Below are 274,408 nucleotides of genomic sequence, written 5' to 3'. Positions count from 1 at the left end.
CTGGCCACCCTACAAGGCACAGGCCAGACTCCCCCATAACAGAGAATCCAAGTCCAAAATGTCAGTAGCTCCAAGGTTGAGAAATCCTGGTGAAAGGAAAGAACCTTGATCAGCAACCCTGAGTTTTAATCACAGTTTCCTATTCATTTTCATCTATTATTTTATTTTGTTTTCAGGGTTTTATGTCTTACAGATGATTTTATTTTTATTTTAAACCCACTCAACTTGGTTTCTACTAGTGTCATCTTTAGAAGGTCTTCCTCCAGCTTAGAAGCACATAAATGTTTACCTACGTGTTACGATTTCCCTTTTTACATTTAAATAGTTAATCCATTTAGAATGAATTTTGATAAAAGTTGTGAAGTAATGATCTAACAATTTCTTTATTGTATTAAAACTCTTTGTACCTGGAATATACAAAATCACTTCTATTTCTTGACCAAGTCATGGCTAAGAGGATGTGCTTCACCAAAACAAGGGAATTAACTAAGCAAAAGGAAGGATCAGTTTGAATCAGCTTCATTCTCGTGTGCCCAAAAATTTAATGCCAGATTAAATAAGATGGACGTTTATTTCTCACACTAATAAATAAATAAAAGTGTGGCAATAAGCAGACCAGTGCTTGTTTCGTGGCTCTGTAATTAATTATTAGTGACCTAGACTCCTTCAGGAAGCCCTTGTCATTATGATCCAGTATGGCTGCTGGGGGAGTTTGGGGGAGAATGGATACATACACATGCATGTATGGCTGAGTCCCTTTACTGTGCACCTGAAACTATCACAACATTGTTAATCAGCTATACTCCAATATAAAATAAAAGGTGTAAAAAAATGGCTGCTGGAGCTCCAGCCATCACATTCTATTCCATGCAGCATGATGAAGAAAAAGACAAAAATGGGTGAGCCTCTTCTCTTTAAGAACACTTTCTAAAGGTCACATCCATTATGGCTTACATCTCCTTGGCCAAAAATAATTTACAGAGCCCACCTGTTGCAAAGGAGGCTAGGAAATGTAATCCATTAACTAGGGGAATAGATATTGGGGTAGTAAGAATAATCTTTGCCATCTTGAGTTGCAGGAACCAGGGGTTTTATGCTCCACAGTACTGAGATGAAGGGGATCTCCAGGAAGACCATTGTGTGGGGGGCTGGAGGCAACCCTTCAATGGAAAGTCCCAAAGAAAAGAAGAAATTAAGAGTCCTTGACAAAGAAAGAGATTTATACTTTTAGTGTATTTCTGATGGGTACAGAGAAACTCAAGCAAACTTTTTAAATGAGGCACTGCTATTTCTAGGGAAAACAAGCATTTGTTCAAGAAAGATGTATACGTTAAGAAAACTTCTGTTAGAATGTGGTAACAAACATCCCCCGAACCACAGCAGCTTAAAACAGTAAAATATCTTTTGCTTATGCTCAGTATTGGTTGAAACGGAGCTTTACTCATCATAGTAACAAAAGGACGCACTCTGATGGAGCAACCATCTTCTTGAGCAATGGCATTTAGCAACGACAAGTATAAACAGAGCCGTGGAGAATTTCACATGGGCAATTCACACTCTGGAGTTATCAACCAGATCCAGTCTCATGATTCCACCCAAGTTCAAGGGAACAGGAAAAAAGTTTTGCCATGTACCCTGAAGGTAGAAGCCCAAATATTTGTCACCCCAATATTTGACACAGAGCATTAGTGACAACCACAAAAGGAAATGCGGTGTTGCTGTGAATGATATTTATATGGTCACAATCACATACACACTGAAAAAGAATTAAGAAATAGCAGTATATGCCAATTGTTTAGAAATATGAAAACAAAAACGCAGAACAAATAGGCAAAAGGCTTGTAAGTGTTTGCCTCAGTGCTTAGGGTGGGGGAGGGCAGGGATGGCTATTTTCCACGACAAGCCTAGTGAAGCTTTCTGGCTTTTTAAAATATGTCAAATATTATTTTGGAAAGGAAAGAAACTAAATTTAAAATTTCAAGGCTAGGAGGAAATACCTCAAATATTTAATAGCGATCATCTCTTTATCTTTTAAATGCACAACAATTCCACATGTCATCCTCCGCAGAAAAGGGATGAATGCGATGGTTTGCCTCACTGGCATCTTTGCCACTCAACTCCAGGTACTCAGACCTGGAGCAGATCCTTTGTCTGTTTCCATTTTCACAACCAACAGATAAGCACCGCTTAAGAGCAAAGAAAACTAAAGCACTCAGTAAGCCCCACTGAGTGATGATTTGCGGACTTTCACCCGTCCATTAACCATATCTAACCCTGTGCCAACCCCTTGGAAGCACAATACCATTTCTATGAGACTGGAAGAAATCCAGGTAATTTTAAAGTAACACACTTCCCTTTTAAAAATGTAAATCACTGGACATGTTTGCAGGCTCAACCATTGAACGCGCTCCAAAGATTTATCTAGAAGCTTCTGTGAGGCTTCCAAATTCTTGGGATTGCTTTGTACCTCTCTGAAATGAATAAGAAGTATTACTTTTTGTTTCTACTTGGTAAGGTGTGGATATTTTCAGAACAGTCATTTTCTAAGCATACGCTTGTCTGAAGGACTGAAAGAGCAGGAGCTCTTTGGGGCCAGCACATCTCTGTGTTCCTGCGGGCTCCCGGCGGGGCAGCCAGCCCCAGGGGATGGAGACGTTAAACTCTTCTTATTGACTCACATAGATGCAAATAACAATGACAATCTTGCATCTTCTCACCAGATGCCCTGAATCGCCCTTGTCTTCCTTCTAAAGACTATGAGGAAGGTGTTGGTGGGAGAAGACTCAAACAGGAAAATAAAGAATTTGTAATTCCACCTCTAGACAATGTCCTGCCTTCCAGGTCTAACCTCTTGCTGTCTAATCCTATTACGCACCGGAGAAAACAAGAATTCCCTCTGCCTCCCTGCTGGATTCTGAGATGTTTCTAATCTCGCCTCTCACCCCAGGCAGATGGAAATCCTGGGCCAACTGGGGAAATGGTCATGTTCTCAAAGAGACAAAAAAGAAAGTACATGAATTCTTTTCAAAGTATCCCCCCCGCCCCCATTTTGACACAGGCACTTGGATGTATGCCTTGAACCAAGGACTGTGTCGAACAATCTCATCCCCACCGTCACCCCGTCTGGGATCCTAATGGGATCCCCTTTTGGCAGAGAAGAAGGCTAGGCCCAGTTAGTAGGGTTATGCTGGCGGTGGAGCTGGGCCCTTCACGGCGTTCTTATACTGCCGTCTACTAGGTGCACTTGCCGTGGCCCTCGACGTGAGAAAGACTGTCCCTTAGAGACACCACAAGAGGTTTGTACAGGCAGAGCCTGGTAAGCAGGTTAAGTCAGGAAAAGACTCAACAGAAATTGTAAGGACTTTCTCCTTCCTTTGACTAAAACCCCCCTTCCTGGCCTTTTTCACGGCAAATCACTTAGCCCACGGGACTCGGGTCAGGCCCCAGCTCACTCTGATCACTCGTGTTCCCATGCCCAGCCCCTGGGCCCTGCAGTGGCTCTCCAGGATTTCCTCCGTTATCATACCGTTCACTGTGTTAGCATCTTAAGTTCTCTTGTCTGCCTCCCTCCTTAGAGGGTGAGTCCGCTGAAAGGCAGCAATGATGTCATTTATTTCAAATAATTCAGTAGCTGATTTGTTAAATGAATGGGTGAGTGAGTTCAGATGAGGAAACAAGTTTTATGACTTGTTCAATTTCGGATAACTAGTTCGTCCTGAATGAATCTAAAAGTTGTCTGCTAACTTCTAATCCAAAGCTTTTTCTTCTAGACTTTACTAAACCTTGAATGTGTTTCCCCTTTAAGGGTCCTCTATAAAATTTGGCTAACAATGTAGGAGGAATTAATTTAACCACTTGAAAGGGAAGAGAATATAGACCAAAGACCTAGGAGGGAAAAAATTACAAAACCAGAAGGAGAAAAAGGGAACATATAAGAAAGAGAGGAAAACATTGCTGACTTCACAGTGTCACCCGGGGATGCCGTTTGTGTAAAAGGGATAAAGGGATGGTACTCAAGGCATTCACGCTTCATTTGTTCACATTTTGTTACTGAACTCCAAGAAACATACAGAAAGGACAAAATAGAATCACTCTAGTTAATGTCAAGCCCTGGGAAAAGTCTGAGATTTCACCTAACATGTGACTGGCGTGGATGCTGGGAGAGGACCCAAGACCTCTGTGTCAGAGACAAGGGGTTCATCAGTCACAGCAGTAGCCAAAGTATCAGCATTTCTTGCTTTGGTTACCCGAGCCCCACTTCCCACAAGCCAACATGAAAAGAATCAGGTGATACCTACGCACGTGGTCAATCACATTACAGAAGATGAACACTGATTCAGAGAGCCCGAGTCTTTCTGAGGGACTGTGGGCTGCCTGCCCTTTTCTCCAGAGGAGGACATTGTCTTTATTAAAGTTAGTGTGCCTGTTCTTTGTTCTGAAGGGAGAAATTATCTCTGTCTCCAAGGCTGTTTGTCATACGATAATCCTTGAACAGTCAGAAACAAAGGCGGAGGGGCAGAAAGAAGAGAGACCAAAGGATAACTGTCTCCCAGCAATTACCTGATTTATCCATTTGCTCACCCACCGAATATCATTTAGCAGTTATATGCGAGGCACTGAGCTGCTTGCTGGATATACATCAGGGAGCAAACCCAGGCATGGTTCCTGACTGCAGAGAGCTTACAGTGTCAGCCAGGAATGTCAGTATACATCCAAGACCACATAAATATATGCAAAATGGCAACAGTGATGAAGACCCTCAGAGGAGAGCTTGATGGCATCACAGAGTTATGTATATCATAGTGGGAGCTACAAAAGCGTGACGAGGCAAGGAAGAGACTCCCAGGCAGACGGGACAGAACGAGCAAAGGCCCTGGGGCCGGAGGGAGGATGTCAGCCCTGAGTGGGGAAATCACACAGTTTTCCCAAGACTGTTGACTGTTTCACGCTTGTTGTCACAGACTAATCATTAATAGCATCCCTCTTCCCTCTCAGTAGTGTCAGAGTTCAGGGAACGTGTATCAGAAGATGCTGTAGAAAGATAAATGGGACCAGAGTAGGCTTTAGCCTTGCAGTCTGTGCTAACAACCTGGGTCATTATCCCAAGAGCGACGGGGAGCTATTTGACGGTTTTGAACAAGAGCATCACATGAGCAGGTTTTCATTTTGAAGAGATCACTTCGGTCTCGATACAGAGAAGAATTTCGAGGAGGTGACCAGGTGATCCGGGAGGGGTCAGAATCTATGACTGTGGTTCAGGCAGAGAAGACAGTGGCTTGGATGTGGGTAGTAAGGTGAGACAAAGTTAGATTTAAGTGGAGAAAGGGACGTGGTCAGACTCAAGATACTTAGGGGGTACAAAGACAGGCTATGACGTGGGGGGAAAGAGAGCCTCAGTAGTGATGCTAGGATTTCTGTCTGGCACAATCGCAGGAAACATTAGTGAAGGTAAGGAGAGATGCTAGCTAGGCAGTGGGATGAGCTGGGATGAGCTCAGGTGGGAAGTACGGGCTGCAGCTGTACACCTGGGAATCAATGTCACCTGGATGGTAGCTGAAGCTGTGGGTGTGAAGGAGGGGACCCGGGCACACGAGGAGAGAGCTGCGGATGGAGCCTAGGAAAGTCAACGTGAATAGAGGAGTAGAGCAGGGCGAGTTTCAAAGGCGACTGAGAAAGTGCTGACGGAGGCAGGGAGAAACCCGAGACTGCGGTTCCAGAAAGCCCAGAGAAGAGAGGTCACAGCAAAACGCCGCCCAGTGATGACCCTCGGGAGACAAGGGGTGTGGGGCCAGCTGCAGGAGGCTCAGCCGTGCGCAAGAGGGAGGGAAACGGAGGCCGTAAGTCCGGGAACATCTGTGAGGTTTCAGACTGGGAGAGGGAGGGGACAGGAGGCCCGGGGGAAGGTGGAGGGCAGGGCTTCTCTATTCTGAGGGTAGGAAAGGTGGAAGCAAGTGGAAATATTCCAGGGAGAAGGGAATAGCAAGGAGGAGGAGTAAGCAATCCTAGAAGGTTCCTGAGAGGCCCGGGGGGAGGAGTCCAAAGCGGGGGAGGAGTCCAAAGCGGGGGAGAAGTCCAAAGCTCGGGAGGAAGGAATCGACTTGGGAAAGACAAAGGGCAGTGGGAAGGAAGGATAAAAGCCACCCCAGTGGGCGGGGGTGTCTGCAAATCTGGAAGAGGGAGCTGAGTGAGCGCCCATGGGAGGGAGTGAGGGTGGGGGGACTAGGAAGTCTGTTTGCCAAGAGCAAAGAAGGGGATGGAGGTAGAAGGGGAGCCGGAGGTTTCACGGTGGTCTGAGGTGGCCACTGCAGAGAGTGGTGGGACAGAGGAAAACAAGGAGGGTTCCAGGTGGTTTGTATGTGCGTGCACACATATGCACACGCACACATGCAACATGCACGCCCATGCACATACACATGCACACACGTACACGCACACAGGCACATGAACACACGTGCGCACATGCACATGCACACGCGCACATATGCATGCACATGCACACACGCATGCACACACTGGCCAGGACCCAAAGTCTCTCCACACTCCGTAAACGCTCTTTCACATCCAGGCCTCCCTCCTCCTTTCTTCTGGCCTGCCTGGTGTCTGTCCCCTCATTTTCCCATCCCTGGGCTCATTCCCACAAGATGCGGCCTGAGGAGCCCTCTGAAGGCTGGGCGGATGGTGAGAGGGAAGAACGCTGCCAGCACCCCACATTTCATACCCATCCTCTCGTCCCCGTCACAGTTACAGAAATAAGTTCGAAGCAATCAAAATGACCAAGAAGAGGAAGCTCTTCAGTGTTCTGGCCAAAGCCAAGCTCTGCTCATCTGTCCAGGGAGCAGCAAATGCTGGTGTTTCAGAGAGGGGACAACCTGGGTAAGAGTTTAGCTCAACTTCTCCTTTTTCTCATAAGGAGGCCGAAGCGCAGGGAAGTTTAAGGGCTGCGTCTCAGCTGCGCGTGTCCGCATTCTTTGATGATTAATCTGAGCACACTAGATACAGAGACACTGAGTGCTTGATGAAAGCGAATTTATCTCCCTTCTCTGAACTCAAAACTGCTTGCAACCAAGTCAAAGGCACCTCAAGTCTGAATATGAAAGCCTCTCTTTTTAACTGGGGGAGAAATCGTGTCACTTCATTTCAGAAGGATCCGAAGAGGAAATCTCATGAAGAAGGGACACAGCCCAGGATTCTGGAGCTGGAACGCCGAGTGCTCTCAGGAGTGGGAGGAAATTATTCTCCTGATCTGGAAACAACTCTCGCTTGGAATGAGAGTCTCTTGCTTCCAGACACTCCAAGGACAGCAGGGGTCAGAGCCTGGGGCTTTGATGGGTAGAGAGTGGGGGGAGGCCTGCAGGGAGTAAGGGTGCTGGTTGTGCCTGGGCTGTCCCGGGGGAGCTGGGCTGTTAGGGAAACCCACGGGGGTGCTGCGACCAGCGCCAGGACACCCGAGTGTCTTCAGTTCTGGGTCACTGAAAGCACACGGCTCCTTAAGCGTCCATAAATCGCCTGATCTGCCTGAAAGAAACTGACAGTGGGGCTTGAAAGAAAATCCATTTCTGGAATAATAAGAGAGTGCTGCAGCTTCCACTGAGCAGATTCAAGGCAAAGCCGAGGGCGCCAGGGGATTTTCACTTGGCAGCGGGGGGTGGGGGGTTGTCTGTGCCTGGAGGTTGAACCAGGGGATGTGAGAGGTGAAACTGGAGGCAAATGCCCTCTCCGTCAGCCTAGAAGGGCAGCCCTGCTTCTATTCTTCACCCATCTCGAGAAAAACTAAGTAGACGTCAGAGCCATCTGCCAGCGCTGAACTGAAAGAAGGGAGACAAAGAGGAAGGGAGGGGATGGTAGAGCCCTGGGGGGAGGATGAAGGGCGGTAGGAAACAAGGACAGAGACCATCGCTATTTAACCCCGCTGAGCTGGAGTCACAGCAGGGCTGTAACACTACGTATTTGTTCTTTTGTACTCACTTAAAAGCAGAAAGGCAAATGAGCACATGAGGTTCCACTTTCATCCACACAAAATTACTGCAAACACTATTCCCCCACCTCATAACTGTGTGTGTATGTATATATACATGCATGTGTGTATATACATGCGTGTGTGCGTGTATATGCATGCATGTGTGTATGTACATGTATGTGTGCACATACATGTATGTGTATACATGTGTATGTATATATACATGTATGTGTGTGCGTGTACACATTATACTAACTCTCTTAATTTGGGAGCTATATCCTTTTTGCTTATTTTTAAAATAAAAACAAGTGTTCTTCTGTGTGAAAAATTCACCCTGGGGTTGAGGGTGGGAAGGAGCCGTTGAGGGTGTGCCCTAGCTCCCCCTACACCGGGTCCCCTGCACCCCTGCAGTAAGCCCGCATTCTCTTTATCTTATGAGGGTGGTTCCCTGGAGGTGTTTGCTCCTTTTCATTTTTCCCCAGCAAAAACTTTCCTGCCACATGAGGGCAAATTTCACAGGATCACCACATGGTGAAACATTGTGCCGAGAACACAATTCAGAACTTAAAAGAAGTTAATGAGGGACCCACAGGTACGAGGCTAACATCAGTGGGCCGGGGCTGCTTGCCAGGCTCGGGTCTAAGTATATTCCAGGGTCAGGATATGAACCCCGGGCAAGCTGGTTCAAGTTTATGCTCTCAACCACTCGCCTGCCCCTGCATGTGTTCCCTCTGCCTCAAACAAGCCCCACCTGTCCTGCATCAAACCTCTTTGTCACTCTGCTTGTTCTGGGGGTCCCTCCTGCCCCCTCCCCCAGAGCTAGGTTGGGAGCCCCTCGTATCTGCCCCCTGCCCCGGTCATCACCCAAGACTCAGGACTCCCTGCAGACAGTAAGATCCCCGGGGACAGGGTTAGGGTGATATCCAAGCATGGTAAGGCACACAGTGTATGTGTCTGAGTGCACAAATTAATGCAATGGTGAAAAAGACCTGGTCTTTGCCCTACAAGAGCTCTAATCCAGTGGGAGGACAGATCCCTACACGATGACCATGACACCTTATGGACAGGCTGCAAGGGCTGCAGTCAAGTTTATAAATCAGGTTCCAACCTCACATGGGGAAGGACTGGTGACCTCTGCCTGGGGTGCAAGAAAAGGGCAGGATGGTGCCTAATTGGGAATGAGTCATATTTTAACAGCCAAGAAGGGAGGAGGAGAAACACTAATGAGGAAACCACATGGAGAGTGGTGACTAATTCAGTCCAACCACACAGGCGCCTGATTGAGCTCCAGCAATAGACCAGGCATCATCTAGATGCAGTGAGCCAACCAAACTGGGAACACAAAGCCCTTCCCCCGCAAATGTCACAGAGAGGGAGGGAGGGAGACCCGAAACAGACCATGGCGGGAACTGTTAACCACACACGCCCGGCCAGGATGCCAAGCAGGAGGTCAGGGAGGGAGGTGTTCCTCATCCAGCTCTGGGCTGCTGGAGGGGGATGGGGCTGGCCAGGGCCCGTGGCCTTGAGAAGTCCCTCTCTAGCACACAGGTGACCCACAGATGTTCTCATCTTCTGCACAGCCAGGAGGTAGAAGAGTTGGGAAGCTCTCTTAGGACAGAGCTGCTCTGGGAGCGGAGGATCAGGCAGGCTTTCTGAAGAAGGTGATTCCCAAGTTGGGCCCTGATGATAGAGTAAGAGTTCACCAGAAAGCAAGGTGGAGGAGATTTTGAACAAAGGAGCAGCTAAAAGTGGTGACAATAAAGAGTGCTAACCTTCACTGAGCAGCTAGGACGTGCCAGCCAGGACCTTAGCACCTCTTCAGTTATCTCATTTAATCCTCCCACCCCTCTGAGGGGAAGGAGTCATTTTACAGATGAGTAAATTGAGGCACAGAGAGTTTAATAACCTTCCCAAAGTCACACAGCCAGCAAGCAGTGAAACTGGGATTCACAGCAAGGTAAATGTGTCCTGTATTTCCAAACCATGGCACTCCACTGTTACCCATTAGAAGACCCATTAAGGCACATGACAAAAGAGGTGAAACAATCCAGGGGGAAGGCAGGACCACATAAGCAGTGTGGCTTTCCTGGGATGCAGAATGCTGGGCAGCCAGTGGTAAGAAACGGGCTGGGAGGAGGACACAGCATTCAGCTCAGAACAGGACAGCCACACGGACTTTAGGGACAAGGCAGGGAGGTCACGTCATGTGTCTGCAGAGGTGGATGAGGGGCAGGCTGCCCACGTCATAAGCTCCCTTTTGGGGATTTGGGCAGAAATTAAATGGGGAGCCACTGAAGACTCATGAGCAGGGGACAGGATGCTCCGTGAGGAGGATCAAGAAGATACCTCTCAGGCAGTGCCGAGAGTCAGGAGGAGACGTGAGGGCAGTGATGGAGACAGGTGTTGGAAGGGCACTGCTGTGGTCCAGCGCGACAGGAGCCCGAGGCATGACGTGCTCCGTAGTCCAAATGACCATGTGTGCTCTGTCTGCTGCCGTGATTGCTTCCTGGTTTGTATATTTCTTTCCTGACGATTGGTGCCCTCACAGGGAGGGGCTCCCAAGAACTGCGCCCTGCACACCCCTTAACACGCCCCTCCTAGCCTGCACCTTTTTGCTGTGTCCCATCTCAAGAAATCTGCCTCAGTTTTCCCCCGAGCAACTTCAGACACCTCAGCCCTGCGTGTGCACATCAGTTAGTGACCCGCTTTAGACACTTGGGCCTCACTCTCTACCCCAGGGAACTTCTCAAGGCACTTATCAGTTACAGACACAGAGGAATTCGGGGGAAGCCCATCTCCTGCCTCTGCTGCACAAGCAGATGCCTCTTGAACCCTTCCACCCATGCAGGTCTCTCCTGGGGCTGCAGCCCACTGCCTCTGCGTGCGGCAGGCTGTCTGTCACGTCAAGTTCCTGTTTCTTAAATCAATGTCCTCAAATGGATTGTAAGACGGTGGAGGGCAGAGCCTCCTGCTGTTTGATTTTTTTTAATTTTTATTTTTTACTTATTTTATTCTGGGTCCCCAGGAAGTGCTCACAGTGGACACAGTGACAACACATTGCACATTATGAAAAAATGAGGGAAATTTCTCCTAGTCAAACAGGACTTCTGCCGGGGGAAAAAGCATTGATTAAAAACTTGAGGCTATAAATGTGTGCGTGCAGTCCCGAAGCCCCAGCTTGATCCTAAATGAACTATGGTTCAGAAACATCTGCTGAGGTCTGATGGATGGATGGGGTGGGCCACCGCAGGCTGCTTTTCCCCTCACGATTTTCATCTTCAGGGGAATAAAGGCCCATCCAGTCCATGCACGCATGGGATGGGGGTCGGGAAGGGCCGTGGGACGTTTGTCTCCGATATCCAGCTCCAGCTCGGCCAACGGCCCGACTTCGCAGCCTTTTTCTTTTGAGACGGAGACCATGGGCAGAGGCCGTCTCCATGACAACCACACAGTTCAGTCCCCTGCATGGACCAAGAAGGGGAAGGGGCGGCGGGAGGGAGACACACTTCCCCAGTTCTGTCCGGAACCAGGGTGGCTTTGGAGGACCCTGCCTTCAGCAAGGAAGCCATGTACGTCAGTTTGGGCCTAAGGCTCCATCACCACATGGGGCTGTGGACAAAAGACACCATGTTGGCCCCAGGACAGATCCTGAGGCCACAGGAGACCCCTGTCATCTCAGAAACTGCTATGCATGTCGGAGGGTTGGTGACATAGGAGGCTAGCTCCAAGTCACAGAAGCTGGAGACCCTTGGGCTACAGATGGGTGCCTAACCATGGGATCCAAATCTGGCCCTGCTGGCAAGAACCAGAACCACGGGGGGCATTCTTCTGCTTGCCTTTGCTCAGAATGTTCTAGTCATCTGCTTAGCGAAGTCAGTTCACGTAACTCTGGGAATCAAATCCCCATGAGATGCATCTGCATGAAGGAAGGAATTGGATTTTTTTTCACTCTCAGTAGAATGACAAAGGCAACCCATGACAGTTCCTCCTGGTTAACTCATTGACTCACTCATTTAAACCAAGCTGCAGGGCTATCAGCAGTGATGCACACGTGCACAGGACACTTTTAGTACCATGTACAAGACAGGGTACCTTTGATGAGAAGTGCATCCAAGACGTGTGCTCTTTTCATGAGCTACACCTGCAACAGTGAACTGGCTACACAAGAATCATGGAGCGTCACCGTGCAAAAACACCCCCCAGACGAGCTGAGCTGGAAACACTGGGCAGTTCCCTCTCCAATACAAGTGAATTCCGAGTACTGTTCAAGTTCTCTGTCATCAGCGTCAATGGGAGAATTGCTTTTACTCGTGATACGGATGTGCACATGGCCTATTTCTTACACTAACAAAAACACAGTCAATGGAAATGTGAATATAGGGACAAGCACGATTAAGGGGGTCAGCCAACAGTTATGCTAAGTTTTGTCTTCTGGTAGGTTTTCAATTTCATTTACTGATTTTATTCAAATTCACCACTTGAATTGAAGGTAAGAGGTTAGGACAGTGGTCACTCTCTGCACAATATGTTCAGTGCCATATACTTTGTTTTTTTCCAGTCACCGTGGAGATAACACAAGCCTCTTCTTGGTGGCTTCAGAAAAGGCAGCTCTTCTCGTTGCCATGGTGAAACAAACGTGAAATTCTCTCACCAACAGAGAAAACTTGAAAATCCCTTTCGTTGACAACATTTGTCATTGATTTTATCCCATCTACTTTCAGCAACCAAAACCATGAACTGATCAATCCTGTTACTGAATAAGATTCCCTGTTAGACCATTAACGAGGTCTAAGTAAAAAGACACCTTTTATTTGTGCTCATTCCCTGAAAACATCATGAATATTGGGAGTAGTCATTTTAACTACTGCCCAGACAAAACAGAAAAAGCTTCTTTGGTTCATGCTTTTGTAGTTTTTCTAATTAGATAATCATTTAACAGCTTCCTTCTAAGATTTTCTTCTTTAGCCACTGAGTACATTCTATTCAAAGTGGAAAAAACTAATCATGGACATTTAAATGACTTTACGTACTTCCAAGCGCATCTCTTTTGGGCAAAGATAACACCACTTCCAGACAAAGCTGGGACTACAAGTGTTCAATAATACAATCTTTCCAATTCTACACCAATGCCTTCACCATCTATAATACTGAAATAAGTATATTGGTTTCTTCCTAAGCTAAGGATTAGATATAATATTTTATCTTAAGAGTTCTAGGTTCATGTATCTCATATCTTATATCAAGTTAATAATTCCTATTTGCTAAACATTTATGAAAAAGCCTTGTAAACAGTTTGATAATCAATACATATTCCTGGGAATCTAGCCATGGGAAATTTTCCCAACTGTGGAAAAAGATCCTGGCGCAAAGATGCTCATCCAACTGGCCAACGAGAAACCACCTTCAGTGACCAACACAGTGGAAATCATTAGAGACTGAACAACATGCAATTGTTAATGTAAAGTTTAAGAAGACCGTGAGTACAAAGAAAACATCTTCGATAAAATATTAACTGAAAAAGTGTATATAAAATTATATACGTGGTATGATAACATTATGTAAAATTTTAAAAGAGAAATAAAACATGCATAGAAAAAAAACAGACTTGGAAAAACATCCTAACTTGTTAGCAGTGATTATCTTTAGGTAGTGAGACTATATTTTCTACTTTTCCATGTAGTCTGTGTTTTCTATAATACCCATGAATTTTCTATACTATCCACGAATTATTTTTAATAGGAAAATAATAACTAGGAGGAGAAAGAGGAACACCCAGTGAAAACAAAATCAGATGCACCTCTGAGGATTTCATTTTTAGGTGCCTTTTCACATGGTTAGGAAGGGGATATTTCCTTCAAGTGGAGCTCCTGGTGAGTGTGAGACAGGAAGATGCTGTTTTATCACCTGCTTTAATGAATAAAAGCATAATGAGAAATGAAAATAGTTTCTCCTGAAGAAAGGAGAGCCCTCTTGCTGCAGCACGTTTTTAGAACCTGACCTGACTGGGGAGACTTAACAATACGCCAGCTAATTAGTCACACTATACCAAAAAAAAAAAAAAAAAAAAAGGAAATAATGGAGAATCAATCGGAAATAAACAAAATAACAATACAGGAGGGAAATCATGACCAGGTTCCAGCTCCTCGGAGAGATATTCTCTAATATGCATGGGTCAAAGGAGGAAGAGAGCAGGAAACAGGAAGACACAGTACAGTTTAAACTATCACCAGCAGGCTCTGGCCACTGAGACCCGGAAAGTAATAGGGCAGCCTTGAGCGGAAGCGAGCTGTAGGAGGTGCTCTTCCTCTACATCCATCTTTTGTGTGAAATGAGTAACGCATTTTATCCTCAGACTGAGCACACTGGGGTGATTAAAACCATCGCTGTGCACCCAGGGGCCTGAATAATTCTCATTTAGACGAGAACAAAACTACTCAGGAGCACCCCTTGAATCTTTTCCATTTAGATGTCTGATACCACCTGTGAAAACAAAAGAAGAGCCCTGTGTTAAGAATGATTTCCCACTTTCATTCTCAGGATACGACGTGCTTCAAAATACATTGGTAATATACTGGTAACGGGTCCAAATGTACTACCAAAAATTGAGATTGCCTTTTGGTATTGAAGTAATTCCAAGACAATTTTTTCTCTTAAAGATGTGAGTTCTGACCAGTTTGCCAGTATGAACGGAATGACTCTGGCTGAATGGTTAAGACTCACCTCAAAGACCCAGAAAGTTTCCAAGTGCTTTATTTGCTGAACGATTTCTGATAAGTAAAGGGTGAGTTGATAAGAAAGCTAAGAACTACAATAATTTATCTAAATGAACTAGAATTTAACTGCAGCAAATACAAGAATCAATGGATTATTATGTAGGGATCGAACAATTTCCAGTGCCCTCAGGGAAGTACTCTCCCACCCCTATCCCACCCCCATTCTCAGGGAAGGGATAAGGGTATGAGAAAACAAATAGCTTTCTCTCACCCTGGTTCTTACTTCCTTTCAAATTTAGTGTGGGAGAAAAGAAAATATATACACAAACGTCCCATCCCAAGTTACTGGATCAAAGGCTGACTTGAGATGGAAAACCCAGATGGGCAAATTGGCAAAGACCTGTCCCCAGATGTCCACTCCTGCCCTACTTCCACTGGTGCCAGCTCACACCCACTTAAGCTGGCATTCTCTTTCTTTGCCTCCACCCCCAGGAAAGATACACTCACCCTTCTAGAGAAAGAAGTATCAGAGAGACACTACAAGAATAGTATTTCAGCAACATGTACCAGTGGGGAGAGGTAAGGGGAGAGGGCAACATAGGGATAAGGGATTAAAGGTACAAACTATTAGGTAGAAAATAAGCTACAAGGATATATTGTACAACACAGGGAATATAGCCAATATTTTATAATAACTATAAATAGAGTATAACCTTTAAAAATTGCAAATCACCATACTGTACACCTATATTATATAATATCGTACAGCAGCTATACTTCAATTTAAAAAATCAAAAATATATATATTTTAGCAGCATGTAGGTGGTTGCCTATAAAATTACATTTTCAGTGAACCTCTTAAGGATATGCCAAACAGATGACATCAAAAAAAGAAAATAGATCTTATATCCAGAAGTAAAAAGTATACCAACAAATTGGACATGCCAAATGCATTGTTTCTAAAGGTGCCCACTTGTACATGAAGTAACGTCCTTCTCCCGATTCATCTTCATTCCCCAATTAATGAACTCTCCATATAGTAATAACAATTTAAGTTTAAGCAAAGGGCAAGTTGCTAAGAAACCAGTCTGTCTGCTTATTTTCCTCCTAGTCAACACTTTTGGAAAAAGAAGGAGAGATGAGGAGATTAGAGCTTTAAGAGATGGATGCGTAGAGCTCATTTTGAAACTTTTCTAATTATTACACCTCTAAGGGTTTTAAAAATCATTTTAAATTGTTTTGTCTCTTCCTAGTGGTTTTTTCTATATTTCAGGTCATTAATCAAACAAAATAAATGCTTCAAAACTCGAATTATAATTTAAAGTATACTATTGTGTTCATGAAACACCGCGATGGAAGAGTTGAAATACGTTCTTCCTAAATATACAAGGTTTGTTTTCTTGAGCAGCTTGGGAGACTATACCTGCCTTCAGAGAAAATAAATATGCAAATAAATATGCAAATACAATATGCATCAACCTTGCTCTTACAAAGTCTTCCAGGATAGAGGGCTTGTAACATGATCTATAATTGTCAGAACTCAAGGAAAAGTATTGAGCTACCAGATATACTGAAAGGACCCTATCACAGTTACCCCTATAACACAGTCACCCTGTGAACAGAAATTCTGCAGTGTGAGGATTTATGCAAAGGCAAAAAGCAGCGTTTGAGCCTCATCAGGGTCTGAGCACAGTACTCTCAGCACTCAGAAGGCAGTCAGTAAACACAAAGGGAAGGGTCGAAACGAGGGAGGCTTAATTGTTTCCATTCCTTACCATTCACTTTCTCAAAAAATTCTAATCAAATGGATCGCTCACTGCTGTTTTCTCCTAGCTTTACAAGTCCCTAACAACATTTTGTTTCAGCATTTGGACAGGTAATGGGAAAACATAATTAAAGCAAATGGTAAGAACATGGAGCAAAGCCTTGGCCTCAATTTTGTCTGTTAACTGTATTACATTTTTATTGTGCAAATGAGCTATTGCTAAAAACCTTGAAAGCCTTACTAAAACATTTCTGGTAGTAAAATGTGATCAACATGCATTTGACGATAGCAAATATTTAAAACAAACTAACCAAAGAACCCATTCATCTGTACATTCCTTATAGCAGTAAACATAAATGATGTATCAGGAGAACGAGGTACATGTCTGAGGCGTGGATCTGTAAAGATACCCATGATCTAGAGTTAAGTAAGAAAAAAAATAATACCAAGTCTTAGAATAGTGTGACCTTGATCCAATCAATGCCAAAATAGCTGTATAGTTTGGAAGTTTGTTTTTTGTTTTGTTTTTTTTTAAAGATCCAAAAGGATACTGTAACCTACTGCCAGCAGTGTTAACCTCAGGCCGGGGAGCAGACAGGGAAAGTAATGTGAGGGCGGCTTCTACCTGTTCTTTTCTATATACCTATACTGTTCGAATTTTTTACACCATGCCTTATTTTCAAATCTGATCATATGTGAAAGTAACTGAGAAAATATCATGATTTTTGAATTAGTCTTAAAATACGTAAATTTTCAGAGCAAAAAAAAAAAGCCATTAAAATTACTTACCTTGCTAGAATTAGATTTTTCTCCATTAGAGTCCATGCAATTTTATTTGATTTTATTAGCAATCTCTTTCAGAAGACCCTTGAGATCATTAAGCTTGAAAGGGGAAAAAATAAAACTGGTCTTAAGATCAATTTTCCAACTTTAAATTTTAAATTATGACTCTGGATTTTCTATGAAATAGATGTGCTATATATAAAATAGGAAGTACGGTTCATGCCTGGAGTATGGCAGGCTCCAGGTGATATTTCAGACTCTGTCCATTACTAACTTTCTGAAATCATATCACAAGAAAATAATCATTAGCACCAATTAGGATTAGCTTTACTCAAATAAAAATCACTAGTGATTCCTACATAGAAAGGATAGATTACAACACAGAGAAGTAATATATAGAAATAAAAATGTTACATGTAACTAATAAAGTTATAAGGTACCAATAAAGTTTTGCTTTGATAAAAGTATAATATAATGAAAATAATGTGATACAATACTAATCAAGTTTTTGCAAATAAAGTGTCTCCCCTCACACACACACACACACACAAACAGTATAAGAAGCAAAACAATTTAAGTAAAAAACATGATAAAATTATTTTCAATACATGCATATTTCACAAGTTTTTACACAAGATGCATGAAGATGACTTTAAATTACAAGCTATACTTTTACACTTAATAAAAGCTGTAGACATAACACAATCTCTGTATGATTGGTTTCCAACTTGCTATATCACTCACTCAAGGAAAACTTTCTATTTAACTTAGGCTTATTTCCAGTATTAACCTCTTCATTTAACTCTTCCTTTAAAAAGGACAAAAAGAAACCATAAGGGCTAATGGCTGCCTAAAATAAAGAAGGCATAGTAAGATTCCTACTTACAGACTTAAGGTCAATGTGAATAACTTTGTTTTCTGGTGTAAGAATGAGACGGAGAAATTTGTTTTCACTGGAGGGGCTTTGGAGAGATTTCTGTATTGGTTGACAGTTAAAGGACTTTAGTGTGACATTTAGTAGGATTTAAGACACCAAGAGCTTGCTCCAGAAACAAGTGGCCAACCCTAAAATTCTCCTTGGATAGAAAGGAGAGACTTTTTGTTGTTCAGAAGAGAAGGGGTAGAGGAAGGGGGAGGGGATAAAAAGGGGAGAGAGGGCAGGGGAGCAGGAGAGAAGCAGGGAGAGAGGCAGTGAAATCCTGTGGGTGGTGGCCCATGTCTCAGTGTTGTGTGGTTTGAGGTTTCCCTGGGATCTGCCCAAATTCAACTAAAACCTGCAAAAGGCATGGTGTAGGTGGACTTCTTGCAGGAACCAACAAAGGGGTGGAGCTCCACAGACAGGGAGATGCAGAGGGGGCTGGACCCACAGGCACTCCTCTGAGGACCCCACAGAGCCCTGGCTCACACGTGTGTGTGGACAGCCACCAACTGGGACTCCAGTCATCTGTGACACCCTCGGCACCATGCCCACAACCGTCATGCTCAGGTCCACTGTCCCCACCAGAGGGTCGCCCCGCCGCACCCAGACACGCACTGGCTGGGAGGCCTCCCTGGCCCCTGGGAGTCAGTTCAGCTGCCCCAGTTCCTGGATCTCTGGCTGACCTCCGACCCAGGCTCCGCCCTGCCCCATCCCCTTGCTGCCATCCTGCCTATGTCCTGCGTGCCCCAGAGCAGGGGCAGCGGCAAGTCTTGCAGAAGCTTGAGCCCAGCCCCAAGTGTACTTTCCATCGGCTCCCTCCAAAGCCACCTTAGTGAACCCACAAGTAAAACGACTCAACACAACAAACAAAAATAGACTGTTTTCTCTACACACACACTTAGACAAGTCCCTGGCACCTCTATTCCCCAAACCAAACTGTTAAGCCCCTCTTATGTGGCCACTCTGACCTCTCAGAGGGATCTTTGAAAGGAATGTTCCCAGGTGTGTCCCCAAGAGGCTTGCCCTGCACGGGAATAAAATCCAGCCCTAAAGAGGCCAGCAAGTTCCTGCCAGGGACGACCCAGCCTCCCCCTTCCTTCCTACTCGGTGTTCCCCTGGTCCACGCCATCTCTCTCCAGCTGCCCAGAACATTCCATGCATCTCTGGACTTAGGGCCTTCCCAGCTGCCGACCTTGCTCCCCGGTAATGCAGACACGGGCAGTCTGGGACATATGCCTGATATGGCTAAGAAAAGGGTTACCGCTATTGAATCCTACATCATTCAGCAGGAAAATGCTCCTACCCCCAAACCACTTAACAAGGGGTCCATTCATGAAATGTGGGGCTCATGTCTGCTTTCACAGCACTTAGCCCAATGCATGGCATATGGCAGGTGCTCAATAAGTATTACGAGCTGTGTAGCCTAGGTACCGATGCAGCAGACAATATATTTAAATATAAATATATGATGTAGAGAAAGTGAATAATCCTATAAGGCTTTATATTTATTCTATATTACATATTATAGTCATCTAATATACATACTCAGTGTTAGAATACTATCCCCTATGCTTCCTTTCATGCATTCTAACATTTTTTAAATTTTTAAAAATATCCAGCATTTTTCTTTCCCTTCTTCACTGATTATAATCATGATATACATCCTGGCATGATTGTTTATGTCCAGATACTCAACTCTAAGAACACAGGAGTCTTCCCAGCCCCTCAATTAAAAATCAGTACCAGTACATCAGGAGAGCAGCCGTAACAAGATATACTCCCGTGTGATGGCGTGTCTCCAAAGATGGCTGCCACGTTTCTCCCTGTCCACGTGTCACTCCCACACCAAGAGGTGGAACGTGAACAGGGAGAGTCTACTGCTCCCCCACCTGGATCCCAGCCAGTCTGGGGCTGCTTTAATCAATAGATGCTGGTAGACGTGCTGTCATGCCAGGTCCAGGTCTTGCCTTTAGAAGCACTGGTGGCTTCTGCTTCTTCACGCTTGGAAGCCAGTCCCTATGGAAAAAGGGGAACTGCCCCGAGACCCCCAAGCCTCATGGATCAGAGATCACGTGGAAGAGAGGCCATGAGGAGGACCACTGAGGTGCCAGATCCTGGCCTCACCGCCAGCTGAATCCAGCCCCGTAAACCCAGCTGAGACCACCTGAAGCAGAAGAACTGCCCGGCTGAGCGCTTCCGAAACCCCTGACCCAGAAAAGCAAGAGTGAAATAAAATGGTTGTTTGAAGCCACTAAAACGTGGGGTTGTAGGGGCTTCCCTGGTGGCGCAGTGGTTGAGAGTGCGCCTGCCGATGCAGGGGACACAGGTTCGTGCCCCAGTCTGGGAAGATCCCACATGCCGCGGAGCGGCTGGGCCCGTGAGCCATGGCCGCTGAGCCTGCGCGCCCAGAGCCTGTGCTCCGCAACGGGAGAGGCCACAACAGTGAGAGGCCCGCATACCGCAAAAAAAAATAATAATAATAAAATTTTAAAAATGTGGGGTTGTTTGTTGCACAGCAATAGGGAACTAAAGCAAACTGTGATGGAAACATTCGACTGTCAGCACAGAACGTACCGTCACCCTGAGTGGTTGAGTCCTATATATGGAGCAACCAGCTCCAGGGGAGGGAAGGGGAGGAGGGAAGAGAAGAGGGAAGGCGGGGCGGGTGGGGGGTGAGTAGGAAGGTACCAGGCTGCAGTCCACCGTCCTGCACGAGGCCAGAGTTCAGGAAGGGAGGCCCATGGCAACACGGCTCAGATCTTTTAAATGCTGCTGGTAACTAACACGTAAATACATACACGAGAAATTGTGAACCGAATACATGATCATCTTAGAGCTCTGAGAAGAGCACCTTTTGTTCATTTATTCAGTGTTCCTTGAGGCCCTACTATAGGCAAGGAATCGGGTGCTGGAGACCCTGCCACCCCTGATGGCGTATTGTCAAGCCGTGGAACTGCACAGCCCTGGGGAGGGTATGTGACTCTGTCACCCAGGACGCCATCCCCAAAATGCCATGGATATCACCTCCTCCTCAGACCCTAACAGGGAGCCGACATTTATGAATCGATTGTCATTTCTGCTGAACCAAATCCTAATTTCCAGCTACCCAGCTCAGGGTGGAGGTGGGCATACTCTCTCTACGTCTAACTCACGTGTGTATTCTCGCAGTCGCAATTCAAATGAAGTGGATGACAAATTAGAGCGGCAGCAAAGACTGGCATAGGGTCTCTAGGCTCCCAACCTGCTTTTCTGAGCCTTTCTGGTACTCCCTGCAAGCATCTTACACCTGACAGAAAAAGAAGGGGTCCTGGGGTAGACAGAGACAGTCGTGGAAATGGGACTGCGGGACTATTCCCGTGCGGGCTGGGAGCATCGGAGAAGCAATTCCATTCCACCACCACGACTTTGTGCAGTGAATAAAGAAAGCTGAGTATAGAACAGGGTCACATCCATTTTTTTTTAAACAATTAACTTCATCTATTTTTGTCACTGGCCTCTAGCTGAAAGCTCAAAGATAATGGAGATTTAAAAAAATAATTCCCAAACTATAAACAGAACTATACCTTTGTATCCAGCTGTCTAAAACGATGCCTCATTCTTCAAGGAAGTTAAAAAAAAAGAGAGCGCGAGAACAGAGAGAGAGAGAGAGAAACAAAACGGGTTATTAGGCTCCATTTCGCAGTCTTTTAAAGCATAAAATACAGTTCATTTTCATCTTCAACTAAATCAACGTCACCTGCTTTTACCGCTTTTACTTTCTTCCTAATACCCAAGCGAAGCAGAATCCCACTCTCACCCCAGATGGAAGGACAGCAAATAGATGCTACCTTTGTTGATGGGGCGGTGGAAGATGACCTGTAAGGTCCGTCCCTTCCTTTCAAAACTAAGCTCTCCACGTCTAGGGATGGAGGAGAATGAGGGTATCTGCTTTGCTACTCAAAGAGAAAAAGCATGCCTCACATCCCCTGCTCCCAATAGCTGTGTTGAACCTAACAAAGGGATTACTTGTTCTTATGTTTACGCTTTCTTTGTTAGACTGAATTCTGAGCTGTGTTTGGAGCTCTCTGTAAGAGTGACTTCTGACCATTAACCCTGTTACCCCACTTTAAACACAAAGGGCACGCTCCAGGATGCCCTGCATCCCACATTCCTCATGGACCATCTAGGGAGACAGTGACTTAGCTAGTTCTATGGGATGTTTACAACAACGCCATGCGACTCATAAAGGGCGTTCAGAACTTCTCAGGGACAACTGTCTGTAAGAGATCAACCAAAGGGTTTGGCCGTCTTCTAATCGCTTGCTTCTTCCTCACAGGGATACACGTGCAGACCCTGCAAGGTAACTTCTGTTCCCCACAATCCTTGGGTCTTCCTAGAATCCACCTCTGCAGCAGTGGCATAGGGACCCACGCTCTTGCCACCTGGTCCCACAGCCCTGCCCTTCAATCAGAAGGACAATCAGATGGCAGGTGGGTGGTTTTTGCCCTTCTTGAAAGGCTGACACACCCTTTTGCGTGTGTCACCTTCAGTTGCCTGAGCCACATCCTTTTGGTGCCATTCCTCTCTGCCGCAAATTCTCTTTACAGAGTTTGCTCAAAGAAGCTGCCTGTGTTCTGCCAGCTTCTGTACACAAGGGGAGGCTCGCAGAGCAGGAATAAATGACTGACATACTCCTCTGATGTGTCGTGGGCTTTCGTGTTGATCTTGACAAGGTAATTTTCTTTCATGACACCCTCCCATGCCAGAGTCATGTTGTCTTCATTCTTGAAACCTTGAATAATGAGACAAAGAAAAACATTCAGATTGCTTCCTTTGCCCCCTTTCCCTCCTGAATCGATACCTGCTAGGCATTCTGCCATGCCCTGGAACCAAGAGAATTAGATCTGTCCTGCACAGGCTGATATGACTAATGCTACTTACTAGTGAGAGCAGCAGACCCATGGAATATCAATGAAGGTCTTGGCAACAGTGAAGAATGGGAGCTTGCATGAAATAGGAACGCAATCTTCACTGCAACCAGAGATCCATCCACAGCCGGTCTGTGTGTCTTGTGACTCAACAAAATCACTTCCCTAATGAATTTGGTTCTCACATTTCTTATGTGTTCCTGTTCCTTTTTGATGACATCAAAATACTACTCTGGGGGCTTCCCTGGTGGCGCAGTGGTTGAGAGTCCGCCTGCCGATGCAGGGGACACGGGTTCGTGCCCCGGTCCGGGAAGATCCCACATGCCGCGGAGCGGCTGGGCCCGTGAGCCATGGCCGCTGAGCCTGCGCGTCCGGAGCCTGTGCTCCGCAACGGGAGAGGCCACAGCAACAAGAGGCCCGCGTACCGCAAAAAAAAAAAATACTACTACTCTGATCATTCAGGTGGATAATTACTGATGGACTGTCTATTCTCAACCTAACACGGGGGTAGAAAGTTTGGAGGAGAGGAAAATCATCCCTGGACCTCATTCCTACCCTCTTGAAATAGGCAGTCTGGGTGTAGACCTCAAGGCTAATTCTGATGTTTAGTTTTTTCCTCTCACCTAAGCCAGGTGTGCTGCAAAATTAGCCTGGGGAATGTTCCAGCAAGATTTTTAGTTCAATTTTTTTTTTTTTTTACAGTGTCTCAACCTTTCAGATGGCAAGCAAACAAAGGAACAAATCAACCTGTCACCTGTGTTTCAGGTACTAGTGCAATGGACAGCGGTCCTCCACATGAATTCACGGGGAAAGAAAAGCACATACGTTCATGCAAGTGTCCACTTGGAATAAATGTATCTCTTGTTTACTTTTCAATGTGTTCATCTACATGTTAGAGTTTAGGAACTGTTTTAAGATCTTCCTAGACATAAAAAGAATTAATTGGGAGTCAAAGACATACAGAAGTGGCAGGATGGAAGCAACTCCTATATAGCAAATAAAGATTTATTTTTAAACGGTGGTTATTCACTTTAGAAAATAATTCCTAACGGAATTTCTTTCAAGTGGATTTTTCCTAGCAAAGTCATCTCCAGTGTCTTTTCCTCAAACTAAATGTATGTAGAAGCCCGATAGGAATACTTAATAATCAATGGAAAGGACAGGTGCTCCTGAATTCAGGTGGCTAAAGGGGAAGAATGACCAATGACCAAATGTCCAGCCTCTCTCACCGTCAAGGAAATGCTGATTGAAACGATGACGTAGCACTGTCACAACCAAACCGGAAAATTAGCAGAGGCTAAAATAATGACTGTACTCTCTGTTGGAGAAGATGTAAGCAAACAGGTTTCCCACATAATGGGAAAATCTGTAAATTGTTACGGCCTCAGGGAATGAGGGATGGGAAGGGGGGCAGACATATCAAAAGTACATACACTGTATCTAGAAATTTCTCTTCTAGAAAGAACTCAAAGGAAAATATCACTGATATGCTCAAAAATGAATACATAAAACTGTTTCTCATAGTGTTATATAGTAACAAAAGAGGAGAAACAATCCACGTGTTTAACAAGGGGTTGGTTAAATTGGGTATGGTATACCCATAGGCTGGAATATTCCACAGTTAAAAATTGTTATAAAGATGTATATTTATGGCTATGGGAGATGTTCTCTGGGAGATTATTAGTCAAATGAACAAATTAGATTTTGAATGTGTACGCACAGAGCAATCTAATTATCATACACCCACACAAGAATAATAGAATGAATACCGATACGTTATCAATATCTATCTCTGGATGGTGGGTTACATCTGCTCTTTGCTCTTTCTTAACTGTGCTTTTCTGTGTTTTTTGAACATTTTATAAATGAGCTTGGATTACTTCTTCAATCATGAAAAACAGCAAATTTTATAAAAATGCAATGACTGGGTAGCATATTTTTTACCATTTTTGAAGATGTCACCAAGAAAGTACCAAAAATGGAAGTTTGGATTCTACCTTTTCTGAAAGTTATTTGAAAAATCTTGCATTTTCCTCTAAAGAAGAGCAATTTTAAGCTTAAACCCCATGATTGTCCTATCACTGGAGGCAAATGCAAAGTAAAGGTAGGAAATGAATTACCGTGAGGAGATTCGACAACCACAGGATGCTGTGGTTCCGGAATTAGGCATCCCTAAGGAGAAACAAATGAGCAGGCAGTGACCAGGTCCCCCCAGAAGTCTAAAGGATCCTGTCCTGTGGTCTCCCGTTCTCCCTATTTCTTTATTCCTTCCTGAGACTAAGAACTGTTAGAAGAGAACATCCATGGCTCACTGTCTGTTTCTCCGATTGTTGTGAGAGCATCACTTTCCCAGGGGCCTATCAGGGACACAGGTGCAGATTAACACAGCTCATTTCTGACCCGTTTGCTTTCTCTAGTTGAAGCTCTTGTCCACTTGCTGGCCAGGTTGGGGGATTTGTTTTCATTTTTATGTTCTTTCTTGTACTTAACCGTTAAATAAGTTTGGGGGGAACGTAATGCATTTCGTTCTGCCTTCTCAACCCATCCTGAATCTGGAGGACTGATTCGTCCTTACCTATAACACCGAGTTTCCTGGTTCCATTGATCCTGGGCTGAACACAATGTAACTCTGGCGAGTGGACCTTCATCCCATACGGCCCCTCTACCTGCCCACCCCCAACTGGAATCCCACTAGTGATAGGGAATTCACTACCTCACAGGGTGTCACGTCATTTCCAGATAGCACTAATGGTTAGACATTGCTTTGCCTTTATATTGCGTCAAATCTTCCTCCCCACAACTTTTATCCATCGTTTGTTTTTGTTCTCTGGAACGATTCAGGAAGAAGTATGAAACTTTTTGCCGGAGCCTCTAGTCAGCAATACACTTCCTAAATTTCCTTTGCATTTGTCTCCAAATCTGTGGCATGGATTGGTCCCCTGAGCTCTCCCTCAGGTTCTGTAGACACTCATCCATGACATGGCTTCAAAACGGACTCAGAGATAGTTCTGAGACACTTCATTACGCACCTCTGATCTTTGGGTGTGGTCTTTGAGTACCAATTCCAGGTCTCAACTTTCAGTTCCCATCCCAGATATAAAGACTTTTCATTCTTTTCGTTAGAAATGACTCACTTTGTCCTCCACGGCAAAATGATGAGGGGAAAGACAGCAACTTATCCCAATTGTCAAAACACCTTTCTTCATTAGGAAAGGCATTTACATATGTGTGATAGCTAATGACATTCCCCAAACTGCCATTTAACGTCTTGAAATAATGCTGTTAAAAGAGTCGACGATGAGGATTCTTTAAACTGTGACACGAGATGGGGGTCGTTGGTACATTTACATTCTGAAAGCCAGACTTTAGGAGATCATGGCTCCAGGGATAACACAGAAGTAAGTTATGACTAATATTTAAGGTCATATTCCTGAGTATCTTTCCTCCATTTTTCTGTGTAGTTAAGGAATCCCACAAAAAATGATGGTTCTTGGCAAGTTCCATCAATTATCATGTCTAGGTTAGTAAAGTTCGTATTTTTTACTTTCTGAATCATCAAAATATCGGGGATACACTAAAGGGACAGGAATGATTGGCCCAGTACAGAACGTGAATCCCATGATGGTAGTCATTGACCATTTTATCAGGTGCAATAAAGAAAAGACCAGAGGGCAACACATAAACGCACAGCCAGCAGCCCCAGGGAGACACAGCACAGTAAACAGTAGGAATAAGACACAGACAAAGCAGACAAGCTCTAACGCATCCGAAAATTCAGTAAACTGGAGACAAGACCAGCCCAATGGTGTTCCTTTCATTGTTTGTACTGGATTCTCCCTTAGATTCTCCCTTCCCCAAATTGCCCCCAACACCCAGTTTTTTGCTATTTAACGGAGACTTTTCTTTTTACCCATAGTGATCCATTCGGGGGACACATCTCAAGATCCTGCCCCACTCTCCAAACCCTAAACCGACTGCTCTTCCCCGAGTCAGGAGAACGAACGTCAGGAGCTGAGAAGCATCATTTTACATAGTGAGCTGAGGGTGTCTGCTGCTTGGCCCTGGGAGTTTCTTCGTTCACTTCCATTTTGAGGGAAATAAGTTCAATCAGCAAGAGGGTGTTTCACGATTTATGTGACCATTTCTTGCACTATCGTGTCTTCTGTCTGCATTTTTTCCTTCCCCTGGGACTCAGGATGTACACTGTGACACAGCAGGCAGAGGACGGGAGGCAGGAGACTGTGTGGGGCTAGAATCTGGCTGTGGGACACGGACCAGGGTCTTTCATTAGTCTCCTTGCAACCCTTGGCCCCCTGGACCCCTCCCACCTGTCCTCTGACCTCTGTAACTTTTCTCTCTGACCGCTCCTCACTCTCTGGGCCCCTCCCAGCATCTACGCCTTTGCCTGGCTAATTCCAACTCATCCTCTTAGGTCTCAGTTTCAATATCCCCTTCCTCCAGGAAGTCTCCCCTGACTCACTCTAGTCTGGGGTGTAAATGTCCACAATGTGGCTATCATGGCACCCTGCACATTCTCTAAATTCATGCTTCCTACACTTCTCTATTAAGGCTTTCTCGTTTTCTTTCTTCTCCTGAGATTATGAGCCCTGTTTGAGGGCAAGGTTAGCCGCTGGCACCATTTCCACAGTGCCTGGCTGCCGCATGGTGGGCGCCTGAGGCCTATTTGTTGAATTAATGATCCCCAGGCCCCTTTCACAGAACTGAGAGTAGGTGTGTATAAGGAAATGAACGCCTCCTGTAATACTTTTACAGTTATTTCTCGTTCATGTGCACAGGTAGGGAAGGCCCCTCTTCACGCTTTGCTTGCCTTTCCCATGCACCGTATCCATCCATCCCTGCACTCCCTCCGTTTTTAAACCCAGATCTGCAGAAAATGTGGGGTGGGTTTTACAAAACTCTTCCAAAGACAACGGTGGCAGGAAATGAGGTTGGTAGGCTCTTGCTTTTGGAATTTATAAGAACTCAGCGATTTTCCTTTTTTATCACTCTATTTAGACATTTCATGAGAATGTTTTCATTGGTTCTTGGTGGTTGTCTAGAATCTAAGTGATCAGACTAACTGGATAGTTCATAAACACTGAGGCACCCACTTCTATCCCCGTTGCTGGAGGTCATTTTCTGGAACCAAGCTGGTACTTTTCTAGGCCATCCGCATCTATCACAGATCCTGCTCGGAAAGGAAGTGCTCAGGAAAGGTTGTTTCAAGGAAGGAAAACACAGCAGATATTCCAATTGCTCATGAAACTGTATCATTTTAGAAAGTGGCAAAGAAAAAGCAGCAAAGGACTGAGAACGATCAAGAAGCTGTTTCTTAAAGGTCCACGCTCAGCTGTCTACGCTTTTGAGGCTCCGGAAAAGCACAGCAAATAGGGCTGTAGACGTACATAGGGTGAGCCTAGGTATCGAGCGTTTCCCTATGGTGAATGCGGTTATAGCCATTATAGCTGAGAAATTTTTATTCTATACTGTTCGAGGCATCAAAGATAATTCTGGACTGAGACATGTTTTCATTTCTAGTGTGTCAGATCTAGGTTTAACATGTCAGGTGAGTTAATGAGAGAGAAGCCCGCATGCACACCGCCCCCAGTGGCAAGGACTCAGCTCAGCCGTGATGCCTGGGTGGGGAGGGTGGTGAGAACCTTGCTTTCTCTCGATAGGCCAGTGTGGGAGCGGGGCGGGGGGGGGGGGGGCGGGGGCTTGTGGGCGGAGGGCACTCTCCAGAGAGCAGCTCATCCAGCTTGTTCAGGGGATGCCTGGTGTGATAAACGGCAAAACAGGGCCACAGATTCTGCCCACCCCGTGTGTAGGCTGCTCTCCCTTGAGGTGGGTGGGCCTGTGACTTGCTTTGACCAATAGAACGTGGCAGAAGTGATGTCATCTGACTTTCTGAGCCCAGGGCCTCAGAGGCTATGCAGCTTCTGCTTTTTGTGGGAGTCTAGGCTCCAACTGTGGGAGCCTGAGCTGGAGGAGACTGAGGCTCCCTGATAACAGCCCAGCCAACCCCACACATGTGAGCACACGTGGACACTGGGACCCGCCAGCCCATAGCCTACCTGCCAACAGCCAGACACCACAAGGGGCAGAGACCAGCCCAGGACTGACCCATGGAGTCAGGGGCAGATAAACAGTGGTAGTTTTAGGGAACCAGATTTCAAAGGGTTGTTTCACAATAAGACACAACAGATCTGCTTAGAGACTCAGATCTACTTGTTTTTCTCAAGAATGGGACTGGGTATGGAAATCCCGCAGGTACCAGGGCTGGGTCCAACCTGCGTCACTAACTCTGCCTCCCTAGTCAGCACACGGGGACACTGCTGGGTGACCAGCAGCCCCTGAACTGACAGGGTTCCTGAGATGCAGGACTTGTAGTTTTACAATAGGGATGGTCCCCGGCAAACTGAGACAAGTCGGTCACCCTAAGTAGACATACAGAATGCAGGACGCTCAGCGCTAAGACAGGGACGTTCTGGGCAAACCGGGACAAGTCAGCCACCCTAGGCCCTCGGCACTTTTGCCATCGTGGGCCCCTTCCTGGATCAAGAAAATATGAAAAAGATATATGACTGGGTTGGTATAAGGACAAGTATATACCAATAGGTTTTCTGTCACCTAAACGTTCTTTCTTTTTCTTCTGATTTTTAAAAGAAATGAAAAGAACTGTGTGGACCCCAAAGTGCCTGGGCCCCGTCGCTGTGCAGACGTCAGTCCTATGGCTGCACGCCTATCCACCCACCGGGAGATGGAGTCCCCAGCTTAAGTCTGAGGCTAGAAGACAAAGTGTACAAGCCAGTGGTGCCCTTTCCATCTTTTCCTTTGCATCCAGACATCCAGATGAATGAAAATAGGCCTCTCCCTCCCTTGTGCTGAATTTGGTTGAAACAAGTTTGTGGGTGAGGGAGATCTGTGCAGCTCAGTGGCTCCAGGAAGGGGCGTTAAGTACACCTCGGGTCGTGGGGAAGAGAGCCAGATGTGTGCTCCCTGCAGCCAAAACGATGGGGACCCAGGTGTGACTGAGGGTCAGGGGTCAGAGATTCCGGCTCCCATGGCAGGGGCAAGGAGAGGGGCTAGGTGGGGATCCGTCTGCCCGGAGTTTGTCGGGGCTGAGGAGCTGGGTGACCACGTGAGAGGGAGAACAAACTCCACAGTCCCCAGCAGGGAGAGTCTGTGCAGAGTGCACCCCTGGAAACCAGAGGCTCCTGTGGGGCAGCGGCCCCCAGAGAGAGCATCGCCAAGTCCCGGGAGCTGTGGTTGGTGCAAGGGGGCAGACAGGGCATGGCTGAAGGACCCGCCAAGCGCCCACACAGCAGAGGGTCAGTTTTAAGCACGCACCAGGCCAGGAAGCACAGAGCCAGCCCAGGGCAGCGCCACCGCTGCTAAACAGCATTTCTGCTCTTTCCCCTCCCTTCTCCCTGTGCTCCAACCCGGAGAAGGTCAGGAACAGCAGCTGGTGAGCGAGTGGGAGGGAAGCGAATAAGAAAGAGAGAAAAGCCAGCAGCCCGTCCTTCCCGACAACTCCACCGGCTGAGAGCGGCCTCAGGGTAAGAGGAGTCTCCCCTCTGAATGACGATGAATGGGCTGCTTAATCTATTGGACTGCAGGTCCTAATTTCTAAATTGAGACTGTTTTACCAAGTAAAGTCATCATAAGCTTTTCTAGTTCTCTAAGAACGACCAGGAAAGTCATGACCCCTGCTGGAATCAAAGCTAAGATCTCGCCCTGTCACAGCTCACCCTTCCCCCTCCCCATATCCTCAAGTCCGTTCTCCAGTAGGTCTGTGTCTTTATTCCTGTCTTACCCCTAGGTTCTTCATGACATTTTTTTCCCTTAAATTCCATATATATGTGTTAGCATACGGTATTTGTCTTTCTCTTTCTGACTTACTTCACGCTGTGACAGGGTGAGAGAGAGGCATGGACATATATACACTACCAAACATAAGGTAGAGAGCTAGTGGGAAGCAGCCGCATGGCACAGGGATATCGGCTTGGTGCTCTGTGACCGCCTGGAGGGGTGGGATAGGGAGGGTGGGAGGGAGGGAGACGCAAGAGGGAAGAGATATGGGAACGTATGTATATGTATAACTGATTCACTTTGTTATAAAGCAGAAACTAACACACCATTGTAAAGCAATTATACCCCAATAAAGATGTTAAAAAAAAAAAGCTAAGATCTCCCAGAGAATAAATGTCACACAAGCAACAGAGAGCTTTTGACGCACCCCATGAATCCTGCTCGCTGAACATCCTACTTACATCATTATTATGTACATCCACAAGTGAGCCCCCTGGAATAAGGCTGTCCTGGCAGATCTAGAAGGCTTTCTTAATCTACTCTTTCAATGCATATATATGTATCACCGCATCACTTTGCTGTCTAGCAGTAATTAACACAACATTGTAAATCAACCATACTTCAATAAAAAAAAAAATAAAACAGCTATGATAACACTACCATTAAAAAAAGAAAAGAAAAAACAAAAAAAAAACCTGTGGGCATGGACAACTGCTCTAAGTATTGTAAAGTCTACTAAAATATTAATATTGTGCTCTGTAAATTCAAAAAACAAACTACTCTTTCTCTCGAGTGAGTCACTGGGGGGCTCGATGCCTGAACTTTACAGACAGACACCTGTGAGCGCTGAAATAACTGTGACTAACCCTTCCTGTTGAGATGTGGACCCAACACGCTTCCCCAGAATGAAGCCCTGCCTTTAAGCCCCAGCACAACGGATGAGCCACTCACAGCAGGCGGAAGACTCTGCGCTCCTCTCTTTGCAGCAGCAACGGAAGCATTTCTTGACCACCATGTAGAAGTAGGCGAAGACCACGAACGGGAAGGGAACGTTGAGACGGTTGCAGTATTCCTGCACCAGGAAGTACCTCTGGAACTTCCAGACCTGGTCGTTGTTCTCCTGGACGGTGCCCACGGTGTAGCTGGCGGGGGGGGGGGGTGGGGGGGTGGGGAGAAGGTCAAGCCTTAGCTTTCCATAGGCCTGGCCATTTCATTGCCGAATATGGTGATATTGGTACCAAGCTCTCACTGCCATAGGAGAGAAGAATCTATGGTGGTATCGGGGCCTGAGCAACCCAGGCACCCTTCGGTTCATGCTGGGCCAAAACTGGGTCTGACTTTTGTTATTTTGGTTTTTTTTTTTTAATCACAAAAGACTGTTCAATGAACTTTAAAATGATTCCTGCCTGTGAGGGGGCAGGCAGGGCATGGCTGAAGGATCCGCCAAGCGCCCACACGGTAGAGGTGTGTTTCAAGACCTTTCAAGGGTTCCCTTTTTCCCTTAGTCTGCTATTGTGTTCGATACCCAGAGGCCCAACGTGGCGACTCTCGGAGGAGTAAGTTGCCAACGTCACTGTGGGAGCTTAATTATAAACAACCTGGGAGAGCAGTTCGTTAATATTTATCAGGGACCTTAAAAATATTTATCCATTTGACCCACTGATTTTCCTTCTTGGAAATCTAACCTAAGAATAAGGAGATACTGAGAAAAGAAAATACAGAAATGGAGATCACACATGGGTGTCTGCCACAGCATTGAGTAATAGCCGCTCCCACTTCCCACCCAGCAGCATTGAACAACCAAAACGTTCAACACTAAGAAAATATATCACAAGTTATGGCCAATCAATGTGATTACACGATGCAGCTGCCGTTAAAAAATACGTTTATGACTAACTTTTATATTTTGGGCAAATGCTTACGTGTGAGTGAAAATAGTGAGGCTCAAACTTGTACTCACAACACAATCTCACTATGTGAACCACAAGTCACAGGGAGAAATGGATCCCATAACAAAGAACTAGGAAAACGTCTATTTATCCGGAAAACGTCTGACTATACCACTAACTTACCTGTTACACATTAAACCAAGATTGTTGAGTAGCTAACACTTGTTACATACCAGACACTGTTCTAAGCAGTCTACTTGTCTTAGCTGATTTAGTCTGCAAACAGCTCTCTGTAGAACGTTAAGGGCTATTATCATCTGTGATTAACAGATCAAGAAACTGAGGCACAACAGGGGTAGGTAAATTGTCTGAGTCCCCCGACTGGCAGGTGATGAAGCCAAAATCTGGACCCCGAAATCCAGCCCAGTGCCCATTTGCTCTGTCAGTACACGATGCCACCTCACGACGTGGAGCGTAAATGTGTTGAGCCGTGCTCCATGTCAAAAGGATCGGGTTGGACTACTTAGTGAAAGAAAACTGTGAAGCATTTTACCATTTGTTGAAGTTCAATCATCTGAGATACTTCTATCGTTAACACCAGATCACTCCTTCAAAAGCCAAAGAAGCAGCAACAAACCCCTTAAAATTGCCTAACAGCAAATCCTGACTGCAGATAGATTAAATTCTCCAAATTCTGGGTAAACACATCAGAGGCCAGAACATCAGAGGCCAAACCGTGCAGGCAGAAACATGGGATACATCCATTGTGAGACCTCACGCTTACCCCTCAGTGCACGACAACCTGAGACTTAAGTATCTTTAGCCAAGTGGGGATCATATACGTGAGCAAAACACTAGCCTACACAGATCACGGCTGTGGCTTTGCTTATAAGCTTGGTTCTGCTTATCTTGGCGTTTACTGATGAATCAGACCCCTCTGAGCTCTACACCAGGTCCTGGGGGCAGGGCAGGGCAGGCTTTCCCAGAAAGTGCCTCTTCAACTGGGTGTGGTCTTTAAAGCAAAGGGAATTCATGTTTGTTGAGTATCTACTATACGTAAACTCCTTTACTAGGCATGTTTGTTGAGTATCTGCTATACGTAAACTCCTTTACTAGGCATGTAAAACTGCTTCTTGACTGATTCAAGTGTCAACTCTATGTGGTAGATTTTCTGGCTGAAAAGCAGACAGGACTGTGATGCATGAGACTGCAGCAAACTGAAGCTGGCAGTGAGCCTGCTGCTTCTTCCAAATGTAGGTCAGGTTGCTCCAAGACGAATACCAAGCATCATTATCTGTCCTCGCCAGTCCCTGCTGATTCTGTGTCTGCAAAGGACACTGCAGGCTTCCGTCACTGCAATAAGAGAGGACGGCAGGCACGCCCAGGTTAATGAAGCCCAGGCAAAGAACGTGCCAGGAATCACGTTTTACTACATACTTTGGTCCAGAACAGGTATCACCATTCAAATGAGCCCCTAGGAGCATCTTAAAATCTTACGTATTTAGCCAAAAGTGGATCCTACTGACTGCCCCCTAAAACTCAACAGACACCCAAATTGCATCCATTTTAATGCATCGAATGTTGTTTGCTGAGGTTTTATCCAGAAGGAATCAATAGTTCCTGTTGAAGGGAGGAACACTCAGGTGCTTAGAGCTGGGGAAGGTGTCTTCTCCCTCCCTTCCTTGGGAGCTTGGAGTGGAACTGTGGCCAAGAAGGGTCCTAGTGGGAAGAGATTCGCATTTTAGCTTAACTGGTTACTCCGAGGTAGTGAAAAACATCTTAAGTCTTCCAGGTCATCTAGAAAAGGAATTGGTAAACTGTGACCCAGGGGCCAAATCTAACACCCAACCTGTTCTGCAGGGCCCACGAGCAAAGAGGCATGGATGGGTACGGGGTCACCGAGCACTGCTTCTTTCTGCACATCTGGCCAAAGCCGAGACCCTGGCTGGCCCCTGCAGAAAAAGCCACCAAGCCCTGGTCTGGAATGCACTTAGGCCAGTGCCCACAACAGGGGTTGGTGTTTGTATCATTCTTTTGTTTTTTTTTTTTTTTGCAGTACGCGGGCCTCTCACTGTTGTGGCCTCCGGACGCGCAGGCTCAGCGGCCATGGCTCACGGGCCCAGCCGCTCCGTGGCATGTGGGATCCTCCTGGACCGGGGCACGAACCCGCGTCCCCTGCATCGGCAGGCGGACTCTCAATCATTGCTCCACCAGGGAAGCCCTGTATCATTCTTCCTTTTGAAGAACTCCGCCTCCCCTCACTGCCCCATGTGCTCCTCTGGACAACCCAGCAGGCTCCGAGGAGCCTCCTGCTGGAACCTCTGCTTCCTCTGCACCTCAGGGTCCACGTGCATCCAGGGGGCAGCGCTCCTTTCCTGGGCAAACGGTAAAAGCCCTTATCCGCATCCCAGGGGGCGTGTGGGTGAACGATTGATTACTGGACATTAATACCCAAAAGCCACTTTGCACAAATAACACATTTCCGGGGCTGGCCATGCTCAGGTTTCTTTACTTACGTCCACCTGCCCCACAGAGCAGCAGGAATGAGCAAAATGTGACCTGGAGGCGAAATCCAACCCCAAATCTTCCAAATTGTTCTTTTTCTCTAGAGTCAGGTCCAGACTCGGCCAACAAGACAGGAGGGTTCCCCAGGGAAGGCTTCCAACTGCTCTGCTCAAATAATTTTAATGCTTTTGAGACATGGTTTTCCATTCCTATAGCAGACAGGCTGAGCTCTGGGGCCACGACATCCCCACCCCGCTCAGCAAACCCAAATGTCCAGGGCAGCACACAGGCCAACTCTCGTGTTCAGGCTCTCGCCCACCCAGCTCTGATGGCTCTCACTGTCCCTGCCAGCCGCTGGCCATCTAGTGTCTTCCCTGAGAGGAATTCTGCAAGGTCTCCTTTGACTTGACATCTCCCGTGATATCTAGTGCCCTCAGCTGCCCAGCTGGTGGGAGCTCTGTCCCCTAAGAGCAGCTGAGCACCTCAGATAAGCACGAGAGGAAGAGGAAGCAGGAGAGACAAACTCTCAGACACCCACTGACAGTGAAAATGTTACCAAGAGATAAATGTTTAGGATTCACATAGCCTTGTACGTGGATGAAATTCGGCAGTACGTTAAAGGAGTATGTGCCTGACCAAAGAACACATGGATGACTCCATATTAAGGGCATTTATATAATTCATCATTTTCATAATACATCATAGATCAAAAAGACAAATACCATTTAAACTGTTTCTAGAAAGTCTCCTGGCAACATGCAGCATCCATGTCTGATTAGAAGAAATAAAGAAGAAGAAAAAGGAAGGAGCGTAATAAATAAGAAACAGGAGGAAACTTCCATGATATGATAAAAGGAAAAGAGAGGGGGGAAAAAAAAAAGAATTCAGTAAGGAGACTTGTTCCAAAATAAGGAAGCAATACTTCATAGCCTTCCTGCATATCAAAAAGTAGTTATTGCAAAAACATAATAGAAAAACTATCTCACTCACAACCACAAATAGCTAGAAAAAAAAATGGAACAAAAAGTCGGCCACATCCACGTGAATACAGCCATAAACGTTTACTGGGAAACTATACGTATTTGAATAAATGGAGAATCACGCCATTTTTTCTGGCATGTTTTAAAGACGTCAGCTTCCCCTAAATGGCTCTACAAAGTTAACATCATCACAATAAAATTCATTAAAGAAATTTTTTGGAAGAGGGAAGAAAAAAGGATTGCAGAAGATGAGCCTTAGGCTCTCCACATGATTAAATATATAAGAAAAGCCAGGGAAGTTCTGAGTAAGAATAATGAAGGGCACTCATACAACAGATGTTAAAATGATTTTGAAAAATCAGTAATTAAAGCCGTTTGGTAGTAAAAACCAAAATAGAAAGACTGATTAACAGAACAGAATGAAAAGTCTGCAAAAAATTCACAAAGGAAAAGTAGATGTTAAAACAACGGCAGAATTTTAGAAGAAACTGAAATACGAGAAACTTGCCAGCTAGAATGCAATCAGGGAAACCCCTCTTCCAAGCTTTCCACAGACTTCATACATTTTTCCATCTGCCATTCCTTCCCAGACACTGCAGCAGTATCCAGTGAACCTTGATGACCCTGACTTTTTGCACCCACTCAGTGCCCCAGCGGGCGCGTTAAAACGTTCCGCACATCCTGGCTCCCCTCGCGCTCTGCAGCACCAAAAAAACATCGACACTAACAGTAAGAGACAGCCAGCGATTCCACTGCACTGGTTTTGAAATGCTAACTGTTGAGCATGTTTCTGTCAAAGTAACACAACTAAGATTGTGCCGTTGCCTGTGTAAAGACCCATGAAATCTCCCTTCACCTGCAGGGAAAAGTCCACATTCTTTAACACGGCATAAGGGACACCCCATAACCCAGCCCCTGCCGACCTTCCCCCATCCGCAGTCTCTAGTTCTCCCCAGAACAGCTTTATCTCCTCTGCTTCTCTCCCTCTCCAAACAATGCTCACAGGGTCCTCTGAGCAAATGTCTCCTCCATTCGCTGCTGCCCACCCCCAAGATCTGTCACCATTAATAACCCCGACTCTGCACCGGAGTCCTTTGTGAATAGGTTTCTCGTGCCGCTCGTATCGTACTGTATCTTTTCACATCATCTTATATTACTGTCTATGTGCCCATCTCCCGCTCAGATAGCAGAGACTTTAACCTCTCTCTGCCTCCAACTCCTCATTTATGAATGATTATAAAGCCACACCTACACAAAAACGATGACTAATTAAATGAGGCTGCACATGTGAAGCACCTGGATGTGCCTAGCACAGAAAAGTATCAATATTAGCTATTGTCATTGTTACAATTATCTGCTCTCTGTTTCTTCTTTTCATCCCATTTCAGTAGCCTGCCTGGGACTGGTGAAGTCACCGGAACGTTTAATCTGTACCAGGAGATATTTTCTTTTGTCTACTTTTCTACATATTCATAATGCACATATATTATTCCTAAGATTAAAAAAATATTTTATTCTTAGAAATTATCTTAGACGGGGCATGTCTGATGAGTCCTTTCCAGCAGAAATGCCGTGGGTGAATTTATCTTCAGGACACGGTGCCTGAAAGCATTAACAGCTCCGTGTTAAGACGACCCCGAGTCATCTACTGACCTCAAGATCACTTTGTGCCTCTGATAAGCCGCATAGGGCCTGTGATCAATAATTTTAATGTGGAATCATCGCAGATCTTTACACCCATTTATTTTCCCTGCTGAATAACATCTAGAGAGCACTCCAATATTGCTTTAAAATTCCCAAGTGTACATTTATGCTACAGTTCAAAAGGTTGCCACTGTGCACGGTTAAGCTCTCGCATGAATATTCTGATGCGGTGCCAGACAGGGGTCACAGCCCGGAGCTGTCGGCTTGGAGTGAACCCGGAATATCCATCACAACCATCAGAAACAGTGTCCTGACGAGTCAGCTCAAGGATGGCGAGGGGGCTACTCCAGCTGCTCAGACCGGTATTAACAGATAAAGGGCCTCTGCCTTAGCCCACGATGAATCTAAGGATCCCCCAAGGGAAGGGGAGTTCCCCAGCGGTCACACTTACACACTGAATGAGGCAACAGCGGGGTGTGGCCCAATGGCTCGGGCCTCGCAGGGAACAGACTCAAGTTCAAGCCTCGAGTGCACGCAGGCAAGACGGACGGCAGTGCGGCCAGGGCCACAGACGCTGAGCTGCCCGACTTCCACTTCCTCAACCTGAGAATCGCAGGCCGGACTCCTGTCCCTCTCAGCTCCAAATTCTAGCATTTTATGATTGTCATGGGGATAATGAATTACAAACTGGCCTGGTCCTTAAGAATGGCTTTGGTGAACAGCTCACAGCACACAGACTCGGGAGAGCTCTAAGCACTCTGCTTCCTGAGATCTACTGAATTCGTGTAGCTCAAAGGCCATCGCATTGGGAGCTGTCGGCCCTTCTGTCTAATTTTTGTAGATATTATATTAATGGTCAGTTTTTACAGGGACTACCCAATGTTCGATGTACAGGTTGACAGGATAGGTTATCCCTATAAAATAGGACCCCAAATCATCTCATTCCCTCCCCACTCTTGCTTCGAGTTTGGGAATCGGTCCTCCCTTCTCTGCCCTCACGTGGATACACAACCACCCGTCTCTGCCACTTCTCTCTGCAAGCTCAGACTCGGGGACCTCTGGCAGCCTCTGACATGGTCCAGCTTCCCGTAAGCAGTATAGGCGTCTGGATTCCTGAGTCCTTCCCAGGCCCCACTTTAGGGGCGGTGATGGAGTTGGGGGTGGGGTGGGGTGCATATTCCCTCTTTAAGGCTGAGTGGGACAAAGGGCCACATGATCTCCATGACCCAGGCACCTGGCACAGAACCGATGTTATACATCTATGTGATGAACCCCTCACTGGTCTGACATTCACCATTGACACTACTTGGTGAATAACAGACCAGGAAGCTATTCCCCTAACTAAAACTGAAAAATGAACTAAAAGCAGAAAGAATCCTGTTCTTTTCATTCATGGAAAGGGCCAGGTGCTGAGACGGACACAATCTCCACTCTCCGGAGCTTACGGTCTGGAAGAAGAGGAAGCTACCACTGTGAAGGGGGCCCACGGGGTCTCTCTGCACAGTGGGGAGGGCACGAGGACCACTCGGGCGAAGGATGCTGCTGGACTCCCTAGAGGGCAAGAGGAACGGGGAGGAGACGGTCAAGGTAGAGTGGGTAATGCCGACAGAGGGGTGACATTTGCAGAAGTGTCAGGCACGACAGATCACCCTGTTTAGGGATGGACAGGTGGGATGCCTGTCAGGGACAGGTAGCAGGGGTGAAGCCTGAAGGTGTTTTCAAAGCCCAGGTCGATGGCCTTGGAGGAAGCTGAGGAGGCTGAAATTTACCTTGAACACTATGGGGAAATACTGAAATCCTTCCAGAATTTTAAGCAGAGAAGTGACATTTTAGAAACACCACTATGGCCACAGTGTAGAAGCTGGTATAGAGGAGGACGTCGCTGTACATCTGAAGACCAGATGACCACTCATGGCTCAGCCCCTTGGATGCATGATGTCCCCAAAGGCACGTGTCCCCCCACCCAGCCTCACTCAACGGGAGGCCACTGACCGACAAAGAAAGATGACCCTCGTCTACAATCCTGGTGCCCCTCAGGACTCTATATGTCAACTATCTTCTGATTCTTTTTTTCTAAATTATGGAAGTAATATATGATCATTGTGTTGAGTGAAATATACACTTGCCTTTAAAAAATTTCTTGTTTTTTACTGTCAGAAAATAAGATTTTGCCATAAATATAAGGCTGCACTGTGCTTCTTATATTTAACAAAATGTCATCCTTCCAAGTCAATAAACATAAATCTCAGCTCTTCTTTTTAAGGGCTGCATAATGTTCCATGGTATGGATACGACACGCTTTGCTTTACCATCCCTTTATTGATAGGCATCAAACAATGATCTAATAAATGTTTTTTGCCTCGATATCTTCAGGAAAGATTCCCAGACATGAAGGAGTTGGGCCAAAGGTTTGCATATTTTTTAATAGCTATTTTCAGATCACTTTCCCAAAAGTGGGAGACAATTCACATTCCCAGAGCAGTGCCCATTTCCCAGCATCATCTCCAGCACTTCTTATGATGTCTCTTCACCTGATGGATCCTAAACCAACACCTCGTTGTTGGTTTCAGCTGACCTTTCCCACCCATGAGGTTGAGCCCCTTCCCCTACAGTTAGTGGCCATTTGAATTTCTCTGAATTGCATTCCTCTGCCCATTTTCTACTGGCTCATCTTTCTCTCACCGATTTGCAGGAGCTCTTTCTACAGTAAGAATGAGAAGCCTTTGTTCACCTTAGGCAAACATTGCCCCCAGTCTATCATTTATCACATGACTTCATCTGAGGTATCCTGTTTAACGAAATTAAATGTGTTTTTCTTGTCCTTCACAGTTTCTCAGTTTCTGGTTTCAACTATGGTTTTTCTTTCACTCCAAAGTTTAACAAGTAATTTTTTTTAATTTGTATTTTGTTTCTAAACTGCTTGCCTGTCTATGCCAGGATTCATGTACCCAGAATAACCTCACATCAACAGCATAAAATTAAGGTACCACCAACTGTACCCACCACATGGGGTTCTTTGAAACGCTCCTAAGAAAGACAAAGGGGCAAGATAAACATGATTTTCTAAATGGATTACAGAGAATGGCCAAAAGCAAAAAAAATGTGTCCGTCGCCATCGTGTTCTCACGCCCACCTCATTAGACATGAGCCCCAAAGGACGGTCGCTCTCCTGACTCTGCTCTCTTGATTTGTACTTAAACTAAATATTTTAAAGCAGCAGCTAACTAAAAGCTGAGTCCCTTAAGCCCTAGAATCCATCCCACGGAGTCCACGGAAAATGAGAACCTGGGAGCCGAGCTGAGCCACAGTCATTGCCAGGCCAGCATCTCGGCGCTCCGGGGAGGTTGCTAAATGGACACTAGACGTGCAGTCCGAACCTGCTGGAGGGGGTTACAGGCACCTGTCTTTGGGGTCCAAAAACTTACGTTACAGCTTATAGGACTCGCTGTATCTTAATATAGTCCCTTCAAGACCTCTCCCCGCCCCAGACCACCAATCGCCTATCAGAAGACCTCTATCATAAGCTCCTCGAGGGTGGACCTCTGCTGCCTCACTCCCGATTCCCCCAGCCCCGCCTGGCACGGGGCCCGGCCTGGCGCGGACCCCCCGCTGGCGCGTGACCAAGCACGTACCCGAACATGGCGACCAGCAGGTTGACCAGCAGGATGTTGGTGGAGAGCATGTAGATGCACACCAGGGGGATGGTGACCCACTCGGGGAAGCGGGGCAAGCCGTGCTCGTCCAGCTCCACGCACAGGGGCTTGGACTCATTCCCCGTGAAGGTGCAGTGGGAGAAGTCGTACGTGGTACCTGAGGATGCAACAGCAGACGGGCGATGTGAGGACCCTCTGGAGGGGGCAGCGCTAAGGCAGCACAAAGGTGTGATGCTCGTGCAACGTGCTGGGCATTGTTCCAAGGCACTCTGTCGTGGGTAAGCCTCAGAATCAGGCGTTCAGCTACTCACTAAGCATTTATTGACTGAATAACAGTGCATTGAAATAATGCCATTTGCAGCAATAGGGATGGACCTAGAGATTGTCATACTGAGTGAAGTAAGTTAAAAAGAGAAAGACAAATATCATATGATATTGCTTATATGTGGAACCAAAAAATAATGGTACAAATGAACTTATTTACAAAACAGAAATAAAGTCACAGAGGTAGAAAACAAATTTATGGTTACCCGGGGGAAATGGGGGGATACCTTAGGACTGACATATACACACTACTATATATAAAATAGTTAACTAATAAGGACCTACTGTATAGCACAGAGAACTCTACTCAATACTATGTAATGGCCAATCTAAAAAAGAGTGAACGTACGTATAACTGATTTACTTTACTGTACACCTGAAACTAACACAACATTGTACATCAACTAGACTTCAATAAAAAATTTTTAAGTATTTATTGAGCAGCTACTATGAGCCAGGACTTCACTAGGATGGAAGATAAAAAGGAAGGCAAGGTAAACATGGTCTTTGCCCTCAGGGAGCTTCCAACCTCTTTGGAAGAATAGGCAGATGATTGATCACACAAGTTCAACATTTCAGCCCCTGAGAAGTGCTAAGAAGGACACGTACAGTGTGCTCCGTGGGCACAAACTGAGGCACCTCATCTGAGAACGGTTCCACAGGAAGGAAGCGTCTCTGAACTGAGGACAGAAGGATGAGTAGGAGCCAGCTAAATGAATGGGGAGAGATGGGGTGCCCAGAGCATCTGGAGAGGGAACAGCACGTGCAAAGGCCCTGTGGTAGGGGGACTGGAAAGGTCTGTTGAAATGAGAGAACAGGATGTGCAGTTAGCATGTTAACATTTTTATCTTTATACTAAAAGCAACGGATAGCCGTTAGACTGCTTGACGCAGAGGTGTGACACATCAGATTCTCTTTATTCAAGGATCCCTCTGGCTGCAGCACAGATCGCAAGGAGCCAGAGGGAGACGTGAGGAGGTTCTGCCTAAGAGCCACGTGGGAAGGGGATGAGGATGGCTTAGGGTAGTGGTGGTGGGGATGGTAAAAAGTGGCTGGATTTCAAAGACATTTAGGTGATAAAATCAACAAAACTAGCTGATGAACTGGAGGTGGGGGAGGAAGTCATAGGAGGCGTCAAGGACGTGACATCAAGGCTTCTGCTTTGCACATCCGTGCGACCAGTGATGACAGATCCTATAACGGGGACTTGCAGAAGGTCTGAGTCTGGAAGGGAGGATGGAGAGGTGAGTCTGGGAATCTCAGAGAAGGCAATGGATGTGAGTGTCTGGCCCTCTGGGAGTCGCTCCGGGCTACAGACCTTCATCCGAGCGTGTGAGTTTGAGTTTAGTCCTGCCAGTCGGTGAGACGCCCGGCAGAAAAGTCGGTGCTACACCCATTTTTACCTGCAATGGAGCTGAGAGGCAGAGACGCCAAGCTGCGTCCCAGGGCACACAGCACACACGTGGCTGGACCAGGATTTGAACCCCACCTGCCACTGGCTCTTTAGGTTAGTTACTGTGAGCTGTCCCTCACAGGACTAAAACCACGGACACGTAAGGTTGCCGTGAGGACAACACACACTCCCTTTTATGTAAAATGGTAAGTACAGTGTGCAGACGGGAAATCATAACAACAAGGTGCCTTCCCATCGATGCACGGAAAAGAGCTGTTTCTAAGGTCTTGGAAGAGGCTGCAGCAAAAGAGGCCAGAAGGACCACACGAGGCCACGGAGCTAATTGAGGAAACACCAAGGAGCTGAAAAACAAGAGCACAGGGCCAGGCAAACATCGGGGTGGGTTTCCCGTGGCAGGCAGAACATGACAAGCTCAGGCTACTGTCAGCATCACAGAGATGCTTTAGACAGTTTATCCAAAACGCACACCAGTTTGCACATGCCCGACACTTTCCTTATGTCAACTGGGTGTGGCCAAATCCATGCCATCTCTGCCACCATTAACCTGCCTCCGAAAGATAGCTGGCAGAAGGCTAATGCTGGAAGTTTAAATTCCAGGTTGCAGTGCAAAATTTTTCAATATTGCACTTTTGGAAATAAATGAGCACCCCGTCACTGTTGTATAGGACAGACTCGCAACACTCGTTTCTAAACCAGTGAGGCTCCTTGCTTTCATCGGCCACGTTGCTGTTGGAAATATGAGAAACACTCTTTTTAAAAAGGTTTAAAAATTGCAGGCTGAAATGTTGGGAACAAGCTTACAAGGTGGACGTAAGATCCTGCTCAGGAGAAAGAAATGGCTTTGAGGGTTAGCGTCCCCTGCCTGGTGTTGGCCAGATCCCAGCCGCCTCTGCTCCTAAGACAGTCCCCAGGGTCAGAGTGGGGCGCCTCAGAGGCTGCTTCTAGAAGCATCTGCCACCTCCCAGCTGTCCCCCGCCCAGGCCACATCAGGCTTACTGTCCACGTCGCTGGGCACTTGGCCGAACATGGCCAGGTAGGGCTCATAGATGACCGAGCGGAAGATCCACCTCCAGCGATGCTCATTCTGCCTGAGGATCCCTTGCCTGGCCACGCCGAAGGCCACCATCCACACGGCAAAGAGGAACAGGAAGAAGAACACGTCTATCAGCTGCATGGGAGGACACGAGAGTGGAGTCAGGACTGCACCAGGGCGGCTTGTCCCCTCCACTGACCACGGAGAAGGACAGAGGCTCTGGGACCCTGGAACCTAAGGTGCCCAGCATTTGATCACTGATTTTTAAAAATGGCCATCATCACCCTTGGGTCTCGGGGCATCTCCTTCCCGGCACTAAGACTGACGGATGCATCTTTCCTTGCAGGTCCCCAAACCAGCGCAGCAGCAGAGACTTTCTGAATGAGACCAGCCTGGGAGCAGAAGAGGGATCCAACTCTGAACCCCCCTCCTCCTCTCCAGCTCACGTTCTGCAGACCCCTAAGCTATTGCCTTAGTTTTTTTTTCTTAAGGAAAATAAAAGTTCTCCTTTTTAGACAAGAAGGCACCGTTTTATCTTTCTTAATGTTTTGCACACATAGCATGACTTCATGGTGACTTGATGCCCCAGATATGCTTTGAATTAAAACCACAAACTCAAGAAGCTCAGCATTGGAAAGGAACCTCCAGATGAGCTCATCCAAATGCCCATCTGATTTAAAGACAGAAACACGGGAGGTTTGGGTCACGTGGAAAACAAGCTGAGAGAAGCAACATCGTCAGTGTGTATCTTTCTGTTATTTGTCCCCATGGAACGGGGCTGGTAGTGCTTTCCCGAAGTCTGTATCGCATGGTTGTAAGATTAAAGTTCCAGTCCACGCTATGCTTCTAGCTCACTGCATGTCTCCAGACAAACATATTAACCTTCTTGAACCTGACTGTCCACATCTGTAAAATGGGTATAAAAGTCCCTCTCCCGCCTAGGCTCCTAGTGAGTTGTTAAGACTCAAGTGAAAGCACTTGGAAACATGTAAAATCTAGAGATCTTTCTTAGCAACGCACTGAGTCACACTGTTTGCTCCTAACAGCCATCTTTTGTTAAATTATAACCTGGAAGAGGGGTCCCTGATGAAAACACATCAAGAAAGTAAACCCTACTGATTGTGAAATGCAGCCATCACTCTGTGCACAAAATCCTCCTCTCAACAACGAAAGGAACGCTGGATGCAGTTACAAGAAGGACAACTAACTACAAATATTCTTCATTCTTACCATCCTCTGCAACATTATAATCTTGGGTCCTAAATTCCTGCTGACCGTGAAAATGTGAATCAACCTGAGCGTGAATATAATGTAATCCAGGCAAAAAATCACTCGTCCGGAGTACAGCGAGGTTTTGTTAGAAGGGTAAAGCCTGTGGAAAGAAGAGGAAAGAAGCTGTGAGATGCTGACAAAAGATTTCAAAGTTTCGCTTTTTATCATTTTTATTTATTTCTGGATTGTATTTGCTAATTTTTTTAAATTTTATTGAAGTACAGTTGATTTACAATCAAAGTTTTGCTTTTAAAAATAACCAAACGTGAAGAAACAGCCAAAAGCCTGGGAACTGAGAGTAAGTGGAAATAGACCAGGGACATCACCGGCCCATCAGCCACTGAAAACCAAAGGCCACGTCTACTGCCCTCGTGGACTCCAGGAGAGGCAGGACACTTTAGTCCTTCATCCCAAATACTCCTGCAGGACCCAGTCCCGGCATCGCTAACTTCCTGGCTCACGGGCCTCTACGATGACCCCGGCCACTTGGGACTTGACCCTGCCAGGTTCCCCCCAGTGAAACTTACCTCGTTTGCACCAGATCATCTGATTAGCTAACCACCTGCTGGCGCGTTCATTGAAAGCCATATGTGCTTTCTAACTGGAATGCTCTAGCAATCACATCCAACCGTGATTCAAATGCTGGGCCTTTGAAAGAGACCTACTGTGTAGCACAGGAAACTCTGCTCAATGTTATGTGGCAGCCTGGATGGGAGGGGAGTCTGGGGGAGAATGGATACATGTATATGTATGGCTACGTCGGTCTGCTGGGCGCCTGAAACTATCACAACATTGTTAATCGGCTCTACTCCAATATAAAATAAAAAACTTAAAAAAATAATGCTGGGCCTTTAACCCAAGCAGACAGGGAGGGTTTTTTTGGAGGAGGAAATTGAGCTCTTACCCCGTTCATACTGTAGAGCGAGCACTCACTGTAAAGCATCTCGTTCTGGGGAGGTGTGAATATTAATGGTCAGGCTTCTCTGCTCCAATAGACCACGAGCTTCACCTTGAAGCTATTTGGGAAAGGCGGGCCGGAAAGGAGCATGGCTGGACAAGGTGGGCCAAGGTTTGTATGCACCCCAATTTCCCTATCACCGGGCGTCATGTTGCTTTTTGCCTTCAACCGTACTTTTCAACTGGTTTCTCTAATCCTCAGGGATTGAGGAACTCTTGTAGCTGGGAGGGCAGTCTCCAGAACCAACATTTAAGTTGAAGTTAAGTGTATGTTAGAAGATTGTGTGGCCCCAAACGAAAACACTGTGTTATATTTAACACCCTCATCATTCTCTCCTCGATTTCTAATTCTCTCCCCAAATTCTATAAGCACAAAGAGAAAAACCATGAAGAACCCTTTTTCAATTACAGATCACCAGGAGGGGGGAAGAGAGGAGACCCAGCTTTATGCCAACCAAGCTGTGTCTCTAAGAGGCAGAGACAATGGGCGTTTGTAATAATCTCTAAATGGGGGCGGGGAGGGCACATGGCAACAGGGCAGCCCCAGCCTGGCTCAGCCTCGGGCCATGTGATGGGAAGAACCGGCACCGTTGCAGTAAGAAAACATTTTTTAAAAGGAATAGCAGCCTCTTTTCTGAATGGAATTCCAGAGATAGGCTATATTCATAAAATAACGGGACCATAGTTCATCCTCTCTCTCTTATCTTGGGCTTGAAACGTCTTTCCTCCGCCTTTCCACCCAAGAGAATCCCAAAACACCTGAAACTTGAAAACGTGGTGAGGACTACTTACCGAAATACGATCCCTGCTATGAAATAAAAGAGCCCAAGCGTATCCATGATGTTCCACAGGTCAGTAAAATAATTCACCCCATTCATGTACCACTGCAGCACAGAGAGGGACAGAGAGAGGACACAGCAGCTTGGAAACATCAACGGCTTCCGGATTTATTCTTGCTCACAAATTTCTTTCCATATCCTTTTTGAGCCCATGATGCGCCAAGTACGCCCTGCAACTGCCCTGTGCTGTTCCAGGGGGATTGGAAAGTAGGTTGCATGCTTGCTGTGCTGTTATTCATGTGTTGATAACAAAGTCAAGATAAAAAGACTCGTGGATCCCAACTGTTTTTAAAGAGAAACCTGCAGAGAGTGAGTACAACCTGTGTGGGCAAAGGTGGAATGCCCCTCCCCATGGCTGCCACGTACAGTGGTGTAGGCTGTGCACTGCACAACTCTAGAGGGTGTTATCCATACTGCCGTCATCACAGATTTGTGTGTTTACTGTAAAAATTTTCTGGCACATGGCAATAAAGCATCTTATTAAAGAAACTTTTTAAAAAGTTTTAAAAACTTTTTTGCACACAGGTGCTATGTGTGGCAGCTAGGAGGACAGATGTGGTCACAGAAATGACCGACAGGAAGAGTGTGCCACAAATCAAGAGTGATCCTTCCATCATGATTTGTATATATCGGTCATGATTTCTCAGAAGAAAGCATGTCAGGAAAACACTGAAAGAGGGATAAGATTAACCATTAGAAGGCTGCATCTGGACAGCCTCTCTGGCAATGCATACGTTGGATTTGAGGGATTCCAGGGTGGTCATCTAACCCTTTCATTCATCCATCCACTCAAAACATATTTACTGAGAATCCACGGGATTGCAAACACCTGTGCTGGGCTCCTGGGACACAGAGACATCACCGGATTGGGGGTGATGTCGACACTCAAGGAATCTACCGGCCCACGGCAAAGACAGACGTTAAACATGTTTAAAATGAAACGTGATAAGGGTCGGAGGGGAGGTAAGATAAAAAGTCCAAGTGAGCTCAGATAAGGAAACCACCAGACTTGTGCACGGCAGGAAAACAACAGCAAAGATGTGTCATCAAAGGAACGTGCACTTTTCAAATCTACTAAATGAACCACCAACATGGGTCCACCTGCTATTAAGATATCTTACTTCCTATTCTGCACCTGAAACCAAGGCCTAAGATAAAGCAGCAAAGGAACTTGCCCTTAGGCAGAAAGCCAGCAAGTGATGGGTCTTAGGGCTCTGAAATGTGGTTTCCTCTCTCCAGTATCACCCTGCTTCTTTAGAACCCCCCCCACACACACACACACAGAGATCCCACCATCTTAGACTTGGATTTAAGAAACATCATCGGTTTCTCAACAAGTATTTCTTTTCACTCATTTATAAATGCAAACAGCAACTTTAGTGGACAAAGGGGTGAGGGTGTTATGAAATCAAGTACCAAGGAAATATTAAAATCCCCCAGGTGTGAGCAGCCCAATTTGACCATGTTCTCCTGTGGGATGGGTGAACGCCTGGGCTCAGAAATCCAGTCAGGATTCCTAACTGTCCATTTGGGTGGTCCCAGTGAAACTGATCACCACCCACCAAGAGCCATTTGCAAGATGAGGGTAGTTGGGACAAGCTCTACCTGCCACCTGCTTCCCTCTTTGAAACCCTGGCCTGAGAGGCAGGTAGGCACAGGGCAACAGGGCAGCCCCAGCCTGGCTCAGCCTCGGGCCACATGACAGGAAGAACCATAAGTAGAGCCAGTCTGAGGTTGGGAAGCACGGTTGCAGTAAGAAGACATTTTAAAAAAGGAATAGCCGCCTCTTTTCTGGATGGAATGCCAGCGATTGGCTATATTCATAAAATACCGGGAGCGTATCTCATCCTATCTCTCAGGATTTGGGGATTCAAGGGCCTCAAGACTGAACGTGCTCTCCATGAAGGGCCGCTGGGACTTACCTCACTTTAAATAAACATTCACAGTCTGTTTAATAGACCTAAGAGCTATTTAGCAACTATGTTTGCACTTATTGATTGCCTTGGTGAAAAATTCCAATTAACATAGCAACCTCTGTCTCCTGGGCAAGGGGACACAGGGAGACACTGACAAGCATGCATTTGACACCCAGACACTATCTGAAGCAGGTAACATCCTGCCTGGTTTTGCTTTTTGCTAACAAATGTGAATTAGGTTAATTAAGACAGTACCAGGCCGGCAGAGCTGATTGAGGAAACCAACCACAATGAAGGATTCCAAAGGCCTGCGTCTGCAGACCCGAAAGGGAAACAGCGACCCCAAGTGTCAGAGTCCTGTAATGACAGGAATCAGCAAGGCTGTGCTGTGGAGATGGGGCTCACAGACCACACAGGCAGAGCTGCTCCCTGCCAGCAGGGGTGGCCTTGACTCCACGCTCCTGACCTTAAGCACAGGCACGTCCCTCACCATCGCCTTAATATGCAGGACTGCTGAATTCAAACTGCCCCTGACGCAGACGTACAGAATGGACTTGAGGACACGGGGAGGGGGAAGGGGAAGCTGGGACGAAGTGAGAGTGGCATGGACATATATACACTACCAAACGTAAAATAGATAGCTAGTGGGAAGCAGCCGCATAGCACAGGGAGATCAGCTCTGTGCTTTGTGTCCACCTAGACGGGTGGGATAGGGAGGGTGGGAGGGAGACACAAGAGGGAGGAGATATGGGGATATATGTATATGTATAGCTGACTCGCTTTGTTATACAGCAGCAACTAACACACCACTGTAAAGCAATTATACCCCAATAAAGATGTTAAAAAACACTGCCCCTTCAAAAATAACTTTTACAAAGAAACACAGGACACACTTGGACAAAGCTACACATCGCTAATACCATCCATTATGAAGGCAGAACAGCTGGGACTCAGCCAGACCCTGTGGGCACCACATCAGGCCTGGGGAGTAACTGGGAAGCACATCAGAAACCCAGAACCTCCCCGAGGTTCCTGCCCACCGTCTGCCCCCACTCAGTGTCCCTGCTCTGTGTCTCTCCTGAGCAAAGCTCCACACACTCCACCTGCCGGGGGCCCCTCTCCGTGCAAAAATGCACCTGTCCTGAGTCTCCTTCCCGCATGACCCGAATAAGGGATGAGCAGTTAAATGTATACGCGAATCTGAAGGGAGATGCTTGTGACGTCAGGACTCCAAATTTTACAATCCCAAGTCCTCTAGGCCAACCTCCCCTCAACTCAAGACTCGCTCATTCAGTGCTACTGGCGGCGCTCACCTCCTCTCCCTGAAAGCTCCCAGAAAAGACCCTGCCGGTCATCGCCAGCTGGTAGAAGGTCCATGAGGACAGAGATATCTGCCTGTTTGGTGCATCGCTGTATCCCCAGGGTCTAAGACACTGCTTGTGGTAGGTGCTCAATAAATATTGGTTGAAAGAAAGACTGTGTGAATGAAGTGCTTGGCTTAAGCCGGGATGACTCTCCCTGCATCCTCCTTCCGGGCCAAGCTCTGCCCCTAGAGCAACCCAGGATAAGTCGTCTCTCTAGACCTCATGCTCCTTTAGATTCCTGGAGGACACAAACGACATTTGGACTCTGTGACTTTCATGCAGCCGGGAGGCAGGGTCGGGAACGGGACGAGGAGAGAAATGCTGGGAGCGTGAGTGAGGGGCAGCCAGCAGCAGGAAAAGAACTTTCCTTTTTACCAACCATTCCAAGAAGCTGCCAACAGCACCCTCTGCTCAAAAGGGTACGTCTGAGCCCCCCCCGCCAGCTTCCTCCCCACGTGCCCAGTGCTGGCTTCACGGTTCCCCCCTCACTCTCGGTCACAGCACATCTCTGGGGTTGAATCAGGAAGACCCCGCCTTGTCAATCCGGTTTTTAAAAAAAGATACACGCACTTGCCAGAAACGTGACAACGCCCGCTCCTGTGCTAGGCCCCGAGGATCAAATGTGAATAAGAAACAAACATCTGCGTGAAGTCATTTCCATGCCACCCAATTCTGGGCAAGAGCAGAGTATGTGTGAGGAGCTGGAACGCCCCAGTGAAGCTGGTGCCGGACGAGAGGGGCAAGGCTTGCAGGTAGGACACCCCGTCCTCTTGCTCCCCTCGGTAACTTCATGGTTATATGTAGGTCAAGTCATTATGCTGTATACCTTGAAAGTATACAGTGCTATATGTCAATAATATCTCAATAAGCTGAAAAAAATAACCACTTGCAGTAGGAAACATGCCCATTTAAGGATGGGGAACCAGAAGGTCAAAGAAATTAAGTAAGTTACTACCATGCTATTTGCAATTCCTGCTGGTTTCTCTCTCTCTCTCTCTCTCTCTTTCTCTCTCTCTCCATTTATTTGTGCTCATGACTTATTTGCCCCACTGGGCCTCCCCGTCCACAGAGGATGAGAGGTCTGCTGGTCTCTCAAACAGGATGAGATGCAGGGCTTTCCCCCCGCAGTCAGACAAACCCCTCCAAACTCACCCTTTCATCCTCTCCTCTGCAAAAGCCAAACTTTCTCTTTCATGTGCCTTTGAAAGGTGGTCAACCACGCCCGGGAGCACAGCAAAGGAAGGGAGTCAGGGCCCCAGCACCCGACTGGTCTAGGAGGGAACACGTGCGACCCCGTGCAGCGCCAGCTCCTGTGACAACGTAACTCGGGAGCTTCCTAATTTAAAAGCTCTTGGTTAACTTTCTCACAATGGCCAGGGCCCATTCCCGTTTTAAATGCTGACTCTCCTTCCATCTTTCTCTGCTTCTCTCCAGGAGGATATTTTCACACCCTGGCTGCTGATACACAGAAGTCAAAAAAAAAAGAGAGAGAACTAGCAAGTAAAACAAGGCCTCTGAGACTATATGGAAGGGGCTGTGAGTTGAACCTCCAGATTCATGCATTGAAGTCCTACCCCCCAGCACCTCAGGATGTGACCTTGTTTGGAAGTAGGGTCCTTGCAGATGTAATTAGTTAAGATGAGGTCATACTGGAGCAGGATGGGCCCCTGATCCAATGTGATTAGTGTCCTTATGACAAGGGGAGATTTGGACAGAGACATGCACACAGGGAGCATTTGGTGTGAGCATGAGGTCAGGGATTGAGCAATGCATCTACAGCCAAGGGACAGCAGAGATGGCCAGCAAATCTCCAGAAACTGGGGACGGGCCTGGAACAGGTTCTCCCTCACATCCTCAGAAGGAACCAACCTTGCCCACAGCTTGATCTCAGACTTCTGGCTTTCAGAACAATGAGATGATGAACTTGTGTTGTTTAAGCCGCCCAGCGGGTGGTGCTTCATCATGGCAGCCCTAGCCCTAGTGAGCTAATACAGAAGTGCCCTGGACTGAACTGTGACCACTTGAGCCAATGCCTGGGGCACCCATGGGGCTGATCTGAAGTCATAGAAACCCTCTGCACGTCAGCAGGACCAGGTCCTGGGGGAGATTTGCTGGTAGACAGAAAGCCTGATAATCTTGCATGCTCAACACACTTCTACCTGTACTCCATCTCCAGCCTGCGTCTGCACCTCCCACCTACTAGGCAAGCAAAGGCAGATCCAGGGCACTGGTACCAGGACTCCTGCCACCCCTTGTGCCCATGGCAGACACTTCTAATTCATTAAGATGTTCTCCTGCTGAAAATAGAGGCTCAGAATCTTTCTCAACCCAGGGCTCCTAGAAGCCACCAAAAAAAAAAAAAAAAAAAAGAATCTATTAGAGTTAGCATGATAGTCAAAACAATTTAGGAATCCTATTCCAGGCAGCAACTCTGTGGGGTCCAGAACAGCATCCTTTGCCCCTCCAAATATCTGGTATCACTTGGCACAGTACCTTGTACACTGTGAGCACCTAGGCCATACATGTTGAATGGATATGTTTTGCGGTTTGGGCTCATATGGGACAAGAGTGACAGCAACAGCAGTTCTCAAATATTTTGTAAACTACCATCTTAAAAGGATTTTCTGGGATGACTTTTCGTGATGGTTTAGGGACAGCACTGACCTCCACCATCAACATTTATTCATTCAACAATTATTAACTGAGCACCTGCTACGTGCCAGGCCTGGGCTAAGTTCAGATTAAGGGTGGGAAGAGGATGCCAAACAATGCAGATCCCAAGAAACTAGAGAAAACACCATGAATAAATGACAGGAACTCCCTGAAATTCACAAGGACGAATATGAATTTCTGACATTGTCAATCTGACATGCTGGGCATTGAGATGCTCTTAGCTGGAAAGTCCTTCCAATTCCCCTGCCACTCATGGTGCTGCCTACCCCAGTGACAGTAATGACAGGATCACAAATGGCTCCTGATGATGGGAGTGGGTTTAAAAGTCCAAGGTCAACCTGCTCTTTGAACACATTCCCGAGTAATTCATCTCCACCAATTGACGTTAATTAGAGAGCAAAGCTTGGGCTTGGGGCTAGGAGATCTCACGGAAGAGCGTCTTCATGTTCATGGGTGGCCACCAAATGAGAACATTTATTTGGGGGAAATAATGACTTTGGAACTTGAGGAGCAACTTCTGCTCCCCTTTGGCATTAGGAAGATGCCGCTCACTGAAGAAAGGAGGGGGGGCCCCACGTCAGGGCTGACCTACCTGTCTCACTTCATCACAGAACAGGACAAAGACCAGCGCATAGAGGACCAGCTCCGGGGGTTGTGGCACAGGGTGGAAATCCATGAGCAGCACGTAGGCAAAGAGCAGGAGGAAGGCGATATAGAAGACCACGTTCCAGGAGAAGACCACAAACGGGGAGGTGAAGAAGGCCACGTAGTACCACAGGAGCTTCCTGTGTTTGTCAAGGGGCTTCTTCCTGGACCGAGGAGGGACAGCACTGTCACCATCCTGGCCAACATCACTGCACGGGCTACACCTCTCCTCTGAACACCGATGAACATAGACCCACAGCTGGGCCAGGGACAGGTGGTGTCCAAATTGGGCTCTAAGTTTGACCCAGCCAAAATTCAGCCTCGGCATTTCATGCTTAATAGATCCAAATTCTGCCTCAGATATTGAAGACATGAGCCCACTTCTACCTCTTTGAAATCAAACCTGGGGGAAACCCACGGAGATCCCAGACCTAAAGTGCAGGGACTAGAGTGAACATTGTGATTTCCAGGCCTTATGATCCTTTGCACAAGAGCACACACACACAGATGCTTGTACACACACACAGATACATGTACACACACACAGATGCATGTACACACACACAGATGCTTGTACACACACACAGATGCATGTACACACACACAGATGCTTGTACACACACACAGATGCATGTACACACACACAGATACATGCACACACACAGATGCATGTACACACACAGATACATGCACACAGATACATGTACACACACAGATGCTTGTACACACACACAGATGCTTATACACACACACAGATGCATGTACACACACAGATACATGCACACAGATACATGTACACACACAGATGCTTGTACACACACACAGATGCTTATACACACACAGATACATGTACACACACAGATGCATGCACACAGATACATGTACACACACAGATGCTTGTACACACACAGATACATGTACACACACAGATACATGCATACAGATACATGTACACACACAGATGCATGTACACACACACACAGATGCTTGTATACACACAGATGTATGTATACACACACTCACACACGATTATGTGCCTTGGTTTCATACCTAAATGATACAAAGCCACAGCCCACCAAGGGTATAATAAACAGACACAGGATAATCTTCCAGTTCTTGGTGTCTCGGGAAATCTCTCCGTACCATTGCTTGGAAAGAAAATTCTACAGGAAACAGAGACAAAGGACACAGGTCCTTATTAATGCAATGACATGCTGGATGGTGTGCGACCTTTCTTCCCAGCCCTCAAACCTCTCCAAATAAATAACTCTCTGCATTGAGATCTTTATTCTTTTATATTAGTTACCTGGATTTTAAGGGGCTATGATTCAACCATATAAAATTCTGTTTGATTTTCAGTCCTTTTCTATGTTGGGTTCTGTGAACTTTAAAACAGAGGTTGTATGAGACCAAATTCACTAAACCTATGAATTTTAACCAACTCTAATTCTTACTGTGTACGTTTAAACAAGCACCTCTGTAGCTCCTTTTCCCTGAAAGATCACAAATTCACACGACATCCAGTGCTACCTGCGGGGCCCCAAGGATTCATTTCTGGAGGCAGATAGGTGACACCTGTCAGGACACTGAAAGGAAGTCGGCAAGAGAGAGACCACTGGTGTCTCAACACCCATTTGAGCTAAAAAGGCATGGAAAAGCTTTCCCCAGAACGTATCAGCCCCTGAAAGGTGGAACAGGGCCTCCCACAAAGGCAGGAATTAGAAATTCGTTTTGTCTCTGACAACAGCACTGAAAGTCAACACAGAAGGGGTGGGCATAGGCTGGGTCACACGGAAGGACCCCGCCGCTCTCAGAAAAGATCGTATCGGGTATCTCCTGGTGATCTGGTGGTTAGGACTCCACACTTTCACTACCAAGGGCCTGGGTTCGATCCTTGGTCAGGGAACTAGGATCCCACAAGCTGCACAGCATGGCCAAAAAAAACCCCCACAAGAACAAAAATATCATGCCAATCAGAAGGGACTGGTGTGTCTCCGTGGCAGAGCAGGGTGGACCTGAGGCCTTCCCAGCACTGTCTGGAGGGCTGGGACCCGGGGGCCCCATCCATACCCCGGCGCATCCCTCCAGGAGAGGACGGCTCCTCCCGAGAGCCCTGCCCCGCTCTACCTGGGCTTCTGGGGCCGGGCGTGTAGTTGGCTCTTGAGGGGCAGCCCCCAGGGAACCGCAAACTGCAGTTGGTGGGTAGGTGCTCAGATGGGCACCACTGGGGCAGGCAGCATGAAGCCCCCAGAAGGCACCTTCTCCTTAGCATACCTGTGTCTGCTTCCTTCCCTTCTCCTCCCAGCCTCTCGGCCTCCACTCCCCTCACGCACCTCCTGGACTCACGTCCAGCATAAACTACTTGCAGTCAAATCCTTGTCTGGCGGTCTGCTTCTGCGGGGCACTCCGAGACAAGTAAGGTCCCAACCCTTCCAGGGTGATGAGCCCACCAGGCCATCACCAAACGGCACCATGAGGCCCTCGGTCACAGAAAGCTCCCGCACTAGCTCGGCTTCCATGGCCACCAGCGACATCTGACCCCACACGTCAGCCTGCCCAGAGCAACCACACTCCCTGGTCCCACGGGCCGGGCAGGGAGACTTTCCATAAACATCGCTGAACCGGCATCTGGTGGAAACCGTCGGGCCTGGTGAACTTGGACGGGAGCATGAGTCAACCTCCCCAAAGCTCTGGGACACCTGCAAGAAGGGGTCTGGGGGCTAAGAAGCTGTGAGCAGAGCCATGAGCAGAGCGAGGCAGCCGTGGCAGCCGGCTGGGTCTCCCAGGCAACCCTGACCCCAGCACTGGCCTCCCTCCAGCCCACTACGACACAGAGGCTACACCAGAACAACAGCAAGGCTCCCTGTGTGTCCCTTGTCATCCATGACGACACTCACTGAATCCACTTGGCTGCAGTAGCAAACGGATTCTTTTGTAAACACTGTGCCAGTTACTGGCTGCATGGTATAATGGAAAGTCCGTAAGGCGGGCAACCATCATGGGATCAAATCCCAGCCCTGCCACTTCCTAGCAACCTGGGGAACATTCCAGAACCTCTCCGAGCTCCTGAGTCCTCCTCAGTAAAATGGGATGATGTCGAACCGCACACGTGCTGTGAAGATGAAGCGTGGTCGCGTGTACCAGGGCTACGCAGACGAGTGTCAGTCCTTCCATCTCTCCCCCATCTTCCTCCCCTTCACACCAGACCCCTCCAGCTGGGATGGTGGGTGGAAAAAATCTCCCCTCCGAAACCTGAGATACCAGGTGCAAACTGCTGTTAATGTAATTTGGGGCAGGAAACGTCTACACTGGCTGAACCCACTTCATACTAGTTTCTCTGCTGCCATTACTACTAGTAATAGTTCTAAGAGTAATAGCTACCGTAAAGGGCTGGCCCCACTCACATATTATCTCATTGAATCCTCACAGCAACCCTTCCTTTACCCCCTAGTATGCCCACTTTACAGATAAGGAAACTAAGGCTCAGAGAGTTCATGTAACCTGGCCCATCCCTACACCTAGTTAGAGATACACTGGATCCAGAGACCCAGCTGATGGAAAGGCCCATTTCTGGGCATGATGTTCGGTGACTGCATGTTGCTTACCTGGACCCCGGGCTGAGCGATGAAATGCTGGTCCGTGGCCTCCACCGCCAGCTCCAAACAGCTGCTTCCACCCCAGGCTTCACAGGAATAGACCAGGAGCTGTTCTGCCAAGTCTTCGTCGCTGCTGTAACACTCCGTGAACAGCTCTAAGTGACATTGTCCCCAGAGAGAGGGAAATGGGAGGCAGGGCTGGCCAGTACACAGAACTTCCCCCCACCCCGGGCCCACCAGCCAAGCCCTGACTTCCATGAAAGCCTGGCTGTGAGCATCCTGGATTATAAAAGGCAAAGAGAACACCAGTACAATATAATTCTCTACTGAACAAAGGGACCTTCTTTGGGCACCCCGCACACAGCACAGTGCCTCCTGGCGGCAGGTGTCCAGAAATGCCCACTGAATTGAGCTGCAGTGAACATGAGGAATGCCCTCTTTGGTGGGTTCAGCCACGGGGGAGGGGAGCCAGACCCTGAGCCCCCTCCATCTCATTTACCTCTGTGCTTTTTTGGTGAGGTTCTTTGCGGTTAAGGCACAGTGCAAAAAAAAAAAAAAGCCAAAATGACGTAATAAAAATCACTGGCCCAGGGCTTCCCTGGTGGCGCAGTGGTTAAGAAGCCTCCTGCCAGTGCAGAGGACAAGGATTTGAGCCCTGTTCCGGGAAGATCCCACATGCCGCGGAGCAACTAGGCCTGTGTGCCACAATTACTGAGCCTGCACGCCTAGAGCCCATGAGCCACAACTACTGAAGCCCATGTGCTACAACTACTGAGCCCATGTGCCTAGAGCCTGTGCTCCGCAGCAAGAGAAGCCACCGCAATGAGAAGCCCACACACCGCAACGAAGTGTAGCCCCCGCTCGCCGCAACTAGAGAAAGCCCACGCACAGCAACGAAGACCCAACGCAGCCAAAAATAAAATAAATAAAAATTAAAAAAAAAAAAACTTAAAAAAAACCCAACAACACTGGCCTACTGCATTGAGGGTGTGCTTATATTTTGAGACCTTATGACAAACAGATTGGTGTGTAGCTCCTCAGAGAAAATCCTTTAAAAGTCGAAATGCTCGGAGCCATTGCCCAGCTGAAGTCAATCCAAAAACAATGTAATACCTTGAAATTTTTAATATAGTAGAAGAAATAATCAGACACCTTTTCCCAACACAGAGAGGCTAAATGCATGAACATTTCTTCATTAGATCAGACAACAGACAAACACGCCTGCATTTTGCAACGTGCCACCTTGCAAACTGAAAACTCCCCAGTGGAAAGAAGAAAACTGAGCCGGCCTAAAATTCTCTGTTGCTGCGAGGCAACTGGTCCTGGATTTCTCACAGTCCCGCGGGGTCCGGGCCCTCTGAGCAGGGGCGATGGCAAGCCGTGTCAAGGGCAGGTGAACAGCGAACAGAGGACAGATGTTTCAGGAGTGTCACACTCAGCGGGGCCTCTGCCCTCTTCTGTTCCAGGTGATGAGAAACATCGCCCTGGAGGGGAGCTGGGCAGCTCGCCTGTTGTCTTGGGTTATAGAAGCTCTGAGCCTCCTAAGTTTGTGGAGATGTGGGACCACCAACACCAGCCCTTATTCACGTGACCTCGTGGGGAATCGAGGCATGGGGACCAACCCAAGATGCCACTCTGGCTGCTGCCTTTGCCATTAGTAGCAAACCATCTGTGTCCCTAACCCAGGGGTCTGGGGTCTTCTGTCAGTATATGTATAGGAAGCTGGCAGGCTAACCTGCTAGCTTGCACATCAGGTAAAACCTCACACGTGTCAAGGTTTCTGAATAGCATCCCCAAAACAAAACACCCCAAGGCTTCCCTATGGTGCTGAGTTACTTAGACCTGGCCTGGGTGTGGCCCTGGGCAGCTGTGGGATGAGAGAGCCTATATTTCACCACCTTCATTCTTGGAAAAGTCAGTAAATGCCACGCGGTGTGGCTGTGCCGGCCACGGCTCCCGTTCCCAGAGGCTTACCCACTGCTCGGGTCTCGTACTCGTTTGCCAATTCCTCGGACTCCCCTGCAGCATTGATGTCATTCTTCACCTTGGCCAGAGTCTTCAGAAGCTTGCTGGCTCCCAGGGCTGCCAGAGTACAGCCCCTGGTCTTCCAGAGGGGTGAGAATGTCACAGTTAATTCGTAAGCCCTTGCAGTCGAGTCAACATCAAAGTCAGGCAAGCACAGATTGATGGCAAAAGCAGGAAGTGGTAAAAATCTGAACTGTTCATAATGATTCCCAGTAAAATTTGCAATGTGCACCAAGAGTCTTGAACCTGAATATACTCACAGTCTTGAACATGGAATTAACATACAAAAAAAAATCAAGATAAATGCATCACTAATTATTAGAAAAATGCAAATCAAAACTACCATGAGGTATCACCTCACACCAGTCAGAATGGCCATCTCCAAAAAATCTACAAATCATAAATGCTGGAGAGGGTGTGGAGAAAAGGGAACCCTCTTGCACTGTTGGTGGGAATGTAAATTGATACAGCCACTATGGAGAACAGTATGGAGGTTCCTTAACAAACTAAAAATAGAATTACCATATGACACAGAAATCTCACTACTGGGCATATACCCTGAGAAAACCATAATTCAAAAGGATACATGTACCCCAATGTTCATTGCAGCACTATTTACAATAGCCAGGACATGGAAACAACCTAAATGTCCAATGATAGATGAATGGATAAAGAAGATGGGGTACATATATACAATGGAATATTACTCAGCCATAAAAAGGAACGAAACTGGATCACTTGTAGAGATGTGGATGGACCTATAGAGTCGGTCATACAGAGTGATGTAAGCCAGAAAGAAAAAAACAAATATTGTACATGCATATATGTGGAATCTAGAAAAAACGGTACAGATGAACCTATTTGTAGGGCAGGAATAGGGACATAGACGTAGAGAACAGACATGTGGACACAGGGGTGGGACGGGAGGGTGGGACAAATTGGGAGATTAGGTTTGACATAAATACACTACCATGTGTAAAATAGATAGCTAGTGGGAACCTGCTGTATAGCACTGGGAGCTCAGCTCAGTGCTCTGTGATGACCTAGATGGGGGGGAAGGCGGGGAAGGGGGGGGAGGGAGGTCTAAGAGGGAGGGGATATAGGTATGCATATAGCTGATTCACTTCATTGTACAGCAGAAACTAACACAATATTGTAAAGCAATTATACTCCAATAAAAAAACAAGACAAATGCAGGAGAAGCTGATAGTTAGACGTGGCAATGGGAAGCCTGATGACCCACCATCATGCTGTAACAGCTCAGAGGGGGAAATTGGTCAAGGACACGAAGACTGACAATTATAGTTAGTGAGAGTGTGTGTGTGAATCAATATTCAATACCTAATCTTAGGCTCTAAAAACAGAGAATGCAGCTTCTTTTCAACTGTTCATAAATCATTTATAAAAATCATCATGTGTGGAATCACAAAGAAAAGTCTCAATCATTTCCTAAAGCAGGCTTTGTACAGGCCCTACTTCCTGCCTATAATGCAAGAAAGTTAGAAATTAATTTTAAGTTAAACTTTAAAACCTCCTCCACTTGGAAGACAATCACACATCCACACAAACCTAAGAAGCAGGTGCCTCCTGGATTACCCACCAAGCCCAGAACTTTCCAGGGACCTCCCCTCCCAAACACACCCCTGTTCACATGGAAACAGGCACAACCATATCTACCGACATCAAATATTCCCTTTTACTGAGGACGCTTTAGATTAGGTATGTGAGGTTTGAAAGGGTCAGAACGACCACAACCAAGCATACATCTGCCACAGACTTGGACATTTACCTGCTCCCAGATGGCTTTGGAAAGTTCCTTCTTGTTCTGAAGAATGGCCCAGATGAAGAGTGCCTGCAGGGGGTGCCGAGTAATAGGAGAAACGTCCTGGGAGGGATGAGAGCAGGGGGTCAGCACATGCAGAGGGAGCACCACTTTGGCAGACACACTAGTGTAAGAATGAAAACAGGGTCAGGATGCCCTAGGAGAGCGCCCCATGTTTGGAGGCTCTGTAACTTGGCGTCTGAATCCATTCTCACAGAACCGTGATGTGAGTTTCAACAGAATCTCTGATCTATCATAAAAGACAACGTACAAGTAGATGGAAAGGTATAAAGGGTGAAAAAATGGGCTGACGGCAATTTAAAAACTGAATGACTTCTGACAGGCTGAAGAGAAGTTCTTCTCATCATAGAAATCTCTTTCTCATCTAGAAAAATCGTCCTAACTAAATTCTAACTTTCCAATAGTTGAAGTTCAATTATCACAATGTGAAACTAAAGTTATTTCTTTGGAGCGTTACTCAAAGTTACAATTCCTAATACATCAACTAAGAATCCCAGCTCCCATTCAGCCTCCCGTATCTTCCAAGGGAACCTTTTCAGATAGAACTCTATGTATGTATTCCTTTTAATCTTCCCTAAGGTTTTACCAATATCCAAATGTTTCTGGCATAGTTATAGATACTGTGGAGAGTTTTAACATAAATAGCATCAAACAGCTTTTTAAACATTTCCAATTCCTTCAAACACCTAGCTCATTTAGATTTTTGCAACACACATGTAATAAAATTCTAAAACTATAAAAGATCATGATCTAGTTTGAGTTTTCCCAGAAGCGATCAAGCATTTGAGACAGGTAGCTTATTTTGGACAAGATTCCAGGAAAACCACTAGGAAATTGAGGAAATGAGATTGGAAAAGAAAGGACCAACAAGTTGTCACGGTAAATAACCAGGGATTAATCCCACTAGGCAACCCTTGGAGCCAGTGTAGGACACAGGTCTCAGAATTATCTCCTCTGAGCAGGGGGGTTGCTGAGGTATTTATACACCAACTTCTGGCAGTCACTGGGCTCTGACCAGAGCAGACCTTCAGCAAAGAGTTGCAGGTGCTAGAAACTGGGCCTGCCTGTGCTTAAAATAGGAAATCTTGAGAGAATGTAAGTGGTACATCCACAACACCTTCTCAAATGGAAACCTGGATTATCTCTTTACAAAGATTCACTGCCCCTTTTATTCACAAAAGGAAACTCGGCAGTTCTCCTTTTCTTTGCATAGGTAGCAGAGAACTATTTTAGGCAGATCATGTCCAAAAGGCTAAGACATGATCAGGCAGCCAGTCATTTTTCCCCGTTCCCTGCTAGATGCCTTCAGAAAGTGTGTCGCACCAAGCTTTGCAATTAGGAAATACTTCAATAACTAGTTGTAAAGATAGCACAAAGAATAAAGCAAGAAAATGCACCACTTGTTACCTTGCTAGGACTTGCTAGCTTAAATAAAGGCAGGAGGAAAAAATAACAACCCCAACATGTTAACTACATGACAGCAATGAGGTAGGGAGTAGGAAAGATGGAAGTAGAGAGATTTTTTGAGGGAAGACTCAAGAGAGCAAAGAATTCAAGCAGACAGCTGTGACAGTACACACATGGAACTCTACGTCTATCTCATCCCTGCTATTCCTGTCTTCCTTCCGGAAGGCTTTTCGGAAGTTAGCAACCAGTTTCCAGACGAACGTGAGGAGGGTGTCATTATAGGAATTCTTGGCAATCTGCAGGTTCCGATACACCAGGGTGCTGAAGTGATTGGAGAAGAGCTCGGTGAGGACGTCATTGGTGAGGAACTTCTGCAGGTTCAAGCCATTCTCCAGAAAGAGGCGGACAAACTTGGGTCTGTCCTTTATGAGAGCCATAAACATGACTTCCTGAAGGTCAGCAGACTGAGGAGAAAGAGCAGAGAGAGAATGCACAGCCTAAATCCAATCAAGAAGACAAGGCACCTTCTTTCTCAGACACATCGCATTTTCAACCATGAGGTAAATAAAATTTATCTTTTCAGTTGTAACACAATATTAGATGACAGCTCAAACATCGAGATGGGGGAAGAAGCAAGGTGGAATCTTTGAAATCAGCCAGATGTGAGCTTGGATGGGAACTGGTCTCTTGCTGTTGTAAAGTGGAGATAATGACACCCACATAAGGATGATGTTGAGGGACTTCCCTGGTGGTCCAGTGGTTAAGACTTTGCCTTCCAATACAGGGGGTGCGTGTTTGATCCCTGGTTGTGGAGATATGATCCCACTTGCCTCGTGGCCAAAAGACAAAAACATAAAACAGAAACAATATTGTAACAAATTCAATAAAGACTTTAAAAATGGTCCACGTCGAATAAAAATCTAAAAAAAAAAAAAATTACATTAAAGAAAGGGATGATGTTGATCAAGAATTGATCCCAGTGTCTGGCATAAAGGAAGCACTCGCTCCATTAGGGGGCCGGGGGCTCATGGTACAGCTCACACCATTTCTCTGAGGTCTACACTGGACACCAATTGTGGCCTAACCACCAGCCAACTTTTCCTTCTGTGCCATGGGGTTGCCCCACTGCCCTTCCCATGCCATGAGGCAAGTGCCTGGTCATGTTACATAACCATGAGTCACTGGAACACTTGACAGTGATACCTGGTTATTATTTATCTGTACCTCTACTGTCTGGGCTCCTGGTAATCCTTATCCCATAGAAGCTTATTAAGCATCTTAATAAAGATAATTAACGTGTACTTCAGACACAAACCTGTGGTCCATGGGCCACACCAGCTCTCAGATATGTTCTGATGGTCCTCCATACTATTTCTTACAATTTTTTTTTTTTTTTTTTTTTTTTTTTGCGGTACACGGGCCTCTCACTGTTGTGCCCTCTCCTGTTGCGGAGCACAGGCTCTGGACGTGCAGGCTCAGCGGCCATGGCTCACGGGCCCAGCCGCTCCGCGGCATGTGGGATCTTCCCGGACTGGGGTACGAACCCGTGTCCCCTGCATCGGCAGGCGGACTCTCAACCACTGCGCCACCAGGGAAGCCCTATTTCTTACAATTTGATTCAGTTGCCAATATTAAAAATTAGACAGTTCATAAAAATCCACATTGCCAGCATTAAAATCCAGATTCACAAGTAAATACCAGAAGCTCTGACAACACAGAGAACCGTCAGTTGGAGCCAACTGGGGCAGCTCCAGGAGCCTGGGCACTGTAGCCCTGAGCCCCCCCACTAGCCTCGCGGCGGCTCACCCAGCCCACTGTCCTCACTTTAATTGTCTGAGCCCTGGTTCAGGGGAATATTCCCTGCCAAGGGCAGCATTAGCGGTTTCTGTTTCTGTCTGATGTTGGTCTCTCCGGGATCACACATTGTCTGCAGAGCCAACTGCCAAGGGTCCCTTGAGTCCCCCCACTGTGGCTCCAGGCGAGACAGGGACAAAAAGAGGTGGCTGCCCTGATACCCTGCACTGCTAACAAGTTCCCAGGTTACTCATGCTGCCCCGGGTCCAGGGACCACCCTCTGAGAGCCACTGGCATGTGGAGAAGAGAACAGCTTTGCAGTCAGACACACGTTTGTTTCCAAACCTTGGTTCTACCGTTACCTTATGTGCGACCTCGAACAAGACTGTGTCTCAACCTCAGTTTGCTCGTCTGTAAAATAGGTGCTTGTGGGGATGAAATGAGATAACACAGGTCAAGATGCCTTTGGAGATTCGAGTTCGGAGCAGGCCCTCAAAAAACCATCAGAATGGCCCTCCTGTGGTACCCATGGAGCCCTGGCTTATTAACCAGCAAAATGAGATAATCCCTGTGATGGCTGGCATGACGGCCAAGTGAACCAGCACAGTGAAGCTGCTTTGTGCACTACACAAGGTTATGCAAAGATCTTTAGTTATTTTTAAACAAAGACTTCTATACGGCTTAATATGTGCCAGTGTTCTAAGCACTTCAGAAATATTATCTGATGTTATCATCATAACAGTCCAGTGAGGTAGCTACCACTATTATTACCATCTCTGTTTTCAGATGAGCAGCGGTGTGCTGGTAAATACTTTACAACCAACATTCTGGGAGAAAATCATAAGCCCCGATTTGTAGTATTTGACCATTGATTGCTACAGTGTAAATGCTCCCAACGGGGCCAGTCTTCGGCTACCACGTGACATCACTGAATGCACAACTGGGACCCAACACAGAGTAGCAAGTATGGTGTTTCCAGAATGCAGATACGATAGACATAACCTCCAGGGTATAGATCAGAGTAAATGTAGGAGAATAGTTAGAAAGGGACGAGTTTGATTATTTATTGCCTTTGTTTTTAATAAAATTTATTTAGCTCTAAGAGTATAGTATTTGATTTTTAATGACTGTATTTAACAACAGACTCAAAAAACCCTAAAAATTTTAGCAGTCAGCTCTTGCTAAAACCAGTATGAACTGACCCCAATTCACCACTGTACAAGGAAACTGAGGAAGGTTAAGGAACTTGCAGAGGTTAAATCATGCAGATGGGCTGGCTCCAGAGTCCATCCTCTCAACCATTATGTCCTTCACTCAACTACCTTTAGCTGAGTTAATAAAATTAAATGTACTATTCAATGCATGCCTGAGTTTATGTTTATTTGTACCATCTGATGTCACTTAAATAGAACATTTCACACACAGGGGTTCATTTCTGAATCAATTACCTAGATTTACAAACAGTTCTGTTTTCCCTCAACTAACTAAAGGCTTGCCATGTGAGATAGGGCTCATTATACTGCAAAAACCAAAGATAATGTTTGCTAGAGGAATGAATAATTTAAAAACCCATAAGCCATGATTTTATTTGGATTCTATTCTTAAAATTGATCACATGTAAGGACAACTGAAGTCTGTATCTTTGATTATACAACGATAGGCCTCAAAGTGTTTTCACTGCCCACCAGTGACTGAAGAGCTTAAAACAGAGAAGCCTCCACCTTGCAGATCCAAGTGTGATGGTTTATAATTGTTCCTACAAAACAGAGCTCCTAAGGCGGATATCACTTTAGTTGTACCCAAGAGGATGCTGCTGGAAAATGCAGTCTTACAACTCTCATCAAATTCAAAGTGAGAAAAGTCACTCTACTGGAAAAAAATACAGATTTTCTGGACATACAACTTCCATATTGGAGGTACTCGTTTGCCTGGGGGAGTCCTGATTTTCTAACTCTAAGATATTCATTGTATGTCTTTAATCAACTTGTTCTATTTTTCTCTTACGCGTCTCACTGCTGACAATTCTCTTATGAGAACTTGGCTAAGAAGGTGGGGCAGGGCACAAAATGAGTACCGCTGTCTGGATTTTTAGTTGAGTTATTTCTGATAAACCCCTTTCAATCATCCTGCACTTAGTTTCCCCACATTTCTGTCCATCAACTCCTAGGAGGAAATCTGCACCTCAACACCTCCATGGAGAATTGCCTCTCATATCATGGTGGGAGAGCTATAAACTTTGGATGGTAATGGTGGATTGATGTTACCTTACATTAGTGTATTTACTTTTATTATCTCTTTGCAAGCAACCTACTAAGTCAATGTTATTATCCCCTACTACAGATGAGGAAAGTGAGCCTTGGCAACACTGATGTACCAGGACAGGACAATCTTTTACAATATTCAAGGGCAAAGACCCTGTCAGAAATGGACCAGACCTGTCACTGGATAACCCAGGAGGGCTTCCTATGTACCTCCCACCGGCGGTCATTGGTGAAAATCTCATCACTGGCCAGGTCCAGCTGGTTCCACTCCAGCAGAAGCTTCAGCTGCCCATTCCAGTTATCCTTATCTTGTTCATTGGTGCTAAAGGCTGTAAGAGGACAGGGAAAAAAATCAACTCACCAAACACCCAGAAACAAGAGAGTCAGAACCATTACATATGGCCAATTATCAGAGCCATTTATCAAAGGAGATTCTAAGCATGTTATCTTAGAATCAGACACTCAGAGCCGTCACTTCACTGACAGTTTATTTTCACTCAATCTTATCCATATTCTATATGTCCCAAAGTATGTAATGTGGATCAATTTAGGTGATAATATCTTTCCATTTCATATCCTAACAGTTAACTATGATATATTGATATTTTCCCATAGATTCAGATTCCATAAATTTCCAGGACCACATCTGACTTTTACTATACCTAAAGCTATGACATAATGAGCTCTATCATAACAATACTCCACTTGTCTTTTTCAGAGCTGATAATTTCTGTACCTATGTATCTCTACAGACATAGTCCCATTTTAATAAATATCCTTACAACCGAATTCCTGACCAGCACAGTAAGGATGATTCTAATAAACAGCTAAGGCTTAAAGTGCACTTCTCTTGTGCTTACTCTGCTCTGCATGCCTTAAATATATTCATCAGACGGCTCAACTCTACGTGGCCTTTGCCAGCGGTCTATTTACTTCAGGTAATCCCACCTTGATGGGATTCTCAGACAGCAAAGTTCACACATGAGGATTTTAAAACCGAGGTTCATTCATAAGCATAGGAGACGTGTTAACCCCTGAAACTGAACGCAAAATTATCTACGTGTGTGTGCACGTGTGTACACAGATGTGGAATCTAGGACAGAGGTCCATAGCTTTTATCATATTCTCAAAGTGTCTGAGACTCAGATAAAGATTCTAAACCACTGCTGGAGACAGCTCTTTGGAAAGCACTGTGATCATCTTTAACTGATATTTTGATGAAATAAAAATTCTTGTTCTGGGGGCTTCCCTGGTGGCTCAGTGGTTGAGAGTCCGCCTGCCGATGCAGGGGACAGGGGTTCGTGCCCAGGTCTGGGAAGATCCCACATGCCGCGGAGTGGCTGGGCCCGTGAGCTGTGGCCGCTGAGCCTGCACGCCCGGAGCCTGTGCTCCGCAACGGGAGAGGCCATAGCAGTGAGAGGCCCGCGTACCGCAAAAAAAAAATAAATAAATTCTTGTTCTGTTAAATATATACAACCAAGGAGATTTAACTCAGCAGGTCAATAGTAGTTATTCCAACTTCTAATATATGCTAGTCAAAATTAAGTGCAAGATTATATTTCAGTAAAGCTGTTTTAAAAAATACATGGAAGCCATTAAAAGCCACAGAAAGCAACACAAAGCTGAAACTTCTACAGGAGCTAATTTTACTCACCTTTGTACAATGCATAGGAGATAGCATTGCTCACAATTTCATCCCCAGCTTCTTCTATTTTAATAACGGTTAATAGGTGAGAACTTTCGAGAATTTCTTTGAGCTGGCGAGATTTAAAGAGCAGAGTTGTCAGCCAACTGATTTCAGGCACAAGGAGCATAAACTCTCTTTTGGTGAGGAATATTTTACTCCATTTTCTTAAAGACCACCTATAGGAACGTTCCAAATCTCCTTCCCTCTTCTACAGCACCTGTACCCACAGCATCTAATTTCTAAATTGGAACAGTGAGTCCTTGACCACAATGAGAATAAAGTACTGGCTCTACAAGGGCACATATATCAACAAGACCCTATCAAAAAGCTGAGAGAGGAACCCTCCTACATTGTTGGTGGGAATGTAAATTGGTACAGCCACTATGGAGAACGGTATGGAAGTTTCTTTAAAAACTAAAAATAGAGCTACCATATGATCCAGGCACCCCACTGCTGGGCATATATCCAGAGAAAACCATACTTCAAAAAGATACATGCACCCCAATGTTAATTGCAGCACTATTTACAATAGCCAGGACATGGAAGCAACCTAAATGTCCATCGATAGAAGAATGGATAAAGAAGATGTGGTGCATATATACGATGGAATATTACTCCGCCATAAAAAAGGAATAAAATAATGCCATGTGCAGTGACACGGATGGACCTAGAGATTGTCATACTGAGTGAAGTCAGACAGGGAAAGACAAATATCATATGATATCACTTATATGTGGAATCTAAGAAATAATGGTACAAATGAACCTATTTACAAAACAGAAATAGAGTCATAGATGTAGAAAAAAAAATTAGGGTTACCAAGGGGGAAAGGAGGGGCAGGAAAGATAAATTGGGATTGGCATATACACACTACTATACATAAAAAATAGATAACTAATAAGAACCTACTGTGTAGCACAGGGAATTTTACTCAGTACTCTATAATGATCTATATGGTAATAGAATCTAAAAAAGAGTGGATTTATGTATATATATAACTGATTCACTTTGCTGTATAGCAGAAACCAACACAACATTGTAAATCAACTATACTCCAATAAAAATTAATTTTTTAAAAAAAGCTGAGGGCTCCCCTGGTGGCACAGTGGTTGAGAGTCCGCCTGCCGATGCAAGGGACACGGGTTCGTGTCCTGGTCCGGGAGGATCCCACATGCCGCGGAGCGGCTGGGCCCGTGAGCCATGGCCGCTGGGCCTGCGCGTCCGGAGCCTGTGCTCCGCAACGGGAGAGGCCACAACAGTGAGAGGCCCGCGTACCACAAAAAAACAAAACAAAACAAAAAGCTGAGAGACTCATTGACTAGGGATGAATGTGTATGTGTGTGTGTGTGTGTGTATGTGTGTGTGTGTAACACATGGTAGGTGCTCAGTTGTTGAATGAGTGAATAAATGCAGAAAAGAGAACAGAAGACCACAGAAAGCATCCGAGTGTGGATGTAGGGCTTAGATTATAGGAAGGAAATTTCAGTGTGAACAAAAGCCAAGACAACTTGGTGACTGACTAAAGCGACAAGGAATTCACTATATTATCCTTTGTGATTTTTCTTTAAAATTTAATTTTAAGATACTTTTTAAGATTCAAGAGCTGGGGGAGAGGCAGAGCCCTTGATTCCAAGGATTCAGGCATTGGCGAGCTTGGTGGGAGCCTGGCAAGGAAGAGCTCCTTCTGGAGGAGGAAACGAGTCTGGCTGTGGTTAGACTGAGTTCAAGATGGTGGTGGGTTTTCCTGGCAACATTTGGAAATGAGGGCCTAAAACTACAGAGAGTTTCAGCTGGGTGGAGAGGGAAGCCTCAGGTCAGGCTGGAAGGGTGAAGATGTGGACTAAAAAGGGCTCTTGCATATATCCAGAAAAGATGAAAGCTCTTAATTCAAAAAGATATTTACACCCGAATGTTCATGGTAGCGCTACTTACAGTAGCCAAGACATGAAAGCAACCCAAGTGCCCATCAACAGATGAATGGATAAAGAAGATTGTGTGTGTGTGTGTGTGTGTGTGTGTGTGTGTGATATATATAGAACTGAATCACTTTGCTGTACACCTGACACTAACACAATACTGTCACTCAGCTATAGTTCAATTTAAAAGAAAAAGAAAAAAGAAAAGCCCTTGGATTTGGACTTTAGGAGGTGACCTCAAGGCTGCAGTTTCCTGGGAAAAATAGTGTCGGAGGCCCTAGTTCAAAGGACATCTGAGGGTGACGAGGAAATAAATGAAAACGGCGGGAAAACACAAGTCACAGTGGGTTTGATGGAGAGAGGAGGAGGGGCTGACAGCAGGAGGGGAAGGGCCCTCTCATTACGCTGGCAGCCTTTGTTCAGGCAGAGGAAAGGGGTCCAGCCAGAAATGACACGAAGGGAAGGGTCTAGGTCCCAAGATTCTGGGGCACAAGTGGGGGTAAGCAGCACAGAGGGGGTGAGACATCTTTTCCTTCAAAATGAAAAGGAAGAAGGAGAAGGTGAATATGGATATAGAGCAAACTGATGGGACCCAGAGATGCTGCAGGGGCGCCTACCTCATCCCCCCTCCCCACCCACGTACTCTCACCTCCTCGGATACTAACCCTCTACTGCAGCCAGTATGACCTTAACTGAATACACTTGGATCACGCCTCATCCTGCCTCAAACCCTTCAGTGACTTCCCACTACACCTGAACAAGAACAAAACCCTCAAAAGTCCTCCAGTTTCCACCCACAGTATCCACCCTCATTGCCATCTTTCAACTCCTCGGTAGCCATGCTTACCTCACATCTCAGGAACTTTGCACCCAACAACCCCAGCCCTCACCCTTGAACCCCACCCATCATTCAGACATGGCTCCCACGCCACTGCCCCTGAGAAGCCCTCCCTTGAAAGGCCTTCCACACCAGGCCAGGCTCCCTTGGCTCAAGCCCTGTGTATCCATGCTACCTTTCTTCAGAACACCCTTTCTGTTTTGAAACTATACAATACATTGTATTGTAATTACTCAACATGAATTTTTTTCAATTTCTGTGCTCTCTCTGAGGATAAGCACTCCCTGTTGCGTATACTGTTCTTTCTGAAATGCCTGTTCCAGTACCAGGCATACAGTATGTGCTCAATGAACAACAAATAAACAAATCCAGGTGTTTGAAATAAATGAATGAATGAATGATACCTTGGTTGGCAGATAGACTGGAAGACTTGAAGGGTCAAGTTATTGAGAAGGTGGGGAGTAGATACAGCAGAATAACTATGAGAGCACTGCTAGGGGAGGAGGGCCTGGTCCCAGTGGGGAAGAATACAGGGTCTCTTGAAGAGGATGAGAAACCATAAGGTCAGTTTAGGGTGCTCTTTGTCCACGTGATCAGTAAGGTCACCCACAATTACCCTGGGAGGTTACTCAATTAATATTTGATTGGAGATTGGTTCAAGATGGCAGAGTAGAAGGACGTGCGCTCACTCCCTCTCGTGAGAGCACCAGAATCACAACTAACTGCTGAACAATCATCAACAGGAAGACACTGGAACTCACCAAGAAAGATACCCCACAACCAAAAACAAAGGAGAAGCCACAGTGAGATGGTAGGAAGGGCACTATCACAATAAAATCAAATCCCGTAACTGCTGGGTGGGTGACTCAAAAACTGGAGAACACTTATACCACAGAAGTCCACCCACTGGAGTGAAGGTTCTGAGTCCCGTGTCAGGCTTCCCAACCTGGGGGTCTGGCAATGCGAGGAGGAATTCCTAGAGAGTCAGACTTTGAGGGCTAGTGGGATTTGACTGCAGGACTTCGGCAGGACTGGGGGAAAAAGAGACTCCACTCTTGGAGGGAACACACAAAGCAGTGTGTGCATCGGGACCCAGGGGAAGGAGCAGTGACCCCATAGGAGACTGAACCAGACCTACCTGCTAGTGTTGGAGGGTTTCCTGGGGAGGGAAGGGGGTGGCTGTGGCTCACCATGGGGACAGGGACACTGGAAACAGAAGGTCTGGGAAGTACTGCTTGGCATGAGCCGTCCCAGAGTCCACCGTTAGCCCCACCAATGAGCAGGTAGGTTCCAGTGCTGGGTTGCCTGAGGCCAAACAACCAACAGGGAGGGAAACCAGCCCCACCCAGACAAGCAGATAAGCGGATTAAAGTTTTACTGAGCTCTGCCCACCAGAGCAACACCCAGCTCTACCCACCACCAGTCCCTCCCATCAGGAAACTTGCACAAGCCTCTTAGATAGCCTTATCCACCAGAGGGCAGACAGCAGAAGCAAGAAGAACTACAATTCTGCAGCCTGTGGAAGGAAAACCACATTCACAGAAAGACAGACAAAATGAAAAGGCAGAGGACTTTGTACCAGATGAAGGAACAAGATAAAACCCCATAAAAACAACTAAATGAAGTGGAGATAGGCAACCTGCCAGAAAAAGAATTCAGAATAATGATAGTGAAGATGATCCAGGACCTCAGAAAAAGAATGGAGGCAAAGATCGAGAGGATGCAAGAAATGTTTAACAAAGACCTAGAAGAGCTAAAGAACAAACACCTAACAGAATTAAAGAACAAACAAACAGATGAACAATACAATAACTGAAATGAAAAATACACTAGAAGGAATCAATAGCAGAATAACTGAGGCAGAAAAACAGATAAGTGACCTGGAAGACAGAATGGTGGAATGCACTGCTGCAGAATAGAATAGAGAAAAAAGAATGAAAAGAAATGAAGACAGCCTAAGAGACCTCTGGGACAACATTAAACGCAACAACATTCACATTATAGAGGTCTCAGAAGGAAAAGAGAGAGAAAAAGGACCGGAGAAAATATCTGAAGAGATTGTAGTCGAAAACTTCCCTAACATGGGAAAGGAAATAGCCACCCAAGTCCAGGAAGTGCAGAGAGTCCCAGGCAGAATAAATCCAAGGAGAAACATGCCGAGACACATAGTAATGAAATTGACAAAAATTAAAGACAAAGAAAACTTATTGAAAGCAACAAGGGAAAAATGACAAATAACATACAAGGGAACTCCCATAAGGTTAACAGCTGATTTCTCAGCAGAAACTCTACAGGTCAGAAGGAAGTGGCATGATATATCTAAAGTGATGAAAGTGAAGAACCTACAACCAAGATTACTCTACCTGGCAAGGATCTCATTCAGATTCGATGGAGAAATCAAAAGCTAAGAGAATTCAGCACCACCACACCAGCTGTATAACAAATGTTAAAGAAACCTCTCTAAGTGAGAAACACAAGAAAAGAAAAGGAGATACAAAAACAATTAAGAAAATGGTAATAGGAACATACATATGGATAATTACCTTAAATGTGAATGGATTAAATGCTTCAACCAAAAGACACAGGCTTGCTGAATGGATATAAAAATAAGACCCATATATATGCTGTCTACAGGAGACCCACTTCAGACCTAGGGACACATACAGACTGAAAGTGAGGGAATGGAAAAAGATATTCCATGCAAATGGAAGTCAAAAGAAAGCTGGAATAGCAATACTCATATAAGATAAAATAGACTTTAAAATAAAGAATGTTAAAAGAGACAAGGAAGGACACTACATAATGATGAAGGGATCAATCCAATAAGATATAACAATTATAAATATATATGCACCCAACATAGGAGCACCTCAATACATAAGGCAACTGCTAACAGCTATAAAAGAGGAAATCACAGTAACACAATAATAGTGGGGGACTTTAACACGTCACTTACACCAATGGACAGATCATCCAAAATGAAAATAAATAAGGAAACACAAGCTTTAAATGACATAATAGACCAGATAGGTTTAATTGATATTTATAGGACATTCCATCCAAAAACAGTAGATTACACTTTCTTCTCAAGTGTGCACAGAACATTCTCAGAAATAGATCACATCTTGGGTCACAAATCAAGCCTTGGTAAATTTAAGAAAATTGAAATCATAACAAGCATATTTTCCGACCACAACACTATGAGATTAGAAATCAATTACGGAAAAAAAAAGTAAAAAACACAAACACATGGAGGCTAAACAATACGTTACTAAATAACCAAGAGATCACTGAAGAAATCAAAGAGGAAATCAGAAACTACCTAGAGACAAATTACAGTGAAAACATGATGATCCAAAACCTATGGGATGCAGCAAAAGCAGTTCTAAGACGGAATTTTATAGCAATACAAGCCTACCTCAAGAAACAAGAAAAATCTCAAGTAAACAATCTAACCTTACACCTAAAGGAACTAGAGAAAGAAGAACAAACAAAACCCAAAGTTAGTAGAAGGAAAGAAAACATAAAGATCAAAGCAGAAATAAATGAAATAGAAACAAAGAAAACAATAGCAAAGATCAATAAAACTAAAAGCTGGTTCTTTGAGAAGATAAACAAAATTGATAAACCTTTAGCCAGACTCATGAAGAAAAAGAGGGAGAGGACTTAAATCAATAAAAAAAAATGGAGAAGAAAAGAAAAAGGAGAAGTTACAATATACACTGCAGAAATACAAAGCATCCTAAGAGGCTACTACAGACAACTCTATGCCAATAAAAGGGACAACCTGGAAGAAATGGACAAATTCTTAGAAAGGTATAACCTTCTAAGACTGAATCAGGAAGAAATAGAAAACAGGAACAGACGAATCACAAGTAATGAAACTGAAACTATGATTAAAAATCTTCCAACAAACAAAGTCCAGGACCAGATGGCTTCACAGGTGAATTCTATCAAACATTTAGAGAAGAGCTAACACCCATCCTTCTCAAACTCTTCCAAAAAATTGCAGAGGAACACTCCCAATCTCATTCTATGAGGCCACCATCACCCTGATACCAAAACCAGACAAAGATACTACAAAAAAAGAAAATTACAGACCAATATCTCTGATGAATATAGGTGCAAAAATCCTCAACAAAAGACTAGCAAACCGAATCCAACAACACATTAAAAGGATCATACACCATGATCAAGTAGGATTTATCCCAGGGATGCAAGGATTCTTCAGTATATGCAAATCAATCAATGTGATACACCATATTAACAACTTGAAGAATAAAAACCATTTGATCATCTCAATAGATGCAGAAAAATCTTTCGACAAGATTCAGCACGGATTTATGATAAACACTCTCCAGAAAGTGGGCATAGAGGGAACCTACTTCAACATAATAAAGGCCATATACAACAAAACCCCAGCAAACATCATTCTCAATGGTGAAAAACTGAAGGCATTTCCTCTAAGATCAGGAAAAAGACAAGGATGTCCACTGTCACCACTATTATTCAACATAGTTTTGGAAGTTGTAGCCATGGCAATCAGAGGAGAAACAGAAATAAAAGGAATACAAATTGGAAAAGAAGTAAAACTATCGCTGTTTGCAGATGACATGATACTACACATAGAGAATCCTAAAGATGCCACCAGAAAACTACTAGAGTGAATCAATGAATCTGGTAAAGTTGCAGGATACAAAATTAATGCACAGAAATCTCTTGCATTCCTATACACTAGCAACAAAAGATCAGAAAGAGAAATTAAGGAAATAACCCCATTCACCACTGCAACAAAAAGAATAAAATACCTTGGAATAAACCTACCTAAGGAGGTAAAAGACCTGTACTCAGAAAACTATAAGACACTGATGAAAGAAATCAAAGATGACACAAACAGATGGAGAGATATACCATGTTCTTGGATTGGAAGAATCAATATTGTGAAAATGACTATACTACCCAAAGCAATCTACAGATTCAATGCAATCCCTATCAAATTACCAGTGGCATTTTTTACAAAGCTAGAACAAAATATCTTAAAATTTGTATGGAGACACAGAAGACCCCAAATAGCCAAAGCGGTCTTGAGGGAAAACAACGGAGCTGGAGGAATCAGACTCCCTGACTTTAGACTATACTACAAAGCTACAGTAATCAAGACAACATGATATTGGCACAAAAACAGAAATACAGATCAATGGAAAAGGATAGAAAGCCCAGAGATAAACCCATGCACCTATGGTCAACTAATCTATGACAAAGGACACAAGGATATACAATGGAGAAAAGACAGTCCCTTCAATAAGTGGTGCTGGGAAAACTGGACAGCTACATGTAAAAGAATGAAATTAGAACACTCCCTAACACCATACACAAAAATAAACTCAAAATGGATTAGAGACCTAAATGTAAGACAGGACACTACAAAACTCTTAGAGGAAAACATAGGAAGAACACTCTTTGACATGATTCACAACAAAATCTTTTTTGATCCACCCCCTAGAGTAATGGAAATAAAAACAAAAATAAATACATGTGACCTAATGAAACTCAAAAGCTTTTGCACAGCAAAGGAAACTACAAACAAGACAAAAAGACAACCCTCAGAATGGGAGAAAATATTTGCAAGTGAATCAACAGACAAATGATTAATCTCCAAAATATATAAACAGCTCATGCAGCTCAATATTAAAAAAACAAACAACCCAATCCAAAAATGGGCAGAAGAACTAAACAGACATTTCTCCAAAGAAGACATACTGATGGCCAAGAAGCACCTGAAAAGCAGCTCAACATCACTAATTATTAGAGAAATGCAAATCAAAACTACCATGAGGTATCACCTCACACCAGTCAGAATGGGCATCATCAGAAAATCTATAAACAACAAATGCTGGAGAGGGTGTGGAGGAAAGGGAACCCTCTTGCACTGTTGGTGGAATGTAAATTGATACAGCCACTATGGAGAACAGTATGGAGGTTCCTTAAAAAACTAAAACTAGAATTACCATATGACCCAGCAATCCCACTACTGGGCATATACCCAGAGAAAACCATAATTCAAAATGACACATGTACCCCAATGTTCATTGCAGCACTATTTACAATAGCCAGGTCATGGAAGCAACCTAAATGCTCATCGACAGACGAATGGATAAAGAAGATGTGGTACATATATACGATGGAATATTACTAAGCCATAAAAGGGAATGAAATTGGGTCATTTGTAGAGACGTGGATGGATCTAGAGACTGTCATACAGAGTGAAGTAAGTCAGAAAGAGAAAAACAAATATCGTATATTAACACATATATGTGGAACCTAGAAAAATGGTACAGATGAACTGGTTTGCAGGGCAGAAACAGAGACACAGATGTAGAGAACAAATGTAGACACCAAGGGGGGAAAGTGGCAGGGTGCGGGTGGGGGTGGGATGAACTGGGAGATTGGGATTGACATATATACACTAATATGTATAAAATAGATAACTAATAAGAACCTGCTGTATAAAAAAATAAATAAAACAAAATTCAAAAAAATTTGATTGAATGTATACATTCATTAATTAATAATTCCACTCTTGGGCTTGGTCTTTTGGGAAATTTCTACCAACCCCATACAAGTGCATAATCAAAATGCCAGACTAATTTTTATTATTGTTGTATGTCTTCTGGTTGACTTGATTATAATTATGATAAATCATTAGCATGTGAATAAGATGTGAATCCCAGAAAGAATAATATAATCACAGGAAGTGAAATGTGTCTGACATTTAGCCTGCTTCAGACGACTTTCCCGTATCAGTTTTCTTGAAGCAGAAATCAAAATCCTTCATAAAGGATGTGGGGACCCATAAGGTGGCATGGCCCTCTGGGTGTGACCTGGTCTGGACTAAACAAGCCAACTCGCAGAAGGAGTAGGAGAAAAGTCACTAGAATGGACCCAGGGCCATCTTTGGTGGGTGAATGAAGAGTGGTCTATTCCTTCCTCTGTGGGCATCCTTGAACTGACCACCAAATTTCTTCCATCCATCACAGGAAGTTACCTTGAGGACATTGCTCAACACACAAGGTCTTAGGTTGATATCTACGCTTGGGGACTGCTCCCCTGATGTGTTTGGAATGACTCAAACTGTTTAGGCCTGAATACATGGAGAATTGAAGATAACTACTTTGGGAGATACATATTTTCCTCACCCATATATTTTCATGCAGAGGGACCTCCATCCAAATCAGGTCCCTAGGTATCCCCCCCGCTGCTACTCCGGGTAGGGGAGTGACATAGCCAGTTGATGACTTTGGCCTTGCCCAGCCAGTCCTTTCCTGCTTCTCCGCTGGGATCTGCTCCTTGCAGGGTGCTAGTGCTCTGGTGTCCACTGTCAGCCACATGCCTAGGCTAGGGCTAGGCAGATGGGGGCCAGCAGTCATCCAGGGCTGCCTCTGTCCAGGTGGGTTCATCTGTCTCTTTCTGGGGCTCAGCATAAGGAGGCCCGTGGTGGCTGCACCCCTAAGCCACATCTTTCAACTTGGCTTTCATCACCAACGAAGCTGATATTTTGATCTCTCTATTTACCTAATTCTTGTGTCTGTCTCTCAACTGGACTTGGCCAAGATACAAGAAAATCCCAGCAAAAACTTTCATATAAAACCACCAGCTTCACCTTTTTCAGTCAAATCTGCAAAATGCAGTATCTCAAGTAGGAACATCATATATGCATTTGTCGGGCAGGGCATCGTTGAGTACCAGCACTGACTGTCAGCTACAGACAGAAGATGCATGTGCAGTTTTTAATCCTGAGTCTTAGTGATGAAGCTTAATCCAGAAAGGACTTGTTGCCTGGTCACTTCGACCCTGCTGTACCTTACCGGGATTATCGCCCAACTGCCTACTCACGTGAAATTAAACAAAACCAATAGGGTCTCACTGTGTGTTAATTTCGTAGAGTACCTGTCAGCCTAGAAGGCGGGGTTGATTTTTCTCATTACTTACAAGAATTTGATTTATCCGGGCTTGCTTTAAATAACGACAAAGGCCAATACACACTACTCTATATAAAATAAACAACAAGGATTTACCGTATAGCACAGGAACTATATTCAATATCTTGTAATAATCTATAATGAAAAAGAATCTGGAAAAGAAAGTTATATATATATATATATATATATATATATACACATACATATGACTGAATATATATATATGTATCTGAATCACTTTGCTGTATACCTGAAACTAACACAATATTGTAAATCAACTATACTTCAGTAAAAGAAAAAAATAATGACAAAGGCTACCGTGAGCAAAATAATCTTCACGACTCCAGGATTTCAGTTTGCCAAACTTGACACTTTGAGGCTCTTCCACAACTAAATACTGCTGAAATACCAAGCTAATTAAAGAACTTTTAAAATTATTTATACTAAATTCAACCTTTCACTCTAATGATGAAATGGGCTGTATGATTAAAGTAAGTCTTGTTGTCTACAGCCTGTCATTTCCTTTATGGGAAAATTTCCAAGTGGCAGCACGTGCTCCTAAGAATATCCAAACAGCAAAGGCCATTTTTGAATGAGCTGATGTGAACGTACCTACGGGTATTAATGTGAGCTTTATCACAAACTGAACAGTCAACGGAATGAAAGTCATTTCAAGTCAACACCAGTCACGAAACAAGAGAGAAAGGTGACAAAGCACAGCACTATGTTAAAGTGCTTTATAGGCTTAGCAAAAGAAGCATGAGATATTTCGATTAGTACCTATTTCTTATATGATCCAATAGGAAAGGTGAGAGATTCTGAATTAATCACAGGTCAGTTAACTTAGAAAGGCAATTATTCTGTAGTAACACCTTCTCCACTAGACATAGGTTCCATTTAGAATCTGCATTTCTAAAACAGCATCACAGGGGTTTTTTCCTCCCCGCCGCTGATAACCTACAAAACACAGAAGGCTCAACGCTTGTTGACAGGGTGTAAAAGAAGGACTATCAGCTTTGCAAACAGACAGACTGGAATTTAAGCCTCATCTGCTACCCCTTGTGAGGTGTGGAAACAGGGCAAGTTATTTAACTTAAGTGAGCTTCAATTTCCAGCAAAAAACCTGGTGTGAGCCAGAGTGCAGTTTCAAAGTCACTGAGAAAGTATAAAGACCCCCAGCTGCGAGTGGAGTTGGGCACTGAAGGCGCTCTCCCTTCCCAGGAACTTACTCCCTGCAACTCACCCATTTGATCCAACTCTCGATCTCCTCCTCAGGCAGCCGGGACACTGTGCGGGGTAAGAAGCGCACCAACTTTTCCTTGATGATGGATGACGTCAGGGCATCCTCCACCTCCACCAGGCTGGCGATCACATCGGCGATCTGCCCTGAGCCTTCCACCACCACACAGGGAATTTTACTTTTGACGGAGGTACTGATGGCCTGGGAGAAGGGAGATAGAGTTGACCGGGTGATCAACAGAACCCAGCTCAGGACCGAGGTTCTAATCACATCGACACATCTCTTCACTTCATCATTTGGCGGGGCAGCGGCGGGGAGGGGGGCGTTATTTTCAATCAGAAGCAAACCAAATGTTTGCAACCACTTTAAGCATCAGAAATGTAAGCTAGTTGTCTGACATCCTATGTTAATACCAAACTCCATAATGAGGACACGTGTGACTGGCAAGTTTTCCATAAATAAGTGCAGTGGTTGAGAGTCCGCCTGCCAATGCCGCGGAGCGGCTGGGCCCGTGAGCCATGGCCGCTAAGCCTGCGCGTCCGGAGCCTGTGCTCCGCAACGGGAGAGGCCACAACAGTGAGAGGCCCGCGTAACGCAAAAAAAAAAAAAAAAAAAAAAAAAAAAAAACCCTCTACACAAAATCGATCATTCCAAATACTGACATCGTAGATTTGAGTGACAGCTCTTAAGGTGGTACTCAACATTGTCGCTGATAGCTTTTCTGATGGAGGTTAACAATATTCGTACTTTTAAGGTATGAAAATACCTTCACAGCAGCAGCCGTACATTTTTTGTTATGCTGACTCACATATTTCCGTCCTCAAATAATTTCCCTTGCTCCTTCCATTGAAAGAAAAGAAAAATATATTTGCCTTCTGGATAAACACCTACCACATTTTTATTTCCTTGATAAAAATCACAGAGACCAGCATAGGAGAACCAGGTACGAAAAATTTTAATCACTTGACAACAAAACAGAGTGATGTACACGTGGGTGCAGAAGAAACTGTGAAGCCCCTTCCTTTAGCCAGGAGTGATGTCTTCCTGAGAGAAGACGTTGGCCATAAAGAGTGTGGTGCTTTCATCCAATCAGGGTGAGATCCATCTTCACCTCACTACCTGTGCTCCAGGTGGGTGTCGGGGCTGTGCTGGGGCGGAAGTGAGGATGATGAGAGAGTGAGCTGAAGGATGAAGTGTTCAGCAGGCGGGCTCTCCTCCCTCGCTCCTCTCTCCCGTGGGTTCTGTGGGTGGTGAACTGGCTGAACAGACCTTGTGGGAAATGCTATAGACGTGCAGTACTCTAGGCCAGGACCAGCTTGCTGGAAACCATCATTCTCAATCTAAAATCTGAGAGATAATAAATGGAACCATCTTCGATTACGTTTTCTCCATCCCTCTTCCTCTGTAATGTGACTGCTTCTTCAAGCATTTCCATACTGACTGTTTCACACTGAAAAAAAATCTCTATTTTAATTTCTCTCTGAAAAGTCTTCAGGTGCTTAATAAATACCTGTTGATGAATGAATGCACGTTGATGAATGATGGATGAATGAATCATTGTTATAGAAAAGAATAAACAGAGAGAAGCATTAGATTGTGATTCCAAATAACTCTGCCAGAAATTTCCTGTAACTGCAGGTGTGTATGATCATGGGGTGGCCATGGTTTTCCATCATACGCGCTGATTCTGATCCCTAAGTCCTGTGAGTTCATGTCAAGCCTTCTCTTTGGCAGGTTGATGGCCAAAGAGAGCAGTAAGTGCACGGACTATTCACGTTGCTACAAACTCTCTTCCTAAATTTTCTCAGCTGAGGAAACAACTTCAGCCTATTAGGGCAACACTGTGTGATTGGGAAAATGCTACCTACTTGCTGTAGAAAAGAAATGAGTCGTGTTAGATTAGGTGAACCTCAAAGCCCTGAAAGTGCAAATTTGTGGAGCAAGCTCGTTGACTGATCTTCTAGAAAACCAAACCAAGACTCACTTTCAAAGTCTCTTTCCCACCTCCTTGGGCAAAACACACAATGGGGATCTTGCCACCGTAGTTGGAATCTGTAAAATATAAAACGTAAACCTTATTTTGGGCACATCAGAAATATTCACCTACCTCAAGGAAGTGGTGGACCCCGTGAGCCCAGGGTGTGGGGTGCTGGCTGCAGATCTCACAGACTTGACCATCTACCAGCTGATCACAATGGATGCGTCCCTGTGCTCCAAACCAGTAACAGCATGACACGGGTCACACTGCAATTTTTTACTGATATTTAAAATGCCAAAGTCTGTGAATGACTGACTTTTGCTAATAGACATTAGGCCAGGTTCAAGTTTATCCTTAGAATAATTACACTTTCACTCATTTGCATAATCCTATGCTTTCTTGAGTGGGTGAAAAGTTTGCATAACTATGTGTTCTTTCCAGTGAGAGTATTGCATATATCAATGTCTTCCTTTGTACACATCCCATTGAGAAAGGAAAAAGGTTGAGATTATCTCCAACAAGTCCCTGTGATGGAGTCTATCACTAGATCACGAGGTAATCTGGTTCCACAACAGGACACATCTCAACAATAGGAAGAGAGAGCTATTTATCACTTGCCATAGCAAATACAGGCTTTCACTCAACTGCTGCATTCTCCCCTTGAAACCAATGTTTTAGGTGGTTCTAGTATATAGAAGTAGCCAATAACCAAAGAAGTAAACCACCTAACTGTTAAGCTAGTGGGTTGGTTTTTATCGCTTCTATCCTAGCTAACCACATTGCTTTGTCCGCGCAAATTTGCCATTGTGAATTTTACTTTGTTCTTAAATGTTGTCGAGCAGAATGGACAGCAGGTTCTCTATACTGGGTGGGACAAACCAGGGTAGGACAAGCCAGCATTTGTCAGTGTTCCAGCACGTTGAAGGGTACATATCAGAGTAACCTTGGCAGGAGCACCTCTAGTATATTAAAGAAGAGATATAACAGCTCTTCTTTGGCAATACAACATCTAACGGGGTGAGTTCACCATTCTTTACTCAATAATTGGGAGCTATTGTCGGTGGTGCTGCTGCTACTCTTGTTAGTATGTCTGTCTAAGGTCCCACCTCCTAAACACTGACCTTGAATAGTGCGCTCGGAGATGTACTTCTCCAGCTGGTTACGGAGCTTTGCCTCAACTGTGGGGTGCCCATGGCAGCCGTTGTCCACAAGCAGCAGGTGGGTGTGATTGTTGTCCAGGATGTACAGAGGGTCTCTCTTGAAGTCATCCATAATGTACTGAGCTGAAAAATATCCCTGAAAAGCACAGAGAAACTTGTCTTTGAGATTTATTTGTTGGCCAAAACACATGACGACATTTTCACAGGTTCATATTAAGGCTGACCCTTCGGGTTCAACTGCTGCTCTTCCCAGATTCCTAAGTGCAGAAGGGTCTTAGAGATCTTACAGTATAGGCCATCATTTTAAATATGAAGAAATGAAGGCTCAAAATGGTTGCATCACTTTCTTATTGTCACATAAATGACCGGTGGCAGTGTAAGAATCAGATTCTAATCCATTTCTTGTCCCATTGCCCTGTGCTCTTTAGTATAAATTCATTGAAACTGACAGCATTCAGGAAAGTGTGTGTGTGTGTGTGTGTGTGTGTCCACGCGTGTGTGTGTGTCCAGACACATACATTTGTATGTGTGTGTGTCTGGATAAGGTAGAGGTAGACATTGATACACACACACACACATATTTGTCTGTAATCCATCATATGCCAAGACCTATGACAGCGTCTAGAGATTAGAAAATGAATAAGATGGAGTCCTAGCCCTTGAGGAGCACATAGTTATGGGACCATGAAAAGAGGCAATTTAAATAGATACTTTGTCCTCGCACTTAATACCAGAGAATAAAAAACTAAAGAACTGACTCTAACAAGATTCGCTGGGAACAAATTTTAATGAGCAAAACACATCCACTGGTAACTCCTTCCCAGGAGTTCTTTGATTATGTCATCCTGAGGTTCCAAAGGAACCTTGTAAGGTCGACTTCCTTATGAGCTGACTCCATCCCAGAGCCCCGGTGTTCAGGCCAGAGCCCTGTGCCATGGTCTTTCTGCCTCGTGACCCCGCAGACCCCCTCATGTCCAGCCCATACCTCGACATCACAACTCCTGATGAGGGTGTCCCTGTTGGAGACCATGCCCCAAGCTGCGATGCCGATGGCCACTATGTTCTCCTCTGAATTCCTGCTGATGGTGTTATCTCTCACTACCTCTCCAATGTACTTCATCAGCCCATAATGCGTGCCTCCAGTGAGAATCCAGGCACCTGTCAACAAGAGAGAAGAACAAACGCTCAGCTGGCTCTGCATAAGTTTCCCATCCTTTGCTCGACCCCTAAAGAAGCCCCACCCGTGAGCACTAGGATGTGGCATTACTGGCCACACTTTGCACTGGGCTTGACCTCTGACCATATAGAAAGGAAGGAGAAGAAGATCTCCAAGTTTCTAAGAGATTCTGGTTTAAAAACAATACGGATTCTGGACCGCGCTCTAACCCACATCATCAGACTCTCTGGGAGGTGGAACCAGGGAACCTGCCTCTTTAACCAGCCTCTCGGGTAGATCTTTTTATGAGTAATGAATGCCTGGCCTGAGGCTTTGAGCAAGTTAGGCAGTGTCATCATGGAAAGCAGAGCGCTCTGCTCCCATAGCCCCCTCAGGGATCCTGATGACCTTCCTGGCATGACCCTGGTGCCTACGACTTAACTTTACAATTACACAGTTTTGCACACTGGTATTTTAAGGTTTTTATTTGATGATTTTTGCAGTGTCAAAGGTGTTGCACAGTTTTGTTTTTGTTTTCAAAATTGAAGTAACTAATACCTACAAAATATTATCTCACATAATAATAGAATCTAAAGTTGGAAATGCCCCTAGTCTAATATGTTACCCACACAGGAATCCAGCCTGAGGCTGGGTCACCAGCCTCCCCTGATTAGCTCTGGTAATGGAAGCCTCAGGGGTCCTGAAGCAGCCCCCTCCCCCAGCTGTTAGAAAGTCCTTTGTTCATTTTTGTCTCCATTCTCTACTTTTGCTACAGTCTTCCTGATGATGAACTAATTTAGTCCTCTCCCACATAAAAGTCCTTCCAATATTTTAAGGTAAATGTGATGTAGTTCTTAGAAGTTTCAGACCCAATTCCTTCAGCCAACTCTCACTGGATGTGAACCCAGACCCCTTGGCAGCCAGCCTCCTTCCTGCAGACAGATTTCAGATGTCAACATCCCCCTTTCAAATGAGGCAATGGGAGGCACAGTAGCTCTCCACAAGGAGACAAGTAACCTCCCTGCTCTGGCCCCTCACTTCATCTATGTAGATGTCCCAGCCCGGGGACTTTTGTCTGCTTTGTTCTACTCTATTCCCAGCACCTAAAACAATTCCTGACACATAGCAGGCATTTAAGAAGTATTTGCTGAATGAATGAATTATGTATGTTCAGATCTCGTAGTAAGGAAGTTGAGTTGCTGGGTTTCATAACAAAGTAACTACCTACTGTGTGGCCCCTCTGACTGGTCAGGAAATTAAGAATAAATGGGGGAGGGGTGCCACAGTTTCTTCTTGACATTAAGGAAAAACGTATCTAAAACAAGACACGCTTCCTTAGTTCTGTCAACTAATATTCTTAATACAGAAGTTTTTAAAATGTTAGCCTTAGATAAACTAATAAAATAAAGGTTAGGCTTTGATAAATAGAATCTAATCTTGAAATTAGAGTTTAACATTCTAGTTAAACTCAAATGGAAGTAAGGCTGCAAAAACAATTTGCCTATACTCTTCAAAAATGTCCTGAAAGACTGAAAAAAGCTGAAGAGTAGTTCCAGATGAAAGAAAGGTTTTCAGTTTCCTATGATATGAAAAGCTAAATGGATTGGAATCCAGACAGAGAAAAAAAAAATTTTTTTCTCTGAAGACATTGTTAGGATAATTAGCAAAACGAAACCAAGAACTGTTTGTTAGACAACAGTATAGGTCAAGGTTAACTTTCTCAGGTTTGATAGTTGCATCCGGTTATCTGAGAGAACACCCCTGTTCTTCAGCAATGCTCACATATTTAGGCACTAAGGGTTATGATACCTAAAATTTACTCTTAGTCATTTTTTTTAAAAACCATAATATGTGGATATTTACAGAGAGAGAGAAGATTATTATGGGAAAATGTTAACAATTGGTGAGCCTAAGTGAAGGGGGTACAGATATTCCTTGTATTATTCTTCCAACTCTTCTGTAGGTCTGACATTTTTCATAATAAAAAGTTAAAAAGAAAAAATAAGCTGAATATTTCAAATAACAAAGCCACGGTTATTTGTTTTGATCTCCATCAGACAGTTACATGGCGCTTACAACCCGCCAGGCACTAACACGATTTCCAAAACACACCACTGATCCCAAAATTAAACAGCAGATGAAGGCTTCTCTGGTGGCGCAGTTGTTGGAAGTCCGCCTGCCGATACAGGGGACACGGGTTCATGCCCCGGTCCTGGAGGATCCCACATGCCGCGGAGCGGCTGGGCCCGTGAGCCATGGCCGCTGAGCCTGCGTGTCCGGAGCCTGTGCTCCGCAACGGGAGAGGCCACAACAGTGAGAGGCCCGCGTACCACAAGAAAAAAAAGAGCAGACGAATGAAACTTTACTTTTTGATTCGCCAGAATACTCTGGGTAAAAGTTCACCCGTAAAAATAACAAAATGAAAAATTTAGATTAAAGGAAACATAAAATTACCCACAAGGAAGTGCCTTAACGCTGAGTTTAAAGAGCTACTGTGTCCCCACCCTCCACCTACCCCCTCACCATCGGCCAGAGCTCCCGGTCTGTCCCTTCATTGAAGGATCTTGTTTTTAATTAAGATAATGATTAATCATACAGTTCTAGAGCATCTGGAGTCTGAGCATGATTGCAAAGGAGAATTTCGTTCCGTCTCTGAAGACGCTGCGCAGCCTGGATGGACAAACCCGCGGGCGCAAGGTCCCCGCCGCCGCAGGGAAGGTCCCGTGGCTGCAGCAGCGACAGCCGCGTGGACGCAACGGGGGCCGACGCACCTTTCGACTGCGCGATGTAGATCAGGCGGCTGAAGATCTTGCGCATGCGCGGCTTCAGGGCGAAGTTTTTGGCGCCGCCGGTCACCGAGATGACCAGGTTGGGCGTTTTCAGGTGCCAGTGCTGGGTCAGCAGCTCGTAGAGGGTTTCCGCGTCCGTATCGCAGGACAGTCGGATATACTGTGGGGAAGAGGGGAAGCATCAGGATCCACAGGTGTCCTCCTGATGGTGGGGCTTAGCCCAGTTTACCTGCTCCTTAGGGAGGGGGAGAGGGGAGCGCATTGCAGCCGAGGAGCGTCCCCTTGGGGAACTGGAAGGAAGGCAGTGGAGTGGAGGCGGGTGTGGGTGCCCCTGCAGGGACCCCCCCATCCCAAGCCGGCTGGAGAACTTGGGACTTTATCCTAAAGGGAGTAGAGCACCTGTGAGGTGTTCTAAGCAGAGTAGAAGCCGGATGGGATTTACAGTTTAGAGAGTCCTCCAGCGGCAGTGTTGACTATGGGACAAGACAGGTAGGGAGAGATGCAGGGAGGTGAGACAGTGGTGGCCCATCCTGGGACAGAGGCCTTGGGAACACACAGAGTGGACAGAGCCGGGTCACCTTCCAGGGCTGCAGCGGCAGGGCCTGGGGAGGTGAGGGGTCAAGGCCCAGCTTCCAGCTGCCTGAGGACGGCTGTGTCACTGGGACAGAGGACACAGGAGGATTTAAGGAGACTGCTAACCATTGCCTACTGAAAATTGGCATTGTCATCTGCCTCTACAAGGATAAAATCAATAGCCACTGCGGTCACTGACCTTCAACACACCCTGAAAGGAGTGCAGGGTGGAGATCAGGAATGAGGCCTCTGTGCTCTGGGAAAAACTGGCAGAACAGGCCTTCAGATAGTTAGATATTTTTCAGGAGATTTTATGAGCCCAAATTCTTGCATCTCCTCGTATCTGAAAAAGCACTAAAATCGTTAACGGAGACACATCTTCTCCTCGTGACGGGCAAGAAACCTCTGCCAACACGTGTGCTTCACTGCACGTCCCCCCTTCTCTAAAATCACAGATAACACCGCCCCCGCCCCCTTTGGAGCAGTTCCTCAGAGCTTTCTGAGACGCTGTCTCCTGGGCTACAGTCCTCATTTTGCCCCAAATAAAACTTAACTCACAACTCTCATGTTGTGCTTTTTTTTTTTTTTCATTTGACATAATCATTAAACATCTTTGTAGAGGGCTTCCCTGGTGGTGCAGTGGTTGAGGGTCCGCCTGCCGATGCAGGGGACGCAGGTTCGTGCCCCGGTCTGGGAGGATCCCACGTGCCACGGGGCGGCTGGGCCCGTGAGCCATGGCCGCTGGGCCTGCGCGTCCGGAGCCTGTGCTCCGCAAAGGGAGAGGCCGCAGCAGTGAGAGGCCCGCGTACCACAAAAAAAAAAAAAAAAGAAAAGAAAAGAACATCTTTGTAGAATCCTGTGTAAGAGCCTGCAGTGTGATCGTGTAGAGGAGAATGTCACCTTATTCAAGGCCACATTTATTCTCAAGAATGTCACACGCCAAACTAAACCAGATGATGCTTCACAAGCACATTTGTCGGGCCTTTTGTAGCAATGAGGGCCAACGTGGATGTCACATGACCCTGCCCTGTGCCTAGAGAAAGGACCCTGGGTGGCAAGCCAGTCCTCGCCCGTGGAGTGCTGCCATGGCACATTATCTAATCACGGCTTTTGATGTTTCACAAGATTTATCTTCTTCTGCAATCATTTTTGGATTGACTACCCACCTCTCCCACCTCCATGCGTACTATTAGACAATTCAAGGTAACTCAAGGTAGCCCACACCATGTTAGCATGTGGATTAGCTAGTGCAAGTAGGAAAGCATTGCTTACCTTCCCTTTCTTCCCCAGAGTCTCAAACTGAATATCCCCAAAAGCGTCAGTGGGGAATTCCTTGGTGTGTTTCTTGTAATTCCATTTCTCATTTTGGTTCGTCTGGGTGCCTTCTATGTGCTGGCTCTGGGTATAGCCACACTTGCACACATTTTCCCTGAGCGGAAGGATATTGATGGGAAGGAATAGCTTTCATTAAACCTGCTTAAATATTTCATCACATTTCTTAGAATAGACACGATTAGCTTAAATAAACACAAAAAGAGATTTCACCATCGCATCTAATTTTCAGACTATTTTCATCATCTCAGTTGGTTGTTTAAAAACTATCTTGCGGGGGCTTCCCTGGTGGCGCAGTGGTTGAGAGTCCGCCTGCCAATGCGGGGGACACGGGTTTGTGCCCTGGTCCGGGAAGATCCCACATGCCGCGGAGCGGCTGGGCGCGTAAGCCATGGCCGCTGAGCCTGCGGGTCCGGAGCCTGTGCTCCGCAACGGGAGAGGCCACAACAGTGAGAGGCACGCGTACCGCAAAAAAAAAAAAAAAAAAAAAAAAACTATCTTGGTGTTTTACCCCTGTGACATGGAAGATCCAGGCAACACATACAATTGTATCTCCGCTGAGAAAGAAGAAAGCATGAATGCAGGGAGAGGAGGGGATAAAAGACAAACAGAGAAGACCTCTTGAGCCTCCACCTGCTCCAGCCATGGTCCTAACAATTCTAGACTCCCAGCCACTTCTCTCTCTCAGGTTCTGCATGGCATTTCTATTTCCTTAGAGTAAATCTCCCCATTTAGGTTAAGCTAGCTCGGGTTCCTTGCAACTGAAGGTCTTAATTACTATAAGTATGGAAATTATCTGTATTCAAAAATATACGTCAAAACATTCAATATTTTCTAGAGCTATAAAAATTGAGCTAGAACCTGGATCCAAAGTCACTCCTCCACCAGAAATCTTGCCTCTTTCGGAACAGTTGCCTGGGGCATCACTCAGTTTGGCCAAGAAAAGAAAAGTCAACCAGAATTGATAACAGTTGCCTTAGCCTTTTCTCTAACTGAGCCTGGGGGCTGCTCCCACTGGTCTCAGGGTCCTCTCACTAGGGTCCAAGTTGGCTTCCTCCCCTCTGTCTTTAGCTGTTACTGTCCCACTATCCTTTGGGGTCTGTCCACACCCACCCAAGTTCATTGCAGGATTGGGGAGGGAATTCCCTGCCCCACCTGTCTTTGCTACAACTGAAGACCGACTCTCGAGCCCTTTTCCCTTCCAAGGGTAGGGGTGTGTCTCGGGTGACCCCTGTCTCCATCTTGATGATGGGGCTGGTAGCCCTCCAAGCACCAATTTACATGAACTGGCTTACAAATGGGGAAGAGGCAGGAAGAATGCCAAGAAGGCGTCAGGAGCACAGATACATGGAGAAGGCAAAGGAGTGACAGAGAGGGGAGACGGAGAGGACGGGAGAGCGGCAGGACGCTAGTTCTACCCCTCAGGACAAGTCTGAATCCTTTGCAGCCTCACTGTCAATATAGTAGCCACTAGCCATGTGTGGCAACTGACTTTAAATGTAATTTAATTTAACTTAATTTGAAAATTCAATGCCATGGTTGCACTAGCCACATTTCAAACGCTCACTAGTCACAAGTGGCTAGTGGCTACCATACGGGACGATGAAGATAAAAAAATATTTCTGGGACTTCCCTGGTGGTGCAGTGGTTAAGAATCTGCCTGCCAACGCAGGGGACACGGGTTCGAGCCCTAGTCCAGGAAGATCCCACATGCCGCGGAGCAGCTAAGCCCATGCACCACAATTACTGAGCCTGCACTCTAGAGCCCGTGAGCCACAACTACTGAACCTGCATGCTGCAACTGCTGAAGCCCGCGTGCCTAGAGCCAATGCTCTGCAACAAGAAAAGCCACCACAATGAGAAGCCCGCGCACCACAACAAAGAGTAGCCCCCACTCGCCGCAACTAAAGAAAGCCCGCGTGCAGCAGCGAAGCTCCAATGCAGCCAAAAATAAATTAAATAAAGTTTTTTTAAATTTAAAAATAGAATATTCCCATCATAGTAATAATAGAGAGTTCCATTACACAGAGCCTGTTACAGCAAAAGTAATGTTCTTCCTTTTTCTACCTAGAACCCAGCCTGGCCGAGGCAGTGAGAACTGAAGAGAATAATCCCAGATCCAGGGACTTCCAGCCTCAGGAGTCCCAGGGGGTGGCCCCTAAGCTGGACAGTAGTGTCTCAGAGGGTACCTGGCAATAGGCGTCATGGTCCGGCATCACTCCCTAGTGACCATGCAAGAAACAGACATCCGAAGGGTTTAAAGTAGAGAAACATGAGTGGTCTGGGCTTAGCACATGTGAAGCAGCTCTGGGGAGCTGCTGGGAAGCAGATCTGGGGCAGCCTACGTCAGCTGATGTGGCAAGTAGCTGCAAAATTACCGTAACACTATTACTAGTCCTTTCCCTTGATTCACTTGTCCGATGAGTAATTCAGATTACACAGAGCATCCCCACTGCCGATGGAGAGATGAAAATAATAAATACAAGAAGTTAAAATCTTGTAGAGTCTTCACGCTGGTGTATAACCTTGAGTCCCCTCTGACATGGGCACTGGAAGACCCTGAGGTGTTCCTGTCCTGTGCTGGTGTTGTGGAGGGCAGGGACTGCTCACCACATCTCCCTTTATTTGGGGCCAGACTTGAGTGGTAGTCAAGCACCATAAGGTGGACAGCCATAGGTTTCCCTACCTTGCATCCACTTCTCCTTCTGTTAGTAGGAACACCTGATTCTCCTTTGAGGAATCCTCCTTTCCACACCAGGTCCATGTGGACACAACACCCAAGGCTGGCCAGTCACATATTCCATTGCCCAGTTGCAGGGATTAGAGTGGGCGCCTGACCCATGCCAGGCCAATAAGAGCCATGAACGTGAGCCCAGGACTTTGGGTGGAATTGCTGGAACAAAGCCCTCCTTCCCCTCACTGGTAAGCTGAAAAGGTGTCAGCCAGAGTGGTGGTGTCCATTCTGCCACCACTAACAAGGAGCCTGCCCACCCAGAGAAGGACAGAACCACAGGTAGAAAGAGGCAGGGTCTTGGTGACACTGAGCCCTGGATGTGGCTGTCCCATTACAATCACCACTCACTTAGGCCAATTAGACTGGATATCTGCAACTGACAAGGTGCTAACGATTACACTCAGCCCAAGACAGGAGTGTTCCTAGAAGGGGCAGGAGCTGGGCATAAAAGGAATGCACAGGGAGGAATCAGAAAATTGAGTTCAATCCTTCATCTATCCCCTGCCAGCCATGTGACCCTGGGTGAAACACTGAGCCCCTCCCGGCCTCACTTGCCTTGTCAGTCAAATGATAACAGCTACCTTGCGGGGCAGTTGTAGAATTAGCAGTCAAGTACATGAGTCCCCACGACAGAGTCAATGCCCAATAAATATTTGTTGAATGAGTGAACAAATCCAAACAGTGTTTTCTACCAGTCAAACAAATAGATTAACGGCAAAATCTTTCAGGGAAACATGTGGGGAATAAATAACCGACTCACAGAGTTTATACTCTGTCAAAATGACTCATAATGACTAAGTTTATACCAATGACAAAATAGAAATCTCTTAGTTTTTCCAGTGTTCGCTTTCTAATTCATACAAAGTAGAAAAACACATTGACTGAGAACTTTCTGCGGCAGGAATTTTATGTATCGTCCCACTGCACCCTTACTACAACCCAGGAGGTGTACTTTGCCAGCGGTTTAGGATAAGAGGATTCAGTTCAGAAAAGAGAATAATTGGTTCAAGTTCATGCAGTGAGCAGGCAGCCAGGCCCAGGTTGGATCCAACGCTGGTTCTTAGGCCCCTGCTCTTACTGCCTTCCTCTGGGCACTGCTTCTGTTCAACAGAGTCAGTGCTTTAATTACAAACTACAGCAGCAGGTAAACAATCAATTAATAGCTGGACTATTACATATAGAATGGATAAACAACAAGGTCGTACTGCATGGCACCAGGAACTATTCTCAGTATCCTATGACAAACCATCATGGAAAAGAATATTTTGAAAAGAAGGTATCTATGTTCATAACTGAATCACTTTGCTGAAATTAACACAACTTTGTAAATCAACTATACTTCAATTAAAAAATATTAATAGCTAGACTCTCTCCTATCACCAGTAAGCAAAAGAGAGGGGGCAGAGAGGAAAAAGGTGAGACGGAGGGAGGACTAAAAGCACTTCGTTAGATCCCAGGGCACCTTCTGTGGGAAACATCAGAGGTCAGTCCACTTATCACTGGCCCACTAGGTAGCATTCGCTGAGGACCTCCTAGGGGCAGAGCTGCTGGAGGTGCTCCCCAAGGCTTTTGTGACTCAGCCTCGATGTTTCAAGACACACGAGATTCAGAGAAGATGAACACCCGGTCAGATGGGAAGGGCCACAGTCAACAGCCTGGCAGAGGAGCCGGTCAGATTGCCACATGCGCGCATGCCTGGTGTCTCCTGCCAACTGCTATGAAACAACAAGGTTCACTGCCATGGCCACTCCGGTGGGCTCCCAGGCTCGTGGGAATATCAAAGAGAGTGACAGCCTGTCTTGGAGCCTTTACCAACTACTGACAAAGCTTAAAATATGAAATAAGATGATACCTCTCCAGGGACAAGCTGCTTGCCAAACTTCCTGTTCACATACCGTTTCTGAGAATTGCAAGATGCAAACAACTTGAATAATGAACTAGTGAGCAATTTGTTTGTCTGTCGTCATGGTGGTCAATAATTTATTTTTGAACATGGTAGCAAAAAATGGAGGCAAAGTAGTTGCTTACGTGGCCTTGGAATCTTTGGTAAAGAAGACACACTCCCGTTTCTTAAAATTTGCTTGAATGAAATTCACCAAGTCCTTTGGAGAAAGAACATTGGAACAACACGTCACTAATTTGTTCTCACCCCCTGCTGCTCTTCATGAATGACTTAAACCTACTTCAAAGGTTTTAAGGATTCACCACACATCATAGCAACCAGCATCCATTCATGCTTTTAGAGTACACAAAGTTTGTAAAAAGAGGCATACGTTTACATTTTTATAACTAAATGCAAATTTTTCTAAAAGTTACTTGGCATCATCTTGTAACAAATGTCATTATATACATACAAAGTATGTTTTTCTGACTCTAAGGCAACCGGGGGAATATAAGCATTTATTGATAGTTTAGCATAAATAATGTTTTATTGCAGATTCTACTTCCTCTTATGCTTGCTTTTCAAAAGAAGGTATATTCCAAATGCTCCTTCCAGAGTTGCATCTGTCCCCCCATGGGCAAGGTGGTAAGGCATATCTGGGACCTAATTCTGACAAACAATGGAACGCTTCCCTTTAGTTGGCAGAAACAAACCCCTTGGAGTTGAAGAATACTTTGAAAATATTTACACTCCTCAAAGTGGGAGAAGATATTTGCGACATATATTAATCATCATAAGATTGGTAAATAGAATATATAAAAGACTGTAAGTCACTAAGAATAAGACAGACAACCTCGTGGGAAAAAGGCAAAAGACATGAGCACACATCAAATAGGAGAGGACACACAAATGTGTGAAAACGCGCTCAGCCTTGTCAGTAACGAGGCAAATGTGAAGTGAAACCACGATGACATCCCATTACACACCCACCAGGCTGGAAAAATTGAGAAGCCATTGGCACCAAATGCCAGTGAAGAGCCAGGCGGGGGGCCTCAGCCCGCTACGGGCCATGAGGGAACTGGCTCGACCACTCTGGGAAACTGTCCACCACTGTCCCCTAGAAACAGTCCCTGTGTCCTGTGAATGACCTGCAAGCTCAGATGCCTGGCACCGCGCTGCCAGCTTTAGGGGTTTGTCTTGTTCCGTGGAGGTGGGGCTGGCAGCCCAAACCCACTTCCCTCAGGTCACCCGGCGCCAGCAGTTCTCAGACAGTGTCACGTGGGTTTGCCCCCCGGCCTTGCACCAAAGCCAGGCCTGACTCGTCACCCCCCCACACAATGAGGTCACCACGAAAAGGGAGACGGCACTCCCTCTCCTGGAAGAAGGTCCACCACGCTTTCAGCAGTCTCCCCCTTTGCTAGCCCCTACCCCCACCAACGTACATCCTGAGACATCAGAGCATGGGGACCACGTGCCCCAAGTTTCCCCAGAAGCCCTGTGTCTTAACCCCAATTCCCATGAGGGAGAGGCGTTCGCCTTTACCCATGGGCCTCAAGTCGAAGAACCTTCTCCAGAGAGAACATCTCACATCCAGGAAGGTTCACAGTGGCCCTGCTCCTAATAGCAAAACCTGAAACCCAAATGTTCACCCCGCTTAGGCTGGACAGACATGCACAGGATGGAGGGTGGCCCAGCAGGAGTGAATCGACAGCCATTACACCTGGCAACACAGAGGGACCACAAACACAGGATGCTGAGCAAGAAATGCATTCACGGGAGCTTCCGGGAAGATGGCGGAAGAGTAAGACGCGGAGATCACCTTCCTCCCCACAGATACACCAGAAATACATCTACACGTGGAACAACTCCTACAGAACACCTACTGAAGGCTGGCAGAAGACCTCAGACCTCCCAAAAGGCAAGAAACCCCCCACGTACCTGGGTAGGGCAAAAGAAAAAAGAACAAACAGAGACAAAAGGATAGGGACGGGACCTGCACCAGTGGGAGGGAGCTGTGAAGGAGGAAAGGTTTCAACACACTAGGAGCCCCTTCGCGGGCGGAGACTGCGGGTGGCGGAGGAGGGAAGCTTCGGAGCCGCGGAGGACTGCACAGCCACAGGGGTGCGGGGGGGAAAGAGGAGAGATTCCCGCAGGGCCGGCCGGCGCTCACCAGCCGAGAGGCTTGTCTGCTCACCCGCCGGGGCGGGCGGGGCTGCGAGCTGAGGCTCGGGCTTCAGTCGGAGCGCAGGGAGAGGACTGGGGTTGGCGGCGTGAACACAGCCTGCAGGGGGTTAGTGCGCCACGGCTGGCCGGGAGGGAGTCCGGGAAAAGTCTGGAGCTGCCGAAGAGGCAAGAGACTTCTTCTTCCCTCATTATTTCCTGCTGCGCGAGGAGAGGGGATTCAGAGCGCCGCTTAAAGGAGCTCCAGAGACGGGCGCAAGCCGCGGTAACAGCGCGGACCCCAGAGACGGACATGAGGTGCTAAGGCTGCTGCTGCCGCCACCAAGAAGCCTGTGTGCGAGCACAGGTCACTCTCCACGCCCCCCTTCCGGGGAGCCTGTGCAGCCCGCCACTGCCAGGGTCCCGGGATCCACGGTGAACTCCTCCGGGAGAACGCACGGCGCGCCTGGTGCAACGTCACGCCGGCCTCTGCCGCGCAGGCCCGCCCCGCACTCCGTACCCCTCCCTCCCATGGCCTGAGTGAGCCAGAGCCCCCGAATCAGCGGCTCCTTTAACCCCGTCCTGTCTGAGCGAAGAACAGACGCCCTCCGGCGACCTACACGCAGAGGCGGGGCCACATCCAAAGCTGAACCCCGGAAGCTGTGCGAACAAAGAAGAGAAAGGGAAATCTCTCCCAGCAGCCTCAGGGGCAGCGGATTAAATCCCCACAATCAACCTGATGTACCTGCATCTGTGGAATACGTGAATAGACAACCAATCATCCCAAGTTGAGGAGGTGGACTTTGAGAGCAAGATTTATTATTTTTTCCCCTTTTCTTCTTCTTGTGAGTGTGTATGTGTATGCTTCTGTGTGAGATTTTGTCTGTATAGCTTTGCTTCCACCATTTGTCCTATGGTTCTATCCGTCCGTTTTTGTTGTTGGTTTATTTTTGTTTTTAAATATTTTTTTCTTTTTTTCCTCTTAATAATTCTTTTATTTTAATAAATTTATTATATTTTATCTTACTTTATTTTACTTTATCTTCTTCCTTTTTTTCTTCCTTCCTCCCTCCCTCCCTCCCTTCTTTCTTTCTACTTCTACTAATTCTTTCTTTCTACTTTTTCTCCCTTTTATTCTGAGCGTGTGGATGGAAGACTCTTGGTGCTGCAGCCAGAAGTCAGTGCTGTGCCTCTGAGGTGAGAGAGCCAACTTCAGGACACTGGTCCACAAGAGACCTCCCAGCTCCACATAATATCAAACAGCGAAAATCTCGCAGAGATCTCCATCTCAACACCAGCAGCCAGCTTCACTCAACGACCAGCAAGCTACAGTGCTGGACATCCTATGCCAAACAACTAGCAAGACAGGAACACAACCCCACCCATTAGCAAAGAGGCTGCCCAAAATCATAATAAGTCCACAGACACCCCAAAACACACCACCAGACGTGGACCTGCCCACCAGAAAGACAAGATCCAGCCTCATCCACCAGAACACAGGCACTAGTCCCCTCCACCAGGAAGCCTACACAACCCACTGAACCAACCTTAGCCGCTGGGGACAGACACCAAAAACAACGGGAACTACGAACCTGCAGCCTGCAAAAAGGAGACCCCAAACACAGTAAGATAAGCAAAATGAGAAGACAGAAAAACACACAGCAGATGAAGGAGCAAGATAAAAATGCACCAGACCTAACAAATGAAGAGGAAATAGGCAGTCTACCTGAAAAAAGAATTCAGAATAATGATAGTAAGGATGATCCGAAATCTTGGAAATAGAATGGACAAAATGCAAGAAACAGTTAACAAGGACCTAGAAGAACTAAAGATGAAACAAGCAACGATGAACAACACAATAAATGATATTAAAAGTACTCTAGATGGGATCAATAGCAGAATAACTGAGGCAGAAGAACGGATAAGTGACCTGGAAGATAAAATAGTGGAAATAACTACTGCAGAGCAGAATAAAGAAAAAAGAATGAAAAGAACTGAGGACAAGTCTCAGAGACCTCTGGGACAACATTAAACGCACCAACATTCGAATTATAGGGGTTCCAGAAGAAGAAGAGAAAAAGAAAGGGACAGAGAAAATATTTGAAGAGATTATAGTTGAAAACTTCCCTAATATGCGAAAGGAAATACTTAATCAAGTCCAGGAAGCACAGAGAGTCCCATACAGGATAAATCCAAGGAGAAATACTCCAAGACACATATTATTCAAACTGTCAAAAATTAAATACAAAGAAAACATATTAAAAGCAGCAAGGGAAAAACAACAAATAACACACAAGGGAATCCCCATGAGGTTAACAGCTGATCTTTCAGCAGAAACTCTGCAAGCCAGAAGGGACTGGCAGGACATATTTAAAGTGATGAAGGAGAAAAACCTGCAACCAAGATTACTCTACCCAGCAAGGATCTCATTCAGATTTGATGGAGAAATTAAAACCTTTAGAGACAAGCAAGAGCTGAAAGAGTTCAGCACCACCAAACCAGCTTTACAACAACTGCTAAAGGAACTTCTCTAGGCAAGAAACACAAGAGAAGGAAAAGACCTACAATAACAAACCCAAAACAATAAAGAAAATGGGAATAGGAACATACATATCGATAATTACCTTAAATGTAAATGGACTAAATGCTCCCACCAAAAGACACAGATTGGCTGAATGGATACAAAAACAAGACCCATATATTTGCTGCCTACAAGAGACCCACTTCAGACCTAGAGACACATACAGACTGAAAGTAAGGGGATGGAAAAAGATGTTTCATGCAAATGGAAACCAAAGAAACCTGGAGTACCAATTCTCATATCAGACAAAATAGACTTTAAAATAAAGACTATTAGAAGAGACAAAGAAGGACACTACATAATGATCAAGGGATCGATCCAAGAAGAAGATATAACAGTTGTAAATATTTATGCACTCAACATAGGAGCACCTCAATACATAAGGCAAATACTAACAGCCATAAAAGGGGAAATTGACAGTAACACATTCATAGTAGGGGACTTTACACCCCACTTTCACCCATGGACAGATCATCCAAAATGAAAATAACTAAGGAAACACAAGCTTTAAATGATATATTAAACAAGATGGACTTAATTGATATTTATAGGACATTCCATCCAAAAACAACAGAATACACATTTTTCTCAAGTAATCATGGAACATTCTCCAGGATAGATCATATCTTGGGTCACAAATCAAGCCTTGGTAAATTTAAGAAAATTGAAATTGTATCAAGTATCTTTTCCAACCACAATGCTATGAGACTAGATATCAATTACGGGAAAAGATCTGTAAAAAATACAAACACATGGAGGCTAAACAATACACTACTTAATAACGAAGTGATCACTGAAGAAATCAAAGAGAAAATCAAAAAATACCTAGAAACAAATGATAATGGAGACACGATGACCCAAAATCTATGGGATGCAGCAAAAGCAGTTCTAAGAGGGAAGTTTATAGCAATACAATCCTACCTTAAGAAACAGGAAACATCTTGAATAAACAACCTAACCTTGCACCTAAAGCAATTAGAGAAAGAAGAACAAAAAAACCCCAAAGTTAGCAGAAGGAAAGAAATCATAAAAATCAGATCAGAAATAAATGAAAAAGAAATGAAGCAAACGATAGCAAAGATCAATAAAACTAAAAGCTGTTTCTTTGAGAAGATAAACAGAATTGATAAACCATTAGCCAGACTCATCAAGAAAAAAAGGGAGAAGACTCAAATCACTAGAATTAGAAATGTAAAAGGAGAAGTAACAACTGACACTGCAGAAATACAAAGGATCATGAGAGATTACTACAAACAACTCTATGCCAATAAAATGGACAACCTGGAAAAAATGGGCAAATTCTTAGAAATGCACAACCTGCCAGGACTGAATCAGGAAGAAATACAAAATATGAACAGACCAATCACAAGCACTGAAATTGAAACTGTGATTAAAAATCTTCCAACAAACAAAAGCCCAGGACCAGATGGCTTCACAGGCGAATTCTATCAAGCATTTAGAGAAGAGCTAACACCTATCCTTCTGAAACTCTTCCAAAATATGGCAGAGGGAGGAACACTCCCAAACTCATTTACGAGGCCACCATCACCCTGATACCAAAACCAGACAAGGATGTCAGAAAGAAAGAAAACTACAGGCCAATATCACTGATGAACATAGATGCAAAAATCCTCAACAAAATACTAGCAAACAGAATCCAACAGCACATTAAACGGATCATACACCATGGTCAAGTGGGGTTTATTCCAGTAATACAAGGATTCTTCAATATATGCAAATCAATCAACGTGATACACCATATTAATAAATTGAAGGAGAAAAACCATATGATCATCTCAATAGATGCAGAGAAAGCTTTCAACAAAATTCAACATCCATTTATGATAAAAACCCTACAGAAAGTAGGCATAGAGGGAACTTTCCTCAACATAATAAAGACCATATATGACAGACCCGTAGCCAACATCATCCTCAATGGTGAAAAACTGAAAGCATTTCCACTAAGATCAGGAACAAGACAAGTTTGCCCACTCTCACCACTCTTATTCAACATAGTTTTGGAAGTTTTAGCCACAGCAATCAGAGAAGGAAAGGAAATAAAAGGAATCCAAATTGGAAAAGAAGAAGTAAAGCTGTCACTGTTTGCAGATGACATGATACTATACATAGAGAATCCTAAAGATGCTACCAGAAAACTACTAGAGCTAATCAATGAATTTGGTAAAGTAGCAGGATACAAAATTAATGCACAGAAATCTCTGGCATTCCTATACACTAAAGATGAAAAATCTGAAAGTGAAATCAAGAAAACACTCCCATTTACCATTGCAACAAAAAGAATAAAATATCTAGGAATAAACCTACCTAAGGAGACAAAAGACCTGTATGCAGAAAATTATAAGACACTGATGAAAGAAATTAAAGGTGATACAAATAGATGGAGAGATATACCGTGTTCTTGGATTGTGAAAATGACTCTACTACCCAAAGCAATCTACAGATTCAATGCAATCCCTATCAAACTACCACTGGCATTTTTCACAGAACTAGAACAAAATATTTCACAATTTGTATGGAAATACAAAAGACTTCGGATAGCCAAAGCAATCTTGAGAAAGAAAAACGGAGCTGGAGGAATCAGGCTCCCTGACTTCAGACTATACTACAAAGCTACAGTAATCAAGACAGTATGGTACTGGCACAAAAACAGAAAGATCAATAGAACAGGATAGAAATCCCAGACATAAACCCATGCACATATGGTCACCTTATCTTTGATAAAGGAGGCAGGAATGTACAGTGGAGAAAGGACAGCCTCTTCAATAAGTGGTGCTGGGAACACTGGACAGGTACATGTAAAAGTATGAGATTAGATCACTCCCTAACACCATACACAAAAATAAGCTCAAAATGGATTAAAGACCTAAATGTAAGGCCAGAAACTATCAAACTCTTAGAGGAAAACATAGGCAGAACACTCTATGACATAAATCACAGCAAGATCCTTTCTGACCCACCTCCTAGAGAAATGGAAATAGGAATAAACAAATGGGACCTAATGAAACTTCAAAGCTTTTGCACAGCAAAGGAAACCATAAACAAGACCAAAAGACAACCCTCAGAATGGGAGAAAATATTTGCAAATGAAGCAACTGACAAAGGGTTAATCTCCAAAATTTATAAGCAGCTCATGCAGCTCAATAACAAAAAAGCAAACAACCCAATCCAAAAATGGGCAGAAGACCTAAATAGACATTTCTCCAAAGAAGATATACAGACTGCCAACAAACACATGAAAGAATGCTCAACATTGTTCATCATTAGAGAAATGCAAATCAAAACTACAATGAGATAACATCTCACACCAGTCAGAATGGCCATCATCAAAAAATCTAGAAACAATAAATGCTGGAGAGGGTGTGGAGAAAAGGGAACCCTCTTACACTGTTGGTGAGAATGTAAATTAATACCGCCACTGTGGAGAACAGTATGGAGGTTCCTTAAAAAACTACAAATAGAACTACCATATGACTCAGCAATCCCACTACTGAGCATATACCCTGAGAAAACCATAATTCACACAGAGTCATGTACCAAAATGTTCATTGCAGCTCTATTTACAATAGCCCAGAGATGGAAACAACCTAAGTGTCCATCATCGGATGAATGGATAAAGAAGATGTGGCACATATATACAATGGAATATTACTCAGCCATAAAAAGAAATGAAATTGAGCTATTTGTAATGAGGTGGATAGACCTAGAGTCTGTCATACAGAGTGAAGTAATTCAGAAAGAGAAAGACAAATACCGTATGCTAACACACATATATGGAATTTAAGGGGAAAAATGTCATGAAGAACCTAGGGGTAAGACAGGAATAAAGACACAGACCTACTAGAGAATGGACTTGAGGGTATGGGGAGGGAGAAGGGTAAGCTGTGACAAAGCGAGAGAGTGGCATGGACATATATACACTACCAAACGTAAAATAGATAGCTAGTGGGAAGCAGCCGCATAGCACAGGGAGATCAGCTTGGTGCTTTGTGACCACCTGGAGGGGTGGGATAGGGAGGGTGGGAGGGAGGGAGACACAAGAGGGAAGAGATATGGGAACATATGTATATGTATAACTGATTCACTTTGTTATAAAGCAGAAACTAACACACCATCGTAAAGCAATTATACTCCAATAAAGATGTAAAAAAAAAAGGAAAGAAAAGAAATGAATTCACAAAGGAATACTTATTGTGTAATTCCACAAATATCAAAACAGACAAAACAAAGCCATGTATTGTTTAGGGACATATATTCAAATCATAAGCTTATAAATAAAAGCAGAACCAGGGAACACAAAATTCAGGATAGCTGTCGCCTTCGGCACGGAGGGCACGTGGGGGACTCCTGAAAAGGGCTGATGGTGGGTGCAAGCGTGTTCATTTTATTATTCTTCCTTAGGCTGGCAATTTACATTTGCATGTTCTTTTCTACAAATAATAAAAATGTAGAGAGCAAAAATAAATCCTACACTCACTGAACGCGAAAAATTTTGAAAACCTGTGATGCCCTTTCTTCCTCAGAATATTTTCTAGCTGTTCACTAATTTTAAGTCTACTTAACACAGATGAAGAAAACTCAACAGTATAAGCTTATGTGTATCAGCTTGTGAAATCGATGATGATGGAGGAGGGGTGGTGATAAAAACTGCCTTGTTGCTGAAAGTTCCCTCTGGGGACTTCCCTGGCGGTCCAGTGGTTAAGACTCACGCTTCCACTGCAGGGGGCATGGGTTCGATCTCTGGTCAGGGAACTAAGATCCCACATGCCATGATGTGTGGCCAAAAAAAATTTGTTTTAATTAAAAAATAAAGGCCTTTAAAGAAAAAAAAGTTCCCTCTGAAAAATGTACTTTGCAAAGGTGTGTAGTCTCAGGGGCAAACAGGACCCCCCCCCCATAACTGGGAGGTACTTAGGTGGTCTCAGAAATTCTACCTACAGGGCAGCTGGCATCTCTGAGGGGAGCGGGAAATCCATCCAGAAATCCCATGGGAGCCCAAAGGAGAATGGCAAGGGAGAGTCAGCCTTTGTCTCCCAGAGACACCCATGCCTGCGTCCAAGTATGATCCAGAAAGGCCTTTTCTGCCCTCCCAGAGGTCCGTCACTGCTGGAGGCTGGAGGAGGGGGCATTGGAGAGGCCACCAGCGCCCTCTGCCCACTGTGTAATTCTCACCGGACCAGGGTCAAAGTGACGGCAGGTGCAAAATCTAAGGAGGCGCTGGGTGTTGGGAGTGGCAAGTGCACGGGCGCCCCCAAGAACCCCACCCAGCAGATCAAAATACTGACATGCCCAGCACCCCAGAAGCCCCCACCCAGTCCCTCCTCCTTCCTTTTTCCAAAGTTAGCCACCACCCCGACTTTTAACACTGTAGTCGGCGGAAGCTTGGTACCAGACTGGAACGTTGTCTTTATTTCCTGACAAATGAGAGTATTCACTAGGACGTGAGAGTGAACAGAAAGCCTGCGGGAACCACTAGAGGTGGCTGAGGGACGGAAGGGGCAGCGCAGCCCAGCGGGGAGCCTCCTGCCGGGCGCCCCACCCTGAGTCCGCTCACCCCTAAGCAACAGCTCAGTGTGCCTCTATGTCCTGAAAGCAGTGTGGACACGGGCTTGGAAGGAGGAGAGAGATGCTGTGGAGAACAGCTAGAAGCTACGGCAAGAACAAATGCAGACCCAGAATGAGCCCCCGGCCATAGAGTTGAAGAAAAGGACTTCAAGAATCACTTCCAAGGTGAACCCACAGGGCTGGAAGCAAGGACACCAAGCATTAGCTAGTAAAAGGAATATTAAAAGTGCAGTATTTAGGATTTCATAAAAGTCACTTAACAAGTGCATTCTTGAATGGATAAGCAAGGTCCTACTGTACAGCACAGGGAACTATATCCAGTCTCCTGTAGTAAACCACAATGGAAAAACATGTGAAAAAGCAGGTATATATATGTGTAACTGAATCACTTTGCTCTACAGCAGAAATGAACACTGCTATTTTTTTAAAAAGGCCCCAAATAAGTACATTCTTTAGCAACTCAAGGTTGCGGTCACCATCTTCAAAACAGGAATGCCTGAAAAACTACACAGAAAAGAAAAGGCCTCTACGTTCGACAAAAATAATCCACAGAACGAAATGCCATACGTTGAGATATGATCTTGTTAAAGAAGGAGTATTGGTCCCCAAAGAACCTAGCTGCAAAGGGCTGCTTTCTGACATATCAGCGGGTGGGTGGGGCGAGGCTCAACTCACGCTCTCGCTGTAGGACACGTCTGTGCTGCGAGACGCACTGGAGTACAGGGTCCGGGTGCTGTCCGGCGTGCCGTTCCTTCGGCTTCTCATGCTAAGCCGGGCGCCCTTGAAGGACATCTGTTCCCCTGTGGAGAAAGGGCAGGGAGGGTAAGATGGGGTCACAAACGGTGGACGGGCTTCACTGAAAGCTTTACCGCCATGCCCTCCCCCTCTCGCTGTCTGCCATGCCCCAGCCCCGCCCCGCCCCCCACCACCAAAGGACATTGGTCCCCCTGCCTCTGCTCTCCTTGCTTCATTCCTTCTCGTCCTCCAGGACCCAGCTTGAGTTCAGTCCTTCCATACCCCTCCCCTGACCGCTCCCATCTGGGCAGGGCCCTCCTGGGTGCGCTCCCCTCTCCTATGGGAGGTGGGATCCCGCATCCCAGACCACTGCGCATAGGAGGTGCATCATAGCTCCTTCGAAGTTAATGGATTTGTAGTGAAGGAACTTGCAGAACTGCAGCTAGCGGCTGTGGCAGCTAGAGGACCGGCTGGCTGGCAGCAGAGAGGAGTTCTGCCCTGATGCGGTCAAGTGAAGTGGGAGAAGGACCTTGACCCACAGGGGCGGTAGGGCCTGAGGGCCAGTGTGCTCCAGGTCACCCTGAGACTCGGAGCCGGCACGTGGTTCCCAAGGACACCCGGCAACAATTCCCTCCCAGCCTGGAGAGCAGGCCATTAGCCCGGGCATCCCAGAAGCCTCAGTTGCCACGGAGATGCCTCCGGGCTGCCCCCTGCTCTTCTAGGGCTCAGACCCTCCATCCCAGCTGCAGGAGCCACCCGTCCCTCCTGTCTCCCAAACACTATCTCAGACCCATATCCACAGAGAGCTACTCCACATCCCCAGGCTGTCCGGCAGACACAGCAAACAAGACGTTTCTAGAACAAGAGCCTCATCCTTCTCCTACACCCCGCCTCCCTGTGTCTCCTCCTGGGACCAAGCTCCCCCAGCTGCCTGTGACCTCTGCCCCCACCCTCGCCTCCATCATCACCACATCCAAGTGGCAGTCGCACCCCCTCGCCCCTCTCCAGCCCCTCCAGTGGCCCGCAGCTGCCACCTGGGCCCTGCTTGCCTCCCCCGCATGACTGCACCCACCTCCCTCTCCTTCTGGGCCAGGTTCCTCACGGGGCCCCGGTTTTCCCATCTAGGTCCCACCGTCTGTCTGGAACCCTCTTCCTCAAAGCCTGCCCAGCTGCTTATCTCCCGCCCATCCTACGGGCCTTATGCACCATCTCTTCAGAGAGGTACCTCTGACGCCCAGGCTGGCGCAGGTGCCTGGTGGCCTGTTCTGGAAGCACCATCTCCCCTCCACCAAGCCGTGTGCATACTGATTTGTTACATGATCTGTTTGGCCCCTGTCTGCCTTTAAGTCAAAAACCAGATCTAGGGGCTTCCCTGGTGGCGCAGTGGTTGAGAGTCCGCCTGCCGATGCAGGGGACGCGGGTTCGTGCCCCGGTCCGGGAAGATCCCACATGCTGCGGAGCGGCTGGGCCCGTGAGCCATGGCCGCTGGGCCTGTGCGTCCGGAGCCCGTGCTCCGCAACAGGAGAGGCCACAACAGTGAGAGGCCCGCGTACCGCAAAAAACGAAAACAAAAACAGATCTATCTGTTCAGCACTGTATTCCCAGAGCCTGGCACAGAGCACAGAGTAGAATTGTACCAATATTGATTGAGCGAATAATCTAAGTGATTACATAACACTCCCTCCCACCCTCAAAATCCTCTTTCAGTTTTGCAAATTACTTCCAACTCGCCTTCCATACACCCCGCACGAGGAAAGGCCTGAGACCCAAGCCTCAGCCACACGACTCCTGAGCCCTCAGCCTGTCTCCTCCTCCAGGTCACCTGTCCCAGCCTCAAAACCCTCCCACGCCACAGACACCGACGCTTCTTCAAAGCCCACTCAGAACCCTCAGGCCAGGCTGTTTAAAACAAGGAGCGCTTCTTTTACTTCTCTCCCCAGGCATTTCACGGAGAGGCTCAGAGTATTAATTGGTACTTTACATACATTATGGCAAAACCGCAAATCAGTCCTGCAAGGTATTTACTATGATCCCCATACAGCAAATGGCTTCTAAGTAGGGCACCGACAGTCAGGAAATGATTTCATTTGCTCACAGTGAAAAAACTGCTTATTTCGTTGCAATGGAGAAAAGTGTATTTTTGCTTTTTCATCACAGTTCAGTCAAGTAAGAAATGGGAAAGCTGTGTAAGAAATGCAGAATCTGCCCTTTTCTGACATTTCACATGTCTTTATTCGATGTTCGTTTCGAACTGGTTTTCTGAGGCCAGGGGATGTTCAAGGTGTTGAATTATGAGTCCAGGCGTTCTTCATACCATCCCACATACCAGGTATTCCAGGTGTACCGTTTATCCATGTCCTAAACACAGGCAGGAGCTAAGGGTTCGGTGTGAAAGGGGTTTCCAGGAGGAGGGACATAGGCCAAGGACCAAGGGCTTCCAGGGGCGTCTGGAGAGGAGAGGAGAGGGTCCAGAGGGCCCCCCCCCCAGGAACCTTGGGAAAGAGGGTGGCCCGCCCCTGAAAGGGGGTGAACTGGAAAAGTAGAAGGAGGAGGGAATGAAAGCCACACCAGGGAGAAACCAGTCGATGCATCCCATGCTAAGGAAAAGTCATAAAATCACACCACTGGGTTGAACCACACAAAATCCAGTGGAGAAGATGGGCCAAAGAGTCCATAGCCACCAAACAAGGGAATACAAGTCACTGATAAACACAGAAACATGCTAAGCCTTCCTAGTAATAAAAACAAGAAAAGTCCAACAGTGATGAAACACCCAGGGGAGATATTTCAGATGACAGCATTTGATGTTGGGAAGAGCTTAGTGGGACAGACACTCTCATATCATTGCAGGGGGGGTAAAAATCATCTTCCTGCCTGCAGAAGAATGTGGCAATAATGTAGCCAGACATGTAAGTATTATCATTGTTGACCCAGTGAATTGGCTTTGGAGAATTCTAGATAAAAGAAATCATCAGAAACACATTAAAGGGTATACTCAAAAGATATTCATTTCATAGGAAAGATTAGAAATGACTTAAACTTCCATCAGTAGGAGCACATTACACCCAGAAGAAGTAAGAGGATGATACCATGAAGTGGGTGCATTTTAATGACATGGAAAATGTCATAGGATTTATTGTGAGTAGAAAAAAAGCCGGAAGCAAGAAATCACCGTGGTCTGGAGCTCTGGCTTTAGAGACGGTCAGCTCGTGTTCAGTCACTCACCCTGTGACCTTGAGGGGGTCTTTCACCCTCTCAGCTTCCCTATAAAGGTGGTTCAGCAGCTGACATATGACCCACCTTCAGGAAGGGCAGCTATCGAAGTAAGGGATGTAAATGCATTACGTATAATGTGTATAAGGCACACGGAAGTAAATACACCAAGGTGTTCACCATTGCCATATGTGGGGCTGGGACTGTGAGTGATTTTAATTTTATTCTTTCACTTTTTATATTTTCCCAAATTAAATATATTTCTTAAATAATCTGGAAAATATATTTAATAAACAGGAAAAGTGTCTAGAGGCTGGGCAAGGCTAAGAGAACCAGTGACCTTAGTGAGAACATTTCAGTAAGTGGGATGAGAGAGTGAGGACCACCAGAGACGGCATCTCCATCCACAAGAGCACGTGGCGGGTGGGTAGCTAGAAGGGAGGGGAGGGTCCGTGGCTGACTTGTTTCCTCCCAAGAGGTGGGATCATGTTTAAATCTTGGCAGAGGAAAACTAGCAGAGAGGGAGAGATTAAACCACAGGGAAAATATAATAATGTAAAAATTCTGTTGACTGCAGAGCATGGAGTAGGACTTTGTGGAGGTAGGCAGGAGCGGTGAAGCCGTCAGCACTAAAATGATCGATTGAGGATAAACGATAAATTGAAGGTAAAAGGAAAAGAGAGTCAACAATAACATAATAAATACTGATGACAATCGGGGCATTTTTGTTCTCTCACATCATATCTTTGAAATCATTTCTGAACATGAAACTGACATCCCACCAGGCACAGGCCCTTGGTCTTATCTGGACTGTCTGACTTGTACTCCAGAGAAAAAATGCCAAGTCTGCCCCAGAAAGGAGATTGGCTGGGGACACTGCATACATTTTCAGGGCTCTGAAACTCTAAATATACAATGGAATATTACTCAGCCATAAAAAGAAACAAAACTGAGTTATTTGTAGTGAGGTGGATGGACCTAGAGTCTGTCATACAGAGTGAAGTAAGTCAGAAAGAGAAAGACAAATACCGTATGCTAACACAAATATATGGAATCTAAGGGAAAAAAATGTCATGAAGAACCTAGGGGTAAGACAGGAATAAAGACACAGACCTACTAGAGAACGGACTTGAGGATATGAGGAGGGGGAAGGATAAGCTGTGATAAGGTGAGAGAGTGGCATGGACATATATACACTACCAAACGTAAAATAGATAGCTAGTGGGAAGCAGCCACATAGCACAGGGAGATCAGCTCGGTGCTTTGTGACCACCTAGAGGGGTGGGATAGGGAGGGTGGGAGGGAGGGAGACGCAAGAGGGAAGAGATATGGGAACATACGTATATGTATAACTGATTCACTTTGTTGTAAAGCAGAAACTAACACACCATTGTAAAGCAATTATACTCCAATAAAGATGTAAAAATAAAAAAAACTAAATAGTTGTTGAAAAATCTGAGTCTAGAGTAGTGGTTTCAAAGGCTGGGCTTAGGGCTTTGCGTCTGTGAGGGGCTCAGGGATGCCTCCCCATGTCAGTGGGAGCAGTGCTGCTTCATCAGACTTACATCTCCAGGGTCCTAGCAGATTCCCCCTGAGGAAAGGTTTCTGCTGCTGAAGAGCAGCTGGACACATCTGCTCTGGAGCTCTGCTGCAGGTTTGCTCCGGGTCACCTTAACTGCACAGGCAGCCAGGGGACGTCTGCAGCTTCCGTCTCTTGGAATTGGTAAGAAAGCACTACTTTACTTGAGGAAAAGTGAGTTTATAGGTGGTTTGGCAAGCTCCAGAAGTTAAAGGTGATGGACTTATTCCCAATAACCCCAGCGATTAGGGGTTGGCATTTCACATACATCTTGGAATATGTGATTTCATAGCTCCCAAACTATAACACAACATAACATGACATGATATAAGCATGATACATAATTGTTATGGTCCTAAAACCTCACCAAAGTTCTCTCTTGGATATTATGTCTTTCTCTGGATCGGAAACGGGGTATTTGGCACTGACGTTCCACCCATTTGGAGGGCAGTGGAGTATAATACTGACAAGCATGAACTTCAAGGCTAGACCATCTTCTCGCTTCACCTTTAACTGTATCTGAGTGTATTTCTATAAATTAATGAAATTCTCACTGAGGAGTGGGAAAATGGAGTCAGGAAAATGGTAGCACTGGATGTGGACTAACCCCACCGAGGGGACCTCCCCAAGTAGAATCCACCAGTAAAACAACACCAAGCATGCCCCGCAACGTGTATATGAGGTCTGATGAGGATTTCATGTAAATCAAACCCAGTTCACCCTGTTATTCTACTTCTAAAAGATCGTAGGGTAGGTCAATGCATCAGGAAAGCGCTAGTGTCATAACACGGGCCAGAGATTCAAAAGTTCAGGCAAAAATGAAACATGTACTTTTCTTCAATAATGAAGAGTACAATGTCAAGAGGAATTCACATAAACACACCAAGAGACATCTATTATTAATACAATCAAACTCGGAGGAAAATGAGGACTGTAGAGATACAGAAGGCAAAACAAAACGAAAGCCTGGGTTTGGGAGTCAGGAAAACCCAAGCGTGGGACTGAGCTCCACCACTGACTAGCAGCTCACTTAGCCCCTTTGGGTCTCAGCTCCTTGATCTCTAAAAACGTGTCTCCCTGCCCCATGGCTTGGTTGTGACAGGACTGAAGAGGATGCTCCTACAGCAAGCTTGGCACGTGCTTGAGTAATGTAGACATCGGTGCTTTTATCAATACTCCTATTACTAGCGTCGGGGCTGCACGAGAAGAGTCAGGAAGGAGCGGGACAAAAATCGCTGTGGCAGGAAGAGTCAGGAACGGGGACTCACAAGTGTCGTGACCACTCCCTCCCGTGTCACCAGGAAACTTGTGTTTTATCTGCTCAGCTCCTGAGGCCCTTGCAGGGTGAAAACTTGGAAGTGGCCTAGGGGAGCTAAATAGGTTTACGTTCAAAAGGATGCAGAGACAGTCACAGGGAACACAGGTAGAATGTGGGGAGAGGTGGGGAGAGAGGAAGAGCTCGGCGAGTGGAGAGGAAGAGGCGAGAATATATACAGACTCTATGGGGAAGGCGGTTGCCGCGGTGAGTAAGGCTTTAGCAAGATGGGTGGACGGCATCTTTTGAATTTTTTTAGAGTCCAGCCATTAGTATCAGCTGCTATCGCTGTGTAAGTAGTTATCCCAAAATGTGACTACTTACAATGACACACACTTATGAGCCCGCAGTTTCTGTGGTCAGGCATCTGGGCTCCGTGGAGCTGGATTCTCTGCTCGGGGGCTCTCACAGGCTGCACTCAGATGCCAGCAGGGGCTGGGGTCTTGTCTCAAGCCTGGGGCCGGGGTTGGCGGGGTGGGGGTTGGGGGGACCTGCTTCCCAGCTCACGTGGCTGTTAACAGGATACGTCTCCTTGAGGGCTGTTGGACCAGGGGCCCCCGTACCTCACTGGCTGTTGGCGGGAGGTCACCCTCAGTGTCTGGCTACCAGGGCCTCTCTAACGTGGCAGCTTCTGTATCAAAGCATATAAACTGACAAGGCATTAGACGGAGTCTGCCAGCGAGACACAGTCACAATCTTTCGTAACCTAATCATGCAAGTGACATTGCATATCACCTTTGCCGCATTCTGTTGGTTAGAAGCAAATCACGAGGTCTTACTTACACGCAAGGGGAGGGGACCACACGAGGGCGTGAATAGCCATGAATTCCACAGGTGGGGGGCCCATATTAGAAGCCCACCTACCGTGGCACCTTTAACTCACATTTATTTCCAGTGTTCTTGCTTTGTTGGACCTGAATATCTTTTGAATATAGCATTGTGCCAAGACTGGCCGTAGGACTCATCAATTTTGGGGGTCTTATAAATGTAAAATTCAAAGCAGGACTCCTAAGGTATCTGACTGAGCAGAAACCCTGAGGAAGAAATCAGAGTAACTTTAGGAAAAATGGTGGCACAGAACCCGCAGCGAGCCTCCCTTCTAACTGCACACCCCCGATGACCACACGCTAAGTCGGTATGGGTAAAAGTTTGCTTTTTCTTAATCCGCTGACGGCCTGCCATCTGAACATTGATCGCCCAACCTCACTACAGTGGTCCACTCAATCTGGGATCTAGATCCATGCTGTTACGAGTAAGCTATTCTTTTTAGATTCTAGATTTCCCCTTTGAGAATAATTTCTATCTTCATATTAATTTTTATTCTGTATTTTCAACACTCATTTTGACTGAGCCCTGCATGTGTCACTGGTGTCCATGAGTCCAGTGTGAGTCCTTCCATATCCGACTTGTCCACATTGGACTCCTCTGTCGGCATCAGAGGGTCCCTGGGGATGATTTTAGTGAGGTGTGTGTGTTAGGAGCTTCTTATCCATGTTGTTGACCTAAAACAAATAGACTGCCAGATATTTCTCCAGCAAAGATGGGTTTATTCAGAACCAGCAGAGAATTGCTATTCAGGGTCAGCAACCATGGTGAACCACTTGCAAGTTCCTGCACAGCAAGGGAAGGAGACTCCTATATAGAGGGAAAAGGGAGGGAGGGCTGTAGTAAACAGAGTCCCTGGCTTTTCACTGGCTTAGTCCCCTCCGGGAGAGGGGGGAGGAAGAGTCCTTCTTCTTCCTATTGGGCTCTGTTGTCATCACAGGGTGTGAGAGCTCCCCCCTTGTGGTCCCTCAACTCTATGTGGTTTTTTTTCATTTTTTTTCTTTTTTCTTTCCACCTCACCCCCAGGCTTGAGGGATCTTGGTTCCCCAACCAGAGATTGAACCCAGGCCCTCGGCATTGAAAGCATGGAGTCCCAACTACTGGACCTCCAGGAAATTCCTTCGACTCCATTTATTGAGGTTTCTGTTTATTATTTTTTTTTACAGTGCAAATGCCTTTTTACTGCATTCACACATGGATAATTTGACCAACACTTTTCCCCCCTGACACCATAGGAACAGTTCCATTCTTTTTAGGGTTTTGATCTTGTAAAGGAAAACGCTGAGGCAGCCTCACTTTTATTCCTTCTGTCCAACATTTATATGCTTCTTCCTCTTTTCCTTAAATTCTAATATTTCATTGACTCTGACTAGATATTGGTCTAAATTTTTTACACTATGTGCTCTTTTTTACATGCAAAATTCGAGTTTTGGTTTTGTTGTTTTCAGCTCTAGAAAGTTTGCTATGTCATTATTGTTTTCTGATTACAGCCTCCCGGGGGCAGGGACAGCACCCCGGGGAGTGTGTGGCCTCCCCAGTTCAGTAACTGTCTAATGAAGGCAGTTGTGACAAAGAGAGAAGGACAGTGCTGCCTTCCAGAATGGACTACTGTCCTTATTTCTGCATGGAGCTGGCACCCTACTCAGGGGTGGCAAAAACTGGCATCATCATGTGACCCAATGTCACACCAGAAGATGTGCTTGGATGTGCAGGGGATGCCAGACCACAGCGTCCTTCACGGGGACCCCTGACACAGGCAGCTTGCTGAGTAACGACAGCACGGGTGGAGTTGTCACGCGGCTCCACCCACCAGCTTTCACCTGTCCAAAGGGATGGGAGCTCCTCAGGAAGCTTCGCCCCTTTCTATGGAGCCGTGGGAACATGTATTAGAGTATAGGAGATGCGTCACGTAAGCAAAGGGACTTCCAGAAGAAGAAAAGTTTCCACACAGGAGACGTAGCAGTCAAAAAAGTCAACAGGAGAAATCTTCTTCCCTGGGCTAAGGGAAGAATTGGGTCTTCAATACAAAGAAGTCCCAGAGCCTCATACCAGGCAAATTAATAGGCTTAGAGGTACCCAGTGAAATTATTTAAGGGTAAGAATAAACATAAAACCATACAAACCACATAGTAGAAAAAAGGTAAATTACAGAAGGGGGGAAATCAGGCTGACATCAGACTTCTCTTCTAGAAGGACTGTAAGCTAGAAGATGTGGCAATATTTGTAATTTTTGGAGGAAAAGATTGTGACCTAGGAATTGCAACCTCAGCCAATACAAATGTGAATGCAGCAGAAAGCACCCTCAGGAATTTGAGGAGGTGGTAGAAAGGCACCCACACAACTTTCAGCAGTTCAGGAATTTGAAGGGGGCGATGTGTTTAAATAATAAATGGAGAAGACATGGTGGAACTTTTTTTTTTACTTTAATTTTTTTAAAGATTTTTTTGATGTGGACTATTTTTAAAGTCTTTATTGAATTGGTTACAATATTGCTTCTATTTTTTTTTAAGTTTTGGTTGTTTGGCCACAGGGCATGTGGGATCTTAGCTCCCTGACCAGGGATCGAACCCGCATCTCCTGCACTGGAAGGCAAAGTCTTAACCACTGTACTGCCAAGGAAGTCCCTTGACTTTAATTTTTTTTTCTTTTTTATATTTCATCTCAGTGCACAGGGATTGGAAGATACCTCCTAAGATATTACTGAATACAAAGGAACCAAAGAGAAAGAAGTGAGCAGAGAGTAAAACGAGAGAAACTGGTAACGTGATGGGCTCATCCAGCACATGGAAAGCCTGCTTGTGGGGCATTGTTAGAAACTGCAACCTAATTACAAGGGACCAAAGCAAGGGAACAAACATGGTCAACTGCAAGCTTCACGGCGTCCATAAAGCAAGATCAAACCCAACTGCCCCGATCCAGAGTCCAATGTACAAAGAGCTCCTGTAGGTTGGGGGGGGGGGTGGTAAAGACAGTGAGAATGTAAAGGGGCAGCACGTGGGTGATTTTTCTAGTGATGGAATAGTTCAACAACTTGATTGTTGTGGTGATTACACAAATCTACTCATGCTAAAATTGCATAAAAGTCTACACATGCAAGTGAGTAAAATCTGAATGAAGTCTATGGAGTATACCAGTGTCAGTTTCCTGGTTTTGATATTATACTATGGTTATGTGGGATGTTACCTTTGGGGGAAACCAGGTGAAGGTTACCCAGGACCTCTCTGTACTATTTTTTCAACTTCCTGTGAATCTGTTATTATCTCAAAATAATAAGTTAGAAGGAATAAACTTCTATGTAAAAAGAACTCCGAGCCACACAATAGGAAACATCTTGACATAACCCTGCAATGCCTACAGCACAAAACTGTGTGGCTATTTCTTATAAAGTCCTGAATGCAAGTGGAAGATGTATCACTAAGGTAAAATTCAATGCAGGCAATTCCATAGCAGGGACAAATGATGGGCCCCAGTATAGAAATGTCTGAGAGTTTGGCCAGATTTAGTTCAACTTACTTGTTGAATGATGCAAAGTCTTTGCTTTCATATTTTCATCAAGATCTCAATTATTTTTACTTACGGTCCTTATCCTCAGACTGCAGATGGGTCTGACGAAATTAATGGAGTCCTAATACCCATCATGAAGGTTACCTCAGTGAAAATTAAAACCACAGTGGATTCCTAACCAGCACTCACATTTTCAGACTTCACTGTAGATCGTGAAGATATTGACTACCATCCACATCAGGACAGCTGCTCCATGCTAACAGCTGCCCAGCTTCTGCAGTTTCCCACTCAGGGAAACACATGATGGCTGGGCAGGCCAAATCACCGGGGACTTCGCTCAAACTCACACCGCTGGGTCCCACCTCAAGGACTCCACAGATCTGGGGTGGGACCCAGATTCTGCATCTCTAACAAGTTTCCAGATGCTGCAGATGCTGCTGGTGAGGGTCCCACACTGGAGAACCACTGAGCTAAACCAGGATGCTACACATAACACCAGTTAGACTTTTTCAAAGCTTGTACACAAATCTTCTTCAAACACAAGCATGGAATCGACAGGAGGCCTAAGAGGTGGCATCACATAACTTTGGCTGAGTGCTCTTCTGTGGTTGCAACTTGTATTCATGAACAACGCGATTTGTCCTGATAGCATATGAGACATACATCTTCATCAGGCCAAGAATAACTAATAACAGCTTTGTCTCATATAACGCCTATTATGTGCCAGGCACTGTGCTACACTCTTTACATGTGTCAGCTCCTTGAATCTTCTCATGAATTATAGGGATTAGTATTTTCCCACTAAAACTGTTGAGGAAACCAAGGCACAGAGAGGTTAAGTAACTTCCCCGAAAGTCACACAGCTGATAAGTAGAGGATACGGCGTTCAAACCCAGGCAGGCTGGCCCGAGAGCCCAATCCTTAAAATTTAAGTTCCTTTGTGCCGCTTTAATACGTCCTTGTGAAAGGATAGATTGTCATTTTTACTATATTAATACACTATCAACATTTAAATAATTAGAAACCTTGTTTTGTTGGTTGGGGGAGAGGCTGACCTGGTGTTATTTTTATCATTGATGCTCATGAATAGTTTCAAATGGTCTAGAAGTCACCCATCAACAACAGAATACTCTTGCATCCTGTGAGCCCAGAACAAAAACAAAAATCAATCTGCTATGTTATTGTCCTGACACAAGAATGACATTTGGCATGTTTGCACAATTGTGTTTCAGCCTGCCTATCACCACGTTCAAATCAGTCCTAAGATGTCATTTTCAAGTTCTAGGTCTCTCTGTGTTTAAAAATTTTTTTTAAATAAGAAGAAATAAGAAGTTCTCCTTATTAACACTTAATGAGAGAGGAACTAAATTGTTCATATGCTCTGATGAGAATGTTCCAAAAGGCCCCGTACCAAACCCCAGCCATCTCCACTCTTGGCTTCCATCAATTATTCATTGTAATGATGAGTGTGACACTTGCAGAGGCTTCAGATATAAATGACACCATCCGGAGAAATCTTCTCAATTCTCATTTTGGCAAAAGTGCTAGAGCGGTACCTGCAAGAGTTCCAGTGACCTGCAAGGGTTAATGTACACCATTGCCTCCACATGTCTTTCAACCCTAGAGAAGAAATGAGGTTTGTTTTGTTATCAGAATCATCCTGCTTTTCTAATTGCCTCTGTCGACCACATTTTTTGAGATTTGCATAGATGGGTAAAAAGCAGGAAAATGGCAAAAGCCAATGGAGGCTCCTGAAGTCCTCAATCCCATACATCCTATCCCAAAGAGTAGAGGCAAGAGACCGGAGGTAGAACTGGGGCAGGAGACGATGCTCAAAGGTACTGTCTGGAAGGAGAAAAGTGGGGAGTCCCTATGGTGCCTGGAACCCTATTATCTTTGTAGGTGCCAAGAGTCACATCAGTTCTTTAAAAATTAATAATGGAGGATAACAACTTGGTTCCAAGTTTGAAAGGATTATAAACCCAAAGTCATAACCTTGGAAGAAAGTTCTTTACACTCTAAGGTACTAATGAGCTAAAACTCCTATCATGATAAGCATATTTGTCGGAGCACATATATAGACTAGATTAAGGAATAACCATTTTCTTACTTTCAGCTTAAGAATCTTCACACTGAAAAAGTCAGCTTTAGCAATAATGGCTTCAAAATTAAATAGAAATAAAACCTTTTAATTATTCATCCAACTCCTCAGCATTTCTCTGTTTCTTCTAAATAATACAACCAATGAGCATGTTTCAGAAGCTGAAAAAAACTAAGGGAACCACAGTATGTAAAAGTAAGTCAAATATACCTTTCTCCTTTTATTATCAAAGAATATTGACCATTTGAATGCATCCTTTCTTGATGTTAATTTATGTTTCACCATAGTCTTGATTTAAGAACAACCTGTTTTATTCTGTTCCCAGTAGGTTTGAGACTATAGGACTGGGTAAGATAGTCAGTTGCAGACTTAAGATCCCAGTGACTTTTTTAGTAAAGTTGATTTGAGGACATGTCTGACTCTGGCAATCAGGAAAAAAGAAAAAAAGAGAAAAAACTACAGATATATTTTAAATTGCTCAAAAATCTAGCACAGATTTCTACATTTCTAAATAAATCCAAATGAGTACTGAAGATACCTGTGCACTAGCATTTTGCTTATCCACACAGATCCTGGAGAAATTTCAAATTTTGTCTTCCTTTAGTTTCTTATCTCCATAGAAAAAAACAAATGATGCCCTCCTCAGATTCACTACACTAACATCAATTCTACAAGTTACACAACTGCAACATTTATGGAAAGATGAAAAGCAAAAGTTGATAACGTACCTGTGGAGGTTATCAGACAGGACTTGCTTTCACTCCAAAGATCCTGCTCCTCTGATCTACTTGCAAAAGGAAGAGGCTTTTATAACTTGAGATTTCTCAGCCCCGCCTTCTTCTCTGAGGTTCTCTTAAGAGGAGGAGAAAAAAAAAACTCAAGCCACTGAAAAAAGACAGTTAACACCATGGGATACCATAGCAGTGTAGCAATTGAATATGAGTAAAGAATGCATATTCATAGAACAGGGTATTTTAAATGCTCATAAAGTAAGAATTCAAAATCCCCACTCTTGGCTTGCCAATTGTATCAGAGTATGAAACATACTAAAGATGAATTTCTACAATTTGTGGCACATTTTAAAAACCACAAATGAAATGGGAAATGCTCATTATGGAAAGTCATGATAAAATTAATTAATAGATTAAAAGCTTTTAATTAAGATTAGGAAAAAGTTGTTAAGTAGAGGAAATTTAACAAACATTGCTTTTTGGTCGATTTTGTTAACTTTATCCACACCAACATATACTCAGCATTGGGCTAGCTAGGCAGGGCTGAGGGGGGTGACCTGAAAACTCAGCAAGGCTGGCTTTATTAAATTATAGTTATTTCCATGCTCCCTTTAAACTACATTTTGTCTCTGTGAAAATCCCACTAGGAGAGATAAAATAATAATCCCTAGTGGGCAATTTTTAGTCATTTTATTTAAATGATGTACCACAAGCATCATTTAAATAGTTTTGTTACAGTTAATGTTCCTTAAGTATTGGCTATTATTTCTATTATGTATTCATATAAGAAGTATATGTCTCAGGCAAGTAGAAATAAGATCGTATAATTTAAAATTTGATTATACAGTCAAACAAATGCAAAGAAGTTAGAGATTAAACATAATGAGAGTCAGGGGCAATGTTGTAAAGGCAGAGGGATTTGGTCAAGATCTGTAAGGAGAGATAAGATGTAATTAATGATAATTACTCCTACAGAAAACATGTTCAATTCAGGGAGAAAACCCCTTCGACAAAGAAAATCTTTAAGAAAAAACTTGAGGTAAGATCACAAACTCAAATACTCCAAGAGTCAGACAGGTAGTGAAAATGAATGGAGTGACCAAGTGTGAGGCAATAGGGAAGGGTAAGGACTGTGGAATGTTGGAAACATCAGGGGCCGCATCTCAATGAGGACCCATGCGAGAAGAGATCTAGCCAGAAACAGAGAGAGGATCAGAGAAATCTCAAAATTGCCCTGAATGTGGATTGTAGGACTAAAAACTCCCATACCCTTACCTGCGGCAATTTCCTTCCTGGCCCCCCACCCCATGCATGCACATACACAGGGCTGTGGATCTGGTCCTCTTCGTCCTCAGCCTGCAGTCTACACAGCATCCTTCCAGGTATTTTCAGAGATGCAAAGGTATTGAAAAGCAGAACCTAAAGTTTAGTTTGAAAACCAAAATGTGAACTGCAAAAGACCAGAAGGCTAGAAAATTATAGACACTGAAGTACCAACTGCACACTGATCTGCTATGGAGGACTACTCCTTGTGGAATGTGGCAGAGCAGTGAGTGATCCCAGGCTGGCAGAAGGAAAGCTGAGAGCAGAAGAGGGATGAGCACAGAGGTGGGGATGAGAGAGATGGGAAGAAGGAGGATGACCTCATCAGGTGCACCATTGTAGAGCCATTGCACATGGTGATTTAGAGCCGTGTTCACAAGGGAAAGATTCAAAATACATCTAACCGGGCTTCCCTGGTGGTGCAGTGGTTGAGAGGCCGCCTTCCGATGCAGGGGACACGGGTTCGTGCCCTGGTCCGGGAAGATCCCACATGCCGTGGAGCGACAGGGCCCGTGAGCCATGGCCGCTGAGCCTGCGCGTCCGGAGCCTGTGCTCCGCGATGGGAGAGGCCACAGCAGTGAGAGGCCCGTGTACCACAACAACAACAACAAAATATATCTAACCAAGTGAGGTGGAGAAGATAGAAGTGGAGATGGAAACAGAGGTGTATAGGTAGAGATATAGGTATAGTTACAGATATAGATGTATAGGTGTAGATATAGAAGTACAGAGATAGATATAGCATAGATTTGTATGTATAGGTATAGATGCATAGATATATAACCTACAGCTTTGCCATTTTATCCAAGACGTAACAAAATGACCAAATTCCTCTCCGGAGGCAAACGTGATTTTTTAAAGAATGTTTAAATACGAGCTTGTTGCATTCTCTTTCAGTGCCAGCAGGTGGCTTCTCTGAGCAAATTCAGTGGCTGCAGGAGAGACATTTTCAACCATCTTTATCCCTAAAGCAGGTTTAACAGGTGAACAATGACGTCAGCCTGGCCTGTCCCTTCAGCGCCCTCTTGGCCCCAAAACAGTAAGCAGAGTCCGTCAGCGCCATGTGTAGCCTGGATTCTCAGCTTTGCTTCCCTATTTTTTGTGCTGTGAGAAAACATGTCAAAATTGAATGAACTGGAAGTGAACGGGTGGTGGCGATTGAGTAACAATGTGGATGCGAGTAATGGATGCTGCTAAACCGGATGCTTAAAAATGGGCAAGATGGTGGATTCTACGTTATGTGTATTTTGCCACAACGAAAAATAGTTTAAAAAAATATTGAATGGGGTTTCCCTGGTGGCGTAGTAGTTGACAGTCCGCCTGCCGATGCAGGGGACACGGGTTCGTGCCCTGGTCCGGGAAGATCCCACGTGCCGCGGAGCGGCTGGGCCCGTGAGCCATGGCCGCTGAGCCTGCGCGTCCAGAGCCTGTGCTCCGCAATGGGAGAGGCCTGCGTACCGCAAAAAAAAATAATAATAATAATAATTGAATGAAATTGGCTCTGAGCTTTTGCTAACTGTGGGAGCTCGAAAAAGCTACTCAACCCCCGAACCCCAGCTCCTTCTCAGCCATGTGGGGTCCTAGTGCCTATGTCTCAGGCTGTGTCAGGATTTGGGGCGAATACTGAAAGGACAACCGTGGCAGATGCACCAACCGTGTTAGCATCCTCCTCCGGCTGCTTTTGTCCCCCCAGCTCAGCATCCCTGTGTCTGGGGTTCCACTGTGCAAATGGGGCAGGGAGAGGGTGCCTTTCTTTCTGTCGCCCAGCGCCCACTGAAACAGGAAGATGAGCCACCGCGTGCTTCCACCGGCGTTTCCCTTCGTGACCCATGACCGCCTACATCGGCCTTTCAGGGCCACAGGTTGAAAAGGACGGCCAGGCCCCAACCTAGACGTGTTGAACCAGGAATGTGATGTTTCTCAAGTTCGGCGGAGTTAGACAACCTCAGCTCTGAAGAAACAAGTGTCAGCTGAAAAAATGCTGTCACCCGGCAAGAACAAGGCAAAAACACAGCCAGCTGGGTGGTGGTGAGTGTGCTGCCCTGGGGACAGCTGGGCAACCACACAGAGAAGTGGTCACGCTCTGTGGGGGACCCCCAAAGCTCATTGTCTACAAAGGAAGGAAAAGGTCAACACATGCACTTTCCACCCAGAGCTTGGATTCTTTCTGCTCTACTGGCTGTCTACTTACTATACATTGTATAGTATACTATATATATGTATATATAGTACACACATATATATATGTGTGTAGCATATATATATGTATAGCATATATGTGTCCAGTATAGTATAGTAAATAGCCCATATAGACTATATACAGTATATATACAGTATATATACAGTATATACTGTATACTGGCTCTGAGCTACTGCAGACCCCATGGGTCATGGGAGAGATCTCTTGGCCATTTGTGCCCCCACAGAACCCCTCTTGAAAGCAGGGTTGTCCTGCCCTCTCCAGCACACAGGTTCCCTATAGGAGACACACAGGGGCCATGAACTGGAGCCCAGACGTCAGCAGGTTCCCTGGTTCCCCCTCGCCCTGGTTCCCCTCCATCTCCCCAGCACGCTCCTTCTCTAAACTCCCAACTTCCTTGTCCCCTGGGGCCACCTCCTCTCCAGGTGCTCGGGCCGTCTCCCCCCTCCCCTGAAGACTGGGCACAGCTGTGCGTGGCAGCCACGCCCTCCGACTGAGTTTGCTCCCCTTGAGCTGGTTGGAAGGACACGGCCTCTGGCCCAGCGCAGGAGGGCCCACGTGGGCGTTACATGAAGAGGCCACCCTTCATGCAGCGGCTGCGCTTGTGAATTTCCGTGAACCTGCCTCCTCTCCTGACCACCGGCAGGAAGCTGGAGTCCCAGGTAGGCCCTGGCCCTGCCTCAAACTTTTACGTACACATGAACCACCTGAGGATCTTGTTAAAGGCAGATCCTGGTTCACACATATAGGGCAGGACCTGGGATGCTACATCTTTAGCAGAAAGAACCAGATTTCTGCCAGCACCAGGGTCAGCTTCAAGACAAGCAGCAATGAGAAAGGTAGGAACCAGAAAAGCGGTCCAGATAAAGTGCCACCCACCTGAACATGATCCACCAGGTGAAGCCAGGAACCGTGTCTGCCTAGGGGAGAAGGAACGCCTCTGGATTTGGTACACTTCAGACATCTCCCCAGCCCCCCGAACTCTGCTCCCCCGGACAGAATCAGATGTAGCCGGCTCGCTGAGGCACCAGTCTCTCCTCTGGTCTCAAGTGAGAGGCTCCTGTTCTAGCCGTGTTCAAGGTATCTGAACACTGGCCAGCCTCAGCCTGACGTGCCCTGGGCCACTTAAACTTCACGTCTTCCCAATTCCCTTGTAGGTGACCTGACAATGGAACTGTGGGGCTTGACACCTCTTTAATTTTTTGTGTGTTTTTTTTTTTTTTTTGACACCTCTTTAGAGATCAGGGTCTTGTTGAGTGATTTGATAAGAGGTAGGAGCTTAAAACTCTTTCATGCTCATGGCTATAGCCTTCTTCAGTTAGGCCAGACATAAGAGGCTAAATGAAACTCCTCAATGATTTTTCTATGTCAGCCAAGTTGCTTTTCATGTGAACTGGGACTGGAAACAAGAATGAACAGTAGTTTTTGTTTTTGTTTTTGTTTTTGGGGTACGCGGGCCTCTCACTGTTGTGGCCTCTCCCGTTGCGGAGCACAGGCTCCAGACACGCAGGCTCAGCGGCCATGGCTCACGGGCCCAGCCGCTCCGCGGCATGTGGGATCTTCCCAGACCGGGGCATGAACCCGTGTCCCCTGTATCGGCAGGCGGACTCCCAACCACTGAGCCACCAGGGAAGTCCTGAACAGTAGTTTTTATAGACAAAATAAAAATGGAGATAAAAATAGAGATAGAGACAGGTAAAGAGATGGAGATGGAGATGATGGGGAAGGAGACAGGGATGAAGATGATGGAGATGGGAATGGGGATGAGGATGAAAGTAGAGAGAGACAGAGATGGAGACGGAGATAGAGATGAGATAGAGAGATAGAGAGATAGAGATAGAGATAGGGGGAGAGAGAGAGATGATAGAGGTACCAAAGTGAAAAGGACCAAGAATAACTCAGACCCAGAGATCAAGTATTTGATATTCACCAACATAAATGTAAACAAAGACAATTTTCCTTATGCTTTTATAAGAAATCTCTCAGAGTAAGGCAGAATACTGTAGCCATCAAGCACTCCACCTCTGGAAGATGAGTCTGGCTTAAAGCTCAGGCTCCAGGGCAAACTCGGGCAAGGTCCCTGACCTCCCTGACCTAGTGTCCTCGCCTCTAGCACCAGCTGTAAAGCTCTCAGCTCAGGTGCCATGATGCAGGGTAAAGAATCAGTGAGTATAGAGTGTGCTGAGAGGGTTAAGCTCCTTACACAGGACGGTGTGCTCTCTGACAGTAGTGCATAAGCACTCCATGACTATCGGACAAGCTCGTCAACGATGGTGACGTACAGGAATTAGAAACAGGATTATGAGACTTAACGTAGATCGTTTCAAAGAGCTACAGAGGAAACTGCCTTTTAAAATCTGCAATTCGAAAAGATAAAGCAAATGGGATGGTGAGATGGAAGGGTGTCTTTTGAGGAAACGTTTTCGCCCTGATTCCAGCCCAAGTGTGCTTCAGCTCCTGCGTACGAGAGGAAATGAAACTACCTTGTATATTGAAAATTCACACAGTGGTCCATTTGGCCCATATGACCCTGCTCCATCCCATTTTGGAGCTCTGGAACAATAAGAAGCCATCTCTTTCCTTTTACCCAAATTACCGAAACTTTGCTTGAGGAGACAAAATAAGTTCTGAGTGATTTCTGACCACTATTATATGGTCATGAGAATAAAAACACATTCCAGGCCCACCTGGATTAGCAGAACTGCTCTGTCTTCTTTCTGCTTTGGGGGATGAGAAACCCATCCCAAGACAGAAAGGATGATTGATGGTTACTTAAAAGCATGATGGCCACGGGTGATGAAATGTAATGGAAAGAAAAAACATGAAAACAGTGGACAATTAGGATTATTATAAGTATTACCATCACACAGAGTGGTCCCTGAGTGGAAAAGGGTTCAAATGTCAGAAACAAAAATAGCCAAGCGACCCCAAATGATAACTGAATATTTGTCCCAAAAGTAACCTGACGGGAAAGACATGTTTCCAAGGTCAGAGTGAGCACCACAGTTTGCTGACCCCTAGAAGCCCCACATCCATCAAACCAGGATTGGCTGGCCGCCAGGATCCGGGCTAGGGGCTGCAAATTCAAACACGCTGAAGGAAAAGACTGAACATGTGAAATTCAGTCAGTAAGATTGTGCAGAAGAAACCGGTGTCTGATGTGGGATTCTGGCCAGTTGCCGCGAGGCAGTCCATCCAACGACCAAGGACAGGATTTCTGTTAAGCTTTTCTCCTTTTATCCATTCTGTAACAATGACATCTCAGGTAGGAAAGTACTGGACCATTCACCCAATAAAGAATTCCTAATTTTGAACAAGTTTACCATCATAAACTCTCTCTACAGTTAAGTGCATGGGTACACACTCACCTGTGACAATGGCTAACATTTATGGAGAGCCTGTTCTGCGTCAGGCACAGGGTGCTTTACATGTGCTGACTCATGGAACTGCCCAGCAAACCTGCAAGGAGGTACCAGGTACCAAGTATATTTCTTTATACTATCACCAACCCCATTTTACAGATAATGCAACTAGGGCACAGACAGCTTAAGTAACTTGCCAAAAGTTACATAACCAGCAAGTGCTGGAGCTAGCTTTGGAATCCAGGCTGTGTGGTTCCAGAGTTCTTCTGTCTGACTTTTCTGCTACAGGCACACGTGCAGGTGTACACACTCGCAAACACATACCTACACACACGTAGATACGTGCACACATACAAACACATACCTACACGTACACACACACACGCCCTCAGAGTTACTCAGTGCAGAGGCACAGAGAAGCAGGTTGGCCCTAATCAAATGCAAAGAAAGGTCAAGACTGTCCCAGCCATATTTCTGTGGGCCAAGTTATGTTTTCAGGAATTTCCAAGGATTGTCCTTGATGTCCTTTGATGTCCTGACATTGTGTTGTATGTTCTGCAGACTTAGCAGAGGCCCCACCATAGCGTCTGAGTCATAGCCACCCACTCCCACCAAACCCTTAACCTCTGCCTTCCCCAGAGAGCTCATGGTCCCCTGGAGTTGTCCTCCACCCTGGTGTTCACCCTGGAGTCATTCCCGGATCTTCTCTTCCCCCCGCCCCGTGACCCAATCCACCCGTAATTCCTGTCGGCGCTGCCTCTAAGTCCAATCCTGTGAACCCCAAACCCGGCCACCTCTCTGATCCCTGCTGCTAATTTCTGCATCCAAGCCTCCGCCATCTCTCTCCTGGAAGCTGATCTGCTTCCCTCTCTGCTCCCAGGAGCCATTGTCCACCTCTCTTCCAAAGCCATCTCATCAAAGCCCTTGTCAGATCTTATCTGTCCCCGCTTTACACCCTTCAGGTGGCCTCCTGTTGTAATCAGGATAAAACCCACGCCCCTGCGATGGCCTGGGGCAACCGCTGGCCTCAGCTCCCAGCCTCCTCCTTCTTGTCTCCCTCAGGCTCTCGGTGTTTTCCATCTGCCACGTCTAGAACCCTCTTCCCCAGATCTTCCAGCATGTGGAATTCGAGGATGCATGGGGTGGAGGTTAAGAGCTCAGGCTCCCGAAGGGCACTGCCACCACTCTTGCACCTGTGTGACCTCGGGCAGGTTTCTTAACCTCTCTGTACCTGTTTCTTCACCTAGAAAATGGTGAAGATAATCATAGTATCTACCCAGGGTTCTTGTTAACCCAAGTGAAGCACTCAGAGCAGTGCCTTTCTCAAGCCATGTTCACTGTGGTTATTATTATTAGCATCATTAATAGCAACTCAGTTGTGAGCTTGGACTCTGGAGAGTCAGACCACCACTCACTACTGGCTGTGTGACCTTGGCCAAGTTACTTGACTTCTCTGTGCCCAGTTTTCTCATTTGTAAAATGGAGATGATAATTATACCATCCTCATAGATATTCTGTGAGGATTTTATTAGTTAATACATGTCACACACTCAACATACTACTTGGCACCCAGTAAGCATACAGAAATGCTCATCATCATCATTATATTCCTAATAGCATTCTCTTCCAGGTCTCTGTTCAACCACTCCCTAGTCTGAGAAGCCCTCCCTGAGCCCCAACACCAATCGCTCTGTGTCCTATCGCCCTGTCTTGTTCTCCATCACTACATTGATCACCACTTGCTATTAGATTGTGCTGCTGTGTGTCATTGATCACCTCTCTCTCCCTCCAGCCTTTATTCAGCTTCACCAGGGAGGCAGCAGCCTTGTCTTTTTCACAAGGGTTTCCCCAGGGCCTGGAGCAGAGCCTAGCACGTGGTAGGACTCGATAAAAGCCGAACGAACAACGTAACTCACAGAAGTCAATTTTTCATGTGCAGAAATGCTCCTTTTGTGCGAGGTCCCTCTTTGTTCCCTGGGATTGTTACTCTGCTGCCCAAGTTTGTGTCCAGTCATTGCTGCACCTCAAACCTTAACGGGAGGTCTTGACATTGTGTTGTATGTTCTGCAGTTCTCACGTGGCTGCCACCGAGTAGAACTCTCTGTTGTTCAATGGCAAGTCTACCCTGGTGCCTGAGCGCAGACACACCCTCCCATATTTACCCTCTCTCCCCTCTCTCTTTACTCACTAATTTATTTCTTTAGTCATCGTTTGATTCATTCATCAGCTTGACAATAACTGAGCACCAACCCCATACTGGCTTAACGCTGAGCACCGAGGTCACCTAGGCTAGTACAACCTGGTACCTGCTTATAAGCATCGCAGCATGGCCGAGGTCAAAGATGCAGAAATGGATAACTGAGATACCCAAAGGGGCAGCAACATAGCCCAGGGGGATGAGAAGAACTGCCTCTCCATCACATTCCTACAGGAGCAGGAACCAAACACGGGATGCCCATCAACAAACAGATGGGTGTGGCTGGAGTTTAAAGGTGGTAGTTGGGTTGAGGGAGAGGAGGTTGAACAGGCCTTTTGTGAGCCTGGAAGACAAGTTTGGAATTTATCTTGCGAGCATGCAGGCACTGAAGAGCTTTATCCCAGGGTCATCTCCAGAATTGTGTTTTACAAAGGTCATCCTTGAGTCTCCCCAGTGGTCAAGCGAAGAATGAAAACAAAGAAGCAATTTGGTCCCAACAAGAGGTGAGATTGACAGAGGTGATGAAGAGGAGGGATGGGTTTTATAATCTTAGAAGTTCTGGAAGGTAGGATATAAGAAAGAGGAGGAATCAACCAAGCTGTACAGGCCGTGCTTGCGGAGTTACACGCAATTACTTCTAATTCACTACCACTGTGCTCCTTGCAATTTCAGTAGAAATCCTCTTGCAAACACCATCAGAGCTAGTAGTAGGATATAGTTTCTTTGAAGAGCAGCAAAAATTTAAAGACACTTGAGATGCATTCAATTGAAAATGCTATGGTAAATAGAATCATGACCCCCAAAGATGTCCACGTCCTAATGCCCAGAACTTATGAATACGTTAGATCACGTGGCAAGAAGGAATTAAGGTTGCTAGTCAGCTGACCTTAAAGTAGGAAGATTTTCCTGGATTATCCCAGGGGGCCAATGTAATCACAAGGGTCCTCTTAAGGAGAGTCAGTGTCAGAGAAAGAGATGTGATGATGGAGACAGGCAGAGAGATGCTACAAGGAAGGGACCACGAGTCAGGAAATGTAGGCAGCCTCTCGATGCTGGAAAAGTCAAGGAAACAATGCTCCCTTAGAACCTCCAGAGAGGAGCACGCCCTGGCCAACGTCTTGATGCTAGCCCCGTGGGACCCATGTTGGACTTCTAAGGTACAGAATCGTCATACATGAAATTTACGTGGTTTTAAGCCACGAAGTTTGTGGTAAGTTGTCACAGCAGCAATTGAAAACAAATATAGTTCCATAGAAAGAGCAACTCTTACTTCTCACATTTATTTCTCATCTATGTATGGAGTATTTAATTAATTTACATCATTATAACATCAAGCAAAACTGGCAGAAACAGTATTCGGGAAGAAACACGTCCAAGGCTGGTTTCATCAGCTTCCTTTAGTGGTGAAAGGAGAGGTTCAAGGTCCTTCTAAAAAGTGACTTAGGAGCAGCAAGGATTTGCTATGACCTGGGCCAAACCCGGCAGATTTTACGAAGCGGATTAACAGCACCAGCTCACATCTGGTGACTCACCTAAGCGGAAACCAATTAAGAACATTTCCACAGTACTTTTTATTGATTGACTCTGCTATTATTACTTTTATTGGTCTTTATTACATTAATTATGATAACAAAGACAGAAAATGTGGTAGAAGTCCAGGCAACATGGTTATGTTTTGTTGGCAACAGTATGACTTTGTCAAAAGATGCCAGTGAATGGGTCAGAAACTGATGGCTGAGCGCCAGCTTTGGCGTTTTCTCTGGAACCCCCAGCCCTGCTCTGCCCATCAGCGCTCTCAGCGGCGGGCAAAGCAGGAATACCTCCCGGCCTGGATGCGGCTCAGAGGTCGATTTTCCATGTGTGGAGAGGCATCTATTTGCGCCTGGCTCCTCTTTGTTCCCTGGGGTTGTCCTGCTGTTGCCCAAGTTCATGTAATAAAGCACCCGGCTCGCAGTGATGCTAAACCAGGCTTAGCTGAAGCCACAGCAGGCAGCTCTCCCAGCGAGCATCAGGGGACGCGAGGAGGGGCCCAGCGCTACCTAAATCCATACCCAGGACCCTCGGGACGGAGAAGGCTAGAGCCACAAAACACAGTAGAAGAAAGCCTTGTACTTTCTTTTGAATATATCGTCTTTGATCAATTGGAGACTGCGGGTTAAGGATCAGCTCCAGTGGACACCCCTTCAGCCTTTACCCAAAAAGTCGCAGCTCTGACAACAAGCAAGACTGAACGCACATAAACATGGAGTTCTGGGAACCGTAGGTGCACTGGTGTGTGTTTTGAACTTTCCTGGCCCCCGACTAACTTTTTCCTAATCCTGGAATAGGATCAATAATCCAGGCTCAAATACATTTGAAGTTTTCTTGTGTATTTTCCCATGAACCCCAAACAAATGGAAAATTAGTCCCTGTGTGATGTGATATCTCAGGTGCGAACAACCTTAGGCCTTAGAGAGGGTGACAACATAACCCCGGTGCCTCCCATGCTTCCTGGCACAGTCGGTGCCCAAGACATGTTGGTTGATTGATTGACTGATTGATTGATTCAGTCATCTGCATACGACCAGGACCGCTTCGGATGGCCAGGCTGCACACTGTGATGTGAAACTGAGAGCAAACCCAGGCTTTCTCCCTATGCTTCCACCACCTGTAGAACCTGAGGCCCTTTCCTACCTTGGAAGGTAAGAAGTCTCCTTTACCAGGAGACTCTTGCCTACAAACAACTCTATTTCTAGGTTCAAGTAACAGAAAGTCATCAAAGTTGGCCAAACAACAGGCCCCATCCTATTCATGCTGCAGAATGGAATGGAATGCATGAGTACTTTTCTTCACAGCGTGATTCTTTTTCCTTGAAGGAGATTTCCTTCTCTCTGTGTCTGTCTCTATCTCTATCTGTCTCTCTGTCTCTCTGTCTCTCTGTCTCTCTCTTTCCTAATCCTTCTTTTATACTTTCTCTTTCACCAATGGATCAGGATTCCTGGTAATTCCAGTATAATTGCTGAACCCAACCACTGATACTCAGACTTGGAAGTTGCTAGATCTCGCTCTACCTTCTGTGGCATATCTATTATAGTAAAGACTTGGAAAACTTTTATTCACCAGATCTCCTTTGAAAGAGATCTGTGTATCAGTTAGAATTTCTGCTGCAGATAAATGAAAGCCCACCCCAATACAAGATAGCTTGATAAGGGATTTATTAGCTGAGAAAACTAAAAGTAACAGGGTCGTATCGCCTTAAGGAGCAGTTTGGTCAGGAGCTCAGATGACATCACTGGGACCTGGCCTCTGTCTCTGTATTTCTTGGGTCCAGCCTTCTGTCTCTGGGCTTTGTTCTCAGACATGTTTTTCCACTCACGATTGCAGGATGGCCTGAGAAGCTCGGTCTCACATCATCTCATGAGCAAGGAAGATGGGGGAAAGAGTGTCCACTTCCCAGACCACACGAACAGAAGTCTCAGAAGTGGCTCTTCAGGTTTCGGATTGGCCTGACGGAGGTCATGAGTCTACCCTAAGCAATTACTGTTATCAGCAAATACAACTCACTGATCGTCTTGAGCCCCCATCACAAGGCCATCCCTGGGGGTGGTGTAGAGCGGGGGTCACAAATGGGCGCTGGTGGGCTGAACACCATCCACATATATACTTTGTTAGGGCAGCACAGTGTGTTAAGATTCTTTATTTGAACACCATTGTCTGACGCCTCCACACGCCGATTTCCTTTAGATCCTCCTCCTTTCTGCTCAGCCTGATATCACTGCCTGGGCCTGGCAGATGGTTGATTTTGGACACTACTTTAGATGGAATTCAAGAATTCAGTGTAGCAGAACTAAATAAATTTTGAGGGCCAATTTCTTTTATGTTCCCAATACTTAGCACTGTGCCTCATATAAAGAGGGCCATGCAAAATGCTTGCTGAATTATACTCGTCAATCTACCAATCAACAAATGAAAGGTACCTTCTTTTTTTTTTTCTTTTGTGGTACGCGGACCTCTACACTGTTGTGGCCTTTCCCGTTGCGGAGCACAGGCTCTGGACGCGCAGGCTCAGCGGCCATGGCTCACGGGCCCAGCCGCTCTGCGGCATGTGGGATCTTCGCGGACAGGGGCACGAACCTGTGTTCCTTCCGTCGGCAGGCAGACTCTCAACCACTGCGCCACCAGGGAAGCCCAAAAGGTACTTTCTTAATTGGAGAGTCTATGGGGATTAGTTCCAGCTGAATCAAACATCAAGCATGGGCCTCAGGGAAACCTCTATCCCTCAGCAGGCTACAGGGAGGATAAAATGGGGATATGTGTGTGTGTGTGTGTGTGTGTGTGTGTGTGTGTGTGTGTGCAAAAGTGCCTAGTGGCTATTTCTGGAACAGTCAGGGCAGGCTAACTGCTGTGACAAGCAAACCCTCTCTCTGAGGATTCATGCCCCAAAATGTCTATTTTTTTACTCACGTCCAAGTTGAATGTTGGTCTTCAAGAGGCAGCTAGCCACACGGTGTTCAAGGACCGGTCTCTTCCGTTCTGTGGCTCTGCACCCCCTTGGAGTCCTCTGTAAGGTCACCTGTCAATCCAGCAGACAAGAAGGAAAGTGGGAAATCACGAGGCTGTGCCTAGAAGTGACAAATATCACTTCTAACGACATTGCACCGGCCAGAACACAGCCTTGTGGACACACCTACCTTGAAGAGAGGCTGGGAGGTATGGTCTAGCTGTGTGACCACGAAGAGAAGAAAATGAGGTCTGCGAACAATAAGCCAGTTTCTACCAGAAGCTATAAAGCAAATGAAGGGTCTTATTTACTTTGATCTTTATCTCAGTGGCCTCAGTATGACATTTAACGCTTCACGGAAAAATCAAGATAAGAAAAATTCCCTTTTTCATCCTAAGCTACAAAAGGCTCAATTTCCCAGGCCAATCAGGAACAGAAGAAGAAACATGAGGGGGTGGGGGGAGGAAGAGGAGGAAGAGGTGGTGGAAGAAGAAAGAAAAGAAGGAAGAAAAGTGAGTTTATACCCCAAACCCTTGTTTTCTGGAATTCTTGTTTGTTTGACCATTAGCCAAATCCTCAGGCGTGGGTTATAGTTATTGGATGTTGCCTAGCACATGGCTTCACTGGTAGGGAATCATTTTTAATGATAGGAAATAGGACTTTCCAATGTGTAATATTTAACAGAAAATTTGGAAGTTGTATATATATATATTTTTTTTTTTTTTTTTTTCTCCGTACGCTGGCCTCTCACTGCTGTGGCCTCTCCCGTTGCGGAGCACAGGCTCCGGACGCGCAGGCTCAGCGGCCATGGCTCACGGGCCCAGCCGCTCCGCGGCATGTGGGATCCTCCCGGACCGGGGCACGAACCCGCGTCCCCCGCATCGGCAGGCGGACTCTCAACCACTGCGCCACCAGGGAAGCCCAGAATTTGTATATTTAAAAGCACATCGAAAGAAGAATGCTATATGAACTGGTTCTTCATTGGGTCTCATCCTTCCGTGACTTGCCAAGCCTTCCGAGGCCTTTGGACTTTTATTGCTCTCCTCACATGATACGTCTGGATCCGTGGGCACGTGCACACTTTGGGAATAGATCCTTTCTCATTACCAGTTTCGATGGTCTTCACTGGTTTTCAAATGATAACTTCTAGCCATTATACCAAAAGCTTTAGATATTTCCGTTCCTTTAATCCTCAGCATCACCCTTTGGAATTGGTATTATTATTCCATTTCACAGATGAGGAAATTGAGGCTCAGAAGTATGACGTGACTTGCCCAAGGTTAGCTAGCAAGTGTCAGAGCCAGGAATCGAGCCAGGCGGTCCGACTCCAGAAACCATGCTCTTAACAACAAAAAGTCAGTTTCCAGATCAGAGCTGGGTCTTTGTTGTTATTGTTTTGTCCGAATGATTGTTTTGGCAACGTGAATTCAGAACCCCGGCTGAAACTTCAATCACTGCCTAAAAGGTTCATTTCATTGTGGAATCATATGTCTACACCGGATCCAACGGAACCCTCAGTTGGCTGGGCTGTAAACCTGCTCTCGTGCCAACCGTGGACCTGGCTTCTGCTCCTACAAGCTTCTGAAGCCGTGACTTCCCCCTGAGGCTCTGGGGGAGCCATACTCAGAACACCCAGCAGCTGAAGTGTGCCCGCAGGTGTTCCCAGCCATCCCAAGCTCCCTCTTTGCTGTCGCCATTCCAGGTCAGACAGTCAGGCAGAATCCGAAGGTGAGAGAGGAACACACAAATCTCAGGCTTCTCTGATCTCCGTATTGACAGAGAAGCTCCACCACTGAAAGCAGTTGAAAGCAGTTATTGAAAGCAATTTAAACTCTAAATACATGGAATTTTAGAGAAAAAAAAACTGCAATGAAAAGACACTTTTATGAAAAATATATGAGGTTGCTTCCAGTAATTATAGATCAGTGCGGATATGTTTCTTTCATTGGCCATTAATTTAAATCAATTATTTATCGAGTCCTGTGATGCTGTGTGTTTGAGACCACTTAGGACTGGCTGCTTTAATGTGTTGTTTAAAAGGACAGATTATAGATTCCACTTCAAGGGTTTCTTTTCCTACGACTGACATGGAAAGGAAGAATACGCTGTTGGGATCAAGACTCCCCTGGTCCTTGCAATGAAGTTACTTCCTCTGCCCCCCACTCCTAAAGTGACGGTGAGAATTTTTACAACTTTTTTTCCCCATTAGCTTCTCTGATTACAGAGATGATGCTATACTTAAGAAGAATATCCTTGGTGGTCCGACACAATGGGCCTCTTAGGAATTGTCCTAGCGTGGATATGTTCCTGATTAGGTAACTCATTGGGTGTTGTGGCCACACACACAATTATAAGATCAGAGCTTTTCTTGATTTCTTCATGACATCTGGTCAACCCACTAGGCAACACGAATTCAAAATTCAAGTCCAGCTGATGATATTTTATTCTCTTACCTTTTTACTTCTGTGCTGTTTCCAGATCTTGGCTCTCTAATGATAACAAAGGTGCCTGCTCTATACAGAACAGAAACTTCCTGAGTGTCAGGGAAGAAGAATTAGGAAAAAATGGTGAAGATGGCTCCAAGATAGAAGCAGTAGCATTGGCGACGTTAGGGAAGAGTGCTTTAACTTCAGGATGAGCTCAGTTGCCTCAGACTAGTTCAGACTAGTTGCCTTCAGCCTCCTGGCTGTTATTTGCATACCAGGGAGCTGGCCAGTGCATCTCTCCTCTTTCACACCTGCCTTTGATCTCATGCTGCCAGCAGGCTGAGCGACCATCAGTGCCCCACCGCCTCATGTGCCTTCTCTCCTCCATGCCTTGCCTGTTGCCTTGCTCTGGCACCCGGATGTTTTCTCTCCCACCTTCTACGCTCAGCCTTGAAGGTCCAAGTCAAGCACTTCCTATTTCAAGAACCTTTCCCAGGTGGCACCATCCACTTCCTACCCTTTGTTCCTCTGCATCCTACATCACAAGGCCATAACTGCCACTTCATTTGTCAGGTTCCCCCCGTCTTGTGACTTCCAAGGGGGTGCAGATGATGCTTTCTGCATCCTGGCATGCTCAGGGCATTCTTGTGTTCTCAGGGCAGTCAGGTCTGTGCTGATTAATTCATGAACCTCACAAAAAACAGGCAAACCAGCCAACCCTGGGCATACCTAGGGGAACCTGTTCCTTGTTGACAAGCTCAGAAATGCCTCATCAGTTTCAAATCTCAAGATTTGAATTCTTTTCTTCCGAATGATTCACACATTAGATTCCCCTTACAAACATTCTAAATTGTGATTTCATTTCAAATTTACATAGTTGGTAAAAAAAAAATAACCCACTGGTTATATAATAACGCAGTGGTTGAGAGTCCGCCTGCCAATGCAGGGGACGCGGGTTCGTGCCCCGGTCTGGGAAGATCCCACATGCCGCGGAGTGGCTGGGCCCGTGAGCCATGGCCGCTGAGCCTGCGCGTCCGGAGCCTGTGCTCCACAGCGGGAGAGGCCCCAACAGTGAGAGGCCCGCGTACTGCAAAAAAAAAAAAAAAAAAATTTTTTTAGTATTGATTGCATGTTTCCCAATGGATTTACTCTCTTAAATTTTCCCGATAGACAATCATATCATCTGTAAATCATCTGTCTTTTCTTTCCTGATGTTCAAACTCTTTTCTTTTTTACACCTAATACACTGGATGGCTTTTATTAATATTGAATTATAATGATATTAAGAGGCATCCTTTTCTTGTTCTTCACATAAACAGTTATACCCCGGTTATTTCATCCTCACCACATCTGCAGGTTTCCTAGCTCCTTCTGGAACGTGCTGCCTTGGTGTTGCAGCTCTCTAGCAGCACCAGGGTGACCCCACTGGGTTCTGTTTTGACTTAGCTCTAGTTATAGGCAACGGGTGGAGGGAGCGGAGGGAAGCAGACGCTAGGAGAGCGTGTGTTGCCTGGACAGGATGACACCTCTGCATAGGCTCTGAGTAAAAGGGGGGTGTGCTAACTCTTATAAGGAGAAGTGGGCTATTTCTGAAGGGTCTGGGAGTTCCAGGTTGCTGGAGACACCAGCCTGGCTGTCCCCATCCTGTGTGTTGGGGTCCTGTTCTTTTCTAACCAGGACCCTGACCTGGCACAGCAGACCTGTCTTGCTCGGCGATTCTGCCTTCTCTGGAGCTCGGCCACGCTGAGCATTCAGTCCTGGGCCTGGGCCTCGGCCCTCCTGCAGGAGATGAGCCTCTTTCTATGCTCTCAGCTCTTTGTTGTCTGTGTCCAGCTGAGTACAGCCGCCCGATCCCATTGTTCCTACAGCTGCTACTTCACCCGTATTTCCCAACTACCTGAAACGCTGCACCAGTTAATGCATTCCCTTCCAACACTCTGTCATCCCATTCACCACCAGAGAAAGTGGCAGCAATTAGAGCTCCACTTTGTGCCCGGATTCCATCAGGACAGGGTTCAAAACCCCATCTTATCACCTGTGTAGCGGGTTGAACTGTGACCCCACAAAACTCTATGTGTCCTGGAACCTCAGACTGTACCTGTATTTGGAAAAATGGTGTTTGAAAATGTAGTTAAGTTAAAAATCTCAAGACGAGATCCTCCTAGATTAGGGTGGACCCTAAATCCAATGCCAAGTGTATTTATAAAAAAAAGAGGGGAATTCCCTAGTGGTCCAGTGGTTAGGACTCTGCACTTCTACTGCAGGGGGTCCGGGTTCGATCCCTGGTGGGGGAACTAAGATCCCACGAAGCGCGCGGTGTGGCCAAAATATAAAAAAGGGAGAGAGAAGGAGAGAAGGCACAGAGGAGAAGTTGATGCGAAGACGGAGTCAAAGATTAGAGTGACGCATCTACAAGACAAGGACATCAAGGACCACCAGAAGCCACCAGATTCTCCCTGGGAGCCTACAGAAGGAGCCAACCCTGCCAACATCTTGGTTTTAGACTTCTGGCTCCCAGAGCTGCGAGAGAATGCATATCTGTTGTTTTAATCCACCCAGTCCATGGTAATTTGTTACGGCAGCCCCAGGAAACTAATACAACCTCCTTTCTAGGACCACTCCTGGAACCAGCTGTCCCAAGTGGGGCTCCTCAGGAAACAGATGCTGAGATGGAAGTTAGAGCACCAGATATTTATTAAAGACTGCCCTGGGGACTAACACCTGTGCAAGGAAAGGTGGGGGACAGAAGCAAGAGTGGGCAGAGGACTGAGCTGCAATTCAGGTGCAATGACAGCCTTGGTTGACATGCGGGGTCCTTCAGAGCTGCCCGGAGCTGGGCCAAGATGGCTGCAGTGATCGTCATGGGTGTGGACCGTCCTGGTTGGGTGCGACCTCCACTGAGGCAGCCTCTGTAACTGAAGCAGTTCCTGGAGGAGCTGAGGGCTGAAGGCACCTGCTAGAAACAACTCCAGCAGCTGAGACCCCAGGCCCTTCCTTGAGGAGAAGACTACGTGGTCCATCTAGGGGCCCAACTCAGCTTCCGAGACTCAGCGCTGCTTTTGTTAAGATTCAGCCATGGTTTCCATTACATATAGTTTAGCTGTTTGCACTGCAATCCTTTCCACTGTAGGAACAGGCCACAATCTATCCATTCTCCTGCTGACTGACATTATTAGGTTTGTGTTATGAGATGAATTGTGTCTCCCCACAAAACTCATTGGTTGAATTCCTAACCCCCAGCACCTCTGATATTTGGAGATAAGGACTTTGAGAAGGTAACTATGTGAAAATGAGGTCATGGGGGTGGGACCTAACCCAGTCTGACTTGGTCCTTATAAGAGGAGATTAGGACACAGACACACAGGGAAGACCTTATGGAGACAGAGGGGAGAGACACCTTCTACAAGCCAAGGTGAGAGCCCTCAGAAGAAACAGACTCTGCCGACACCTTGTTCTCACACTTCAAGGCTCCAGACCTGGGAGGAAATAAACTTCTGTGGTTTAGGCCACCCAGTCTGTGTTCCATGGTTACAGCAGCCTTTGCGGACTACTGCAGTATGATTCTATTTTAGGGCTGTTACTGACATGCTCATCTGTGTTCCTAGGTGCACCTGTTCCTAGGCTTCTCTAGGGCATGTGAACTTCTCTGGGGTATAGACTCCTTAGGTAGGAGGAAAGTGGTTGGTTAAAAGTGTGTAGATAATGCCCAAGTGTTTCCCAAAGTGGTTGAACTAATTTACATTCTTGTCAGTAAATTCCAGTTGCTTCATAGCCTTACCAACACTTGGTATTATTACCAGACTTTAAAATTTTTACCAATCAGATGGTACCAAATGGTATCTTGTTGTGGTTTTAATTTGTATTTCCCTGACTATTAATGTTTACTGGCCAGAGGTCCACTGCTGAGAGGGGTGTGTTCCAATCTTCGCCCTATTTTTCTATTGTGTTGTCTGTCTTAATTTTATGGATGGATTCATATTGACCTGGAATATATATGTGTTATTAATCTATATTATTATGTATTCAAAAGACTATATTCTTTTGTTTTAGTTACAAATGTCTTTCTTTACTCTATTTCTTTACTTCATGTTGTCTTTTAATGAACAGTTTTCAATTTTTAATGTAGTCAAATGTATCCATTTCTTTTCTTTTTATATAAATTTATTTATTTATTTATTTTTGGCTGCACTGGGTCTTCATTGCTGTGCGCGGGCTTTCTCTAGTTGCGGCAAGTGGGGGCTACTCTTCCTTGTGGTGTGCAGGCTTCTCACTGCGGTGGCTTCTCTTGTTGCGGAGCATGGGCTGTAGGCACGTGGGCTTCAGTAGTTGTGACACGCGGTCTCAGTAGTTGTGGCACACAGGCTTAGTTGCTCCACGACATGTGGGATCTTCCCGGACCAGGGATCGAACCCATGTCCCCTGCATTGGCAGGCAGATTCTTAACCACTGCACCACCAGGGAAGCCCCCAATTCTTTTTACAGTTAATATTTTTTGTGCTTGACTTAAGAAACCCTTCTGCTCCTCCACCACGCTCCCCCCACTCAGCTTTGCTTCTCTCTGAGCAATGCCCTCATTCTCCCCTACTGCGTATGGCTTCCAAGATGCCATAAGGAGAGAAGCCTGGGGGCAAGTGAGCTGCAGACAGCTTTTGTCTTTGGAACTGGCAAATCCAGAAGAAAGAGGACTTCTCTCTCCCACTACCTTTGGATAAAATCCCCGAAAGGACTCTCCTTGGTCCATCGTAAGTCATACCCTCACCTCTGCAGCAAGGAAAGTGCGGCCATATGATTGACAGCCCCATCAGAATGACATTTTGTTCTAAAGGGGCAGGATGCTGAGCTTGTCCACTAGGATCAGAGAGAGAAGCTAAGCATTCAAGGACCCGGAAGAAGGTCAGTATCACTGGAGCATTCTAGAAAGAGAAGAGAGTGGTGTGAGATGAGGCAGATCGAAATCACATAGTGTCTCATAGACCATGTCAAGGATTGGGGGGTTTTGATCACTAAAGCAAAGCACTATACCATGTCTATATGGTGACTTGGGCCAGCACATTAACAGAGCTGTCATTAACTAAAGTATTGTTTGAAGCTCTATTGTGAGAGGTTGTCTCTGGCTCCAACGAGGTGACTTGCTTTCTGAAGTCCATCATCGGAAAATAAATCATTAGGGTAGCAAGCTTCTGTCTCATGCTGAGCCTTGGGATTGGTACCATGGAGCACATTCTGGAGCACAAAAATGTGGTCCTTGTCCATAAGGCACTCACAGTCTCATGGGGAGAGTAAAGTTAACACTGAGGCATTTAGAAAGCAAAGTCTTACTGAGTCCGAACTGCCCACCTCGAGCGTCGTTATGACATATGTAAAACATGTCCTCTCTGGAGCAACAGTGCCTGCTTCTACCTGGAGACCCCACTTCAGACAAATGACAATAAATAAGGCTGAATTATTAGTTATAATATAAGATCCCTAATAGATACCCTTCCAAGTCAAGTTATGAGTCTTGGTTTAAAATACAGATGCCTCTGTTATGTGCTATGATCAACTATCTAGAACAGCATTGTCTCCTAGAACGTTCTATGGCAACGATTGTCCCATATCTGCTCTGTCTAGTACGGTACCCACTGTCCACATTTGACTATTGAGCACTTGAAATGTGGCTAGTGTGACTGAAATTTTAATTTAATTTTATTTGAATTCATTTAAATTTTAATTTTATTACCACCATGGCGATAGGCAGGGGTGTTTGCTTATGAGTATTCTTTCAGCTGTACATGGATGTTTTATACAGCACTCTGTGATCCATCTCACATTAAAAGGGAAAATATTTAACCAAAAGAAGTCACCACTATTGTCACTATTATTATTTCAGTGGCATCACTGTCCATTGTCCCCTCCAATAACCAGGAAGAAGGAAAGATTTTCCCTGCAGCTCTGAGGCAACTACGTCCCCAGCTGTTCTCACGCACGTTTCCCGATAGATGGAATTGTAGATAAGGTCAGTGTAGGTAAGTAGCAACGAGGGCTTTCTCAGGTGCTCTGATGAAATGACTCCCCTCTTGACCTGCAGCAGGTCTAATTGCTTCCATGCATGATGAAATCAGGTCCCCTGTGACCTGCTTTTCTCAGCAATGGGATGTATGAGCCCAACTTCCAGAATGTCAGTTTCACATCAAATGACCCTCTCTGTGATATTAATAGACACTCTCCCCTTCCTGAAACTTATATTCAGTTAAAGAACAAGTAGACATCAACATAGACATAATAATCTCCAGCCAATGTGACTGGAGCTGAACCTCTTCTTTCCAACAGAAGAGCTGCTTGAGGGAATGTAACCCGAAGCAACACCATGGCTTAGAAATGTCCTCACCATAATCCTCAAAGCCAACAGAAATGTCAGAAAAAGGCTTCGCTACAGTAAGGAGGAAAGCCACAGCCTGAGAGGCAATATTCCCTGCTCACAGCCTTTTCAAACTTGTGGCAAAGAACTGTGATAATGTCAGACCTCTCTGGGGCAAATTGGTCCATTAGGCTCCATCTACAACATGGTAGGTGTCCCGTAAAAGCCAAGAAAGAAAGCACGAAACAGACACCTGGAAAACACAAAAGTGTTGCCCTCCACAAAGAGGAGAAGGAAAGTAATTTAGCTAACATCTCTGTACCAGAGCCACTTAGAAATCTCTGCCCTCTTACCTGCACTAATACTTATTTGGTTTCCATTTGGCTTTTTAAAAAGCTGGGACTTCTCTGGTGGCGCAGTGGTTAAGAACCCGCTTGCCAATGCAGGGGACGCGGGTTCGATCCCTGGTCCGGGAAGATCCCACATGCTGCAGAGCAATTAAACCCATGAGCCACAACTACTGAGCCTGTGCGCCACAACTACTGAAGCCCACGTGCCTAGAGCCCATGCTCTGCAACAAGAGAAGCCACCACAATGAGAAGCCCGCTCATTGCAACAAAGAGTAGCCCCCGCTCGCCACAACTAGAGAAAGCCTGCACGCAGGAACAAAGACCCAACACAGCCAAAGATAATAAATAAATAAAACAAATAAATTTATTTTTTAAAAAAAACTATAAAGCTAGATCCAAGAGTTATTTTCTAAAATAAGTTGGTAGTTCTTTCCAGGCTTCAGCAAAACAATGAAATTTGGGATGTTAATTGGAAATAAACATCTGCGACCAGCTTTCTTTCCTAACTATGTACCTTGGATAGACATCCTCCTCTCGCTGCCACTCAAGGTATGGCGATGTGATTTAGAGGTAGCCCCTCTCTTCTGCCTGTTTTCCAGCCCCACACCTGCATGGTTAGGAAATTACATTCTTAGTAACCGTTATACTTTATGCCAAGCACTGTGCCGGGTGCTCTTACCTAGCTTGTTTTATTTAATCTCCATACCTCCATGAAGCAGATACTATTCCCATTTCACAGATGACATAACTGAGGCTCAGGTCTATTGCCCAAGGTGGCCTCAGTTACAAACTGCAAGATTGTAAGACAGGTCATCTCTCTCCTTTGTTGAGATGATCAAGGGATACAATATACGTAAACCCCTTAGCACAGTCTCTGCTCAATGAATAGTGGTATTGCTATTACTAATGATATTACTGCAGGAATTGGATTGCCCCAGGATCCATCTCCCCACCCCCTTACATTTTCTAACACAGAGTCATTCTATCTGGGCCATCCTGAGGACCATGGGAAGCACCGCGCTCTGAGGTGGGGGCACCAGCCCTGCAGACCGTGCTGCAGGTGAGCAGGAACAAACACAGGATGCTGAGCGGGGGGGAACTTGTGCTGCCGCTGAGTGGCCCCCGGGCCCCCGGAGAGCGCGCACACACACAAGGTGTAATAAATGCGTGTCTACCTGCTTTCCTTGCGATATGTTGGAAAAGATGTTTGAAACTTGATTACACTATTTATAATTGGCACACTACCTCGACTTGTGCCAGTACTTCATTGTAAGACAGAGTTGTATTTGATGATATTTAACAATGCTTGACACTCTGAAGTCCCACTCTGGAGGAATGAATATGGTATAACATACGTGAGTATGTGCGATACCAACCTTTTTAAAATAAAATATAAATTAGAAATATATAGGAAATATATACATATATATAATTAGGAATCACAGGATTATGGAGGTTGAGAAGTCCCACCATCTGCCTCCTGTAAGCCGAGACCCAGGAAAGCTGGTGGTGTAGCTCCAGTCTGAGTCTGGAGGCCAGAGAACCACAGGACGGTTGTCCCAGTCTGAGGGCAAAAGCCCAATCTCCTAGTTCAAGCAGAGAGGGAGCAACTTCTCCCAGTCCGCTGCGTTTTGCTCTATTCAGGCCCTCTATGGATTGGATGAGGCCCACCCACATTGGGGGCTTTACTCAGTCTACCAGTTCAGATACTAATCTCTTCTGGAAACACCTTCACAGACACAGAAGTAATGTTTAACCAGATATCTGGTTATCTGGTGGCCTAGTCAAGTTGATACATGAAATTAACCATCACAATGCCCCAGTCTGGTGAATCAAAAACCCACAGTAAACATAAGCTGGGGCCACACGGGAGGGGAAACTATCACCAACACTGCCTTAATAATGGGCATTGTCTCGGTTATAGCTGGATGTTCATATTCTTAAACACACTAACTTAAACTCCAAGACGCTTCAGAGTGTAAGGAGTTCACAGTTCTTTTGGGGACAATTAGGTTCAATAGAACTTACGTATTGCAAATGACTACAGAATGTTCCAGGTAAAGGAGACATTGGCTTCTGCAGTTTCTTCCCCCCTGAACACCAGCAAATTACGTTACTAATTTCAGAAGAATGATTGCAAATGAAAAACATAACATTTTCATAATAAATTCAATATGTGGTAAAAATACTACTAATAGACCATAGAAAGGAATAGGTATTGAAATGGGAGTTATTATTTTTCTCTGTCAAATACTTGCAAAACTACAGACTTAAAACTCATAGTTCTAAAATGCATATCCTATCCAGCAAGAGAAAAAAATCGGGATATAAGCAAGACATTTAAAATACAGAAGATGAGAAAACAAGTGAGAATTCCTTTTTTTAAAAAAATCTAAATTTTGTGTGACTTTCCTGGTGGTCCAGTGGTTAAGACTTCGCCTTCCAATGCAGGGGGTGCAGATTCGATTCCTGGTCAGGGAGCTAAGATCCCGCATGCCTCGTGGCCAAAAAACCAAAACAAAACAAAGCAAGAAAACCCAAAACTGAAACAGAAGCTATATTGTAACAACTTCAAAAGACTTTTAAAAAAATGGCCCACATCAAAAAAAAATCTTTAAAAAGAATCTAAATTCTGTGCATTTTATAACAATGCTAAATAATTGTGATAAATGAGACAGACAGAAATAATTCTTATTTCTTGCAAGAAATAACCTTAGAAGCAATGGTGTCAGTGGTTGAATATAAAGAGATAAGGATGGTTGAGAAAAGAGGTAACACTATTAACAAAAAGTTCATTCTGAGTAAGGACTGCATGCACTAAAACTTTTCAAAAAACAGAACAGTGTCTTCCGTGCCTTTCAAACATATTCCAGTAAACCATGAGAAGCAAGAAGGATCTGTGATAGGGTGATGGGTTGATGAAAGAAGAAAGGGGAGGCAATCCTGGGACATTTCTAAGGTAGGTAATTTTTTTAAGTATTTAGCAAATTATCAATGATCCTGGTGCCTCCTGTTTTAAAGTTATTCATACATAGGAACAGAGAAGAGCTGATCCTTGAATGCTACAGAGAAAGTTGTCCTGAAATTTTTCAGATCCATAAATAATGGGGTGGATTAAAAATAGGTCATCCAACTCAATCTAATCGCCTTCTATTTTTAATGTAAGTTCTTTTCATTGATTTTTAAAATGGATGCCCATTAAAACACATTAATCATGACCCTAAGAGGGTATTTGTATTGCAAAAAGCCTAAGGTGAAGAGTAAAAAGCAATTTCCCACCACATGAAACTGAGGCCGGAACAGCACAAAAGAGGGCTGGAGCCCTACTTTTCCCAGGAAAATCATTTCTGGGTAAAAGCTGGGACATGAAGTATCATCGTGATAAAATGTTGTCCAACGGTATAAGAGCAGTTTTAGAAGGTTTGGAGCCATGTGTGTCTTCTTTGGATAAATGGTCTCTAATTTTGTAGACCCAAGGTGAAAATACATGATTAGCTCTGCTGGGATTTTTATTACATGAGTAATGCACGCTTATAAATGCAGAATACAAGTTCATTCTAGAAAATGCAGCAAAGGAAAACAAATATTTAAAATACCATCATCCAGAGATAACACTGGAAACATTTTGATTTATACACACTCAAATTTTTAAAGTATACAATGTATATATTTGAAATGCAGGTATATAATACATGTTTGTAAACTTTTGTACTAAAAGATCATATACATTTTAGATGACAATAAATATATGTGTGTGTGTGTGTGTGTGTGTGTGTGTGTGTGTGTGTGTGTGTGTGTGCGTGTGTATCACCGTTTACTCAAAACTATCCTTCTAGGGCTTCCCTGGTGGCGCAGTGGTTGAGAGTCCGCCTGCCTGATGCGGGGGACAACGGTTCGTGCCCCGGTCTGGGAGGATCCCTCATGCCGCGGAGCGGCTGGGGCCGTGGGCCATGGCCACTGAGCCTGCACGTCCGGAGCCTGTGCTCCGCAACGGGAGGGGCCACAACAGTGAGAGGCCCGCGTATCGCCAAAAAAAAAAGAAAAAACTATCCTTCTAGTATTGGACTTTATAAAAAATGCTTCACTAAAGATTCTGCAGCTAAATAACATGCTACCAAATTGACTTTAGGAGAAATTGTACAAATTAACGTTCTCTCAAAATATGAGAAAATATTCACTTCATATTCTCACCAATATTTTTTTCTACCAATTTTTTTTATTGTTCTTTATCTTTACTAATTTGACAGTTTAAAATAGTGATTCAAAGCTTTAAATTTGGTTTTAGAGGCAGGACATTTTATATGTTTATGGGCCTTTCAGCCTCCATCTTTTGTTGATTGCCATTTATGAACTTTGTCCTTTTCTCTTTCAGGGTTTTCATGTTCCTCTTTATATTTTAATATCATTAACACTTTGTAATATATAATAGAGCTACTTTTCCCATTTTGTTGTTCGGCTACTAAATTTTTCTTAGGTATTTTTTTCATGAAGAAAATTTTCATTTCTATGTGTTAACATTCTTTTAAAATATATTTTTCTTTATATCTTTTGCCTTTGTGTCATTCTTGGAGTTTATTGATTGTAACACAGCAAACATTCTCTAAAATGGCCATTCTTTTTGCCATTTTTTGCCATTTACCCCCAAAACGTGCAAGAGTTAAGATCGTAATGAGACTTTAATATAGGAATAAAAATTTCTTGCAGAGTTTGAGACTTCGATTTAGCCAAATACACACAAAGAAGATGGGTCAGTACAGGTGGTCCACAGTATGGGCTCATGAATGGTGTCTTGGGTTCCCTGGCCAAGCAGGTTAAGAAGGGGGCTGTATGATCAACGGCCCAATCATTGTTTGCCCTAAAATATAGACTGAGCAAAAGGACCTTCTTTCATAAGTTGGCAAGATGATGAGTGACATCATGAAGGTTTTGTAGGCACCCAAGTCTAGATGTGACTAATTGCCTTTCCACAAATTGTTCACTGGTCTAATGGACCGCCAAACACTTGGCTTCAAGGCTGGATTGGATTGGAGCAGAGAATAATCAGCTTATACAACCATATGTTTCTTGTGGAACACAAGATAATCCAGGACAAAAAAAGACAACTGAAATAAGACTTCATACTTCTAAATACACACACGCATAAACACACACACAGAGCAAAGCAAGCAGCTGGAGAATAAGCACATATTTTCCAATGTTTCATCTCCAAACCCAAAGGTCTAAGCATCTTATACAAAGACCTAGATTTAGTTACTTTAAGCAAAGACCTATTGGTTACAGATCCTAGGATAACAAAATAAATTCAGGAATGAGAGCTCGGTGAGACTAGTTAGAACTCAGATCACCGCTGAGGCAGACCTACCTGGCAGCAGAGAAGAAAGACAAATGGAGTTTGGGAACAAGGGACCCAGTGAGTGCCCCTGTTTGGTCTGAGGATGCCCTAGAATGCTTCCGAGTAGGGGCCCTTGCAATCGCCTCAGAAGAAACTCCAGAGCTGTCACAGAATGAGACCACCTCAATAGCTGAACCAAGTTGAGTGTGTTGCTATCAGCCCTGTATTGTATCAGCTGTACGAGAGCAGTTTTAGAATGTTTGTAGCCACATGTGTCTTACTTGGATAAATAATTTTGTAGAGTCAAGGTGAAATTGTAAGATTGGTTCTGCTGTGTTTTTTTATCACGTGAGTAATGCACGCTCCAATTGCAGGAACAATGTTCAATCTAGAAAATGCAGCTAAGGAAACTAGTATTAAAAATAATTCGTAATACCATCATCCAGAGGTAACATAAGAAACATTTTGATATATACGTGCTCAAATTTTTAAAACATATAATGTATATATATATTTTTGAAGTACAAAATTATCTTTTTAAAAAACATTTTGAACTTTCAGTGTTCACATTTATTTTTTATTATTATTTATTTCAGATTCTTTTCTGTTATAGGTTATTACAAAATATTGAGTATAGTTCCCCATGCTATACAGTAGGTCCTTGTTGGTTATCTATTGTATATATAGTAGTGTGTATATGTTAATCCCAAACCCCTAATGTATATTTTTTTAATGCAGGTATGTAATACATATGTTTGCAACCTCTAAAAGGTTAACATTTTAGGTGCCAATAAATACAGTTCTTCAAAATTGTTAAATAGAGCACAGATACATATCTATCACCATCACTCAACCATCCTTCTGGTATTGGGCTTTACAGTAAGTCCCCTACATACAAACGAGTTCCGCGCCGAGACCCTGTTCGTAAGTCCAATTTGTTCGTAAGTCCAACGAAGTTAGCCTAGGTACCCAACTAACACAATCAGCTATATAGTACTGTACCATAATAGGTTTATAATACTTTTCACACAAATAATACATAAAAAACAAACACAAAAAATAAAGAAAACATATTTAATCTTACAGTACGTTATCTTGAAAAGTACAGTAGTACAGTACAACAGCTGGCATCCAGGGGCTGGCATCAAATAAACAGGCAAGAAGAGTTACTGACTGGAGGAGGGAGAGGAGGTGGGAGATGGTAGAGCTGAAGGGTTGTCAGCAACAGGAGATGGAGGGCAAGCTGCAATTTCACTCACACCTGACGTGGATGGCACAGGTTCTGGTTCCTTGCTGGATTCAATTCTATCTACCCTCTTGAAAAAGTGATCCAGTGACGTCTGGGTAGTAGCTTTTTTCTCGTCATAGATGACACGGTAGCACTGGATTATATTCTGAACGGCTGCTGCAACCTTCGTGTACTGTTCTACGTTCAGTAGAACGTAGAACAGTGCCTCAAAAACTCAAAAACTGTGCCTCAAAAACTCACGGTGCCTCCTCAAATACAGAAAATCCCCTTGCCATTTCCTGCACCGTGAATCTCTTTTGTTCTTCAGTTACTTCTTCTTCCTCTTGTCTCTATCCTTTCTCTGGGCCTCCAATTCCTTCAGGTCTTCATTAGTAAGCTCCTCGTGTTGCACAGCAACAGTACTGTACAGTAAAGTACACAAAAGCACAACCACGTGTGGAGGATGCACGCTCGTAACAATGTACGCCAGACACGTGAACTAAGTTACGTGATTGAACATGTGAACGTACTTTCGCATCTTTGAAAGTTTGAAACTTGAAGGTTCGTTATGGAGGAGACTTACTGTATGTATAAACAGTGCTTCACTAAAGATCCTACAGCTAAATCCTTGCCAACAACCTTAACTACTTAGGATAGATCTCAAAAAGAAGGCTCATTAAATCAAAGAATAAACACATTTTGTGAGCTTTGACTGACATCTTTTGGAAAGTCAATTTGTTGTTGGCTATTTACACCCTCTTCACTTCCATCAGCCCTGAAACAACAGAAGAAAGTGAACCCTTTTCTTGGCAGCCAAACGTATCGCCCTGATGGCTGTGGTTGATAATTCATCCGGAACGACGTTTTCACTGTTACACAGCAGTTTCTGTGTCAACAAAGGGACCAGCCAAAAGCTGTGCTTCTCCAACCACAGAAATATCACTGGTGGTGACATTTCCACACCTTTCCAACACGAAATTATGCACACAGCAACTCTGTGCAGAATAAATCTCCACTTATTATATAAAATTGAGGCACATTTTATGAGAGCTGACATAAAATCATTCAAAGGAGAATTATTTCCTATGTATACCTATAATTTGAACAGCGCTTTGAGGGGTGAAAATTCTGGCTGGGCCAGCAGGGGTCGCTGTGCAAGTGCAGCCAGAGGCGGAGATGCTGCTGCCCAGCTGAGCATCACCCTCTTCCTTGCCGCCGACCAAAATCCCGAGAGACTCAGAAGTGCGGCACCCAGCTACTTCCGCTGCCCGGGAAGGAGCTGATTTGTGATCCTTCCCCGTTACTGGGCGATGGGGGTGGTGGGGGAGGAGTCTGCATAGCTGGTCTGGTTCCAGAGGCCACAGGTTTAAGTTACTAGGGTGGGGTGCGGGGTGGAAGTGGTGTTCCGTAGGGATGGTGTCAAATTAGGAGCATCATTCTCGGCTCCTTCTTCCTGAGCTGGGCCACTACTTTGGACCATGGCATGGGGAAAGCTGGTCAGAAAGGACTGGGAGACCAGCGGCCAATGCACGGGCTTTAGCTGTTTCAGAGGGGAGTGGCCAAAGTGGGTATGTTAATTCAAAAAGACACACGCACCCCAATGTTCATTGCAGCACTATTTACAATGGCCAGGACATGGAAGCAACCTAAATGCCCATCAGCAGCTGAATGGATAGGGAAGATGTGGTACATATATACAATGGAATATTACCCAGCCATAAAAAGGTATTAAATTGAGTCATTTGTAGAGACATGGATGGATCTAGAGACTGTCATACAGAGTGAAGTGGGTCAGAAGGAGAGAAATGAATATTGTATATTAATGCATATATGTGGAACCTAGAAAAATGGTACAGATGAACCGGTTTGCTGGGCAGAAATAGAGACACAGAATTAGAGAACAAACGTATGGACACCACAGGGGGGGGGAAGTGCCCGGGAGAGGGGGGGGGATGAATTGGGAGATTGGGATTGACATGTACACACTAATATGTATAAAATAGATAATAAGAATCTGCTGTATAAAAACATAAATAAAATAAAATTCAAAAAAAAAAAGTGGGTATGTTTCTGGACCTTCAGTTAAAGACGTGAACTTGAGAAATCGTTTCCATGAACCTATCCATGAGCCCCTGGGGTAGAGCAGACCCTCGGAGAGTCAGTGAAGTGAGGGAAGGATGCCCTGAAACCTGGGAGTGGTGTCCTAGGAGTGGGGACCAAGCCCCAGGAGAGGTCAATTTGGACGTCCCAAGTCTCTAAATGAGATGAGTTAAGTGTTTGAAACTAACGTATATGGAAACAGAGTCTAGGGAACAGCAGCTAAATTTATGAGCGCCCCCAAGGGAGGAGGAGACAGAAAACTGAGCCTACTTGTGACAACTGGGAAAGTTACAAATGGGATGTGTGGATTCAGCGGCCACTTGCAGCAAGGTCCTTTGTTACAGGTGGGATTCTCCAGGGAGCAGACAGGGGGACGGAGTTACCATGCAGGATGTTTATTATCAGGGAATGCCCTTCAGATTGGCGGCTGTGCAAGGAAGGGAAAGACTGGGTGCCCATTAGATTGTCCTTCACTGGCTGAAATGGCCAGGGCTTCAGGTTCCCACCTGGATCTGGCGTTGGATTTGGGCCACCCTGGGGTTGCAGGATCGTGGGTGAGGAGCTCTCTACAACCGAGGCAATCCTTTAAGAGGCCGACAGCAGAAGGCGCAGGGGGAGAAGCCCTCCCGGCAGCTGCGGCCTGAGGGTGGCCTGGGAATTAGGCAGCATCTCTGTGTCCATCACAATATATTTCCTACATGAGCCCTGATGTTCTAACACCCCCCTTCTCCCCTAATTTCCGCTGGATCGCATGATAGGATTGGGGTGCGGGCTGAGAGGAGGTGAAGAGCCCCATCTAAGGGTCCTAATCATGCTCAAAGTTATACTCATTTTTTATCACACATTGTGGTAACCGCACAAGCACATAAATACCGCTCAGTGATGATGCTGAATCATCCATTCTCTAGAGAAAATATTACAAAATTAATACCAATGGAGCCGAGTATGCAATAAAAATTATGTACGAAAAAGGTGTGCCAGGAGGTTAATAAAAATACCGTATTATGGGCTTCCCTGGTGGCGCAGTGGTTGAGAGTCCGAGCGGCTGGGCCCGTGAGCCATGGCCGCTGAGCCTGCGCGTCCGGAGCCTGTGCTCCGCCACGGGAGAGGCCACAACAGTGAGAGGCCCGCGTACCGCAAAAAAAAAAAAAATACCGTATTATATTTTCCTGGATTCAGTGACGTTTATCGTATTGCTCCTTTCTAAATGCATGTTCACTTTCCTGGCTCCTTTCGTATTCGTTATTCCGTGATGTCTTTCTCGGCTCTCCGCTCTCGTAACTGCGCGGAGACCAGAGGCGGCCTGGGCGAGAAAGCCGGCCCGGGGCAGGCCTCAGGGCGACATTCAGGTGAGGGGCTGCCCCCCACCGGCGGCGAGTCCCAGCGCAAGTCACCTGGACATCTCCGGGGCACGACTGGAGAAATCATACTCGTGTGGTCCTGTTGATTAACAAGCACTGGACGTGCACAGGGAAGGTCACGCCAACGACCTCCCAGCGTTAGGCGGCGGATCCCCGCCTCCCCTTTCCGCTCCGTGCCCGCGCCTCGGGCAGGGCGGGGTCGGAATCTCGGAAAAGGATTGGCTGGGAGAAAGCTGCGACAACCTGTTTGAAAGGCCCAATCGGCGCCCGGCCTTTCCGAGACAGCCAATGGAAAACCGGAGGGGCGGGCCGGAAGGGCGGGAGTCGCTATTTGAACCGCGGCGCGGAGAGCAGTCCCCGTTTGGCTTCCCGTCGAAGTAGGCATTTGGCTGTCTGCGAGCCATGGAGGGCGAGGTTCTGGGAGAGGACGCGCTGCTGCGGAAGCTCAGGGACAGCCGCCGCCGCTTCCAGAGGCGCATGCAGCAGCTGATAGAGAAGGTGCGGCTCCCCCCGCTGGAGGGGAGGGGGAGCGGGACGGAAGGGGAAGGAGTAGGGGCGGGAGGAGGAGGCAGGGCTGGGGACTGGGGGGCAGAGACGGGGGTTCGGGACCCCCGAGACTTGCAGCCTCGCGCTGGCTCCTTCTCAGCGCGGGTCAGGGGTTCCCCTCGGCCCTCCGATCTGACGGGATGCCCCTTCCTCTCCCGCAGTACAACCAGCCCTTCGAGGACGCCCCGGTGGTGCAGATGTCCACGCTGACCTACGAGACGCCCCAGGGTACGAGTCAGCCCCCCTTTCTGAATATTTACGGTTAAGAGTGTAACTAGAATAGTGTCCTACTAGAGTTTGAAATGCTGTCCCTGCTCTCTTGAAAATAAACCTTGTTCACCTAGTAGGTACTAAACCGTCACTAGTTCCCCTGAACGTATAAATTACTTAAATTACTTATTTCCAACAGAATTACTTATTAAGACAGAATTCTGATGACACATAGAGGCATCCTCATTAAAAATGTCCCCTGCTGGGTTGGCATCCCCGCTGGCTGTCTAATAGCCATGTCAGCTTGGGCCCATTGCTTTAGCCAGGCTGTGACTCAGTTTCTTCACCTGTAAAATGGAAAGATGATGACAATAATATTTACTTGGCGTGGAGATTGTGACAGTTACAGAAGATGAAGCTCTTGGAACAGTGCCTGGCACTAGTAAACACTCGTATTGACTGTTATTTGACGTTCTGAGTACTTTGGAATTTGACCTGAATCTAAGGAGAAGGACCCATTCTGTTTAATGGTTGATGCTGCAAACTGACTTAAATCTCATGGATTCTCTTTGGTAAATAGCTGGAGAAAGTTTGCACTGGGTGAGGTCAGTGCCTGCCATTCAGCCTCATTCCAACTCAGTATTACCTACTAAGGAAAGTGAATTTCAGACCCGGTTCTGCTGTGCACCAGACAGACAGACACAAAACAGTTCGTGATTAAATGAAATCCTATCTCTGCTTTTTCAGCTGGCCTAGCCATACCCTGGGTGAAAAATTCATTCAGGCAGAAGCTAAGGTATTCCAGTAGTAGGTTTCTGTTACTCTGGCCTCTGTCAGGTGGTGACAAGTCTAACCGGGATGCAGGACTCAGGAGTGTGTAGGAATCATTCCTAAGGGTGCTGTCAACGGGCTTCACAGTGTTTTCATGGCCTGTTCATGCAAGGATGGGCAGTGTCTGGAATGTTTTGGTCAGTTCACATATCTTGAACACCACTAATTTCACCAGTGAAAACTCATTTCAGACTCCAGTTTGATGAGAACAGTAGTCAAGCATCAAACACTTTAGCATGTGGAAGACCTGCTGAAGAGCTTGTGGAAACAGATTCCTGGAGCCACTGACAGCAATGCTGGATGTGGATTCGGTGGGTCTGTGTTCTAACAAATTTCTAGCTGATGGGAGTGCAGCTCCCTAGACCTGTAGCTTCCCCTGGAGAGGCACTCAGTTAGGAAGTGGACTTTTTGATTAAATGCTAGCTGGCCACTCTTACAGGGTGAATTCCTGCAATTTAAGGCAAAACCATAGGGGGTAGATTGGAGCTAACAACCACACTGATTATGGTGAAGACAGCAGGTGAGTAAGAGTCATTCACATGTTGACAGCTAAGCATATACCTGTGCTTCTAAGAGTCTCAGGTTTCTCAACACCCTGCAAGGTGGGCACTGTTAGAATCATCAGTGTTTCATAGCAGAGGATACAGCAGAGAGAAGTTAAGGAACTTGCCTGTGGCACTTAGCCAAAGTGGCAAAGCTTTGGTTTGACTCCAAGCGCCTCTGTTCAAGCGTCGCTCTGTTCTGGAAAGGCCACACAGCTCAGTGGTCAGGACCCCAGAGAGTCACTCCCCTGGGTTTACAGCCTGGCCTCACCACATGGGCAAATGACCTGGGCTGGTTATTTCACCTTCTCCTTGCCTCTGTCCCCATCCTTACAGTGAACTTGGTATCTATCCAAAAGGAATTAAGAGTACCATACGAGTTTTATGTCAGTGAGTTGTAAATGAGGTGTACTTGGAAAGGGATAGACTGGAGCCTGGAAGAGTAAGCACCGTGTAATTATTGCTGCTGTTACCATCATCAACCACCATCTCAAGCCTCGCAACCCAATGATTGAATTTACCAGGGAGCCAACGGAGGTTTAGGGAGAGATTGAGTATCTTGCCCAGATTCTGCTAGCTAGTAAGCGCAGGACTCCAAAGCTCAGTGTTTACCCCCTGTGCCGAGGGCTTGCTCTGTAACGTGTACATTGTCCTGAGACAGCACTTGCCTGGTACGTGGGGTAGAGAGGTTGCCCTCGAAAAGCGATCTCTCTCTCTGTAGTGTATGGATTACTCTCAGTATATGTATTTTGAGGACAGTACTTGGCATACATACGTTCGTTGTTTCCATTTAACTTGTGGCTTAATGCTGGGTTCAATGAGCTGCTTGCTACCTACCAGGTAGGAGAGATTTTCGTTAACGACAGATTTTTGTCTAGTGTTGATTTTTGAAAAACCTTCAACCTCACAAAGACGAGAAACAGCAGAACATCAGGAACGTGGCTTGGTTATGTCTTGGTTATATTAGATCTTGCTGTTGCCTGTCACTTTGGTTTTCTTTGAATTCAGATTGAACAGAAACTCAGTGTTCATGATTACTTAAGTAGTCATTTTTATTTCTTTTCTTAAGGATTGCGAATTTGGGGAGGAAGATTAATAAAGGAAAGAAATACGGGACAAATCCAGGTATTCAATGTCAAATTTTATTGCCACCATGCCTTGCCGTGGAGGAAGGTTGATGTGAATGAAGGTGGAGATGAGCTGGAACTGCGCCCAGGGGCCACTGCAGGGTGTCGTTCCACAGTTCTCTCACCCTAACTGCCCTGTTTTCTTGTGTGTAAGGATTTACTGAGACGCATGTCTTCTGTTGCTTGTCAAGTGCAGGCAGGAGCTTGTGATGCTCTTGCCCCTTGCATCCCCCTGTGTTTCCCCTGCCATGGACCAAGGGGCTCTGACAACTGGAACCCACCTGTAAGGTGGAGCCAGCTGGATAGACCTCCCCCATCCCCAGCTTCAGCCATAGCTACTAGCTTGCTTTGCCGGGTCCGTACAGGAAAGACCAAATCCAGGTCCTTCCGGGAAGCAAAAAGGCATCTTTCCCTCTTCTGAAAGGAGCAAGAGATTAGGGAGAGGGTGCCCTGTGCCGTTCACTACCTTTTAAAACCCAGGTGTGTTTTTCCCGAGTTTATCCATGGACACAGCAGCTATGTGATCTGTTACCTTCATGGGAGGGGCCTTCCTACTGTGAGACCCAGGGTGTCTTGATTTTTTGAGGCAGTGACTTTTGTAAGGATGTCTGGTATCTTCTTAATCACCACTTCTCACCATGTGGTGCTTCCCCGTGGCCAGTTGGGGAGCCGGTGCCCAAGAATGAAAACATCAGCATTAGGGTTACATAACAATTAACAGCAAATCTGAAATCAAATTTCCTCCTGATTGGTTATTTTAACACATAATACATTTAGTCATAGAAATGTTAGAAATACATATACCTACAGAAAATTAACCTGACTTGTATATGCAGAGGTAAGAGATAGTCACTAATAATAATAATATTTTAGTATACTGTGACACCTGTATATGTATTTATAAATACACATTTCTTTATCCCCTTTTTTCTTTTAAATACACTTTTTTTTACCCTCTTTTTTCCACTTGATACATATTGTGAAAACTCCTCTTTGTCATCTGTTGTATAATTCAATCTCCTTTTTAAAAATAAACCTGCTCTCTCATTGCTAGTCATTTAGCTATTTTCACTTTCCTTTATTATAAGTCAGAATCAGCGCTCTTTTCCTGCAAAAGGCTAGATCAGGGGTCCCCAACCCCTGGGCCATGGACCCTACCAGCCGCACAGCAGGAGGTGAGCGGCAGGCCAGCCAGCGAAGCTTCATCTGTGTTTACAGCCGCTCCCCATCGCTCACATTACCGCCTGAGCTCTGCCTCCTGTCAGATCAACGGCGGCATTAGATTCTCATAGGAGCGCAAACCCTACTGTGAACTGCACATGCGAGGATCTAGGTTGCACGCTCCTCGTGAGAATCTAATGCCTGATGATCTGAGGTGGAGCTGAGGCGGTGATGCTAGCGCTGGGGAGCGGCTGCAAATCCAAATTTTCATTAGCAGAGAGGTTTGACGGCACAGAGGCCATAATAAATCAGTTGCTTGCAGACTCATATCAAAACCCTATCAGTGAGTGACAAGTGACAATTAAGCTGCATCTTATGGACTAGACTGGACATAAGCAACACACTTCAAGTGTCACTGTCTCCCATCACCTCCAGATGGGACCATCTAGTTGGCAGGAAAACAAGCTCAGGGCTCCCACTGATTCTGCATTATGGTGAGTTGTATAATTATTTCATTGTATATTGCAATGTAATAATAGAAATAAAGTGCACGATAAATGTAATACACTTGAATCATCCCCAAACCATCCCCCCACCCCCACCCCCACCCCCCAACCCTCCCGCCCCCAGTCCATGGAAAAATTGTCTTCCACGAAACCGGTCCCTGGTGCCAAAAAGGTCGGGGACCGCCGGTCTACATGATAAATATTTTAGGCTTTGCTGCCCATGGGGTCTCTGCTGCAGCCACTCAGCTCTGCATCGTAAGGGGAAAGCAGCCAAGGACAATAGGTGAACAGACAGGTACAGCTATGTTCCAATAAAACTTTATTTAGACCCCTATTATATACAGAGACAGAGAACCCTTCTTATCTCTTCCCAGTGCTGTCACCCCTGTTCAGTAAATGCCAAGAAGTGGGATCATTATGTCAAAGGATATGCATTCTTTAAATTATACATAATAATGGTACCCACTGATCAGCCAGTGCTTGAATGGTCTTGGTGGCAAAGAGTTCTCATCTGGACATTTATTTAATGTTTTTACTTAAAATTAGGAGGAGCCCTCCCTGGAATCTACGGAATTTTAAGCCCCTTTCCTGGGATTAGAAAACTGGGCGTGGTCTGTGATGACAACTCAGATGTACAGCCTCACTCAGGTCACCACCTGCTGCCCGCCCTGGGGCTGTGGAGGCAGTAGGCCCCGTGGGCTGTGCATTGACTCAAGGGTTTGTCCTATCACATGGCCTGGGTTCTCTTTCCGACCCCAGAGCTGCCTGTAGTTAGACGCTGGTGCCGATTGGCTGCTTCCCCATGATTCTCAGGCCAAGTTCTGTGATGCCTCCAGACACAAAACAGCTCCAGACACTCTGCCCCATCCCAGCTCCCCCAAGGCAAAGGTGGTGACATTCCCCAGGCAGGATTCACAGACACCTAGGAGATGATGCCTGGGCACTGCCCCGAAAGGGACAGGCCTCACCGCGTTCTCACTCCTGTTCTTGCAAGCCTGGGGTGGTCCTAAAAATATTTTAGCCAATCTGGCATCTTGAATTCTCCAGTTTCCCTAATGAGAGCCCATCCATGGCATTCGTTATGGTTGTTAGAGAGGCCAGTTGTGCAGCTGAGGCTCTAGAGAGGGAAGCACGGCCTCCTCGGGGGCGGCCCACTGACTGCCCTGTGGGCTGAGCCCTGGTCAGGACAGCTGACCGCCCCGTGGCCAGAGCTCAGGTTGAAAGTGGCTCCCCAAGCCAGGGTCCCACCACATGCTGAGGCTTTTAAAGGAATTGTGGGTCTCGTGACATGGAGATAAATTCACTGTTAAGATAAAAAAGTCACCGAAGGTCCCCCAGGGGCCTCTTGAGTTTCCGGATTCTACCCGAGGGTCTGGTGACAGTTGTGTTCTGTTTCGTTTTGGCCTTGGCCCTGTGCTCGCCTCCAGGCCAGGGCGTCCTGGGCCTGTCCACTCCGTGCCCCTGTTTCCCCACTTTCCCTGCTCCATCACTTACCATCCAAGTGGTTTCTGAGGCAGCAGCCCTTGGCACAGCCAGAGGAAGAAAGCTCTGTTCTTTTCCAAGGGAAAGCTTGTCTATCTGCTAGGAGTTTTGAGGCCTTTTGTACCATAATATTCTAGAAGAGAAGCCCCAGGAAACTTCCTGTTCTCTCATACGCTAAAGGAAGAGGAAGGATTTTCAGTGTGTTACTTGACAGTGGCTTTGAAATGTGTTATGACCGAATCAAGCGTATCTTATCGACTTCAAGGGCTCCCCGGTGAAGACAGACGACAGGACAGATGGATCCACGCGAGTCCCAGCTGGAGGTCATGAGCTTCCCTTGCCCTGCACACAAGTTGAGGGTGAGTGTCCTGGCACTAGAAAGCCAGGTCCGGAGGGACGTGGGTTTTTTGTCAGAACGTTTCAAGTCTAGATCCCTCACTCTGACTTTTTCCAAGGTGTATTTTAAAAACTAAAACATTTGAAAGTGCCCTGTTACTTCTTTCTAAGCTCTTCTAAGGAGCTGTCTCGCTCACAGTTACATTGTGGTACTTGACACATAAACGGTACTCGAATATTCTAGAATAATAAAGCCCTCACCCCCACCCACCCATTTTGTTTTGTTTTGACCTTTTGCCAAAAAAAAAAAAAAAAAGATTAATCTCAAGAATTTATTAACAGTAAGACTTTGATGTGCCCTTGCGGGCTGGTGTCATGGACCACTAACTCCTACGCGCCCTGCAGGCATCCTTTCTCCTGCTTCCTGTTTCTGTGGGGCCTCCTTTCCCTTCCTCAGGCTAGCCGTGCTGCTGAGCCCCTGGCCCAGTCTGTTTTCTCAGAAATCCACCCATCATCTTTCTTTCTGTCCCAGCCTCTCCCTCTATCCTGGGTACATCCCATCTGCTCTCACCTTGAACACACAGAACAGAATTCGTATCTCCCGTCTCGGGCCCCTTTCTAGCTGCCTCCCTGTGTTCACCTTCCCTTCACAACCCAGTCTGTACCAGTGGCCCGTTTCACCGCCTCTGGTGTTCTTGCCCCCGTGCACGCCTCAGCTGGTCCCCTTCTGGCTTCTGGCTCCGGTTCAAAAGCACACCTTGTGGTGAGGCTCCCGGCGGCCACGTGGCTGAATCCGGTTGGCATTCTTTGATTTTTATCCTGTTGTCCTCTCAGTAGCATTCAAAGCTTCTGGAAAGTCTGGCCGTGACCTCAGTGCCCCTGAGCTCCCCGGGCTTTCTCCCTCCTGTCAGCTCCTCTATCGTCCCACCTCCCACCTTCGCTGGTGCCCTTTCCCGAGAGTTGGGCATCTTTTTCCCTCACTCCAGTGGAATCCCGTGCCCAGACCCCCTCTGGGTGTGTTTATTGCCAGCGGCCTCTCTCCTTGAACTCTTTGTCTGCACTCTGCATATCTCAGCTCAAAAAGCCAACCCAACAGACCTGTCCTCAGGACAAGGCCACCACCGTCTTCCCTGTAGAATGAGCCAGAAACCCAGCATCCTCTTGGCCTCAGCCCCTCCCTCTTCCTCATACCTGAGACAGCGCTGTCCCGTGCCTTTGCCACCACCGTCTCTCTTGCCGCTCTGCCCCACGCCCCCACGGTGCCAGCTCCTGTCTCCACCTGGCCTCCACCCCGCTGACACCTTTAAACGTGCGAATCTGGTCACATGGCTTCTCTGTTCAAAGCGCTGCAATGGCTGCCCATTCCTCTGAAAGTGAAAAGAGTTCAGACCATGCCTGACCTGCCCACTGTCTTTTCGCTGCCCCCTGGAAGACCCTTGTCCCCAGATCGGAGCAGACTCCCACTTTTACCTGTGTGCTTCACACCTGGCTCTTCCCCTTGTGGCAGCTAACCAGCTGAGTAATTACAGACTTTGTAATTGTTCTTGAACACCCATGTCCTGTGGGACTGGCCTTTCTGCAGCCTTTGGCCGCCCTGCCCAGGCCCTTGCCCGCACTGGGCAGTCAGAAATATGGGTGGAGTCCTAAAGGGGAAACCGGTGGTCTTTCAGATCAGAACTAGAAAGAACTTGATGGAGATGTTTCCTCATGGGTGTTATTTGTATCAATCCGAATTTTAACTCCATAAAGCCTTGGGTCCGTGAATTTCCTGCACTGCTTGAAATCAGTAGAAATAGTTCTTCTTGAGCTGAACTGTCCAGTGTGGTAACCACTAGATTCATTGAAAATTAAGTGAAGTTTAAAATTCAGTTCCCTAGCCTCCCTACCCGCATTCCACGTGTTCAACAGACACGTGTGGCTAGTGGCTGACATCCTGGACAGCAGCTGGGGGACCTCCCGCCATCACAGAAGGTTCTACTGGACAGTGCTGGCCTAGAGGGACTCAGCTTCCAGGATCAGAGGCCATGGAAAGAGCCAGAGGTGATATAGAAGTTGCTTTCCCGCGTCTCCCCGACTCTGGGCGTGTTCCTGTTCTGATGGTTTCTCTGCATGGCGACAGATGGCCATGTCCCTATTAAAGGGGGCCACTTGAAGCAATAGGAGTTTTCACTGTAAAGTGTACTCAAGCAATGCAAAAACTATCCTCTAGAGAAAAATGCAGGCTTTCTTTAAAAATTCTGATGGAAATTTCCTTTGCTTTTAGATTCAGTAAGCAGTGATACTGATACAACTTTATTCCAAGAAGATGTGGTTGCTGGTAACTTGATGGTAAGACCTGTCTTTTGTAATGAAGGGACAGAGTTGAGGCTGGGGACAAGTACACATTCTCATGACCTGCATCTTCCTGTAAGTCCCCTTCTGAGGCTCGCTCTTTGCTGACATCACCCCTCAAGTCTCTGTCCCCACGTTCAGATCCCCTAAGGCAGCAAGTCACCCCTTCTCGGTTCAGCACGTACTGCCCCAGTTCAAGCCTGATTTACTGAACTTACGTAAATGTTGGGTGACGTTCCCTCTGCAAATAGAACAATCCCGGTGTGCCCTGGGCCTTGACCGACCTCACGGTGTAGAAAGTTGGGTTCTGAGTCGGTCTTTCCCCATAGAGACGGTGTCATAAGGGAGGTGCTCTCGGGAGCATTTCCAGGTCAGCCCTCGGGATGGACGGGAACACACAGGACGGAATCCACCCGAGCCTCTGACCTCACCCCTGGGTCAGATGCCAGAAGAGCTGGCATGTGGTTTTCCTCTAAAAGCACTACTTTTGTACAGGGGTTTGCCCACACACCCGTGTGTGACTTGTAGTGTCTACCTAGAATTAGGTGGTGGCCCTGGGGGAGGAAAGGGGTGCGTGGTGAGGTGTTGTGTCGGGGTGGCAGTGAAGGGGAGCAGGCGGCCCTGACAGTAAAGGGCCAAGGTGTCGGCCATTCCCCGGTGTGTTCCTGTGTCCCCCCAGTCTGCAGCCCCAGGCCCTGACTAAGCGCCACCGGGGTGCACAGTGGAGGCTGAGGCCCCCCATTTCCAGTGTATGGCAGGTGAGGGAGAGGAGAGGCAAGGGTTCCTGTCCCCTGAGTTGGACACTGAACTTCTTTTCTTAGAAACATACCAACTGGGGTCAATTCCAGTAGTTGTGTCCTAAACTCGCCAAAGAATATTGTTTCTTTTTTTCTCTTGTTCTAGTAACATTGTGATAAACTTCTCCAAACTGGTATGTTTTGTCTTTCTATTTTCTTTCGGATTGTTACCATTGGGTCAGTTCCCTAAAGTCGGATTCCAGGGTCAGGTAGATTTTCAGAGGGGGCTGGACCACTTTGTGCTGCTAACAGTAGGAGGTGAAGAAGTGACTTCGAGGAACTTCATTTAAAGACATGTACACTAACGGGCTTGCCAGTGTGTCCCAGGATCCCAGAGCTCGGCTGTACCCAGCAGCTCTTACGAATACTGACTTCTCTTTGGTGTCAGCCTGCAGTGCCCTGGAGCCCACTGAAAAATGAGCTAAGGAGGAAGTACTTGACACAAGTGGATATCCTGCTGCAGGATGAAGGGTGTTTGGAGGTAATGTTTCCTAGGGCGTGTCTTCATATAAGTAAACCATGAACTAGAGACACACTGAGGTGTCATCTCGTCTTGTTCACTTGCTACAGAGCCTGCAAAGAGCATTTCAACGGCTGCTTCCTAACCGTTTCGCTCACAGGCTCCCCAGTTGCCGCTCTTCCTGAGTAAACACTCTGGGACCCTCGGGCAGCGGGATCGGCTGCCCGCTATGCTCTGGACAGCTCAAAGGATCTAGTAGGGCCCCCACCCTCAGGCAGAGGGCTTTTAAGCCACAGAATTAGGGAAGCTGTAGCGCCCACCTCCCTCCTTCCCTGCCGTGACCGGGGCTGCCACGGGCCACAGGGCACCTGTTCTGCCTGCTTCGGCGGTGATGTTGGCGAGATCGGGGGCTACGGTGGACCCCGTGGGAGGTGGGCAGCTCATCAGCCCCTCTCCCAGGCCTGGCAGCCAGTTTCCTAGAGCTTTGCCTGAAGGAGAGCAAAAGGCTAAAGGTGGAGTTCACGCAAGGATGCCAACTCTTTAGTTTTCCAAGTCCTGTCAGTCTCATCTCCTAAAACAAAGGACATTTTTTTAAATTAATTTATTTGTTTTTTGGCTGTGATGGGTCTTCGTGTCTGTGCGAGGGCCTTCTCTAGTTGCGGCGAGCAGGGGCCACTCTTCATGGCGGTGCGCGGGCCTCTCACTATCGCGGCCTCTCTTGTTGCAGAGCACAGGCTCCAGACGCGCAGGCTCAGTAGTTGTGGCTCACGGGCCCAGTTGCCCCGTGGCATGTGGGATCCTCCCAGACCAGGGCTCGAACCCGTGTCCTCTGCATTGGCAGGCAGACTCTCAACCACTGTGCCACCAGGGAAGCCCCCAAAGGACATTTTAATACCAAATAACTAGGAAGTATGTGTTCTGGAATAAATAATTCATCTCAGAGGCAGCCAACTTAACAGGAGCATGGATATTTTCTTACGCTGCTGCTGACAGTGAGAAGCCTGTATCTGAACGAGCGGATGTACAAGAAACGCCTTTTTCCTGTGTCTGGAAGCAGCAAGCGTGGCCTTTTGGTCGCCCTGCCGGTCGGGGAAGGAGGCCACGGCCGGGACCAGCTCCGTTGTCCCAGCGACGGGTTCTCCTTCCCTCCATCCACCTGGACCGGCCGTCCTTGCTGTCAGAGGATAACGGTGGAGGAGGAAACGCCGCCAGACCTCCCGAGAGAGATTCTGGCAGACGTGGGGCGGTGGTGGCCCTTGGGGGGCAGGGGGCGATACCTGGAGGCCATGGGGGCAGAGCTCCTGGATCTTGCTAAGACCGCTCTTCCCACCACTGCTGGAGGCCCAGCCGGCCGCTGTCTGTCATCATGGTCGCGCGTGTCACCACTGCAGCCGCAAACGGATGCGCCGTCAGCGGGTGGGAGAGCAGTTGGGGCAGGAAGCCCGAGCCGACACCTGACAACTCCTTTGTTAAAGTCATCTGCTTTGATTTCAGTGTGCCAGTTACGGAGAGGGAAAGGACACCCGTACGACCCTGGTCCCTTCATTGGCCTCGCCCTCCAGGCCTGCCCGAGGTGAGTGTGACGTAGAAACTTTGCACAGACCATTCACTTGTGGTAGAGCCACGGCGCCCTGCGCTGGGCATGTTTCATCACCACGAACTGTGAGAGACACGTGCACGTCATAGGTAAATTATTACGTGTTAAGAAACAAAGTGTTCTTTCCTTCTGGAACTCGCATGCTAATTGCTAATTAGCTCTTTATCCCAACTTAGCATTTTGAAAATTTTTGAATCTCCAGAAATGTAGGACTCATACAATAAACATCCTTTCCCTACATTTAGCAATTCACATTGTGTCACGTTTGCTCCATCACTCCCGACATACACGCATGTACACGTGTGTGTATGTATTTGCGTTCGTGTATATACCATCCCTAAATGCTCCAGTGTCTCCGAAGAACAGGCTGAGTCCCCTCAGAACCACATTAAACTTGGCACACGTTGAAATGTCACAGTGACACGATATGGTTTTACCCAGTCGTGCCATCGTTGTCATTTGCAGCCTTTTTTGTTTGTTGAACCAGCTCAGGACCCACTGGGGCACCACCTGTCGTGCTGACTGTCTCCTTCAGTCCAGAAGGGCCCCTCGGCCTTGCCGTTGTCGCCATCATCATCTTTGCCATCATTGACTTTCTTGAATAATCCTGGCCTCCAGTAGATTTGCAGAATGTCCTTCAATTTGGACTTATATGTGGTTAAGTTTATGTTAAACATTTTTGGCAAAAATACTACACAGGTGACGTTTTGGTCCTCTCGGGACGTCCTGTCAGCCTGTCCCATTGTTGGTGACTTGAGTCTGGTTGCACAGTTGAGGCAGAGACCCCACCAGTTTTCTCACTGCAGAAGTGCCTCTTATCCTTGGAATCATCTGTGGATGACCCCTTGAAGTTGCCTCGTAGCCTTTTCCCCAGAACCCTCGCACCCCATGGTTTTTAGCATCTCGCCATGACCGTTGCCTGAGCTGGGGCCGAACACAGGCCTTTTCTGGTTCTGCCATTCCCCCTGCCTGCATTCGTTGGCATTCTTGTATAAAGAAGGCTGAGCTGTCTCCCTTCCATTTCTTTTTTTCCCTTCCTTTATCCTCCCCAACATGCTTTTTCTTTATTTAACTTTTCCAGAATCAGTAAGAACGCATGGGCTCTTTTCTTTTTTTTTTAATTCACATAAGAATCTGTTGTCAGTTTTCATCACCCGTTAAGCCTGGAAGAGCCCCTTCCGTGCTGGCTTCTGCGTCCTCCGACCTGTCCCCGTGGGGTTTTGAGCTCTTCCTCCCCCACCCTGATTCCAGTGTTTTCCCCCAGCCCCCGCTGGCTCCTCCTTAACAACGAGGCTCATTTGGCCAGTCGTGCAGCACAAAGTGGCCTCAGAATCACAGCACCTGGTACCACTCTGCTCAACAATGTGCTGAAGAAGGTTCCAGATCTCCAAGCAGCGTTGTCATCCTCAGATAACATCCCACTGAGGGAGCGCGTTCAGAGTTATTTGGATTCTATTTTCTCCTTTGGTTGTTGTCAGTCTGACATACAGTCAGGGTCATGTTCCCTGTCTGTATTCAGTTTGAGAGTTATCCCCATCTTTGTTGGTTTAATTTTATTTTTCTAATATGTAAAACATTTAACATGATGCAAAAGTCAAAGCCGTGTGAAGAGGTGTGTTCAGGAGGCTTCTCCCTTCCCCACCCAGCCCTGTAGGCAAACAGGGTCATTATTTTCTGGTTTCTAATTAATCTTTGACAAGGCAACCGATTTCCAAACCATCACACAGGGAAGGAAGACTCCTTTTAGGAAGGTCAGTGGAGAGTAAATTGTTTTGGTAGCTAGAAAGAAATCTCTGAGAAGAGTCTATTCCCAAATATTTCTGAATTTTTCTTTTGCTTTTGTTTTTCGTATTGCTTAAAAAGAACTCACAGGGCTTCCCTGGTGGCGCGGTGGTTGAGAGTCCGCCTGCCGATGCAGGGGACGCAGGTTCGTGCCCTGGGCCGGGAAGATCCCACATGCCGCGGAGCAGCTAGGCCCGTGAGCCATGGCCGCTGAGCCTGCGCGTCCGGAGCCTGTGCTCTGCAACGGGAGAGGCCACAACAGTGAGAGGCCCGCGTACCACAAAAAAAAAAAAAAGAACTCACAATGTTATGTTATACTCCTGAAACTAACATAATGTTATATGTCAGTTATATCTCAATTAAAAATAATAATTAAAAAAAAGTAAAAACCCTGGTCCCCATCCAGCCTTCGGTTCCCTGATCTCTGCATGTGGTCGGTTTTAAATGGTTAACGTGCCTTTGCCTTGTGTGTGTGTTTCTCCAGGATACTACGGTGGCAGCTCTGAAGACAGTCCCGGTGGCCCATTTCAGCCAACTTCATTGCCCAGAGAGGGTGATGCTTTGCACTCTAGCTCAGCAGGCCTGGCCCTGGTGCCGAGGGGTGATGGCATCTCCTTACAGGGAGGGACCGGTGGCAGCAGCTTCTCAAGCGGCCCATGCTCTGAGGCTGAGGACATCTGCAACGCGACGCTCAGCGATCTGTACGCAGGCATGCTGCACTCCATGAGCTGCCTGCTGGGTGCGAGGCCCTCCTGCATCATCTCCACCAAGACGTTCATCCGCCAGAACTGGAGCTCCAAGCGGAGGCACAGGTGTAAGAGCAGAATGGACAGAACGAGCTGCAGAGGAGGCGGGCGCTCTCGGAGGAGCCCCCGGGAGAGACGTCCACCCGGCTCCGAACCTGCGAAGGACGTGGCAGTGTTAAGAGATCGCGAGAACATACTCGATGTTTCTGGCCATAAGATGGGTTTAAAACTGGGAAGGGCTTTTCTTGAAGTAAACCAACCCCAGATCCACGCATTCGCTTCACATTGGAAGGAGCTTCCGAGAACGCCTCAGAAGCATCATTCTTCATTGACTTACTTAGACTCCAATGCAGTGTATCATCTTGATCAGGAAAATAGATTCATGACATTAAACTGGTTGATTTCTCCTGTAAAAATAGGTTCTAGACCCAGAGTACCGCCGGGCGAGGGAGGGAATCGTTATAGGGAGATCGAAATCAGATTTGACAAGCTTCATCAGGAATATTGCTCGACTCTTAGGAAGCAGCCCTGCCTGACATACCTTCCCGGCTCCTCGGCTGTGGATGTGTACAGAGGTGGTCCAGCAAGCCCTGGGAGCCCCCAGGGCGTAGAAGCCCACAGGCCGAGTAGCCCTCTCCGCAGAGCAAAAGCTAAGAGGTTGAGTGAGGCTTTCGAAAGCCTGGGCAAAGGATCTATCAGAGAGGGTAGCTGCCCACCAAAGAGTGACTCCTTCCCTTCCCTTTCAAAGACCAACTCCACATGCAGCCCGGGCCGCTCGGAGCAGACCTCTGACCTTGCTTGTCAAGGAAATGATCCGGGAGGATTTAGGAAGTCGGTATCACTCAACAAAGCCATTTCAGTACCCAGGGTACAGCCTCCAGGCTGTGCCAGGGATCGTTACGATGACATTAAAGAAAAATTTGACAAGCTTCATCAAAAGTATTGCCAAAAATCGCTTCAGCAGACGCAGGTGCCTTCAGGTACCAGAGCATCTCCAGATAAAGCAAGTGTGGGAGTTCGGTATCCAAAAGAAGACTTCTCAGGAAAATTCCATCCAGACTCTGGCTCCCAGGGCCCCCCAAGCTTGTCATCATCACCCCAGCAGAGCATTAAAAGTCCCCTCGGCCCAAACACAATTCGGGCCCCTCCATCTACAGGTTTTGCTCTCGATGCCAGCTGGGGCCACCAAGTCCCCACAAAGCGACGCCGATTATCAGACCCTCAGGTGTGCAGACGGTGGACTGGACCCTGGGATTTCTCACCTGTGGGCAGAGCCATCCCGAGGCCTGAGGAAGAGGCTGGCTCTGTATAGGCCACCTTGGAAGAGAAGAAGGTACGTTTCTGTTTGTCGAATGTGGGTGTTTTGCAACAGGATCCTTAGGTGTTAATTTTCCGAACTTTCTCCCAAATTCTTTCCCTTCCTCTAAAATCAGCATTTTTACACATTTTCTATTGGAATGCATTTAGGGGATGTTTCTAAAAAGCTTCCCTTAAGACACTATGCCATCCTTGTCAAACTGTCACTTCCAGCCTCTTCACCTCACACTCAGAACGTAGCTGTTGCAGGCAAAACTGATCTAGAATTGACAACTCTGACCCCTTCTGGATCCCTCCTGGGGACAGAGCAGGAGTCAGCCCTTGGAGAACCCCCAGCAGCATCCCACACACGTGAGGGGCCGGACCACACGCTGCTGCTCGGCCCACGGTCTCCTGTCCTCCCCATTGAAGCCCATCTGCTCCCCAGCCTTGGCCACGGTTTAGCTTGTGCAGGTGCCTTAAGCTGAAGCTTTACCCTGCATGCACCATTGTATCTTCTCCAGAGGGAAGCCGCCCTGAGTGGTTAAATTTTCTCACGTAGGTGCCAGCTTTCCCAGCATGCATTTCAGCGTGTCGCACGCAGGAATTTGGGCGATGTATCCCGAGTTCATGTCACTTGTCCACTGGCTGATGGGATCTGACTGAGTTTGGTTTGGCCGGCTCCTTCTGGAACTACAATATAAACATACTTAACCATTTTTCTGTATTTTCTTTTCTTTCTCTACCTAACATTATAAACTTCTTGAGGAAAGGAACCGAATCTGCATGAGCTGTGAACGCAAGGAATTTTAAGGGCTAACCTCTGAGTGCCCTCTGTGCTCCAGGCCGTGTTAACCCTTTTTCACACCTTCCTTCCTTAATCCCCATGTGAACACTTTGATTAGATAAGTTCTGTCCAGTAGGCACTGCTAGCTCTTCTTATAAATAAGGAAATGTAGTCTTAACTGCTGAATCCACACAGGCAGTGCATGGCTGGGCCAGGATTCGAAAGCCCGTGGCCTTAACCACCAGTTTGCACTGCCTGCCTGAGGGGTTACCGTTACTTTGTTTTTTCTTTACGTTCCGTCGGGTATTTATTAAGCATCATAGCATTCTCTATAATGACTCAAATATTTATATATATTCGATGGAGTTGAATACAACAGTTAAGCTTTTGAGGGCAGGCAATGGGAATTAAAATAGAATTATACTGAAATCCATTTTTTTTTTTTTTTTTTTAGAGGAAAGAACAACACATCTTTCAGGATGGAAGAGAAAAGTGATTTCGTGTTAGAAAACCTCAAAGCTGAAAATCTATTGCCAAGTTATTCTGAAGTATTCCCTCTTTCCTCTCTGATTTTTATGTATTTTTTTAAATTCTCAAGAATATGTGACAACTTGCTTTGCTTATCTGCCCTTCAAAGCAAATTTCTATGAAATTGGTTCCGTTGAGATGACTCTCTGGGTTCTTGGAAATTATTTGAATAAAGTTGACCAATTAAAAATTTTAATGTTATTCTTTATAGGCCGATTTTTCTCATGTTTTCTTTGTTACATTTAGATGTGACCAGAGAATCCTCCCTTACATTTCCTATTTCCTTAGAGAAATCGTTTGCTATGAAACCTAAGTTTCAGCCCTGGATACAGTGATCCTGGAAGGAAAATACAGCTGCTTAGTCTTTTAAATTCAGACCCATGGGACTTGGTATCTTCCATAATAGGAGGTAGCAAATTGAACCATCGTACGACTTAACCCATAAAAGTAATTCCTAGTATTCTTAGATGAAAACATAAACAGTCCTGTGATGGTCCCAAAACACACTTGTAGTCACTCAGCACCCATGACACAGCACCCATGACACCTCATGATTTTTATTGGAGCTGTTTATAATAGGATATCACAGTGACTTTCTTTTGTTTTGTTTTTTGATTGTTTTAATTTTTATGCCCTTTAATTTTGTCTATATTTTTGATACACATAACATTTAAATTTTTTAATTCTTGTTTTTGTTTTTTCAGTTGTAGAGACAGTTTCTCATCTGGGCCACCATAAGGTACAGAGGGCTTATTGGCTTGTACTGGAATGGGCCAAGGTAGACGCTGGGAACGCAGGGAGCTCTGGCAATTCGCTGGTTCTCGCATCTCTCCCTGGTGGGATTTCAATGATCTCCAAGTATAAATTCCCCCCTTATAACTTGGCCTTGGACAGTGACTTTTTTAGATAAAATATTTCAAGTACTCAGAACACAGTGACAAAACCCATGTACCAACATCCTGAGTAAATGGTTAATATATTGCTGTGTGTAATGGATTTTTTAAGTAAAAGTTTAGAGATGAGATTGAGTTGCACACCTTTCCTTCCCACCCTCCGTCCCTAGGTGACCATTCTCCCTGTATTGATGTACGCTTTCCACCCACATCTTGTTTCACTAGGACATTACCTGTGTGTTTTACTCAGTTCTGGCTGCCGTAACAAAATACCAAAGACTGGGTACTTAAACAAAAGAAGTTTGTTTCTGGAGGCTGGAAGACTGAGATCAGGGAGCCAGCACAGTCGGGCTCTGGGAGGACCCACTTCCCGGCCTGCAGACAGCCACCTTCTTGCCGTGTCATGTGGACAAAGGAGGAGCTCTGGTGTCTCTTAGGAGGGCACTGATCCCGTCATGGGGGCCCCACCCTTGTGACCTCATCCAAACCCAATTACCTCCCAAAGGCCCTGTCTCAGCTACCATCACACTGGGGATTAGGGCTTCCACTTGTGAATCTGGGGGGCCATGTTCAGCCCAGAGCCCTGTGAACTGGGAGGGCCTGCACTGCCTGGAGCCGAGAGCCTGGCCAAGAGCCTTACACCTTGCAGGAGGTTCATTTTCCCTCAGTACAGGCTGGCAGGGGACTGCTGGTTCAGACCGGATGGGTATGGCCCTGCAATTCTAGACCTTTCCCGCGTGCCTGCGGCTTCCTAAGAGCACAACCCCCATTTCTCCTTCAACAGGAAAGCTATCATCCTTGCCCAAAACTGCTTGTGCCTGGCCTCCCTCCCCCGCCCTCCATACCTAGCAGTCGTGCGAAGTCTGACTGGCCAGGCCTAGCTGCCAGAGGCTGGAAAACTGAGTTTGTGATGCTGTATCGCCTAGGGGAGGAAGGTGTGGCAGAAGGGCCTAGAGGAAGTTGGCTAGATCCTCTCAGCCAATTTATAGGATCTGCCAATAAAGGACCCCATTAACTATACAGAATGGTATGTGTTTTTAACTTTCACATAAATAACTCGGGGCTGTATGCACTGTGCAACTTTGTCTCACCAAGAGGTGCTTGCATTTGACAGGAGCTGACTGATGAACATGGGTCTCATTGTAGAGTTCCTTAGGTAGCTGGTGTGTCCCACTGTCCCACTGGGTGTTTGCTGCTAAGAATACTCTTCAGCCACCATCCTTGTGCACATGTGCAGGTCGACCTGCAGCCCCACCCAGAGGTGACTTGGTCGTGTCTTCAACTTCCATAATTATTGCCAAAGTCCTCTCCCAAATGCCTAATCCCATTTGCACTCCATCCAGCAATAATAAAAGGTCCCATTTCCCCACAACGCTGCCACTAGCCAGCGCCACTGTTGTGGGTGTGAAATGCACAGCATTGCAGTTCGCATGCCTTCCTGGGGGGCCTGGCTTTTCAAGCACTCTTTCATGATACTGCTTTTTAATTTGCTCTATTACTGATGTGGGCATATGCTGTATGCCAATCCAATTATATGAATCAATCTAGTTTTATATAAATTGCAAGTAACTTCTTCCATCTGCGACTTGTTTGACTTTATGATATTTTATCGTACAGAAGATATATTTTAACATAGAAAAGTTGATGCTTTACTTTTGCTGGCTTCTATTACTTTTAAAGGAAAACGTAGGGTAGGTTTAAGACAATACTATGTTGTCTTAAATTTTTGCTTTCTGAGTTTGGGTCTATAAATCATCTGGAAATATTTCGCAGGGGCATTAAGGGAATTGATCAGAGACCTGATTTTACAATTGTATGGCTTCCCCCAGGACCTGTACCGAAGGGCACATCCCTTTCAACTGTGTCAGTGGGACTCAAGTCTTCTGGCAGCAACGATCTTCATCCCTTGGCGGGAGATATCACTGTCTATTCCACGGGAGCCGCCAAACAGTGTGAGAGCACGCTTCCCGGAAGCCTCTGGTGCAGGTTGATTTCCGGGTGCTCAGCAGCACCTCCGCCCATGGTGCCCAGGGTGGTGCCTGCTTGTTTCTTGGGCTTGGAGATAATTCCTCCTTCTTGACCCTCTGCTGGGCTCTGCTCCAGGCCTTGTTGGGTCCCTCCCCATCCTGGTCCACCAGGCCCTGATGTGGAAAGGGTGAGCGTAGAGGGTGTGGTGTCACTTCCTCTCTGAAACCCCCCCGGATTACCTCCTGGCTGTGAACACTCCCTGTGCGCTGCACGGGCACCAGCACTGCCCCACTGGCGGCCACCCTCCCTCACCACGATGCGTATCATGGTCACTGGTAGATGCCTCCTGTCCCTTTAAGAGTGGGGTCCCTGGAAGCAGAGTCCAGACAGCAGCTGGGCTCCTCTGGTTACCCCAGCACAGTGCCTGGCAATGGACACACCATCTACATGGGTGGAACTGTGGAGCTGAAATGCGGTGAAGACACAAGGGGGGCTCCAGATCCTCTGGGCTGAGAGGAGCTGCTGGACCTACACACACTCGGGGGAAGCGGGAGTGAAGTTGCCCTTTGTCCCACTGTCTTGGCTCTGGGGCGACATCACCTTACAGTCTGGAATCTGCTCTCCAAATGGCAAGGGAGGTTTATGTCAATGGGAGGAAAGAAAGGGACACTGATTATTTAAGAACAATGCTTTTCTTACAAACTAAATTAAAAGTGGTTTGCATCACCGTGGTGGGTTGGCACGCTGGGGAGAGGCAGGTACATTCTGTATTCAGACCACCTAGGAAATTCCTTAGGGTGAAGCCAAAAGCCAGTGATGACTACAGGTATCCAAGATTGTGAGAGTCTCCAGGGATGCCCTCCGGACCCCAGGATCCGAGTCCAGCTGTAGCTCCCGGAGAGCTGAGAGCGAGCTTAATCAGGAGAGGATGGGGACCCTCGAGGCCAGGCCCACGCCCTCTGCCTGCCCTGGGCAGTGTGTGCTGATGAAAGCCCTGTCCGGGGAGCTGACTGCGGGGCGAGGGGCTCACAGGGGCTGTGGACTTCACCCCACTGTGTGTGAATTCAGAAGGTGGCAGCCACGTCTCCACACACATCTCCCATCTCTGGGGGCTTCCGTTACGTCAATAGGGACAGAAAGACCACCCACAGGACCCAACTGCTGTGTGGATTGGCCATAGGAATCAGGGCGAGTTATTTCATCAAAGTGTGTGGCAGGGAGCAGGCAGAGAGCGCAGGGAGCCCTCAGAGCTGTCTTGCTGGAAAGCCCATCGCACGTCCCGCTCATCCACCTCTCTGTGCCCTGGCTACACCCCTATCCCCAAAGACAACCAGGGTCAGCTGCCTCTCCCCTCAGGCAGTTTCCCTAAGCTCCCAAATGAGCTTAGTGGACTCATTTTTGACTCATACTTGAGTCTCCATTACTTACAATTCCGTAATGTAGGAAAGTCCAGATTTTTAAGGTAACGTGCAGACATCTGCTTTATAATGATTCCTGAAATGATAGCCAGGAAATGTTCATCACACGAATATTAGGTCAGTGAGAGATCTGGTTTCACCTTAGGAGGGTCCCTGTTGAGGGTTTAGTTGAGGATGCTTAGTTGAGAATAGGGCATGTAGGAAGCTCCTTGGGACACACAGACAGGGACTTCCACCTGAACCCAGGTCCCAACACCTGTCCCCCTGCTCCAGGTCTGGGTCTGACCTGATGGCCTTCAAGCTCCCTCCTGCATCAGGAAACACTTGCCTGCTCACCTGCCAGGTTACATGCAGCAATTCTGATCCTTGACAAGTTACTTTTAACATACGTCATTGTTTCTAGCAAGAAGCTGTAGAGAATGGCAGGTTTTCTCCGAGTCTGCAAAAAACAAGTGGCACCCAGAGCCATGGAGGATGAGATCCTGGAGACCAGCTGCTCACAAAGAGCAGTCCCATCTGTCTGAGGCTGAAGGGTCTGCCCAGAGAGGGCAAGTGCACATATCAAAGTCACACAGCAGATTTGTAGCTGAGCAACTTAAGGACCTTCAGTCTTCAGTTATTCTTCTCTGGCCCAGAGAGATTACAGTTGCCCACAACCTGCACTGTCCAATATGGTAGCCACTGACCACACCTGGTCCTTGAGCACCTGACATGTGGCTAGTCTGAATTAAGTGTAAAGTGCCTCCTGGATATTGAAGACACTACCCCAAGAAGGTAAATGATGACATTTATAATTTTATATTGATTGCATGTTGAAATGATGATGATTTGGATCTACTGGGTTAAATAAAATCTACTATTAAATTTGGTTTCACCTCTTTTCACATTAACAGAAATCTTAAAAATGGGTATGTATGTGGTTTGCATTCTCTTTCTGCTGGACAGAGCTGGTCTCAACACCGCACGTCCAGAAGGTGAACGCAAGGTCACAGGATGAAGCCCCACGCCCCCGGGGGCCACCTCCCATGGGGCCATCCCCCCTCAGCTTCCTCACCAAGACAGAGCACAGGATTATCTGGAAACTGGTCATGTCCTTGGGGGCAATGGCATCACTTTGGTCCGAGGAGCTCTCCAGGGCCTTCCAGCCCCAGAAGTGCACACACTGAAACATGGTAGCCACAAAGGCCTAGAGGGACACAGGACAGGACAGCAGGGGAGGTGTCAGGCAGACCCAGGGGGTTCACACAAGGGGTGGGGCTGTCAGGACTGGCGTTCCGTCAGTAAACTCGAGGGCGGCCCCCAAAAGCCTCAGAGAGCCAAAGAAGGGCAGGCTGGTGGGCCCTGGGAAGATGCCTGGGACCCAAGGCCACCAGCCCATGTCACGCCTGTGTGCACAGTTACTAAAACCCCTTGGGAGCGGTGCAGCCACACTCGGCCCCTCAGCCATTGGCCAGCACCTTGGTGCCCTCAGCAGCCCCGCCGGGGACCTGCCCCTCCAGGAGACTGGGGGTCAGGGGCCTGGCTGCGATTGCCACGATGGGAGTGAGCTCTCTCATCCCCCCGGATCCCCTCCACCAGTTCTGCCTGTCCCTGTGCCCTGCAGCAACCAGGCCCCCCAGTCTCCGGCCTCCGGTGGGGTTAGGCACAGGAAGATGCTGATTGGAGGGCCGGGAGGGAGGCTGGGGTGTCTGTTCCCCCGGGAGTAGGACGGGCAGCACCCGCTGGGGCCCCAAGCCGTGTTGGTCTCTCCTCTCTGTGGCCCCTTCATTAAACCCTCTCGGTCACCTTTCTGGGTGTGCTGTCACTTCCTACCTCAATCCCCAACCCTACGTGGAAGCCTCAGCTCTCAGCAGCAAGATTGAGGGGACTAAGCTTGTGGCCCCAGAAGCGGAGTTAAGACAGTAGTTGAACACGCTCTGTTGAGGACGCCTCGTTTGGGGCCAGCCGCATCCCCACGGCTCCTGAGGGGCGGCAGGACCACCCCTCATCTCAGCCACCATCCCCTCCCCAGTCCACAGATGGAGACAGGGAGCAGGGAAGACAGAGGTCAGGGTCATGGGCGGCACAGGGGGCGAGGGGCTCCGTACACGTGTGTCCCCAGGCAGCCAGTGTTAGCCTGAGATGCGGGAGCTAAGCGAGGGGGTGTGGGCCTCCCCCAACCCCAAAGCAACAGAGCAGCCGGGCCTCGGAGAAGGGGGAGAAAAGGGGTGGGAAAGCTAGGCACCCTCCAGTCCTCCCGGCAACCTCAGCACGAGCCTGCCCCACAGGGAGCCAGAGAGGACAGATTTAAGGGGAGTGTTAAACCTGACCGAGTCATAATTCCCAAAAGGGAAAGCAACTTATAGAATCTGGTAAAAGAAAGGGCGGCTGGTGAAGGCCCCTGGAGAAGAAGGAAACTCCACCATGCTTCCCCCCGCCCCAGAGCCCAGATTCCTCAATAAGCCGGTTTGTGGGTCATCTCGACTGGAGCCTTTCCCAGCCTGGCGCGAGGAACCAGCAGATCATGGCCTTTGGGGTCTCAGGGAGACTGAGCGAGGAAGGGGACACCCCAGCTAGCCGGGCTGGCAGCCCCAAAGCGTGTATTCCTTTTGGGGACAGCGGGCCCTGGACTTTGTACACAAAGCCCAGGTGTGTCTCACCTGGGCTGCACTGGAGCAGGGATCCTGGCAGCAGCATGAGGGGGACCCACGCTTTCTTCACTTCCTCTTTGAAGAAATGCTTCTTGGAAATCCTGACCACCTTTGCCAGCTTCCCGAAGAGGACGAAGGCTTTTAAACGCAGTAGCTCGCTCTCCTGCAGCGGAGGTGGACAAACAATTTCTGAAACTTGGGAGGCAGGAAGCCCAACAAAACCACAGCCATTAAGAGGTGGACCCTCTTAAATGCCTCGGGCCCTGCGAAGCCTTCTGGGTCATTCCATCAGGATGGAGTCTCTCTTGCAGGGCTCTCGGGACTGGGCGTTATTCTGGTGTTTGTGATCTTCTCTTCCCTAGATGAGGGCTGCGCTGGATCTGATTGCCCACCGCCGCCTAGCGGAGTCCCCATCTCGCATGCCACAGCTGTCCAAAGAGCATTTGTGGCTGCGAGGAATTAAAATCGGGGAGAAGGCTCTAGGAGAAGATCTTTTATTTTTTATCGGATGCCACGATCAGCCAGTCGAAACACCAGCAACAAGTCAGACCTTGTACCCCTTTTTGTTCCAGGGTGCGTCTCTTCTTTAGGGGATTAGAAGTGGCCACTCGTCCACTCAGCAGCCATTTCTGAGGGGCCCCCATGAGGGCCAGGGCTGAGCAAGGCTCCAGTGCGGACTCACGTGGTCAAAGAAGGCTCTGCACCGCTCGGAGACGGCATGGAAGTCGGACCCCACGTCCCCTTCCCGCAGCTCAGCCAGGACCTTGGCCAGGGTCTCCATGCCCTCGGAGGTCACGCTGGTGCTCACAGGCCCCCTCAGGGGGCACAGGCACTTCTCCAGTAAAAGCTTCTGGTACTGCCTCACCTGCGGGGCACGGGAGCCATCAGCCCGAGCCTGGTTCCCCGGGACACACCGGCATCGGCCCCTCAGACCTTCTTGGGGGCACGGAGGGCCATGTCGCCGAGGGCGCGTGGCGAAAGCACCCGCAGGGCCACGTCCTGGTCCACGCTCTTCTCCAACATCAGCACTGCCGGCTTCAGCAGCTTCTCCTGGTACAGGATCGGGACACTCATGAACTGGAAAGGAGAACTTCTTACAATTACCCCTCAGAGAGGCCCATTTCTCAGCCACAAAACAGGACGTGTGGTGACATTCAGTGCGCGGAATTGTCTCTCTGTGAACAGGAGAGGATTCTGAGCCCCAACTCCCAGGACCAGCTCTGGGCTCCTCCGCCTGCCAGCTGTGGGGCCCTGGCAAGTGCCTCAACCCCTCTGAGCCTCAGTTTCCCCATCTGTAAAAAGAGGGCGGCACCAGTACCTGCCTCATAGGGTCGCTGTGAGGATCCGATGAGGAAATACGTGGGAAATCCTAGGTGAGTGTGACCTATATCAATACACTCATCCGTCATTTATTTCTTCAGTTAACAGGATGGGAATGGCCACTGAGCACAAGAGCCATGCCCACTGTGTTTGAGCAGAAAAGCACAAGAAGCATGGATTCCACTCACCTGGGACTCAGAGAGTCACTACTGTTCTAGCACCCAAAATGCCAGGGACTCAGGCCTACAGGGAGCCCTCTGGCACGCGTGTGTGCATGCGTGTCTTGTGTGTGCACGCACACATATGAGTGTGTTTTATTAAAACGTAAGAAAGCTTAACACCAAATTGGTGGCCCCCAAATTGAAAATTGATTCTCTGGCCCTTTACAGAGCATGTCTGCCAGCCCCTGCAGCAGGCCAAAGGTTGGTTCTTACGACATACTGGGCATCAGGCAGCCAAGAAAATTTCTCCTAAAAGGTTTCTGGCCAGTTCCCTCAGGACCCCATAAATGCCCCAGCTACGTGGAAGGGTAGCTGGGCCCCAGTGGCTCTGACTCCCTTCCCGGCCTTCCTGCCTGGCAAAGCCTGGTTCGCCGCTCAGAGCCCTCCTGCAAGGCCTTCCCCAGGGAAGCCCTCCTCTGGCCCCCGGGTGTTGCTGGCACTCACCACGTCACACATCCCTTGGCTGCCATGCTTGAGGGCACAGGCCAGGTCTCAGCCCTTCTTTCCCACAGTGCCCGCCCCGAATTATCCACGTGATGAACGAATGAAGGAGTGAATGAGTGAACGAACACACAAATGACGGATGTTCGCCTGCCCACCCGCCCCTCCCCCCGACCCCTGACTCAGAGCCTGTGCGCCTGCCCTGAGATGAGCCCCCAGGACAGCGCCACCCTAACCCGCCCCGCCCAGCGGCCTCACCTCCACGCAGACCGCCGTGCTGCTGATGCGATAGCTCAGGGCCTCCGAGGCCACGCCCCTGAGCACCAGCTCCGACAGCCTCTGCCGGTAGCCCTCGGCGTTCTGCACGCACAGCCTGCAGGGACAGCACCGCAGTGGGGACTTCTCAGCTCCTGCCGGGCACAGCTGCTCTGCAGCAGGGCGCCCAGGGGGCAGAGCTCCTAGGCCAGGGGGTCACTGAAGTACTGACTCTCCATCTGCTTTTCATAAAAGGGCACCAGAATGAGGGCCACTCAGGAGAGCTCAGGACCCGGGAAGGAGCTCCCAGTCCTGCCATCCTGGCCCAGCTCAGAAGCCCCGTGTGGCCTTGGGCATCCCCACCCACCTCGGACCTCACTTTCTTGCCTTGGAGCAGGAAGGGCTGGAAGAAAAGATTCCCTCTGCCCTGCACCCTCCTGCCACCCAGAGCCTGGGATGCAGGTCAACGTGGCAACCCCCCGGAGCGAGGCATGCAGCCACGACCCAGACCTTCCATCAAGGACATGGAGCCCCGCGGAGCCGGGCGCCCACCTGGCCAGCAGGCTCACTCCCTGCAGGAATGTGGAGCTGCTCTTCAGGAGTGTCCACACGCCCTGCTCTTCCAGGGTGCGAAGGAGAGGCTCGCTGTTGAGTTTCCGGAACAAAAGTTGCATGGATTTGATCGTGATCCTGGAAGAAGGCAGGGCCCCATCAGGACACGGCTACCCCGCCGGGAGCACCCACAGAACCTCAGACAGGTAAGCTCCGCACCCAGGTCTGTGAAGGGGCACCCAATATACTCAGGGCCTCAGTCAAGGGGCCAAGAGCAATCTTGTGAGACGGTGGTCTGCAAACTCCGAAAACCACACCATGCTGGACTCATGGGAAGGAAGATCGTAAGATCAGCTTCCAGAAAGTTCTCCCCACCAGGAGGGGAAGATGAGGGCCTCTGGGTGGAGGTGACGCTTGGAGTTCAGTGACTTCTAAGAGGCTGCATCCAGCCCAGGCCCTCTGCCTTACACCCCACGCATGCCCCCACCCTCGAGAGCACCTCTGCAGGTTGATCTCCTCAGGGAGGGTCCCTGTGTGGACGAGTCTCCACATCTTCAGGATGGGCGACATGGCCTCCGGCCCCTGGCTGCTGCCGAGCTGCAGCAGGAGGGTGTAGATGAGGTCCGGGAAGAGGTCCAGGAGCTTGTCATCCTGGTCCATCTTCTCAGTAAGAAGGTGGATGGTGCACAGGGTCTGCAGATAGAAGGGTGGGAGGCATGAAGACTCCTACTGAGGCGCCAAGGAGGGAGCGCCCCGTGACTCACGATCAGAGGGTCCACTGCGGCCAGGTGCCAGATATCAGCCTTGGAGGTGGCGTCGGCCCTGGGCGTGAACCTCGACTGCAGCCGACCCATCAGCGCGTGTAGCATCATCCGGGCAAAGGGCAAGTTCTCAGCCACGGTCAGCCACACCTCCGTCAGGTGGCTAGCCAAAGACAGGGGACAAGGGCTGTGGGTTTGGGGCCATGTGCCCTGGCAGGTCAGAGCCCCTGTGGACTCCCAGGCGGCCCCCTGAGTAGGGGCTGGACTCTGAAGACTGGATCTCAAGGAGGTGGAATGAGCCGCCAAAGAGTGCATAACCAGAAGCCGGGTCCCGACTCCACGCTCAGAGACACGCCTCCACCCCCGGTACTCCCGGGAAAGCCGCAGCCCCTCTCTGGAGCCCCAGCTCTGCTGCTAGGTGACCCCGGGAGTCCCCACCGGGCCTGCTGTGTGATGACTTTGTGGACATGTCCGGTCATAGCCTCCCAGTGCCCAGGTGTGTCAGGCGGGCACCAGGCAGCTTGCTGGTGTGCCTCACTTACTCCTCCCAACACATGTGTGTGGAAGGCGCCTTCATCTCCATTTCCATAGAAGAGGAAATGAGGCCCGCAGAGGTCAGGTAACATGCCAGGCTACAGCTTGAAGCCGGCTTCCCGATCCCCAAGTCCAAGCCCACGGCCCTGCTGAGAAGGGAAGGGCTCCCGGCACAGTGATGCAACGAGCCTCTGTGCACAGGTACAGGCAGGTGGGGTCTGGTGGGCTCTGAAGGGCTAAAACCGTGAGTCCAGCAGGATCAACCTGCCTGTTTGAATCCACAAAACCAAATACACGAGTGCGGAGGTGAGTTTTGTTGAGGGGGGAAGGCGAGATGCAGCTGGGGCCCAGTGGCAGGAATTGCATGGAAGGGTGGGCACAACACGCTCATTCACAACAACTTCTCAGAAAGAAAACATAGGAGTGTAAGGAAACAAGAGAGTGGGAACTCAGTCCTGTAACTCAAGAAACAGCCATGCGAGCTTGAAGGAGGACCTGGGCTCCAGAAAGGAACGCAGCCCGGCCAGCACCTTGACTCGGGCTTGAGACCCTGAGCAAAGCCCCAGCTCAGCTGAGCCCAGGCTCCCGACCACACAAACCAGGAGATGATAAATGGCCGTTAACAGTTTCAAGCTCCCAAGCTGGCGGCAATTTGTTACACAGCGATAGCTAACCAATACATTGAAAGCCAGCCAGCCAGAGGCCCCACTCAGCACTGCTGAGAGGGGCTAACTCTCCTTAAATCAAGCCACCTGCTGCACTGCCATCCTACCCGGACCCGGGGCAGGGCTGACCTTATGAGAAGCAGCTCCACGGCAGAGCCAGGACTGCAGTTCACACAGGGCAGCCCGGGAGGTTCTGGATCTGACACCTGTGCTCGAAACTTTTTTCTCTGCTCACAGCATCTTCTGTGCCATCTGCCACGTCTCTCTCCACCAAGTCTCAAGGCTGCCCTTTGCTCCCTGGTCTCTGCTGCTCTGGGGACGCCTGCCCACCCCTTTCTGGGCCCTCCTCAGGGAATTCCAGTTCCATCCCAGCACACTCACTCCCTAGACTGGTGAGATCCTACCAGCTGCCTGTGCGGTGCTGTGACAGAGACACAGGGACTGGGCACTTTTCATCAAAATGACGCAAGAAGGAGGGTTTGCACTGCTTTACTGTGAGGCCAACTGAGGGGCCTGAGGCTCTGTCATTTCATCCCTTGGGCACCTGGACTAGTCACTTCCCTCTCAGGGCCCCATCTGGAAAAGAGGAAAGACAGAGTGGAGCTTCTCCAGTGGTCTGCTCGGGCCTTGGGGCCCATGTCCTGTGGTCTATCCGGCCCGGAGCTCTGTCCTCCTCAGGGAGGAAAGGGCTGCAGAAGGGAGAGCCCAGAGCCGGTGACCAGGACACGTAAGACACTATGGGATCCGAACTCCAGCTTGATAGGATGGAGCTGTAATGCTGAGGCTCCGGGTCCCAGAGGCTGCACCTCCCACGGAGAAGCAAGGAGAGGGATTGACCCACCCCAGGGTCGGATGGGCCCCGGTCTTCTGGGACACGCCGGTGGTGGCGAGTCGGGCACAGCCTGGGTGACCCCACGCCCAGGGCACCCACCTCTCCATGGGCAGGGGCTGCAGCAGGAGGGACGTGAGGACGGTCTCCTGGTGGTAGTGCGCCAGCAGAAGGATGCCCTCGATGAGGGGGTGTCGCACGTCCGGGTGATCCACTACCAGCAGGTAGACCAGGATGGCGCCCAGGATCTCCGCCACCTGGGAAGGGGTGGGGCATCACTGGGCAGCCTACCATATGCCACGCACCACAGTAGGGATCTTAACACATCACAGGCCATTTAAATACATATGGCGTGAGGTGGACCAAGGGCCGTGGAAGCCATGACCCCCAGAAGAGGATGGGGGCTGAGCAGCCAGGCTGAGCAAGGTCCCAGCCCCCAGAGGTGGCCCAGGCCCCCAGAGACTATGGCCCACACAACCTTCCCCTCGTCACCTTGGCGATTCTGGAAGACGCGCTGAAAATCTTCTCCACGTCCGAGCCCTGCAGCTCCGCCTTACATTTCACAAGCTCCAACTCCTTGGAAGCACGCCAGGAGGGGCAGGTCTGGCTTGCTGGTGGGAATACAATTTCAGACACGATCGGTCAGGACAAAGGGTCCCCATCGTGGGGGCCTCCTGCCCCAGCCCTCAGGGCGCCCTGGTTCCACAGGCCTGGACTACCCTCCAGCATGTGGGCAACCTAACCCATTGCCTCGCCCCTCTGTGCACAGCTCAGGTGGGTGCTCTGCCAACTTCCAGCTGCCACCGCAGAGGTCAACTCTCCCCGTCTGAAGGTCTCCCCACTGCATCCCCCTCTGAGCTCATCGCTGGCCAGTTCTGCCGCATCCTTGGTATCTGTGAGCTGACCCTGTCCCACTGGGGCCCCTCAGTGCCCAGCACATGCCCTCAGTGAGTCGAGGTGACCCAAGGAGGCTCTCCTTCCAGAAGCTTCCATGGCTTCCCAGTGAGCTGTGAACCCCCTCCGCCATCCCTGCTGGTCACACTTGTTTGTCTACGCAGAGAGACCACACTCCCCTCCAGGACAGCCCCATAGCCGACACCCCTGGTGTCGGTGCCCTCTCCGTACCATGAAGATCCAGGAGGCTGGAAAGGGCTTCCATGGAGGCCGGGCGGGTTCTGTGCGAGTCACAGGTGCATGGGGCGATGAGTCCGACCAGAGTGCCAAACTGCCCCAGCTGCAGAGGGATCTGAGGCACGGGAGACCTCAAGGCTCACACGCTCTGTCCGGCCGAGCACACCAAGGGCAGTGCGACCAGTGGCCAGAGAGGGTGAACCCTGCTCTGAAAGCACCCGTCTGGGAAGCCCGAGCTTCCATCCCTAGGTCCCACGGCTGGGCCCCGGGAGGCCGAGCAGCCAAGATCTGAGGCGTCTGCCCAGGACGCACCCTGTCAGGCCAGGGCCAGGTGCTATGTCTGGGCACCCGCCTCGCTCCTATAAATGAGCCCTGGCTTCAAATCTGGACTTCCCCGCTCACTAGCTGTGTGACGTGGGTAGGTTCTCAGCCTCGGGTCCTCTTGTTCCTTATCTTCAGAGATGATGACGGTGCCCCTTCTTTCAGGGAATGCCCTGAGAATTGCGACAGAGAATCCAGGTGGTGCACTCAGCACGGGACCTGGCCTCAAACGTCACTTAGCACTAGTCTTGGCCCCAGCTTTGCTTTACTGGGCCTGGGTCCCAACTCAATGGTGCTCCAGGACTGGAGTCCTGCCCACCTTGCTCTCACTCTTCACCAGCCCCGAGATGCGAGTCCTGTCCCCACACCCCAGCTCCAGGACACCATCGTCCTCCTGCCAACGCCATCCCTGATGACCAGACAGTCAAAGAGTATGAGGCCAGCAAATGTATGAAGAGAGGTCTCATGGAGCGGTGTCACGTGCTCGATCAGCAAAAAACCTCGTTGCTTTTCTAGATTTCATGATGTTAGTGGTATTTGTCAAGCTTTGTGAAATTTGTGATTTTGTAGTGATTTATTTTCTCATTCTAAGTAAATACTCACTTTCCTAAGCAGTATGGTATTCATAGTTGTGTACCCCTTTTCCTTACAGAGTCCTCACCCCGTGTGAACCTCAGGCCCCACAGAACCCGGAACCACACCAAACCCGGCCCACCCTCTTCCTCAGCACCCCCGAGCCCCAGGGCCAGCATCTCCCAGGGTCTCTTTCGCCATTGCCAAGTGAGGCAGCCTCTTCCCAAGGGACTCTCCGGGGGGCAGAACTTGATTTCCAAAGTGTTTCCTCTTCTGGGATACAGACAGGCATTTCCCTGTGGGTGTCAGGGCGGCAGGCTGGGGGGTCGGGGGCTCCTGGACTCACGCAGACACCGACGCTTTGGACGTAGATGTGCATGAGATGGAGGTGGAGGTTGACCACCTTCTCCCGCTCCCATTCTTTCTCCGACAAGGTAAACTTTCCCAGGAGCTATGGGGAGAGCCCGGAACACAGAAGGGGACGTTAAAATCCTGAGGCCAGCCCTTTCCTGGCCATCACTGCTCTCCTTGTCTTTCCCACTCAGAGTGTGACTTTCAAAGCTCTGGGAGGTTCCAGATACTTCTGATTTCTTAGCAGCGCACCCCCACCTCCCCGCCCCACTAGCGAGATGAGGCTGTGAGCAAAGAGAGAGCAGCCCCAGCATCCTCACCAAGAAGCTGCTGGGCTGATGTGTTTGGCTTTGTTCCAAATGTTTGTCTGGAGGTAAAAGGGCCAGGAGCACAGCCCACCCTGCACCCCAGGGCCTACAGGTTCATGCACCTAATAACACAGCTTAACAAAACACAAAGCAAAAACTGATAGAACCGAAAGGAGAAGTAAACAAATCCACCATGAAAGAGACTTCAGTACGTCTTTCTTGGTAACTGATGATCAAGAAGACAAAATCAGGGGCTTCCCTTGTGGTGCCAGTGCAGGGGACACCGGTTCGAGTCCTGGTCCGGGAAGATCCCACATGCCGCGGGTCAACTAAGCCCATGCGCCACAACTACTGAGCCTGCGCTCCAGAGCCCGCGAGCCACAACTACTGAGCCCGCGTGCCACAACTACTGAAGCCCGCACGCCTAAAGCCTGTGCTCCACAACAAGAGAAGCCACCGCAATGAGAAGCCCGCGCACCGCAACGAAGAGTAGCCCCTGCTCGCCGCAACGAGAGAAAGCCCGCGTGCAGCAATGAACACCCAACGCAGCCAAAAATAATAAATTAATTAATTAAATAAATTTATTTTTTTAAAAAAAGAAGACAAAATCAGAAAGGATATAGAAAACTTGGACAACACTGCCAGCCAACTTGGCCTAACCGATATTTAGGAACACACCACCCAGTGCAGCAGAATACTTTCCAAGTACACACAGAACATTCACCAATAGGCCGTACCCGGGCAACAAAATAAGTCTCAGTCGATTTAAAAGAATTTGAATTATACAAAGTACGTCCTCAGACTGCAATGGAGTTAAATCAGGAATTAAAACCAAAAAGATCTCTGGAAAACTCTCCAATATTTAGAAATTTCTAGATAATCCATGAGTCAAAGGAGAAGTGAAAGAGAAATTGACATGCATTTTGAACTAAAATAAAATTAGAACACAACATATCAATATTTGTGGGGTATAGCAGCAAAGAACAAAGTCGGTGGGCTTATACCCTCTGCTCTTGATTCCAAGACTTATTATATAATATTGTAGTAATCAAGACAGGATGACATTGGTATAAAGACAGACAAAAACATCAGTAGCGCAGAATAGGTGTCCAGAAATAGACCCATACATATAGGGTCAACTGATTTTTGACAAAGATGCAAAGGTAATGCAATGGAGAAAAGACAGTCTTTCCAACAAATGGTGCTGAAACAACTGGTTATCCATATGCAAAAAAAAAAATTAAAGTAAAATAAACTTTGATCCATATTTAAAAACAACTCAAAATATATCACAGACGTAATTGTAAAACCTGAAAATACCAAGTTCTAGGAGAAAATCTTGGGTTAGGCAAAGATTTCTTAGACATGACACCAAAAGCATGATCCATAAAAGAAAAAAATGATAAATTCGACTTCATCAAAATTAGAAACTTCTGCTCTTCAAAAGACACTGTGAAATTAATGAAAAGGCACGTCACAGACCAGGAGAAAATATCCGCAAATCATATAGATGATAAAGGGCTTGTTTCCAGAATACGTACAACCTCTGAAAAATCAATAATAAGAAAGCAAACAGTCTAATTTTTAAAAAAAAAACCCACCCAGCACACTTCAAACATACCGAGATTATGAAGACAAAGACTGAGAAATTGTTCCAGACTGACGGAGAAAGACTAAAGACACATGACGATGAAATGTGATTCATAATCCAGAGTGGGTCCTGGGTCTGGGAGGAAATAACTGTAAAGGACATAATTGGGACAGTTAGTGAAATATGAATATAGAACGTAGATTAGAATATAGCATGGTATCGTTAAATTTCATGATTTTGAACATTGTGTTGTTATATGAGAACATTCTTGTTGTTGATGTCTACAGCTAGCTCTCCATGATTCAAAATGGTGTGTGTGTGTGTGTGTGTGTGTGTGTGTGTGTGTGTGTGTAATGAGAAAAAAAAAAGAGAGAGAGAAAAAGAAAATGTCACAAAATATTAAGAATCATGGATCTGGGGACTTCCCCAGTGGTCCAGTGGCTAAGATTCCAAGGTCCCAGTGCAGGGGGCCCAGTCCGATTGCTGATCAGGGAACTAGATCCCACATGTCACAACTAAGAGTTCACATGCCGCAACTAAAACAAAAAACAAAAAAAAGAGCCCACATGCCGCAACTAAAGATCCCACATGCCGCAAGGAAGATCCCACACGCGGCAGTGAAGATCCCACATGCCACAACTAAGACCCAACGCAGACAAATAGATAGATAAATAAACAAATAAATATTAAAAATATTTAAGAATCATGGATCTGGGTGAAAGGTATACAGGAGTTCTTTGTAGTATTCTCAAAACTTTTCAGCCAATTTGAAGTTTTATCTAAATAAAATTACCAAATCAATTTTTAATGCATACCCCTGTTTCCCACTAAGAGTCTGGCCCTCAGACCAGTGTTCTGGGAGGGGTGGCCATCCCTGGCTCCTCGCCCTCTGCCAGGCAACTCACGTGCACCATCTCCTGCAGCCCCTTGGGGTCCAGCTGCCTCTGCACAAGGCCCTCCATCAGCTGCTCCAGGGCACACAGGGCGTTCACATACAGGGTCTGTGGCCAAGAGAGGGGAGAACTGGGCGGCAATGGGGGCTCACACAGCCACACACCAGGACTCTGTGCCGGTCCACACCAGGGAGTGTGAGATGGCCTGATAACCGCCCTTTGATTTCTGCTCAGATCGAGTTCTTTATACGTAGCTTCTCGTGTGACGTATAAGACAACCTCAAGAGGAGCCCATTTTGCAAAGGAGGAAACCGAATTCCCAGAGCCCAGTTCTCCTGACCCCTCATCCAGGGCCAGGACCTTGAGACACAGATGGCTCCCTGTCCACAAAAGATTGTCCTGCTTTTCCACAGCCTTATTGGGAAGCAGCCATGCAGTCAGGGACTACATTTCCCAGGACCCCTTGCATCTAGGTGGAGCTATGTGACTGAGTTCTGGCCAATGGAAGGCAGGCAACACAGCTCATAAATCCTCCAGGCCCTCTCTCTCAAGCTGGCTATCCCTACCCACAGGGACCTTTGGAGCCATGCACTAGACACGGTGAGGCCTCTGTCAGCCCAGGTCCCTGAAGAACTGCACGAAGCAGCCCCCTCTCCACTGCTGCTGCCAACTGGACTTCACGTGAGTGACAAATATACTTTCATCTCGTAAAACCATGAAGATTTCGGAGTTTATCTGTTACAGCAGCTAGCATCACCTTACACTTACTGACAGAGCCTGCTGCACTCTGCTGCCTCTGGCCACTCACAGGTTCAGGATGGTAGGCTCTCGGCACTGCTCATGTTAATGTAAACTTCTAAGTCCTGACCCAGCAGATGAGGTGGCCCAGAGGGACCCACCTTAATGGACTCATTGTTCTCTCCTGGGGGCTGGAGAGAAATGACAGCGTGTATACTAATCTCCACCAGCTCACTGTTTTCCTCTGTGGAGTAGAAAGGCTTCAGTTTTCTAGGGAAAGAAGTGACAAGAGGAGTGGTCGGTGGAGAGGTGAGACCCTGCCACCCTCTGCCCAGTCTGGGGTGTAGAGGCATGTCACAGAATGAGGGAGAGCCCAGCTCCTCTGGTTGGGGGTTCAGGCAACCATCTCTCCCCAAGGGCCCCGGCTCCACCCACCGGTGGCCAGGGACTGTCTGTGACTGAGCGGGAGACTCAGGGGTCCAAGGCCACCTCTCTCCTTGTTGCCTGCTGTGAGCCTCCCCCTCTCCTATTCAGAACCATTCCATTGGTCCTCACTGAACCACAACCATAGGCTCTGCCTGCCAGGCTGGTCCCAGCCCAGGAGTTTTCAACTGTAATTCCTGGACCACCAGCAGCAGCCCCTTGGAGCTTTTATTAGAAACGCAAATTCTACGGCTGCACCTCAGAGCTACTGAATCAAAAACTCAGGCGTGGAGCCCAGCCGCGTGTGTCTTCATAGACCTTCGGGGGTGGCAGCTAGCTGCTTGATGCACACGAGCTCATTCTCTCCTTCTGTCCCCTTCATAGATAGGTCTCAAGCCTACGTGCACGTTAGACTCCTAGGAGGGCTTTTTAAGGGGCCCAGGGGCCGTGCCTGGCTCCAGGAATCATTTAAAGGTCTGCAGTGGGGCAGGGTATCGGAATTGTCACAGGTTCCCCATTGGCTCTATTGTGCCTCCTATATTTCACCCTGCTGGGACCTCCAGCTCCTTCCCAAATCCAGTAATCTCTTTTAAGCCCAGGTCAAAAGTCAAAAGCCAACTCCCACGCTAAGCCCCTTGACAGCCCATCAGCTGAATCGCATCTTGTTAGTAGCCCCCTTTTTGGTCTTAGATTTTTTCCTTTGTGGTTCACCTACAAATACTCAGCTCTGACCTATAATTCCTTGTGTATGCATTTCTTATCTCCAAGTCCCTAAGCGGATGTATGTGAATTTTATTTAAAATCTGCCTAGGGCTTCCCTGGTGGTGCAGTGGTTAAGAATCCGCCTGCCAATGCAGGGGACAGGGGTGCGAGCTCTGGTCCGGGAAGATCCCACATGCCGCGGAGCAACTAAGCCCATGCACCACAACTACTGAGCCTGTGCTCTAGAGCCCACAAGCCACAACTACTGAGCCCACATGCCACAACTACTGAAGCCTGCACACCTAGAGCTCATGCTCTGCAACAAGAGAAGCCCCCGCTCACCGCAACTAGAGGAAGCCCGCGCACAGCAACGAAGACCCAACACAGCCAAAAATAAATAAATAAAATAAAATCTGCCTATGTACACCCTTTTAAAGCGACACATAGTTCTGCTATGGGCCGAATATGAATATGAATATGAATCTGCCCCAATAGAAGAATTCCTAGCAACGACCCAGCCACCTCAAGTACTCATTTTACAAACGCCTAACTTCTTCCCACTCCCCCTGCCCCACCAGTGGATGGACAATTCCAGGAAGACAACCATCAGGCATTCTGTTACTTTGTATTAACTGTATCAATACCAGACCGTATCAATAAACCGTATCAATAAACAGACTTCTTGACTGAGCCCACCCCGGCCGGAAGGATGCCATCTCCTGGCTGTGCTAGTCTGTGTCACTGTGTGATTTCTAGCTCAAAACATCCCCTGATGGACCAAAGGACAACCCACCCACCTGCCATTCACCTCCCAATCCAAGGAGAAGGGCCCGACTTGAAATACTGCTGAGAATTATAAAAAAAAAAAAAAAGAGCAGGTGGAAGCAGACCCCCATCTCCTAGGAAGACCCACTCTGCCCCAGGAGCTGCCACCCAAGACTCCAGCTACAAAGGCAAAAAGGGAAGGCAAAGGAGGTGCAACCTCCCCATAAAAGCACTGAGGGGTTGTCTCAGACTTTACCTCCACCCCAGAGAGGCACTTGGGGCCTGGTTAGGGGCCCAGCTCACCTCAAGTACGAGAGGGCATCCATGGCCATGGTCCGCACTGGAGAAACCAGTCTGCCAGTTGGTTCTGCCTTGATGATCACCTGCCAGACAGCAGGGCAGTGAGCCGTCAAGCCACCCAGAGTCCCGGGATGGGCAAGAGAGGGGCTTGGGCCAACAGTGACCACGATGGCAGCCGCACTCCCAGGGTTAGAGCCAGGAGGACCTGACATTGTATGACGGGCGCTAACACCCCATATCGCCTCCATTCTTTTTACCATCAGTTGGTCTTTGACATTTTAGGGGAGGCAGCAAAGTCTCGTGGAAGGAGTGGGGCGAAGATGGGCCGCTGCTTCTCACTCAGGTCTGGCATTTACTGGCCGCGTGCCCTTGGGCAGATCACGTCCCCCGCCTGAGCCCTGACGTGTAAAATGAGGACTTGGGGGCCTGGTTCACAGGGCTGGGCCAGGCTGGCGCGAAATTACACGTGCGTGTAGCGCTCAGCCCCGAGCAGGAATGTTTGTTTCCTTCTCAGCGCCTCCTGTTCTACCCGCATCTCTCTTCCGTTCCCGCTGCTTCCAATGCAGCTGGAGCGATTTCCAGGGACCAAGACACTGCAAGGGAGTGGGGAGGCCTGGGGACGAGGGACAGTGGTCGCCCCACAGTCTCATCGGCCCCTGCCACCGCCTCTTGCCTTTGGACAGTTGACACTTTCTAGATCTTAACAAAGTTCTGTGCAAAAATAGCTTTGTCCTGCTTACAGCAGAGCCCTGTCCCCTGGTCCCGCCTATGGAGAAACCTCAGGGCTGAGCCCGTGGGCCTCTGTCTCCCAGCTCTGAACCAGCCACCTCGGTGGCAAATCAGGGCCCAAGAGGGGAAGGGTCTTCAGCTCTGGCTTCCGGAATGTTTCCTGGCCGTGAAACCCTTTATCGGACATACGCATGTCATACCCAGAACTCCTTCTGTTGGATCAAAGCAGAACTGAGACGGGGGGAGCTTCAGAGACCCCTGCCTGCCACCTTGTGCCTCAGATGCTCTCAGGACCTCTGACCAGGGGGAAGCCGGTCAGCAGAGAACCCCCAAACCGCCCAGGATGGAGGAAGCCCCCCAACCCAGCTTACCATGATAATGCAGTAAGGGTCGCCTTTGGGGCAAATTGGAAGTCCTCCAGGTCCTTGATGGTCTTGACAGCGTCGGTGACCTGCACCACACTCTTCATGAAGGCCATTTTGAGGCGGATGTCCTGTGCCCAGACCATGACGAGGGACAGGCTGTGAGGGAGCCCCGAAGACCCCAAGCCCCAGCCTGCGCCCCCAGACCCTGCAGCCGCATAGGATGCTCCTTCCCCATGCCAAAGAAGAGGCAGTGCCAGGAGCGCTCTGAGAGATGGCTAGCCCCATTCTGCCTTTCAGCCACCTGGAGGAGACGTGGGCCAGGTGCTGGACAGGGCTCAGCCCTCCAGTGCCCCCCAGCAGGTGCTGCCTCCCCGAACCCCTCCACGCTGTGCCCGAGGACAGCAAGGCCGGTCAGGGGACACCTTCACTGACCAGGGGCTCTGAGCCCTGTGCGTCACCACAGAGGCAGAATAAGTTATGGACATCAAATTGTTTTTGCTTTTAAGGCAGGAATGAACCCTGAGGACATTACGTTAAGTGAAATTAGCCAGTCACAAAAGGATGAACACTGTGTGATTCCAGTTATACCAGATACCTGGGGTGTCAAATTTATAGAGACAGGAAGCAGAAGGGCGGGGGCAGGGGCTGGGGAGGCGGAATGGGGAGCTGGTGTTAGGGGGACAGAGTTTCAGTTTAGGAAGACGAAGAGTGCTGGAGATGAACGGTGGTGATAGTTGCACAACAGTTTGAACGTGCCTAACACCAGTGAACTGCATGCTTAAAAATGGTTATGATGGCAAATTTCACGTGATGTGTACTTTACCACAGTTTTCAAAACAATAATAATAAAGTCATTTCTCCTTTATTCTCTGTGTTTTCTCCTCCTTGCCTTTCCAAGAAAGTAGCCAGTCCCTTTGCATCTCTGAAGACAAGCCCATTCTTGTCCCTTATGAAAGGGCTTGGGTCAGGTGTCAGGGTGGAGGGCAGAGGTGAGGGAGGGAGTGCGAGGGGCTGGGAAGAGTGGGGGGCTTGTCTTCAGGGACCCACAAGCATCCCACCCAGCGCTCGCGGGAGGGCTGCTCCCCCCTCCCACTGCAGCAGAGAACAGCACACATTGGCGCAATGGGCTTCCCAAATGCTGGGTGTCTGGTAGGACTCCTGGCTGTCTCCTGGGTGGGGCTGGCAGTGCCCAGATAACGATGCAGAGCGCCTCTCCGCCAGCCTGGCTCAGAGAGAGCATCCCCTGGGCACTGTGGGTCCATGGCGCCCCGGGGTTATACCTGGCAGCTGCTGGAGTCGTGGTGAATGACCTTAGCAGTGATGGGGTTGTCCACGTGGGTTAGAAGCATCTGCGGGTGGCAGTACGAGGCCACGCAGCTGTACATCACCATGAGGGCACCCTTCACTGTCTCCCGCCTCCAGGGATGGTCCTTCTGTGAGGCTAATGAGAAGGGGAAGAACAAGTGTTGGCGGGGGGGGGGGGGGAGGGTCTGTTCCTTCATCTGTTTCCTGGGTGCCTGAAATGCTCACTCATTTATTCATTCATTCAACACATCTTTATTGAGCACCTACTATATGCTACGTCCTGGCTGTACAGTAATGAGCAAGTCAGACCAGGGCCATGACCTCCCGTTAGCAGGGGGTTTGTGTGCAACCCCTAAACAGAGGCTGTTGTGTCCTCCTTCACACCTTCACCTGACAAGCGTCTACTCTGGGCCAGGGGTTCCTGTATCGCTGGGGATCCAGTGGGAACAGAAAGCCTCAGCCGTGCTCTCCTGGGAGGAGGTGCTAGAGGCCGCCCAACCCACCGTGGAAGGAGGGGCAGGGTTGCCCATGCTCTCCAGGCCTTGAGTAGAAGAAATCCAGGCCTCAGGTCCCACTCTGTGGAGAAGCCGAAGAAAAGCCTGGACACTCCCGATTCTCTCCTTCCAAACTACCAGACCCCCAGGGCAAGGGTCCGAGGTCAAGGCCAAAACCTTGGAGGCATCGGTGACTCCGGGTGGTTGCCCACTGGGGGCTCAGCCAGCCCAGGGCACTGTGCCCTGTGGCTGGGAGGGGCAGCCTCCAGAGGCTGACCACTGGCTGCCTGGGTCCAACTCCCCACTTCACTTTGGTGAAGGAGACACAGAGGGCAATTTCTTACTGAGCTCTAGTAAGAGCCTTGGTTGGGGGCTGAGAACACTGTTCCAAGAGGCCTCCGGAGACCTGATTATGGAGCAAGGGTGCCTCACCCGCCAAGCGCCGATCTGCCAGGACTGCTCCGACTCCTGGATCCTCTCCTCAAAGTCGTGGAGCACGTTCAGCACCGTCTTCACCTGGCCCCGGACACACAGACCAAAGCACAGAACCACACCCTGCAGGGAGACCCGGCCAGGCAGGGTAGGGTGGTGGGCCAGGGGGCCAGGGAGGACCCCCCATACACACACACACACAGGTAAACACACATGCATGCACACATGTAGACACACCCGTGTACACGTGCACACACCACGTCCGCCAAGGGTCCAGACGGAAATGAGGTTGGGGTAGAAGGAGGCAGGTATTCAGGCACCAAAGAATCTAAAAAAGAGTGGATATATGTATACGTATAACAGATTCGTTTTGCTGTACACCTGAAATTAACACAACATTGCAAATCAACTACATCCCGATAAAAATTATAAAAAAGAAAAAAAGGGAGAATGCTACAATTTAAAGTTTTTATCTCCAAAATGGAAAACTTTTTTTCTGATTATAAAAATAGTATTTGTTGGGCTTCCCTGGTGGCACACTGGTTGAGAGTCCGCCTGCCGATGCAGGGGACATGGGTTCGTGCCCTGGTCCGGGAAGATCCCACATGCCACGGAGCGGCTGGGCCCGTGAGCCATGGCCGCTAAGCCTGCGCGTCCGGAGCCTGTGCTCCACAACGGGAGAGGCCACAGCAGTGAGAGGCCCACGTACCGCAAAAAAAAAAAAAAAAAAATAGTATTTGTTCATTGTAAAATCAAAATAAAAGATAACCACCCTTAACAGTTTAGGTGTATCCTTCTAAACTCATTTATGCATAAACACCTAGACTTCTTTCACATAACCGAGGTCACGCTATATATACTGTCTCATACTGTATTATTATACTTAATATATAAAGGGCAGCGTTTCCATGAAAAAGTGTGGATTGTATAATATTCCACATGTTGCTATACTATCATTAATTCCACAAATTCCTTATAGAAGAACATGTAGGTTGTTTTTAATGTTTGGCTTTTATGCCCAATGTTATAATGAACATCTTTATCCAGTTGCTTTTGGGCAATTATTTCCTTCAGACAAATGACAAAATGTTAGATTTTTGAGCCCAAGTTTTGGGCCCTATCCAATTGAGAACCCAGAAAGGTTTAATCAATCTACACCCCCATCAATGAAGTATAGAAGCCTTGTTTCTTGTATTCTAGACCAGGGATTAGCAAAGTACAGCCCTAAGGCTAAATCCAGCCCAAAGCCTGTTTTTGTGGATAAAGTTTTATTGGAACACCACCACTCTCTGCAGTCTATACAGACCATGCTTTTGCTCTACAATGCAGTTGCATAATTGTCACAGACCATGTGGCCTGCAAGGCTGAAAATGTTTTTGTTATCTGGGCTTTTACAGAAAAATGGCTAGGCCAACACTAGTCATTATCTCTATCATCTCTGCCCATCAGATGGGTAAAAAGGGTCTCACTGTTGCTTAAATTTGCATTTGTTTAAGAAAGGGGCTTACTGGCAGCAGAAGGTGGTTCACGTACAGTTGCCCAGTTTGCGCACTGTGCAAGAGCACCCAGCTGAAGGACTGAACTGAAGCCACCCATGCTCTTCTCGAGTCATGCAAGACCACATGCTGCCAGTAGGGGGCACCTTGTTCAAATTCACGCAAAGGTGCTCTCTGAGCTGGTGCTGTTGGGGACAGTATTTCCCTTTATCAAGGCCAGGTTTAGGATTTGGGCTTAGGGATTTAGAATCAGGGGTTCAGACTAAGGTTCGGCACTGGGTCAACAGAGCTTTAGGGCTACGTCTATATGGTGTAACTAGGCTTTATATTCAGCCTTTGACTTAGCTTTGGGGGATTCAGGTAAACAGCCTGAAATTCAGACTCAGGTGGAAGCTGGGATTCGGGATTTAAGGAAAGGGGTGAGAGTGTGGAGGGTGGGCTATGTTCAAGTATAGAAAACGTGAAGCAACCCAGAGCTGTGATTTCTTGGCCCACCCAGTAGTGGGAAATGAAGAGTGAAGAAATGAAGGGGGTGCAGATGTGGCTGAGACCCATCGCCCCTAACCCCTGTCCCACTTCCTGCCCTCGCTCACCATGTGCGCTCATCGCTGCCCTAATCAGGGTCAGGGTCCCCACGCAGATGGCCTCCTCGCTCACCTCCATCTGGCTGAGGAAGAACTTCATCAGCTCCTTGGGGTAGGAGTGGGCTGCAGGGGGAAGGACCGCTTTAGTCGTGCCCCCTGAGCCACAGCAGCGGGACGAGGCAGCCCCAGGCCCAGTGCTCAGAGGGGCCGGGACTCCCGTGGGCTCACAGCGGAGCTGGGGGAGCCTCACCAAGGGCTATGAAGCAGTACACGACCTCCGTCAGGCTCTGGCTGCTGTACTGCCGCTGGGCGGGGGCCTTGGAGCACACCTGGGGGGGTCACGCAGGGAGGGTGGGTGAGATCTCAGCCGGACAAGGGACGCAGCTGCAGGAGCACCACGGCCTCGCCCCCAGAGGGATGTAGGAGACACGTGAGTGGGACGGGGGCCCCACCACCATCTCACCCTTCGCCCTGGTGGGCCACGCCACCTGCCGCGGCCCCCTTCCCATGGACCCACCCTGAGAAGGCCACGCCCAGTACAGCCTGCCAGCCCCACCTGGACATGCAGTTCCGTGAAGATGGTGTGCAGCTGCATTTGGGGCACAGGGGTGTTAGTGGTCACTGACATTTCCAGGATCTGCCTCAAGATCTGCAAAAGGTGGGAAGTGGTGGCACGTGACCTTCTACTGACTCAGGGTCAAACTCCAGACCATTGCTACTCTGTGTTTTCCGTCAACCGGATGTATCAGCTTCCTCTGGGAGCTAGTTAGAAATGCCACCTCTCAGGCCCTGCCCAGACCTCTGAATCCAACTCTGTTTCAACCAGCCCCCGGTGATTCCCGTGCACGGTAAAGCTTGGGCAGGGCTGCACTAGGGCCACCAAGCGTGACATTCAAGGCCTTCTTCCCCTTTCTCTCCTAGTCACTGGGAGGTGAAGCCCATCTTTAGACCGAATGATCTACACATGGCTCCCCAAACCCATCCCATTCATTTCTGCTCCCAGCTCTTACAGTGAAGAGCCTCACCTCGTCTGTAGATGAGTGACACCTTGCACAATATACATCAGCCCAGGTCACGCCTCCACTCAGAACCATGCAAAGGCTCCATCTCACAGGAGTTCAAGGCTGGCAGGGGTCGAATGGTGTTCCCCCCAGAATTTGTGTCCACCCAGAACCTCAGAATGTGACCTCACTTGGAAATAGGGTACTTGTAATTAGTTAAGGATCTCGAGATGAGATCATCCTGAATTTAGGGTGGGCCTTAAATCCAATGACTGGTGTCCTTACGAGAAGTGGAGAGGACACAGAGAGACACAGAGAAGATGGCCATGTGAAGATGGAGGAGGAGGTTGCCGTGATGCAGTGCCTGGGGCCACCAGAAGCTGGAAGATGCAAGATTCTCCCCTAGAGCCTTCAGAAGGAGCACAGCCTGCCAACACCTTGATTTCGGACTTCTGGCCTCCAGAACAATGAGAGAATAAATTTCTGTTGTTTTAATCCACCCACCTCATGGTTCTTTGTTACAGCAGCCCTAAGAAACTGACACAAAGGCCATGACCTTACTGAGGCCTCCAAAACCCTTTGGGATCTCATCCTTTCCACCTGGAATGGCAGCATTCATTTCTTGGAAATCCTACAGGTGCCAGGCCCAATGGCTCTATCTCCCACCCAGATGATACTCCCCACCCGGTACACTTGGGACACCCGGGACACTCAAGCCTCCAGCCCAGGCTGCTGCCCATTCAGCCCCTCACCTGTGTGATGAAGAGTGCCTCCAGGTGGGCCTGGTACTCTGCCAGCAACAGGGCGATGTAGTCGTACACCTGCTCACGCACGTTGTCGCTGGGCAGGATGAGGCTCAGCATAGGCTTCAGGGACTTGGTGAGCCCCAGCTTCACCTACCACAGAAGCGGGGTCTCCAGACCCCTGGGCCCAGGACTCAGCAAGGCCCAGTGATGTCAGCCCCATCCACAAGATAGAAGGGACCTTGGAAGTAGAGTCCAGGCCTCCCCCGGGCCCCAGAGGTGGGCAGTGAACCCAGACTTTCCCCCAAGTCCTGGCTCTGTCACTTAGGTAACTGGGCAGACACTTGACCTCTCTATGCCTCACTTTCCTCAGCTGTAAAACAATCCCATGGCACAGAGTTGGCATGGAAATCGCTCCCGTAGGTAAACCATTCGGAAAGCGCCTGGCAGGCATGCGAAAGGGACCCTCATCCAGCACCTCCAGGGACCTTTATCAAGCCGCCTTCTGAGGCTCCAGGCCCACGTGGCTCCACCATTAATCAGCTCCCCATCTCCCTGGACCACGCGGTATCTCAGCCCCACCAGCACCGCAGGCTGGGGAGCCGTGACCCAGGGACCATGCGGGCCCCCCACCCCCGAGCAGGGCAGTCTCACCTCGGGGTTGTTGTCCCTAAGCCACACGGTCACAAAATAGTGATACACAGCAAACTGCTCCTCAGTCATCACGGGGTACACACTGTCCTCTAGGTGCCTCAGGTGAAACTGCATGGTCTCGCAGAAGGTCTCCATGGCTGTCCGTGGGGATGTGCAGTGATCCCAGAGGGGCAGGAAGAAGGACAAAGTCTCCCCAGGCCACCTTCTGCACTTCCATAACTAGCAGGTCACTGAGATGGCCAGACACTGCTAGAAAAATCTTCTTCTGCGTCCCTCCCTCTCTGCCCTTCCAACTCCCTCAGAGCCCCCTAATGTTTATCCTGCATGTCTGTGTGTGAAAGACTCCCCGGAGGGGGTAGAGCGTGCAGGTGTGACTCGGCACCAGCCCTTGATGCCCATGTGCCGAGGTCAAGGCCGGGGCCTGGAATAAACCTCTTTTTACTCACATCCTGGGGATTCCACTGCAGAGGGTGGCAAACACATTTTGCCCTAATTTTCTCAGGTATTGGGGATTTGGGTCCACAGAAACATTAAGTTATCAAAACCTGGGGCAATGTGATCAGATATAAATGGCATCAAAGACCTGCCCAAGTCAAGCCGAACCTGGAAACGTGTCCCCGGTCGCCCCCTCCTGTGAATCCCATCACCCTTCCATCTCTACCTGTTTACTCCACCTCCCCAGCCCCCAGCACCCCGACTGGGCCGGACCTGCGGGCCCAGGTGGGATAGGTACCACTGCAGGTCACCTGGCGCATCTTGGCTTCATTCGCGAGCCTCAGCATGGTGAATATGGTAGCCAGGGTGATGCCCACGTATGGCATGAACTCAAACACTGTGGGGCACGGGCAGAGGTCACGAGGAGTCAGGGCAGGAGAGTCAGCAGAGAGGACAGCCCCGCCAGCTGCACCTCCAGCCCCGGCGCAGAGCCAGGGGGCCGCTTTGTGCGGGCTGGGCCACAGGGGAGAGTGGGAGGCAGGGGAGGTAAGAAGAGATGGAAGCCGGTGAAGGGGGAAGGAAGTAGGAAAGAGAGGAGGAGGGGAGAGAGGTGGAGGAGGAGGAAGAGGAGAAGGAGGAGGAGGGAGAGGAGGGGGAGGAGGAGGGGGAGGAGGGAGAGGAGGAGGGGGAAGAAGGGGAGGAGGGGGAGGAGGGAGAGGAGGGGTAGGAGGAGGGGAGGAGGGGGAGGAGGAGGGAGGAGGGGGAGAAGGGAGAGGAGGGGAGGAGGAGGGGGAGGGGGAGGAGGAGGAGGAGGGGGAGGAGGGAGAGGAGGGGAGGAGGAGGGGGAGGGGGAGGAGGAGCAGGGGGAGGAGGAGCAGGGGGAGGAGGAGCAGGGGGAGGCAGGGAAGGGGGAGAGGAGGCAGAGTGTGGGCTCTTCCAGCCTCTGACCCCTCTGGGTGTCCCACAGACGTTCTGGGATGAAGAACCAGAGGCTGTGAGTGAGAAAGTGAAAAGGCAACAGGCATCAGGAGAAAGCAGAGAAAGAAGGGAAACTGCAGTGGGAGGGGGAGAGAGAAAGAGGAGCGGTGACAGACCACACTCGCCTCCAGCCCGCTCCCACTAGCTCCCCTTTCAGATCCCTCGCCTGCTGGACCCCATTTCTGCCCCTCTCCTGGCTCTGGCATCAGCCCACACACAGGCCCCGCCCGCCCTGCCCCCAGAGCCCCTCCAGCCACGATCTCATTTCTTTCCCCGCCTGCCTTCCCTGCCTCTGCCCCCATCCCTTGCCTGCCCCCCTCTCGACCAGCCTCCGTCCCCAGGAAGCCACCGCCTCCAGCCTCATCTTCCCAGGCGCCCCAGGAGGATGGGCCACGACTGGCCCCTGGGCCCTTCCTGAGTCCTTCTCCTTCTCGCAGGCTCCACGACACCACACTGCCCTCAGTTTGCTCCTAGATCTTCCGGTTCAGTCCCCCCTGAGCCTCCTCGGGTCCGGGGTTCCTCAGGGCTAGGTGCTGGCCCTCTTCTCTCCTCCCTGTACTTTCACCCCCTTGGTGACAACAACTCTGGACACCACGTACACTCGAGGCCCCTTGCCCTCTGCACTCTGCTTCCCGCTTAATGACCTTGATGACCTCTCCACCTGGACATCTCTCAAGGGATGCACTCAATCCACGCAAAAGAAATTCATCTGAGCCCTAAATTCTCTCTCCCCCAGTGCTTCCGGTCTCAGGAAATGAACACACTATACATGCAGCTGTTCAAACCTGAAACCTGAGTGTCATTCTTGGGTCCACCTGTTCCTTTGTCTCTCACACGCACTCCATCGGCAAGTCCGCTGACCAGAACCCCATCGACTACTCACGTCTGTCCTCCACTTGCCGAATGAGTCCCAGCCTGAGCGACAGACACCTCACAGTTACACACCTCCCACCCCCTCTCCGTCCACACCACAGCAAGAATGGGCTTCCTGGGGGGCTTCCCAGGTGGCGCAGTGGTTGAGAGTCTGCCTGCCGATGCAGGGGACGCGGGTTCATGCCCTGATCCGGGAAGATCCCACATGCCGCGGAGCGGCTGGGCCGGTGAGCCATGGCCGCTGAGCCTGCGCGTCCGGAGCCTGTGCTCCACAACGGGAGAGGCCATAGCAATGACAGTCCCGTGTACCAGAAAAAAAAAAAAAAAGAAGAAGAAGAATGGGCTTCCTGGAAGTTTCATCAGGCAACTCTGCAGCTTAAAATCCCTCAATAGCTTCCTAGTGCCTTTAAATAGAGTCCAGACTCTTCGCCACGCCCACTAGGCCCTGCCTAACTCTCCAAGCTCATTTTACACCCATCACCCCCCTCTCTCTAGCTCCGGGCATAGTGACCCCTCCGTTCTTCAGAGAAACCAAGCTTTCTCCTGCCACAGGGCCTTTGCACGTTCAGTGCAGGATGGCTCCCTCATCTCCTTCTTCACACAGATAATCATCATCTGAGTCTTCCGGTCACAGTTGAAGCATTGCCTCCTTAAGGAGGGCCTCACAGAGATGAGGTCCTCTTGCCCTCATCCTGATCTCAAAAAGCCCCCTGGCTGTCCTCTTCATAACTGCCATCTCATATTACGATTACCTGTTTTCTTGTTTACTGGTTCACGGTGTCTTACTCACCTGTGGCCCAGCACCCACCCCAAGGCCTGCGCGGATCAAGCACTCAGCACATGTCCGTGCAATGGAAAGGGAGGGAGGGAAGCAGAAAGTGAGAGAACGGGGCCAGACAGGGAGGGAGGAGAGAGAGATTTCGAAGAGAAGGGATGACAGGAATAAAGACACAGAAATGGGAGGCGGAAGCACAGAGAGAGAATCTTGGCGGCTGAGAGGGACAGAGAGACACGCAGAGATGAAAAGGAGGAATGGCAGAGAAAGGTAATAAGAAATGCAAGGGGGTGGGGCAGAGACAAGGGCAGAGGCCTGGCAGGAACACGGGATGGTCTGAAAGCGGTCAGATACTAGGGCTGAGGCCCCACGGGGCCTACCATTGCCATTGGCCAGCTTCGCCAGGGTGACGATGACAAATTCTTCGGCGAGGTTGAGGGGTCTGAGGCAGTGCTGTAGCACATAAACAACCAGGCCGAAGTGGTTTCGGGCCAGGGCCACCAAGGTGTCGCTGGCCACCTCTGCCCTCACGTAGCCCTCCACCTCCAGGGGACGGGAGAGGGATGTGTGGCGTCACCACCTGCTCCAGCCCTGCTGGGCTCCCTTGGGCTTGCTCAGCGTACTCCTGCCCCAAGAGGTAACCGGACAAGGGCCTCGGGCATCCCAGGCCGCACCTACCAAGGCCCCGCCCCTGGGTCGGTGGGAGGCAGGGCTCTACTACCTGCAGCATCTCCCTCATCTCCTTGGAGGCGATGGTGACCAGCCTCTGGACGCAGCACTCCTCCAGCTCCCCCTGCTGCTGGAGAACCTCCTGCAGGATGCTGTAGATGTTGACTTTGCCCTGAGTGGAAATCTGGGGAACGAGTATGGCGGGTGGGAAGGTCCTGGACGGGGCAGTAGAGGCTGTGATGGACCCGGCCCCGCCAGAGCACACGAAGTCACACGTCCTCCCTCCTGTGGGTCCTCCTCCCAAACAGTGCAAGATTATGATTTATAATAAATTTATATTTGGTCTTCATCCAGGTTCTGGCACGGAGCCCCTAAAATCTTTGGAATTTCCTAAGTGATGAGAGTGACAAAGGTGTCTTTTGTTATATGGAGATGGTTTTTGGTCCACACCTAAGGATGGGGACTGGTTGGCAGGAGAACCAATCATCTGATTAGAGGATTGGAACTTTCATTCCCACCCACTTGACCTCCGGGGAGAAGAGAGAGGCTTTGGAAGTGGAATCGATCGCCAATGGCCAGTGATTTCATCAACCATGCCTAGATAATGAAGCCTCCATAAAAACCCAAAAGCACAAGGTTCGGAGAGATTCTAGACTGGTGAACAAACAGAGATTTGGCAGGAGTGGCGTGCCCAGAGAGGCCCTGGAAACTTCGCGCCCTTTCCCAAACCCTCACCCTATAAGTCTCTTCCATCTGGTTGGTCCTGAGTTATATCCTGTTAAAATAAACTAGTATCTAGTAGGTAAAATGTTTCTCTGAGTTCTGTGAGCCACTCTCATAAATTAATTGAACCCAAGGAGGAGGTCATGGGAACCTCCAAACCATAGCCAGTTGGCCAACCTTACGATTGGCATCTGAAGCAGGGGCGGGGCTGGGGTCGTCTTATGGGACTGAGCCCTTAACCTCTGGGATCTGACACTATCTCCAGGTAGACAGTGTCAGAATTGAGTTAAATTGTAGCACACCTAGCTGGTGTCAGAGAATTATCTGGTGGCGGGGGGAACACCCACACATTGGATTTGGATGCAGAATTATCATTGCCTCATCTGGTCGATGACCCCACCATCCTGAAACTGCCTAAGACTCTGACCCCGATTCCGCCATCTCTCACGCCACCAGCTCCCTTCCTCCCATCAGGCTCATGCAACTGGCCCTGTCAGTGTGGCCTGCAAATCTGTCCTCTCTCCACTGTTTTCAGCCCAGCATACTCAGCTAGGCAGGTGTCAAACGGTCAGCACACAGGGTCCTCCACAGACTTGGCACTGACCCTCTTGCAAGTCCAAGAGGACATCATCTATTTTGCTTCTTAGATAGCTCTTGTCACAAGGGCGGACTCCTCTCCACGGGGACTGTTACCTGCAAAACGCTCTGGGAAGATGGCCCCCTCCCCTGGCTGCTAAGGAGGTCACTTACCAACAGTCAAGACCTTAGCAAATTTGGGGACCTCAAGAGAAGAGGAAGTCGATGAAATTTATATGCTCTATGAATGACATCCAGTACAGAGAGTCTTGGCCTTTCTTTCCCAGTCTCGATATAGCAAGTAATAGAGGCTTGTAAACTCCAGTGAGAGATTCCTCATGAAAACTCCTGGACCGAAGAGAACCGTGTGGCCTTCGCTGCCTAGTCCGATGGCCCTTGTTTTCTCAACCTCTTCATTTTTCTTCTTTTTTATTGTCCCCTAAGGAGCCTTCTTAAGCGTTTTTTCCTAATTGCCCCCCACCATGAAAATGTAATACCACAAAGATATAATACAGCTGAGTATACATATCTGTGCTTTGTACATCAAAAACTAAAATACCCTTCGCACACGCCAACCCCCGCCCCCACTGCCGCAAGAACCAATTTTACCTGCTTTGGAGCAGTATCACCCCGTTGAGAATTCACGCTCTAGATTTTCAAGGCAAACTCAAGGAAGCCTAGATGCGTAGCTAACACTGTTGCTGCAGATATGTAAACAGCCAGGCAAATTATAATACGCCCAGCCTAATTTCTGCGATCGAAATTAATCTTTGGAGAATATTTACGGGCACAAGAGAAAAATTGTCAAAGACTTGGAAAGTGGCATAAAACAGGCATGGGTGGCTTCCCAGAGGCGGGCTTGGTGCTGTCTGGCTGCCCCTGCAGGATCATCCGGGCTGTGGGAGTGTGTGCCTTTGATCGCCTGTGATAGTCTAGGCTATGCTACGTCTCCATGGAGATAGAAGGTAAGTTTTAGGAAACTGACGCTGAAAATGATTCCTGTTCGTGACAACGCAAAGGAATTTTGTCTGGTAAAGAATGTAAATCTCTATACGTAAAATTGTCATTTTAACAGATTTTAACATCTTACTGGTTCCTTCACTAATTAAAGAATAACTAAAATCTTGAACACAGGTCAAGTTACAAAATATGCCTACTTGTTTATCATCTGTTTATTGCCACTGATCATTTATCATGGCCTGGGTATTAACCACGGTTTTTAAAATTTTCTGATGCTTTGACTTCGTGGGGCCTTGTGGGCCCTGGAGAGACTGCCCAGGGTTAGTCAATGCCTAGAGATGGCAAACAGCTCACCCACTCACGAGCAAGCTTGTCAAATACAAGCAAGCCATCCAGGCTCCACGTACCGGCCACCTCTCCTATCAGGCTCTCACGCTCTGGACCACTATACACCTGCTCTAATCACCCCAGGGCCAGGCACCAGACGACTCAGGGCGGCCCCTACACCCCAGACCTCACTGAAATTATCCACACTAGCCAATCCGACATCTGCTCATCCTGCCTCGCCGGATCTTCCCCTACAGAAGCCACAATAAACGCTCCTGCGTACATTTCCCCCTTGCTCCCTCTGCCTCCTGCCTGACTCTGGTTCTTCCTTGTGGGCCTGCATGGCATGGCGTGCCCCTGCCTCTCGGGATCTGTGAGTAACAGACCATCTTTTCAAGGGCAATCATCTCCTGAGCTGTTGGTCTCACTATACCTGAATAATAATAAAACATATGTTTAAAAAGACTTCTGCAAATTCTTTGCCTATGCTCCTGGACCCCGACCTCCCTCAAGGCTGCCACGTATCTTCTTTCTATAAAATAAAACTTGCTATTAAGAATTCCTATAAGGACCTGCTCTGCTACCCACTCTCAAATGCTCAAGAACAGTCTAAAATTCAACAGCTCTCCAAGTGTGGTCCTCAGACCAGCAACAGTGTCACCTGGGACCTTGCTAGAAATGCTGATTCTTGGGCTTCACCCCGTACCTACTGAATCAGAAACTCTCACGATGGGCCCCAGAAATCTGAAGTTTTAACAAGTCCTCAGGGCATACCGATGCTCTGGTCCAAACTCTACCCTGTCATACAAAGCCCACCATGATCTCGGTTACATTTTCCATCACTCCCATCAGCATCCTCTACCCCAGCCTCTGCCCCAGTAAACAGCCTGCCCACTGGCCTGCATCTGGTGTGTCTCTGTTCCCCCACATCTACCTGCTTCACCCCTGCTCAACATCTTTGCAACTCAGCTCACCTGCTCTAGAACGGTGACCCCCAAACCCACTGCGTCAGAATACTGAGGAGCTTTGAAAACCTGTGAGTGGCCCAGGCCCCACTTGGGCCTCAAGGGCTGAGACCCTCATAGTCTGGTCATTGTCTGTACCCCAGAACCTAGCCTACATCCACAACAATCAGTAAATGTGTGCTGAGCAGTGGACGGACATGCAAACAGGTGGCCAGGCTCAGAGGAACGGCTGAGGGAGAGGAGGTCCTACCTCTGGTACCTGCAGGCAGCGGATGAGAGCATCCATCATCACAGAGGGCTCAGTGGCAGCCCTCTCCCTGATGATCACTGAGGCCAGCATCTTCCGCATGTCAGGACCTGCCCCAGCAGCGTCTGTTTTGGTTGACTCGCTGTCCATGATGTTGAGGAGGTTTGTGACTTGTTAGAAGGTACCTGAGACAAAGGTGGCACAGGTGTGATGCCGAGATGACCATTACAGGGCTTGTTCCTTGTGATCTGGTCTCCCTGATACCTGCACAGCTCTAGCTCTGCCTGGGGCATGATTGGGCAGGGACCTTCCTATCCACTGTACAGATGGAGAACCTGAGATCTTGACCAAGACTTGCCCTCCAGGAGTTAGTGGCCGAAATGAGGCAGGAGTGCAGGGAGGGGGTGACTTTCTTACCACTGTCGTCTGGTTCCAGAGGTTCCAGGTCCTCTGCCTCCTCTGACACGTCCTCATTTGACTCTGTTGATGCTTCTGCCAGTCTCTTCCTCAAGCTCTTTTGAGATAATAAGATTTGTAAAATGCTTGGTGTGTCATCCCACCATAAGACGACCCCCCATGAGTCACACCCTGCATAACCCCCTTCCCTAGAGTGTGGGAGGAACCCATGACTTGGTTAGACCCATATTCTAGCCAATAGAATATGGCAAAAGCAATGGGAACCTCCCATGATGCGATCACCGCCATGATTACATTATGTCATATAAGACTACATCTTAGCAGACTGGAGAGAGATTCTCATGCTGGCCTTGAAAAGTAAACAGTGGTGATATAAACTGCCTATGGAGGGGGCCATGTCACAAGGAACTGAGGGCCTCAGTCCTACAACTACAAGGAACTGGATTCTGCCAACAGCCACATGAGCTTGGAAGAGGACCAAGCTCCAGAAAGGACGCAGCCCAGACAACATCTTGAGTGCAGCCTGTGAAACCCTAAATAAATGACCCCGCTAAGCTAAGCCTAGACTCCTGACCACGCAAACTGTGGCATAATAAACAGGTGCTATTTTAAGCAACTACCTTTAGGTAATTTGTTACACAGTGATCGATAGCTACACTTGGTTAGGAAGGGCCTTTCCTCCCTCTTTTCTGGACACTGAAAACTAATGATTAATGAGAAATGCCCCTCAGCAGGTCTCATCGCTCCTCTCAAGGGGCTCTCTCCACATCGGCAGCTTCTCAAGGGCTGACAAACACCAACACAGACATCAACACTGAGGGATAAAAGCTCCCAGATCCTTTTTCCTCCTGTCCCAAGTTCCTCAAACTCCATCCCAGGGCCCTTCACCATCCTGTGTTCCCTTCCTCCTGGGAATCCTTTAAGGAACAAGTCTGGGACCTAAACACTGACCTTTTCTCAGAGTTCTCTCCTGGATGGAACAAAAATACACCACAAGAAAAAGCTCCATTCTCTGCCTGATACACATCAGTGGTAACGTGGACAATGCAGGTTGGGTTGACAAAGGAGTGAGACCTTCGGGCTCCTCAGTCCTAACTCAGACAGGGAACAGGTCCCCTGACAGGGTGGGAGGCTTTCACTAGAATCATCACCGTTGGGTCCCAGACCCTTGGAACTCTCAGATCCAACTGTCTCCCTGAGCTCTGAACCCAGGGCTTTGAGGAGTGCACAGCGCCCTGGGATTTAAAAAAACCCACATTATTTTGTTAATCAACATTTCTGTCACCCATATGTGGGGTGAGGTATGGTGGCCTGTTTGGGGAAAGGAAATAGAGGGGGGGATTCACAGCCAAGTCCCCTGGGGATGTAGTGATAGGAGCCCAGGGTGGGGAGGTGTGATCTGGGCAGCTGGAGGAGATGGGGGTGACAGAGAGGTCCTGAGAAGAGGATTTCTCTTCCCCAAGGACTGGACAGCTTGCGGGATGGGGCAGTGTGGCCCTACTGACAGCCACTACATTTAGGTAATTTGTCACACAGTGATCGATAGCTACACTTGGTTAGGAAGGGCCTTTTCTCCCTCTCTTCTGGACACTGAAAACTAACGATTAATGAGAGATCCCCCTCGGCAGGTCTCATCGCTCCTCTCAAGGGGCTCTCTCGACATCAGCAACTTCTTAAGGGCTGACAAACATCAACACAGATGTCAACACTGAGGGATAAAAGCTCCCAGATCCTTTTTCCTCCTGAAGATAAAGAATTTCAAAGAAAGACAGGGCAGTGACACTGTTTCCCTGAACCAAAAGTGGGGCTCAAAGGATTTTTCTGTCAGTTGTAGCTGTGAGAGACAGTCCCGATCAACAGTCTGAGCAACAAAATAATGAATTTCTAGGCATTACAGGACAACAGACCAAGACCCAGAGCCACCCAGGTCTGAGACTGCTTAATTAAAATTCCCACTTAATTTCCCATTGTCCACACTGCCAAGAGGGAGCTCCTCAGCCTCTGCTTGTCACCTCTCATACCCCAGAGCTCATGACCCTCAGTAGCCCATTTCTACTTCACTGAATCCCGGTGGTTAGAAAACGAGCTTCCTCTATGTAGTGCCAAACACTCATCCTCGCAAAATTCACGCATTCTTCCTCAGTCTGCCCTTTGGAGACATGTAAAGCATGATGGAACAGACACCAGAAGGCAGTTATAACATGTCCCTTCTTTCACAGTCCCCTTGGCCCTACCTCCCACTCCCTTCTGGGCCTTCTTTTCTGTTTCAAAGATTACTCCGTGAAATGGCTGCAATTCCATCCCACAGACTCTGACGGTGTGCCTGCACCATGCAGCTAAGCTTGGCTCTCCATGTTGTGGTGGATACAGAGGTGGGTAGGACACATCATTGCCCTCTGAGAGTCTGAAGACACAACACATGAAAGATTGTGGACTCAGAGCCAGAAGTGAATGTATCAGTTAGCCGTTGCTGTGTAACAAACTACCTCAAAATTTAATGACTGAAAACAACAGTTTATTATTGTTCACAAGTCTATGGGTCAGCCAGGTGGTTCCGTTGATCTGGGCTGTGTCCAGTCAAGCATAACTGGAGTCACTCATGTCTCTCTGGTAGCCAGTGGGTTAGATGAGGGTTGGCTAGTCTAAGATGGCCTCACACACATGCCTAGCAGTTGGCTTCCTATTGGCTGAAGTGACTAGGGTGATCAGGAACCATGTCTCCCATCATGCAACAGGGCTGGCCCAGGTTGTTCTCAGAGCATCTGGGCAGGTTTCCAGGAGAACGGGCAGACACACCAAGGCGTCTCAGGGCCTAGACTTGAACTGTACCTTTCACCTCTGCCACCTTCTAACAGCCAAGGGAGGTCACAGGCCAGTCCGGCCTCAAGGGGTGGGGATATAGATTTCCCTCTTGATAGGAAGAGCTGCAATGTGACATTGTGAAGAACATGGCTATCAGAAGGCGTGGAGGAAGGGGTCCTTTTCTATTATTATTACATATATGGTGAGTGTAAGCCGTGGCCAAAAGTGAGGTGCCCCAAACACGTTATCTAGAGAGGATGCTAAGAGGATGCGATCCAGGAGAATGAAGTGGGTTCTGCTTGGTTTTCCAAATGAAAATAGTTTTTTTCTGAGTATGACAGTAATATAGGGCTCACATACAATGCACTCATAAACTCAGCCACTCTTAGTGCTGTCACTCAACTGAGCTTCCCACATCTGCTTCTATGGGAACCAACCTGAAAAAAAGAAAACATGGTATTCGTAGAAACCTGTGAGCTTAAGTGCATGGAAGGGCCTGTAAGAAAGTGGAAAAAATGGAAATAGAGTATGTATACAGTGAACACATTTGGGGGCACCTTACCGGCTCACAGGGCTCCCGCTTCCCTGACCCACAGAGTCACAGTTACGGAATCCTGGCGGCCGCGGTTTTCCGTCTATAATCCCTCCCCCACCACTCCTGATTGGACAAGGAGTGGGCACGTGATCCAGCTGGGCCAATCAGGTTCTTTCTAACAGGAATCCGGAACTCCGGGCAAGAGAGAATGCCGTCAGTCCCCGGTGGGGTCTTGGGGATGACAGTTCCCGGGAATGAGGAGCAGGGAAGGCCGAGAGGAGAGGGAGCCCTAAAGCCGGCGCCCAGAGCATGCAGGGACGGGAGGAGGCCAGAGAGGCTCCACTCAGCTCAGCTCCTCTGGAGGCTTGGCCGTGAGCCTCTCACCCTTAGGAAGCACGTCTCCTTACAAAATGACCTCTTTTTTTGCTTAAGATATCCCAAGTTGGGTTCTCTTACTTGTAAACAAGAGGGTCTAAAAACTCGGAACATGGGGCTTCCCTGGTGGCGCAGTGGTTGAGAGTCCGCCTGCCGATGCAGGGGACGCGGGTTCGTGCCCAGGTCTGGGAAGATCCCACATGCCGCAGAGCGGCTGGGCCCGTGAGCCATGGCCGCTGAGCCTGCGCGTCCGGAGCCTGTGCTCCGCAGCGGGAGAGGCCACAACAGTGAGAGGCCCGCGTACCGCAAAAAAAAAAAAAAAAAAAAAAAAAAAAAAAAACAACTAGGAACACAGAGGTGCACAGGAGCATGAACTGGGGGAGGTCAGAGCAGCTCAGGGTCCCTGGGGGTTGGGGGGGTGAGGGGTGGAGTAGCAGGGAGGCGTGGGCAGTGAGGCCGGGAGGTGGTCCCTGGGTCGACCGGGAAGGACCTTGAAGGAGGGGGGACATAGTCCACGAATCAACATGGGGCTCAGAGGTGTGGGATGGAACTGGTGTGAATGGCTTGTGTTCCAAAAGCCACCTAGGGAAGGAATAAATTGGGCTGGGGTCAGGAGAAATCCTAGCTAGCCATGACCCCAGTCTTCCAATTTGAAGCCCACACATTTGAAAGTTCTACATGTAACACAAAGCAAAAAACAAACCAACAAACAAAGGTGTGGACAAAATTAAAGAACAAGTGGAAGGAAAAAAATGCACGTGACAGGAGGGTATTTTCAGTGATTCAGTAAGCACTCAACAAAGCATCAGGGGCTTCCCTCGTGGCTCGGGGGTTAAGAATCCGCCTGCCAATGCAGGGGACACGGTTCGAGCCCCGGTCCGGGAAGATCCCACATGCCGCAGAGCAACTAAGCCCATGCGCCACAACTACTGAGCCTGCGCTCTAGAGCCCGTGCTCCGCAAGAAGAGAAGCCTCCACAATAAGAAGACCGTGCACACCGCAACAAAGAGTAGCCGCCTCTCGCCGCCACTAGAGAAAGCCCACGCACAGCAGCGAAGACCCAAAGCAGCCTAAATAAATTTATTTAAAAAATAAAAATAAAGGGAAGGAAAACAAGAAAAAAGTTAAAAAAAAAATCATCAGGGTAATACACCCCACAGGAAAACAGGCAAAGGATACTCTCCAAAAACGAAATACAAATGGCTCATGAGCTTGAAAAAAAAAATTCAACCTTTAATAATAATAACAGGCAATTAAAAACAAAATCCCACTTTTGCCTGTGAAACTGATACTTTCTTTTTTCAAGATAATACTTTATACTGAAGGGAGTGTGAGAACCTGGCTCCTTCATCGATTGAACCTCTCTGGCACAGTTTGGGAATATCTCAAACCATTTGCCCAAGGTAACCGTGCATCAGTGCCCCACCCAGATCCCTGTGTTCTTATCTCTTAGTGCACAGGGCCTGACCTCCAACACCACACCTGCATTTCTCTCCAGTGGGATCTCTCTGGGTTTTAAAGCCCTCCTTGCCTGCTCTTGTGGCCGACTGGAAGCGCAGGGAAATTAATACCACCTGGGAGCAGCCAATCACGGACAGGGGCAAGTGCTCAGATCCCCAAGGGCCTTGCCCCTCCGGTCTGGGTAAGTCTGGCATGTTTTCTGCACTGGCTCCCAGTGTCAACCAGCAGGATTCAGTTCCCACTGCCCACAGAGAGCTGCCTTCTTGGTGGTCATCACTCCCCATCCTGCTCTCCACTCCCCTTCAGGGTTTCCTTCACTTCCCAGATAAACTCCTTGCCTGTGGATCCTCACCTCAAAGGAACCGAAACAAGGGCTTCCCTGGTGGCGCAGTGGTTGAGAGTCCACCTGCCGATGCAGGGGACACGGATTCGTGCCCCGGTCCGGGAAGATCCCACATGCCGCGGAGAGGCTGGGCCCGTGAGCCATGGCCGCTGAGCCTGTGCGTCCGGAGCCTGTGCTCCGCAACAGGAGAGGCCACAGCAGTGAGAGGCCCGCGTACCACACACAAAAAAAAAGGAACCGAAACAGACAACCATTGATTCGTTGTAAGGCACTTTCCCATGGAAATAGTCATGAATATGTACAAAGACTTAGCTACTAGGATATTCGGTGAAGTCTTTTTTCTCAAAGAAAATAAAAGTGAATACACCAGGAAGTAGTAGTTAAATAAATCCTGGTATATTCATGCAATAGAATATTCCTTGGCTACTTAAAACACATTAAATATTATACAAAGACCTGGAGAGAACATTCACAATAGGATGAAGTGAAGGAAGAATGTTAGAAAACACTAGATATATTTGGTATCTTTGCAATATTTTATAACTATATACATTTGCCAAAATATTTACTAACTGTGGTTACTTGCAGGGAACATGGTTAACGGTGGATTTAATTTCCTTGTGTGTGTACACCTCTATAGTTTTCAAATTTTCTGTCAGAATCATGCATTACTTTTGTAGTTAGAACATGTAGTTTAACAATAAATAAATGCAACACCCATGAAGAGACCACCTAATAAATATAATTTATACGAATTTATTAATATGTTTTTAGTTATTACATCAGAGAAAATATACTTGCCAGTCTCTATAATTTAGGCTTTTGTCAAACTCAGATCCACTTGGCTCAAGCAATGACTATCTGCTCAGGCATATCACCCATCAATTTTATACATCATTCATTCCCCCCAAAGTCAGAAATCTATACCATTCATTCATATCATATCAAGTACAAGAAATGAACGTTTCCTTACTTAAATGCACAAAGTGACATCTGGGAAGCATGAGCATAACTTAGAACCAGCCATTATTGGTAAAGGAATCTATCACAACCACCTACAGATGCCAGAAGATGAGGTTACAACTCATCCGGGGGTGAGGGGGGAGCGGTGGTGGGAAGCTGTGGCTCCCAAACAGGCCCCATTTCTGAGTAGGTAAAGTACTGCAGATGGAAGGAGGGACCTATCCAACCCTCTTTGCAAGTGATTTGAAAGATGACAAGTATAGTCCAGATTAAAGATACTGGAGGGAACAGAAAAGATATTTAAATATCTCTACCTGTATGTGTGACTAATGTTTAGATCATTTTTATTTTTTAAGACACACTCTGGGGTGTTATTTTCTGGCAAAGTATTTCTTGAATAAGCATAACATGAATTTAACCTGTGACTCTTTTTGCAAGTTTCCAACCCAGTTCTCAGTGTGCCTTGGATTTATGAGATTTCTTCACTCGCTCTTTTTTCCCGAAGCATTTCCGGAAGGCAAAGGCACAGCCCTTAAAGGTGATGAAGATGACTGTCAGTACGACCGCCAGGAGGAAGCCGATCACATCCAAAGAGTAGTACTGGTACCAGGTGAGGTCATGCGCCGCAGGGCGCAGGTGTGGCGCCCCCTTGTGCCTCATCACAAACTCCACCCAGAATACAGCCAGGTCTAGAGGCTCCATGGGGCGGTCCTTGTGAAGGCTAGAGAGGCGCATGATGTTTTCCTTATAGCTGAACACACAAAGACAGTTATGTGAATGTCTGGAACACCAACAGTAGGGAACCATTCTCTCTCTCTATGCTTGCTTCCAGTTAGGAACGCTACCAGATTTTCCAAACTTGGCAGTTTCTATTGTAACCAGAAAAGAAAACACACACTAAATATTCTTTATGAAAGAAAGAAAGAAAGGAGGGAGGGAGGGAGGGAGGGAGGAAGGAAGGAAAGAAAAAAAGAAAGAAAGAGAGAAAGAAGGAAAGAAAGAAAGGAAGGGAGCAAGGAAGAAAGAAAACTGTAAGTTAAAATTATGATTTTAAATTATTTGAAACTTGCTTCCTACTTTTCTTCTTTTCTTTTTAGTGATATCTTTGTAGGCAGTTGATCATACATTTTTGGTAACAAGATAAAGAAATAAAGGAAAAGGTCATCTCAGAAATTATTAATGATTTCCCATTCAGTGAGATTGTAAACGATCACTTCTAGCCAAAGTAAAAGCCATTTTTAAGTGCCATCTCCAAGACAGTGCTATACTTTCAACTCAACTGTCGAAACATCAAACCTCCAAGTGCTAACTTTTGCATGAGGCAGTGTCTTTGCACCCCGTTAAAGAAAAATGGATTCCTGTTTATTTTGGACTGTGTTGATAGCTGAGTCAGAATATCCAAATCCAAAATGGGTTACGTACTTCAACCCTTAGTACGGATGCACTAAAAGAGGAAGGAGAAGGAGGACGACGAGAAGGACAAGAAGAAGACAAAGGGAAAGAAAAGAGAGAAGAACTTGAAAAGTGAGGTGCTTATTCAGGAGCAGTTATGATCATTGCTTTTCTTGACTATGTCCATCATTTTATTTGGATACATTATTATAATGTACTATTAATATCTGGCCATAAATTGTTAAACATCTTCCTTGTATATAAATCTTCTCTTATAAAATAGATTTTCTTGGACTTTCATTCATTCATTCAATATTTATTGAGCACCTGATATGGCCTGGTTGTATAATCTGATGTTGGAAATTTTTCCACTTTTTTTAATTTTATGTAGGTCCAGTCCCAGCTTAGAGTGTTGGGAACATGGAGATTCACAATCGGAGATGGCTCAGAAATGAAGAGATGAAGTTAGTTAGTAACTTAAGCTGACCGGTCAGTGTTTTTTGTTTTTTTTTAATGATAATGTACCAGAGAATTTCTACCAAGTCATTTTTAGGTTATAAGTAGTTGTCCATACCACTGAATGAAAGGTCAAAATTACATCACTAATATGAGCCTCAAGAATGAGTTTCCAGCATCTGGAAAGAAATCGGGCTTTAATTGTGCTTTGTGAGCAGCATCGCCCGATGCCGACATGCTGGGCTGCAGGAGCCAGTCGGAATGATGGATAAGAACCGCAGCAACTGCTCTGGGAAGGTTGTTACTGACACTGTGAGCACTTTACCCTGGGGTTATGCAGACAATTCTTTTTATTCACAGGCATCACACACATGCGAGCACCATCGTTTCTAGCACGTTTTCCTTGTCCAGGCTCAGCGTCCCCCTGTGTAGTGTGTCCTCCCATCTGAACACACTCCAGTGTTTTCACATCTGTCCTCCTTCAAAGTGTCCCCCTGTGTAGTGTGTCCTCCCATCTGAACACACTCCAGTCTTTTCACATCTGTCCTCCTTCAAAATGAAGCAAGTATGGGTGAAGGCTCCTGACACTGTCATAGATCCGTACACACATGCATGTGCACACGCACATACATGATTGATCATTGGATGAAGTCCACTGCTGGCAATCACTTCTTCTCATAAGGTTTTGATCGGCCTATCACTTGTAGCAATACAATAAAGTTCGTGCAGAGATAATTTGATCTGGTGGCTTTTTGCCTTTTGAATTGTTTCCATAGCCACATTTGAACAAACTTGACTTTGCTTTTATTATAAGCCTTTGTCATATCACATGACACACACACACACACACACACACACACACACACACACACATTAATAAACCCCACGGATAAAATATCTCACAGGTTTCAGCGCTTGGAAAAGCTTTACCTTTAAGCACCTGGTTTGTTTTTATCTTACGGACACTATGTTTCTTGTAATGGAATACTTCTCTCTTTGCAGGAACTTATAGATCAGACATCTATTATATTGACATTGTTGTTTTTTTAATTGGAGTTTTAAGTATACCAGGGGAAATAATATTTAAGATCACTTCTGTGATAAATTCCCTAGGAATTAAAGCATCTTTTTCTAAAAGGAATAATAATAACCCCAAATCATCTTGCTTATAAATTAGATCTTGATGTATTTGTTTTCACATCTGAAGATTTACTGTGAAGCGATGGCCAAAATATAAGTAGTATTCCTTGGTAGCTTCTCTCTTACCTTTTGTCACTGATGACAGTTTTCAGGGCATTTTCTAAATCTTTTGAACTCATTTCCAGGATGTCCAAGGTTACTCCGGCCCCTCGGGTCTCCATGCGCTTTGCATTGTCCATCTGATCACCAAACAAGGGCATCATCACCATCGGAACACCATTACATATGCCTTCATAAACACCGTGGGAGCCGGAATGTGTGATAAAGGCCCGAGTCTTTGGGTGACCTGAGAAGCAAAACAGGGAGAGATGCCAGCAGTCAAGCCACTGAGTTTCACAACCTGACATCATCTAGGTTCTGAAAGCACTCTCAGGACCCAGTGCCATCCACATGTGGCCCTTGCAGAAACGTGCAGAAGAAAATGTGAGTTGAGATGTCCTACTGGGTAAAAAGCAACATGAGATACATTGGCCATAATATTTTCCAGCTAAACAATTCTTTAGAATAGCCCTGCCTGAGCCACTTTCTTAATTTAACCTTGGTTTGACCTACACATCAAATCCTCCCCACATACCAAGCAGATCATTTTGGGGCAGCCACTTGACAAGTTTTGTATTCTTCGCAAGATTCGGCGGTGGAGTCCCAGTGTACCGCCACAGGACCTTGCAGAAGCAAAAACAAAAACAAAAAAAACAAAGTTTAGGAACATAATATGATTTTTAAAACAAAGCAAGACATCTGCTATAGTAGCTAGAAAGTGGAGTCTCTCTGAATGAATATAACCTTGGCAAGGGTGGGAGGTATAGTGACTAAGAAGGCTTCTGGGGATGGATAACATTCTGTGTCTTGTTCCAGAGGCTTGATTCCACGGGTATGTTCACTTTGTGAACTTGTGAACATTCATCAAGCTGTACATTTACGATTTTTGTACTTCTCTGCACTTCAAGGGAAAGTTTACTTAACAAAATGAGTGGGCATAGAACTATTAAAGCAGAAATATAAGAAACAAATCCAGGGTTCTAAGCAAGAGCTTTTTGGAGAAATATTCTTATGCAATATGAAGAAACACTATCCTGCCCATTTTATTTTTAAAAATAAATTCTAATATACTTTTGAGTCACTTAGAAAGAGACCTCCTCGTGAAGTGGATCATGTTTTAACAGAGTAGTTGAGAGTGAAATTGCAAAAAAAGAACAGCTTTGGATTAATAATTGGGAAGTGGCAGGGAAACCCAAGCCTAAAGCCCAACTCATAGAATTAATTTAGGTACTGAAAGCCTGAGGTTAGAACTCTTGTGAAGACAGCTAAAAAAAAATCATGTAGAATCTTCTTACTGTCTGAGGTATTTTGCCCAAAGCATCAGCAATTTCTATAGCTTTCTGCTCCGGAATCTCTGAGACCATTGAGCCCAGAGAGAAGACCACAATTCCATGTTCTCCAGAAGCATTTACATAGGCTTCAAATTCCTAGGACCAGAAGAGAAATTTCCAGTTAAATTTTTTTCTCATATTCTTTGGCGACAGCATACATTCAGCTATGAATCAGGTATCTTCCTCTTAAGAATGTGATTAAAGGAGTGTGTGTGTGTGTGTGATAGAGACACAAACCATTAGTGTGTGTTAGAGCATCCCTCCCTCCCTAACTGCCTTCCATCCCACAGGAGGAAGGCTTCCTGCTTACAGAGTTATCACTTGGGTTCTTCTTTGAGATACAGAATCCAGGTAATGTGCCAAGTTTCCAAAAGAAAAGTGATCGGAGGTAAGACCAGATCCACTTCCCCAGGGCTTCAGGCAGCTGGGAAAGTCTGGGACGTAAGCAGGCCTTTAAGGGTGGGCAGGGCTGAAGCAGAGGGTTGAAGGCAACGGGGTGGAGGGAGGAGAGGGAAAGGGGCATCCTGGAGAGAGGAGAGAGCCTTTCAGCAGATTCTGGGGAAGGAAACATTGGAGGAGAGGAACACCGTCCAAAGAGGACTTCGGAAAGCTTTCTATGGACATTAAAGCTCCCGTATTGCCTGTCTAAGAAAATCTACAGTAAAGACCTGTATTACTTTTCAAGGTTTCTAGAATATTCTTTTATACTGAAAGAATGAATGGAGTCAGAGCAGAAAGCTACAGACAGCATTAAGGATTAGACTCACGATTAAGGAAAAAGCCTCAAGTAGCAAAAACATCCTTTCACAGCTCTCGCCTCCCTGCAGCCTATAGCAGTTTCCCATACGGCAGCCAAACACACTTGGATGATTAAAGATCATATTCATGTCAACTCAGTGGTGAAATTCAACCAGTCAACCGTGCATTTTTCCACCTTTCCTGGAGAAGGGTTTCTAAGAGTTTAAGTGAACTTGCCTGCGTTAGCAAGAAGAGTATCCGGAAGTTTATTTGAATCTTTCTTTGCTGGTTCCTTAATGTACTGTGAAAAGTAAACTAGGTGAGAAAAATACAAAATAGGGGACAGGAACTCTTGCCAAGCGTGTCCCAGAGATCTGAGCCCCTTCTGTGGAGTTCAGAGACGATCAAGGGCATGTGAGTAAACCCTGACTACCAAAGCCACTGGTGGGAAGGAGAAACAGGCAGAATCTTCACCCACCCGGCGTATGACCCTCACAGAGTGCTCCCGTCCTGTCCCAGAAGCTGATTCCTTATATCACTACGTCCATCATGGTCATCCAAGGAAGGCTGCACAGGTAAGGCTGCTCCATTGTCTCAGGAGGCATCCAACAAGGACCATCCGCAGGCATTATGGCCTTGGCTATTGAAGGACAAAGCTCAAATGAGGCAATGCGACTTTCTGAAGAAACTTCTGGGCCAGACGACACAGGGAATGAGGAATGAAGCACAGAGAGGGGGCCACATGCTCAGCCCTCTGCAGATTACACCAGCTTGTTGCCCTCTGCACGGGAGGCAGCATCATTCACAAACGGGGGGGCTGAATTGATTCAAAGTCCTTCCCTTTGCCAACGGCGTCCTATTGCCATTAAGTCGACTTTTTTTTATCAAGGAATAATTTTTTTTCTCTTTGGCCGTGCCGTGCGGCTTGTGGGACCTTAGTCCCCCAACCAGGGATGGAACCCAGGCCCTGGGCAGTAAAAGTACAGAGTCCTAACCACTGGACCGCCAGGGAATTCCCAAGGAGTAATTTTGTTAATCAAGTGAGTTTTGGTGTATTTGAACTGTACACCATGATTGATTTTCCAGTTAACAATGAATCTTACAACCACTAGAACATGAGCAATCCGTGGTTCCCTTGAATAAAGTAGGAAGACTGGATTTTAGAAAATGTCTGTGTGTATGGGGTGAGAATCAGAGATGGCAGGGATCCCAACTAGTAAATACAGATCCTAGTTTACGACCTGGCAAAGGCCCTTCCCTAAAGTAATAAGGAATAGACTTAGAGACAGATGTCAAACAAAAGCTCTTAAAGGATGCGACAAAACGATTCAATGAGAAGAAGAACAGCAGCTTTAACCATTAGCGTTAGAACCTGGAGATGAGCAGTGGGTGTGTTTCAGGAAGAGAGGAAGGAAGCCCCTAGATTCAGCCCTCAACAATAATCTTAGCTCAGCCTGATCTGTTCCCAAACTTCAGAGCCAATGCCAGAGTGCTCCAGGCTTCAGGAAATACATGCACACACACCTGCATGCACACACACGCAGGGGCACACACATACACAGTGGGAATCTGCTTAAAGGGGAATCTGCTTAAAGGAATCTGCTTAAAGCAAGGCATAAGTAGGGCAATTTTCCCCCAACTGTCGGTTATTAATGATCTAATTAACTCCTTGAGAGTCTCCAGACGGTTTTGTACGTCTCCAAAGAGTGCCAAGGGCATTAGTGAGACTGCGTGATGTGGTTGGCTTTGCCCAGAACTGCGGGGTTTCCTGGGACTTTCAGTGTTAAAACCAGAACAGTCCTGGACAAACCAGGATGCTGGCTCCCCTGGATGTGAGCTAGGAGACTTCAGACGGGGCTCAGCACACGATTTTCACAGACGGCTGCCAAGCTTGATCCCAAGCACGCCAGTAAAGCCACTGACCAGCCCTACTGCCAGCCCATCCCACTGTCTAGTCTGCCCCCACCAGCCTCAGGCCCTGTTCTAGGGCCCTGGCTCCTGGCAGCTGTGTCTTGGCCTTTCCCATTGGGCTCATCTGAAAGGTCAGGGAGTGGGTATCATCCTCCCCGCCGACCACGCTGAATTTCCTAAATTTCCTAGGACCTCCTCTCCTTCATGAAACCCACTCTCACTTTAACCTTGTCTAGAAAGGGCCAATGTCCCCTCCTTCCATACCCTTCCACAGCCACTCAGCCACCGTAGGATGTGATTAACACAGAAGGAACGTGCAGAGCCATAAACACCCAAAGTTAGGTAATATCACTTGGCTGGAGTTTAAATGCCATGAAAGTCCGTTTACAGAACACAGAAGGGCAAGCTGCAGAGCTTGTGTTATCATGGCCAGTGTCGATTCTGGGCCAATACAGGATTCAGTAATGGTAAGGTCTACCCCCTACTTGGCAAAAGTTCCCCTAAACCTTGCCCCGATTTCACAGTCTCTGGAATGGGCAAAGAGCGAAGCCATGTGATGACTGAAATAAACCTCGACCCCCCACCTCTTATCCCATTCCAAAAAAATAAGGCTCCCCAAAGCGAAAAGACTTGCCTACTCCAAGGAAGCTTTTAATATAAAAATCCTGACTTTTGCTGCAAGTTTAGTATTTTCAGTTCCAGGCTTTTATTAGATTTTTCCTTCCCAAATGCCTTTTGTTTTGCAAGAAAGCCTCGTGAAACCTTTAGTATGTTGGAAACATGTCGCTTTATCATTATACATTCAGAGCCACTTACAAACATTGCAGGCTTCCCTGGTCGGCACTCTTTCTTTTCCTCGTCATCTTCAAGTATGTTCTCACCCATCTTCTGTTTGGCTATTTTCCTTACAATTAATGTGGATGTATGGATGTCATCTCTGTAACCCTACATGTCTGTAAAGGTGGTCTCTCACCCTGAGAGGGGACTGACATCTTGGAATTCTTGAGTTTCATGCCTTTGCTCTCGACACTGTTCTATCATCTTTATTCTTTCAGACACCCCAAAGGTATGCCCAACACCAGGCTGTGCTTTCTCTATGGACTCTCATTACCAAATAAAGATTTTATCTTTATTCTTGATAAGTTCTGGACCTTTACCAATAGCATTGGGAGTAGGTTGGTCCCCACTAGAGGGAGGGAAGCACAGAGTAACATTCTTTAATTAATAAAAAGGAAAAAAGATAACAGCAACGTGACAAACCAGCAAAAATCAAGAAAAGGGGAGATGACAAAGCAAAATAAAAATAAACTGGAAGAATTATAATCAAATCTATCAATTGTTAAGTACAAACAGGAAAAATTCAGCTATTAAAGGAATCTGCCTGACTAGGTTAAGAATATCAGCTCCATGTTGTTTAAAGAGAAAGAAGAAGGTTGGTGATATGGAGTAGTAAAGAGGCACTAGAGAAGTGTAGACAAAAATAATGCAGGAATGGTGATATTAGTATCCAAAAAAGGGGAATTTCAAATTAAAAGCACTTAAAATAGGACAAGGAGAGCTACTATTTGGTACAACTTACAGAGACATTCTCACACCTAAGCTTATTTGCACCAAACAAGGCAGCAACCAATACATACTCAATACAATTCACCACTTAAGACAAATTTACAGGGGAAAAAAATATATCAATAAATGATATAAAAATATGATAGCAAGAAAGGCAGTTGATAACGTTCTTCAGCCTCTCCCATTAAACATCCAAAATAAAGAAGGAAATCATTTAAATAAATAAAGACCGTTTGCCAAACATCCATGGCAAACTTAACGCAAAGCAATGAAATGAAAATCTCACTTGGATATGCTGGCTAGCTTTCTTTCCTTTGACCTGAGATACGCCCGTTGGTTTGATGATATTTCACCCCTTCCTTTTCCTCTGTCTGAAAGAGAATCATTAATGGTTTTCTATACTCTTAGGTTTTCTCATCTTGCTTTCAGAAAATCAACACCACCTCCTTCTTTCTTCACCAGACCACCCCATCAGACACAAATGTGTCCAGCGGGCCATTTCTCAGAATCTTATTGCCATAGGACCTTTGAGGGATTATCAGATCTCTCTCCACATTACAGGGGCGGAAGACAAGAGTATGGAGACCCTGTCTTGCAGCAGTGAGGTGGAGGCATCCACCTGACACTAGATTTCTCCTGGTTTTCTTCCCGCTGCCCAGAGTTTCTCCTGGCTGTGACAATTACATGATCATTTAAAATATGAATCACGTCAGGGGCACGCTGGAAATAAGATTCATCGCTCTCCAAGGGTGAGGATAGCCCCTTAGTAGGAGCCAGACTCAGCACCTGGAACGTGCCTGGGCTACCAGCAGATTCTCAACCAATACTTGAAAAACAAATGAATGCACGCCCACTGAAATGTCATCTTCTTGAAGAATCCTTCCCAAACCCCCTTTTGAAGGAGCCTCTCCTGCTAGTCTCTATCTCCTCTGTTGAGACTTGGAAGAGGATGTGAATGCTACTTTTCTGCATGGTGTAGGGGGAAAAAATTAACATATAAGCATTTAAGAGAGATGCATGAACTTTCTGCCCATTGTCAGAACCTGGCTATCTGGTGATTTGCTTAGTAGAGGAAATGGAACTGCAGGAGTCAGCCTATCAGAATATCTAGAAATGGACCTTTAATCAGGAACATAAAGGCAATTTTCCCTGCTGGGATCTATAGATATCAAAAAATGATTTCAGCAATCTTGACTCCTGTGAGCCTGACCCAGTCACAGGCAAAGTGCACAAAGCACAATTTTGTTCTCTGCAAGGAACCCTGAACCCAGCATGCTGTGTTTATGGCATTTAAACGGTGTTGCATCTAATTGATTATTATCTGCTGGAGCACACAGAATAAAGTGGCCAAAATCCTGAAGTATCTGATAAAAGAAATAAGCCAGAAGATGATGCCAAAGACAGCTATAAATTACAACTCAGACCTAGGAGACTGGTGAGATATCAACGAGAGAGGACATTTGAGACTATCTCAGCATGCTCATTCAGCATCTGTGGCGAGCTCATCTAGCACTTGCTAGACTAGTCTAGAGTGCAAGTGCTAGACTAGTGCTAGACTAGTGCTAGACTAGTCTAGCTAGACTAGTCTAGCTAGACTAGTGCTAGACTAGTCTAGCTAGACTAGTCTAGCACTTGCTAGACTACAGGCATCTAAAGTTCCCACTCAAATACACACCTGAGATAGTGGCTTTTTGCTAGCGCAGTTGATCCCACCAATAAAAACTGTATTGGGCATGATGGGCCTTGGGTAATTATTTACAAAGTCACTTCTGAGAAGCCAGATAGATGCATAGCTCATAAGGTCCTGGAGAGTCACGTCTTTCTGAAGGACTTCCGAGGCAAGTGGTACGTACGGGGAATAAACCACATTGCACAGAAAGCTCTCTGACAAGGCAATGAGTATGTTCTTCACCCGCTGCAGGAAGGTCATGCGATCTGAGTTAAAGGACAGAGGCCTGGGCACATAGGACGGTGGGTTGGGGCACTGGGTACCCTGAAAGTCCAGGCTGCACGGCAGTCCATTCAAGAAGAACACAGCAGGCACAGCCAGGTACTGCGCCACGATGGGGCCGCAGGGAAGGAAAGGGTCTGTCAGTACAGCATCAAAGCTGCCTTCTGCCAGGGAGGACATCAACTCCTTGTTGTGCAGTAAATGGGAGCAGGCGGAAAAGAGTAGAGCCGAGTCATCTTTGATTTTCTTGTATATTTTGACCATGCGCTGCAGAAAAGGGTCGTTCTCAAAAACACTACGCCCAAGGTTTATAAAAGCCACTTCCAAGTCCTCCCTTCGGAATGGCACGGGATACCTCTTCAAGGTGTAAAATGCCCCTTCTTTAACGTACATGGAGGCGTCGGGTGCGAGGACCACTATGTCATGTCCCTTGTGCTGCAGCTGCTGGACGATCCCGACCAAACTCAGCCAGCGGCTGCCGTCTATGGGGACCACCAACAGCTTCCCACCCTGCGTCAGGGCAGGGCCAAGCGCACACAGCAGCAGGCCCAGGATGAGTGGACGTGGACCCTGGGACCCTGCTGTCATGGTGCCCCTGCCGTTGTTACCAAGACTGTCACCTGCCGGAGGTCTGCCCTCTCCCACTTACACAGCGCAAGAACCAAACTGTACACCAAGTTAATGTTTGATTAGGTCACATGACAATCGCTGTCAGTCAGCTAGTGGTACCTGGAAGTTTACTTTTAGAGATAAAGAGGGTACAACTTGACTAGGTCTCTTCATAGGCAACAACAGTTTAACTGGCTGGAATTCCTTAACAATCACTTGAATCACATTTTTTTTTATCTTTGTTGGAGTATAATTGCTTTACAATGTTGTATTAGTTTCTGCTGTACAACAAAGTGAATCAGCTATATGTATACATATATCCCCATATCTCCTCCCTCTTGAGCCTCCCTCCCACCCTCCCTATTCCACCCCTCTAGGTGGTTGCAAAGCACCGAGCTAATCTCCCTGTGTATACGGCTGCTTCCCACTAGCTATCTGTTTTACATTTGGTGGTGTACGTATGTCCATGCCACTCTCTCACTTCGTCCCAGCTTCCCCTTCCCCCTCCCCGTGTCCTCAAGTCCATTCTCTACATCTGTGTCTTTATTCCTGTCCTGCCCCTAGGTTCATCATAACCATTTTTTTTTGATTCCATATATATGTGTTAGCATACAGTACTTGTTTTTCTCTTTCTGACTTACTTCACTCTGTATGACAGACTCCAAGTCCATGCACCTCACTACAAATAACTCGATATCATTTCTTTTTATGGCTGAGTAATATTCCATTGTATATTTGTGCCACATCTTCTTTACCCATTCATCTGTCGATGGACATTTAGGTTGCTTCCATGTCCTGGCTATTCTAAATAGTGCTACCATGAACATGGTGGTACATGTCTCTTTTTGAATGATGGTTTTCTCAGGGTATATGCCCAGTAGTGGGATTGCTGGGTCATATGGTAGCTCTATTTTTAGTTTTTTAAGTTACTTCCATGCTATTCTCCATAGTGGCTGTATCAATTTACATTCCCATCAGCAGTGCAGGAGAGTTCCCTTTTCTCCACACCCTCTCCAGCATTTATGATTTGTAGATTTTTTGATGATGGCCATTCTCACCAGTGTGAGGTGATACCTCATTGTGGTTTTGATTTGTATTTCTCTAATGATAGTGATGTTGAGCATCCTTTCATGTGTTTGTTGGCAATCTGTATGTCTTCTTTGGAGAAATGTCTATTTAGGTCTTCTGCCCATTTTGGTGTTGAGTGTTAGTTTCAGGTGTACAGCAAAGCAATTCAGTTTTATATATATATATATATATATATATATATATTCTTTTTCAGATTCTTTTCCATTATAGGTTATTACAAAATACTGAATATAGTTCCCTGTGCTATACAGTAGGTCCTTGTTGTTTATCTGTTTTATATACAGTAGGTGTATGTGTTAACCCAGCACTCCTAATTTATCCCTCCCCCACTTTCCCCTTTGGTAACCATAAATTTGTTGTCTACGTCTGTGAGTCTGTTTCTATTTTGTAAATAAGTTTATTTGTATTATTTTGTAGACTCCACATATAAGTGATATAATATGACATTTGTCTTCCTCTGTCTGACTTACCTCACTCAGTATGATGATCTCTAGTTGCATCCATGTTGCTGCACATGGCATTCTTTCATTCTTTTTTACGCCTGAGTAATAGTCCATTGTGAGGTAGATAGATAGATAGATAGACAGACATACCCAGCCACCGCATCACTTTTTGACTCATTCATCCAGCCAACATCTATTGATTCTGGCACAGTACTGGGCTTGGAGTCTCCAGCAGAAACCACCACAGATGCGTCTCCCACCTCCCCAGAATTCATGCTCCATCTAGAGAGACAGACTGACAATCTAAACAGATAAACAGACACATCAGAGGTTGTGACCTAGCAGGCTAAGAAGGAAATGAATGCTGCTGGAGTAGAGAATGATGGGAAAGGAAGCCCAACTCAAGTCTGTGTGCACAGAAGGCCTTTCTCAGGGCAGATCTATATCCATTCAGGGAAGCAGTGAGAGAGCACTCAGTAAATAAGAAACCAAATAAGGGCTTCCCTGGTGGCACAGTGGTTGAGAGTCCGCCTGCCGATGCCGGGGACACGGGTTCATGCCCCGGTCCGGGAAGATCCCACATGCCGCGGAGCGGCTGGGCCCGTGAGCCGTGGCCACTAAGCCTGCGCGTCCGGAGCCTGTGTTCCGCAACGGGAGAGGCCACAGCAATGAGAGGCCCATGTACCGCAAAAAAAAAAAAAAAAAGAAACCAAAAGAGATCAGGCAGCAAAATGTCAACTGTGCTCATCACACAGGCCCAACGTCTAGGGGAAAGAAGACACTTTGGGAAATTCTGATGATCAGTTGAAGGCGAAGGGGCAAGATGAACAAAAATACTAAGAGGAATACGTATCTATTGAGCATATGCTATGTGCCAGGTATGACGCTTAGTACTTTACAACACATCTTAGGTAATCCCCAAGAACTGTGCTGTAAAAGCTGATACTCTTATTCCCATTTTACAGACAAAGACACTGAGGCTCGGAGAGATGGAGTGATTTGCCAAAGTCCTGTATTTACTAAGTGGCAGATCTGAGCCCCAGGCCCTGGGTGTAGAAGCCTGCAAACACTGCCTCTTTTTTTTTTTTTTTTTTTTACATCTTTATTGGAGTATAATTGCTTTACAATGGTGTGTTAGTTTCTGCTTTATAACAAAGTAAATCAGTCATACATATACATATGTTTCCATATCTCATGCGTCTCCCTCCCTCCCACCCTCCCTATCCCACCCCTCCAGGTGGTCACAAAGCACCGAGCTGATCTCCCTGTGCTATGCGGCTGCTTCCCACTAGCTATCTACCTTATGTTTGGTAGAAGCACTGCCTCTTAACCACAACTCCCCACGGCCTCAAGCAGGGCCCAGACAACAGTATTAAGACTGAGATGGAAATGCACAACAAACCAGAAGACAGAAGTAGAGCTATAATCCCCACAGTCATTACCCAATCAAAATAAATGGAGAGAAGGCAGATGGCAGGACTTTGGGATTAAGTAGAATGCACTCCCACAGCAATACCCAGCACTAGCTGGTGCCCCAAAGATCGGGCGAAGGGTCAGGGAGCCAAGTATGGCAGTTGCCGAACAGAAGTGCCCCTCCCCAGGAGAGGGCAAATCGGAACGCAGACAGAACTGGGCACCTCGCTCTTTCCTTTTGGGATCCATTGTTGTTTGACACAACCCCAGGATGAAAGCACAGAGCCCAAAGTTTTCACTATGGACATCACTGGCCCATACTTGGGGATCTGTTAGGAGGTTCGCGGAGAAACTGCTAGCTTAAATTGATGTCCTGGGGGGCATGTTCACAGGGCCCCCCTCATTCTGGTACTTAGAGTAGTTCCTTAGAGTCCCTTTTTCCTGTACCACCATCCTTCCTCCACAGACCTCCAGTCTTGTGGGTGCTTACGTATGGGTGCACATGTGTGCACGTGCTCACACTCATGTACTCTGAAGCTCCCTGCCCTCCCTGCCCTGCCCAGACACAGTAATTCTCCAGGACCAAGATTCTGGGTGAAGAGAAAAGAGGTAGCAATGCTTTTGCTCATTGGTGTGCACTTATCTGCCATTCTGAAATTCATAGTCCAGTTTAAACAGTAAGGGCAGTAATTCTTCCGAAGTCTCAATGTTGTGAGAGCTCATCTGTAGATCACACAGAACAAAGGGGCTGTAAGTACACACAGTCACCCTGGTAATGATTTTGTGGCTTTCCTGCACAACGCAGAAACTCAGAATTATTATTTTTTTTTTTTTTTTGCGGTACGCGGGCCTCTCACTGTTGTGGCCTCTCCCGTTGCGGAGCACAGGCTCCGGACGCGCAGGCTCAGAGGCCATGGCTCATGGGCCCAGCCGCTCCGCAGCATGTGAGATCCTCCCAGACCGGGGCATGAACCCGCGTCCCCTGCATCGACAGGCGGACTCCCAACCACTGCGCCACCAGGGAAGCCCAGACTCAGAAATTTTTGAGGCCTCTGTGCACTTGGATGGTTTGGGATCGTGACTCTGCCCATGACCAGGAAATGTTCTTTACCAATAGGAATAGCAGACAATCCACACACTGTCAAGAAATACGACCAAGAACCACAACTAAGCAATTCGATAAAGCTCCTGCCCTGACACCCGTGAAGACCTGACACCCAAAATCCATTGTTAATTCCCCCACTCATCAAATATTTATGGGAAGTCTTGGCCCTCCCAGCACCGTGCTAGGAGCTGGGGCCAGAAACCCAAGTTAGAAATGGTCTGTGCCTGTCAAGAGGGCTCTGGTGGACAAACAACCAGAGGCAATTACAGGGCAGAGTAAGATGTGCCCTGCTTGGGGAGCATATGGGTGGCCAAGGAAACTGAGCAGGCCAGTGATGTGGTCTTGCTTTAGGGGCTACTGAAGAGTGGAGCGTCTGCAAGAGCATTCCTGGAACCCATTGGAAGGTGATTTATTTTAAAGCTGAAGCCAATAATTAAGAAACCCACCACTCCACAGACTCCTAGTTCTTTTGATGGAATCAGATTGGAGCTGCTTGTTACTAAACTAAAAGGGTTACATAAACAAGTCCTTTGTCCTCTGGACAATCTGTGGGACCCTGCAGGGGGAAACAAAGCCATCTTCCTTAAATCTCTGTAGCATTTTGCTTTATTCTGCCTTGCATCCCTTAGCAGTCTGCCTATCTGTCTCTGCTACTAGACTCTCTCTGTGTCTCTGCCTCTATCTATGTATCTATCTATTCACATATATATACATATATATGTCCACAGGTTCAGCTTTGGAACCACTCTCTCACACAGGTGGCCGTCCATGGTTTTGCAGACAGTAAGACTCAGTAAATGTCTCAGTATGGATGTGACACCCCTTCTCCCTTTGCTCTAGGCCCCATGTCGAAGCAAGAAAGTGCTGAATCCAAATCATTCTGCCACTGTTTCTCAGACCCACCTGCCATGGTCCTGCTTCAGGGCCTCAACCCCCAAGCCCCCTAATCCCTACCTGTCCCTTTTGGTTCCCTGCATCAGCTGTCCGCACGCCACCACCACCCCTGAAACCTTGCTCAACAGATCCCTAGGGCCCGGAATAGAATTCAGACTCCTCAGCCTTGCCCTCAGAACTCCCTGGGATGGACTCCAGCTCACTCCTCCTCTCAAACCTTTCTGCTTGACCCCTCCCTCTGCCCCTTTCCCTCCTGCCCTTCTGGATCACTTAACCCTCGCAAAACACACCTTGTATTTTTCCATATTGCTTTGTTTACACCGGACTCTACTCCCAATCTGCTTCCTACTACTGTTTATTGCGTGCTTAGCAAATGCCAAGTTCAGGGCTTCAGTCTCTCCAGGTGATACGGAGTCAGCAGTTTGTCATGGTGAAATGGTGCACCCTTTTGGATCTACTACCCTTCATGATGAAATGTTGAGAGTTCATTGGTTAATTATTTCCTCTTAGAACTAAGTGAACTTTACTGGTGTTGCCTCACCATTTATGAAAGCAAAGAATATAGAGTCAGGGAGAGAATAAGGAGGAGGTGGAAAGAAGTCAGATGTCAAAAAGAAAATCATGGTTATGATACAGCAGTTATAGCAGAAGTAATCATTGAACCCCAAGTTTACCCACAGCACTATAAACATGGCCAAACAAGCTTTAATCATTTTGATATACTAGACGAGGTGTTCACAAACTATGTACAAACCATGGGCCTGAGCCCCCTTGGGATCCCCAAGACTTCGTAAGAGAATTTCGCAAAGTTAAAACTATTTCCATGATAAAGGTATCTGACTTTCCTGTACAGTAGAATTTCCCAGTGGCTACATGACACGTGATATAGCAATACATTGAATGTAGAAGCAGATACAAAAATCTAGCTCTGTTAAGCCAGAGACATGAAAAAAATGTAAAATGAAACCACTCTTCATTAAATTTCTGTGGCTTGAAAAAGTTATTTTTCCATAAAAATATGGTTTATGTTAGCATGTAATGGGTGTATCGTTATTAAATTGACTAATTAACTTTGACTGTTTTAATTTTTAATGGAGTAAGTACTGATAGATATAACCCACATAAACTCAAAAGGGTCTTGAAGCCAAAAAGTTGGAGAAATGCTGTCCTACACAAATGATAACGGCTGTCCTTCAGCCCAGGGTCGGAATAAACTCACTCCTGATGCTCTACCCCTACCCCAGGCCGAGGGGAACCCTGCCGTAAACGCTATTTTAAGTAAAGCATTTCCTAAGGCATTCAGAGCCACTGCCCCCATTTGGAGACCACAGGTCAGCTGAGGGCCGGGTGGGCGGAGCGAATGAGTGGGCGGGGTCTCCGCGCCTGCGTGAAACACGTCACAGAGCGCCTCGTGGGGAGAGCATTCTGGGATGCGGCCTCGGCCAGTGAGACGCGGGCGTCGTCACAAGGGGCGCCCCCTCCGCGCAGCCTGGCCTGGCGGGCACTCTGGCCCGTGCCCCGGGGCTGACGGCCGCACTGCTCGCCCTGTCCCTGGCCTGCAGGCCGTGCCCGGCCGTCCAGCATGGTGGACTACTACGAGGTGCTGGGCGTGCCCCGCCAGGCCTCCATCGAGGCCATCAGGAAGGCGTACCGCAAGCTGGCGCTCAAGTGGCACCCGGACAAAAACCCTGAGAACAAGGAGGAGGCGGAGAGGCGATTCAAACGAGTGGCCCAGGCCTACGAGGTGCTGTCAGACGCCAAGAAGAGGGACATCTACGACCGATACGGCGAGGCGGGAGTGCAGGGCGGCGGTGGCGGCCGGGGTGGCAGGCCCTTCGGGGACCCCTTCGAGGACCCCTTCGAGGGCGTCTTCACCTTCCGCGACCCGGCCGACGTCTTCAGGGAGTTCTTCGGAGGCCAGGACCCGTTTTCGTCTCACTTATTCGGAGACCTGCTTGAGAACATTTTGGGCGGTCGGAGGAGCTCCCGGGGAAGCAGAAGCAGAAGCAGAGAGTCCGCACCGATTTTCTCCACCTTCAGTGAATGTCCAGCATCTGGAGGCGGTTTTTCTTCCTTTGATAGAGGATTTACCTCCTTTGGTTCCCTGGGCAATGGGGGCCTTTCTTCCTTCGCCATGTCTTGTAGTGGTGGGACGGGCAACTTCAAGTCCATGTCGACTTCCACCGAAATCATTAATGGCAAGAAGATCACCACCAAGAGAATCATTGAGAATGGCCAAGAAAGGATAGAGGTGGAAGAAGACGGAGAGTTAAAGTCCATGATGATAAACGGCAAAGAGCAGTTACCACACCTTGACACCAAGTGATTCCGGCCCACATTTAATTCAGAGCACATTCTGAGGAAGAGCAGGACGTTCTTTTTTTTTTTTTTTTTTTTGGAAGATTGCAAGCGAGCTCTACTTTCAAAACAACTGTACTCAAGAATTTAGGAACAGTTCAAGGCGATGCCTGTTTGGTGTTGTTGGGACCACAGAATGGGACCTCTGTTTTTCTTTAAAACTGTGGTACATATCTGTATGCACTCTGCTATTTATTAAACATCCCAAGGCTGACAGTGCTTATTTCATGGTACTAAGACAAAATGTTCACCACCGCACTTTGAACCTTGCCTTTCCATTTTGTTTGAAGTGTGCGCCAAGTAGCTCGCTCTGAAGTTAATATTGTGAAGATAAATACATTTACTTCATTTTTTTAGCACAAAGTAGTAAGAGATAGGAATATATGAATAATACTCCTGGCTTACAGATGGTTTGTAGTTCTACCTAATGCTGGTGACATAGTAAGAGTTGACTATTTAAAAATAGCGGTAAACCTAGGCTTTTTAAAAACAGGTAAACCTGGCATAGGCGATGTATTAGTTTCCTATGGCTGCTGTAACAAATTACGACAAACTTGGTGGCCTGAAAGTGTCTGTTTATTCTCTTAGAGATCTGGAGGTCGGAAGCCTGAAACTGGTTTCACTGGATTGAAGTCAGTGTTAGCAGGGACCGTGTTCCCTCCAAAGGCTTGGGCAAAATACGTAAATTCCTCACGGTAACCATTAGTTAATAGGATCCTTAGGACACTATTAAGATAACTTGACTTAAACAGTAATTTAAAAAAAAAAAAAACGGTGGTGATGACTCAAAAACTTTATTCAGTTGCTAGCTGTACCCAAACTGGTTCTACAACTATGAGGGCTGGAAATGTAAAAAAGCATTTCCATAAGGCTACACAAAACTATCCCATTGCCATGTGTATGGTGTATCTCATTTCAAGTTAGACTGACAAAAGCCAGAAAGATTGGAAAGATTGGAATAGTGGAAAGTTTGGAATATTGATTGAGTGATGAAACACACACACATCTGAGAGGATAGCTTTCTGTTGGCACAATTTATGCCCCCAAAGGGGGCACGGTTGCCTTAGGACAGTCCACTGCAAAATGTTCCATCCTCCTTGGTCATCTCCCAAGGAAAGGTCTGCGTAAGGCATGAGAGCAAAAAGACAACTGAACTGGACAGACTAAAACTGCAGCATGTTCTTAGTTCTTTACCGAAAAGTCATGTGGCCTGAGCACATTGTTAACAAACTTAGAATATATGAGATTGAGTTTGGATGCCCTTTGGTCCTTTAAAGTCCAATCCCCATGGAATGACATGCAAAAAATACACAGCAGGGACACAGGATTCAGCCACCACTCTCCTACAGGGATACACAGAGTCTGTTAAAACCATATCAAATAAACAAGTCAATGAAGTACCTCGGCAGTGCTGCTTATATACTCTCTACAAGCAGGATCAGAATCAAACAGACTACTTGGGCTTTTCAAAAATGAGTTCATTTGCTTGCCAGGCAAGGGAACACACTGTTGAAGACATTCATGGTTGTTGAGGGAGCTGGAAGGGATGGGGAGCAGGGAGAGAAGGGGGATGTTAGGAGTTTTGAAGTGATAGGAAGGGAGGTACACGGTTTCATGGTGCTTATGCTAATTAAGGGTAGAAAATTACCGTTCTGGATAGAGCAAAATAAGTGCATTTGTATACAAATGGTTAAAATTAAGTCCCCATCGTTCAGTGGTCAGGTAAGTCTTCAGTTGAATCCAGTAAGAGTCTGGCACACCAAGATGACACAAGAGGTCTTAGATCTTCAACCGCTCTGGGTAGTTAGAATAGTTGAGGGCAAAGACAGCGTTCAGTTTTGATATATCCTGGATTATTACTGCTAAGTGGAAAGTTTCCCTTTTACAGAAATAGAAAACATTTAAGGAGTTTTCGGGGAATTCCCTGGTGGTCTAGTGGTTAGGCACTTTAACTGCCATGACCCTGGTTCAATCCCTGGTCAGGGAATTAAGATCCCTGCAAGCTGTGAGGCATGGCCAAAAAAAATTTTCAAAACTGAAAATCCTTTTTAAATGTCTTGACTCAAAAAATCACACTGCTGTAGGCCTGTATATAAGTATTCCTCTTTTATGGAAAGGTTTGAATGGGTTTCAGAGTGGAAGAAAAGCATTTCCTCTGGTGCAAAAGTGACCATCTCAAGTCCCCTGCGTTGGATTCCCACCATGGAATCACTAGCACCACCCCACAGAACACACCAGGAGGGAAAATTGTGTTCCTGTGAGCTCCAAGAGACCTGGGGACCTGTAGTCATCTTAGCAGAATCCAGATAGACACTTCCCCGCTGGAGCGCCACACTTAACTAGTTCTAGTTTAGCTTATCTCACACAACAGAAAGCATTTGAAAGAAAGAATACTCTCTTCAAATAACCGTTAAGGATCAGTCTTCTTTCCCCTGTGATTCCATTCTTCTGTCTCCAAACAGGGAGGGAGTTCCTCTTCATCTTGGGCAATCATTCACCCAAATGCTTACTTGTCCAGGAATTTCTAATTCCACTTTCTCAGTAAACACAGATTCATTTCCTCTTGTCCTACTCTCCTTTGAACCCTTTCTGTATAATTTCAACGACCACCAATGAGCATACACAGCAATCTAATGTGACTACACTCTGGGAAAGAGTTAGCAACCTCATTGATGAAATAGTCTATTCTCCATCTTTAACCCATGCAGCTGAATTTTGGACTTATTAGTAACTTACAGAACTCTTTCCTCCTATTAATATGCAACTTGTAGAATACCCAATCAGAAATAAGCTTTGTTAAGGTGGAGCTCTCTAAGGAAAGCTGCTTATTTGATTTTTCGTTTTTGTTTTTGTTTTCCACTTAGTGAATGAGAATACTTAATGTAAAATCAGAGAGAATGCTTCATTTGAGGTATCTATATTTGGCAAAATAAAGAGGAACTCTTTACCTTGGAACTTTATGAAAACAAAACCATTTGTTGAAAATGAGTATATTCATATTATGGGAGGGGCAGTAACTAACTTGAAGGAAGCAAAAGAGTGAATTTTTTAATGCATATTGAAAGCAGTAAAGATCATAATTGATAATGCAAAAAGTAAAATCAGTGTAGAAGTATGCTCTTCCAGAGATCATCTCCCAGAATGCGTCAGAAAAACAGAGTAGATAGGATTGAGGAGCAACAGAGCCTGGAAAGTAGAAATCTGTGGGTGACAGATGTTCCCCAAGAAGAGACCAGAAGAAAATTTCAACAACTTAGAGGAAAACTTTCAAGTTTTCAATAAGATCTGGGTTTAACTTTAGGGTGATGTTGTGTGGTAGGCAGAAAAATGGCCCTGCAGAGAAGTTCACATTCTAATCTCTGGAAGCTGTGAATATGTTGCCTTACATGGCAAAGGGACTTTGTAGATATGATTAAGTTAAGGGTCTTGCCATAAGGAGATCACCATGGATTATCTGGGTAGTTTCAACCTAACCCCACGGGCCCTTATAAGTGAGAGGGAGGCAAGAATGTCAGAGATTTGGAGAGCTGTACTGCATTTACATGGAAATGGAAAAGTACCAGAGAATTCCCAAATTAACAACAAATAAAATTGTTTATAAAAAAAGGAAAAAGGAAACACAAAAAGAATGAGCTTATACTAAATGGAAGGAATAAAGTAATTATATTGTGTGAATGAACAGAATTCTTACATCAAAAGAAATAGATTGGATGGAGATTTTTTAATATTTTTAAATTTTTAAGTAAACTTTTAAATAAAGGTTTCAAGTTAAAAGAGATAGACTTCACATATACATGGTCAAGTTACTTTTTTCAAGGGTTCAAAGAATATTCAATAGGGACAGTCGTTTCAAGAAATGGTGCTGGGAAAACTAAATCTCCAAATGTAAAAAATGAATTTGGTCTCTTACTGATGTCATATAAAAAATTAACTCAAAATGGATCAAGGATCTAAAACTATAAAACTCTTTGAAGAAGACATAGGACAAAACTTCACAACATTGAATTTGGAGAAGATTTCTTGAAAATTACACCAAAGGCATAGTTAATGAAAAATAACAAACTGCTGATAGTTTTGGTTTTCTTTTTGCGGGGGGGCATGCCACACAGCATGAGGGAACTTAGTTCCCCGACCAGGGATCAACCCCGTGCACCCTGCAGTGGAAACGCAGTCTTAACCACTGGACCGCCAAGGAAGTCCCTAAAAAATTAACAAATTGGACTTCATGAAACAATTTTAAATGTGTACATCAAAAGGTATTACCACAGAGTAAAAAGGCAGACCATAGAATGGGAGAAAATATTTGCAAATCATATATTTGATAAGGGATGGATATCCAGAATATATAGAGAACTCCTAAAACTCAAAAACAACAAAAAGACCTGATTCAAAAATGGGCAAAGGACTTAGACGTTTCTCGAAAGATGTGCAAATGACCAATAAGCACATGAAAAGACGCTCAACATCATTAATCATTAGGGAAATGCAAATCAAAACTACAATGAGATGTCACCTCACACCCATTAGGATGGCTATCATTTAAAAAAATACAAAAAACAAAGCAAAAAATACAGAAAGCATGCCTGGCAGAGGATGTGGAGAAATTGAAACCCTCGTGTACTGTTGGTGGGAGTGTAAAATGGTGCAGCCACTGTGGAAAACAGTATGGCAGCTCCTCCAAAAATTAAAAATAGAAATACCAGATGATCCAGCAATTCCACTTCTGGGTATATACCCAAAAGAATTGAAAGCAGCGTCTCAAAGAGATAATTGTATGCCCATGTTCATAGCAGCATTATTCACAATAGCCAGAAGGTGAAAGCAAATTGTGTCCATTGGCAGTTGAAACGCAAAATGTGGTCTGTCTATACAATGGAATATTATTCAGACATAAAAAGGAAGGAAATTCTGACATATACAACAACATGAATGAACCTGGAGGACATGATGCTAAGTGAAATAAGTCAGTATCAAAAAGACACATACTATATGATTCCACTTATATGAGGTACCTAGAGTAGTCAGATTCATAGAGGCAGAGAGTAAAATCATGATTGCCGGGGACTAGGGAGTTGGGCAAATGGGGAGATGTTGTTTAAGGGACATAGAGTTTCAGTTTTTCAAGATGAAGAGCTCTGGAGTTTTGTTGCACAACAATGTGAGTATAATTAACACTACTAAACCATACCCTAAAAAAATGGTTAAAATGGTAAATCTTATATTACGGGTGTTTGACCACAATTAAACATTTTTAAGACGCAAACTTTATGAAGAAAACACAGCAGTCATAAACCTATGTGCACCAAACTAGCAGCTATATGTTTAAAGTAAAAACTATTAAAATTCCATATGTAAATTGACCAAAATTCAGTTAAATGGGAAAATAATTTCAGACACCATTTTCAGATTTGGGCACAGCGAGGTTTTTTTTTTATAAAAAGTTGAAAATATACATTTTTAGTTTTATCTATGGAAGATTTACAAGCCTTGATCATATGCTGTCTGATACAGTAGCCACTAGCTACACATGACTATTGCGCACTTGAAATGTGCATAGCCCGAACTGATATGTGCTGTAAGTGTGAAATACATACCAGATTTTGAAGACTTAGTATGAAATTTAAACATGTGAACTATAATAACTTTATATTGAGGCAAGTGGGCAAGATGTCAGATTGGAAAGAACTTGAGCTCACTTCCTGCTGCGGGCACAGCAGTATTACAATTTACAGAGCAAATATTGAAGAGAAAGACCTGAAGACTAGCAGAAAAGATCTTCTACAACTAAATATATAAAGAGGGAACCACAAGAAGATGTGCAGGAGAGGTGGAGACAAGGTAGAGTGAAGACCCATACCCTTGGGTGGACGACCCACAAACGCGGGATAATTACAATTGCAGAGGTTCTCCCTAAGGACTGAAGGATATGAGCCTACATTGGGCTTCCCAGCCTGGGGGTCCTGAACCAGGAAGGAGAGCTTCCAGAACATTGGGCTTTGAAGGCCAGTAGGGCTTACTTTCCAGAGAGCCAGGGGGCTGTAGGATATAGAGACTCCACTCTCAAAGGGTGCACACAAAATCTCACACACACTAGGACCCAGGGAAGAAGCAGTAACCTGAAAGGAGCCTGGTTCGGACCTGCCTGCTGATCTTGGAGAGCCTCCCAGAGAGGCAGGAGGCAACAGGAGATCATCCTGGGGATATACACACTGGCAGCAGCTCTACTGGGGAGCTCCATTCTACCACAGTAACACTGTGCTGGCAAGTGACATTTTGGAATCTTCCCTCTAGCTTATTAGCATTGGGACCCAGCCCCACCCACCAGCCTGTCAATACCAGTACTAGGATGCCTCAGGCCAAGTAGCTAGTTGAGTGGAGACACAGGCCCATCCACTAGTAGGCCAGCTTCCTTCGGACCCCCTGAGCTCGCAGCCACCTGGGACATGGCCCCATCTGCCAGAAGGCCCAGGATCTGGCCCTGTCCACCAGAGGGCCCAGGACATGGACTCGCCTACCAGTGCATCAGCACTAGCCCAGGGACCCCCTGGACTTCACCCCACCCTCCAGCAGGCTGATACCAGCTCCAGGACCCTCAGGCCCTGCAGCCAGAGACTCCAGGATCTGGCTCCACCTACCAGTGGGCCAGCATTAGGTATATACATAGATATATATGGCCCCAACATAGGAGAACCTGAATACAAAAAGCAAATATTAACAGACATAAAAAGAGAAGTTGACAGTAAACAACAATATTAGAGTACTTTAAAACCCCACATACATCAATGGATGCATCATTCAGACAAAATCAATAAGGAAACACTGGCCTTAAACAACACATTAGGCCAGGTAGACTTAATAGATATAGATAGAACATTCCATCCAAAAGCAACAGAATACACATTCTTTTCAAGTGCACATGGAACATTCTACAGGGTAGATCACACATTAGGCCACAAAACAAGTCTCAGTAAACTTAAGAAGACTGAAATCATATCAAGCACCTTTTCCAACCACGATGCTATGAAACCAGAAATCAACTACAAGGAAAAAATTGCAAAAAACACAAACACATGAAGGCTAAACAATGTGCTACTAAACAACCAATGGGTCATTGAAGAAATCAAAGAGGAAATTAAAAAATACCTGGAGACAAATGAAAACGAAAACACAACAATCCAAAATCTGTGGGAAACAGCAAAAGTAGTTCTAAGAGGGAAGTTTAGAGCAATACAAGTGTACCTCAGGAAATAAGAAAAATCTCAAATAAACAACCTAACCTTACACCTAAAGTAACTAAAGAGAATAAACAAACCCCAAAGTTAGTATAAAAAAAATAAAGATCTGGGCAGAAATTTAAAAGATCAATGAAACTAAGAACTGATTCTTTGAAAAGATAAACAAAATTGGTAAACCTTCAGCCAGACTCATCAAGAAAAAAGAGAGAGGGCCCAAATAAATAAAATCAGAAATGAGAAAGAGGAAGTCACAACAAACACCACAAAATATATAAAGGATCATAAGAGATTATTGTGAACAATTATATGCCAATAAAATGGACAACCTGGAAGACATGGACAGATTCCTAGAAATGTACAATCTCCCAAAACTGAACCAGGAAGAAACAGAAAATATGAACAGACCAATTACCAATAATGAAATTGAATCAGTAATAAAATACTCCCAAGAAATTGAAGTCCAGGACCAAATGGCTTCACAGGTGAATTCTACCAAACATTTAGAGAAGAGTTAACACCTATCCTTTTCAAACTATTCCAAAAAATAGGAGAGGAAGGAATGCTTCTTAACTCATGCTATGAGGCCAGCATCACCTTGATACCAAAACTAGAAAAAGATATCACACACACAAACACACACATTACAGACCAATGTCACTGATGAACATAGATACAAAAATCTCAACAAAATATTAGCAACTCAGTGGTACATTAAAAAGATCATATACCACAATCAAGTGGGATTTATCCCAGGGATGCATGGATTGTTCAATAGCCACAAATCAGTCAAGGTGATACACCACATTAACAAACTGAAGATTAAAAGCATATGATCATCTCAATAGATGTGGGAAAATCTTTTGACAAAATTCAACATCCATTTATTAAAAAAAAAAAAAACTCCACAAAGTGGGTATAGTGGTAAAATACCTCAGACTAATAAAGGCCATATATGACAAGCCCACAACTAACACCATACTCGGTGGTGAAAAGCTGAAAGCATTTCCTCTAAGATCAGGAACAAGACTCTTGCCACTTTTAATAAACATTGTAAGTCCTGGCCACGGCAATCAGACAAGAAAAAGAAATAAAAGGAATCCAAATTGGAAAGGAATAAGTAAAACTGTCACTCTTTACAGATGACGTGACACTCACTATACACAGAAGATCCTAAAGGCATGATCAAAAACTACTAGAACTCATCAGTGAACTGGGTAAAGTTGTGGGACACAAAACTATTATACAGAAATCTGTTGCATTTCTATACACGGACAATGAACTATTCAAAAAAAGAAATTAATGATACAATTTTATTTTCAATCACATCAAAAAGAATGAAATACCTAGGAATAAATCTAACTAAGGAGGTAAAACATCTATACTAGGAAAACTGTAAGACACTGATGAAAGAAATTGAAAACGACACAGATGGAAAGATACACTGTGCTCATGGATTGGAAGAATTAATATTGTTAAAATGACCATACAGGGCTTCCCTGGTGGCGCAGTGGTTGGGAGTCTGCCTGCTAGTGCAGGAGACACGGGTTCAAGCCCAGGTCCGAGAAGATCCCACACGCCGCAGAGCGGCTAGGCCCATGAGCCACAACTATTGAGTCTGCGCGTCTGGAGCCTGTGCTCTGCAAAAGGAGAGTCCGCGATAGTGAGAGGCCCATGCACTGCGATGAAGAGTGGCCCCCGCTTGCCACAACTAGAGAAAGCCCTCACACAGAAATGAAGATCCAACACAGCAAAAATAAATAAATTAATTAATAAACTCCTACCCCCAACATCTTCTTTAAAAAAAAAAAATGACCATACAACCCAAGGCAAACTACAGATTCAACACAATACCTATTAAAACACCAACAGCATTTTTCACAGAATGAGAACAAATAATTCTAAAACTTGTATGGAAACAGAAAAGACACTGAATAACCAAAAAAAAAAAAAAAACCTTGAGAGAGAAGAACAGAACTGGAGCAGCGACAAGGATGGACCTAGAGATTATCATACTAAGTGAAGTTAAGTCAGACAGAGAAAGAAAATAATCATGTGATATCACTTATATGTGGAATCTAAAAAAATGATACAAATGAACTTATTTACAAAACAGAAACAGATTCACAGACACAGAAGAGAAACTTATGGTTACCAAAGGGGAAGGACAGGGGAGGGTTAAATTAGGAGCTTCGGATTAACAGATTCACATCACTATATATAAAATAGATACATAGCAAGTTCTTACTGTATAACACAGGGAACTGTATTCAATACCTTGTAATAATCTATAATGGAAAAGAATCTGAAAAAGAATATATATCTGAATAACTTTGCTGTACAACAGAAATTAACACAACATTGTAAATTAACTACACTTCAATTTTTAAAAACAGCAGAACTGGAGGTGTCATGCCCCTGGTTTCAAACTATACTACAAAGCTACAGTGATTAAAACAGTATGGTACTTCAGTCTATGATTGAAGGCAATTTGTGGGATGATACACATAGAGGAAACACCATGTAAAAAACTTCTTCTTGCTGTTAATGTTAGTGTATGTTAGCTGTGAGTGCTGCTCCAACTATGTTTGCAACTGTACATGCCAAATCTGATAGCCCAGAAACCATCACAAACAAACTTCCCTTGACGGAAAGAAAACTTATGATCCCAGTGAGGGTTAAAAAAGAAAGATAGGGGCTTCCCTGATGGCGCAGTGGTTGACAGTCCACCTGCCGATGCAGGGGACATGGGTTCATGCCCCGGTCTGGGAAGATCCCACATGCCGCGGAGCGCCTGGGCCCATGAGCCATAGCCGCTGAGCCTGCGCGTCCAGAGCCTGTGCTCCACAACGGGAGAGGCCACAACAGTGAGAGGCCCGTGTACCGAAAAAAAAAAGAAAGATAAAGAAGCCAAGCACAACTGGTAGAATCTGGACACGTAAGTAATAAAAACTGGGGATTATTTAAAGCGTTCATTTGGAAATATGAAAAGATGGTCATATTCCCCACTGCTATTATTTCATTTTATTTTTTAAAAAGAACATGTTATTTATTTATTTTTACTATTTATTTTATTTATTTATTTTTGGCTGCATTGGGTCTTTGTTGCTGCGCGCGGGCTTTCTCTAGTTGCGGCGAGCAGGGGCTACTCTTCATTGTAGTGCGTGGGCTTCTCATTGTGGTGGCTTCTCTTGTTGCAGAGCACTGGCTGTAGGAGCGTGGGCTTCAGTAGCTGTAGCACGAGGGCTCAGTAGTTGTGGCTCACGGGCTCTAGAGCACAGGCTCAGTAGTTGTGGTGCACAGCTTAGTAGTTGTGGTGCACAGGCTTAGTTGCTCCGCAGCATGTGGGATCTTCCCGGACCAGGGATTGAACCCATGTCCCCTGCATTGGCAGGTGGATTCTTAACCACTGCCCTACCAGGGAAGCCCCCCACGGCTGTTATTTTAAATAAAAATGTTGAGAATCACACACACACAAAAACAGAATGGTACTGGCACAAAAACAGACACATAGATCAATGCAACAGAATATAGAGCAGAAATAAACCCACACTTATATGGGCAATTAATCTATGACAAAGGTGGTAAGAATATACAATGAGGGGAAGACAGCCTCTTCAGTAAATGGTGTTGGGAAAACACAACTACATACAAAAGATCAAACTGGATTACTCTCTCACACCATGCACAAAAATAAATTCAAAATAGATTAAAGACTTAAATGTAAGACCTGAAACCATAAAACTTCTAGAAGAAAACACAGGCAGTATACTCTTTAACTTCAATATTAGTAAATTTTTTTGGATATGTCTCCTTAAGCAAGGGAAACAAAAGCAAAATAAACAAATGGGACGATATCAAACTAAAATCTTTTTTTCATGTAATAATATATATTTTAATATCAGATTTGTGTAGTGATTTAGAACAATAAATATCACACAGTGAAAAATTTATCATAAACTAAACGCAATAACAAGAGGAAACAAATGCTCATGTACACATTACCAGGGTCTTTACAGTAAATTACAGTGTAGCGTTCCATCACAGCATATTTGCATACAAAGCTGCTAACGTGGACACTGAAAGAAGTCTGTCCTGTAGCTCTTTAATCTTGATTTAATAAAGTCTGTACAGTATCAAATAATATCAGAAGTCTAAAAAAATGCAGTGAGTTTTTATATCATGTTTATAAATTATTGTTTATATACCATTAAAAAAATAAGGTCAAAAGTGCAGTTTTAAAAAAAGTAGAAATTGTTATTCTTGGTAAGAACTAGAAAAATGTATTATCCCAAATAAGAAGCAATCTAAAGGCTTATACAATTTCTTAGGCATTTTCCTTTAACTCTCGTACAACCTTGGTTATCATATCCTATAAGATAAACCAACACAAAGGGAGTGAGATAATCTTTTTATAAAAATAATAAAAGACACAGGAAGTGAATATAATGATAGGCCTCCCCGAAATGAATTAAATGACTTTTTGCTCACAGGAGTGAATGGGCTATCACTGAATGTGATAAAACTTGGGGAATTTCAAAGCATTTCTAAAAATTTTAATCGTTTTCAAGTTTTTAGGTATAACTGGCAATGGTGCATACATCCCAGGATTATGAAACTTTCTCGTATAATATAACTAAGACAAAATGTGACTTAAAGGTGCTAAATCATATCACAGAAAATAAAGGCTAAGGATCCAGTAATTAAAAGGCAGCAGTATAGAAACCAGTCAAGAAGAAGCAGATGGACAGAACACAACTCTGTGTCTTAATTGGCACTTACCACAGTAACTAGTTATATTTTGACAAATTCTAGAACAAATGCCTATATTGAAATACGTGTGATACATGAACCATTTATATAAGAAACTGAAAGGGTAAAATTACTGCCTTATAAAACAAATTAAATTTAGAGAAAAGAAAAAATAAAAGGAATGTGAAGAAAAATCTTACTTTTAAACTTACTGTGGGATCAAAATATTGACAGAGCTGTGTCAATCAAGAGCAGTCTTCCTGCTGCTAAGACAGGCAGGCAGCTGAGCCTGGCGCATCACTACCCCTCCTCTCTCCAAATGCTACTGAGCAATAGTTGCTTAGTTTTTGTTTTTCACTGAATGGAGTAAGTTCCTTGTTTGGGTTAACATATATAGACTGCCTGAGATCATAAAAACTGCACCATTACATTAGATTAATGGGGATTGAAGGTCTTCCTAGTTCTGACAGGAGAAAAGGGTTAGCTGCTGAAGACAGTACGGGTGCTCTGTAGCACCCATACTTAATTAATGTAATTAATGTCACCTTCAGTAGAAGATTAAAAATCGATGGCTAGGGTGGGAGGGAGGGAGACACAAGAGGGAGGAGATATGGGGATATACGTATATGTATAACTGATTCACTTTGTTATAAAGCAGAAACCAACACACCACTGTAAAGCAATTATACTCCAATAAAGATGTTTAAAAAAAAAATCGATGGCTGTGGATGCTTGTGCAGAATCTTCCCTCCCTCTGACAAATTTCACAGGGAATCTCTTCCATTACTCTGTCTTCTAGGGCCTGTTCAGGGCACTCATGTGCCTGCTTGAAAGTGTAGCTTCTCTTTTTGAAGATGCTATTAAATGTTTTCATTGGCTGCCGTTGTGCAGAACCATTCTGGAAGGGAAGTTCCATGGAACTCAGGTTGGTCCTGCTTTGCTTGATGCTGGGTGCCTGCAATCCACAGTGATGGTCGTGGATGCATGGCGACGCAGTGGAGGAGCGCCGCGCCTTCTGGTAGCTGTCCAGTTCCTCCGACAGGTCTGCAGATGTCTCCTTGTCTCTCGGTGAAAACAGTTCATAATGAGAGGATCAAACTCTTCGTGAAATCCAGTTTTATTAAAAGCAGTTTTGCAAGCCATGACCTTTTTTCAAGGCTGTTTCACTTGTACTTAAATAGAAATAATGAGAAGGACCAAGACAATCCCTGACGCAATGCCAACAACTGTTCCGTGAGTTTTAGTGATTTGTTCAAGCAGTCCTGCTTTTTTCTTTTCTTTACAATGATTTTCATCCCAAGGGTGTGCACAGTTTTGAACCCCATTACAGATTAAAGAATTATTGATGCACATGTTGCTATGGCAAAAGAAAGTGCTGTCTGTGCAGGGAGGCTCCACAAAGGAAGTAAAAAGCATTCTGGGGCTTCCCTGGTGGCACTGTGGTTGAGAGTCCGTCTGCCGATGCAGGGGACGCGGGTTCGTGCCCCGGTCCAGGAAGATCCCACATGCCGCGGAGCGGCTGGGCCCGTGAGCCATGGCCACTGAGCCTGCGCGTCCGGAGCCTGTGTTCCGCAACGGGAGAGGCCACAGCAGTGAGAGGCCCGAGTACCGCAAAAAAAAAAAAAAGAAAAAAATAAGCATTCTGAACGTGCTAAGCCGACTACCTTCATCAGCCCACATTCGTATCACCCCAACTCCTGTTTTAAGCATTACATCATGGGCCACAGTGCTACAAAACTTGGCCTTCAGATTTTCAATAGAACTGCTCCCATCATAGACTGCAACGAAGTTTCTCTTGCATTCATTTGAGTGCTCCATTTGATAATCTAGGAACCTCAAATAAATCTTATCTTTTGGAGTAGCTTTAATCATCCACATGCAATCAACCACTTGGCCGGGTTTTCTTTTCTCCCCTTGTTCTACCTGACTCCAACGTACTATTCCGTCAGCTCCTGACAATTCAAACTGGCCATCTCCTAGGTAAGTAAAGTCTGAATCTGGAATAAACGAATATTTTGCTAGAAATTCCAGTCCTTCAAGTTCTTCATCGGAACTGAACTTAATCCACATGAATCGCCCTGTTGATCTAATTAATGGAGGGCTTTTCACACCACAGTCACGATCTACATGTGGAGAGAAACCAAACGGCCCGTCTCGAACTTCCAAGTGATCAAACCGACATTCAAATGATGGTTCTAATACAATAATGTTCATCAAAGGTCAGCTGTGTTTTTTGACGTGAAGCAGCTTCCAAAATGTAGATACATTCCTTGTTTGGTGGATATGAGTCAAGATAATCTGGTGAAGCAAAATGACCTCCATTGCTGGTTCGAACCCAAAGGCCACGCTGGGTTGCAGGCATGTGCTTGATTCCAATATTTTGTCCATCTTGGGTCTTTTGGGCCACAGCAATCCCTTCCACTGCGAGTATTGTTATTAACCACACAGGATGGAGCAGAGCTGCTCCAGAGCCATGATCCCGAGCTGCCCGGTGCTTCGCTGTGGGGCCGAGGAGGCGGCGGCGGCAGCCCCGCTCCATCCCCATCGCCCGCCACCAGGTTGCTCCCCAAGGGGTAGGGCTCAGGTCCTGCAGCCCGCCATGCCCGAGCCTCCTGGCGGGCTCTTGCGCTGCCCCAGCCCCGAGACGGGCGCTGCCGCTTGCTCCGCAGCGCTCAGTCCCATCGACCGCCTCGGAGCTGGGGAGCGCGGACCGGAGGGACCTGACCTGCGCCGTCAGCCTGCGGCCGCGGCACAAACCCCACCCAAGTTCAAACTAAAATTTTTTGAACAGCAAAGGAAATTAGTAACAAAAGGAAAAGGCCACTTACTGAATGGGTGAAGATATTTGCAAATGATGTACCTGATAAGGGGTTAATATCCAAAATATGGGAAGAAAACATACAAGTCAACAACGACAACAAATAACATGATTAAAACTCGGCAGAGGACTCAAATAGACATTTTTCCAGAGCAAACAGACAGATGGCCAATAGGCACATGAAAAAATTCTCAACATCATTAATCATCAAGGAAACGCAAATCAAAACCACAATAAGATTATCGCTGCACACCTGTCAGAATGGCTATTATCAAAAAGACAATAAGTAACAAGTGTTGGTGAGGATGTAGAGAAAAGGGAACCCTCGTACACTGTTGGTGGAAAAGTAAATTGGGGAAGCCACTATAGAAAACAACATGAAGGGTCCTCAAAAAATTAAAAATAGAAACCCCACATGATCCAGCATTTCTACTTCTGGGCACTTAACCAAAGAAAAGAAAACACCAATTAGAAAATATATATGCATCCCTATGTTCACTGTGGCATTATTTACAATAGACAAGAATATTGGCTATTGCATATTACTCAGACATAAAAAAGAATGGAATCTTGTTTTTGTGACAACATGGATGGACCTGGGGCTATTATGCTTAGTGAAATAAGTCAGATAGAGAAAGACAAATACTGTATGATTTCACTTACATGTGGAAAATAAAAGGCAAAGCAAATGAACAACATGAACAACTATAACAAAACAGAGAGAACTTCCGGGAAGATAGCGGAAGAGTAAGATGCGGAGATCACCTTCCTCCCCACAGATACACCAGAAATACATCTACACATGGAACAACTCCTATAGAACACCTATTGAATGCTGGCAGAAGACCTCAGACCTCCCAAAAGGCAAGAAACCCCCCCACGTACCTGGGTAGGGAAAAAGAAAAAAGAATAAACAGAGACAAAAGGATAGGGACGGGACCTGCACAAGTGGGAGGGAGCTGTGAAGGAGGAAAGGTTCCCACACACTAGGACCCCCTTCGCGGGCAGAGACTGCGGGTGGCGGAGCGGGGAAGCTTCGGAGCCACGGAGGAGAGCACGGAGGAGGACAAAGCGGAGAGGTTCCCGCACAGAGGATCGGTGCCGACCGGCAATCACCAGCCCGAGAGGCTTGTCAGTTCACCCGCCGGGGCGGGCGGGGCTGGGAGCCGAGGCTCGGGCTTCGGTCGGAGAGCAGGGAGAGGACTGGCGGCGTGAACACAGCCTGCAGGGGTTAGTGCGCCACGGCTAGCCGGGAGGGAGTCCGAGGAGAAGTCTGGACCTGCCGAAGAGGCAAGAGACTTCTTACCACTTTGTTTCCTGGTGCGCGAGGAGAGGGGATTAAGAGCTCCAGAGACGGGCGCGAGCCGCGGCTATCAGCGCAGACCCCAGAGACGGGCATGAGACACTAAGGCTGCTGCTGCGGCCACCAAGAAGCCTGTGTGCGAACACAGGTCACTATCCACACCCCCCTTCCGGGGAGCCTGTGCAGCCCACCACTGCCAGGGTCCCGGGATCCAGGGACAACTCCCCCGGGAGAACGCATGGCGTGCCTCAGGCTGGTGCAACGTCACGCCGCCTCTGCCGCCGCAGGCCCGCCCTGCACTCCGTGCCCCTCCCTCCCCGCGGCCTGAGTGAGCCAGAGCCCCCGAATCAGCGGCTCCTTTAACCCTGTCCTGTCTGAGCGAAGAACAGACGCCCTCCGGCGACCTACAAGCAGAGGCCGGGCCAAATCCAAAGCTGAGCCCCTGGGAGCTGTAAGAACAAAGAAGAGAAAGGGATATCTCTCCCAGCAGCCTCAGAAGCAGCGGATTAAAGCTCCACAATCAGCTTGATGTACCTGCATCTGTGGAATACATGAATAGACAATGAATCATCCCAAATTGAGGAGGTGGACTTTGAGAGCAAGATTTATGATTTTTTCCCCTTTTCCTCTTTTTGATGAAAGGCTCTTGGTGCTGCAGCCAGGAGTCAGTGCTGTGCCTCTGAGTGGGAGAGCCAACTTCAGGACACTGGTCCACAAGAGACCTCCCAGCTCCACGTAATATCAAACGGCGAAAATCTCCCAGAGATCTCCATCTCAACACCAGCACCCAGCTTCACTCAATGACCAGCAAGCTACAGTGCTGGACATCCTATGCCAAACAACTAGCAAGACAGGAACACAACCCCACCCATTAGCAGAGAGGCTGCCCAAAATCATAACAAGTCCACAGACACTCCAAAACACACCACCAGACGTGGACCTGCCCACCAGAAAGACAAGATCCAGCCTCATCCACCAGAACACAGGCACTAGTTCCCTCCACCAGGAAGCCTACACAATCCACTGAACCAACCTTAGCCACTGGAGACAGATGCCAAAAACAACGGGAACTACAAACCTGCAGCCTGCAAAAAGGAGACCCCAAACACAGTAAGATAAGCAAAATGAAAAGACAGAAAAACACACAGCAGATGAAGCAGCAAGATAAAAACCCATCACCTAACAAATGAAGAGGAAATAGGCAGTCTACCTGAAAAAGAATTCAGAGTAATGATAGTAAAGATGATCCAAATCTTGGAAATAGAATAGACAAAATGCAAGAAACATTTAACAAGGACCTAGAAGAACTAAAGATGAAACAAACAGTGATGAACAACACAATAAATGAAATTAAAAATACTCTAGATGGGATCAATAGCAGAATAACTGAGGCAGAAGAACAGATAAGTGACCTGGAAGATAAAATAGTGGAAATAACTACTGCAGAGCAGAATAAAGAAAAAAGAATGAAAAGAACTGAGGACAGTCTCAGAGACCTCTGGGACAACATTAAACGCACCAACGTTCGAATTATAGGGGTTCCAGAAGAAGAAGAGAAAAAGAAAGGGACTGAGAAAATATTTGAAGAGATTATAGTAGAAAACTTCCCTAATATGGGAAAGGAAATACTTAATCAAGTCCAGGAAGCACAGAGAGTCCCATACAGGATAAATCCAAGGAGAAATACGCCAAGACACATATTATTCAAACTGTCAAAAATTAAATACAAAGAAAACATATTAAAGCAGCAAGGGAAAAACAACAAATAACACACAAGGGAATCCCCATGAGGTTAACAGCTGATCTTTCAGCAGAAACTCTGCAAGCCAGAAGGGACTGGCAGGACATACTTCAAGTGATGAAGGAGAAAAACCTGCAACCAAGATTACTCTACCCAGCAAGGATCTCATTCAGATTTGATGGAGAAATTAAAACCTTTAGAGACAAGCAAAAGCTGAGACAGTTCAGCACCACCAAACCAGCTTTACAACAACTGCTAAAGGAACTTCTCTAGGCAAGAAACACAAGAGAAGGAAAAGACCTACAATAATGAACCCAAGACAATTAAGAAAATAGGAATAGGAACATACATATCGATAATTACCTTACATGTAAATGGACTAAATGCTCCCACCAAAAGACACAGATTGGCTGAATGGATACAAAAACAAGACCCATATATTTGCTGTCTACAAGAGACCCACTTCAGACCTAGAGACACATACAGACTGAAAGTAAGGGGATGGAAAAAGATGTTTCATACAAATGGAAACCAAAAGAAACCTGGAGTAGCAATTCTCATATTAGACAAAATAGACTTTAAAATAAAGACTATTAGAAGAGACAAAGCAGGACACTACATAATGATCAAGGGATCGATCCAAGAAGAAGATATAACAGTTGTAAATATTTATGCACTCAACATAGGAGTACCTCAATACATAAGGTAAATACTAACAGCCATAAAAGGGGAAATCGACAGTAACACATTCATAGTAGGGGACTTTAACACCCCACTTTCACCAATGGACAGATCATCCAAAATGAAAATAACTAAGGAAACACAAGCTTTAAATGATACATTAAACAAGATGGACTTAATTGATATTTATAGGACATTCCATCCAAAAACAACAGAATACACATTTTTCTCAAGTGCTCATGGAACATTCTCCAGGATAGATCATATCTTGGGTCACAAATCAAGCCTTGGTAAATTTAAGAAAATTGAAATTGTATCAAGTATCTTTTCTGATCACAGCGCTATGAGACTAGATATCAATTACAGGAAAAGATCTGTAAAAAATACAAACACACGGAGGCTAAACAATACACTACTTAATAACGAAGTGATCACTGAAGAAGTCAAAGAGGAAATCAAAAAATACCTAGAAACAAATGACAATGGAGACATGACGACCCAAAATCTATGGGATGCAGCAAAAGTAGTTCTAAGAGGGAAGTTTATAGCAATACAATCCTACCTTAAGAAACAGGAAACACCTCGAATAAACAACCTATCCTTGCACCTAAAGCAATTAGAGAAAGAAGAACAAAAAAACCCCAAAGCTAGCAGAAGGAAAGAAATCATAAAAATCAGATCAGAAATAAATGAAAAAGAAATGAAGGAAACAATAGCAAAGATCAATAAAACTAAAAGCTGGTTCTTTGAGAAGATAAACAAAATTGATAAACCATTAGCCAGACTCATCAAGAAAAAAAGGGAGAAGACTCAAATCAATACAATTAGAAATGAAAAAGGAGAAGTAACAACTGACACTGCAGAAATACAAAGGATCATGAGAGATTACTACAAGCAAATCTATGCCAATAAAATGGACAACCTGGAAGAAATGGAGAAATTCTTAGAAATGCACAACCTGCCAAGACTGAATCAGGAAGAAATAGAAAATATGAACAGACCAATCACAAGCACTGAAATTGAAACTGTGATTAAAAATCTTCCAACAAACAAAAGTCCAGGACCAGATGGCTTCACAGGCAAATTCTATCAAACATTTAGAAAAGAGTTACACCTATCCTTCTCAAACTCTTCCAAAATATAGCAGAGGGAGGAACACTCCCAAATGCATTCTACGAGGCCACCATCACCCTGATACCAAAACCAGACAAGGATGTCACAAAGACAGAAAACTACAGGCCAACATCACTGATGAAAATAGATGCAAAAATCCTCAACAAAATACTAGCAAACAGAATCCAACAGCACATTAAACGGATCATACACCATGATCAAGTGGGGTTTATTCCAGGAATGCAAGGATTCTTCAATATATGCAATTCAATCAACATGATACACCATATTAACAAATTGAAGGAGAAAAACCATATGATCATCTCAATAGATGCAGAGAAAGCTTTCGACAAAATTCAACACCCATTTATGATAAAAAACCCTGCAGAAAGTAGGCATAGAGGGAACTTTCCTCAACATAATAAAGGCCATATATGACAGACCCACAGCCAACATCGTCCTCAATGGTGAAAAACTGAAAGCATTTCCACTAAGATCAGGAACAAGACAAGGTTGCCCACTCTCACCACTCTCATTCAACATAGTTTTGGAAGTTTTAGCCACAGCAATCAGAGAAGAAAAGGAAATAAAAGGAATCCAAATCGGAAAAGAAGAAGTAAAGCTGTCACTGTTTGTAGATGACATGATACTATACATAGAGAATCCTAAAGATGCTACCAGAAAACTACTAGAGTGAATCAATGAATTTGGTAGAGTAGCAGGATACAAAATCAGTGTACACAATCTCTTGCATTCCTATACACTAATGATGAAAAATCTGAAAGAGAAATTAAGGAAACACTCCCATTTAACATTGCAACAAAAAGAATAAAATATCTAGGAATAAACCTACCTAAGGAGACAAAAGACCTGTATGCAGAAAATTATAAGACACTGATGAAAGAAATTAAAGATGATACAAATAGATGGAGAGATATACCATGTTCTTGGATTGGAAGAATCAACATTGTGAAAATGACTCTACTACCCAAAGCAATCTACAGATTCAATGCAATCCCTATCAAACTACCACTGGCATTTTTCACAGAACTAGAACAAAATATTTCACAATTTGTATGGAAACACAAAAGACCCCGAATAGCCAAGGAAATCTTGAGAACGAAAAATGGAGCTGGAGGAATCAGGCTCCCTGACTTCAGACTATACTACAAAGCTACAGTAATCAAGACAGTATGGTACTGGCACAAAAACAGAAATATAGATCAATGGAACAGGACAGGAAGCCCAGAGATAAACCCACGCACATATGGTCACCTTATCTTTGATAAAGGAGGCAGGAATGTACAGTGGAGAAAGGACAGCCTCTTCAATAAGTGGTGCTGGGAAAACTGGACAGGTACATGTAAAAGTATGAGATTAGATCACTCCCTAACACCATACACAAAAATAAGCTCAAAATGGATTAAAGACCTAAATGTAAGGCCAGAAACTATCAAACTGTTAGAGGAATACATACGCAGGACACTCTATGACATCAATCACAGCAAGATCCTTTTTGACCCACCTCCTAGAGAAATGAAAATAAAAACAAAAATAAACAAATGGGACCTAATAAAACTTCAAAGCTTTTGCACAGCAAAAGAAACCATAAACAAGACTAAAAGACAACCCTCAGAGTGGGAGAAAATATTAAATATAAAATATAAATAAAATATTAAAACATAAGCTCATGCAGCTTAATAACAAAGAAACAAACAATGCAATCCAAAAATGGGCAGAAGACCTAAATAGACATTTCTCCAAAGAAGATATACAGACTGCCAACAAACACATGAAAGAATGCTCGACATCACTAATCATTAGAGAAATGCAAATCAAAACTACAATGAGATATCATCTCACACCAGTCAGAATGGCCATCATCAAAAAATCTAGAAACAATAAATGCTGGAGAGGATGTGTAGTAAAGGGAACCTTCTTGCACTGTTGGTGGGAATGTAAATTGATACAGCCACTGTGGAGAACAGTATGGAGGTTCCTTAAAAAACTAAAAATAGAACTACCATATGACCCAGCAATCCCACTACTGGGCATATACCCTGAGAAAACCATAATTCAAAAAGAGTCATGGGCCTTGCCTGGTGGCGCAGTGGTTGAGAGTCCGCCTGCCGATGCAGGGGACACAGGTTCGTGCCCTGGTCCGGGAAGATCCCACATGCCGCGGAGCGGCTGCGCCCGTGAGCCATGGCCACTGAGCCTGCGCCTCCAGAGCCTGTGCTCCGCAACGGGAGAGGCCACAATGGTAAGAGGCCCGCGTACAGCAAGAAAAAAAAAAGAGTCATGTACCATAATGTTCATTGCAGCTCTATTTACAATAGCCAGGAGATGGAAACAACCTAAGTGTCCATCATCGGATGAATGGATAAAGAAGATGTGGCACATATATACAATGGAAAATTACTCAGCCATAAAAAGAAACGAAATTGAGCTATTTGTAATGAGGTGGATAGACCTAGAGTCTGTCATACAGAGTGAAGTAAGTCAGAAAGAGAGAGACAAATACCGTATGCTAACACATATATATGGAATTTAAGAAAAAAAAATGTCATGAAGAACCTAGGGGTAAAACAGGAATAAAGACACAGACCTACTAGAGAATGTACTTGAGGATATGGGGAGGGGGAAGGGTAAGCTGTGACAAAGTGAGAGAGAGGCATGGACATATATACACTACCAAACGTAAGGTAGATAGCTAGTGGGAAGCAGCCGCATAGCACAGGGAGATCAGCTCGGTGCTTTGTGACCACCTAGATGGGTGGGATAGGGAGGGTGGGAGGGAGGGAGACGCAAGAGGGAAGAGATATGGGAACATATGTGTATATATATAACTGATTCATTTTGTTGTAAAGCAGAAACTAACACACCACTGTAAAGCAATTATACTCCAATAAAGATGTTAAAAAAAACAAACAGAAACAGACTCATAGATACAGAGAACAAACAGGTAGTTGATAGAGTGAAGGGGAGTAGGGGAAGAAGAGAAATGGGTGGGAGGGATTAAGATACAAACTTCAGTTGCAAAATATATGTTACAGGTAAGAAATTAGAGTGTGAAAAATACTGTCAACAATTACGTAATATCTTTCTACGGTGAATATCATAGCCTGATTTACTGTAGTGATTATTTTGAAGTGTATGGAAGTACTGAATCACTATGTAGTGTGATAGGAGCTAACATAGTGCTGTAGGTCAATTATACTTCAAAAACAAACAAACAAGCTTATAGAAATAGAAATTCAATTTGTGGCCACCAGAAGCGTGGAATAGGGGGAGGGGGAATTGGATGAAGGCGGTCAAAGGGTACAAACTTCCAGTTGTAAGAGAAATAAGTGCTAGGGATGTAATGTACAACATGGTAAAGATAATTAGCACTGCTCTATGTTATCTATGAAAGTCGCTGAGAGTAAATTCTAAGAGTTCTCATCCTAAGGAAAAAAAATGTTCTGTTCCTTTAATTTTGGATCCATATGCGATGATGGGTGATCACTAAACTTACTGTGGTAAGCATCTCATGATCTAGGTAAGTCAATCACTATGCTGTCCACCTTAAGCTTATACAGTGCTGCATGTCAATTATATCTCAATAAAACTGGAAGAAACAATGGCAAATGAGTACCTGAAAAAATTTTTATATTGAGTATATGTTTAATGGATCATGTTTTTGATATATTTGATTCAATAAAATATATTACTAAAATTAATTTTAACACTCATTTTGCTTTTTTTAATATGTCTACTAAAAAGCTTTCAATTACATATGTGGCTTGCAGTATATTTCTATTGGATAATTCTGTACTAGACCATAAAGAAAACCTATTAAGAAATTTTTTAAAGCAGTGACCCCACAAGAAACATTCTCTGATTATAATTCAAAATCATTAGAGAAAAATAAGAGAATGATGGCTACAAAACATCTTAACTATATGGGAATTAAGAAACAACCTTGTTAAAAAAAATAGATAGCCACGGACTCAAAGAGGAAATCAATAATGTAAATTTAAGAGAAAGAAAATGAGAGCAATTTATACCAAAATCTAAGGATTCAAGAAAACGTTTTATGTATGACCTTCAATTCTTCGTTATTAAGAAAACATAAAGGAACTTAATGCTTACCTAAGGAAATGAGAAAAACAGCTATAACATAAATCAAGGGATACAAGGATGATAGCATTAATAAAAACAATAAGCTGCGATTAATGAAATAGAAAACAAAAATAGTAAAAAGAATAAGCAAATCCAGAAGTTATTTCTTTGAGAAGACCAATAATATAATTCAACCCATCATAAACTTTAAGAAGGAAAAGGAACAAAAATATTAAAACTTTAGACTTTAGTCTTTCATATTTTGAGAAGAATTTCCATAAACATTTAAAGGAGTCACATCTAAGGGTAAACCAAGCCAAATAAATAAGAATGACAAAATCTCAAAGTAAAACAAAAGCTAGTGGAAAAAAAAAAGATAATGCTGTGCTTACAATGTACAAAACTTGAGAATTTCAGTGTAAATGATCTTTCATGTACCAAATAAACTGGCACAAACATATCTACGTGCCTCCAGATGACACACCTTGGCTTGCTTGGCACCTTTTAAGTAATGATAATAGATAATATTTGTGTGCTCTCTGTGACAGTATTGAGGTCAGAATGGTTAGGTCACCCACCCAAGGTCATTCAGCTATAAAATGGTAGTGAGGATTTGAACCAATGCAGTCTACTCTAGAGAATATATTCACACAGAAAAAGTAAAAAGAAAAGAGTGGCAATTGTTTTTTAAAATGCCTCCCTACTTTCTCTTTTTACAAATCTAATATATACATACATATTTCATAATTGGTCAAATGCATTGCATATAGGAAGAAAAAACCAGTAGAATAGATCCTTTATGGTGTGAGCAAAAAAGAAAAATGAAGTTAGAGTCCTGTGCAATAACAAATACTACATTAATAAAAAGAGATACAAAAGTAAGAATACAAAAACTATAAGAGATCTAAAGTCACGGAAGTTAATATAAATTCAGTGACTATTACATAAAAGGGCAAAAAGGATGGCTAACTCAGTGGATTAAGGAACAAATCTGGCCCCCAAGAGTCCTATTTCAATTAAACTCAAATATTCAGGTTTAACCTAAGAAGACTCTGAAAGGATGAGGAAAGCAGTAGTTCCGGTCATGGAAACTTGGGGTGGGGTGGCTTGGGCCGGGGTAGGTTTGGTGATGTGGTCAGCCCCTGCTAACAAACCCTTCCTCTTTGAGACTCATTTCTCAGCATCACTGTCCCCACCTTCACTGAGTTTATAGGCTCAGTTTTACCTCCTCTCTAGCCCCTGCCACTATGCTTTGATGCCCTCAGTGTCCCAAGCAGAAGACCTATCTGACATGCCATCAAACTCTGGTACATCCCCACATTTTACTCCAGACACCAACTCCTGGTCAGAAGACTTCTCATCAGCACAGCTCCATCTCTGAAAAGTTGGACTCAATTATTTCTTTCTCTGATCACAGAGACCCCAACTTCTCTCTCTGGCATTGTCTCACTTCCACTTAATTTTTCGACCTCTCTGAAACTTCTGCTTCCTTTTGGTGTTTAGGTCTCCTGTGACCACACCTCCGTCCATTCCAAGACAAAACCACTAAGAACTATCAGGTCAGCCAATGTAATTGGGACTTCCCTGGTGGAGCAGTGGTTAAGAATCCGCCTGCCAGTGCAGGGGACACGGGTTCGAGCCCTGGTCTGGGAAGATCCCATATGCCATGGAGCAACTAAGCCCATGCACCACAACTACTGAGCCTGCGCTCTAGAGCCCGTGAGCCACAACTACTGAGCCCGTGTGCCACAACTACTGAAACCCACGCACCTAGAGCTCGTGCTCCGCAACAAGAGAAGCCACCACAATGAGAAGCCCGCGCACCGCAACGAGGAGTAGCCCCCACTTGCCACAACTAGAGAAAGCCCGTGTGTAGCAACAAAGACCCAATGCAGCCAAAAATAAACAAATTAATTAATTAAGTTAAAAAACAACAGCAACAACAACAAACAAAGCCAGGCTTGTAAAAAAAAAAGAAGTGTTTAAAAAATATTTTTAAACAAATGTAATTTGCCAGTTCTCATCCTTCTTGAACACCCTCAAGCAAAAACCCCTGATGGATGGATTCACAGCTCAAGTTCTCTGTTCCTACTCAGCTGGAGAAAATTGCACAACTGTTACGAACGTGCCTTTACTAAAGGGTGATCACGGTTGAATCACACCATTGCTTGTCAATCCTATTATGGACCCTCACCCCTTCCTCTCATTCCTCTCAAAGACCATCGCAAACCTTTACTGCACTGCTGGAGGCACTTTAACAATTTATCTCACCAAAGACTGTTAGAAGGAGAATGAGAGGTGGAAATCTTTTTTTTTTTTTTTTTTTTTGCGGGCCACTCACTGTTGTGGCCTCTCCCATTGCGGAGCACAGGCTCCGGACGCGCAGGCTCAGCGGCCATGGCTCACGGGCCCAGCCGCTCCGCGGCACGTGGGATTTTCCCGGACCGGGGCACGAACCCGCGTCCCGCGCATCGGCAGGCGGACTCTCAATCACTGCGCCACCAGGGAAGCCCGGTGGAAATCTTTAAAAAGATCAGTAGATAAATAAGCACCTGGAAGTAAGTTGTTTTTTAAAACAATAGGCTCCACTTGGAACATTGATTGAATAAAAGCACCAATACAGACCCGAGATAATGGTTTCCTGTTGGCACAGTTGATACCCCCAATGAAGACCATGTTGGGCATGATTGGCCGGGGGTAGTCCATCACAAAGTCTCCTCTGAACAGCCAAATGGATGCAGAGTCAAAAATTTCCACCAGCGACACCTCTCTGTGAAGAAGCTCAGAGGCCATACGTGCATAAGGAGTAAAAGAAAGTTGGCAAATGTACTTGAAGCTCAAAGGGTAGAGCAGGTTCTTGACCCTTTGGAAGAATGTCATGTGGTCTGAATTCATTGTTAGTAAACTAGGAACATACGAAAAAGGCTTTGGGCATGCTGTGCCCTCAGTATCTAAGTTACATGGAATGGCACGCAAAAAAAACACAGCTGGAATCGACAGGTACTTAGCCAGCACCGCTCCGCAGGGGTAAACGGGGTCCGTTAAAACCACATCAAAGGAACTGGCATTCAGGTGCCTAATCAGGTCCCTGTTATACAATAGTTCCTCACAAGACCTTTGAAAGACCAAAGACACATTTTTCAAAGAGGCCATAGTTTCCAAAAACAGTGTTAGAAAATGTATTCTTTCAAAAAACAGATGAGTCTTGCCTGTCACGATGTAATCAAATTCATCCTGGGTGTATGGGACAGCATAGGTTCTCATGGTGAAAAAGTCCTCTGCCTTGATGTGCATATTCACCTCGGGAGAAAGGACCACTGCTTCGTGACCTCTGGCATGGAGCTCCCGCACGGCCTCCCGCATGCTGAGCCAGTGGCTGCCCTCCATGGGGACCACCAGCACCTTCCCAGCCTCGGCCCATCGCCCGACGCACAGGCAGAGCAAAAGGCCAGGGAGCAACTGCCAGGGAAGCTGCAGCCCCAGGGACATCTCTGCAGAAGCCCAAAGCAGCTGACTTTCCGTTCAGGCTGTGCCGCCTGCATTTGTTTTCTTTATCTTATCATCAGGCCCCTTAAGCAAAATGGCATGTAATTGGAAGGCAGTGCTCCCTCATTACATTAATCATTACAGAATAAGTCTATCCCTGTGTTTCATAACCTCTGCTTTCACCTAGGGAAAGACCACTCCCCCTTATCTTGGAAAAACTCATCTGACTCTGCTGCTCCCTCTGGGGAGCATTCTAGTTCACTCTCTTGTTTTTCATCCAATGCCCAAAGCAAGGCTTTGCCTGCGCATTCCCTTCGATCACCTCCTATTTCTCTGTTAACCATGTTCTATGGGGCTGTGACTGAGCTCTGCGGGGTCACCTATGCCCTAGTCCCAGCCAGAACCTCTCTGCTGGATGTGACCTTATTTGATAACTCTTTCAACTCTTTCCCCCAATCATGGGTGAACACAGAGCACATCCAGGAAAATATATAACATTGCCAAGACGGCTTTCTCTCAGCGGGGAGGGGATGCCGGCTGTCCGTTTTGTTCCCGTTCCACATGGGGACACCTCTTGCAACGTTCAGGGCAGAGTCTATTCAAGTGGCTGTCAGCTATGGAAATATCTGGAGGGATTCCGGAAGAAGGACAGCAGAAGCGTTGGTTGAGAATTCTGTATCTACCTCATGGAATAAGGGTTGCCGTTATCTAAGGCGTCAATGGACAAGGCAACCCTTAGTAATGACAGAGTGGAGTCAGAGAGCGCCGTCCCCTGGCCTCGGAGCAGGCTCTCTGAATTCCTCTTCTGATGCTGCAGGCTCCAGTCTTCTGCTATTCTGTTTAGGGACTGGGGTGTACATTAATCTGGGCCTTTGTTACAACTTACAGTTTATGTTCAGATTCTGCTCCAAGGTCATTTACAGTCCTAAGTCCTGATGAGGACACATTCCTCCAGAACAGAGGGGCTCCATAATCTGTGGGACCTTCTGAGGTGGGGCCCATGAGTCCGGCCCTGCTACAGAGACTGATGCCCACACGTGCTCAGCAAGATACGGACATCTCCGTGTCCCGTCCTCCCTGGGGATGGTGCGGGAGGGCTCCTTGGGCTGCCCAGCTCTCTCTCTCTCACTGAGCACGCTCTTCTGCACCCATGGCTTCTGCCATAGCGATATCCTGTCCCAGGCCGCAGGACCGGCCAGGCTGAGGCTTCCCTTTCGGAGAAAGTTACCCCCATTAGGGATCCACCACTGAGCAACACGTTGCACACCAAGACGCCTCCTGTGTCATACCAGCTGCCACTGTGCAGGGAGCGTTTGCTTTAACCATCCTTGGAGGCTGTGAGTCCAGGGTCCTGCTTCTCTTATTTCCCCTCCAACAGCAACATCTATGCTCTCTCTTTCTGGATCCTCTTTCCGTCCCAGCCACATAACTGCATGTTTTCCCCAAGGCTCAGTTTCTGTCCTCTACTCCCAGGTTAAATCCCATCGTTTCTGTCCCCCATTCATTTCCACAAACAGCCATGCAGAATTTCTTGAGAGTGTAGGATCAGGGCTGCTCATGTGCTACTTTCAGGGTATAAGGATATGCTAGGGAAGGGAGCAGGGCCGCCGGGAGGGTGGGACTTCGAGTTTGTTTTTGCTGCTGCAGCTGCTGTCAGTGTTGTTAGCAAGAGAAGCTGCTGTTTGGGTTTGCAGCCACCAGGGAATCTAGCGACACCCTATCTGGTGGCAGAAGCAGCAAGTTAGGAGAGTTGTATCCCCTTCATTCTGCTAAGAACTCAGTAGCCCCTGTTACTGGTCTGGCTCTAACTGCAATGGACACCTGTCAGTGAGTATCCAGGGCAACATTCTGGCTTTCCTCACTGTGATCAGCTGCCGTGCGTTTGCCACTCAACCTAATACAGATGCTATAAGCCAAGTAAGGATACACAGTGCACTTCGGGGATTGGAAAGGGTGGTGGTGTTTTCTCTGCTCCAGTTAGAGAGATCAATCTAGACTAGAATAAAATAAATGAAGAGGCGCACAACATCCTGCGTGGGAAGATTTAACATTGCAACTCTCTTGATTTTGCCCCCATTTAAGCTATAGATGTAATGGCAGGCCAAGCAAAATCTCCCTGGGATTTGTAATATGACCAAAAATATATATATTTTTAAATTCACCTAGAAGCATTCCTGGCTTCTGGTAGGAGTAGCTCCTATCAGTCCAATGCTCCCACACATAATGATTATAATCCCTTGGGAATTTTTTTTTTTTTTGCCCCTGCCACACGGCTTGTGGGATTGACTGGGGATCAAACTCTGCCCCAGCAGTGGGAGCTCCAGGTCCTAACCATTGGACCACCAGGGAATTCCTGGGAAATACTTCTTTTTGAAAGGCTATCTGCAGGCACTGGACAGCAAGCCAAAGCAGTGGAGGTTGAAAGGGATGAAGGAGACAGCAGATGGCATGGGAGCCCCAGGGTGGCCAAGAGCCAGAGGAGAGTTTCCCCGCTCATGATAGCACCCACCTCTCCAACTCTGCCCTCGCCCGATGCACCAGCTCCTACCTCTCAACAGGGAGACTATCCACAACCCACTTGTGCCCATGTGGCCAGAAAGTAGCCAGCACCTCAGTCAGCCCACCCTGGGCTGGTGATGCCCCGGCATCACCCTGGGGCAGTGGACTTGACAAGCCCCTAATGTCTCCACCAAGCTGTGGTGTGTTTCCTTGGCAACCCTGCATCATCCCTGGAAGCTGTGCGTCCATGGTCCTGATTCTCTTATTTCTCCTCCAACAGCCACATCTATGCTCTCTTTTTCTGTCCCAGCCACATAACTGCAGGTTTTCCCCCAAGGCTCAGTTTCTGACCTCTACTCCCAGTTTATATCCTATCATATCTGTCAAGCAGATTACCGGGCACTGGTCACCAATCCCAGAGCAGGACACCAACTACATGGAGAATAGCAAAGATCATCACTATGCCAGCCACCAGGAATAGAAGTACAAACACCTCTGCCCACTGCATGTCGGTATCTGAGTCGCCAAGAAGAACACGGTGCAGTCACGCACTGGATGGGACAACACTTTACTTATGCAGAGAAGATACAGAGCAAGTTCAGCTCCAACAGTGGGCGTCAGTCTGCCATGGCCAGTCCGTCTCCCCTGATGCCTGATGCAAGGCAATTTGCCTACATGCATCCCCCCTGTGCCGCAGTGGAAAGACCCCATCCCCTCTCCGAGGAGGACAGATATAACAGTAGGGTTGGCCAAGTGCCATAAGATGCACGCACTTCAAACAAAGACAAAAGGGCAGTCACTGAAACTGAAACAAGGAAAGACACTCCCGCACAAGGTGATGAGCCCGGCATAGGCTCTTGGTAAGGAAGAGTTCTAAGGCAAGGCCCATTCTTATGCCGCCAAGTGAGGGCCAAAACACTGCGTGCATGAGGCTGCCTTTCCCAACACCAATTTTTATGGCTTTTTGCAAGAGGGCAAGTCATATTTGGTGCTTTGATGGGCCCCACCTGCACAGAGGCATGGACATGGCAGGAAGCATTCCTAAGAGTAAGAGAACTGTACACCTTGGGAAACTCATGAAGCATACAAGCGCGGGAAGCAGGAGGCTGAAAACGGAGAGGGCTGTATTCACCTCTAGGGCTGCTGTAACAAAGTGCCCAAAAATGGGTGACTTAGAACAGCAGAAATTTATTGTCTCACATTCTGAGGGCACGGTCCAAATCAAGGTGTCAGCAAGGCCACGTTCCCTCTGAAGGCTCTGAAGGAGGACCTTTCCTTGCCTCTTCCAGCTTCTGGTATTTGCCTGCAACCTTGGTCTTCCTTGGTTTATAGGGGCATCACTCTTCCCGTCCTCCCCCGGGTGTCTTTACATTATCTTCTTTCTGTGCGTGTCTGTCTCTGTGGCTAAATCTCTTTTCATAAGGACACTGGTCATATTGGATTGGGGTCAACCCAAATGACCTCATTAACCTGACTACCTCTGTAAACACAGTGTCCAAATAAGCTCGTATTCTGAGGTGCTAAGGGTTAGGATTACAACGTATCTTTTTCGAGGGGGCCACAATTCAACCTATAACTGGGGACCACAAGCTGGGGGCTTGAGATTCATCCCGAAGTCCCGGGCAACAACTAAAGTTGTTGTGGCCTGGCCAAGTTTGTGTTTTTTAAAAGTCCCTTTTGCAAAGAAGTAGGGAATAGTTCAGAGGGGTCAACCTGGACCCCAGGTGTCATATTCAGAGGCTGTTTGTGTGAGGTGAGGGGCTGAATCAAGGTTACAGAAGCACTGGAGACAGAACAGATGTGAGAGGCAGTACAGGAAGCATCTGCTAGGGGGCACTCACAGAGGACAGCGCAGGAAGGACGGGTCCAGAGAAGGCAGGGACAGGGCCGCAGAGGGCATCCCACACTGCCCAGGGGAGGATGGTCTGGATCTGGACGCTGTGCGTAGACTGGGCACTAGAAAGGGGTTCTTAGCTATGGGTGAAATATTTCAGCCCCTGAGCTATTCCCCCAAACCAATTAAAATATCTGTGAGTATTGGGGTGAGGGCAGGAACACACCTGCAGAGGAGTGAGACTGTTCTTGTCCCATTAAAGGGCTCTCTCCCATTCTACATTAATGCAGTGGCATTTTACTTAGACGTTGGTGTCATCTGATCTCTACTTGCACTTCTTGTACTTGGAGCCCCTGGGGAAAGCTGGACCCCTGGGAGGATGGTGGTACCTTCACAGAGATGCGGGCCCTGGGGAGAAGCAGGGCTGTGGGGAGGGAGGAGCCTGTGTTCCTTGTGCCTGTGAAACACCAGGAGGTTATGTCCAAGCTAGTTGGCTCCACGGATCTGGAGCAGAGGAGGGGCCTGGATTGCACAGATGGACTTGGAACCATCAGGATATGGTGGTGATTGAAGCCAGGGGTGTGGGTGAGGTCACCCCAAAAAAGGCCAGAAATAGAAAACGACATCTCTCGAGCCTGACCCCTGAGAGACGGTATTCCCCACTGCCACTCCCATAAACCTAAACAGAGAAACTAAAACTATTTAAACGTTCTGAAGAAAACATAGGACCAAATCTTCATACCTTAGGGTAGGCAAAGATTTCTTAGGACACAAAAAGTACAAACTATTAAAAAATTGATTAGTTGGATTTTATCAAAATTTAAAACGTGTGCTCTTTGAAAGACATTATTTTAAAAATATAATATAAACCACACACCAGGAGAAAACATCAGCAAAACATGTATCTGACAAAGGACTTGTATCCAGAGCATATAAAGAACTCTTACAGCTCAAAAATAAGAAGGCAACTACCCCAATAAAAATGAGCAGAAGATTTGAAGGGACACTTTTCTTTTTAAAGATATGCATGTGATCAGTAAGCACATGAAAAGACGTTCATCAGCAGCAGTCATAAAGAAATGCAAATTAGGGAGTCCCTTGGTGGCCTAGTGGTTAGGATTCGGCGCTTTCACTGCTGTGGCCCAGGTTCAATCCCTGGTCCGGGAACTGAGATACCGCAAGCCGCGTGGTGTGACCAAAAAAGAAGGAAGGAAGGAAAGAAAGAAATGAAAATTAAAGTCACAGTGAAATTCTACTACGCAGCCACAAGAGTGGTTAAGATAAAAAAACTGATAATAGCAAGTGTCAGCAAGAATGCAGAGGCAGGAATGTAAAATAGTACAATTACTTTATTTTTGTTTTTTAGTACAATTACTTTATTTTTATTTTTTAGTACAATTACTTTAAAAAGCAGTTTGGCTGTTCCTTATAAAGTTTACATACACCTACCATACGACCCAGCAATCCTGCTTCTAAGTATTTACCTAAGAAATACAAAACAATTTACTCACATAAACACATGTAGTCAAATATTCATAGCAGCTTTTTTCCATTCATATTTGTATAATTCCATTCAGATGAAACTCTATTAAAGATTATTCTAATCTCAGTGACAGATACCAGATCAGCGGTTGCCTAAGGTCTAGGGAAAGTGTTGGTTGACTGGGATAGAACACAAGGCCAGTTACTGGAGTGATGGAAGTGTCCCATATCTTGACTGTGGTGACAGTTACATGGGTATATAAAATTATAACTCAGAAATGTACAGTTAAAATGGTGCATTTTATTATATGTAAATAATACCTCAATAGCATTAATTGTTTTAAAAATAGGATAAATTGAAAAGATATAATGCAATGGCAAAAGAATAAAACTTTCCAGAACTGATAAAGACCAAAATCTACCGTGGAAAGACCTATATATTCTAAGAAACATTAATAGAAAAATACCGGACTTCCCTGGAGGTCCAGTGGTTAAAAGACTGCGCTTCCACTGCAGGGGGCTTGGGTTTGACCCCTGGTCAGGGAAATAAGATCCCACATGCCGCGTGGTGCAGCCAAATAATAATAAATGATAATAATAAAAATTTAAAAAGGAGACGGCTGCCCTTAAAAAAAAAAAGAGAGAGAAAGAAAAATACCCAAAGCTAATAGTATTTCTTTCACTTGCTGGGGAATTTTTTTAATTTCAAGTTTAAATTTAAAAATATCTACGAGTATCACAATAGGGAAAAAGATACCTAAAAGAGAACAAAGATCAAAGACTTCAAATACAAAACGCTTATAAGCCCCAAAATGATTGCCTTAAAAGCTGACACATCATCCTTTCCTGGGGATATTCCTATTTAGTACCCACCCACATTTTCCTAAAATAAACTCAGATTAGGACACAGAGAAATCTATATGATAATAGATTCATAAGATAAACTAGCAATGAAAAACCTGACATATAAATTGGAAACATCTTTCATTTGTCCAGTGCGGAAAGTCATTAGGAAGTGACTCATCCCAGAGACCTCCCCTGGACTTCAGGTGAGGCTCCATGTGAGCTGCTCTGGGATAGAACATGTGACCTAGGCCTCAACCGATTAGCACATCTCATCCCTTCGGCCACAGTGATTAGTGCAGAGATGGACGTGTCACTTAATGAGACCCAGTGAGGCAGAAGAACTTTACTAGGAATCCTGGGAAAAGGACTCTGGCTAGAGCCCCAGGTGCTTGGGTATCATGACACCCAGAAGGATATCATCAGAAGCAGATACAAGAATTAAAGGTGAAAAATGGGTCCTGGTGTCATCAGTATACCCTGAGATTTTCCCAGTATTTGAGCCAATAAAATTGCAAGCAACGAAAAGTCTTCCAACAAATTCACTGAGTCAAGAATATGGTGGGGTTACCCGAAGAGCTACTATAATCAGAGGTTGCATCAGTTATATTCATTGAGGGAGGTCAGCTCCAGCTCTCTTCTTCACTGGTCAAACAACTTAATTTTTTTTAAAAAGATAAAACATTAATGAGGGAAATGCAAATTAAGATAACCTTGAGATATTTTTCACCTATTGGACTGGCAAAAACCTAAAGTCTGAAGATAAGTGTGAGCAAGAATTTGAAGAAAAGGGTATACTTATACATTGCTGGAGGGAGAGTAAATTTTTAATACTTATTGACATTTAAAATTCACCTCGGGCTTCCCTGGTGGCTCAGTGGCTGAGAATCCGCCTGCCAATGCAGGGAACACGGGTTGAATCCCTGATCACAGAAGATCCCACGTGCCGCAGAGCAACTAAGCCCGTGCACCACAACTGCTGGACCTGTGCTCTGGAGCCCGTGAGCCACAACTAGTGAGCCCACGTGCCACAACTACTGAAGGCCGTGCACTTAGAGCCCATGCTCCACAACAAGAGAAGCCACCGCAATGAGAAGCCCGCGCACCGTAACGAAGAGTAGCCCATGCTTGCCACAACTAGAGAAAACCCGCATGCAGCAACGAAGACCCAACACAGCCAAAAATAAATAAACAAAATAAATAAATTTTTTGAAATAATTAATTAATTAATTTAATTCACCTCACACTGGTCAGAATGGCCATCATCAAAAAATCTACAAACAATAAAGGCTGGAGAGGGTGTGGAGAAAAGGGAACCCTCTTGCACTGTTGGTGGGAACGTAAACTGATACGGCCACTATGGAGAATAGTATGGAAGTTGCATAAAAAACTAAAAATAGAGCTACCATATGACCCAGCAATCCCCCTACTGGGCATATACCCTGAGAAAACCATAATTCAAAAAGAGTCATGTACCCCAATGTTCATTGCAGCTCTATTTACAATAGCCAGGACATGGAAGCAAACTAAGTGTCCATTGACAGATGAATGGATAAAGAAGATGTGGCACATATATACAATGGAATATTACTCAGCCATGAAAAGAAATGAAATTGAGTTATTTGTAGTGAAGTGGATGGACCTAGAATCTGTCATACAGAGTGAAGTAAGTCAGAAAGAGAAAAACAAATACCGTATGGTAACACATATATATGGAATCTAAAAAACGGTACTGATGAACCTAGTGGCAGGGCAGGAATAAAGATGCAGACATAGAGAAGGAACTTGAGGACACAGTGGGGGAAGGGGAAGCTAGGATGAAGTGAGAGAGTAGCACTGACATGTATACACTACCAAATGTAAAATGGATGGCTAGTGGGAAGCTGCTGCATAGGACAGCTCGATGCTTTGTGACGACCTAGAGGGGTGGGATAGGGAGGGTGGGAGGGAGGGGATATGGGGATATATGTATACATATAGCTGATTCACTTTGTTGTACAGCAGAAACTAACACACCATTGTAAAGCAATTATATTCCAGTAAAGATGTAGAAAAAAAATCTACAAACAATAAATGCTGGAGAGGGTGTGGAGAAAAGGGAACCCTTTCTACACTGTTGGTGGGAATGTAAAGTGGTAACAGCCACTATGGAGAACAGTATAGAGGTTCCTTAAGAAACTAAAAATAGAGCTACCATATGATCCAGCAATCCCACTCTTGGGCATATATCTGAAGAAAACCATAATTCGAAAAGATACATGCACCCCAGTGTTCATTGCAGCATTATTTACAATAGCCAGGTCATGGAAGCAACCTAATGTTCACCAACAGAGGAATGGATAAAGAAGGTATGGTACATATGTACAATGGAATATTACTCAGCCACAAAAAATAGAACGAAATAATGCCATTTGCAGCAACATGGATGGACCTAGACATTGTCATACTAAGTGAAGTAAGTCAGACAGAGGAGGACAAATATCATATGATATTGCTTATATGTGGAACCTAAAAAAATGGTACAAATGAACTTATTTATAAAACAAAAATAGTCACAGATGTAGAAAACAACCTTATGGTTACCGGGGAGGGAGAAAGGGGGCAGGGATAAATTGGGAGAGTGGGATTGACATATCCACTCCACTGTATATAAAATAGGTAACTAATAAAAACCTACTATATAGCACAGGGGACTCTACCCAAGACTCTGTAATGACCTATATTGGAAAGGAATCTAAAAAAGAGTGGATATATGTATATGTATAACTGATTCATTTTGCTGTACAGCAGAAAGTAACACAACATTGTAAATCAACTACTCCAATAAAATTTTTTTTTAAATAAGATATCTGTTCAATGAAGGACTTTTTATGCTAAATAACAAAAAAAAGCCAACTGCGTGTTATTCTGTAGCACCACAAAGCCAACAAATGTCATGTCCACTGAGAGATCAGAGACCAGGAGATGTTAGTCAAGCCCACCCTGGGCAAATTTCACTGCATATAACTTCCGCAAAGGTCACAGGGAGGGTGCTTCCCAAGAGTTTCCAGTCTGCACAGGTAGGCAGTTAGGGGAAAGGTTAGGCCCTTGGCCTCTGAAAGCTCTATGTCTGGACTCATTGTACATGAATGTTCATAGCAGCATTAGTCGTAACAGCTAAAATAGTGAAAACAGCCCAAATGTCCATCAACTGATGAACAGATGAATAGATATGTATACCCATAGAAAGGAATATTATTCAGCCATAAAAAGGAGGGAAATACCAATACATTCTACAAAACGAATGAACCCTGAAAAGTAAATGAAAGAAGGCAGTCACAAAGAACCATGTATTGTACGATTCCATTCTTCTGAAATACAGAAGAACCTACGTACGAACCTTCAAGTTGCGAACTTTCAAAGATGAGAACATGCGTTTGCATGTCCAATCACGTAAGTTAGTTCATGTGTCTGGCGTATGTTGTCACATGCATGTATCCTCTACAAGTGGTTGTGCTTTTGTGTACTTTACTGTACAGTACTGTACAAAGTACAGTAGTACAGTATCTTTATTTCAAACCCAGGATGTGAGTGAGTGAAACTGCATCTGGCCCTCCGTCTCCTATTGCTGACGACCCTTCAGCTCTACCATCTCCCACCTCCTCTCCCTCCTCCAGTCGGTAACTCTTCTTGCCTGTTCACTCGATGCCAGCCCCTGTATGCCAGCTGTTGTACTGCACTACTGTACTTTCAAGGTACTATATAAGATTAAAATTTTTTTCTTTATTTGTTGTGTTTGTTTTTTATGTATTATTTGTGTGAAAAGTATTATAAACCTATTACAGTACAGTACTATACAGCCGATTGTGTTAGTTGGGTACCCAGGCTAACTATGTTGGACTTATGAACAATTTGGACTTATGAATGCGCTCTCAGAAAGGAGCTCATTTGAATGTAAGGGACTTACTGTATCCAGAACAGAGACAAAAAGTAGATTAACCACAGAGACAAAATCCACAGAGACAAAAAGTAGATTAGTGGTTGCCAGGGGCTGGAGAAGAGGGGGAGTGACTGCCAAGGGACATGGGGTGTCCTTTTGGAGTGAGGAAGTGACCCAGAATTAGACAACGATGATGATTATTCATATCTTCGAATATACTAAAGACCATTGGTTGTATATTTTAAAAGGGTGAATTATGTTGTAATTTTTTTAAAAAAAGAATGCCTGCATTGGAATCCTGCCTTCCCCACTTACCAGAGCTGTGACCATGGGCAACTCACTCAACCTCTCTGTGCCTCAGTTTCATTATCTGCAAAATGGGGGTAATAACAATGTCAACCCATGTTGGCTTTTGTTATATTTAATTTCTAAACTCCCCCTAAGGGGACTCTATCCATCTGAGGGTTAAATAATTCATAGGAGGCTCCCAACAAGAGGAGAATATTGACATCTGATCATGTTGTTTTGAAAAGAGCCTGATCTCATCGTTACTGTTAATATTGTGAAGGTTGGAAATAATCGTACTGGGAAATACCTAGCACCACGCAGTTATGGCAGTTACAGCTGTCACTGATTCTTTGCCACACACCTGGCCCTCTACATGCATTATCGTTTCTGATCTGGAAAAGAGCTGTGTGTGGTGCTACTATTTTATCCCTATTTAACCTACTTAGAAACAGTGGTTCTTACCCAAGGTGATGTCGCTGCTAAGTGTCAGAGCTGGGGTATTTACTGGCATGAAAAATCTAAAACACTGACTTTCTGGCCCTTTACATAAAGTTTGCCTGATATAACATCTTGAATTTACACAAACAAAATAATATGTTCTCTGCTCCAAAAACACTTAAATTCACTTTTAGCACATGTATGATGATAAGTGCTTAATTATTTTTATTCCAAAAAAATTTCCTCATAAAAATGGGGTGCTTTATACAAGTCTGTACATTCTACAGCCCAACCAATATTCTGATTCTCGTTTTCTTGCATTCAGTCATGCTAAGTAAATCCAACATTATCATCGGTGTGTCTGTGTGTATGTGTGTGTGTACCCAGTCTGGGTGAAACTTCCTCAGCTATGTGAGGATCCAGGGGTCCCCAGTGGGCAAGGCAAGGTGAACAGAGGCCCTTATAAAATGCTGTCCTAGCCAGACTTGATTCATGCTCTAAGGAGTAGGAGTTACATACGCAGAGTGTCCATAACATATATTCACTGAGTACATAATCCATCTGTAACCTCTCCTTAGTTCGAAGGGGAAAGCAAGACCCCCAATATGTGAAAGAATATGACTATATTATAAAACATACTGAGCCTTATAAGAAGCCAGATCAATAGATAAAAATCAATAGTACTTCCCTAATAAAATAATAGGGTGAGATAAGCATTTCATCTGGATTTAGAGACTCTGCATTTGCCAGGAATATTACTCCTGTATTTGAAAATACCTTTTCAATTGCAAGTGATTGAACTCCAATTCAAACTGTCTGGACCAACTATTCAACATTATTCATAAACTATTGAATAATTGTTATTGAACTAATGACTCAATGATGTTTTGAAGGTATATGTTTCAGTGAAACAAAATAAGAGGTATGAATATGGAAGGTTATTATTTGCAGACGATATTGTATACCTAAAAAAACTTACAAACTACTAAGAGTAATTAGTAGTATGGCTAGATCAAGATAAATGTGCAAAAAGCAAAGCTATACTTTAATTTCCACTTCAAAATAGAAATGAAAATATACTCTGTTCACAATAGTTTCCAAAGTAATAAAATGCCTAAGAATTAATTTTAATAAGAAAAATAAAAGACATACAAAGAAAAATGCAAATTTTCATTGGTAGACTTAAAACAAGATCTGAATAAGTAAAGAGAAGTACTATATTCTGAATAGGAAAAGCATAGCAAAAAGATGTCTCTCATTCTATTTATTGGGTCAACCGACCTTCTGGGACTACTACCCCACCCGTTTACACCCACCTTGCAGCTCTCAATAAATGTGGAACAGCCATTCCCCTATGAGCCGGCACCGTGATTACAGGTTTCCGTAACAAAACAAAAGCATTTTTGGCCCACTTCTTAGCACAAGGCACACCCACCCCCCTCATCCCTGTGCTAGTGATTATCGAGCTATCAGCCTGTTTATCCAGCCGGTACACTAGCTGTGCGATTAACAACCAATAGTACAGCAGGTCATGTATTAATACATCTAATCGGAGGACCAATCTTAGCGCTAATAAGCATCAACACCATCATGGCTTTCATTACATTCGTAGTTCTCTCCCTACTCACTATCCTCGAATTTGCTGTTGCTATAATTCCAGCCTATGTATTTACCCTCTTAGTAAGCCTATATCTGCATGACAACACATAATGACCCACCAGACCCACGCGTACCACATAGTAAACCCCAGTCCTTGACCCCTTACAGGAGCCTTTCAACCCTCTGCATAACGTCGGGCCTAATCATGTGATTCCACTTAACTCAATAATTCTACTAATATTAGGCCTACTAACCAACACTCTAACAATATATCAGTGATGACGAGATGTTATTCGAGAAAGCACCTTCCAAGGCCATCACACACCAATGGTCCAAAAGGGACTTTGATACGGAATAATCTTATTTATCGTCTCAGAAGTCCTCTTTTTTACCAGCTTCTTTTGAGCCTTCTATCACTCAAGCCTCGCCCCTACCCCTAAATTAGGCGGGTGCTGGGTGCCAACAGGCATTCGCCCTCCAAACCCCCTAGAAGTGCCGCTTCTCAACACTTCCGGTGCTATTAGCCTCTGGGTGTCTATATCACCTGGGCCCACCACAGTCTTATGGAAGGAAATCGCAAGCACATACTCCGAGCCCTCTTTATTACAATTGCCCTTGGTGTCTATTTCACACCCCTACAAGCTTCAGAGTATTACAAAGCCCCATTTACGATCTCAGATGGGGTATATGGGTCAACTTTCTTCATGGCCACAGGGTTCCACAGACTGCGCATAATCATTGGGTCCACCTTCCTTATTGTTTGTTTCCTGCACCAATTAAAATTCCACTTCACATCCAACCACCACTTCGGCTTTGAAGCCGCTGCTTGATATTGACATTCTGTAGATGTTTTATGACTCTTCCTTTTCGTATCTATCTATCGATGAGGCGCATAATTCTTATAGTATTAATTGGTGCAACTGACTTGTAATCAGTTAGTTTCGGTACACCCCGAAAAAGAATAAAAAACTTAATACTGACCCTATTAACACATACTCCACTGGCTTCATTGCTTGTACTCATCGCCTTCTGACTCCCCCAGCTAAACATGTACGCAGAGAAAACAAGCCCTTATGAATGCGGATTTGACCTCATAGGATCCGCCCGCCTGCCTTTTTCCATAAAATTTTTCCTAGTAGCAATCCCATTCCTCCTTTTCCACCTAGAAATTGCCCTCCTACTGCCCCTCCCCTGAGCAACTCAAACAAGTAATCTAAAAACAATACTCACCATGGTTTTACTTTTAATCTCATTATTGGCAATTAGTTTGGCCTACAGTGAGCTCAAAAAGGACTGGAGTGGACTGAACTAAACTGTATTTAGTTTAAAACAAAACAAATTATTTTGACTCATTAGATTATGACTAAACTCATAATTACCAAGTGTCTTTAGTGTGTATAAATATTATTATAGCTTTCACTATATCCCTTATAGGATTACTAATATATCTATCCCACCTAGTATCCTCACTACTATGTCTAGAAGGCATAATATTATCTCTATTCATCCTGGTGACCCTAACAATCCTAAATTCACACTTGACCTCAGCCAGCGTAATACCAATCACCTTGCTGGTGTTCGCAGCCTGCGAAGCAGCACGCAGATTACCCTGATTAGTAATAGTATCAAATACCTATGGCACCGATTACGTACAAAACCTTAACCTCCTCCAACGCTAAAATTTATTATCCCCACAATTATACTAATACCCCTAATTTGACTAGCAAAAAGCAACACAGTCTGAATTAACTCCACAACCCATAGTCTGCTAATTAGTCTCACAAGCTTACTTCTCCTTAATCAATTCAATGACAATAGCCTTAATTTCTCATTAATATTCTTTTCGGACTTCCTATCCGCACCATTACTGATCCTAACAATGGGGCTGCTTTCCCTAATACTAATAGCTAGTCAATCTCACCTTTCTCAAATGAGTAAAAATATTTTACATCATATTAACAGAACCCTAATGGTCTATTTTTATATTTTGGACTAGAAAAAACAATTTTCAATTTTGTGAAGGAGAATAAATTATAAGAATCACTAAGAAAACTTGGAAAAAAAGAATAATGAGTATGGGGCATGCCCTACCAGATATTAAAACTTACTACAAAGCTACTATAATCAAAATATGGCTGTGGCACATGAATAGATAAATAAATCAGTGGAGAAAGACTGGAAGTACAAAAGCAGATGCAAATAAATATGGGAATCTAAAATATGATAATGACGCATTTCAATTCAATGAATGAAGGAGGATTTTTTATTAAATGATGTTGGGATAATGGACTACCCATTTAGGAAAAATAATGAAGTTAGATCCTTATACCATGCAAAGTTCTTATTGTAAGAAATAAAACTATTAACATTGGTGGAATTAAAATATTAAGACATAATACGGAAAAAAATGCTTCTATATGTCAGACTTGGAAAGATCTAAACAAGCTGAAATCCAGAAACCATTAAAGGAAAAGTCAACCAGTTTGACTACCCAAAAATGAAAGTCCCGTATGAGGAAAGATGAAAGACAGCCCAGGAAAAAAATATTTGCAGCACATATAAAAAACTAAGTATTGATATTGCTAATACTCAAGAGACATAATAATTAGCTATAAAAAGAAAGTTCTATAAAAATGATTAGAGAATGTGAAAACATAACTCACAAAGGAGGAAATACAAATGGCCAGTATATCTAAGAAAATAGGAAACAAAAATTGATGCAGCTATGCAGAATTATTTTGCTAAAAATTTTAAACTTTGACAACTTCTGGAGGTGGAGGGGGTAGAGAAAAACAGAGCTCTTGTATACTTTTGACCAAAGTGTCAGGTTGTTCAATATTTTGAAAGCAATTTGTTGAATTCATTAAAATATAGTATGTACATGCTATTTGACCCAGCAACACTACTTCTAAGGACTCTAGCTTACAGAGATAAGAGCATAGAAACATTGACATATATGAAGGTAAAGAAATGAAGAATGTTAATACAATCTCGCTTATAAAAGAAAAAATGGGAAAAGCTATCAATATCCATCAATATTGGTTAGTTGAATAAAGTATGGTACATCCAAAGTAAAGAATTTTATGCAACCATTAAAAAGAGCGACAGATTTGTATGTACTGACTGTAGATGTCCACAATTTATTGGCAAGTGAAAAAAAGCAAGGTAAAGAACAATATATCCAGTCTGATACTAGATTGTATTTTAATAAGTGGGTGTGAGAATTTACATTAGATGTATGCACTTATATTAAATAATATTAAATAATTTAAGAAAAATTGGAAAAGATACATACAAAATGGCTAAAAGCATTTTCCTATAGCGGGTGGCATTGGATTAACAAAAGGGAAGTTTCATTTCTTACTGTATTTTTCAGTATTTTTCCCAAAACAGGATTTAAAAATGCAGCCTGGAAGTTATATACAATTACATCAATTGTATACACATACATATCAAAGAAGACAGCTTTGTAAAATTTGATGATGCACAATTAAATGAACTGGCACAAAATAGTTTGTTCAACGGAGAGAAATTACAAATGCAAAGGATATAAATGACAAATCACAGTTTAGTAAGGAATCTTTTTTTTTTTTAATGTCCAAAGCCTGATTAATTCTTAATATGCTAAAGGAGAAGTAACTTACCTTTGACAACGGCTTTGCCTCAGCGCAATTGATTCCACCGATGAAGACCATGTTGGGCATCACAGGTTTGGGATAGTTCAAAACAAAGTCACGTCGTAACAACCAAATTGATATTTGGCTGAAGAGATCAGATGCCGTGACAGTTGTCTGGAGAATCTCAGAGGCAATTTCTAAAACATTTTTGAAAAAATAGTGGCAAAATAAACGTTCCTCCAAGTGCCGGATATGATTCCACAGTCTCTGTCCGAAAGTCATGACATCAGAGAACCCTGAGAAATCTCTAGGAACGTAAGAAAGAGCGATGGGACACTGAGTGCTTTCTTCAAGATAATGGCAAAAGACTCCCCTGGTGAAGACCACGGATGGGAGTGAAAGATATTTGGCTACAATTAAGCCACACATATCAAAAGGATCTAGAAACACTGCATCAAAAGAACTCTCTTTTAAGTATTTTACTAATTTTGTGTCCTCAAACAAACTCTTACAATGTGAAAAAAGGTAGTCAAAAGCTTTGTTGGACGGATTCAGCAACATATGAAGTAAACTTCGTGGCTGAGTTTTCCAGTGAAAATCGGAGAACTTCTGGAACTCACTATTCAAATTCTCCAGAGTGTAAGACGTGGAATAAGTCTTTACCGTAAGATTGAATGAACTTCCCAGGTACCAATTCACCTCTGGTATGACTAAGACCACCTCATGCCCTTTGTGGGCAAGTTTCTCCACGACCGGACGCATGGTAAACCAGTGGCTCCCATCCATGGGTACTACCAGCAGCTTGCCTGCCTCAGCAAAGCCAGGTGTCAGCAGCAGACACATGCACAGAGGAAGGAAGCCGGTTAAAATCGCAGGAGCCATCTGTTAACTGCAGCCCAGAGCAATCCAGCTGTCTGGATTCTAAGCTCATGTAACAGGAGCGGCATAAGTACAGGCACAAAACCTGCCTCAGGAGAGGGCGTGTATTTAGACATTCATAAAAAAAAAAAAATTATACTCATTGCCAATGAATTACTCATAAGGATGATAATGAATGAGAAGCATTTGCTGAAACAGGTAGTAGTATGTTTTCCAGATGAGATAGCTTTTGA

General features: G+C 46.2%; 5 protein-coding genes and 1 pseudogene across 8 annotated transcripts; 2 read left to right on the top strand and 4 right to left on the bottom strand.

Annotated features, from left to right (window-relative positions):
• Positions 1-17,266: 17,266 nt before the first annotated feature.
• On the bottom strand, positions 17,267-105,270 carry TRPM8 (transient receptor potential cation channel subfamily M member 8; the record flags this gene model as incomplete). Its single annotated transcript, XM_082841216.1, has 24 exons — positions 17,267-17,317; positions 21,701-21,734; positions 22,809-22,908; positions 31,808-31,998; positions 41,507-41,684; positions 44,262-44,433; positions 45,529-45,670; positions 47,320-47,411; positions 53,912-54,128; positions 55,015-55,127; positions 57,570-57,715; positions 59,535-59,664; positions 61,375-61,470; positions 63,009-63,299; positions 67,101-67,219; positions 68,545-68,647; positions 80,554-80,751; positions 82,535-82,602; positions 83,650-83,824; positions 84,674-84,846; positions 87,616-87,793; positions 89,479-89,635; positions 94,301-94,374; positions 105,154-105,270. 24 exons carry the CDS (start codon positions 105,268-105,270, stop codon positions 17,267-17,269), a joined length of 3,315 nt encoding a protein of 1,104 aa, XP_082697342.1.
• Positions 105,271-151,556: 46,286 nt separating this feature from the next.
• HJURP (Holliday junction recognition protein) lies at positions 151,557-168,458 on the top strand. The gene is made up of 9 exons (XM_082841115.1): positions 151,557-151,675; positions 151,885-151,951; positions 154,376-154,431; positions 157,848-157,941; positions 160,182-160,246; positions 161,435-161,527; positions 163,001-163,079; positions 165,370-166,964; positions 168,169-168,458. The coding sequence occupies exons 1-8, from the start codon at positions 151,580-151,582 to the stop codon at positions 166,941-166,943; spliced, it is 2,124 nt and encodes a 707-aa protein (XP_082697241.1). The 5' UTR covers positions 151,557-151,579; the 3' UTR covers positions 166,944-166,964; positions 168,169-168,458.
• A 3,437-nt stretch (positions 168,459-171,895) lies between these two features.
• On the bottom strand, positions 171,896-204,861 carry MROH2A (maestro heat like repeat family member 2A; the record flags this gene model as incomplete). The annotated part of the gene is given in 36 exon segments (XM_082841610.1): positions 171,896-172,005; positions 172,532-172,597; positions 172,858-172,960; positions 173,576-173,707; positions 175,161-175,191; positions 175,193-175,314; positions 175,834-176,016; positions 176,085-176,201; positions 177,392-177,506; positions 177,941-178,078; positions 178,440-178,633; positions 178,705-178,864; positions 180,832-180,986; positions 181,222-181,340; positions 181,855-181,975; positions 183,101-183,205; positions 185,910-186,005; positions 186,797-186,905; positions 188,829-188,908; positions 189,926-189,936; positions 189,939-190,047; positions 191,200-191,352; positions 192,151-192,273; positions 193,659-193,831; positions 194,240-194,353; positions 194,481-194,559; positions 194,787-194,879; positions 195,984-196,127; positions 196,629-196,765; positions 197,362-197,460; positions 200,070-200,232; positions 200,411-200,542; positions 204,160-204,330; positions 204,334-204,341; positions 204,574-204,670; positions 204,856-204,861. Coding segments are annotated over 36 exon segments (4,068 nt in total).
• Positions 204,862-210,821: 5,960 nt separating this feature from the next.
• Positions 210,822-274,178, bottom strand: LOC309963077 (UDP-glucuronosyltransferase 1A1-like; the record flags this gene model as incomplete). Of its 3 annotated transcripts, none has more annotated exons than XM_082841222.1 (5): positions 210,822-211,803; positions 214,167-214,386; positions 214,675-214,762; positions 215,435-215,566; positions 273,324-274,178. In XM_082841222.1, the coding sequence occupies 5 exons, from the start codon at positions 274,176-274,178 to the stop codon at positions 211,506-211,508; spliced, it is 1,593 nt and encodes a 530-aa protein (XP_082697348.1). In that variant the 3' UTR covers positions 210,822-211,505. The 3 variants fall into 3 exon arrangements, with proteins under 3 accessions (XP_082697348.1, XP_082697347.1, XP_082697346.1); XM_082841221.1 differs by lacking the exon at positions 273,324-274,178 and adding an exon at positions 255,917-256,820; XM_082841220.1 differs by lacking the exon at positions 273,324-274,178 and adding an exon at positions 221,361-222,287 and having other exon boundaries at positions 210,828-211,803.
• On the top strand, positions 228,765-229,811 carry LOC309963197 (dnaJ homolog subfamily B member 3-like). The gene has a single exon (XM_082841426.1). The coding sequence runs from the start codon at positions 228,772-228,774 to the stop codon at positions 229,513-229,515; it is 744 nt and encodes a 247-aa protein (XP_082697552.1). The 5' UTR covers positions 228,765-228,771; the 3' UTR covers positions 229,516-229,811.
• LOC309963507 (neuropilin and tolloid-like protein 2) lies at positions 242,057-244,006 on the bottom strand (annotated as a pseudogene). The gene has a single exon. The product of its transcript is annotated as a neuropilin and tolloid-like protein 2 (transcript).
• Positions 274,179-274,408: the final 230 nt, after the last annotated feature.

This window comes from Leucopleurus acutus, assembly GCF_964270905.1.
Source record: "Leucopleurus acutus genome assembly, chromosome: 6".
Lineage (NCBI taxonomy): Eukaryota > Metazoa > Chordata > Mammalia > Artiodactyla > Delphinidae > Leucopleurus > Leucopleurus acutus.
The sequence above is the reverse complement of the archived record's forward strand: the minus strand, read 5'-3'. Positions and strand labels throughout refer to the sequence as shown.

What these genes read in the sequence shown, in the direction of transcription:
- HJURP (XM_082841115.1), top strand. Translation starts at nt 151,580, where the DNA reads ATGGAGGGCGAGGTTCTGGGAGAGGACGCGCTGCTGCGGAAGCTCAGG. An exon ending in TGCAGCAGCTGATAGAGAAG is followed by an intron (nt 151,676 to 151,884) that starts GTGCGGCTCCCC and finishes CCTCTCCCGCAG; the next exon opens with TACAACCAGCCCTTCGAGGA. An exon ending in GCCCTCCAGGCCTGCCCGAG is followed by an intron (nt 163,080 to 165,369) that starts GTGAGTGTGACG and finishes GTGTTTCTCCAG; the next exon opens with GATACTACGGTGGCAGCTCT.
- LOC309963197 (XM_082841426.1), top strand. Translation starts at nt 228,772, where the DNA reads ATGGTGGACTACTACGAGGTGCTGGGCGTGCCCCGCCAGGCCTCCATC.